Source organism: Felis catus, chromosome A1, assembly GCF_018350175.1.
Source record: "Felis catus isolate Fca126 chromosome A1, F.catus_Fca126_mat1.0, whole genome shotgun sequence".
Classification (NCBI taxonomy): domain Eukaryota; kingdom Metazoa; phylum Chordata; class Mammalia; order Carnivora; family Felidae; genus Felis; species Felis catus.
Window position 1 is genome coordinate 22,744,518 of NC_058368.1, and position 272,308 is coordinate 23,016,825.

The following is a 272,308-nucleotide window of genomic DNA, read 5'->3' on the forward strand; positions in this document are numbered from 1 at the left end:
TTCTCTGTGATACACACGAGATCATCAGTTCAGACCATACTACTGAGCTTTAGAAACATTAAACCAAGCCTGGCAAAATGAGACAATGAATTGGTTTCCAAGTGTTCTCTAGTGACTTGGGTCTGAAACATGAAACCCTAGCTAGGAACTAGCACACCAGATACGAATCTCAGAAGGGAGCAGGATTAAATAGACATCAGCCCTAAATAGTAGAGTCTCAACAAAGTTTCTTCTAGGTGGGGCTCTTATACTTTCTCACTGACCTATGCTTTGTATTTTCACCAGTTGAGATGGACTTCATGACCCAAAGCAGATCCAAGATCCTGATTCTTGAATAGCTTGGTAGGGAGACAGTCCCAGCCTTTCCTTCAGGTTGCAGATATGCTACAGTATTTTCTCCAGACCACCATTGGTTCAAGCTTGGGGGGACATAAGTTTTGAGTTCCTATTGTTGCAGGGAAGTCTTAGGGAGGCCTTATCTGACTTTTGACTAGGCTTCTGGACAGTCTGTCTCCTAAAAGGCAATTTTGGTGAACAGCTAACTACACAGGAAGGCTGTAAATGACCAGGTCCACTCCAGAAGTTATAAGAACACTCCCAGGTGAGAGTGTGAGGAATATCACCTCACTGAAGACTCTGAGGCCAGAACAGAGAGAAGATACTAAGGCTATAATATGGCCTTGGGATTTCAGGCCTACTATATTTACATTGGGGTCAAGGCTGCATCCCTATCTGTAGCAGGAGGTAAGTCCTACTGCCAGTCATCAGGGGAGGGGCTGGATCTATCAGACCACATAACAAACCTACAGATGACTTGGCAAAGAGTTTCAACACTTCCATCCTGGCTGCCAGGAGTAAGCTGTTTCTCCTTCAGAGCTCTGACCCAAGGGTGGATGGAAAAAACCTTGTTCTCAGTTCCCCTCACCCCCGCTAAGATACTTTAAATCCTGCTGAAGACTCCAGTGATGTTAAGAGAGAACAAGAGAGAGGCTATATGAAGTAAGTATTTGATCATTCCCTCATTTCTCCTCTCCTCTCCCTCCCAAAATCACTGCTCAAATTCAGGCTTGCATTGTCTCTCATCAGGACTTTTGCAGTCACTTCTTCATTTGCTTCCCTATATCCCTCTGTCCTCCACTTGCCATTCTGGGGGAATGTATTGGATCTCGGTTTAAAATTCATCACTGCCCTCAAGGAACTGCCTTTCTAGACTCATCCCCACATGGTCTTCAGGGCATTTCCCCACTGTAGATTATGAGGTCCAGGAGAGCAAGGTTATCTCCTTCATTGAAGTTGCCCCAGCAACTATGGTAACACAGGGCATACAGCATGTGAGCGGTAGAGAGTTGTTGGTTCAGTTTCCTTTGATTACTGTCATGATTGGCATAGCCCTGGCTTCCTGTGCTGATGGCCTGGCAGAACCAGCCACATAAATGGTAATTAATAATAGGAAGAAAGGCCTTTTTCCAATTTTATGCTGGAGGCCTAGATTTTTTTTAAAAAAATATCTCTTTGGTTTTAAGAATATGCAGCTTCTTGGGAGAATAGAATGTATCAAAAAAATAGAAATTTCTTAAATGTAACCTATAGGGAGACTACTTATTATTTTTACCACCAAGTGAAAGTTGTGCCAATTATATTTTCTTGGTGACTGGAAAATGTCTCTAATAAAACCCATGTTTTTCTGGAAGTTTTTTCTTCAACAGGATGATTATGTTCCACTGGACTAGGAGTATTGTTAATTATAACAATAAGATACACAAAGGGGAAAAAAAATCACAAAAATTTTCAGATCAGGAAATGCTTAAAATGTTTCCAAAAAATGTTTATCAGGAAATGTTATTCCAGAATCAAAACATTTCCTGCCTGGTGATTATACCGTGGAGAAAAATCATGTGATGTGATGCCAGTTATGGGGTCTTATAAAAAAAATTTTTATCATGAGATACATTTATTTGAAAGAAATTCATTATAAGTAACATGAGATAAATGAGAATTGCCCAGAGTCATACTTTTCAAAAAGTTTATTATTTACATAAAAATTTAAACTTTATACCTTATAGGAAAATACAAGGAATAAAGTAGAAATTCACCAATCTCTCAACAGTCAGAGATAATCAGTCTTAATATTTCAATGAACTTAATTCCAGTCAGGTCTTGGTGTAAATATATGTGCTTGTCATCAACTCTATGTAAATAGTTTTAATGATATGTACTGTATCAGCAATATATCATAGATATCTTTCCCTGTCTGTACATCTAGATCTGCAGTATTAATGTTCATAATTGTGCCTATGTATCACATGTATCTACTGGGACATTCCAAGCTTAAGGTGCAGCTCCCCAAACATAAGTCCCTATGCGACAATGTGAAAAAAGCTGAGGTGGTGTGGTGGGAAGAGGGCACTTGAGTGGGTGGAGGGGTCTTTCTTAGAAGTGAACTTCCTTATATGTGTCTACAGTCAGGACCAATTATATACCCACCCCAGACACTGCCAAATGAAAATGAATTGATAAGACAGGCTCAGTCAAGCCAGAATTTCTTCTCTGTGACTGAATGCATTACTACCTGCACAAAAACAAGGTTCTGTGAGAAAAAAAAAGGAGATGAAACAAAGAAGCAAGTTTAAATCCATGGATTCACAACGATACCAACAAACAAACTCATTTGGTCACCATTGGAGAATGCTAGTGAAAAAAACTCATTATTTGAAAAACTGTCAAAGTAAGAGAAAGAATCATGCTCTTCCTATATCACTGGGAAATCAAATCATTGAGGAAAGTATTTCCCCCTCTACCGAAGTATTCCAGCTAATGAATGAAGAAGAAATGATAGAGTTAGGATTTCACCATTTAAAACATCTACTGAATTACATTATGTCTAATTCATAATACCATATTCAATATAGTATGACTATAGGCATTGAATATCAACAACTGTTAATGTCACAGAAACAATGCAACATCATATCCTTCTCAATGGAAGGACACAACACCATCTAAGAAGTCATCTTGCCAAAAAAATAAAAATAAGACTTGAATATAATTAAGGCTCTAGATTATTAATTGATGCAAAATATGGAGACTGCCTTCAGGAAAATCCTGATTTTGGAAAATCTAGAGGACAAATAAACTGGTTCTTCAACAAATAAATTGCAAGGAAACAAAAGGTGCTGGAGAGGGAACCCACAGGTTGAAAGAAACTTAAAAGACCCAGCAACCAATTGCAATATGTATACTTTATTTGAATCCCAAGTAACTCAAACTGTTAAAAACATATATATTATATATAATATATAATAAAATAATATAAAATATATATTTGTTGTATATATAATATATAAATATATATGTGTCATATATAACATATATATGTATATGCTATATATGTATATATATGTATAATATATATGCATATATGTTATATATGTGTGTGTGTGTGTATATATATATATATAGTACTGTATATATATATATATATAGTACTGTATATATATATATATATATATATATATAGTACTTGCAAGGTAATTAAAAAACTGAGTTCTGAAAGGACCTTTCATGATCAAGTAATTAGTGTTAGTTTCCCTAAAAGTATGATAATAGTGTTTTGGTTGTTTTTCAAAAAAGACTTCTTCTTATCTTTAGGAAACATCCATTGAAATATTCACAGATGGAATGATAAGATGCTTCAAAATAATATGTAGTGGACAGAAGTATTGATAAAAGAAGGTTGGCTGTGAATTGCTAATTGATGAAGCTGAATGATAGGTGCATGGCTTTTAATCATTCTATTTTTGTATATGTTTGAAATTTCCCCTAATAAAAAGTAAAAAAGGAAGGGAGGGAGGGAGGGACAGAGAGAGAGAGAGAGAGAGAGAGAGAGAGAGAGAGAGAAGAGAAAGAAAAAGAAAGAAAGCAAGAAAGAAAAGAAAAAAGAAAGGGAGGGAGGAAGGGGGGGCAGACAGCTTTTAGGTGGACAGTCAACAGCATTTGCCATACTTTAATTTATCTAACCAGTTTGTTATAGTAAATAGGTTACTTTCTATTTTTCCAAATTATAAAAATGTTATACATCTTCCTCCATGTATCTTTTCATACCAGTAACCTCATCCAGGTGGGATTATTGAGTCAAAGGACAATTTAATACCTAAAGTCAAACTGCCTTCCAATCTGCCTTCCAAAGAGTTCTACCGAACTACACTTTCAAATGGATTTAAGGACTATTTAAATAAAATGATTGATATTTTTATTGAGATAATGTTATACATTTACATTAGTTTTAGGGAAGTGGACATCCCTATATTATTGAGTCTTCCTATCTGAAAACAGCATGTTTCTCCATTTTACCTTCCTTTGTGTCAGCAGCTTTACAGTTTTCTTCATAATGATTTTTGTATATTGATTTTGTAACTGGCTGCATCACTAAATTCTATTATTTCCAAAAGATTGTCAGTGTATTTTCTTGGGTTTTCAAGATCTACATTGGTCATGGCCAAAGTCGGGAACTCAAGTGGTATTTGACAAGGAGATCCAGAAAAACCCAAATCCTGTTTTAACTTTCTTTTCTCTGAAGTCCCTAAGAAAAGTACACGTATACACACACACACACACACACACACACACAAACACACACACACTGAACAAACCAAAACCAAATCAAATCAAACAAAAAACCGAAGCAAGGCAGATGATCACTATTATCATCTGATGATTTGCCCTGAGCTCTAATGTTGAAATCAGCATATTAGGCCACACCATTATACTATTAAGGCTTACATGATTTAGAACCGGAGCAGGCTATAAAATCTGCCCTGTTTGTATCTTCCCTAGAATCCCATCCTCAGTCTTGGTGCTTAACCCCGCAATGGAGGGAATGGCCAATCCAGAACAGACCACTTGGCCAGGAGAAGGCTGTGCAAGAGCAAAAACATATTTGCTCCAAAGCTTGGGGCAGTTAGACTGTATCACTGGGCTCGTCTTGCCTTTCAGGGATAAGGAATGAAAAGCCACAAATGGAGCTAATATGTAGGCTATCTCCAAGAGGAGGCTCTGACATTTTTTCCTTCAGTCTTATAAAAAGAGTCACAAGAGTCATTCCCAGTGGGTCCACTGGACAGTGTGCTACCATGACATGGTAACAACTCCATTTTCACAGAAGGGTGCCCATGAAATGCCTTTGAACTTGATCAATCCAAAATTGGAATGGAGCAAGAGGGTAGGAAAAAGGAGTTGTATGGATCCCTTAGCCAACAAATCTAATTGCATAGTTTGTAAATAATGATATTTTCTGCATCCTTTTCAGTCTTTATATTCCTTAATTAATTTTCTTATATAAGTGCATTAGCTAGTACTTTCTGAATAGCATTTGAGCATTAAGCTTATGTTTATTCCTATATTTAACGGATATGCTGTTAAAATTACACTATTAAATATGAAACTAACTTTAATAAAAAATGAATATTGACTATTGAATTTTATCCAACATGCTCTCAGCATCAATTAAAATGTTTCTATTTCTTTGACCTGTTATTATGGAGAAGTATATTAGTAATATTTCCCCAAAAACTAATCAAAATTTTCTCAGATTCAGAGCACCTGAGTGGCTCAGTCAGTTAAGCATCTAACTCTTGATATCAGCTCAGGTCATGACCTTGCAGTGACATGGTGCCCCACATCGGGCTTGGGATTCTCTCTCTCCCTCCCTCTCTGCCCTTCCCCTGCTTGCCTCTCTTTCTCTCTCTCAAATAAATAAATAAATTTAGAAAGTTTTTTTCTCAGATTCATCTTCTCCTTTCTCTTTAAGCATACCCTACTCTCGCATTGAGTTCAAGCACTCTTGATGTTCTGCCTGGACTGACTGGATAGAGTCTTAACATGGTCCCCTGGCCCCAACCTCACCATTTTCCCCACTACAAAATAGGGAGCCTCCTCAACACAAAGGTCAGTATGTCATCCTTTTGCTTAAAATTTTTTGTTGGATTCTGTGATATGTCTTGCTGTTGCATTGCCAAGGACTTTTATTATTCGGCCCATTTACTTTTCCAGTTCATTTGAAAAGAGCCCACATGGTCAAGTGGGAAGAGCTTCAGATTGGAATCAGAGATGGATTTGAGTGCTAGCCTCACCTCTTACTAGTTATGTGACCCTAGCAAGTTAGTTAAGTCTCCACTGTTCCATCTGTAAAACAAGGCCAAAATTAAGTTGCAGTTTATTGTAAAGATTAAGGTAATGTACTATAAAAAGCACAGCCCAAGAAAGCACTCAGAAAATTATGGCTACTTTAATCTTTTCCCATTACTGTATCCTCTCCACATAGCCTTTGTTCCTGCTTTGCCGAGCAGAACAGATTAAAATTCTCGAATACATCATACTCTTTCAGATTCTTAGAATGTTTCCCTTCCCTAACATCCCCACCTGTAACTTTGTTCTCTCAGCTAACTTGTAAACATCCTTAAAACTTAACGCCAAGTTTTCTTCTTTTGGAAAGCCTTAATTGACCTCCTCCTGATGGTTTGTTGTTCTCTCACTGCTGCCACAGTAACATGTACATGTATCCTATCATCTTCGTTGCTTTGTATTCTAGCACTGTGCTGGGATATACCATGTCACATACCATGGTTAAGAAGAAGTGTCTGTAAAGGCACAGTGTAACTGACGTCTCTCTAAAATACAGAGAGCTGGGCCGTCTTTGTGCCTTCCACATTAGAGTGGCCTGGGCACTTACTCTCTCCCACACAACTAGGAGGAGCCACGGCCCCAGAGAGTCACCTGTCCTCACTCAGAAGTGGCAAAGGAGGAGGATGCTACATGATGTCTATATAATTATACTCGAACACCCCGTTTTCCCAGCCCCTACGTGCTTTAAGGAGGGCTAATATTCCTACAAGGTTGCCCTTAGATGATAGAGTCAGAAAGTTACTTTTTTTTGCAACCTAGCTGTATTTCTAAGCTATGATGTGTAGGGATATAGGTTATAGTAGTGATGACATTATCTGGAATATTTAAAAGAAATGATAAATTATGAAATAATAGATCAAAAAGAAAACCATAAAAAACATATATCTAGTACAGAGGCCATCACTTCTCTTCTAAGGAATGTGTTGTGTTTAATGGTCTTCTTCCCCTCTCCCTGTCCCCTCCTTCTTTCCGCTGGAACAGCTCCCATCATTCAGACTCCTTGCTGCAAACCAGTCCTTTTCAACCTTCAGCTCCTGGCCAGTTGGTTTTCTCAGAGTTTGGTCAGCTGATTCAATTCAAGTCTTTGCTCTTAGTGTTTGCAGTATATCATTATCTTAAACATAGTGGAGGGAAAGTGGGGCAGGTGTATGGGACATCTTTGTACTATTTTTGTAACTTGATGTGAATCTATAATTACTTTAAAGTAAGAAGTTAAAAAGAATTTCTTCCACTCAAAGTTTTATGAGAAAAATCTGTACCTTTTCATCTTGTGCAATGGCTTTGTTGTTATCCTTCATTTGATGGATAATGAGATCCTGCTATTTATCCTATGAGTGGGATGATGGATTGGAAAAAGCAATGAAACTCGGAATCCAAAGACTTGAGATAATTTACTTCATAATCTGGGCATCGATAAAATGAGGATTTATTTTAATCTCTCAGCTCTATGATAATGCAAATTTACCAAGATTTAAGTAAGTATCTCATGTTAAAAGTGATTAAAGAATAAACATTTACTTACTGCATAGTATAACAAAGGTAAATTTTTAACTATTATATACATTTCATGATTATTATATTTTTTTTAAATTTTTTTTCAACATTTTTTACTTATTTTTGGGACAGAGAGAGACAGAGCATGAACAGGGGAGGGGCAGAGAGAGAGGGAGACACAGAATTGGAAACAGGCTCCAGGCTCCAAGCCATCAGCCCAGAGCCTGACGTGGGGCTCGAACTCACAGACCGCGAGATGGTGACCTGGCTGAAGTCGGACGCTTAACCGACTGCGCCACCCAGGCGCCCCCATGATTATTATATTTAAAATGTTGTATGCATCCAAATTATTGTATTTAAAATATTACATAGTCAAAACATGTAGTGAAATCAGATGCCTGCCTGGTGGTACTCTAAAGAAGTGAGTGGTCTCTAAACATTTTTGGTCTTGTATTTCGATTACAAAAAATATGCATTATTGTCAATGTACATGTTAAATATTAGTAAAGTTTGATTTCTTAATTTAGATAAAAATGGAGATATTCTAAACGTTTCTTGGGGGTGCCTGAGTGGTTTAGTTGGTTAAGGGTCTGACTTCAGCTCAGGTAATGATCTCATGGTTCATGAGTTTGAGCCCTGCATGGGGCTCTGTGCTGACAGCTCAGAGCCTGGAGCCTGCTTCAGATTCTGTGTCTCCCTCTCTCTCAACGCCCCTCCCCTGCTCTCACTCTGTCTCTCTCTCAGAAATAAATAAACATCTGAAAAAAATTTTTAAAGTTTCTTCCCACATTCCAACTGCTCTAGGTATTAGATTTGTTACAGGAAATTTCCCCTTCTGTATTGTGGGACTAAACCTGTTGAATCCTTTGCTCTGATCATTTCTTGCTGCAATCACATCTTAACATTAAGTTCCGTATTAACAAGATGTTTCGTGGTAGAAATTGGAGAAAGTCTAAATAAAATGTCTTATTTTTATTATTATTATTATTATTTAGGAATAATCTTAGGACTTTTAAAAAGTCCTAAGAACTAAGAACTTTTATTTCTAAAATACCTAAATCTTAAAATATTAATTTGTAAAGGAGTATCATACCTGCAGGGAAAGAAATACTATATAGGTTGATTTGTATATTATGCACTATATTATGAATGGAAGTGGTTTTCTGTAATTTTGCTCTCTAAATGGTCACTCAAATTCCTTAAAATACCTGAAATACAAAGTAGTCTGGATACAGGAAAAAGGTGGAAGGAGAATTTGACTGTTTGAATGAGAAAGAATTCCTGTTTAATGAACCAACTCTAAACTTGTTTAATGATGAATTTTAGCTTTGGTGGTGACCAGAGGAACAACCTTTTCCTGAACAGAAAAACAAGTCAGTGGATTTTTTTTTATGCAGACTCAGTGTTACACAGCTTTGCCACAAGGAGAGGAATGAGAGACCTGATGAGGGTATAAGAAAAGGTGACCTAAAGCCTTTTTGGATTAGATACCAACCTCTCTTAAGAAGTCAGCCTATCCAGGCAGTCAGGCCCAGGAGAATTGGCACAAACTATCTAAAATGAGAGTAAACCATGGATTCATGCTTATGTTTAGGTCTCTTAATGGAGTATGGATGCATATTTGGGGAACTAAAGGGCATGTAATCAATGTAATTTGATTCCACAAACATTTATTACACATTTTATGGTACAGAAATAAGGCATATCTTGCTCTTAAGAGTTTCACAATCTAATGAGATATAAACATCACAAATAAGAGAAGGAAGGTCTGTTTAGTGATAACCCCACCTTATCTCACTACTTAGTCTGGCAACCCTCTCCCTTAGATAAATACTCTGGAAGGAGTTCCTTGTAATTATCCTTTTCAAGTAAAAAAATCCAAGCTGTCCTTTCAGTTATGGTTATGTTACCTTTTATAACAAAAGGACAAAAGGTAACTGATTGTTTCAGGGGAAAAGCTTAATCTTAGGCAGTGAAATGTATGTGACTCCTGCCCCTGCTCATAACCTATAAAATCAAGTAAATAAATGCAAGTCTCCTTCTGGGGTTCAATGTAGTAAGCTGTGATAATAGACATAAATGTCTGCCAACGACAGCAACTGCAATAAAAACAGTTAGACTTTCTGGAATGATGTTTTTCCGGTGAATGACAAAGGCCAGATCAAACAAGACGACAGAATCACTCTGGATTGACATTTCTATCTGGCTGTGCTACTTTTTGGCAAATCATTTAAACGTTGAACCTGTGCCCTCATTTACAAGCCAGTGTAAAGGCATTCAGCTTACCTCCCAGGAACAGCTAATAAGATTAATTGTGGAGCATTTTACCAAAACCCACTCAGGTCAATTTAAGTGTAAAGTGCAAGAAATTATTGCACATTGTAATTATATTACATGTGGTGCATTTTACTAAAGTCTGCTGAGGCCAATAGAGGCGCAGTGTAATACAAGAAATTACTAAATTAATAAAGGTAAAGTGCGGTTGTTCCAGAGGACCTTGGTCCCAGGTCACCCCAAGACAAATCAGTCATTATTTCAGCATTCTTATTAGGAGAGCACAGGACTTTGGCTCCACAGCCCAGAGGGGCAAACGGGGGGAAACCGTGTGAAGACGTGATTTGAGCTCCCTGATGGTGGACCGGCTGGGAGGATAACTGTAGAAAAGGTTGCCCACACTAAAATTTACACGCCTCACCCTTGCAAATTCCCAAGACTTTGGGAACCAGAACCCTAGCGGAGGAGAGGGGTGCCCCACAAAGCGGAGATGGACCCAGCGAGGGAGGCGAGATGCAGTCGTGGGGTCCGCTCCGAGAGGGGGAGTCGGCAAGGAAGGGGCGGGGGCGGTAGCGGGCAGCCGGAGGAGGAAAGGAGGGGCGAGGCAAGGCGCCGTCGCCGGCCCCCTCCCCTCCAGTGCGCTCTCCTCCCTTCCCCTCCCCGGCCTGGCACCCGAGCGCAACCCGAGCGCAACCCGCCGAGGCCAGGCTGCTTCAGGGGGAGGCGCCAACTCGTCGCTGCGCCGGGCCCCCGACCGAGCAGTAACGGCGACCCAGAAAGCGGAGCGGATGCGGCTCGGGCCTACGCTGAGGTAAGGGGACAGGATGGTGTAGGAAGTCAAGAGGGGACGCCAGGCTTGCAGCAGGCAGCCCTCAGATCCCCCGGCTGCGGGCCACTTCTCCCCGCCCCCGCTGTCCAAGTTCCCGAACGCGGCGACGGTTGGAGAGCAGCCCCCGGAGTTACACCCCCGCCCGGGCCTAGGACCTAGGCGTTGCCGCGCGTGCGCACACCCCCTGGCGGGGGCTGGGCGCGGAACTCTGGGATTGTCTCCCCACCCAGGCCGCGGGGCCCGGGCGGCGCTGCGCATGTGCGAGCCCGCGGGCGGATGTGGTGCGCGTTGCGAGGGTCGCGTGTGGCAACGCCTGCCCGGAGGCTTCCCCGCCTCCGGCGGGTGAGGCGGAGCGTCGCCCCGGGCTGTGGCTGCGGCGCCTGCCTCAGAGTTTCGCCTTCCCACTCCCCTCTTCACCCCGCGTAGGCTGCTGTGGTTTTCGTTTTCGTCGCCTTGACCCGCGCCTGGCGTTCTGAAAACCCATTCACCTAGCTCCCGGCCCCGAACCAGCTCGCTAACTCAGTGTTGTGCCTCCGACATTTGGTCCTGTTGTCGAGGGGACAGCGCAGAAAGTGTGGCTAAGCTAGGCGAAGCTGCCGTGGAGGCATAGGAGGAATCACCGAAAACCTTTATTTTAAGCCGGAAGGTATTGCTCCGCTCAGCCCCGGAAACAGGTTTTTAGCCGCTGAAAACTTTCCAAGCGCCCCGCCTTGGCCGAGGAGGAACTTCCTGTCTGAGTTGGAAGGCGAGTTCAGAGCGAACTTTTTGTTTTTGTTCTTTGGGAAGTTACATAAAATGTCAGAACAACTCGAGTCCAGGATTGTCACAAAATGCATGTCACAGCGCTGCCTCGTACCGCGCTTGGCGACTTAGTCTTTCTTAGAGGTGAATGAAACTGCTTAGGCTTGACGCTCTTTCCCCCCAGACTCGAATGACAGGCACTGTTTAATGTTTACTGAGCCTCCTGGCTTTGCACACTTCTAGTACCAAGTTCCTGCTTGGCTTTACACCTTTCTGCGCAGTGGTACTGAGTTAAGTCAGTTTCGTGACTCCTGAGGCTACTTGGAACGGTTTTTGACGATGTCATTACTGTGCCTTGTAATCTTATATGGTGTGCTGATACGGACATTTGGGGGCTAGTAAGTAGAAGAAGCACTTACTATCAGGGAATCTGAGTACTCTAGGTGAAAGGTAATCTATTTCCCAGGGCATTAGGCAGTGTGTACATGTTATTAAGTAGTAAGTAAAGGCAATTGAAATGATACGTTCTTGCACACCCCACTTCCACCATGCAGGCCTCTTTGGGCCCAAGTGGGCCTCCAGCCTGGAGCCTAGGCATTTGCTAATTACGCCATCCTCAAAGCCCACTTTCCTCGTCCACCCAATGTGTATGGCACCCACCTTCATTCAAGCCTCAATTGCCTTCACTTTAGAGAGGTGGCTTCCTCATTTAAAATGGCCACTGCTGGCTGTCTCTCCAGCCTCTTACCCTGTTGTTCTCTTTGGCTCTGTAGCACTTACCACTGTCTGATATTATGTATTTGTATGTGTATGCTCTGTCTCCCTTATATTCAGAGCGTATTTTGTACTGAATTCTCAATGTGAATTCACGCATTCATTCGACAAATATTGAGTGACTACCTTGCATCAGGTCGTGTCCAGGTGTTTGGGATATGTACGTGAACAAAATAGACAAAGATCTCTTCCCTCTGGAGCTTAATGTTCTAGAGAAGAATGATTGACAATAAACATATTTGATTATCGTGTTAGAAAATTGTGCTATGAAAAATGAAAAAGGAGAGCAGGGAAAGAGGCCTGAGAGTACAGGTGTGGGTTGCAATTTTATAGAGGATGGTTATGGTGGATGCTTTTCTTTATTTGAAACTGGGTTGAAGATTCACCAGTATGATGTCATGCTTTAAGGTATTAAATTATTGCTCTTAGAGATTTCTGAATGAACCAGGCAAGACTTAGACAAAGAGGCTGATAGATAGTAAGGTGTGTTTTTCCTTTGGGTCCTTTACTTCAGAAGGGTACAAACACTGTGTTTAAACATCAAAAACTATTAATCTGGAGCTATACATTTAGGGTACTTATGGGGTTTGTCTGTCTTTAGGAGTTTGTCATGTTTAATTTTGGTTTTATCACTTGGTTAAAGTGAAATTACAATGCCCCTAAGATACCACTACTTTTGAAGTTTACTGGAGTTGTATTGGTATAAACCAAAATAGACCAGACGAGAGATTTGAGACCAGGAGTGGAATTATCAGGGTTGCAGAATGACATCAAAGATTCCCATTTGGGGCTGCATGGGGATATTTACTTCAAAGGAGCAGATAGCTTGCCTTTCTGAAAGGGATATTTATAGTGTCCTTCAGTGGAAGGCAGATGTCCTTCTCACTTTCATTATCCAGAAGGAATATGTGCCTAGTTCACATGGTGATCCCATCTTAACAATATGAGAGGAAACTTAAGGGATAGTAGGGTTTTTTTCCAGCATTTATCTGACAACGAAGCATGTGTCTTATGTGTCTTCAGCCTTACTAATCTAACCTGAGCTATTATCTATTATGTATATCTCTCCATGGAAGACGTTTTGAGCTAACAAGTACCAGTGGATAACAGATAGTAAGTAAATCATAAATAGTGATCACATTATATGTTCTGTATTGTAATGAATGTATATGATACTGAACAAAATGAATCCCAAATGGAAATGAGCCAAGGCTAAGAGAGCCTACCCTGCTGAAGGAATGTTTATGTTGTGGGATAAGGATCTTTCACAATTAGGATTCTATTTCGTAGGCATGTTAGGATTTTTTTTTAACTGTACTATATCTATAAGGACCTAAATTTCAAGTGGATTTACAAATGTCTCAAGTATCAACTTATTTTAGGTAGTATAACAACAGAAAAACATCAATATATCTTGATAATTTTTCATATTTGAAAGGGGCACTTTTGCTGTGTGTAGTTGAAAAGGCTGACTTTGACGAGCTTGGTAATCTCTTCAAACTAAATACAAATTTGCTTGGGACTGAAGATCTGCCTCATCTCTCTTAATGAAATTTGAAACCCTTCCTTTATATAAACCTAATTAAAGTGGCAATGATGTTTGTGTGTTCTAAAAGTCAGTTTGATGCTTATCGTAAACATGGCAATATCATTTCCTTTGAGGTGGTACCTTACTTTTAGTTGTGATTTTAGTTTTTCAGTTTTGTCCATCCTATTTTTAATTGCCTCACATTAGTTAGCAGCTGTGTAGGTGTTTTACTATTGTCACAGGCTTAGGACCTCTCATTCAAGTGGAGGTAAATTATAGCTATCATCCTTTACAAATGATCATTGGGATCATCATTTCTTATATTTTTATCATTCATAACTCACAGATGACATCCATTTAATGGTTCAGCTAGCATATAGTTGGGAATCATCAGTACCCCATTGACATTTACTTTGCCTGGAGCTCATTAACACGCTGTAAACTGTGTGTTGGCATCCTAAAAGACATTAGTTTTCTTTAATGTCCTACTTCTTTGATTATAAAAGCATCATCAACTGTGTTGCCCAGATGGGGGAATTTGTTAAAGGAACTGAGTTCTATATTGCAAGGACACTTTTTTATATATTATATTTTTAAAGCACAGCTTTGAAGTTGACCTCATATTATTAAATTGGATTAAAAAGATATATAACACTGGGCTTTATTTGCAGAAATTACTGTGTTTTTCTTTTTTTTCTTCAGGGATTACTTGTAAAGAATGGTTATCAGCTTTTAGAAGCTCCTGATCAATTGCAAAATATCCGTTTCCATGGAAAATGCTTTGCTTTCATAGATACAATGTGTCTTGGTTATTAGCTCTTAAGGCCCACAAGTACCATTGTGTTGGGGTAATGTTGACACAAGCACCTGGGAGGTGGTTATCCTTTTGCTCCATATTATTTTGTTTTTTCTTTTATGTATTTACTTTGGCTTAGTGCCTTCTGCAGGTACCAAATCAACATGTGTTGAATAAATTAGGCAAACGAACGTATGTCCTATAATCAGCTTAACTCTTTATTTGGGTCAGAGGTATTACCAAGTAATATGACACATTGTCCTACTAGTAAACACACTGATTAACATTGATTGCCAACAATAATATGTAAAGGCTACCTATTATATGCTTTGTGCAGGGAACTGAATTATTTGATCTGCTCTTTGAGAGGATTAGGAGTTGATATGTTTATCATGTTCAGTTATCAAAAGACTGTCTTCTTATCCACCAGTCTTCAACTGTGTAGTTATTCAGAGTGTAGGGAAAGCTCTCAAAATACAGTCTATAAGAATAAGAACTTATCTGTTCCAAACAAGGATAATTTGGAAATAAACTGTTGAACTATACAAGTTTAAGAAAACAGATATAATAGGAAATGTTAGGGGGGGGTGGTCCAAGATGGTGGGTGTACTCAGCTCCTCCCGTGGACATACCAAATCTACAGCTACGTATGGAAAAATTCCCTCTGAAAAAGACCTGAGAACTAGCCGAATAGCTTCTTCACATCAAAGCAGTAAAAGGGTCACGTGTGAGACAGTCTCACCAAAAACCCCACTGCCAGAGTGGTGACCCACAGTTGGGAGGAATCTCACAAATCTGGAGCTTCTCCTTGATGAATGAGGGGTTTATGCCCCACATCAGGCACCGCAATCCCTGGGACCTGCAGTGAAGAGATGAGCCCTCCAAACATCTAGCTTTGAAAACCAGATGGAAAATGGATCTCACAACCAGGAGACCCAAAAGCCTATATAGCAGAACTGAGATATTTCTCGGAAAGGGCTTGCATGCAGACTCACTCAGGAACCAGCACAAAAGCAGCAGTTTGAAAAGCGCCTAGACTATGTGTGAAAATTTATTTTCTAATCTTAAAGCATCTGCTGGAGGGGCAGGGACCAGTTGGGACTCTGTCTGGGGACAGATGTGCTGGTGTGTACTATTTTGCACTCTTGCTCTACCTAGATACCATGGGCAGGCATGGTTGTTTTTCCTGGGTTCCATGGGCCTGTAATAAATGGAGAGACAGTTCTCGATAGGCTGTCACCCCCAGGGCACTGCACAGACAGCAGACTGAAACACACCCCCAGTCTGTTTGTGAAAAAGGCCTATTTACTTGTTCTGACACTTCAGCCTGAGGGGCAGACTTCAGGTCTGCCACATAAGTAGAGGCCTACAAATGTGCTCTCAGGGAATATAGGCAAGGGGATGCCATCTTTGTGCTTTCCCTTAGCCTCATTACTGTTTGCCAGGGCCTCCCAGAAAGGAGCTTATGCAATGGTCTGCAACTGTCACTCAGGGGACAGTCAGATTGCTTACATTAAGAGAGTCTATACTTGTTTCATAGGACTGTATGTATTTGCATACTCTAAAAGCTGCTGCCTGAGGGTCTGGCTTCCAATCAGCCTAAAACTAGGTGCTGACTGAGATTCCCCCCTTTGGAACACGGACAGTTCTTGGCATACCTTCAAAAACTGGGACCTATCAAGAATAAATCAGACTCCTTAGACAGTCATAATGGTTCAAGAGACAACCAAGAGCTAGGGCAAAGTTTAAAGATAAAGTTCATCTGTACAAAGCTGCTTTAAGACTGGGAAAGGTAGTTGTTTCTCTCATTAGATATAAACTAACACAGAGGGTGAAGCAAAATGAAAAAGGATTATGTTACAAATGAAGGAACAAGGTAAAACCTCAGGGGGACCAAAAAAAGACACCCTCAAAAACCTTAAAGTGGATGTAATTTACCTGGTAAAGAATTCAAATTAATGGTCAAAAAGATGTTCACCTAAATTGGGAGAAGAATGAATGAACACAGTGAGAACTTCAATAAAGAGAAAATATAAGAAAGTACCAACTGAAGTCACAGAGCTGAAGAATACAATAACTGAACTGAAAAATACGCTAGAGGGGGTTCAACAGCAGGCTATATGAAGCAGAAGAAACTATTGGTAATCAAGAAGACAGGGGAGTGGAACTTACTTAAACAGAACAGCAAAAAGGAAAAAAAATAAAAAATGAGATAGCTTAAAGAAGCTATGAGACAACATAGAGTAGCGTTAGCATTATAGGGGGTCGCAGAAGGAGAAAAGAGAGACAAAGGATCAGAAAAATCATGTGGAGATTAAACAGCATTCTGCTGACCAATGGGTCAATCAAAAGACTCAAAGGAGAAAAAACAAAACAAAACCTTGAGAAATGAAAATGGAAATATAACTTACAAGATCTATGTGATTCATCAAAAGTAGTTATAAGAGGGAAGTTCATAAGGATTCAGACCTACCTGAATAAACATGAAAAATCTCAAACAACTTAACTTTATGCTTAAAGAAGCTAGAAAAGAACAAATGAAGCCAAACATAGTAGAAGGAAGGAAATAACAAAGATCAGAGTGCAAATGAAACGGAAACAAAAAATAATAGAAAAGATCAATGAAACTAAAACCTGTTTCTTTGAAAAGACAAACAAAAGGTTGCCAAACCTTTGGCTAGACTCACCAAGAAAAAAAAAGAGACGGTTCAAATAAAATCAGAAATGAAAGAGCAGTTACAACTGATACCACAAATGCAGTAGACCATAAGAGACTGCTATGAAGAATTACAGCTCAACAAATTGGACAATGAGAAGAAATGGATACATTCCTAGAAACTTTCCATGACTGAATCATGAAGAAATAGAAAATCTTAATAGACTGATTATGGTGTATTACAGTAAGGCAATTGTATCAGTCATCAAAAACTTCCCAACAAATAAAAGTTCATGACTTTGCTGGTAAACATTTAAAGAAGATTTAATATCTGTCCTTCTTAACCTCTTCCAAAATATTAAGGAGAAGGGAATGCTTCCAAACTTATTTTACAAGGCCAGCATTACCTTGATACCCAAACCAGACAAGGATATCACAAAACAAAACAAAACAAAACAAAACAAAACAAAACAAAACAACAACAAAAAAGGATTTTACAGTTTACTATCCTTGATGAACAAAGATGCAAAAATTCTCATCAAAATATCTGCAAATACTCCACACAGATTATTAGCAAATATAACATGAATTCACTAATACATTAAAAAGATCATATCATGATCAACTGGGATTTATTCCAGGGATCAAGGATGGCAACATTCACACATTAATCAACATGATACACCACATTAACAAAATAAAGGATAAAAAATATATAATCATCTCAATAGATGCAGAAAAGCATTGAACAAAGTTCAACATCTATTTAAGAAAAAAACTGTCAGGGCGCCTGGGTCACTTAGTTGGCTAAGCTTCTCACTTCAGCTCAGGTCATGATCTCCCAGTTTGTGGGTTTGAGCCCTGCGTCAGGCTCTGTGTTGACAGCTCGGAGCCTGGAGCCTGCTTCGGATTCTGTGTCTCCTTCTCTTTCTACCCTTTCCCTGGTCATGTTCGCTCGCTCTCTCTCTCTCTCTCTCTCAAATATAAATATTAAAAAGAAATGTTTAAAAAAATCTTAAAAAAAAAACAAAAACAAAACTCTTATCAGAGTGGATAAAGAGGTAACATACCTCAACATAATAAAAGCCATATATGACAAGCCCAGAGCTCACATCATACTCAATGATGAAAAGCTGAAAGCTTTTCTTTAAGATTAGGTAAAAGACAAAGATGCCTACTCTTGCCATTTTAATACAACATAGTGTTAGAAGTCCTAGAGCAATTAGGCAATAAATAAATAAATAAATAGCATGCAAATTGGAAAGAAAGAAACCTTTCACTATTTGTGACATGATTTCATATATAGAAAACCATAAAGATACCACCAAAAAGCTGTTGGATTCTTTAATTCAGTAAAAAATAAATAAACGAATTCAGTAAAGTTTCAGGATATAAAATCAACATACAAAAATCTGTTGCATTAAAAAACATATATTTTATTTTTGGGAGCGTGCAAGTGGGGGAGGGGCAGAGAGGGAGACAGAGGATCTGAAGTGGACTCTGCACTGACAGGCTGACAGTAGTGAGCCCGATGTGGGGTTCGAACTCATAAACCACGAGATCATGACCTGAGCCAAAGTCGGATGCTCAACCCACTGAGCCACCCAGGTGCCCCATCTGTTGCATTTCTATACACTAACAAACTGTGAGAACGAGAAAATTTAAAAATCCCATTTACAATTACATCAAAAATAATAAAATACCTAAGAATAAATTTAAGCAAGGAGGTGAAAGACTTGCACACTGAAAATTATAAGACACTGATGGAAGAAATTGATGAAGACACAAATAATTGGAAAGATATCCCATGCTTATGGATTGGAAGAATTAATATTGTTAAAATGTCCCCATTACTCAAAGCAATATATAGATTCAATGCAATTCCTATCAGTCCCAAGGGCATTTTTCACAGAAGTATAACAAATAATCCTAAAATTTGTATGAGACCCTGTGTAGCCAAAGCAATCTTGAAAAAGAAGGGCAAGGCTGGAGGTATCATGTTTCCTGATTTCAACCAAATTATGAAGCCATAGTAATCAAAACAGGATGATATTGGCATAAAATCAGACTCCTAGACCAATGAAACAGAATAGAGAGCCCAGAAATAAACCTATGCATATGTTCAATTAATTTCTGCCCCACAATGCAAGAATATACAATGGGGATAAGGACAGCCTCTTTAATAAGTGGTGTTGGGAAAACTGGATAATTATATGCAAAAGAATGAAACTAGATTACTTAAACTATATACAAAAATTAGCTCAAAATGAACTAAAGACTAGAATGTAAGACTTGAAACCATACAACTAGGGGAAAACATAGGCAGTAAGCCTCTTGGTATTGGTCTTGGCAGTGTTTTTTGGATCTGACACCAAAAGCAAAAATAAACAAGTGGAACTACATCAAACCTAAAAAGCTTCTGCACAGCAAAGGAAACCATCAACAAAATGAAAAGGCAACCTACAAAATGGGAAAAAAATATTTGCAAATCATATATTTGATAAGGACTTAATATTCAAATATGAAGAACTCGTATAACTCAATAGCAAATAAACAATTAAAAATGGGCACAGGATCTGAATAGACATTTTTCCAAAGGAGACATACAGATGGCCAACAGGCACAGGAAAAGATGCTCAACATCACTAATCATCAGAGAAATGCAAGTCAAAACCACAATGACATGTCACCTCGCACCTGTTGAATGGCTGTTATCAGTATGCCAGGAAATAACAAGTGTTGGCAAGGTTGTGAAGAAAAGGGAACCCTTGTGCCTTGTTGGTGGGAATGTCAGTTGTGCAGCCACTATGGAAAACAGGTTCCTCAAAAAAGTTGCATATGATCCAGCAATTCCATTTCTGGGTTTTTACTGAAAGAAAATGAAAACACTAAATTGAAAAGATATATTCACCCCTGTGTTCATTGCAGCATTATTTACAAGAGCCAGCATATAAAAACAACCTAAGTGCCCACAGATAGATGAATGGATAAAGAACGTGTGGTATATATACACAACAGAATACTACTTAGCCATAGAAAAGAATGAGATCTTGCCATTTGAAACAACATGGATGGACCTAGAGGCCACTATGCTAAGTGAAATAAATCAGAGAAAGGCAAATACTGTACGATCTCACTTATATGTGGAATCTAAGTAATACAACAAACAAAAGTTATAGAGATGGAGAAAAGGGTGGTGGTTGCCAGGAGTGAGGGGGTTGGGGGAGCGATGAAATGAATGAAGGGGGTTCCGAGGTACAGACTTAAGGGTATGAAATGAATACGACATGGAGTGTGATGTGCAGCATGGTGACTATAGTCAATAATATTGTAGGTACATATTTTGAGTGTTGCCAGAAGAGTAGATCTTGAAAGTTCTCATAAGAAACAAATTTTTTTCTTGTAACTTATGGTGGTGAATAGATTTATTGTGGTGACCATTTCACAGTGTATACAGATATTGAATCATTATGTTATACACCTGAAAGTAATGTTGCATGTCAATTACACCTCAATAAAAAAGAGAAAATAATAGAAATATCAGCACAGAACTAGTGCGACTCAAAACAAGATCAGATCTTGTTACTTTTCTGCTCAAACCTGCTTAGCTCAGAGCTTTAGCAGTGGATAGATTTTGTGTGTGGATCACTTTTGCTCTAGATGTACTCAGAGCTCACTTCTTCCTTTCTTCAAGTCTTTCCTTAGATATTATATAGTCAGGGAAGCTCTCTGACCACCCTGTTCAAAATTGAAAACCTTATAATCAACCTCAAGACTCCTGATCCCTCCTATCTTGCTCCATTTTCATTTTTATGGCACCATCACTTTTCAATATACAGTATAATGTACCTATTATGATTGTTAGCTTCCCACATTGGAATGAAACTTGCACAGAGCAAAAGCAAAAAAAAAAAAAAAAACAACAACAACAACAACAAAAAACAAAAAACGAAATGTTATACAAAAAAATTACCTTTGTTGATGTATATTTGCTTTTGAAAATTACTGTTGCAAAAACTTGAAACATTGGCCCTGTGAGTATCCAATTTAGGTCCTCTAAAGGCAGAGATCAGTGGTAGGAGTTTCTTCTTTGAAAAGGCATTCTCTCATTTTCTTTTTATATTGCAAAGCAAATGTGAGTATGGTATGATTCTGTAATAACATAGTTCTTATTACATTCCAAAAAAAGGAAATTCATAAGAAACTGTTTTGCGAAGCATAGGCACTTATTAATATGAATAATTAACAACATACATGAGTCAAGCTGTAAGTGTGAAAACACATGTAAGGAAAAAAACAGTAAATAACATGTAAGAATTGTATGGAATAATCTTTTTTTTTTTTTACATTCATTTATTTTTGAGAAACAGAGTGAGACAAAGTGTGAGCAGGGGAGGGGCAGAGAGAGAGAGGGAAACACAGAATCTGAAGCAGGCTCCAAGCTCTGAGCAAGCGGTCAGCACTGAGCCTGATGTGGGGCTCGAACCCACAAACTGTGAGATCATGGCCTGAGCCGAAGTCGGACGCTCAACTGACTGAGCCACCCAGGCACCCCATGTATGGAATGATCTTAATCTGTGACACTCTATCACTGTGAAGAGATCTTCCTAATACAGATGCCAACCTCTTCTCTATAAGAGAAGAAGAGGTCTATAAGAGGTCTATAAGAAACATTGCCCTCCTGTGCAGAAAAGGGGGAAATTTGTAAACAGTTTTATTGTATTGCATTGTATTGTATTTATTTTATTTTACTTCATTTCATTTTATTTTATTATTTTATTTTAATTTAATTTTGGTTTTTAAGTTTATTTTGAAAGAGAGCACACGCATGTGCATGATTGGGGGAGGAGCAGAGAGAGAGAGGGAGAGGGAATCCCAAGCAGGCTCCATGCTGTCAATGAGGAACCTGACTCAGGGTTCAATCCCACAAACTGTGAGATCATGTCCTGAGCTGAAACCAAGAGTCAGACGCTTAACTGACTGTGCCACCCAGGTACCTCAACAGTTTTATTTTAAAAAAAAATTTTTTTCAAGTTTTTATCTAAATTGCAGTTAGCTAATATACAGTGTAATACTACTTTCAGGTGTAGAATTTAGTGATTCATCACTTACATACAACACCCAGTGCTTATCACTAGTGCCCTTCTTAATATCCATTACCTATTCAACTGCCATCCTCTCTTCCAGCAACCCTCAGTTTGTTCTCTTTAGTTAAGAGTCTGTTTTCTGGTTTGCCTTCCCCCCCCGCCCCCCGCCAGCCCACATTCATCTGTTTTGTTTCTTAAATTCCACATGAGTGAAATCATATGGTATTTTTCTCTGACCAACTTATTTTGCTTAGTTTAATACTCTCTAGCTCTACCACGTCATTGTAAATGGCAAGATTTCATTCTTTTTGATGGCTGAGTAATATTCCATATATATATGTGTCTGTGTGTGTATATATATATGTATGTATATGTATATACACACATACATACACACACATACATGCATACACACACCACGTCTTCTTTATCCATTCATCAGACAGTGGACATTTGGGCTCTTTCCATAATTTTGCTATTGTTAATAATGCTGCTATAAACATTGGTGTGCTTATATCCCCTCGAATCAGTATTTTTTGTATTCTTGGGGTAAATACATAGTAGTGTAATTGCTGGATCATTGTAAGCAGTTTTGGACCAGAAGTAGAAAATACATTTTTGCCATTCTAATATGCTAATAGTAAACTTTTTGTCTATTTTGAAATTTCTTCCATGGCATTTAAGATACTATAGTTTGTCCATGTTATCTTCTTTTGGTATTGATAAAATTTTCTTTTTCTGATGGCAAAAGAGATTGTGGTTTATGAGTTGTGATTATCAAGACTTTATTGAATTCTTATGTTGATGGTAGAGGCAATATTAGAATGGATGTATTTTGACTCCAAAATGGTGTTTTCTTTAACATTGGGTAACTATTCTCCTATACTCAGATTATTAATATAATTTAAGTTTAATATCTTGAAAACTGCCTTCTCAGATGGAAAAGCCAATCATACCAATTCACTGAAAGAATTACATGGAAAATTTTATCTTTCGCATTACCCTTATCAAAACTTTCCTATTAAAAAAAATTCCCGTCAGACTCCACTCATGTATATGTCAGTATCCATGACACATTAAAATAGTATTGTCTTCTGCATGTTTTAAACTTTATTAAATTTGATGAATTAATTTATCAAATAGTGTACCATCTGTATCATTCTGTGACTGAGTGGTTTTTGGCTAAATTATTTTGGAGATTTATCTGTGTTGATTCTGTCTAATTTTAATTGCTGTATGGTATCCACATGCCACAGTTGATAAATTCTGTTGAGGAATCCTGTTGATCAATTCTGTTTGCTATTTCTAGTGTTCTTCTATTGCAAACAATTGTGAATATGCTCTAGAGTTTATCTAGGCCAGCACTGTCCAAGCTGTAAGGTGTGACTTCTAAGTGATCATGAAATTATTTTAGTGAGTCGAGACCAGCATTTTCTTTTTTTTTTAATTTTATTTTTTTAATTTGCATCCAAATTAGTTAGCATATAGTACAACAATAATTTCAGGAGTAGATTCCCTAATGGCCCCTGCCCATTTAGCCCATCCCCCCCCCCCACAACCCCTCCAGTAACCCTCTGTTTGTGCTCCATATTTGAGTCTCTTATGTTTTGTCTCCCTCCCTGTTTTTATGTTATTTTTGCTTTCCTTCCCTTACGTTCATCTGTTCTGTGTCCTAAAGTCCTCATATGAGTGAAGTCATATTTGCCTGTCTCTGACTAATTTCGCTTAGCAATAATACCCTCCAGTTCCATCCACGTAGTTGCAAATGGCAAGATTTCATTCTTTTTGATTGCTGAGTAATAATCTATTGAATATATGTACCACATCTTCTTTATCCATTCATTCCTCGATGGACATTTGGGCTCTTTCCATAGTTTAGCTGTTGTTGATAGTGCTGCTATAAAAATTGGGGTGCGTGTGTCCCTTCGAAACAGCATACCTGTATCCCTGATAAATACCTAGTAGTGCAATTGATGGGTTGTAGGGTAGTTCTATTTGTAATTTTTTGAGGAACCTCCATACTGTTTTCCAGAGTGGCTGCACCAGCTTGCATTCCCACCAACAATGCAAAAGAGATCCTCTTTCTCCCCATCCTTGCCAACATCTGTTGTTGCCTGAGTTGTTAACTGTTAGCCATTCTGACAGGTGTAAGGTGGTATCTCATTGTGGTTTTGATTTTTATTTCCCTGATGATGAGTGATGTTGAGCAATTTTTCATGTGTCGGTTGGCCATCTGGATGTCTTCTTTGGAGAAGTGTCTATTCATGTGTTTTGCCCATTTCTTCACTGGATTACTTGTTTTTTTGGGTGTTGAGTTTGATAAGTTCTTTATAGATTTTGGATCCTAACCCTTTATCTGATATATCATTTGCAAATATCTTCTCCCATTCTGTCGGTTGCCTTTTAGTTTTGCTGATTGTTTCCTTCGCTGTGCAGAAGCTTTTTATTTTGATGAGGTCCCAGTAGTTCATTTTTGTGTTTATTTCCCTTGCCTCTGGAGACGTGTTGAGTAAGAAGTTGCTGTGGCCAACATCAAAGAGGTTTTTGCCTGCTTTCTCCTTGAGGATTTTGATGGCTTCCTGTCTTACATTGAGGTCTTCCATCCATTTTGAGTTTATTTTTATGTATGGTATAAGAAAGTGGTCCAGGTTCATTTTTCTGCATGTCGCTGTTCATTTTTCCCAGAACCACTTGCTGAAGAGCCTGTCTTTAATTCCATTGGATAATCTTTCCTGCTTTGTCAAAGATTAGTTGGCCATACCTTTGTGGGTCCATATCTGGGTTCCCTGTTCCATTGATCTGAGTGTCTGTTCTTGTGTCAGTACCATACTGTCTTGATGATTACAGCTTTGTAGTATATAGCTTGAAGTCCGGGATTGTGATGCCTCCTGCTTTGGTTTTCTTTTTCAAGATTGCTTTGGCTATTCAGGGTCTTCTCTGGTTCCATACAAATTTTAGGATTGTTTGTTCTAGCTCTGTGAAGAATGCTGGTGTTATTTTGATAGGGATTGCATTCAGTATGTAGATTGCTTTAGGTAGTATCTACATTTTAACAATATTTGTTCTTCCTATCCAGGAGCATGGAATCTTTTTCCATGTTTTTGTGTCTTCTTCAATTTCTTTCATAAGCTTTCTATAGTTTTCAGTGTATAGATTTTTCACCTCTTTGGTTAGATTAATTCCTAGGTATTTTACGGGTTTTGGTGAAATTGTAAATGGGATCGATTTCTTAATTTCTCTTTCTGTCGCTTCATTGTTGGTGTATAGGAATGCAACCGATTTCTGTGCATTGATTTTATATCATGCAACTTTGCTCTACTCATAAATCAGTTCTAGCAGTTTTCTGGTGGAATCTTTTGGATTTTGCATATAGAGTATAATGTCATCTGCAAAGAGTGAAAGTTTGACCTCCTCCTGGCCGATTTGGATGCCTTTTATTTCTTTGTGTTGTCTGATTGCAGAGGCTAAGACTTCCAATACTATGTTGAACAACAGTAGCGAGAGTGGACATCCCTGTCTTGTTCCTGACCTTAGGGGGAAAGCTTTCAGATTTTCCCCATGGAGGATGATATTAGCATTGGGTCTTTCATATATGGCTTTTATGATCTCGAGGTATGATCCTTCTATCCCTACTTTCTGGAGGATTTTTATCAAGAAAAGATGCTGTATTTTGTCAAATGCTTTCTCTGCATCTGTTGAGAGGATCACATGGTTCTTGTCCTTTCTTTTATTGATGTGATGAATCACGTTAATTGTTTTGCAGATATTGAACGAGCCCTGCATCCCAGGTATAAATCCCACTTGGTCGTGGTGAATAATTTTTTTAATGTATTGTTGGATCTGGTTGGCTAATACCTTGTTGAGGATTTTTGCATCCATGTTCATCAGGGAAATCGGTCTGTAGTTCTCCTTTTTAGTGGGGTCTCTGGTTTTGGAATCAAGGTCATGCTGGTTTCATAGAAAGAGTTTGGAAGTTTTCCTTCCATTTCTATTCTTTGGGACAGCTTCAAGAGAGTAGGTGTTAACTCTTCCTTAAATGTTTGGTAGAATTCCCCTGGAAAGCCATCTGGTCCTGGACTCTTGTTTTTTGGGAGGTTTTTGATTCCTAATTCAATTTCCTTACTGGTTATGGGTCTGTTCAAATTTTCTATTTCTTCCTGTTCCAGTTTTGGTAGTATATATGTTTCTAGGAATTGGTCCATTTCTTCCAGGTTGCCCATTTTATTGGCATATAATTGCTCATAATATTCTCTTATTATTGTTTTTATTTCTGCTGTGTTGGTTGTGATTTCTCCTCTTTCATTCTTGATTTTATGTATTTGGGTCCTTTCCTTTTTCTTTAAAATTTTTTTTCAACGTTTTTTTATTTATTTTTGGGACAGAGAGAGACAGAGCATGAACGGGGGAGGGGCAGAGAGAGAGGGAGACACAGAATCGGAAACAGGCTCCAGGCTCCGAGCCATCAGCCCAGAGCCTGACGCGGGGCTCGAACTCACCGCGAGATCGTGACCTGGATGAAGTCGGACGCTTAATCGACTGCGCCACCCAGGCGCCCATCCTTTTTCTTTTTGATCAAACTGGCTAGTGGCTTATCAATTTTCTAAATTCTTTCGAAGCACCAGCTTCTGGTTTCATTGATCTGTTCTACTTTTTTTTTTTTTTTTTTTTTTTTTTTGGTTTTGATAGCATTAGTTTCTGCTCTAATCTTTATTATTTCCTGTCTTCTGCTGGTTTTGGGTTTTATTTGCTGTTCTTTTTCCAGCTCTTTAAGGCCTCAGGTTAGGTTGTGTATCTGAGATCTTTCTTCCTTCTTTAGGAAGGCCTGGATTGCTATATACTTTCCTCTTATGGCTGCCTTTGCTGTGTGCCAGAGGTTTTGGGTTGTGGTGTTATCATCTTCATTGGCTTCCATGAACTTTTTAATTTCATCTTTAACTGCTTGGTTAGCCCATTCATTCTTCAGTAGGATGTTCTTCAGTCTCCAAGTATTTGTTACCTTTCCAAATTTTTTCTTGTGGTTGATTTCAAGTTTCATAGCATTATGGTCTGAAAATATGCACAGTATGATCTCAATTCTTTGTACTTGCTGAGGGCTGATTTGTGTCCCAGTATGTGGTCTGTTCTGGAGAATGTTCCATGTGCACTGGAGGAGAATGTATATTCTGCTGCTTTAGGATGAAATGTTCTGAATATATCTGTTAAGTCCATCTGGTCCAGTGTGTTATTCAAAGCCATTGTTTCCTTGTTGATTTTTTGATTAGATGATCTGTCCATTGCTGTGAGTGGGATGTTGAAGTCTCCTACTTTTATGGTATTACTATCGATGAGTTTCTTTATGTTTGTGATTGATTTATACATTTGGGTGCTGCCACATTTGGTGCATAAATGTTTACAATTATTAGGTCTTCTTGGTGGGTAGACCCCTTGATTTTGATATAATGCCCTTCTTCATCTCTTGATACAGTCTTTATTTTAAAGTCTAAATTATCTGATATAAGTATGGCTACTCTGGCTTTCTTTTGTTGACCATTAGCATGATAGATGGTTCTCCATTTGCTTACTTTCAGTCTAAAGGTGTCTTTAGGTGTAAAGTGGGTCTCTTGTAAACAGCATATAGATGGATCTTGTTTTCTTATTCATTCTGTTACCCTATGTCTTTTGATTGGAGCATTGAGTCCATTAATGTTTAGAGTGAGTACTGGAAGATATGAATGTATTGCCATTATGTTGCTTGTAGAGTTGGAGTTTCTGGTGGTGTTCTCTGGTCCTTTCTAGTCTTTGTTGCTTTTGGTATTCATTCATTTATTTATTTGTTTATTATTTATTTATTTTATCTTTTCTCCCCTCAGAGAGTCCCCCTTAAAATCTCTTGCAGGGTTGTTTTAGTGGTCATGAACTCCTTTAAGTTTTGTTTGGGAAACTTTATCTCCTATTTTGAATGACACCCTTGCTGCATAAAGAATTCTTGGCTGCATATTTTTCTGAGTCAAGCACAATTAATATATCCTGCCACTCCTTTCTGGCCTGCAAAGTTTCTGTGGATAGGTCTGTTACAAACCTGATCTGTCTTCCCTTGCAGGTTAAGGACTTTTTTTCCCTTGCTGCTTTCCTGATTCTCTCCTGGCTTCAGTATTTTGTGAATTTGACTATGATATGCCTTATTGATGGTCAGTTTTTGTTGAATCTAATGGGAGTTCTGTGTGCTTCCTGAGTTTTGATATCTGTGTCTTTTCCTAGGTTAGGAAAATTTTCCACTATGATTTGTTCACATAACCCTTCTACCCCTATTTCTCTCTCTTCCTCTTCTGGAACGCCTGTGATTCTGATGTTTTTTCCTTTTTAATGAATTACTGATTTCTCTAATTCTTAAATCATGCTCTTTTGCCTCAATCTCCCTCTTTTTTTCTGCTTCATTATTCTCCATAAATTTGTCCTCTATATGGCTCATTCCTGTTTTGCCTCATCCATCCTTGCTGCCGTGGCGTCCATCCAAGATTGCAGCTCAGTTATAGCATGTTTTATTTCATCCTGACTAGCTTTTACTTCTTTTATCTCCGCAGAAAGGGATTCTAATCTATTTTCGACTCCAGCTAGTGTTCATATTATCGTGATTCTAAATTCTGGTTCAGACATCTTGTTTCTATCTCTGTTGGTTAAATCCTTGGCTGTCGTTTCTTCGTGCTCTTTCCTTTGGGGTGAATTCCTTCGTTTCATCATTTTGAAGGGAGAAAAAGGATTAATGAGGTAAAAAAATTAAAATTAAAAAAGTGTTAAAAATAAAGACACACTCACAAAATCAAATATATGATGCTAGATCTTAGGTGTGTTTTGGTCTGGGTGTTGAAAGGGTCTTGACAGATTAGAGAAAAAAGGGGAACGAAAAAAACACAAATCGTTTGAAAATTTGAAAAAATGAATACACTGAAGTGACTAAAATGAATTGGTGGAATTAAATAGAATTTGAAAAAATTTACCCCAAAGTAAAAAATACAGTAGAAAAAAATAAAATATTGTTTACATTTTTGTTAATGTTTATTTGTGAGAGAGATCATGAGCAGGGGAGGGGCAGAGAGAGAGAGGAAGCAGGCTCCAGGCTCTGAGCTGTCAGCACAGAGCCCGATGCGGGGCTTTAACTCACAAATCATGAGATTATGACCTGAGCTGACATCCGATGCTTAACCGAGTGAGCCACCCAGGTGCCCCCCAAATTAAGATATTTTTAATAAAAATTGAAAATAAAAATGAGGTTTTTCTCTTTATGTGTTCAAGAAAAAGAAAAGAAACAAGAAATAGAAAAAAAAGAAAATTGAATAGATGGGCCAGTGAACATACTGAAATACGACTGAAATCACTTCATTTTCCCCTAGAAGTCAAACTATGACGCACTTTATAGTCCATAAACTATGCAGGCGGAGAGACGTGTGTTCCTGAAGATCAAGGTTGGCCCAGTTGCGCGGGACTCAATGTAATGGCTTGGTTCTCCAGTAGATGGCGCTGCTTACCTTACTGGGGTGGATTGTTGTAGTGCTCGTAGGTGCGCATGCGCACGCGCAGGAGTGGTAAAAATGGCATCACCCAGCTATCCAGTCTCTAGTATCGGAACTCTGTTCTCCCCGATCAGCACTCGTGCACCAGTCCTTTGTCTTTGGCTTCTATCCACTCCCGCTTTTACACAGTCCGTGACCAAGCCCCAAGCAGCACCTCCCTCCTGAGTTTTGTCTCAGACGTGGCTGTTTTTTCCGACCTCTTATTTCTGAGGGACTGCGGCTTTGACCGTTTCTGCCCCTCTGCAGGAGGGTCTCATCAAGCAATGTCTGGGTGCCAGCCGCACCCAGGAACATTTGTGGGGCCATGCCGCTGCCAATGCCCAGAGACTATGGCTGGGTGCCAGCCCTCCCCAGAAAAAGTTCGCAAGATAGTGCAGCAGCAGCGTTTCAGGGAGTATGGAAAATCAGAACACACATCTGGCACCAGGCTTTATCCTTAACAACCTTGTTCCAGCACCAGCGAATGTGGTTGTTCTCCCGGGTCCACTTGGACCTTGCCTTTGGGGGACCCACACAGTCTCTACCAGGTGTCCTCCCAGCAGGGGAACCGCCTCTCTCCGTGTGACCTGAAGAACCCCAGAATCCACTCTACTCCTGGGGATTCACCCTTCACACCAGAGCACATCCAGGTATTGAGCTGCAGAGTTGCAGACTCTGCACTCCCTGTGTTTAGAGTCTTAATGGAATTTAAACCCTCTCCTTTCTCCTTTCTCCCTTTTTAGTTCAGTCCCTGCAGCTGTTTCCACTTTTACATTTTCTCTCCAGCTGCTTTTGGGGAGGGGTGCTTTTCCCGTATTCTACCCCCCTCCCCAGTCTCCGTCCTCTCTCCGCCCCCAAAAGCGGTTCCCTACCTTTTGTGGCTTCTTGCTCCCCAAATTCACCTCTCCATGCCACGTACCTGCTGAATTCTGTGGTTCAGTTGTGTAGATTGTTGTGTTAATCCTCAGATCAGTTTTCTAGGTGTGCAGCATGGTTTAGTGTTGGTTTGGCTGTATTTCATGGACATGAGACACAAAAAAAACTTCGATGCTGTTCAGCCATCTTAGCTCCTCCGACCAGCATTGTCTTTTAAATAGTGAAATAGGAAAGGATAAAATAGAGTAGGATACAGTAGAATAGAGTAAGACAGAAAAAATAGAAAAAAGGATGTCGTTAAGCACATCATATAAGAGTAAGAATTATTTTGTCAAACTTTTGTTTCAGATACATACATGTATCAAAAAAAAAAAAAAAGATCAAAAGACACTGCTCTGGCCTAAATATTGTTGAGTTACTCTCTAAAGTGATTATACCAGTTGCTTTTCTTACAGCAGTATGAGTGTGCTTTATGATATGTATCCTCACCAACACTAGGTATTATCCCCCTTTAATTTTGCAGATGGGTGAGCTCTGTCTCACTGTGATTGCATTTCCATAGTGAATTTGAGCATCTCTTAATATGTTTATTGTTTCTGTGAGTTTTCTTGTCTTTTGCCCATTTCTAAATTGGATTGTTTTTTTTGTTACTGATTTTTAGGTATTTATTCTGGATACAAATTCTTTGTAAGCCACCAGTTATATATGTTGAAAATATCTTCTCTCATTCTGTGGCATGTGTTTTCCTTTGTTCATTTTGTTTTTTAGTATGCCATATTTTTTTAAGTTTTACCAGACATTGTGGTTTATGCTTCTGTGTCTTATTTAAGAAATCTTTCCCTGCCCTAAGGTCACAAAGATGTTTTCTATACCTTCTTCCAAAAGTATGAAAGTTTTGCTTTTTTCACATTCCAGATGGCTTCTCTTGCATTTTCTTTGTTGACATATTACAAATTAAACTGTATAGAGTTTTTTCGTATGTTACATTATTCAAGTTGGTGAAGTATTGTCCCAAAACTTACAAAGTATAAAATCTAAAAGTTATATTTTACAATATTGATTTTTAATAATTGAGCATATCTACTGACTTTTTAATAACAGAGCTAATACAGTTTTTAAACTGTATACTTCTCAGATAAATAATAGCTTGTTGTAGTTGCAAGATGGTATATTCTTTTCCTTCTCTGTTTTTCTCTAATAGAATTTATGTATTTATGTTTTTCAGTCACATTAACTTTATCCTAGAAGACAACTTTACAAGGATCTAGACAGAACAGGATTAAAGATGACTGAATACTGAGCTCCAGAAACTTAAAACAATCAGGTACAAAAATATTTGGAGGGAACTTTCCCAGCCAGTCAGTACAAAATAAAATGGGAACGTACATAGGAAAACTTAAAATATCCTTGAAATACAGGAGAGGGTCCAAGAGAGAAGTTTTGAAATCCATCTTGTGTTCAAATATTGGCTCTAACCCTGACTGGTTGGTGATGGTTGGTCAAGTTTTGTAAACATGTCCATAAAATGGAGGCAATGATTGTGTCTGTTCATTTTGGCTATTGTAAAGTTTAATGAGATAATATAAGGCACTTAATACTTGGCACAGGGTTACTGTTTATTTTAACCATTATTATTGTTGCTACTGTTATTTGTAATTCAAAGGTATGGTATTCTGTATATTGTGGATTTTTAGGAAGTATATATTGATATACTGCTATAACATTGATAGTAATAATAGCCTGCTAAAATCATGTAGAAAATAGAATAAGATAACTATAATACTCACATATATTCCATAAACTATATTCCTTAAGTGGTGCAAATTGACGCTAGTTTTCTCTGTTATGTTTGTATCACACTGAAATAATGTGAGAAAAAAAATCAGTCTACTTTCTACAATGCTAGAGAATTCAACAGTTTTTTTTCACAGTACTGTACAATAGTACTTATTCTTGAGTCATTTTTAAATCTTCAAGAATGTTCTGACCAATAAAGATGAAATTATGTTAATCTTATGGTTAATGTTAGTTGAATCTTACAAATGTTATTTCTTTGATTGTGGTAATTTCAGTATGCCACTAATGCAATTATGTCTTAACTTGAGTGTCAAACACAATGGGCTGTGTTCCACCACTCTAATTTTTAAATAGGTACTATAATTGAAATTGATCAAAGACACCAAAAAGAGCTATTTATTTTCTTCCTTTAAAAACTAGGATACTCAGTTGATTAAACAAACCAACAAAACAAAACAAAAACTCTGTTAGCTGATATGGAATGATTTTCAGGAGATACATTGTTAACTGAGTTTTAAAAAAATGCAAATTGTCCAAGAGTATATAAAATTGCTATTTTTTATGTAAGGAGGAAACGAAACAGGAAGAATAAACCAGAAAACGATGGAATTGGTTACTTACAATGGTAGAGTGAGGGGTAGGGTGGGAAACGACAAACCAGGAATACTGGTTAGTGTGTTGGAAAGATTTCCCTTCTACTAGACACAAGGTAGCCTACAATACAATGAGAGGCATCTCTTCTTTGGTCCCTTTTTCTCCTCTTATTCATTTCCTCTTTTTTCTTGCCTTTGACTTCTGTTCTAGTTTTTTTCTCTTCCTCTTTGTTTTTTCCCCTCTCCTCTTTTTGTTTTTTGTTCTCGTAAACTTGGGGCAAAATGTAGATGATGCAGTTAGGATGAAACAAAACGAAAAGAATCTTCAATGCAGGCAGTCTCTTGTATACAAAAAGCTGTATTCAAAGGATGCTTTCAACCAGTATATGGTATTGTGGTCTGCTGTGACCCATGTCCTGTGGTGGTTATAGCAATGAACGAGTCAGGGTTGCCTCTCTTAACAACGCTTGCAAATTAATAGAGAAGCACAGATCAAGTAGGATTAACTGTCACATGAAATTATCTTCCCATATTGGCAACTAGACCAAGTTTTATAAATAAATAAGTGAGAAAAGTCTAAGTGATTATTTTAAAAACAAGCATATCTTTTCCAAACATTAGAAACAATGATTTGTATCAGTTGTCATAGTTTGAGTTACAATTATTCTGAATATGATTATTCCTTATATTCTAAGAGACCTTTCCATAGCTGATGAGAACAAAATTTTACCAGCATTCTCTATTATAAAGCTCTAACTGCTTATAAATAATATCAGATAAAATGTTCTGATGTTAGTCCCTTTGAAATGTGGATTGTATTTGTTTGAGTAAATAGAATCCAAACTAATAAATCAGAAATATCAACATTATTAAATATGATTTCATTCTATTGCTTTGAGGTAGAGGAGAATATTTCTTTATATTTATTTTTAGTGATGGGATAGTTAACTGTGTAATGATTGAACCACAGTCTAGACATACTGCGTATCTTTTATTAGAGCTGCTTCTGCTGTTACTTCTATGTGGTAGAAAGTAGTCATTGTGGAGATGGTTAATTAAGACAAGAACATTGAGTGCTGTTGCTACATACTTGGTGGCTGTTGTTGCAGATTTTTTGTTAAAGTCTAGGATAACAAAGCCATATTTGGTTCATCCTTTCATTTTTTTTCATTCATTCCTCCTTTTTCTTTCTTTCTTTCTTTCTTTCTTTCTTTCTTTCTTTCTTTCTTTCTTTCTTTCTTTCTTTCTTTCTTTCTTTCTTTCTTTTTCTTCCTTCCTTTCCTTTCCTTTCCTTTCCTTTCCTTTCCTTTCCTTTCCTTCCTTTCCTTCCTTTCCTTCCTTTCCTTCCTTTCCTTCCTTTCCTTCCTTTCCTTCCTTTCCTTCCTTCCTTCCTTCCTTCCTTCCTTCCTTCCTTCCTTCCTTCCTTCCTTCCTTCCTTCCTTCCTTTTTCCAGCTTACCAAATCATACACTCTTCAGTGGAGCTGAGAACTGATAAGTCTGCTGTTCACAGATTTGGAACTTTCCAATCCCAGGGAAAATTTGACCAAGGTCTAAAATTTTATTTTTCCTTATCTAGAGGAGGTCAACTGTAAAATGAAAATTTTCTACTTATTTCCTTATAGATTTAAGAATCTTCATTTATCCTGGGATTACTTTTCCAGACCTCAGCAGGAGGATTACATAAGAGACCATAAGATAGTTTCAGAACAGTTAAAACACCTTTTGGTTTTTATGGCTGTTAACTCTCATGCCTACACATTAATTCCCTTATCTTCCCTTCACCATATTTGAGCTTAGCTTATTTTCTCTGTTAATTGGAAGTAAAATAATTTTAACCTGCCTAGTTTCATTCCACACACAGGATCCTGATTTTACCACATACTTTTTCCTCAGGGACTGCACAGGACTGAGTCCATATGGAAGAAGAGCTTTCCCTTTCCTATGGAGAAAGTGGCAAGGTTAGAAAAAACAAACAAAAACATGCCTCTGCAGCATGTATTTTCTGTTGCATGAAACCTATACCAATCATCTGTTGGTCATCCAATAGGAAGATCAGTGAGATAGTACTTGTCTTTGAGGGGCTCACAGTGTAGTTACTCAGATGCAAACATAATTACTGTGGGTACAGAGAATGCCAAAGGGGCTGGCAGAAAACTGTGGGTACTGTCTGAGGGGTAGGGCAGGGTTCCTGAAGATGGTGCCTTTTCAGCTGGATGAGGAGTACAGACCATCCCTGCTTTCACAGATAATACCACCCTGCAAGAGGGTCTGAGTTGAGCAATGTTTGCTCCGTTCCCAGAGATTTCAGAAAACTATAAAACACCTAATCTTAGATGACATATTCTTAATTCATCACAGATATTCTTTAACTTATTCATTTTCCACCACAGCTTAACACTACAGTCAACCAGCTTAAGTCTAGTCAGTGTCCAACTGATGTTAGAAGTTTCACACCTTTCAGCATGCACATCATTTTCCATCTTGTGTTAATTTTATTAAATTGGCATGATGTCTGTTCTTCATTAGTAACAATATTAACTGCCACTGTTAACTTTCATTTTCCTGTTTTCTGCTCTTTTTAAATAAATATGGTCAAAACACAACAAAAGATGTAAATAATTATACAAAGCCAGCATAGTGTGCAAAGATGGCAGAACTTCTAAAACTGAACCATAGTATCACCATGGACGTGTTTGTTGTGAACCCTTGTAGGAAAGTACGAAAGTAACTTACAAAAGTAATGTATAGAACTTGAGAATGTTATAAAATGCTAACAGAAAAATTCCTAATTTTTCCTGGGAGCAACAGATTTTGTGAAATAGAACAGACTCACAGAATTAGCAATGAAATGACTTTATTACATATAAAATGTTACATTGCCAGGAAGTCTTCAAAAGGCAAGGTGTTGGTGGGTTTTTTAAAATAACTTTTTTTGGGGCGCCTGGGTGGCGCAGTCGGTTAAGCGTCCTACTTCAGCCAGGTCACGATCTCGCGGTCCGTGAGTTCGAGCCCCGCGTCGGGCTCTGGGCTGATGGCTCGGAGCCTGGAGCCTGTTTCTGATTCTGTGTCTCCCTCTCTCTCTGCCCCTCCCCTGTTCATGCTCTGTCTCTCTCTGTCCCAAAAATAAATAAAAATATTGAAAAAAAAATTAAAAAAAAAATAAAATAAAATAACTTTTTTTGTTAGGCATGCCCAATGGGTAATTTTGGTTCTAATGCTATATGCGGTATTTTAAATTTAATTGTGACAACTTAGTAATCGTCTGGAGTCAGGTGAAGTATCATAATCTGTTTGGTTCTTCATATTGTTAGAGAAGCAGAGTTATATCGGTAGCACATACTCAAAAGAATAATAAAATGCTTCTTGGTCTCTAATTTTATGGAGCTTAGTTTCCTTAATTACATTTTTCTTGAGCTAATGTTAAAATTTCACTACTTTGTGTCTCCCAGATAGATGCCAGTGAAAGACAGGGGGGTGAGGGGCTGGATGTGAGCAAAGTAGTAAAGGAAATCTGGCCAGGAAATAGTTATTACCTGTAATAATGTTATATGTAGGAAGGAGGATTACCTGGGCCAAATTAGGACTGAATTCTAGGGACACAATATAGATGACTTGTCTACTGCTAAGCTCTCATTTCCTGGCAATGTTTTTGCCCCATTCAGATTTGTCTGTTGCCTGCCTTGGCTCTTGCTCAGCCAGTCCCTTATTTAGCAGGTGGGCACAGAGGTGGTTGGGTGCCTTTTGTAGAGATGGCTGCTGTCATGCAGGGTGGCTGCAGGCCCTACAAGGTGCGCTATATGTGAACCCTATGCTACCTACACTCTTATTATATACACAAAGTGTATATGTACATATGATACATGTACATGTTTATAATACATACAGTGTATACAGCTGTATATACTCTTGAGTGTATTGGAGAGAAAAATGTATTTTTCTTCTGTGAACAAAGATGTTACAGTTCCTTGAGACTGATACTAAATGTTTACCTCAAAAAGTGTAAATGTATGCATTTCGTAAAGTAAGTCATCAGTTCCCCCATGAAATAACTCCCCCAAAAGACTTAGAAAAATGAATTTTTGACGACTAACCTCCAGGAGCTAGTCTGACAGATATTTGAAAGCAATGTATTCACACCTCCTTTGTACCCAGGTTATATTGTAAATATTTGTTTTCTATCGTGAGCTCCTTGAAGGGAGTGATGATGTTTCGTTTTTACATCTTTAGATCCTTGCACTCAATACATGTTCAATGATACTGTCAGACCTGATGTTTTGTTGACCTGTGTCATCCTTTAACAAATGTATGACTGCAGGTGACATCACCCCCCCCCCAACACACACACACACACACATGAGGTCCAGTGGTTAGTAGAGTCATGGGGGGGGGGTACTAGAGGTTTTATACAGGTGGGCCATGCTTTGTAGACAAGTGTTTAGGAGCTTGTTGGATTTATAACCTGATTCTAGGCATCTAAGAGACCACTTGATTTTTGTAGCAGGGCAAGTTGCAATCCAAAAATCTGCTTGAAAGGAGAAAATGAGGTAGCAGTGCTTATTTTCTCATCGTATATTGCCATCTGCCCTGTTTATGGAAGGTAACCCACAGTGTGGATCACTGCCCTGTTCAGCAAGGAGTTTATGAGACCAGCTAGTGCCCTGTGATTGCAAGCAGTAGGTCTACCAGTAGTATAACTTTATGTGAACTGTTTTCTCTGCAACATGTGGTGTGTGGAAAGCAATCTTTAGAAGCAAGTGCTCTTGGAGGGTTACTTAGTGCTTCTGTGCCTCAGTTTCCTTGCATTTAAAATGAGGATAGCAATATCTATGCCCTACAATTATGAAGGTTGGAAATAATATATAAGAATTCTTTTAACTCACACATTAGTTCATCTATAAATATTTGAGGTCACATTCCAAATGTTGTTCTTTTTTAAATTTATAGACTTAAATAGGAAAAAATAAATAAAATGAAGACCCCATAGAAAATAAGATTCCTTCATGAGATATGGAGGTGGATAATTTATGTAGAAGCTTAGAATAAAAGCTAACCTAACAAGATTCTGTCCTTAGCTCTGTAGTGGCCTTGGGTGCTGCCCACAAGGGAGTAGAAGACATCCTTCTCCAGACAGGGTCTTAGAACTTGAATGACATCGTGAGGGAAAGTGGCTGGATTTGGCATCAGAGGAGCTCATCTTGGTCAGGTGCTGCCATTAACTCAGGATGGTGCTGTGAGCTGTTATAAGCTGCTTACTTTCTGTATTAGTTTGTTAGGGCTGCCTTTAAAAAGTACCACAAACTGGGTGGCTTGAAGCAATAGAAATTTATTCTTTAATAGCTCTGGAGACTACAAGTCTGCAGTTAAGGCATCAGCAGGGCCATGCTTTCTGAAGGCTCTAGGGAAGAAGCCTGCCTTCCTTCTTCCCAGCTTCTGGTGGCTCCTGGCAATCTTTGGTGTTCCTGGACCTGTAGCTGGATTGCTTCAGTCTCTGCCTCCATGGTTCACATGGGCTTCTTCACTATGTGTCTTCACATGGTGTGATGCTGAATTTTATGTGTTAGCTTGAGTGGGCCACTGGTGCCCAGATTAAACATTGCTCCTGCGTGTGTCTCTGAGGGTGTTACCTCACAGAAGAGAATAGCGTTTGAATTGTTGAGCTCAGTAAATGGTTTGCCCTCCCTGGTGTGGGTGAGCATCAACCAATCTGAAGGGGCTGAAGAGAACAAAAGATAGAGGAAGGAACAAAAGGTAGTGGAACCCTCATGAATGGGATTGCTGCTTTATAAAAGGCGCTTCAGAGAGATCCCTAACCCTTTCATCCTGTGAAGAAACAGGGAGAAGGCAATGGCTATGAAGCAGGAAGGGGGCCTTCGTCAGAACATGAGCACTTTGGTGCCTTGATCTTGGATTTCCAACTGCAGAACTGTGAAAAGTAAACTTTTGTTTTTTATAAGCCACCCAGTCTGGCATGCACTAAGACTCTCCAGTACCTCAGAAGGTGACCTTATTTGGAAATGGGGTCATTGCGATGCATTTGGTTTCGTTACGGTGAGGTCATTATGGTAAGCCCTAATCCAGTCTGACTGGTGAGGGGAAATTTGGGCCCAGAGGCAGACATGTATAGAGGGAAGATGATGTAAAGATACAGGGAGAAGATGGCCATCTACAAGCCCAAGACAGAGATCTACATCCTTCCCTTGCAGTCCTCAGGAGGAACTAAACTAGTAGACACTTCGATTTTGAACTTCTAGCCTCCAGAACTGTGAGAAAATAAATTTCTTTTGTGTAAGCCACTCGGTCTGTGGTACTTTGTTACAGCAGCCCTAGCAAATGAATGCACACTTTGTGGGTATATCTTCCTATCTCCAAACCTGAGTGGGGGGATGAGAGAAGCCGCTAACTGCTCAACTGGTGGTCAGAATGGACCCATGAACCGGCACTTCTGGGTCGTTTCCTTGGTCACCTTCAGCATTGTTCTTTTCCAAGGACACTTTTTGTTAAGACTTAGGCATCTGATGAAATAGCAGTGCTGTCTCTCTGTTCTTCCTGCCTTTACAACCAGCCTAGTTTCCAGAGCTACATTTAAGACCTAGCCAATGCTGAAAATACTTGCTAGCCATTCGGCCTCCCAGAAGTCAGTCAGGACGATTCCTGTGGCCTTGAGGAAAATTAGTAGGTGAGATCTGATCCCACCTGGAGTCTCTGTCTCTTGGTGGCTGTGAGAGCAGGACTGAAGCACTGGGTTTGTAGAGGCATTTCCTGTAGCTATAAAGGGTCTCTCAAAAAGAGAGCCGTCCCTGCCTGAACTGGTGCTGACTCTTCTACAGAATTAGAAGGGGAAGGAAAAAAAAGTATTTTTTAATTAATAGTCTTAATGTATATATACATGTATTTTTTTTTTCCTTTTCAGCCAGTACAGGCTACTCTGTCATCTTTGAAGATGTTAGATGTGGGAAAGTGGCCAATTTTCTCCCTTTGTTCTGAGGAAGAACTGCAGTTAATTCGTCAGGCCTGTGTCTTTGGCAGCGCTGGCAATGAAGTTTTATATACTACAGTAAATGATGAGGTAAATTTTGAAGAAAAACTTCAGCCTCTTTCCGTAATAGATTCGACGGAGTGGGGCAGAAACTGAGGAATTAAGGTTAAGAAGAAAGCATGAGAGTACATTCTTACTTGTTACATAATGTTATACAATGAAGCAGTAATTACAGGTTTGTCAGAAATAGAGGTGCTTGAACTAACAGTCGTTTTCCCACAGATTTTTGTGCTTGGCACAAACTGCTGTGGCTGTTTGGGATTAGGTGACGTCCAGAGCACCATTGAACCTCGGAGACTGGATTCTTTAAGTGGCAAAAAAATAGCCTGCCTCAGCTATGGGAGTGGCCCCCATATTGTCCTTGCCACAACAGGTAACCTAGGATCACAGTGTAGAGGTTTAGCCATTGCCTTATTTGTTGAGAAACAAGATTTGGGACCACCCGTTAAATCGAAAACATACTTCTTGATTGGGTAGGAGTTTCCGGCTCTGTCCTGTGAACTTGACTGTGCTTTGGACAATGTGAAATATGAACATGTCTGAGTATCAGAGTAAGTTAATGGAGCAGATGGAATCTAGCAGTTACTGGCACTTTCGATGTGAGAATGACAGTGCTATAAGCCCAGTAAACCCCTTTTGTTTACACTTCATAAGTTTAATTATTTTGCATTAAAATTAACTCACTCTGGACTTTTTGAACTTGAGATCTCTGATCTATGAACTAAGACACTGAAGCTAAGTCCAAGATGTTCTCTGACTCCTAGCACACTGGGATTCTTACCATGGCTGAAATATAATTACCATGAATAATAGACTGATGGCTATTTCATGAATTCAGACTAATAAGACATTATAATTAAATCATACCTTAGACTTTTCTTAAGCTAGGTGTTCATTTCATTAGTATTCTTTGAATTGAAAATAAAGTTTATAAATACTGTGTTGTATACTTATTTCACATAAATTTTAGGGAATTTTGGTTGCCAGTAATAGGCTAGATTATTTGGACCACTTCTTCACTGGAAACAACTAAAAATTCTAGATAAAATATTTAATTTTTTTCCATAGAGGCATCAAAGCACTAACAAGGCAGAGAGGAATTACTGGATCGGATTCAAGAGAAAGTATGAACTAAGGTTAAAGGGGAACTTAAAGCTAGTTTTGCCTTAAGGGCATCTGCTTCCCCACCTAAATGAGTTGTGGTTTGATGTACTCACAAGGTGAAGGGGTCATGGGTCAGACACCTAGCCCATTAGGCTAGGAACACCAAAGGCTAGGCTCTGGGGGCAAGAATGGGCCAGCTCTTCCATCTCTAAGGCACTGAACAGAAGAATCCTTGCCTGTGAGAAAAGCAAGGAGGAAAAAAGAAAGAAAGAAAACCTCTCCCTGAAGGGTTGTAATCATGGATTTGTATTCCAATTCACATCAGACTGGTAGTCCAAGAAATCTCAAGCCTTGGATTTATTAAAGAAGTACCTTTAAGCGCCTTAGTGGCATGACAGAAGTTAATGTGGATTCTTTCTAGAGGAAGGCACCTTCACTTCATCCTAGGCCTGAAGAAATATAATGCCATTGCAAAATGAGTTTTCAATGGCAATTAGCAGCACATAGTAAAAGATAACCAGGTACACAAGGGAACGAGGCACCATGAATGAGAACCAGCAAAAAAGATAGCAAACACTGAATACTAAGTATCAGCTATTACCAGGTACAAGATGACTATATTTATTATGTTTGAAAAAATAAAAAACCAGCTTGAAGACCTGCAGAGATCAAAGAGGATTTGAAAAAGAATGAAATAAACAATATAATTAACAAAATGAAAACTCCTTGGGCAAGTTTAATAGCAGTTTGGGCATATCAAAAGATAAAATTAGTAAACTGGAAGATCAGAAGAAATTATCTGGCATGTAGCACCCAGAGATAATATGGTAGAAAATACAAGCACAAGGAGTATATACTGTGTGGTTCCATTTATTTACAGTTCAAAAACAGGAAAAACTAAATTCTCTTATTGTGGATTATATATGGGGCGCTTTTGGAGTGATCATAAGGTTATATTTCTTGACCTGAGTGGTGGTACATGGGTGTGTGCTTTATAATTATTTATAAAACTGCATATATATCTTATGAACTTTTCTGAATATATATTATACCACATAAGAAATAATATATAACAAATATTTTAAAAATTAACTTGATCATTTTATAGATAAGAAAATAGGCCCAGGGAAATTAAATGACCTACAGTCTCTTGACTTTCAATCTGATGTTTTCTCCTATTATTCTTAGTAGCATTTCTCTGCTGTTTATTTACAACCTATCTGCCAGCTATTTTAACTCATCCATTTAAATTTCATCTTGTTGCTTTGAGATAGAGTATCTCAAATTTTCCAAGTGTATTATCTTATAGAATGAGTTTGGTGGGATAGGGAAGTCAATTATCATTTGCACATGAATTTTTAGTTTTCATTTGTAGAAGGATGCAATATATGTTCATATAATAAAGTAGATGTTTTGAAAGCTGGTTTTATTTCTTTTTATTTTCAGAAGGAGAAGTCTTTACCTGGGGTCATAATGCTTATAGCCAGCTGGGCAATGGGACAACTAATCATGGTTTAATGCCCTGTCATATTTCTACTAATTTGTCAAACAAACAAGTCACTGAAGTTGCCTGTGGGTCTTACCATTCTTTGGTGCTAACATCTGATGGAGAGGTGAGAATAGTTAGTGTAAATCTCATTGATTTTTTTCAGTAAGATTATATGGATTGTTACAGCCATCTTGGAAACATGGTCATTTGATTAAAATAACCACCTCCCTCAAATTCAACCTTATTCTTGTTAGCAGTTCATAATCATGGTGGTTACATCATTAAGTGTACCTTTATGTAGTAAGGATTTCTATAACTGCAGAATTTAAAAGGTTGTAATGTTCTTTCTATATTGCTATATACTCAAGGGTTTTGTTTGCAAAAAGAAAAGCCCTAAAATGCTGGAAAATATGGCTGAAGCCAAGTAGATATTTTGATAAATATTATATATTTGATGATCATTATTGTTATTTGTACAGATAATACCAATAACCTAATTTTATAAAGTATTGTAAATTTTGTAAGAATGAATTTTACAAAAACTTCTCTGCCTATGTTGTGAGAATTTATGGATATCAAGCATTTTGAAAACAAAGATGAGGCATTATGAGTACATGTTAATTTCTAATTGAGATACTTTGTAAGTTAATGTGTTTCATTTATTGATCCCCAGGTATTTGCCTGGGGTTATAATAACTCCGGGCAGGTAGGATCTGGATCAACAGCCAATCAGCCAATCCCTCGAAGAGTCACAGGCTGCTTACAGAATAAAGTAGTTGTGAACATAGCATGTGGGCAGATGTGTTCAATGGCAGTGGTGAACACTGGCGAGGTAAGAAAGTTATTTCATATGTTGTTTAGAAAAAAAATCCATTTGCCTGATCGGTGGCATGTTTCTCACAGCAGAGAGCTTACTTGCATGTGTCTTTCATGGGACTGAGTCTCTGGTTTTCTCTCAGGTCTATGTCTGGGGTTACAATGGAAACGGGCAGCTTGGACTTGGCAGTAGTGGCAACCAGCCAACCCCCTGTAGAATATCGGCTTTGCAAGGCATTCGTGTCCAGCGGGTACGTCCACAGTGGGTCTGTGTGTGCCTGGTTTTAAGTCTTTCATGGCAAAGATGCCAATGTACACAGTTTTCTTGGCAGATGAAAAGTTTAGCTGCTTGATGTTTTCTTTATTGAACTAAAAACTAAAGCTCTGTTTCCCTAAGTAAAGTTGTAGATGTTCATCAGGAAATTATGTTTCTAGGCCACTCTCATACATAGCTGTTGGAATGTAAATTGTTACAGTCTTTTCCAAGGAAACTTTGGCAGCATATATCAAGAGCCTTGAAAATATTCATACCCTTTGTTCTGTAATTTTCTTCCGGGGATATTTAAGGAACAAAAAAGAAAGACGCAGGATTAGTGGAGAAGATATAGCAAAAGCGGAAGGAAGCAAGGGAGGGAGGGAGGGAGGGAGGATAAAGAGGGAAAGAAAGAAAAGAAAAAAATATCAACTTTAATAAATAACATAAATAATAGATATAGTATAATTTAATCAAATAATGTTAGTGATTAAATAAATTATACAAAATCTACATGAATGGAAATGATGCTTACAAAGGATTTTTAATGATATGGAAATAGTGCTATGTGATGTTATATAAAAATGAAGATACAGACATGGTGCATGGAGACATGGTACATATTTCTGTACTGTATATGTGTGTGTGTGTGTGTGTGTGTGTGTGTGTGTGTGTGTATAGAAAAAAATCCTGATCTTGAGATTACTTTCATATTTATACTTTTTTTATGGTAGTCCACATTAAACATGTTTTACTTTTACAATAAAAAAGGAAAGTAATTCTTAAAAAATAAAAGTGTATTTCATATTCACTTCACACCCCTTGATCTCTGTGAGCATAATGAATGCCATATGAAAGCTGAATAAACCAGACTCATGTCACTGAAGGAAATCATGTTGATCTTAACGGCCATTTTGGCCACATGTGGGCTGAGCTAGTTCTGGAGTAATACGGGTTACCTCAATGTTGGTCTCTCTGGGTAGGCTGCCTCTTTTTCTTCTTCTTCTTCTTCTTTTTTTTTTTTTTTTTTTTTTTTTTACATCTTTGATTCTTAACCTATCTCGTGAAAGCATATTTGCAGGCCTAAGTGGATTTGGTTTTCCTCTTTCCAGGTTGCCTGTGGCTATGCGCACACATTAGTGTTAACAGATGAAGGCCAAGTGTATGCTTGGGGTGCAAATTCTTATGGCCAGTTAGGCACTGGCAATAAAAGTAACCAGTCCTATCCTGCACCTGTCGTTGTGGAAAAGGACAGGTAATATGTGCATTTTCAAAACAACTTGCATGTTCTTTAGTGATTAAACAGAACTTGGACGTGATACAGAATTGTGGGGAAACTTACTGCTAATATTAGAATAGTCTTTCACCAGAGCATTCATTCCTCTTTAAAATTGGCTTTTGAACCCTTGGGGAGTTTGTATGTTAAATACTCTACTTTCATTTACCCCTATTTCAGCTACTGTGCACAAACAACAAGGACTAAGCCTCCCACAGCTGTTCTACATTATTCCTCTCCCTCACAAATTACCTTTTCCTCCTCCTTGTTTTCTGTTTTACATTAAGAGGAAGTTGATGATGCTTGAGGTTGATTTTCTGTGGCTTAGAAAAACAAAAGTACCTCAGATAGATTATAAAGCCATTCACTCAGCTATGTGTAAAATTTGCCAGTTGAAAGGATAAGACCATCTCATGATTTTAGTTCCCAAGCTATCACTATGAGGCAGAGTATAGTGGTTAGAAAATTAAGACTTAGTTTTGCCCACTTGTTTGCAAGGTTGTGTCAAGTAATTAACATATCCAAAATTTTCTTCCAGTTATCCTACTACTTTTGAAAGCCCTTTGAATGTCTCAAACATGGCTATAGCACTGCCTTTTCACTCTTATCTCTTGACACGTAGTATAGGACAAAAATATTCATTGTTGTGTCTGTTAAACCAGGTTTATAATCATTGTAGGAATGAATACTGCTATTTTCATTTTTGTACATACTAAGTTTTGTTATATCTGATTTTAAAGTAAGCATATGGATATATAGATTATCTTGCATTTGTATGCAATTCTTTCATATTTTCCTGTTGGAATATTTAACAATAAAAGTGAAGAACCAAATTGTCATTTTCAACCCCCTTGATTTTCATGTGAGTATTATAAACCTGGCTAATTTTGTTTAACCTATGTTAAATAGGTTTTAAAAAAAACCCTATTTTTGGTTTTTTTCCCCCAAAATCTTAGAATAAGAACCTGGACCTCATAAGGATTGGGGAGAAGGAGAGGGAATGGAGGTCAGGAACTGGTGGGAATGTACTAGATGTGTGCAGCCATGCCATTGCCACCCCCGTTTAGGTAGTTCAGAGCTCCTCAGTGAAAAGAGAAGGGACAGTCTTGAGGCTTTGAGCAATCACGAAAATGCTTCAGTTTAGCACATCGGGTCAGTAGGGACATTTAGTATTTAGACAAACAGTAAAGTGTTAAAGGATCAAATAAAGGATCAAATCAAAACAACATGTTTGTATAGTACTTTACCATTTTTATGGTGCTGTCACACTTTCTGTAAATTTGAACTCCTCTGTCCCTGGACTTCCCAAATCCACTACTGTCTGCCCACCAGCAGCTTGCCCCACATTGCTCTGCTGGTCCCTGGTTGTCCCAGGATGAGCACCAGGTCTTCCCACTCCCATCATGCTAGGCCAGAAAGAGTGTAGGACAGCTTGGGGAAGAAGGAAAAAGAGGCAGAAAAGGAGGGCAGGGGAGTTATGTTGAGTGCCAACTCCTTACGTGGTACTTGAGAGTATTGCTTGTTTATTTTAAAAACTTAAGGTTTAAAAAAAACTTAACTTTTTTCAAATTTTGAATTATAAATGCAAAAAAAGTGGAAATAGCTCCACACTTGCACACTTGCTGTTGTCCATGTAGTCATTATTTGGGCTACAGAAATCATGGCTGAATGTTTTGAATGCAATATTCCTACTTTTCTGTTTTCCATGCCTGAATTCACTGTGGTAACCCCTGAGCTTGCAGGCTCTCCATCACACCAATATTGCGAGGGAGGAATTTGTAAGTCTGCTGGGACTTGTTTTGCACGTACCCACCCTTTTCAGCGACTGAAATTTGCAGATATGTTATGACTTATCTCTCAAGAACTCACTTCTGACTCTTGGGGCCCATTTCAGGGAAGTTTGACTAATTAGAAACAAAAGGATTGAATGTAGGGTGGGGTGGATCTTCAGGTCCTGGTTACCTGTTCACAGAAGTGGAAAGTGAAAATCTGTGTACATTGGATCCTTTGCTGAAACGACAACCCAAGGAAAACCTTTTAAAATTTTTTCCCACAGAGATCTATGATGAAGAATGCTAATGACATTTGTTAGCAATTTATATTCACATAAAAGTAATTTTAATGACTAAAGTAATTCTCTTCTCTCTAACCCAGTCATTCCCAATCTTTCTGAAGTCTCAGTACTTTGATTTACCAGCATTTATCTTTGTTCTTAAAGTTCCATAAAAGCATAGTTGAAGTTAAATTGATTTAAAGCTAACTTTGCCTTGAATTTTTGTGAATTTTGTGACACCTTGATAATTGGTAGTATGTTGGCCTCTTACAAAACCAGGCTTGGGAATTACTGCTCTGGATCTTTTTATTATTACTATTTCTTCTTCATTCTTCTTCTGTCTCACAAATTGCCTTTTTTCCTCTCCTCATTGTTTTCTGTTTTATATTCTTCCTCACTCTCTGCTTTTTCATTTCTAGTACTTCACAGCCATTAAGCTGCAGTCGTTGGGGATCATTCCATTGAGGTGACACAAAACTCATTTATTATGAATGTCTAGTACTTTTTTTTTTCATTAAGCATGGCTACAAAATAAAATGTGAAATATGCCAGACATTCTGACAGTAAAGTTTAGCTCAGTTTATAGTCATCGTCTGTTGCATATTAGACTGGAAAATCTGAGCTTCAGAATTTTGCTTCTTGGTATGAATCAGATTTAAGAACAGATGACCTTAGGCAACAGCTGGATGCGTTGGCAGTTGGTTGGGTCCCAAGCTTAGACTTGAAGGTTCCCTCTAAACTTTCTTCACTCTTGTTCCTGTAGCAGCTGCTGCCGTCAGCCAAGCCCGTGCCCCACCCCTGACTTCCCGTGTGCTGCTAGGTGTTCCAGGTAAACTTCACGAGGCCATGTTAAGGGAAGGCCACTGCTCCACAGCCTTCTGCATCTTGACCCCTGTGCTGTGTCTGTTCCAGCCTTCCTCCACCAAGCAGTGTTCCCTCCTCCTGTAAAGGCAAAGGCTACTTCCTTTCCACGGAGGCTAGTAAAGATATTTCAGAAGTGAATGCAGGAATTAAATTATTTTGGTTTTCTGATGTTGGGTAGTAGAGCCCAGAAGGACACTGTTATGTTCCCATCAGTTACATTTTTCATAGAACATCATCAGGGAAGAGAGAGGCTATCTGTGATTTTAAGTGGTTTCCCAGAGTTCCTGCAGCCACTGGTAAACACTTCAGTCACCAGAAGAAACTGTTTTGAGTGTGCACTCTGCTGTAGCTGATTTCATTTACTCACAAGGCTGTGAAAGGATTGCTACCTGGATTCTGCTCTCCTCACTTTTTTTTTTAAGATGATAAAATAGATGATAAGTGTTTTAAGTACCTTGGCCTCCATAGGCTGCTGTCTGGCCCTCAGCCCTGTGCCCTGCCCCTCGCACCAAGCCATGTAAAATGAAGTGTGTTGCTGCCCTCACATTTGGTGTAATGTGTGAGGCTGGATGGCCTTTTCTTTGAACAGATGCCTTTTCTTTGAACAAATGCATTTATTCCATTTCCTTGCCTTTTCTTTATTGAGAAGGATATGCTTATTGAGAAGCCAAATAGGATTGGCAATATTCCCTGTGTGGGCAAGGAAGATTCTTTTGTAAAAAGCACATATTAGAGGTTTGGGCCCATTCACTGACGTGACCATGCAAATAGGGAAGGTCTCACTGTCTGAATTGATCATTGGAAATATAGTCTCTGTGTGAGGGAGGCTTTGTCACTTAAAATGCCAAGAAGTAGTAAACTGTTAAGCCTCTACTGCTGGCTACTATTTGTACACCAGACTCTGTGCTTGGTGTTTGACATTTTATCATTTAATTTGTATACATACAAATTAGCTTTATTTGTAATTAATTAGCAATTAGCTTGCAACGTGATGGAACAGAGGCTCGGGAACATTTACGCCGTCACACAGCCTAGTGGTAGAGCTAGGATGTGGCCCTCGGTGTGATTGACCCCAGCATCCAGGCTCTCCACTGTGGTACAGCATAGCTTCTTGTGTAGTACTCCCATCTTCAAGAGCTAAGAGCTGCCCTTGAATGAATCCCTGAAATGATTGGGACCGCACATGAAAACAGTACACCTCAGCCTTCTGAGGCAAGCCACCACGGCAGTGTTCAGCTTGCATGATGACCATCTTCCCTTCTTGTCTGGGAAACGGCCAATTAAAAGAGGCAGTGGAGGGATGTCTCCACCCTCCAATTGCTAGGCTGTCAATGGGGTCTTCCCATCCCTCAGTCGCTCTGTGTTGTTCTGTCCTTCCCAGTTAGTCAATAAAATAACCTAAAAATTGTGCTTAATCAGACACCTTACTGGGGAGAGAAAGACACTTGGAGAGAGAGAAATAAGCCAGTGATTTAGCCTGCCAGGAACTTGTAATCTAGCAGAGTAGGTGAGACATACCTCCCTGAGAAGTTAAGGGCCAGGCTGGAATGGTGTGGATGGGATGAATGGCAAGAGTGCAGGTGAGCAAGAGACCTCTTCCTCTGGGGCCATTTGAGCTGAGCCTTGGAAGATGGGCAGGATTTCTAAGGCAGAGAGAAAGGAAAGAGCATTCCTGCACAATAACTTTGTGAAGAAAAATGTTGAGGGGCAGTGAGTACATCTGTTTGTTGGAACATAGGGTATGTAGGTAAATGTGATTTGAAAGAGGATTGGATACAGGCGCAAGACAAATTATGGAAGGTCTTGATGTCACACATATGGATTTTATCTTGTGGGAAGCCACAAAAGGTTTGAGAGTACTGACGAGGATGCTGTTTTCAGAGGATTGTTAACCTGCCAGCCTTGTGTGATCTGGATCGGAAAAGAGAGAGAGTCTAAGGCATGGAGACCACGGAGGCTGTTGCTTTGGAGTCAGATATGGGCTGGTGGTGGCAGATGGGAGAAATTATCAAAGAGAGAATCTATGTTATTTGTCAGTTGGATATTCTGAAAAAAGTGAGGAGGGAGAAGTCAAAGATGACTCTGAAGCTCTGAGCCTAAGTCACTGAGGATCTTGGTGCCACTGCCTGCTGTGGGCAACATCAAGATGGCAACCTCACTTTGGGTAAAATAGTTTACTCTCTTTTGTGAATCTGTACAGTGGCTTATTCTTAGAGAAAGTTAATTATTTCTAAATCAACAAAAACAGGGCTTTCTATTAGGAAGTATTCTGAGAACTACCTCCCTGGCAATTGTGAACTTATCAGAAAACTGCTCTCTTGGGCTCTCAAAGATAGAGTCCTATGAGTTAGAATTACTGACCTTACTGTTTGCAGTGTGGATTGGGGTGGCCCACAGCATGCTGCATCTAACACTAAAACTGGTAAAGTTTTAATGAAAATATTTCTTGATACTGGATCAAGACCTGGGTTAAGTAGCCCAAGTCTTTATCACTGTTTTGTTTGTTTTGGCCTTTACCCTTGGATTGTTTTTGCATTTCACAACGGGACAGTATATATTTTTGTAGGCCTACGGGCTGGAAGTGGTAAGGTAGATCTTTATTAGTTGTGCCATTGAAGGATAGCTTAAACCTAAATAACTGTTTCGTGCCTGAAAATCTAGATTAAGTCTCGTTTTGTTTTTTAAATCCGTTAAAGTTAAGGGAAGGAGAAATCAACTTGTTTCTTTTCCTGTTTGCCACGTTCACTTGGCATTTATTTGTGAACCTAGAATTATAGAGATTGCGGCCTGCCACTTGGCCCACACATCGGCTGCCAAGACCCAGGGTGGGCACGTGTACATGTGGGGCCAGTGCCGGGGCCAGTCCGTGATCCTGCCTCACCTCACGCACTTCTCCTGCACCGACGACGTGTTTGCCTGCTTCGCCACTCCTGCTGTCTCTTGGCGCCTCCTGTCCGTGGGTGAGTGGTCTCTGCCCATTTGGGTGAAAACTAGCAAGACAACCCCGGTGATAGTAAAAGGACTTTTTAGGTGCAGAATCATATATTTTCTCTCTAATGGGCTCCTGTGAAAGGAAACTAATTTGATGGATTAATTTTTCTTGAAAGTATCAGAAACCAGGATCACATACTAAATTAAAAGCTATTTCATTTGACTGCTTTTTAGTGTTCCTGAAAAACTATTCTCTTTTATTTTTAGCTAGTCTATTTACTCAAACATTCAAAAATTTCATTGAGGGGGCGGTTTGGGACTTTTTAGTTGTTCTGTCAGGTTTACAAGGAGATGTGTGTGAGGCTCTTACCCTTAATGATTACAGAGACGTGAAAATCTGTATTTAGGGGAAAGAAAGCATCACTCAGCCATTTATTTCGGGTATTTTCCTGAGTGTCACAAGAGCGGTGTTGTATTCTGGCCTGTATTTCTACTATGTCTGTCCTTAAGCCTGGAAACATTGGTGTTCCCCTGTAGAACCTGACGACCACCTGACAGTGGCAGAGTCACTCAAGAGGGAATTTGACAACCCCAGTACAGCAGACCTGAAATTCCTGGTGGACGGAAAGTACATTTATGCACATAAAGTCCTTCTCAAAATTAGGTAAGGAGTCATTTATTTTGAGACTTGAAACAAACATATGGTTTTCTAAGTGTTCACAGAACTAGAGGAGGCACTTCAGTAGTTATGAAAATAACGTAAGGCTGATTTCATCTTTGCAAGCGTGCAGTGCAGCCGGGGAAACACAGGACACGGGAAACGAGAACCACTGGGGCCTGTGGGGGAGAGAGTAAACGGCTACGGGCTTCCTTAGACACTTTGCGGGTGGTCTGTCCAGCCCGGCGTCAGAGCGGCTGGCTGCCACCTGGGCTTCCTGCCCAGGACCCTAGCTTCGTCACTTTCCTTGTCAGTTGTGGGACAGTGAACTTTTAGATGCTTGGGAAAAAGAGAAGGTAAGGCTTCTGCAAGGCAGCAAGGTCTGGGGTAAAATTAACACCGAGATTTTAAAATTCAGATTTATTGAGGCATCATTTTTGAGCAACGAGCTGCATCCATTTGAAGTGTGCAGTTTGAGGAGCTTTGACATATATTTATGCTGTGGAACCATGGCCCTATATCAAGACATAGAACGTTCCTGTCGTCCCTCCAAGGTCCCTCATGCATCAGCCCTGGGGCAAGCACTGATTTTCTTTCAGTCACTATAGATTCGTTAGCATTTTCTAGAAATTTATGTTAATGGAATCATATAGTCTGTATTCTTTTGTGCCTGGCTTCCTTTTCTTAGCATAATGATTTTAAAAACCATCATGTTGTTGTGTAACATATTTAAATCCTGCTACAATGAATCACAAACTCAGTATGGCATTTTAGTCTCAAGTACGCCTCTTTGGTTGTGCTGTCCAACATTCCTTCACTCCTGCTATAGCCCCTAAACCTTCATAAAAGAGACAGGGGCATTAGTTTGCTAGGGCAGCTGTAACAAAGTGCCATAGACTGAGTGGCTTCAACAACAGCTCTGGAGGCAGAAGTCCAAGATCAAGGTATTGGCGGGATGCATTCCTCCCAAGGGAGAATTCATGCCTCTCTCCCAGCTTCTGGTGGCTTGCTGGCAATCTTCGGCATTCCTTAGCTTGGGGCATGATTGACCACTCCAGTCTTTACGTGGGGTTCTCCCTGTGTGCATGTCTGCATCCAAATTCCCCATTTTTATAAGGACACCCGTCATCTTGGGTTAGTGTCCACCCTGATGACCTCATTTTAACTTGATTACCTCTGTAAAGATCCTTTCTCCAATTATTGTTATATTCTAAGGTTAGGGCACCAGCATATGAATTTTGGGTGGAGGGGCACAATTCAACCCATAGCAGGAGGTAAAGAAACAAAATGACTCAGTTTATGAAAAGAAACCCACCCAATTTCCATAAATGCCACGCTGCGCACGGGGTGCGGAAATGACACCTCGGAGTCAGCTCCACTACATCCGGTTTGCATCTGCAGCCTCGTCCAGTAAGTGGTGGTCACTACACTTCCAGCCAGCAGAGGAAGCGAGGGACCAGGATGGGGACACAGAGGTGTGCAGTGTGAGGAGAATCCTGTGCCACGCCGTGTTTTCTTTCTCCTTGTCAGTTCCCCTTGAAGCCCCACAAGGATGTGTCCCTCAGGAGGGTCGTCTGCTCTCGCCCAGAAGCTAGGACCTCACATGCTCCTTTCTTCCTTCATTCAGGTGTGAGCATTTTCGTTCTTCATTGGAAGACAACGAGGATGATATCGTAGAAATGAGTGAGTTTTCGTATCCTGTTTACCGAGCCTTCCTGGAATACCTGTATACAGACAGCATCAGCCTTTCCCCCGAGGAGGCAGTAGGTAATCGCCACCACACTCTCCCAAGAGATGGGCACGATGCTGAGTAACGCGCAGGGTGGAAGTGGCCGTGAGGGCGATCGCACACATAGTTCTCTCTGTGTCCAACCCACACTTTTCCCTGGTTACTGCTTCATACAGAGGGTGACTTGGTGGATCTCAAACCGTCAGACTGTGGAGCGGGTGGCATTCTTCCGTAACTGCCGTATGTAAGGAATGCGCGTGACTGTTCGGCAGCCACACCTGCCACCCCTGAGATGTCTACGTTAGAAAGAAGATGAAATGCACCTAGTAGTAATAAGCCCTGTGGTCTCCATAACCGGGGATTGCCCTCTAGACGGCTTTGGGACAGAACGCTGTGGGACTTCTGGGGCCTTCTGTCCTGAAGGTAGTGTGGGGCGTTCACTGCACCTCAGGGGTACGGACAGTAAAAAAAACAAAGCCACATAGATCAAACGGGCACAGAGTAACAGACATACTACATTTCAGTTCACAGCTGTTGGCAATATTGTTAGCTGGTGGCACAGAGAATTAAGGAATTCTGTAAGGAACTAAAGAAACAGCTCAGCCTTCAGATTTTTAAGTTAAATATTCCTTTTACATGTATAAATCCAGTATCGGTTTTTACCAGATCAGCATTTAATTTTCCTCAGGTAAACAAACATCTGATTTCTGGAGTTTTACAGTTTTCCTCCCTTTCTTCCACAAATGATTTAGTGCCTATGCCCAGCATGTGCCACAGCTCCTCTCAGTGTCTGTGCAGGAGACAGACCAGGGCCTTGCCCCTGGGGGCTTGTGTTCAGATGAGGGAGACCAGCCCTAAACAAGCAAATAGGGAAGGCCTCCGTGAGGAAGTACAGGGAGCAGAGAGCAGGGGAAAGCAAGAGGGAACAGCCGCACAGATACCCGAGGGAAGAGCCTTCTGGGAAACAGTGAGTGCAGAGGTCTGAGACAGGCACAGATTTGTGGAGGAAGAGGAAGAAGGCCAGGGCAGGTGGAGTGAAGTGAGACTCAGTGCGGTAAGAATTAGGTCAGGCAACGGGATGTGGGCAAGAGCATGACTACCCTTGGGGGCCACGGTGAAGAGCTTGAGTTTTAATCTTGGTGTGGTAGAAAGCCTTGGAAGGTTTTGAGCATGAGGCTTGTGTTATTTAGGATTTGCTTTAACAACAACATTTTAAAAACTGTGGTTTAAAGGAGACAGTGCAGGGCATCCCTGCGTGTGGCCCGTGCTCATAGTCCAGGACCGCGTTTGCATTACTGGCAGGATGGAGGAAGGGACGATGACGAAGGGGCAAAGGGAAAATCCTAGTGTCTCTTAAGGAAGGGTCCTGGAAGTACTACATGAGAGGCTGGGGGAAGTGGTAGAGGAAGAAAGGGAGAACAGGTCTGTGTGCTGGTGGGGCTGAGGCACAGCAGCTTCCATGACAGGAGTGATGTGTTTTAAAAGATAGTAATTATGACGGTTCAGGTATAAGATGATGACGATACCCTGGATTAGGGTGGTGTAGCGGCAGAGGTGTTGAAAGAGATCCTATTCTGGATGTATTTTAAAAACGGGGCTGATGGCACGTTGGGGTGTGCGGAAAACAGAAGTAACGACTGCTCTAAGCTGTTTGGCTGAGCCGGTGGGTTCATGGAAGTAGCATTCAAGACGATGAGGAAGATGGAGAGCAACAGGTTTTGCCCTTGAGTTTGAGAAGGCAAAGGAGTTTTGAGTTGCTTACTAGCCATCTGCACTGGAAGGGCAGGCCTGCCATCTTTCTATACCCACTGCCAGCTACACCCTGCATCACAAGGGATGTGTGGGCACCCCAGCCTGCATGGCCAAGCTCCACTCACCTAGGCCACCGCTGGGGCTGGGCATCTGCACATTGGTGGCATGGTCGGGAAGGGAGCAAATGTCCACATAAGTGGCCTCAGGGCCAACTAGGTAGGGAATTCCAGAGTCCCCTGTAACCAAAGTGTGGTCTAGGAGTGGATGCCTGGCTCTTGGCCACTGTGGTGAGGACTGTGCCTGGAGGAGGTGCAGATCTGGGCTGTTTTGAGCAGGGGCTCAGGGCAGGATCTTTTCTGAGGGCAGCTCAGGAGAACACATTTATGTGATTCTGCAGTTTGGAGTGTGGACTAGAGATAGGAATTTGGGGTTGCCAAGAACTGACCAAAAACAAATGAGCCATCACAGGTCTCAAGATTTCAGAAGATTTCAGTATCCTCCACTGGGCCATGGGCCTTGCCGCTGTAATTTTGGTAGTATTGGTCAGGTTACGATGAAAACAAGTTTTCCCCTGGCCCTCCTACATACGCAAGACGCAGTGGCAGATGGATGCAAAAACGGTTGATGTTTTAAGATTGATGAAATCCCACCTCTTTGTCTCTTAGGCCCCTGGGAAGCACTTTGCAGGTTAGCTTGATGTAGATGTGATGATTTTCTGGCAGAGGATTCAGCTAACCTTTTGATCAGATGACAACCCAGACTGGATGTAGAGCTAGTGAGTGTACCTCTCTGAGCGTGGGGCGTGCTGGTCTCGGGATGCTTCATCCTGTTCATGCCAGGGCAGGAGGCCTCGCACAGTGTTTCTAGCCAAGCCTTGTATCCAGACACAGCTCCTTTCATAAGTATTTTCACAAGTGTTCCTAGCATTCTGTATGCTAATTAACAAATCCCCTGATGGAGATTTAGATAGCCATATCCTTAACTTATTGTGTTAATCACTCCGTCGTGAATTATGTGAAAGTAGGTGACAGATAATATAATGGGACTCATCAGTATTTACAGGTGGTATTTTAAACTGAGGGGCAGGGTTGTTTTGAGTGCCCTAAAACATTTGGAAGTTAGGAAGAACGGCCGAGCCAAGAGACTGAAGAGAATTATGGAGAAGAAAAACATAAGTAACACAGAGTTTCAAGAAGAGAAGCATCACCAACCACATCAAATTCTGTGTAAATGTTGAGTAGGACAAACCAGACAACAGCCCCTTGGATTTGGCTCCATAGAAGCATTCGTGATATCCGGGAGTGGAGGGGATGGGATTCTGCTGGAATGGCTTAGCGGGAGAAGGGGAAGGGAGAAAATGGAGACAGCAAACAGAGAGGATGTTCCCCAGGTTTACAGAGAAATGGGGGAGACTGATGGGAGACAGACACGTGTCCGTGTGCTGATGGAAATGACCCAGGAGAATAAGTGACAGTGCGGGGTCGGCCTTTACAGGAGAAATATGAAAGCCATTTTCACTGTGTGTCTGCTTTTCCACAGCGGCTTGTTTGTGTATTGTATTTGCTCAGTTCACACATCAACAATCATTGCTTGAAGGGTTGAGTGAGCTTAATGGGGATGCTTGTAATCACTCCCCCTAATAAACATCTCTTCCCGCCAGGATTGCTGGATTTGGCTACCTTTTATAGAGAAAATCGTTTGAAAAAGCTCTGCCAACAAACTATCAAGCAAGGAATCTGTGAGGAGAATGCCATTGCCCTGCTTTCAGCTGCTGTGAAGTATGATGCTCAGGTAAGAAAAGCACCCTTTCAACTAGCTGACCTTGTGGAAAGAATGGTAGGTGTTTAGTTCATAAACTAAAACAAGTAAACCAACTAAAAGTACCAGAAAAAGTGACCATTTGTATAATGTTAGGGTGGAGCTCCAAGGAAGAAGCCCTAAAGAAAGGCTTGACGGGGCACCTGGGTGGCTCAGTCAGTTCAATGTCTGACTTCGGCTCAGGTCATAATCTCGTAGTTTGTGAGTTTGAGCCCCGTGTCAAGCTCTGTGCTGACAGCTCAGAGCTCAGAGCCTGGAGCCTGCTTCGGATTCTGTGTCCCCCTCTCTCTGCTCCTCCCCTGCTCACCTACTGTCTCTCTCTCAAAAGTAAGTAAAGATTTAAAAAAAAAATTTTTTTTTAAAGGAAAAGATTGATAGGTCTGATTTCAGAAAGAAAAACATATCTAGACATCAGAAATTACCACCGAGAAAACTAAGAAGTTGATACAGTAGGGAAAATATTTGCAGCATATGGTGAAGCACATTTACCATAGTTAACATATAGTTCTTAGAAAACAAAAAGAAAATATTAGCAGTTTGATGGAAGTAAAATGGACCAAAGAACAAAATGGATTTATGAATAAATGAAAAATATAAATGAAACTAAGGTATAATTTTTCACTTGTGAAACTGGGGAATATATTCTTAGAGATAATGCAGGCTCAGAATATTATGTGTTCTCCTGAACAGCTGCTAAGGGTGTGCATTGGGGCGGTCATTGTGGGGGCACTTGGTACCAAATGTATTGAAAGCTTTAAAGGTGTACTTCTTTAAGGAATCCACTTGTAGGAATTTGTCCTAAGGAAGTACTCATGGATTCAGACAGATTTAGTTTCAAAGGCTAATTGTACTGCAACACTACTTATAATTTTGAAAAATTAGAAAAAGACAACATGAACAGTAGAGGTTTCTTTAAACTGTAGAATGTTTATACTATGAAACTATGCAGCAACTCAAAATACATTAATTGAAAAATGAACATTTTTAAAAGCATCAATTTAAAAAAAATTTTTTTAAAGCAGTTTTTAAAAAGACTGACATTCATTTTCTACATAGAAAAAAAGAGACTGAAAAATATACTCAAAGGTCATCTTTGGTGGAATTATGGATGATTTTTATTTCCTATCTTTGCTTGTTTTTTTCTGAACTTTCTACAGTGACTGTGTATTGTTTTGACCATAAAGAAAGGAAAGAAAACCTGTCTTAGAGCTAAATCTTTAGGAAGCAGCCCATTCTTCTTGGAGTCGATTTCCTTTTGTTAGAAGGATATCCTCTCTGGTCAAAAAACAGGAACATTTTAGTGGTGGGCAAAAAAAAGTTTGTAACTTCTTTTCTGCTTATTAAAGAAAATTTGGAAGATACAAAAAAGTATGAGGAAGGAGATGACTCATCGAACCAGAGAACATTAACATTTTCATACAGCTGTTTCTGTTTTTTTCCTGTTACATGATGTATATTTCTCTAAACACTAGATTTTTTTTTCCCTTAACATTTAAAAAAAATCTTACCCACCTTGAAACATTGATATTAAAAGCATAGTGAATGTCTTTCATTAACATAATAATATATTGGGCACTTACAACATGCAGAACACTTCATGGCTAGGCCAAACTCTTCGCTAGTTTGCGCAAGTCATGGTGGTAATACTGGAGGCTGGCGCCTAATCTCCAGTGATGAGGCCGTGGGCACACAGTGTTTCTGCCAGGACTAGGCTTCATTTTCAAGACTTTTTCAGATTCCATATTTATGTCAATTATTTGTATGGTTACTTTCCAGCCTTCTGTTTCCTAGAAAGTAAGCTCCTTGAGGAAAGGCAGGGGCTTTGTTTTGCTCACAATCATAGACCTAATGCCTTAGGGTAGTACCTAACATATAGTAGAAACTCTTTTCATCTAGAAACATTTCAGCTCCTAGGGGAATATAAAAGGGGAGTATTTTAACAAATACTGACAGTGGAATGAACAATACAAATACTGTCACTAGAGAAAGGTACGTAGTGCCTATTTCTGAGAATAAAAAATCTGATTCTTTGCACTGGCTGGTATGGAGGAACTTGAATATTTTACTCTGTTATTTAAATGTTTACAAACATAGATTCACATTAGCTGTACAGTTTTATAACTATTCTTTAGGTATTGCTGTACCAACAGTTCTTCCTATTGGCTTTCAAATGCTTGTCCCTTCCTATGTGTCTTGGGAATTTTCATGCTGTGTTGCATTGCATTGGGATATACAAATTTATTAAAGCATTTTTTGTTTTTGTTCCTAGGATTTAGAAGAATTCTGCTTCAGGTTTTGCATAAATCATTTGACTGTAGTAACACAAACTTCAGGCTTTGCAGAAATGGACCATGATCTTCTGAAGAACTTTATCAGCAAAGCAAGCAGAGTTGGAGCCTTTAAAAATTGATCCTCATCTGCAAGAAAGAATTTTTGGTATTTCCATTTTCCCTGCAAAAGCCGGAGAATGACTTTTCCTTAATTGGCTGAATACTTACGTTCTGTCAAAAGAAGGTGGTTGGTGGTCAGTCTGCCCTGTGCTGAAGTCTGAAGTTTACTGTACAAGGCATTCCGTGCTCTGATCAGATGTGACTAAGGTCAAGGGAAAAGAAATTAAAATGTCTTATTTACCATTTCCTCTTTCACGTCCCTTAAGTTGGACATTTTTGGTACATTGGTCTAAGTATATGCTATCCTGGCCAAATTTCTGTTCTTAACAGGCTGATATCACATAGAGAGCTGGACAGTACATTGTCAGCATCCAGAACGGTGCCTTGCATACATAGGCACTCAATTCATTTATTACAAATCTTACGTATGCCCTGAAAATAGCTTTATTTGTGGAATACTGGATGAAGGTATAACAAATTGCACAAAAACAAATTTGAGACAGCCCATCACTATTGAGGTTCATATTCTTCTGGTACCTGGTTCTAAGTAATAGTGGCTAACTTAGAGCATTAATTAGAATTCACCAACAGCCTTGACAATTTAATTGTCAAAGTCCCAAGGGCTAATTTTAATTTTCTATTTACTCTGAGTCATTAATTTCTCATACGGGATTACTGAATATCAAGTACTGTCTTTGAATGAATGTTATTTCTGGGCTCATCTGCCTTACATAATTGCATAATGTCTTTTCTTTTTGTGTTGAGAGATTTGCCTGTGTATGTAAAAATGATTATGTGTTTTTCTTGTAGTGGAGTTTTACGTCGCTGTAAAACAGTTCTCTTAACCTGGCACAGAATAATTATAAAGTACTACCTGAAAAGGAACTCATACTTACATTTCATGGAGAGCATTAAGAAGAATGAGATAAATTTATACTTTTTCGGTCAAAACAAGTTACCCAACTGCAAAAGAAAAACTGGAACGGGATGTAGGATGTAGTGTCAGATTCCTCTAACATGGGTTTCACAATATGGTATGTATTTCACAATATGATATTATGTAAAGAAAACTCTTTTGGAATTAGAAACCTTGTTCTGATGCTGAACGATTTGATAATAAAGTGCTTATTTGTAGATAATAGAACAATTGTGTTTTTTTAATCCCTAATAAGCAGCAAAATTATATCAACTTTATATCTCTTACATTTATACAAACCCATTTGATTAAGCTTATTTTTGGAAGTAGTTACTCAGATAACCTATCATAGCAAAGCCCACCCTAAAACATAAATGGCATATAAACAACATAATTACTGTTCATATTATTGCCTCTGACTACTCTTTATTGGTGAGGTCACCTTTTAATCCTTAGTTTCTCTTGGCTTCTCTGTTTTTGCAGACCTTATCTGGTAGAGGCAAAGTGGCCTTGACCTCTAGTTCTTAATCAGAATCCTGTTTTGGGAATTATATAGTCTTATTCAGTTGTTATTTGAAGTTAGCCATATATACCATTTGTTTTCATTGTTTGTTAGATTTGCTGTTTTATCTATCAAAGAAACATTCACACCTGGTTATTATCCACAGCTGTCAGTTTAGGCATTTAGACAACCGCAGCCTGCATTGCTGACTTCTCCTCCTCACCTTCCAATGCTAGCTGGAACGGACCAATGCCTTTACATCTTCACAAGGTCTTCCGAAACCTTCTCTTCCTTTCTTGCCTATTTCTGACAGGGTCTTCTTATATGAAGGGTCTTCTTTCTTATATGAAGTCATTTCATGTAAAAACTGGAACACTCAAAGGGAACAGATGAGTTTACTGAGGTATGAAAAAATGGCCTGCCTTTTACCAAACTCCACAATGGGTCAGTAGCCCATGCTGCCACGGTACAAGTTATTAAGAAGGGCTGCATGGATTTTTACCCAGATTTTCTAAGCTCTGTTATGTGTAGGTTTGTGCTGCTATATCTCTCAGTTCTTATCTCTTTGTACAACAGAACAATCTATGGAACTTTTACCAAACAAAGATTCTAATTCAGTATATTTGAAGTTTCCCAAGTAATCCTGATATTGAGCCAAGTATGAGAATCACCGTTTAACCCTTAAAATCTGGGACTCCAAACAAGAAGGGGCTCATAGACCAGTTTGAGAGATGACGGATGAGTCCCATGGATACATCTCTGAAAAAAACAGAGCTTTCTCTCTCATCCTGGAGGATAGGCTTGCCATCAACACTCCTATACAGAGGATAACACTTTCTTTCCTTTATTTCTAACAGATGAGTGTAGAGCCCCAGAAACCTTGCTGTTCAGTTAGGGATATGTGAGGGAAAAGGGACATTTTTTATAACGACACTACATCATAAATTAATGGATCCTTCGTTTTACAGAAGTTAATCTTAGATTTTCTTTCCCTATGTTCTGTTTCCTCTCTGCTCACACAAGAAGTTCAATGAGTTAGTGCTTCCAGCATAATTCCAATACACCTTACACAGAGAAAGGTTAAGATTTTACAAGAATATGGTCATTTGCGAATAGAGGTTTGTGAAGATACCATTTAAAGCTTTTTAAAAGTAAAGGTTAATGTACTAACCTGAGTCATTTTTCAGCTGAGACCTGAAAAATTGCCAGTCATTATGGACCAGACTTGATTTTTATTTAGAGGCAGGATTCCTGACCAGTGATAATGAAAAGCAAACAACAAAAACTATATAGTCTTGTCTGTTTTTTGGTCTATCTTATTAGCCTTCCCCATGCTATTATTACAACAGACGGGCTGGGAAAACTGTAAAGAAAAATGATAAATCATACCTGTTACTTTCAATTCAGTCTTTGTCAAAGCATAAAAACGTAAACCATACTGATTTTCTTTCACTAAATGCAGTTAAAATCATGATGTTTTCTATTGAGGAAGTAAGTGATGTTAGTCTGTGGAATAAACGTAACTTTCATATTAAATTGTCATTATTTTATATTTCAATGCTAGTATATAAGCATACTCCCAAAATAACAGACACAAAAAAAGATTTATGAGAATATCCAGGTTCATACTAAAAGAGATTGTTTTAAATCCCAATCAGACACTATCAGCATTACCAAGATATATTTCTATGTAAGACACTATACTTGTGGTAGAAATATGCTATTTCTAAAGGTAAGGTTTCCTGTTGTCCCATAAAATACATATTTAGTCCAAAGGAAAATTCTACTGAATGAATTGTTACCAATACCATGTACACTGTCACAAAAATGAAAAACAAAAATATGCTTTGAGAGGCAAGTTTCTATGAAATCATCCAGATGGTACTAGAACTATAACATATAGGTTCTTCCTCCCCACTGTTTGCACCAAGAAACTGTAATGAGAAATAAATCAGTAAATGAATTTGAATTTGTCCTTTTTATTCTAAAGAGTTTTTATTATTAGAAAGCTAGATCCCTGGAAGTGATCAATTTTCTACCATCCAGACTAAAAACTTTTAGCATCCTAAAGGATGCTTTTTGCTTTGACCTAAGAGATGCATTTCATGTAAGATCCCAAAATAAATACAGTCCATTGAGGTGTGATTGCCTTTCTTCCTTCAGGAACAAACATGTTGCTGTTCTAGAAGGAGAGAATTCCACTTTCCACCCTGTTTTTGAGAAATCATATTACTGAAATTCAAGATAATCCCTTATCTGAAACCCTTGGTATGAGATACATGTCCCGCTTTTGGAGTTTAGTACCTATACCACCTAATATGTAATACCTGAGTAGGGCCTAGGTTAGATTCCCAAAATCAACGTATTAATATTTTTTTGTAGTGAAACAAGAGTATTCCTACTAAGTAGGATAAAAGGCTGTAAATAGCTCTATGCCAGTTTAGACACGTTTGACGTCACATGACTTTTGCCACCAAACAAACGCACAGACCGCTTGGGTTTTTAAGCCTTTTGGATCTCAGAATTGCAGGAAAAGACTGTGGACCTGTGAGACACAAATAGGATGTTTGGGAGGAAAGGCCTTTAACATACACTTTGCATTAGATGACGAGAGATTCTTGCTTTTACTCCTCTTACGATTGTCCGTTTTTCTATGACGCCTTATTGTTCATCAAACACACAGGCGTGTTCCCATCTCGGCGCACTGGCTTTTCCACTGGGTGTCTTCCCATCGTTGCATGACTTACTCCCTCACCTCCTGGCAGGCTTTGCTCAAATACCACCTCAGTGAGTTTTTCCCTGGCCACCTATTTCCCTAGCACTCCCTGCTATGTTTTTCTGCACAATGTATTTCTTGTATATTCACTTCCTCTCTTTCCCTGAAACTACAATTAGAAGGTAAACTCCACAGAGATGGGGATCTTAGCTTTATTTACCCATTGCTGTATCTCTTGTATTTAGAACTGTGCCTGGAATATGGTGGGTACTGAGTACATGACCTATTAAAAGAGGAAGGGAATATTGTTTCCATATACTTGGAAAAATATGCAAATATACATTCTCTTTTTCTTTTTTGACCACGTATGAGTTTCTTTTAGGTGCTAGAGCTATAAGAGCAGCCAGGCTGATGCTTCCCATTTGCAGAGGGAGTTTGATGCAGGAATGAGTACACAGGCAATAGGTAGGTCAAACAAGACGATTTCCAATGGTGATAAACGTTGTTACACTCTTGGAGGACAGTAACACAATACAGAGTAAGGATTTTTAGCTTGTGTGGTCGAGGGAAGGCCTGTGAGCTGAGCCATGAAAGACAGGAAGGAATCACCTGTGCAAAATTCTGGGGGAAGAGCACTCCAGGCAGAAGGAACAGCAAATAGAAGAGCCAGGGTTGGTATTAGGAGAGAAAAGGTCAGTGTGGCTGAAGCACAAGGAGCAGGAGAAAGTAGCAGAGGAGGAGGAAGAGCAAGTGAATGGGGCCATGCCACAGGCTGTGACAAGGACTGTCAATACTTGAATAACAATGTAAATGAATTTCTATTTTAAAGGGATCAATTTTGCTCTTTATAAAGGATAGAAAGGGAACAAGGAGACCAGTTAGAAGTTTAAAACCATGGTCTCGACAAAAGTTGATAAATGACTCTTAAGATTTTGACTTGACCAAGTAAGTGGTTAGTAAAATGGGGAAAGACCGAGGTAGAAACAAGGTATCTTGATTTAATTTTGGTTTATGTTTTGAGAATTCGGGGAGGGGGTGGGGGAGTCCCACTGCCTGAGGGCTTGGACCTCCACAAAGAGGTCGCACTGGATAAATAAATTTGGGAATCATCAGCATAGGAAGCCAATGGAAGGTTAACAATGGACAAGGCACTAGGAGAGAAGCCAGACAGACAAGAGAACTTTAGTGCACTTGATACAAAGAACACATCAGACCATGAGGACTCTTAACAACTAATTTATTTTAAAATAAACTATTAATTGTAGAAAATAGTAACAAAGCAATTTTAAATGTACAGTTTTAACCAATACAAAAAAGCAATAAAGCAATACCTGAAGCCTTATGTAAGTAATCTCAATATATGATCTCTGAAGTTCCTAAAACTCTGGCACTAACTCTAACGTAAACCTTTATTAGCTAAAGACCCAGAAATATGGTAGCCCTTGACCTAAAAGCTAACTGATTTGTATGATGTTCATGCAGAAACTAATGAGGAAATGGGAGAAAGCTTTCTAGTGCCTTTGTTATCAAGATAACAAGTTTGAAACTTAACCGAGCACAAAATAAAATGTCATTTTCTAACAAATAGGACCAGAATTCTTTTTAAAAAGAATTCTGGGTAGACAAAGTGATTTTTCCTAAAAGCTAGCTGATGCTACCTTAAATATCACCTAATTTAAATTATACCATCTCTAAATAAGTTAATCACACAAGATAGTTTAAATACACCTTTAGGTGCTGGGGGGGGGGGAGCGCCTCTTTTTCTAATGTAGCTGTTTTAAGTTGAAGCTTGTGCACAAAATCAGATAGAAACATGAATGCCTAACCCAAAGACCTTTGATTACTTGCAATTTTGGAGTAGAAATGATGTGGCTTTGAATATGCCAGTGTTAGACCATACTGACTTAAAAAAAAAAAAGATAAATAGACAATTGCCAGCTCAAAAGATACATGGAAGACATGTACAATTCCCGAGAAAACACACCCCTTCCCAAGTTTAGGAGGGCAGAATAATTGCTGAGATGCAATTAAACAAACCTCTAAGAAAGAAAAATTAAGGCTCCTATAGTTAACAGTCTGTGGAGTAAAATTATTTTAGGTCTTGATTCTTCGGACCCAGAAACATTAGAAAGTGCACTTGGGATATCCTGTCTTAGGGCCCTCTATGGCAAAGCTCTAGCTGAACACTTTATTTTCCAAGTACTAGATGGGTACTTCCTGAATTTGGGGTTCTGAATGGTTTATAAAAACCAAGAGTACTATTAATAACCCTCACTTTAAAGCAGGAGTTGGATGGAGAAAAGGATCAATAAATTCTTACAAGTCCTGAGGTATGAAATCTGTATCAGTAGTATGACAACATCATTTGTTTATACTCTGCTTTCTGCTTGTATTTTAAAACTAAAATTTATAAAACAAGCACACAGTACATCAAATTCCATTAGTAAACTAAAATCTAATGTGTAAAAATTAGTAATTTTTTTTTCTAGTTTCTAATATCTGTTTTAGCAGAAGAGTTCAGGATCACTTGGGTGAGGGGGAAGTAGTCAGCCAAATTGCATTTGGAAGACAGGACACATATTCTAAGGGCGTTCATGTTAAATTAAAAAATATATAAATATAAATTAATAAAATAATAGCAAACATCACATATATGCCACAAGAAAAGACAAAGTACTCAAATAGGCCTGGGTTGCTGGGATGCCCCTCCCAGGGCATCCTCGCCGTTTGTAGAGCACAGCAATTATATTTTGGAAATGAAAACATCTGCTACAACTTTCTAAATGGCAGTATTTACACAAGATTTTCAATCTTGTGCAATAACAATGTATATTCTACTGACTACGACGTTGCAAGTGGCTTAGAAATCCCCTGCACGCACAGGCAAGCCCATCTGCCCACTCGAGATCCAATATCCGTAAAAAGAGCTGAAGATCATATCCAATGTGGCCGTAAACAGAACCTGGGAGAGTCACACAGTCTGCTCTGTGAGAGACAATGAGGCCACAGGTGTATACGGTGCCCAGTGAGGTCATGGGATCCTCATTTTTCTTCCCTGTTTGAGGTATCCATGCTATCGTTCATTTTTTGCTTCTGCATTCGTGTTCGGGTAGATGCTGGAAAAAGGATGCAGAAATGTTAACAGCACTGATGGTGCTGGATGCGTTGACAAAGGGCTGCCATAAACGTTAGGCTTGTGCCAAATCGATGGAGTTCAGGGCCTGGCAAAGCAGCGGTTTCCAAAATTTTATCATATAATTTCTATCAGTACATTTTTTTCCCAAGTATGTACCACCAAAATATGTATGGTGTGTGTGTATACCATCTATGTTTGTAGGTAAGTTATAAAACACACACAGCCCAAACATCAAAAACAGAGGAGATAAAAACAGATTCTAGTATTTTCTCTATGTACCAAGAGGTGGTCTCGCATACTTGCAGGCGTGCCCAGCTCTGCAGACCACCGCTCCAGAGATGCTGAGGCTGGGTTTGGCCCCGTGGCTCAGCCGAATGCCGGCCTGGCCGAGATTGATCTGTTGGAGTGAGTGGTATTCGTCACAAAGCAAGAAATTCCCTTGTGCTTGCAGATACCTCGCAAAGACGTCAGCTGGCAGCTCATTTAATTCGGACATGAACATTTTAAAAGTACGGTATTAGTGGCAACACAGCCAAAACCAGAAAACTTCTTTTAAGTTATTTAAAAATTCTTAACTTGATTTTTGTGGTGGGCAGAAGCTCTTCTTTAATAAAGAGGAAACAAATTCGCATTTGGAAAAGAAAGAAAATACGAATTCTCCGTCTTCCCCCTCTCGGCAACCTAGCACTGTCTGATGGTCTTCTTTGAATGCAATTCAAGTCTTTGAGGAAAACTGAAGAACTCCTTAGCCTTAGGGGTTAACATTCCTGCTGCTTCTCCCCAATTTTTCAGCCTCAGAAAGGTCCTGAACTCCAGCCTGGCACTGAGAATTCACCATCACAGCGGAGTGTGCCACTGGAAAATGTACTGACGACAGCAACTGAACTCTTCTCTAAGAAAATATGCGTGTTTTTACAGCTTTCTGCTCCTTTTAAAATGCGTATTTGTGAGCTTCCAAATGCCTCCAAATGTTTTCAAAGCTTCATTTTGGTCATAAACTTCATGTCTATTTTCACATAATGAGGGGAAATGCCACAACTACTTAAAAGTTAAAATAGGTGTGTGTCAGTTGATGTAAAATACAAAAAAGATTTATTTATAACCAAAAATTTTAAACTCTTGGTATATTTAGTTTTAATTGTACTCTTTGAAATAACACATAGATAAGGTTTTAAAAAATCAAAAGCATTCTTTTTGTTTTTTTTTATTATTTTTTTTAATTTTAGAGAGAGACAGAGTGTGCGTGTGAGCAGGGGAAAGGGGCAGATGGAGAGAGAATCTTAAGCAGGCTCTGTACCTACGTGGGGCTTGATCCAACGACTCTGGGATCACGACCTGAGCTAAAGTCAAGAGTTGGATGGATGCTCAACCGAGCCACCCTAGCGCCCCCAAAAACATTCTTTTAAATACTTTATAGTTTAAATACTTAGTATTGACAGACACATGTTTAGAGAAAGCCTTTTTTTTAAAAAGTCACATTTCAATTGGTATTGTTCTTATTGATATGTCCTATGACCTAGGAATAATAGGGTTTTTTTTAATGTTTATTTTTGAGAGAGAGAGAGGGAGGGGGGAAGGAGAGAGAAAGAATGAGAGAGAGAGGGAGAGAGAGAGAGAGAGAGAGAGAGAGAGAGAGAGAACAAACTTGTGCATGTGAACAGGGGAAGGGCAGAGAAAGGAGACACAGAATCCCAAGCTGGCTCCATGCCGTCAGTGCAGAGCCTGATACAAGGCTCAAACTCACCAACCGCAAGATTAAGACCGGAGCAGAAATCAAGAGTCGGACGCTTAACTGACTGAGCCACCCAGATGCCCCAATAATTTTAATACTTATCTCTGAAGTCTGTGTCTTCTTTCCCCATACCAGCTATATTTCCTGTCAATGGATCTGGCAGATTATCAGGAAGTGTCACACTTAAACTACCACAGTTATCTCTGTAGGACAATCGAGTAGCAGTCAGTACATGTTTGTCTTTTTCTTAACGTAGTTTCCATTTATTATACTTAGGTTAATCTTTTATAGTCTTAGAGTGGCTGAGGATAGAATCCCCTTTGTCTTAACATTCCCGATTTATGTCACTCTGTGTAATCTGGAAAATGATTTGGTGCTCTTTATCAAAATTATGATTTCCAGCAATGGAAAACTTGTTTGACAGTAAATTTTTAAAACTTGCAAATTAGAGAAGTTCCATAATAGGATAAAAAATTATTCAAATAAGGGGGATGATGTTTATATATGCTAATTTTATTTAAAAAAACCTTTCCTTATATCCAACACTCTTAAAGAGTTCCTCATTATAGTTTCGCTCTCCTGAAGTATTTCTAGCCATTCATGTTGAAGATGTGGTTTCACTTCTTAGTATTTCTACACTAAAGATTTTAGAAAGAGTAAAGATGACCTTCACTTTGCATCATACATCTAATCCACAAATGTCTGTGGGTAAAGAGTACATACTTGATTGAATTGCATCTTCAGTGTATAAGCAAGTGTGCTAAGTTAGGGAATTATATGTATTTATTCCTTTAAAACAAGAAAAGGCCTTTTGCAAGATAAACAATGTTTCATATTTACATAAGGTGAAATGATAAGTACTTACTCATTTCTGCCAGTTTCTGTTGAAATTTGGATTCCCCTGGGAGATGTTTACTGCAGATTTAAAAAAGACAAAACATTTCACATGTATACAGATAAACGGAAAACTCAAAATTTTAATAACTATGGTGATTTCAACGACTTACTTTATACTCTTAGTGAGTGACTTTTAATTTCAACAGTTTATGAACAAAAAACATCTAAAATATAACCATCACAAATTTAGAACCTTTTTGTATTTTGTCAGTGAGTCTTACAAAACACAGTAAATATTTTTCAAGAGTAAGCACTTAAAAAGTCTAACGTTAATCATAACGAATTTTTATTAATAGCTTTATAAAAAAACATGAAAAAACATCAGATTGCTAGTAGCCAATATTTTCAATGACTTTCAGTAGGCAGTACATGATTTATATGGTGCTTTTAACTTTGGGATACATTCCTACCTATTTTGAGCAACGTTCACAACTTCCAAATGAAATTGGCATAAAAGGGCCTGGTGGAAGTCAGGAGCACAGCTGCACTCTGGCTTCTCCACAGGACCATTTCAAACCTGTTCCTACCTTCCGTCTGCTTCATCTGATCCTTCAATATCAAAGCGTAGTTTTTTCAGCGGTTTAGGAGGGTTGCCTCCTTCAGCACTTCTTTTGAGCACACGGTCGCTGTTACACACCATCTGATTTATTTTCTGGAACTTCTCAGAAGTCTACAAATTACAGAATTCTTTATTTTAAATCATTAAATGCCAGAATCTTGCAGTTAGCAACCTTTAACTGTAGTCTGAGGGGTGTCAAAAATCAGCTGGGGTAATACCTGCATTTTCATTTTCTGCTTTATTGCACCAAATGAGATATGAAAAATCTTAGAATCAGTGTAACTACACTTACCTCTGCCCCAATTAAATACCCTCCTGTCTCTCCCCATGAGGCTTCTCGCCTTCCTCCAACAAGTCTGACTTACTCTGAAAACCCTGGTTCCTCATTTTGGGAACCCACCCACACACAAAACCAAGGCTACTCCTCAGAAGTGTGTAAAGTTAGAATGGCTTTCTGGAACCTTATGGGTTTTGTTTGTTTGAGGGCATAACAGGACCAAAGAGACTATCACAAGAGTCTAATAAGAAGTGAAATATCTTTTCAATAATAATTCTGGATTTGCTTTGTGGGTATTATGTCGACAAGTCATATAGTTTATATATTTTAAACCATTACTGATAACAATATTTATTGAAATGTGAATTCATTAAGTTTTTAAATAAAAATTCAAATATCAAAAGACTTTGAGTCCATTCATTATTACTGGAGATGATTTGCAATATACATCTCTTGAGGGAGAATCCTGTCACAGCAAAGTAAAGGAAGCTTTGGTAATAAGTACCGAAGGGGACACAATAACTTATTTCATCCAAGGGACAAACACACGGGAAAATTCTATTTCTAAAATTCTATGTCTAATTTAGAACTGGAGCAGGCGATTACCTCAGGGATGTGTATGAACGTGTTCATCTGAACTAAAAAATGAAGTCAGACTGTTGATAGAAATATTAAGTCTGACTGATCTGACAGTGAGGATTAGCTCTGTTAATTAAACTTTACTTTCCAAAATTTAAATGAGGTAATTTTCTAAAAATTAAATGCAAAAACAAGTTTAGATGGAAAATATATTTAGAGCACATCCTGTGTACGTATCAAATTTATGATAAGATTTTTAGTTATCAGCTTTAAAGTATATAAGTACCTGTAACATTTTCTCAATTCTTTTAGAGGTTATAGCAAGCAGAAAAGTTTGAGGACCCCTACTCTATTCGGATCCAGATCCAACTCTTCCTATGTGGTCCCACATCTCTTTTGTGAAGCCTGATAGCTATACCCTAATTTGAGCTCAATACCACAGCATTTACTACTTGCAACATATGTTTTAACACTCAGTCTTTTAGGATACAAACCACCATCCTTCTCTAGTTATTTCATTTGAGGCAGTGGGTAGGCAGACTCTAGAATGGCACTCATGAATCCCCACCTCCTAGTTTCTACACGCTTGTGTAATACTCCCTTCTCTGAGTGTGTGGATTGGACCTAGTGTTACCTTGCTTCTGACAAAAATAAGACAAAAGTGATGGAATATCACTTTCAATATTAGTCACAAAAAGACCGTGACTTCCATTTTGCTCTATACCTCTCTCTTTCTTCTTGCTCCGAGGGAAGCAGGATGCCATGTTGTAATGAGTGGCTCCATGTAGAGGCTCAAGTGACAAGGAACTGATGGCTTAGAAAAATCTATGTAATGTATTATATAATTTCAAAGGATGTTTAAAAAACCACTTTGAAATTCACCAATTAGGAGTATAATTTGAAATTAAATGTGATTTGAAAATAAAACTATTTTTCTTTCTTTCTTTCTAAATTCTATGCAATATGCATTGATGAGGTGTTTGAATAATAGCATTTGTTAATTCAAGTTAACAGAAATCTGCAATTTCTTTTATAGTTACAATGAATGCTCCTGTATTTTACAGAAAGAAAATACTCACCCCAAATGATTCACCAATTGATACTAAGATTCTGTCAAGATAAAATACAAATTAGTAATGAAAATCATATATAACTGTGCAGAGATGAACATACATCATTCTAAGCTATTAGAAATACCAAATCAAAAGTTTGCTCTACCCCAGAACCACAACAAAATTATAGTCATCAGTGGCTTATTCTAACAATGCTACTCTAATCATACACTGAGCTGGTCTCTTAGATTTTTTTTTTTTCAATGTTTATTTATTTTTGGGACAGAGAGAGACAGAGCATGAATGGGGGAGGGGCAGAGAGAGAGGGAGACACAGAATCGGAAACAGGCTCCAGGCTCTGAGCCATCAGCCCAGAGCCTGACGCGGGGCTCGAACTCACGGACCGCGAGATCGTGACCTGGCTGAAGTCGGACACTTAACCGACTGCGCCACCCAGGCGCCCCCGCTGGTCTCTTAGATTTTTAAAGAACTTCATGACTGAAAGACTATATTCTGCCACTGTCCACATTTAAAGAAGATAAAGGAAAATTTTAATTTATCCATATTTAATTCTCATAAATCAGTGCGTAAGATAACAATTAAAATTTCTTTCACATTTTCTCATTAAAAATTTGCCTAACATTTGGCAAAAACTTATAGTATTAAATAATCAGTATTCGAATTAAGATTTCTACTGATATATAGTAAAGTCTGTCATATATCTTAGAATCAGAAATCTCTATTAGTCTGTCCTTGTTTGAACCATATAATTTATGTTCTTTGGTTTTTGTCTGAGTATAGTTGACACATTATGGGTACACTAGTTTCAGGTGTATAACACAGTGATTCAACAAGTTTATACATTATGCTATACTCACAAGCTTAGCTGTTTGTCACTATGTATTGCTATTACAGTATCACAGACTATCATCACTAGTGTCACTACACATGCTGTACCTTTTATTCCCATGATTTACTTATTCTGTAACAGGAAGCCTGTATCTCCCACTCCCCTTCACTCATTTTGCCCATCCCATAACTCCCTCCCCTCTGGCAACCGCCAGTTTGTTCTCTGTGTTTATAGGTCTGATTCTGATTTTTGTTTATTCTTTTTTCTTTTTTTTAGATTTCACTTATGAGTGAAATCATGTGGTATTTGTTTTTTTTTGACTTATTTCACTTAGCAGAGTATCTTCTAGGTCCATCCATGTTGTCTCAAATGGCATAATCTTGTACTTTTTAACTGCTGCATAATATTCCCTTGTACATATATACCACATCCTCTTTATCCATTCATATATGAACGGACACTCAGGTTGCTTCCATATCTTAGATATTGTAAATAATGCTGCAGTAAACATACAGGAGAACATATCTTTTAGAATAAGTGTTTTAATTTTCTTGGATAAGTACCCAATAGTGGAATCATATGGTATTTCTATTTTTAAGTTTTTGAAAAGCCTCCACACTGTTTTCCGTCATTGGCTGTACCAGTTTTATATCCCCAGCAACAGTGTACGAAGGTTCCTTTTTCTCCATATCCTCACCAACACTTGTTATTTCTTGTCTTTTTGATTCTAGTCATTTTGCAGGTGTGCTATCTCACTATGGTTGATTTGCATTCCCCTGATGATTAGTGATTTTGAGTATCTTTTTGTGTATCTGTTGGCCATCTATACATCTTCTTTGGAAAAATGTATATTCAGATTCTCTGCTCACTTTTTTAATTCAATTGTTTATTTGCTGTTGAGTTGTATGAGCTCTTTATAAATTTTGAGTATTAACTCTTTTTCAGATATATGGTTTCAAATATTTTCTCCCATTCATTAGCTTGCCTTTTCATTTTATTGATGGTTTCCTTTGCTGTTCAGAAGCTTTTTATTTTGATATAGTTCCACTTGTTTATTTTTGCTTTTGTTTCCCTGGTTTTGAAGACATATTGAGAAAAAAAATGTTGCTACAGCTGATGTCAGAGAAATTACTGTCTATGATCTCTTCTAAGAGTTTTATGGTTTCAGGTCTCACATTTTGGTCTTAATCCATTTTGAGGTTACTTTTGTGTAAGGTATTAAAAAGTGGTCCACTTTCATTCTTTTACACGTAGCTGTCCAGTGTTCCCAGCACCATGTATTGAAGAGTTGGTCTTTTCCCCACTGTATGTTCTTTCCTTCTCTGACATAGATTGACCATATAATCGTTGATTTATTTCTGGGATATTTTGTTCCATTGATCAATGTGTTTATTTTTGTGCTAGTACCATGCTGTTTTGATTACTACAACTTTGTAGTAATTATGACATTGAAACCTTTCTTGAAATCTGGGATTGTGACATTTCCAGTTTTATTCTTTTTTTTTTTTTTTAATATTTACTTTTTGGGAGAGTGCAAGTGGGGGAGGGGCAGAGAGAGGAAGACAGAGAATCCAAAGAGGGCTCTAAGCTGACGGTCTGGCAGCAGCATGCCTGATGTGTGGCTCGAACTCACAAACCACAAGATCATGATCTGAGCCAAAGACAGACACTCAACCTACTGAGCCACCCAGGTGCCCCTGTTCTTTTTCAAGGTTGCTTTGGTTATTCAGGGGTCTTTTGTGGTTTCATACAAACTTTGTATTATATGTTCTAGACTGTGAAAAATGCTATTGATATATGGATAGGGATTGAATTGAATCTGTAGATTGCTTTGGGTAGTATGGTCATTTTAACAATATTAATTCTTCTAAGCCATGAGCATGGAATATGAGCATTTGTTTGTGTCATCTTCCATTTCTTTCGTGTTTTATAGTTTTCAGATACACATCTTTCACCTCTTTGGTTAAATTTATTCCTAGGTATTTTATTCTTTTTTGGTGCAACTGTAAATAGTGTTGTTTTCTTAATTTCCCTTTCTGCTACTTCAGTATTAGTGTATAGAAATGCAACAGATTTCTGTATGTTAATTTTATATCCTACAACTTTACTGAATTCACTTATTCGAGTAGTTTTTTGGTGGAGTCTTCAGGATTTTCTATGTACAGTATCATGTCATCTGCAAACAGTGACAGTTTAACTTCTTCTTGACCACTATGGATGCCTTTCATTTTTTTTCTTCCCTGATTGCTATGGGTGAAGCTTCTAGTACTATGTTAAGTAAAAGTGATGGGAGTGAAAATCCTTTGTCTCACTCCTGATCTTAGAGAAAAAGCTCAGTTTCTCACTATGATGTTATCATGTGGTATGTATCATGTCATCTGTGGGTTTTTCATATATGGCCTTATTATGTGGAGGTATGTTCCCTCTAACACCACTTTGTTGAAAGTTTTTTATCATGAGTGATGTTGAATTTTGTCAATGCTTTTTCTGGGTCTACTGAGATTATCATATGATTTTTATCCTTTGTTTTGTTGATGCACTGCACAATGTTGATTGATTTGTAAATATCAAACCACCCTTGCACCCCTGGAATAAATCCCACTTGCTTGTGGTTAATGATATTTTTGATATGTTGTTGAATGTGATTTGTTAATATGTTGTCAAGGATTTTTGTATCTATGTTCATCAGGGATACTGGCCTGTAGTTTTCTTTCTTTGTGGGGACTTTGTCTGGTTTTGGTTATCAGATCAGGATAATTCTGGCCTTGTAGAATGCATTTGGAACCTTTCCTGCCATTTCCATTTTTTTGGAATAGTTTGAGGAGAATAGGTATTAATTCTTCTTTAAATATCTGGTAGAATTCATCTATTAACGCATCTGGACTGGACGTTTATTTTTTGGTAGTTTTTTGATTACTGATCCAATTTCATTACTAGTAATCAGTCTGTCCAGATTTTCTATTTGTTCCTGATTCAGTTTTGGAAACTGGTATGTTTCCATGAATTTATCTATTTCTGCAAGGTCATCCAATTTGTTGGTATACAATTTTTTGTAGTAGTCTCTTAGATTCCTTCATAATTCTGTGGTGTCAGCTGTTACTTCCCTTTCCTTTCTGATTTTATTTACTTGGGTCCTTTGTCTCTTTTTCTTGATGAGTCTAGCTAAGGGATAATCAATTTTGTTTATCTTCTCAAAGAACCAGCTCTTGGTTTTGTTAACTTTCTTCTTTTTAGTCTCTACATCATTTATTTCTGTTGTGATCTTTATTATTTCCTTTCTTCTACTCACCTTGGGCTTTGTTGTTCGTCTTTTTCTAGTTCATTTAGGTGTAAGGTTTATTGTTTATTTGAGCTTTTCTGGCTTCTTGAAGTGGGCCTGTATTGCTATATATTTTCCTCTTAGAACTCTTTCACTGCATCCCAAAGATTCTTAGACTATTGTGTTTTCATTTTCATTTCTCTCCATGAATCTGTTTCTTCAATTGTTTTGCTGGCCCATTGGTTATTTAGTATCATGTTGTTTAGTCTCCACGTGTTTGTGTTTTTTCCAGTTTTTTTCTTGTGATTTATTTCTAGTTTCATACTGCTGTGATCATAAAAGATGCATGGTATGATTTCAATCCTCTTAAATTTATTGAAGCTTGTTTTGTGTCTCACATGTGATCTATCCTGGAGAATGTTCTATGTGCACTTGACAGTAATATTTTTTTTGTTTTTGGATTGAATATTATGTCCACCTGTTCCAAAGTGTCAAAGACACTGTCTCCTTATTGATTTTCTGCCTGAATGATCTATTTACTGATATGAAGAGGAGGGTTAAAGTCCCTTACTATTACTGTACTACCATCAATTTCTCCCTTTATGTTCATTAGTATGTGCTTTATGTATTTAAGTGCTCTAATACATGTGTTGGGTACACAGATATTTACAAATGTTACATCCTCTTGTTGGACTGCTTTATCATTCTGTAATGCCCTTCTTTGTCTCTAATTATAGTCTTTGTTTTGAAGTCTATTTTGTCTCGTATAAGTACTGATTTTTTGCCTTTTTTTTTGCTTCCATTTACATGGTGAATGTTTTTCCATCCCTTTACTTTCAATTTGTATGTGTCTTTATGTCTAAGGTGAGTCTCTTATAGCCAGCATACAGAAGGGTCTTGTATTTTTATCCATTCCACCACCCTCTCTCTTTTGATTGAAGCATTCAGGCTATTTACATTTAAAGTTATTATTGATAGGTATGTATTTATTGCTATTTTGTTCCTTGTTTAATGGTTGTTTTGTAGTTCTTCTCTGTTCCTTCTTCTCTTGCTTTGTGACTGAATAGTGTTATATTTGGCTTTCTTTCTATTTTTTGTGTATATATCATAGGTTTGGGGTTTTGTGGTTGCCATGAGTGAACCATATAACTTGTTTTTAATAATAAAGCTGAAGAACAGCATTAGCCTGACATAACAAGGATATAATAATATGCACATGAGACTAATCATATGCACATGGGACTAATAGATTTTATTGTCCTATGATTCCTTGATAAGTGGCCATGATTCTATATATATTTGATTAAGCAGAATACCTAAATATGCTGGATAAGTAGAGTATTAAGATGCTCTCTTAGGGTGCCTGGGGTGGGTCAGTCGGTTGGGCATCCGACTTTGGCTCAGGTCATGATCTCGCTGTTCATGAGTTCAAGCCCCGCATCGGGGTCTGTGCTGACAGCTCAGAGCCTGGAGCCTACTTTTGATTCTGTGTCTGCCTCTCTCTCTGCCCCTCCCCTGGTCATGCTGTGTCTCTGTCTCTCAAAAATAAATAAATGTAAAAAAAAATTTTTAAAAAGATGCTCTCTTAATGCCTGACAAATGATTTATCTAAAACTTTAAGAATGTGAATTTTTTGCTAAAGAACCTCAACCCAGAAATGATTTTACTAAACTCAGCAAATAGCCATCATCATAAGTATAATATGGATCAATTCTCATTACCTAAGTATACATTTTCATGTGGCAGTGTGGGACTGTAAATTAAACATGCACGGTGCAGCATGTTAAGAACTTACAACATAATTTGTAGGTATCAGTACACAGATACTATAAGAACATCAAATAAAGTATGGTACAAAGTGCATGAGAGCATTTATATCATTTGCCAATTATTTTCTACTTTATCTCTTCCTGTAGAGTTTGAGATTTTTACCATGAGTGTGCATTACTTACGTAATTAAACACCCCACACAAATGTTTTCTCAAGGGTTAATATATCTCCTTCTCCCTGTTTTTCTTGCCCATTAAGTACAACTATATGAGCTGACAATTTGGGGAGATGAGACTACATTAACTATACTTCCTAATCTGCCTACCACTCTACAAATTAAGTCAGTTTCAAACTGCCCATGATAACATATAATAAGTCAATGGAAGCACTTCAAAGCCAGAAAGCACTTGTGGTTGGATGTAGAAGATGATATAATGATTTGTAGTTGCACAGAACCTTTCATCTAGGAATTTAAAACAGCTTCATACTCATCTCCCTTATAGACAGCACCCTTCCATAGTAGCCCTGACACCTGCCCCAAGTAATGTAAGGAAACTGCAGGCAGAATTAAGAATGGACTTCTAAAGACTTAATTTACAGTCATCTACATTTAATCAGTCATCTACATTTTAACAACAAAGCAAGACGAACAAGTTCACTGAGCTTATAGGACATTCAATAAATCTACAGAATAAAAATTCTTAACTGAAAGTAATCCACTTTGCTTAGCAGATTGTTACTTGCAAAAATATGAAAGTGATTTTAAACTTATTACAAAAGTTGTTCTCTGTTCACAAAAAATAGATCCCAGCAACCAGAAAGGTTGATGACTAAATTTGCAAAACCATTTAAGTAAACATTATTTATCTTTTCTACCAAATTCTTGCCATGTCACTTAATATAAATTGTCATTCATTTTAAATGAAGAAAGCTTTATATTTTTGTGTTTGGGTCAAAACAATCTCCTCTTATTCTTTGCCCCTTCCCTAAAGAGAAAACACAAACCTCGATCTTGGAGTCATTTTTGTTGGTGTTGGCACACCTTCTGAAATTTTATATGGATTCTTCAGGGGTGATATATAGATGTTTCCCCCAGGAATTCGTAAAGGTGAACTAGAAAACTTGTAAGGGCTTCGAGGAATGTGAGGTATTGGTGACAAAGTCGGGGGCTAAGGCAAAAACAAAAAGTAGATTATTTTTTTTAATGTTTTAATGAGATCCTTTGTTTTATAAATAGAGTTTCCCAGTCAAAGGATACTTCCGACATACCCTGGTAGAAGCATACTGCAAAATATTTGTTTTAAGTCTCTGCATGAAGACTGAGTTATAGAATACTATAATGGAATCATACTCCTCTTCTCTGATCAAAACTCGTTTGAATGTCTGAGGAAGAAGAATAAAAACAACTGTTAAATGAATTTAGAAATTTATCTCTTTAGATTTTCTTTATAAATAATTCATAATATGTTTGAACAGTAAGAATCACATACTATGTAGTAAAAAATCACCTGAAAAAGCCTTCTTAGGTTTAGATTATAGCTGCTCTACCAGAAGTGAAATGTGATGCATTTTTTTTTAAAGTTTGTTTATTTACTTTGAGATAGAGAGAAAGAAAGAGAAAGAGAGAAAGAGAAAGAAAAAGAAAAAGAAAAAAAAAAAAGAGTTGGGGAGGGAGGGAGGAAAAGAGAATCCTGAGCAGGTTCTGCCCTGTCAGCACGGAGCCCAATGCGGGGCTTGAACTCATGAACTATGAGATCATGATCTGAGCCAAAACCAAGAGCTGGACACTTAATTGACTGAGCCACCCAGGCGCCCTGAAACATCACAGATATTTTTTATGTATATATACATGTAAAGTTTATTACAAATATTCCTCTTTGTTGGAGGGATACAGTATTCCTTATTAACTTTAAAATATAAATGTGGATATTAAAATGTCTTAACTTTCCAATTCCATTTTAGTTACAAATAATTAATAACATAAAAGTAAAAAAATTGACAGGTGAATTTATATAATAAGGTCAGAATATATGGTCTAATTAATGACTTAAGTTATCTATATTATGGATATGGATATATCTAAAATCTTACCATGGAAGGTTACTTACCTCCTGAACAGCATGAGGAAGATCCTTGTATGCTGTTACAATGATTTTGAATTTAAGGTCTATATTCTTCACTTTGCAAATGCCATACATGGAACACATCATAATCTAGTAAATCAATGTAATATAAAAATATCAGAATTTTGTTACATAGTTGTGTTCTAAAGAGTACTCTGTTATCTTTCTTTTAGCTTCAAAAAAAAAAAAATGGAAGCTTAAGTTCCTATAGGATTATTTTTTCTAATCCTGAGCCCAGTTTGAAAGTTGATGTGAAGTGTTTAGCCCAAATTGTGTTTAAGGGACAAAATGCAAATAGCCAAATTTCAATTATTAGAATGTATCATCTGGTTTGTAAATAACTCTAACCTTCACCCGTTACTTAAATTTTTCCCAGAAAAGCTGAAACTCGAATGAGTTAACTGTGTAACTAGCACTTAAAAAGAAAAAAAGCCAGTTGTGTAAAAGGTTCAAACTATCAGATAAAATAATACTGAATACATTTGGTGATAGTGGTAAGGGGACTTTCTAGCAAGGGGCAGGAGAGAGTCTTTGTGTTGTAGATAATGTTCCTGATTTGGAGGCAGGTTATGCAGGTGAGTTCAGCTGATGAATCTGCATTAAGATGTATCCTTATGATACATGGATGTTTCTATATGCATATTATATTTCAATAAAAAAATTTAATATAAAAATTAGATTAGAAATTATTCTCTATGAACTTAAAAATCAAACTTTATTCATCTGCATGAATTTTATTGCCAAATTTAAGTATTCATATCTCTGCAACATTCTTGCTTATATATACTATCGCCGGGAATATCTATTCACCATCCCTTGTTCGGCAACCTATCAGCCCCAATTCTGGTCTCCCCATTCAGAATGCCATCCAATAACTTCTTTGCTAATTCACATTTTTTTCCTACTTCAGTTCTTTTCCTAAGGTTTCTCTCTGCAAACATCTTCTTGATTCAAGATACCTAATCTCTTTAGAAACCCTTAGCACTACTGTCTTTCTATATTGTAGAAAAGCAGAACCATAAGGCAATGAGTACCTACTTTTAAAAATCCAACATCCTAGAATTTATATATCCAAATATTTATTCTCTTGTAAAATATACCTATTTGTAGGTTATACCCTTATACACTAGTGTACCTTTTGCTAAAAATATTCTTATTGGGAACATTACTACTGACCTTACAGAAATAAAAGGATTTTAAGGGAACATTATGAACAATTGCATACCAACAAAACAACTATCTAAGATGGACTGGAAAAATTTAAGAAAAGACACAAACTACCAAAACTGACTAAAGAAGAAATAGAAAATATGAGCTTTCATTAATAATAAAAAACTATCCACAAACAAAAGCCCAGGCCTAGATGGCTTCACTGGTGAGTTCTACCAAACATTAAAAAAAAAAAAAATCAGGGGCGCCTGGGTGGCGCAGTCGGTTAAGCGTCCGACTTCAGCCAGGTCACGATCTCGCGGTCCGTGAGTTCGAGCCCCGCGTCAGGCTCTGGGCTGATGGCTCAGAGCCTGGAGCCTGTTTCCGATTCTGTGTCTCCCTCTCTCTCTGCCCCTCCCCCGTTCATGCTCTGTCTCTCTCTGTCCCAAAAATAAATAAACGTTGAAAAAAAAAATTAAAAAAAAATCAATACCAATTCTTCACAAACTCTTCTGAAATTAGAAGAGGAGGGAACACTTTCCAATTAATTCTGTGAGGTCAGTAGTACTCAAAAACAGACATCAGAGGAGAATTACCATTATCTCTTATGATTACAGATGTAAAAATCCTTAACAAAAACAAGCTGAATCAGCAGCATATCTAATGTGCTATGTGACCAAGTAGGATTCATTCCAGAAATGCAAGGCTGGTTTAACATACTGAAGAATTAATTAATATAATACACCACAATACAATAAAAAGGAAAAAACCCAATGATCATCTCAATAGATACAGAAAAAAGCATTTGAAAAAAGCATTCAACACCCTTTTGTGATAAAAACACTCAATAAACTAAGAATAGATGGGGACTTCCACTACCTGATAAAGGGCATATACAAAAACTCCATAGCTAACAATACATTTAATGGTGGAAGACTGAATGCTTTCCCCTGAGGTCAGGAATAAGACAAGGATGTCCCCTTTCACCACTTCATTCAGTACTGTATTGGAGGTTCTATGCCAAAGCAATTTGACAAGTAAATGAAATAACAGTCATCTGGATTGCAAAGGAAGAAGTAAAACTACCTCTATTTGAAGATATATGAGCTTATATATTGAAAATAGTAAGGAATCCACTAAAAACTATTACAACTGATAAATTACTTCAGCAAAACTGTAATATGATTAATATATGAAAATTAATTGTATTTCCGTACACTAGCAATGAACAATCCAAATAATAAATTAAAGAGACAACTTCAGTTACAATAGTGTTAAAAGGAATAAACTACTTAGGTCTAAATTGAATATAACAAATGCAAGACTGTACTCTGAAAACTTAAAAACGTTACTGAAAAAATTAAAGAACATCTAAATAAATGGAAAGACATCACATGTTCATGGACTGGAATACTTAATATTGTTAAGATGACAGAGCTGCTCAAACTGATTTATGACTCAGTACAATCCCTTTCAAAATTCCAGTTGCCTTCTTTGTACAAATTGACAAGGTGATCCTAAAATTCATACAGAAATGCAAGCTTCAGAACAGCACAACAAATCTTGAAAAAGAAGAGTAAAACTGGGGTATCATGCTTCCCTACAGATCAATGCAGTACAATTAAGAGACCAGAAATGAACTTTTACATATATATAGTTAGTTGATTTTTGACAACTGTCAAGAGGGAAAGAAAAGACTTTTCAAGAAATGGTGCTGGAACAAGCAGTATTCACACACAAAAGAACGAAGTTAGACTCCTATCTCACACCATACAGAAAAATTAACTCAAAAAAAAAAAACAACAAAAAACGTAAGAGCTAGAAGGGGAATTAATCATGTTTATTATTCATTTTCAATTACAAGTGGATTTTTCAGAACATTAAATTGTTCATACTCATTTTTCCCAGGCTCTGAGAAAAATGGAGAAAAATAAGGATAAACCTTGGTGGTCTCTGATTTGGCAATGGTTTTTTAGATATGACAACAAAAGCACTAGCATCAAAAGAAAAAACAAACTGAACACGATCAAAATTTTTTTATATTAAGTATAATTTATTGTCAAATTGGTTTCCATACAACACCCAGTGGAATATGATCAAAATTTAAAACTTGTGTGCCTCAAAGGACACCATCAAAAAAGTGAAAAAGACAACTCAGAACTGGAAAAAAATCATATGAAATAAGGGACTTTTATGTAGACAACATGAAGAACCCTTATAAATCAATAATAAATAGACACTCAATTAAAAATTATGTAAATGATCTGAATAGATATTTCTCTAAAGAAGATAAACAAATGGCCAATAAGCACATGAAAAGTGTGTTTAATGTTCAATCAGTATCATTAGCAATTAGGGAAATGAAAACCAAAACCATAAAGAGATATCACTCTATACCCACTAGGATGAGTATAATTAAAAAAGCAAATAAGAAGTTGGTGAGGATGTGGAGAAACTAGAACCTCATACACCGCTGGTAGGAATGTAAAATGGTGTGGGTAAGTTGGAAAATAATCTGGCCAGGCTTCAAAGGTTAAACACAGTTATTATATGACCTGACACCCTGTCAGGTATACATCCAGAAAACTGGAAACATATATCCACACAAAACTTGTACATACATGTTCACAGTAACATTAATCATGGTAGCCAAAAAATAGAAAGTAAATGTACACTAAATGATGAACAGATATATATGACGTGGTATATCCATACAATGGAATATCATTCAGCAATAAAAAGGAATGAAGTACTTATACAAGCTATAACACAGATAAGCAATGAAAACACTATACTAAATAAAAGAAGCCAGACAGAAAAGACAACATATTATATGGCTGCAATTATTAAAAATGTCCAGAATAGGCAAATCTACAGAGATAGACTAGTATTGCCTGGGGATGGAGGGAGTGGGGGAACAGGGGGTAAGTAGTTAAGGGTATGGTGTTTCTTTCTGGCATGATAAAAAACTGTTTTAAAAGTGTTTGTGACGATGCTTGCACAACTCCATGAATATACTAAAAACCACTGGGGTGTATACTTTAATTTGTATGGTATGTGAATTACATCTCAATAAGTTGTTACTAAAAAATATATATATATTCTTATTATTCGGTACAGAGAAGAAAAATGAAGATGTGAGAGATGGTTCTCTGTACATTAAATCTTTTAGTCATTAGTTTGTTCATTCATTCAAACAGTAGGCACTGTTTTAGATAAACTTGGGTTTTTTTAATAAGTTTTTTTAATGTTCATTTATTTTTGAGAGACAGAGAGAGAGACAGAGTGCAAGCAGGTGACGGGCAGAGAGAGGGAGACACAGAATCTGAAGCAGTCTCCAGGCTCTGAGCCGTCAGCACAGACCCTGATGCGGGGCTTGAACTCATGAACAGCAAGATCATGACCCGAGCCGAAGTTAGACTCTTACCCGACAGAGCCACCCAGGTGCCCCCAGATCAAATTGTTCTTAAATCTCATGCTTTTTCCATACTAACATGAAATCTAGTTTACCACAAGACAGAAAAAGTCCACAATAAACGGTTTCTTCAATGATTTGTGTAAACAAGATCTTTTAGGTCATTAAGCAAGTTACTAAAATACTCTCAAGCTCTAAAGCTCTAAGAAGTACAGCAAAATTACAAAAGGTAGCTAACAAGTGCACATATATTAAGTCTGCAAAATTGATTTGGCTTCTCATTTGAATCTAATCTTTTAAGAAATCAGTATACAGTTAACAAATAAGTAGGAGAAGAGAAGTGAACTACATTATTACCTGATCCAAATGCCTGTCTCTCATGAGTTCATACTCATTTTGCAGTGTGTGCTGAAAAAGGGTCCAGATGATGTGTTCCAGTTCAGGGTGGTCAGACAGAAGGCGTGCACACAGGGTATTTAGTCGAAGATAGGCCAGTCGGTACACTGGAGACATATGGGGAATTAATCATGTTTATTATTCATTTTCAATTACAAGTGGATTTTTCAGAACATTAAATTGTTATAACCATAACACTGTTAAACAGCACCTTTTTTTCAAGTTTTTATTTAAATTCCAGTTAGTTAACATGTAATGTTAGTTCCAGGTGTAGAATTCACTGATTCATTACTTACATTGCAACACCCAGCGCTCATCACAAGTGCCCTCCTTAATACCCATCACCTCTTTAAGCCACTCCCTACCTGCCCTTTGGTAACCAACAGCTTGTTGTCTATAGTTAAGAGTTTGTTTCTTGGTTTGCCTCTTTTTTTCCTCTATGTGCATTTGTTTTGTTTTTTAAATTCTACAAATGAGTGAAATCATGGTACTTGTCCTCTGACCAACTTATTTCACTTAGCATAATACTCTCTAGCTCCATCCACATTGTTGCAAATGCCAAGATTTCATCCTTCTTTTTTGTTTTGAGAGAGAGAGGGGGGAGAGAGCATGCAGGCAGGGGAGGGCAGAGGTAGAGGTAGAGGGAGAGAGGGAGAGGGAGAGAGGGAGAGGGAGAGAGGGAGAGGGAGAGAGGGAGAGAGGGAGAGGGAGAGAGGGAGAGGGAGAGAGGGAGAGGGAGAGGGAGAGAGGGAGAGGGAGAGAGGGAGAGGGAGAGAGGGAGAGGGAGAGGGAGAGAGGGAGAGGGAGAGGGAGAGGGAGAGAGGGAGAGGGAGAGGGAGAGAGGGAGAGGGAGAGGGAGAGAGGGAGAGGGAGAGGGAGAGAGGGAGAGGGAGAGGGAGAGAGGGAGAGGGAGAGGGAGAGAGGGAGAGGGAGAGGGAGAGGGAGAGGGAGAGGGAGAGGGAGAGGGAGAGGGAGAGAGGGAGAGGGAGAGAGGGAGAGAGGGAGAGAGGGAGAGAGGGAGAGAGGGGGAGAGAGAGAGAGGGGGAGAGGGGGAGGGAGGGAGGGAGGGAGAGAGAGAGAGAGAGAGAGAGAGAGAGAGAGAGAGAGAGAGAGAGAGAGGAGGGAGTGAGGGAGAGAATCCCAAGCAGTCTCCATGCTCAGCATGGAGCCCAATGTGGGGCTTGAACCCATGAACCATAAGATCATGAGCTGAAATTAAGAGTTGGACACTTAACCAACTGGGTCACTCAGGCACCCCAAGATTTCATTGTTTTTGATGGTTAATATTCCATTGTGTGTGTATATATATATGCGCACGTGTGTGTATATACACATAGGTATGTATATATGTGTGTGTACACACATACACGTACATACACACATACCACCTCTTCTTTATCCATGGACATTTGGGCTCTTTCCATAATTTGGTTATTGTTGATAATACTGCTATAACCATCAGGGTGCGTGTTATCCCTTCCAAATTACATTTCTGTATCCTTTGGGTAAATACCTAATAGTGCAATTGCTGGATCATAGGATAATTCTATTTTTAACTTTTTAAGGAATGTCCATACTGTTTTCCAGGGTGGCTGCACCAGTTTGCATTCCCACCAACAGTAAACAGCATTTTAACAGTAACCTCAGCTACCTCCATCACTATTTTCTTTATGAGTTAATAATCCCTAGTCTTAGTGCAGAGTTATGTACATAGAAGGCAAACTAGCCCTTGGATACTAACATAAGATTTATTTAGAGAATCTATAAAAAATACTACTGGGATACAGGTTTGGAGAAAAGGAATACACAAAATTGAGGTTTTTTCCCCCATCTACTTTATATATTAATGACCTTTGTTTTAATTACACCTTTCAAAGACTCATAAAGTAGTCAGAATTTTTAAGGTAACTACTCTACTGGGTCACACTTTAGCATGCATTAGACTTGCCTTGGAAGGCTTGTTAAAATAAGGATTTTGTTTTTTCTTTTTCTTTTTTTTTTTGTTTTGGTTTTTTTTGCATGTCCTTCTAGAGTTTCTGATTGAGTATAGTTCTAAATGGAGCCTAAACAAAAATTTTCCTTTCTACAAATTTTCAGGTGAGGTGGATTCTGCTTTTGGGGACCACACTCACTAACACTGCTCTAACTTAAGGGATATGTTACAATATGCCTATAAAACTCAGTATATTTCTGACCTGAATAAAATCAGAAAAAGTATTTATCGCAGAGGAATCTGGCTTTTCATGTTCCTTCAGAGAGCTTCAAGTGCGTGTGCACTTGCACACAGAGCTGACCCTTAAACACATGGGTTTGAACTGTGAGGGTCCATTTATACACGGATTTTTTTTATAAATACAGGAGAGTACTATAAATGTATTTTCCTTATGATTTTTTTAAAGTTTATTTTGAGAGAGACTGAGCATGAGCAGAGGAGAGAGAGAGAGAGAGAGAGAGAGAGAGAGAGAGAGAGAGAGAGAGAGGGAGAAGGAGGGGGGGGAGAGAGAGAGAGGGGGGGGGAGAGAGAGAGAGAGAGGGGGGGGAGAGAGAGAGAGAGAGAGAGAGAGAGAGAGAGAGAGAGAGAATCTCAAGCTGGCTCTGAAGGGTCAGTCCAGAGCCTGAGGTAGGGGCTCAAACTCATGGAACTGTGAGATCATGACCTAAGCCGAAGTCAAGAGTTGGATGCTTCACTGACTGAGCCACCCAGGCACCCCTGATTTTCTTAATAACACTTTTCTCTAACTTCCTTTATTGTAAGAGTACAGTATATAATACATATACAAAATACGTGTCAATTGTTTATGCTGTCGGTGAGACTTCTAGTCAACAGTAGGCTATGAGTAAAGTTTCTGGGGAGTCAAAAGCTGTATGCAGATTTCTGGCTTCATGGGGGATTAGTGCCCCTAACCCCTACATTGTTCAAGGGTCAGCTATATATACACATGCACAGACACAACTGCCCCACCTCATACACACACAGAGAATGCTCTACAACCTAATTACCAGGAAATATGCCTGAACTAGACCACAGCACACTTTAACAGTCTTAACTTTACATACACACCTCAACAGTAGAGGTACTGTCAGGGGCAAACATTTCCAAAAACAAATTTGAAGGCATAACAAACGCGGCAGCAGCAACAATACCAACATCCAACACTTTTTGAGTGCTTACTATGTGCTAAGCCCTGTTTGAAGCATTTATGTGTTAATTAATTTAATTAACTCAAAAACCCTATAAGGTAGATTATTATTATAAAATAGATTATTATCATTTCCACTTTACAGACGAAGCAACTGAAGCACAGAGATAATAGGTGACAAAGTCAAACCTAGTAAGCAGAAGGGCCATGATTTGAACCCAGTCACAGCCAGGTTCCAGAGGTCATGTTCTTGAAAGTAATCATCTACTAACCTTTTTTGTAAAAAAGTGAAAGGGAGGTAGATTTCAATGGCTTCTGAGTCTGGAAGGCTGAGGTTGCTTGTGCCTCTGTGTTTGCAGTAGAATTTACACGTGTAGTTCCTTTTTTCTTTGGGGATCTGATTGGAGAAAGATACCTAGACATATTCAAAGGAAAAGACTTCATTTGAAGTCCGCTCAGAGTCTCTTTCTCTTTGTCTGTCTCTCATGCACACACAAACACAGCTGTACACATGCATCTAAACATATCTATTTAGTTTGTTATTATACATCAAATTCCTTCATTCAGCAAGCTATTTAAATACAAGCTAGAAAAGATACTGCCTAAGAGGAAAACTAAGCTGGTTGTTATAATTTCTAACTATTTTAAGAAATGGCTTTTGCTGGGAGTTACTGCTTTACTGGAAAAAAAAAGACAGCTACATTTGTATATATGCTCAATTTTAATAGTTACAGTGAGATTGAGATCATAAAATAACTCTAGCTTAAAAGAATAAGTTATTGACACCAAAATAGTGTTGTCATGTTTCTGATTCTCCTCTTAAAAATGTTGCATTGATAGGGCACCTGGTTGGGTCAGTCAGAGCATCCAACTCTTGGTTTCAGCTGAGGCCATGATCTCACAGTTCATGGGTTCGAACCCCACATGGAACTCTGCACTGACAGCACACAGCCTGCTTGGGATTCTCTCTCTCTCTCTCTCTCTCTCTCTCTCTCTCTCTCTCTCTCTCTGTCTGTCTCTGTCTCTCTGTCTCTAAGCTAATAAACTTAAAAAAATGTTTCATTGATAACTATGGTTCATATATATGATAAAACTTAAGTTATACACACACACATACCACCTAAATTACACAGTACAGAATTCTATCTAATACTTCAGATAACATTATCAAGGAAGATTTATACCTGTATACTAAACATGTCAGGCATAAATCAAGGAAGATATTAGTAAATATTATATCTCAATTTCTGACATTCTACCACTCTTGTGTTACCTTTTATAGGATAATCCAGAGCTACTTTATAATTTTGTCCTGTAGCTGAGAAGTAATTCTGAGCAAGAAGGAGGATTTAAATCTTACTATGGATGTTTCCAATACATATAGTTAACTATAGTTAACTATAGTATTATATATATATATATATATATATATATATATATATATATATATATACACACACACACACACACACATATATATAATATATATATGTTATATATAATATATATAGTTATATTATATATAACTATAGTATTAGTTAACACTACATATGTTAACTAATACACTAAGAAAAGGGAATCACCATCATAATCTTTTAAGTAACAGGGTCTAGTCTACTTCCAATCTTGTATTTCCCTTCAATTCACTAATTCATAATATTGTAGACAAATTTAACTTGGATAGAAGTTAATCTCCCTTGAGTTCTAGGTACAAATATTCAATTACCTACAGGACATCACTACTTGAATCTCAAACTTAAGAAGGCCAAAGGGGAGCTCTTGATTTCTTCCCTCTGTTTTTCCCGTTTCAATAAATGGCTCCGCATTACATCCTGTTTCTTAAGTCTAAAATATAGGAGTTATGTTTAATTTCGTCCTCTTCCCAATTCCTCAAACTCAATGCAAAACGAAATCTTATTAAATCTTCCTCTAAAATACATCCTAGATCTTTCCATTTCTTTCTATCTCTACTGATGTATCTTAGACCAAGTCACCTACCTCTCTCACTTGGACTATGGAAATTATCTCCAAACTGGTCTTCCTACTTCTTCTTTACCCTCCTCCAAACCTATCTGTACTTCAAACAGCAGCTAGAAAATGGTTCTTTAAAAATACAAATTATAGCAAGCTGCACCCTTACTTAAAACTTTAATGCTTTCCCACTGCCCTTCTAAAATCCAAACCCCTTCCTATGGCCCATGGAAACCTAAAAGGTGCAGCCCTGGTTTGCCTCTCCAAACTTCTCTTATTGTACCTCCAACCTCCTCTTGCTCACTTTACCCCAAGCACACTGGGATTTCCTTCTGTTCCTCAGACCAGCTAAGTCTGATCTGCCCTAGGGCCACCACACTTACTGTTTGCTCTGCCTGGAATGCATATCATGAAGATTCATGCCTGGTCAGCATCCATCTGTGCTTGAGGTGTCAGGTGCAATATCACTTTATTAGAAAAAGTTTCCCTAAACATTCCTACACTCTCAGTTTCTCGCTTTAATATCACTTATTTCCATTATAAAACTTAATATACTCTATTTTTTTTTCTTTTTAAGTAATCTCTACTCCCAACACGGGGCTTGAACTCATGACCCTGAGATCAAGGGTCACATGCTCTACTGACTGAGCCAGCCGGGCACCCCAAACCTAGTATACTCTAAAAGCACATCATATATTAGTTTACTTCCTCCATAATATAAGCACTATGAAGAGAAGAACCTAGTCCACCTTACCCACCTTTTATTCCCAGAGTCTAGAAAACTTCCTGGCACTTAGACAACTGCTTACTGAATTAAAGAAAAAGATAATGCTTGATTATTTACATTAATGCATAACTTAGCCAACAAATTTATATGTAAAGGCAGAAGCGTCATATGCTAGAAATAGTTTGGGTACAAGTTAGCATGGAAAGGACATCTCTGGAAAGTAGTCCCTGAACTAATCACAGAGCACTATAATGTCAATTCCTAGACAAAACTAAATAGAAACAACATTAGGTACACTTCTATGAAAGGCAGAAGAGCTAGAATGCTTAGGAGCATGCACTTCAGGGTCAGATTGCTTGGGTTTGATTTCTGTTGAGTTTTGGCAAGTTACCTTATTCCTCTAATTCCTATTTTATAGAGAACTGAGGCTGATAGCAGTATTTATCACCTTATAGGGATGTTATGAAGACCAAATGGGAAAAAAAAACCAATCTCAAGTATTTAGCCAACTGTCCAGCCCATAGTGAACCCTCAATAAATATTAGCTATTTGCTTTTTTCTTCCATTATCGTCATCATCATCGTGTACCTATTAACTGATTTAGTTTCATATCCTACGCTAATCCCTATGCCTATCCTATGCTTTACCCCAAATGCATTGATCTGTATTCCCTGAAAATGTTTCCCACTTTCTTCGCATTACACTTTGGAACTCATGCCATTTCTGACTCTTGGAACACCTTCTGTCTCCTCCCTCCTCTCCAGTTTCCATAGAGAAATCCTACTTTCCATCTTTCAGACCTAACTAAATTGCCATCTCTGCCATGAAAACTATCCTTATTACATCAAACATGAGTGATTTCAGTAGCACTTGGTACCACTTTTATATGATCTTAGGTCATGTATCTTATATTCCTGCTCCCTCAAAGCAAGAACAATGTCTTATTCAAAATTCTATTCCTTACAGTTTCCATATAGTATCTTGCATTACACCATGCTCAAAACCTATTTGCAGGTTGAGTTAATAGCACAGCATACATTCTACTTACATATCTGCTGCAGTGTGATTACTCTGGAGAGGAAGGCTGAGAGTACAAGCAGATTCAAGGTGATCAGCTGGTCCTTCTCGGTCCTTTGCTTGTTTAATTAGATCAAATAAAGGTGAATCCTATATGAAACCAGATGACATTAAAACCACACTGGTACGTATGATTTTCCCATGTGCATATCAAAACCCTACTGCCTGACATGGGGAGTGCTACAAAGTTAATTACAATTGACAGCAGTGATTTAGGATTCAAATGAGATCCTTTTCTTCACTTTGGAAATACTGATTGCCAATTTTTGTTCTATATACATAAAATAAAGGGCTAGAAAAATGCATAACTTGAAATGCTTATGTTAGAAAAGAAATTAAAAGTTAGGGAGAAATACACAGAAAATACCTAAATATGGCACAAAGACAAATAATAAAGATATGAGCATAATTTAATGAAACTAAAAGATACATGCACTGTTTGATCACAAAGCTAGTAACTGGTTCTTTGAATTAACTAGAAAAATTAAATCTCCAGTCAGATTGAGAAAAAGAGAAGAAATAAACAGTAATAGGAACAAAAAGTGGGACTATTATCACAAAAATTAAGAAGATAATAGGGGATTGTTATGAATAGTTTTATGCCAATAAATGGGAAAACTTAGACCAAGTAGAAAATTCCACAGAAATATAAATGAACTAAACAATAAAATAAAGTAGTAATAGTCCTATATAAACTATTAAAAAACTAGAATCAATAATTAAAAATCTCCCCATAAGGAAAATATTAGGCATATCAAACACCTTTGGTTTTACCGGCAAAGTCTACCAAACATAAAAAGAACAGATAATTACACTTTTACTCAAACTTTACTGACAATGGAAAAAGTAGAAACATTCTTGATCTCATCTTACGAGCCTAGTACAACAATGATACTAAAACTCGTCAAGGACATCACAAAAAGGTAAGTTATACCCCATTCCCACTCGTGAACAGAGAGATAAAAATCTCTTCTTAACATCACTTTATTTCTATTATAGAACTATATACTCTATTTCTTTTTTTTTTTTTTTTAAGTAACCTCTACTCCCAACATGGGGCTTAAACTCATGACCCTGAGATCAAGAGTATTTACACAAAGTGATGTGTAAACATAATTAAAAATTTTATAATGAAGTCATGAGTGACATTATTACTAATACTAATTTTTACAATGAGGACCATTTAACATTGAAGAAAAAGGTTCTAGGTGATAAAGCATTCCTTCTATCTCACAAGTTTATTTTCTACTATAATATATAATCAGAGAAGTTGCTTATTTCTTACATTTGGAACTTACTTTCTTTTATGGCCTAATATATAAATACTTTTATAAACATTCCATGGGCACTGGAAAACTACTTTCAGCCTATAGAACTTTATATATCAATTACATGTTTACTAATTATAGCATTTATATCTTCTGTATATTTATCTTTTGTCCACTTGAGCTATGGTGGGTTGGGAAGCATGAGTTAAAGTCTCCTTATACTAATAATGCATTTCTTACTATTTCATGTAAGAAGTTTTTTCTCAATGAATTTGAATACTATGCTACTGAGTGTATATTCAGAACTGTCAAATCTTCACTAAAGATTGCATTCTTGAACATTACAACATGGCCTTCTGTTCCTTAATTGTAGTATGTTGAACCTATTAAACCGATGTTAAGATTGTGACTTCTTTTTCTCTTACTATTAGCCCAATATGCCTTTCTCTGTTCTTTTATTTTCAACATTGCTGAGTAACATTATTTGAATACAACATATATTTAGGTTTTGGGGGTTTTTTTAATCCAATTTGGGTGATTTTTTTTTATTTTTTTTAATTTTTTTTCAATGTTTATTTATTTTTGGGACAGAGAGAGACAGCATGAACGGGGGAGGGGCAGAGAGAGGGAGACACAGAATCGGAAACAGGCTCCAGGCTCTGAGCCATCAGCCCAGAGCCCGACGCGGGGCTCGAACTCGCGGACCGCGAGATCGTGACCTGGCTGAAGTCGGACGCTTAACCGACTGCGCCACCCAGGCGCCCCTTGGGTGATTTTTTAAATGTTTATTCATTTTTGAGAGACAGAGAGAGATGGAGTGCAAGTGGGGGTGGGGCAGAGGGAGAAGACGACATAGAATCCAAAGCAGGCTCCAGGCTCTTAGCTGTCAGCACAGAGCCCAACGTGGGGCTCAAACTCACAAATCATGAGATCATGACCTGGGCTGAAGGTGGACGCTTAACCAAATTTCAGTGATTTTAGACATTTATAATTGCTGACAGATTTGGTTTTGTGTGGTTACTGTGTTTTATGTTAGCATTGTTTTCATCACTTTTTAAAATGTTTCACTAAATGATCTGTGATATCCAAAAAAAAAGGACTTTTCAGGCTTAACCAAAATCCAGAAGTCAAAGAAAAAGATGAACTGATTTGACTACATAAAAACTAAAAACTTGTTTGACTAAAACCACAATAAACCAAGTTAAATTAAATCTTTAAAAAATAAATAATATTAGGGTTTTTTTCCTACAGCTTCATAACATGATTTTTATTATAAATAATTCTTTTCTATTCTTTCCTTTCATTAGGGGCACTCTGAAGTGCAATCTAAGTAAAGGCTTTCATTGGAGTAAGGTAAGGCTAAACACCAGTTAATACATGTAGTCATATTCAATGTTTTACATATTCTAGCCACTGACAAATTGAATATATTTATTTAACTAAAATAGTGTGGGTATAAATCCATCTATAAATCCATATATTCAGCAGGAGTGGCCTATTCCCATTTTTATTTCAATGATATTTTAAGAGACCCTAAGACTCACTAAGAAATGCAAGTAAACCTGAGCCTTCACAGGATTTAGGTATACTACAAATCAGGCATTCTACTTTCTCTTCAGATTAGCACAACAGGCTGGGCTGCAGATTAGCATAACAGTATTATACTAAAGTGAATGCCTCCTCCAACGGTTAAGGTAGCATTTTTTAACCAATAGTCTTCATGTTTCACTCAAGTATCCCTTTTATTCCTCCATCTCCCCCCAACACAAGTGGTAACACAGATATATAGATATGTTTATAATGAGTATGTCATGATAGTGGGAAAGAAGTACAGTGCAGTGGTCAGGCATGAGACTCTGGAGCCACACCACACAGAATCAAATCCCAGCCACTTATTGGTTGTGTAACTTTGGACAAGGTGCTTAACCTCATATGATTCACTCTTCTGAACTGTTATGTGGAGATACTAATCATGATAGTAACTTATAGTATTGTGAGAATAAAGTGAATAACACATGTTAAGCATTTAGAACAAAGCCTGGCACAGAGTGCTATGTAAGCATTTGAAATTATTATGGTTCAGTTCTTATTTATACATAATAAATGCTTTTATACAAAGGATGATGTTTCTGTTCAAATATATGAATGTATACGTCATACATTCCATCTGTCTATCTACCCAATATTTGTTGTTTGTCTACTTGATAAGTGGCCCTATGCTAGGAATTAAAAATTACAAACAACCCTCCAATTGCCAGATACCAATGGACTGGAAGAATCATTTCAGAAACGTCTGTCTTCTTCCACCTTACTCCACATATTCAATTGAGGTCTATGTGCAAAATAAACTTCGATAATCCTCTACCACCAAAATACTCTTGCTCTTTTCTAGTTTTTCCCATATCATTATCACTCCTTATAACCTGTTGTCCAAAGCAAAAAAGGAGTCATCTTCAATTATTTTTTCCCTCACACTCCACTATCCCATCCAGCAAAGTCATGCTGACTCTAACTTCAAAATATATCCCAAGTCTAACTTCTCATCATCTCTAACATTACTGTAGTCTAAGTCATTATTCTCTCTTGTCTGTACTACCACAAAAGCATCCTCCAACTGTTTTTCAACACTTCCACTCTTGCTGCCTCCCAGCTCTTCTCAATAGAGTTAATAGGCTATTCCTCACACCCTCCACCCTACTCAAGGACTTCTCATCACACTAGAATAAATCCAAACTTAATGTCTGGCCCTTGTTACCTCCCAGGCCTCACTTTCTACTACTTTCCTCCTTTTACTCCTGTCATACTAGTCATCTTTATATTCCTTGAACACAGCCTGATTCTGTCTCTGTTTCCATATATGCTCTTTCCTCTGTCTGCAGTGCTCTTTGCCAGAATTTTCCATGGCTCAACCCACTCTATTATTCACATTGTCTCCTCAAATAGCACCTTCTCAGCAAAGCCTTCTCTGAACATCCTGTCCAAGGCAGTCATAATTCCCACTTGTTTGCTACTCCCAACTCTGCCTTATTTTCTTCATAGTACTGATCACTATTTGAAATTATATTATGCATTCATTTGTTTACTTGTTTATTGTCTCCTCCAGTTATCTTGTTCACAACAGCATTTCCAATGTCTAAAAATGCCTGGCACACAGTAGGGACTCAACATTTATTGAATAAATGAAGTGAGTAGGTAAAAAGTGTTCAAAATTCTTTGAGGTTAATTCTGCCTTAAAGTGAGGATAAGATTAAAAATAGAAGTTTCTTAGTTATATACACCCTAGATCTTTTAAAAATGAAGTATTTACCTACTGCTTTCCCCATCTTTTTCCCTCAAGCATTAGTCAAACATAGTATGTATACCTTAGCCATAAAGAAAGCAAAAACAGGAAAATTATTTCAGAATGCCTATTCTTAGAAGGCTTTTGTTCAAAGTGAAGTACAGTAGAGTACCTTGGAGCACTTAGGCAAACTGAAGTAAAACTATTAGTTTTGTCTATGAAATAGTTCCAGGGAAAGATATTCCTCCTCCCCACATGGTGCTCAGAGTCCAGTGGGAAGAGGCAGACAATAAACAAGGAATGACACATTTGGAAAAAATCTATGAAACAATAGAGTTTCTCATGAAGAATACAAATGGAAACACTGGTAGAGAGGGTTAGTTCAAGGAAGATATATCTGAGAAGGTAACATGGATGCTGAGATGTGAAGAGAAGTTGTACTTTGAGAGAAGCAGGAGGCAGAGGTTTCCTAAGATGAAAGAAAATGTGATAAGAAACTGATGTTAGTTTAGGAACTAAAAAAGACACTACTAGTACTAAAGTAAAGTGGTGGTATAGTAGTGGAGAGATTGCTAGAGAAAAAGGTGGGTAGCTGTTTGATGATGCAAAATCCTAAAGACCATGCTAGAAAGTCTGAGCATGCTAAGAGAAATGGAACATCTATTACAATAGAATCTATGTTTTAAGATACAGATTTTTTGTGTCAAAAATCACTAATATAGAGATAGCTAGTTCAATTGTGCCTTGTTTCCTATTACGTATATTTGTAACATAGAACTGGGGTTCTAAAAATATTTGATTAATTGAATGATGTATTGTTTGCTTTCAGGAATGTACTGCAGGTGATAGAGGTCACCGTAATCCATACTGCCTTAACTCTGTTACAAGTGACAGAATTTCCTATCAATTTCTTAGCTCCGTTATGAGTGAAGAATGTGCCAGGCATGTTTAGTACCAAGTCTAGTGAGAGCAAACAACTTTGGAGTTGTGTGCATGTAACTCAGGAATTAATGCTACTGATCTGAAATTTAAAAAAAAAGAAAAGCCTACTATTTACTTAATGTAGTCCTCAGCTTCACTGTAAGCAGAACGGAAAATATGAAATTACCAGTATACTCTGGGTTATTTATATTTCGGCAGTAGTATGTTATCAACAAAAATGTCTTTCAGCTTTTCTTCTCTCCAAAAGAAAAATGTCTATAAGTAGTATAAAACAGGGTCAGGGCCAGGACTAGGGTAAAGCAAGAGAGGTGTCTTGGATGCAAAATTTAAGGAGGCAATAACTTATACTTGCATGACCCTAATATGAAATTTGCCCTTTGGGGCACTGAATGCTAAATTGATAATGAAAGTTAATTTAAGATACACTTGGCAAAGCAGAATGATGTATTACTTTTATGGATTCCTTAGACAGGATTAAAGCACTTTGAGTTTACAAAGTTTTTTACAAAGTTTACAAATGTATTATCTCATGTAATCCTCAAAATAAACCTGTGAATTAAGCGTTACCACTACTAATTTTACAGATTAGAAAATTTCGCTATTCTAGTAAATTCTAACAATACTGTATTATAAACTAAAATTATTTTCAGAGCACAGGATAATAACTTTTGACATTTATAAATATAAAAACCAAAACTCTTTTAAGCTATTTTTACATAATGAATACAGTAGCTTCCTAGAACTAGTATTAATTATGAATTATTAAAAATATTTTATTAATTTCACTATTATTTTTCATCTTTATCCAAAGGATTTCCTGGAAAAGAAATCCATATTAATATCTGTCATTAACAATAGTAGCATTTAGTAAATGCTTACTGCATGTATGCGTTTAATTTTCACAAAACCCTACGATGTAGGTATACTATCCCCACTTGACACAGAAAATGAAGCTAACAAAGGCATTTGAACTTAGGCAGCCAGGCTGCAGAGTCTGAGCTCGTATGCACTATGACTACACTATAATATTTCATTAATTTCTTAGTACAAAAGACAGCAGCAATAAAACAAGTGCATGAATTAATTTTACCAAAGCTAATTCTGGTATTATACACTATTTAATAAAGTTAAATATTCCTGATGATCATTCTTCTCGCAAAAAACAACACAAAGTCGTATTTATTTAATCAGAGAGGACTTCTACAATATTTGCTTAAAATAATTACATAACTTACCAAACAGTGACAGCTTATATAAAATATTATTTTTCCTTTCAAGGGTAACTATTTGGTATAGTAAATACCAGAATAATGTAATGATGAACTATGAATCAAATTTTGACAATGCTCGACAATTTATATTATAACCAGTTTGAGCAATGTTTGAGTTAGAAGCATTGTTTTTGAAAAACACACTCGTTAAATATAAGAAATTATGCAAAAGAGAACCAAAATTCTAACTAGATTTTCACTATAAGTGATCATTTGAAGCAATTTTTAAAAAGTCTCCCAAAACAGCAATCCCTTTGTTACATTACAGACTAAAAGCAGATATTTTTAAGAACTTGAAAACTTTAATTAATTTATTTTTTTATTTTAGAGAGAGTGTGAGTGGGGGAGGGAACAGAGGGGGGGTAAGAGAATCTTTATATTTTTCAATTATTTTTTTAAATTTATTTATTTTGAGAGAGAGTGAGCACACGTGGGAATGGAAAGGGATGGAAAGAGAGAGAATCCTAAGCAGGCTCCTCACTGACAGCACAGAGCCCAATGTGGGGCTTGAACTCACCAACTCTGAGATCATGATGTGAGCCAAAACCAAGAGTTGGACACAGCTGACTGAGCCACCCAGGTACCCCGAGAAAAAGAATCTTAAGTAGGCTCCACGTTCAGCGTAGAGTCCAACAAGGGGCTCATTCCCACGACCCTGAGGTCATGACTTGAGCCAAAATCAAGAGTCAGACACTCAACCAACTGAGCCTCCCAGGCGCCCCAGGACTTGAAAACTTCAAAGTAGTAGTAATGTTATGTTATATACAATTTTACACACACACGTATATATATTTTTAAATTTACACCCAAGTTAGTCAGCATATAGTGCAACAATGATTTCAGGAGTAGATTCCTTAATGCCCCTTACCTGTTTTAGCCCATCCCCCCTCCCACAATCCCTCCCGTAACCCTCTGTTTGTTCTCCATATTTAAGAGTCTCTTATGTTTTGTCTCCTCCTGATTTTTATATTATTTTTGCATCCCTTCCCTTGTGTTCATCTGTTCTGTGTCTTAAAGTCCTCATATGAGTGAAGTCATATGATATTTATCTTTCTCTAATTTCGCTTAGCATAATACCCTCTAGTTCCATCCAGGTAGTTGCAAATGGCAACATTTCATTCTTTTAATTACCGAGTAATACTTCATGGTATATACTTACCACATCTTCTTTATCCACTCATCTATTGATGGACATTTGGGCTCTTTCCATACTTTGGCTATTGTTGATAGTGCCGCTATAAACATTGGGGTGCATGTGCCCCTTCGAAACAACATACCTGTATCCCTTGGATAAATACCTAATAGTACAATTGCTGGGTCATACGGTAGTTCTATTTTTAACTTTCTGAGGAACCTCCATACTGTTTTCCAGAGTGGCTGCTCCAGCTTGCACTCCCACCAGCAGTGGAAAAGAAATCCTCTTTCTCCGCATCCTCGCCAACATCTGTTGTTGCCAGAGCTGTTAATGTTAACCATTCTGACAGGTGTAAGGTGGCATCTCATTGTGGTTTTTATTGATATTTCCCTGATGATGAGTGATGTTGAGCATTTTTTCATGTGTTAGTTGGCCATCTGGATGTCTTCTTTGGAGAGGTGTCTATTCATGTCTTTTGCCCATTTCTTCACTGGATTATTTGTTTTTTGGGTGTTGAGTTTGAGAAATTCTTCATAGATTTTGGATACTAACCCTTTATCTGATACATCATTTGCAAATATCTTCTCCCATTCTGTCGGTTGCCTTTTAGTTTTGCTGATTGTTTCCTTCACTGTGCAAAAGCTTTTTATTTTGATGAGGTCCCAATAGTTCGTTTTTGCTTTTATTTCCATTGCCTCTGGAGACGTGTTGAGTAAGAAGTTGCTGAGGCGAAGATCAAAGAGGTTTCTGCCTGCTTTCTCGAGGATTTTGATGGCTTCCTGTCTTACATTGAGGTCTTTCATCCATTTTGAGTGTATTTTTGTATGTGGTACACACAAATATTTAAAACAACCATGTACCCCAAAATGCATTTTTGGAAGTATTTTCAAGGGGCACCTGAGTGGGTCAGTCAGTTAAGGTCCGACTTTGGCTCAGGTCATGATCTCATGGTTCGTGGGTTCAAGTCCCAAGTTGGGCTCTATGCTGACAGCTCAGAGCCTGAAGCCTGTTCCTGATTCTGTGTCTCCTTCTCTCTGCCCCTCCCCTAATTATGCTTTCTCTCTGTCTCTCAAAAATAAATAAATGTTAAAAAAATTTTTTTTTAATATTTTCTAAATTGATATCTTCATCGACTCTTTCAAAAGCAATGAGAATATATCAATTTGGGTAGATCTTTTTTTTTAAACGTTTATTTATTTTTTAGAGAGACAGCATGAGTGGGGAAGGGGCTGAGAAAAAGGGGGACAGAGGAGCTGAAGCAGGCTCTGCGCTGCCAGCAGCAAGCCCCACACAGGGCTTAACTCATGCACTGTGAGCTCATGACTTGAGCCGAAGTTGGACACTTAACTGACTAAACCACCCAGGTGCCTCAGATCTTATTTTATTTCAAATTAGGTTATTTTGTGGTATTGGGTATTATTTAAAGTCTTTTCTAAAGATGTAGCTCACACAATATGTTATATTTTGCATTTGTTGCATTAATTTTAAAATACTGTTTTAAGAAAGGAATTCCTAACTCAAAATTAGCCAAGAATTCTAAAACTAGGTCAGGGTATACTTAAAGATGTTTGACATAATTGCTCTGGGTAGGCAGCTCCAAGCACGATGACAAAATTTATCCAATTAAACTACTATAGCCATTTTTCTAAATGAAATATTACAGGAGTCAAAAGTCCACTCCTATCAGTACGATCTTCAATGGCCATGGCAAGCATATCCAATGAGAGCTTCCTCCATTATAGCAGTCATGATAAAATCATGTTCAAGAGTCATTATTTGTAGAACTTACCCTAAATACTGTGGGAAAGTTATTGTCCTTAATCCAAAGAAAAAATCTTATTCTAACTGAAAGTATAAGAAAACCTATAGTGAATATTTGCAAAATGAATAAGAATTCACATAGTAGGAGGAATACTATAAAAGGAACTAATAGAGTGTGAGAAACAGACATTAAAAGAGAAATAGGGTATGAAAGTTTGTGAAAAGAAACTAGCATGTCTGGGGGCGCCTGGGTGGCGCAGTCGGTTAGGCGTCCGACTTCACCCAGGTCACGATCTCGCGGTCCGCGAGTTCGAGCCCCGCGTCAGGCTCTGGGCTGATGGCTCAGAGCCTGGAGCCTGTTTCCGATTCTGTGTCTCCTTCTCTCTGCCCCGCCCCCATTCATGCTCTGTCTCTCTCTGTCTCAAAAATAAATAAATGTTAAAAAAAATTAAAAAAAAAAAAAAAGAAAGAAAAGAAAAGAAACTAGCATGTCTGAATATGAAAATCAGTTTTTGTCAAACTGTGAAAGAAGAGAGGGTTTTAACTGAAAAGAAAAGCACAAAAAGGGTGGCTAAGAGTTCAAAGGTGAGGAATAAACATGCTTGCCATGCTGAAGTGAGGAATCACCCAATTATCTATAAATAATGCTGACGGCAAGGATTTGTAAAAAAGTAAAAGAACAAAAACATATATCCTATGATTAAATAATCACAATTAAAGTCATTTTTCTCAATAAGTTTTGCCTTAGCTAAGGCCTCTCTATCAGATTTATACCTTTGGGAATGTAACTAGTACCCCTTACTTATATATCTTATTCCATGACAGCAAATATTGCATCAGGTTTAACCTATTTGTAGTGCCAAAGTTTTGTGTCAAAAATTATTTAATGACTGGACAGTGAATTGATTTCAAGAAAACAAAGCTTAGAAAGTTATTATATTGTGCCATATATCTTTAAGTGTAACACAAGTTCAGAATCTCTAACGATTAATTTTAAGTTTAGACTATCAATGGCCTAGGTCATCCTTAGAATACCACAATTATATTTTATAAGGTAAACTCTTACTTTCTGATATAGCTTCTAACTTAGCTGGAAAGTCAGGGCCCCCAAGGAAGCTTTATTAAAAACACAGGTCAGATTTCTCCTCAACCCCTAAAATTCTGATAATGCCAGGTATAATTCTAATAATATCTACATTTTAGAAAAGTTTCTTGCTAGAGTCTAATGCAATCCCACCATTCCAGCTTCTTCCCATGCCATCCCTGCCATATCTCCCTTATATTTCTCTCTCCTCTGCCACTCCCTCAAGAACTAACTTTATTTTTCTAATTCTGGTATAAACTTGTAAAAACTGACTCACTCTTTCTTAAATAGAAATACTATTGTAATAACTCCACTTCTGCCTTCTTAGGTTTCAAAGGCATCCTTTCAACCTAAACTATATGTTCTAGAATGCTAATAACCCAGGTAAATTTGAGATCAGATACAAAAGTGTAGTCTCTACTGTGAAACTCAAAAATTTCCTAACTCATAACATAGTCAATCATTGACAGAAGACTTTTGGTTCTCATTTTCCCAACATTTGGGCTAAAGTGATGATAGGGTAAGATGGCAGAATATTAGAAACATTTCACTAACTTTATGAGAACTAATTTTGAGACATACAGCAAAAACTTGGTGTTGTCTGGTGAGGGTACCACACTGTAAGGTAGAATAACAACTGTGATCTTCCTTGCTATCATATCTAATGTTGATAACTATGATTAATGATGCAAAGTCATTACCACATACTTCATAATATTTTACTTCCTTCACTACCAAAATTCTGTCTTCTTGATTCTCTCAATTTAAGAACAGTACTAGTTAATGCTTACTGAGTATCTACTGTATGCCAACTTCTATGCTAAATATTTTAGAAACATGGTCTCATGTAATCCTCATAGTAAATCTATAAAATACATACTATTATTATCCTCATTTTACAGACAGAGAACCTCAAGTACAGAAGAAATTCTCCCCAGGTCATATGGCCAATAAATTGTGGAGCAGGGATTTAAACCCAAGTCTATTTAGAGGTTGTGTGCTATTAGCTCCTATACAATGATGTAAACCATGTTCATTTGTTCATTTTCTCTTCATTCTTTTGCCGACTGTCATGCTTTTAGCCACATTTCCACGGCGGTGTCTTGCCCTACAATTAGCTCTACTCCCCACAATTCCATCTATCATTCATTCATTCATTCATTCATCCATTCCACAAATACTCACATTCTGTGACAGGCACTACGCCACTAGGAAGAATGTAACATTAATGACAGTACCTACCACGATGGGTTATTGTGAGAATTAAGTAAACTACACAAAGGCTTTGAACAGTACATGGCACATATTAAGCATTCAATAATGTTGCCCTTGAAGAGTTTACAGATTTACTGAATACCAGGCAAAGCACCCAACACGTTATTTATATTATTTCATCCCCACAACAAACTCTAGAGGAAGGTACTATTTTTTATGTCATTTTACAAGTGAAGAAAGGTAGGCTAAGATTAAATTGCTCAAAGGCACAGATAATAAATGGTGGATCCAGGATTTGGCCCCAAGCTTTTTGACTCCAAAGCCCTTGTTTTTTAATCCCTATGCTACAGTCTCTAGTCTAGTGAAGGAAACAGATAAATAAATTAAAAAGCAACAATACAGAGCGTTAAGTTCCATAATCAAAGGATACGCACAGGGTATATACTGGAAATCAAGAGAAGGACATCGAATCCAGATTAGGTACATTGCGGAAAACTTCCTGGAAGATTATGCCTGATTTGAGTCCCAAAGACAGAAGTCATTTCAGTGGAAAGCAGACTAGATGGCTCTGAACAAGAGAAAATATGACCCTAGAGATGTCATATAGCTCCCATAAAATGAGGAAGCTAATACTTCCTTATAGGGTTGGCTGTTATAAAAATCAAATGAGATGATAAGCATTAAGTATTCAAAATGGCGTCAGGGACATAAGCCCTTAAAACTCAGATGATTCATTCCATAGAGCTAAAACATAGAGTTTATTGCAAGGAAACAGCAGAGGATTAACTAATTAAAGGATTTTAAGCAGGTGACTAGCAGGGTGCAGATGAGACCTTTAGAGAGCTCTAAAATAAAATCCCAGTGCTTAGCACATAATGGATACTCAAGAAATATTTCTAGAATGTTATACAACATAGCCATATCATGGGTTAAATTAAAATACAGCAAAACACAAAGAAGAAAAGTGATGACATGATTTTCTTTCTAATTGACATTAAATATCAACTATGGCACCCAGCCTCCACACCAATAATCCCTGACAATGGGTTATTTACACCCTTGTGAAGACCCCTTCTATACTGTACCAGGGTTAGTCTGTCTGGTCAATGGCATATGGCAGAGGCGATGGCATGTCACTTCTGAGTTAGCTTATAAAAAATGTGCAGTTTCAACTCCGGCTCCCGGAAGTCCCATGGAGAGAGGTCCATGTGGCAAAGAAAAGAAGCCTCTGGCTAACAGCCAGTGAAGAAGTAAGGCCTACCAACAACCATGTGAGTGAACTTGAAGGCAGATTCTCCAGCTCCAGCAAAGCCCTAACCTGACTGCAACCTCAGTTAAGAACTTGAGGGTCTCTCCTGAGAGAACAAGAGCCAAAACCACACAGCAAAGCCACTCCCATATTTCTGACCTTCAGAAACTTGTAAAATAGCACACTTTAGTTATTTTAAGTTGCTACACCTTGGGGTAATTCTTTACACAGCAAATAGATAACGCAGCAAATGGTTTTTTCAAAGACTACAAAGAAAATATTTAGTGGAATACTTAACTTTTGAAAATTATGTATTTATATCTACATTGTATCCAGGACTCAGAAAGCAGTTTTTCTCTCAGACGCAGGCAAGCTGTCTCATTTCATTACTTAGCTACTGAAGTTAACTGCCAGCATAATCACTTTCTGGACAACACTTCACTCTGTTTTGCCACTTAATTTTGTGATATAAACCAGACTTTATCAGCAAGATTAGAATAAATCCCACTGAGTAAATAATATGGATAGAAAAAGCAGAAGCTGTAAGTCTACATATTTCATGATGTTAATTATGAAATTAACTATTAGAATAATTTCTAAAAGCAAGCATGAACTTTGGAATTCCAGAGAGTCAAGAACTTAAAGGCTATCAAGTTGAGGTGTTCCTAAAAGTGATTGTAATTATCCAAGTAAGCACAAGGTCTCTAGTGCTAGTAGATAAATTAATAATAGAAGTGGAAAGCAGGAATTGCTATTGTTTTCTGGATATTTTCAGGAATATTATTAGACCTGCATTACAGGAAATGTTTTTGTACTATCCTAAGCCAAATCATTAGAAGATAATTTTGCCTTGCAAAAGGAACTTGAATAGAAAATAGATAATCTATGGCTGGCCTTGACCTTTCTGACAGTTCTTTCCCATTTTACTTTACTACTTTTTCAATATTGATATTCCTCAGGATGCTCTTCCCAATATATATGCTGGCTGAGCCATTATCATGGCTTTAATTATAGCTATTCTACTCCTAAATCTGCTTTCTGACTAAAGCTTCTCATTCAAGTTCCAGATCCATTATTTCCAACTAGATATCTCAGCCCTCCAGATGGATATGTGGCAAACCCATCAAATATTCAAATGTTCAAACATTAACATGAACTCATTATCCTCATCACCAATCAGCTATGACTCCTTCAATATCCTCTATAGTTAACTGTGTTATCAACCACCTAACCACTGACAGTACATAGAAATCTTAGAATTATCCTTACTTCCATCCAGGCTCCTAATCTTTGGAGGTTCATACTTTTACTTTTAAGGTATTTATATCTTTATATTTAAAACCGGTATATTGTAAACAGAACAGAGTTGGGTCTTTGTTTTTTAACCACTTTGAGAATCTTTGACTTTTAATTGGGGGTGCTGACACCATTTATATTTAATGCAATTGTTGCTAATGGTTAGTTTAAATACTACATCTATTTGTCCCATCATCTTGTTTTTCCCTTCTTGAAAAGGTACAAAAGCAAATCAATGGAAAAAGGATTGGCTTTATAACAAATAGTGATGAAAAAATGAATATCCGGATATAAGCCAAAATAATAGAACCTTGACTTAAATCCTAAACCTTGTACAAAAATAAAATAAAAATGGGGCACTAGGCTGGAACATGCAACTCTTGATCTCAGGGTTGTGAGTTCCAGTGCCATGGGTATAGAGATTACTTAAAAAAATAATCTTTAAAAAAGTTTTTTAAAGGCTAAAAATGAATCATACACTTACATATAAAATGTGAAGCTATAAAACTTTTTAAAAAGGCATAGGGGAAAACCTTCGGGATCTTAGACTCGATACCACAAGCATGATCTATGAAAGAAAAATTAATAAGTAGGACTTCATCAAAATTAAAATATTTTGCTATGAGAAAGACCACAGAAGAGGATGAAAAAAGAGCTACAGACTAGGAGAAATTATTTGTAAGCCACCTCCCTAGTAAAAGACTAGTATCTAATATATAAAGAATTTGTAAAACTCAATGATAATAAAACAATCCAACAAGAAAATGGGCAGATAATGAAGAGAGCTTTTAGTAAAGAGGAAATACAGATCACGAATAATCATAGGAAAAGATATTCAATATCATTAGCCATCATCCTAATAGGAAATGTAAATTAGAACCTCAGTGAGCTCTCCCTATACTATCGGAATGACTCAAATAAAAAAAAATGGTGACAATACCATATGATGGCAAGAAGGCAGAGAAACTGGAACCCTCATGTATTGCTGGTGGGGATTTAAAATGGTACAACCACTCTGGAAAATACTTTGGCAGTCTCATTAAACAACACACACAATAACCATACAATTCTGCAATTATACTCTGGGTATTTATCCCAAAGTAATGAAAACTCAAGTTCATATAAAACCTATGCACTAATGTCCAAAGCAGCTTTTACTTGTGATAGCTAGAAACTGGAATCAGGCCAGATATTCTTCAATATGAGTATAGTTAAAAAAAAAAAAAAAAAACTGTTGTACATTCAGGGGTGCCTCGGTGGCTCACTCCATTAAATGCATGACTCTTGGTTTTGGCTCAGGTCATGATTTCACAGTTTGTGAGTTCAAGCCCCATATTGGACTCTGTGCTGACAGTGTGGAGCCTGCTTGGGGTTCTCTCTCTCCCTCTCTCTCTCTCTGACCCTCCACCATTTGCACTCTGTGTCTCTCAAAATAAACTTTAAAAACAAAAGTAAAAAAAAAACAAAACTGTAGTACATTTATACTATGGAATACTAGTCAGCAATTAAAAGGCATTAACTATTGATAAATGCAGTATCTTAAATGCATCTCTAGAAAATTAGGCTGAGTGGGAAAAAAAAAAACAAACCATAATCCTAAAACGGTAATTGTATTTTATTCCATTTATATTACATTCTGAAATAAAAAAATTTTAGAAATAGAAGGCAGACTAATAGTGACCAGGGGTTAGGGACAGGCATGAGGGGCTATAGGGATGTGGGTTTAGTTCCCTGTATGATACAAGCGTTCAGTATCTTGACTGTGATGGTAGATATATGAACCTACACACATCGTTCCCAGGTCAGGCTGCCAGATGTGTCTTAGTTGGGGGTGTGTGGTGGGGGTGGGTGGGTAAAATATTCTTTACTGGTGTTCCTCTACGGTCCTGCTGTCTCTAAGGCAAGGAAGGGAAGTCTTGGGACAGGCTGCCTGTTGTGGCTGTGTCCATTCTGCTGGTTCCATTTGCTGCACAAAGTCTCCTGATGGGGCAAGGGGATCTTAGGAGTCTTGGGCTTGTGGTAACAGTACCTGAAGCAAAATGTCTGATGCTATTTCAGGACTCTGCTAACAGAGCAACGGTATAATAATTTGTCTATTAAAAAAATCTTTGTGGGTCATGTGGGTGGCTCAGTCGGTTAAGCGACTCACTTCAGCTCGGGTCATGATCTCACGGTTCCTGAGTATAAGCCCCGTGTAGGGCTCTGTACTGACAGCTCAGAGCCTGAAGCATGCTTCAGATTCAGTGTCTCCCTCTCTCTCTCTGCCCCTCCCCCACTCCCTTTCCCTCAAGAATAAACATCTAAATAAATAAATAAATTAATTAATTAATTAATTAATAAAATCTTTTTCATTATTTATACTGAATCCCAAAACACATTCAAAGTTGAGTTCTTAACCTTTGAAGTTTCAATTTATAGTGTTATCAAATACAAAGTATTATTATTGAAAAGATTATTTCTTCTAATTATCAATATTTTAAGAACATATTTTCACATAACCTTTAAATAAATATGAAGGTAACAGATTAAAGTTTTAAGATATGCTCCTTCTCAAGAAGAAACTAGTTCAAATCTGAATAAAATAAACTATCCACATCTCTAGTTCAGCTGAAAATTTTCTCAAAGATATCAGTGTTTTATAATGCAGAGCATATCTACTGAAAGACATTTTAATTAACAGGGAAACAGCTTTATAAAATAAGAATTAAGCCTTGATAGTGTTTCTGACTAGTAATTTTAAATGGTTTATTTTAAATAAAGTCTGTCTTCTGTAGCATACTTATTAAGGCTCATTTGGCGGCAGAAATTCCCTGATCAGACTCATCTCCAGCACCTTTACTGCTTTGAGAAAGTCCCTGAAAAAGCCTTCTCTGTATTAGAAAGCAAGGCAGCAGAATCTCAACTCTCTTCTTCAGACAGTATACATCTTAGACAAGAATTTTATTGCTTCTAATCATTTTTTTTTAATTTATAAAATAGTGACTATAAAATGACTTTAAGTGCTTTAAATCATCAAAGTACCTTTTCCTATTTTCTAATTAATCTAGGTGTACTTTTATAAACAGAAAAACACATGAGTATTTTTTTAAAAAAGATTAAAGTCTAAAAAGTTAATCTACTCCTAAGAGGTTATATTTTAGAGATATCAATAGTTTACATTTAAATGTATGTTCATGTCAGAAATTAGTTTATTTTTCATATTGTTTAAAATGGACAGTGACTAAAATCATTTTGAGAAATTTATGGTGAGACATAATTTAAAAGATACAGTGGAAATGTTACTATCTAATAGCACATTAAAAAAAAAAGCACTGTTCCCTTCTAAACCTCAAAGATAATTATTGTTTGATTTCAACTACGTAAGTATACTAGCAAAGACTTAAATTAAACCTAGATCTTGGGGCACCTGTCTGGCTCAGTCCATGGACTCGGGGTTGTGAGTTCAAGCACCACACTGGGTGTAGAGATCTTAAAAATAAAATCTTAAGAAACAAACAAACAAACCTAGAACCTAAGTGTTCACTGATGGGTGAATGGATAAAGAAAATGTGCTATATATATAAGATTCAGCCATAAAAAAGAAGAAAATCTTGCTGTTTGTTGACAGTTCAGAGGGACCTTGAGGGCATTATGCTAAGTGAAGTCAGAGAAAAACAAATACAGTATGGTCTCACTTATATGTAGAATTTAAAAAACATCCAACACTGAGTACATAGAATAGATGTGAATGCCAGAGGGGTAGAGGGGTGGGCAAAATGGGTAAAGGGGGTCAAAAGATCCAAAATTCCAGTTATGAAATAAGTAAGTTATAAGGAGGTAATGTTATAATATACAGCATGGTTACCACAGTTAATTATACTGTACTGTATAGTTTGAAAGTTGCTAAGATAGTAAATCTTAAAAGTCCTCCTCACAAGAAAAATTTGCCACTATGTATGGCAATAAATGTTAACTATACTTTTTGTGATAATCATTTCACAATATACACAGATACTGAATCATTATAGTGTACACCTAAAAATATGTTATATGTCATTTATATCTCAATAAAAAAGCTTTCGCATAGCAAAGGAGACAATCAACAATACTAAAAGGCAACCAACAGAATGGGAGGAGATATTTTCAAATAACATATAAAGAATTAGTATCCAAAATTTATAAAAAACTTTTCAAACTCAACACCCAAAAAATAAATAACCCAGTGAAGAAATGGGGAGAAGACATGAATAGACATTCTTCCAAGGACATCATACAGATGGCCAACAGACAGAGAAATGTAAATCAAAACTATAATGAGATATCACTTCACACCTGTCAGAATGGCTAAAATCAACAACACAAGAAACAACACGTGTTGGCAAGGAGGTGGAGAAAAGAGGACCTCTCTTGCACTGCTGATAGGAATCCAAACTGGTGCACCACTCTAGAAAACAGTATGGAGGTTCCTCAAAAAGGTAAAAGCAGAACTACCCTGTGATCCAGCAAAGGATACAAAAATACTAATTCATAGGGATATATGCACCCCAATGTTTACAGCAGCATTATCTACAATAGCCAAGATATTGAAGTAGCCCAAGTGTCCATCAACTGATGAATGGATAAAGAGGTGGCATGCACACACACACACACACACACACACACGCACGCGCACACACATATATAGTGGAATATTACTCAACCATCAAAAAGAACGAAATCTTGGGGTATCTGGGTGGCTCAGTCAGTTGAGCGTCTGACTTTAGCTCAGGTCATGATCTTGCAGTTTGTGAGTTCAAGCCCCACATTGGGCTCTGCACTAACAGTGTGGAGCCTGCTTGGGATTCTCTCTCTCCCTCTCTCTCTGCCCTTATCCCACTCTTTCTCTCTCTCTCTCTCTCTCAAAATAAATAACTAAAATTTAAAAAAAAAGGGGGGGGGAGAATTAACATCTTGCTATTTGCAACAATATGGATGGAGCCAGAGAGTATAAGGCTAAATCAAGTAAGTCGGTCAGAGAAGGACAAACACTGTATGATTTTACTCATATGCAGAATTTAAGAAACAAAACAAACGAGCAAAGGGGGAAATACAAAGAGAGAGACAAACCAACAAACAGACTCTTTTAACTATAGAGAACAAACTGATAGTTACCAGAAGGGAGGGGGATGAGGGGATGGGTTAAACAGGTGATGGGGATTAAGGAGTACACTTGCTGTGATGAGCACTGAGTAATGTATGGAAGTGCTGAATCACTATATTGTACACCTAAACTATTACTACACTGTATGTTAACTGGAATTTAAATTTAATATATATATTTTATAAAAACTAGAAAAATTACAGACAGCTGATTTATTAGAATAGTAGAGTTATGCTCCCTTTTCTCTAATTTTTTCTATTTCTCTTATTATTGCTCTTAAAGAGCCTTAATAATATCTCTCCAACATTATAAATAATAAATTTATTCCTAGGAAAAATTATTGAAAAGCCAGTCTCATGGAATGATGTCATATGTGTCTAGCAAATGGAGTTGTGTCAGAGAAAAGTGAAGTCACGGTTCCAAGAACGAGAGTAGGGCTTGGTAACGGTTACGTGTCAGAGCAGAGGAGTAAGGAAAAGAGTTGGCTCCTTGAAGCACTGACACAATGCCAAGAATCTAAAGGTGAATCCACAATTAGGATACCATGTGATGATGAAGAAAAGACAACGGTAATGTAAGTAGATCCCAGACTGGAGCATATGTAGGACAGATAATTAACAGAGGTCAAGGAAGTCAACTGACATAGGCTGTCAGATGTTGCTGTTACCAGGGAAACTGAACCCAGGAGAAAATTCAGTCCTGAGGTAGTAAGGTGCTAGTCAAAGCACCAAAGAGTAAAAGACAAACCTGATAACTGCAAAGAGAGGCAGAAATCAGGGTGGGGGTCTGACTTGAAATTAACTATAGACCTGGAGCTCCTTTTAATGAAAGACAGGACTCTCCTAAAAGGATTTAGTTTCAAGAACCTGATGAGTAGCCAAAACCAAACTAAACCAAGCCAATCCCAGTTTATAAGGTATCACACAAAACAAAAATCAGAAGTAGGTATGTGGAATTTTATCAAATTGAAACGCTATTTAGAAATTTCCAGTTGCCATGAAAATTTTGGTTACGTGAACCTGGTGAGTGAATTATTTAAGATGAGGCTGGAAATACAAACTGGGGAGGGCATTTTTAAAGACTGGTTCATTCCTTCACTTCTTTCAAGTCTTTGTTCAAATGTCCCTTTATCAACAAGCCCTTCCTAGGACTCTCTATAGAACACCTTGCTTTTCCTCCTAAATGTATTTTTCTTTTAGAGACCTTACTACCATTTGACCAATTATATAATTATTTGTTGATTGCCCATCTCCCCCAAATAAATATAAGGTCAGGAATTTTTTTTTCCTCTGCTGTAATCCTAGTACCTGGAAGAGTACACAACTGGCATTCCGGAAATATTTGCTATTGAATAAACAAATATCAGCAGACCCAAGATCAAACACAACATAAAAAGGAAAAATAATTTAAAATAATTTAAATGTCCCTATCCTATTTCCCTATCTATATAACCAGGACAACAATCTAGTAACTGTTTTTTGGTCTGGCTGAAGCAGTCCACTTTTAACTAAAAAACAACAACAAAAAGCTGGGCTTTGAAAGGGGCCCTATTGTAGAGTCAGTCCTTCCGGTCTTTTGTTTCTAACCTTTCCTAGGCAGCACTGGTGACATCTGGGTATGGATAGGAAACTCTCAAGTTTTCCAAGAATGTGAAATCAGTTGATTAAAATAATCACACCAACAAACCAATAAAAGAAGTAACCATGGAAATTTTGTTCTGCAAAAGGATTGGAGTGGTTTAGAATCTTATTAATTCTTCCATATACCTTGAGTATCAGTATCTGTTAAAAGAGCCAGTCTCTCTGAATTCTAGTTAAGAGTAAAACATCTGCATAAATGCTTAAATATGTTTCCACTATTAAGTGTATTTGCAATCGTGTTCACAGAGCTAGATCTTAAAAATCTGTCATTTGAAAGCAAAAAAAAAAAAAAAAAAAAAAAAAGGAAAAAAAATCTAAATTAGGTGCACTCATTTTTATTTTAAAGGCCAAAACTTTAAAAAAAATGAAAATATTAATTTGGGTATCAAAAACTGTGAACCAGGGGCACCTAGCTGCCTCAGCCAGTAAAGCCTATGTGACTGTTGATCTCAGGGTTGTGGGTTTAAGCCCTACAATGGATGTGGAGCCCTACTTTCTTTCTTTCTTTATTTTTTTTATTTTTTAACGTTTATTTATTTTTGAGACAGGGAGAGACAGAGCATGAACGGGGGAGGGTCAGAGAGAGAGGGAGACACAGAATCTGAAACAGGCTCCAGGCTCTGAGCTGTCAGCCCAGAGCCTGACGCGGGGCTCAAACTCACGGACCGCGAGATCATGACCTGAGCCGAAGTCGGACGCTTAACCGACTGAGCCACCCAGGCGCCCCGTGGAGCCCTACTTTAAAACAAACGAAATTGCAAACCACTTTTAAGTTAAGAGAAAAAAATGATATTCTTGTTCAGATCCTTGTCCCATTTTTCTGAATGGATTATTTTTTTTTTTTTTTTTCTACTAAGTAAACTGTATACCCAACATGGAGTTGAACTCACAACCCAGAGATTAAGAGTAGCATGCTCCACTGACTGAACCAGCCAGGTGCCCCTCATTAGTTTTAATCTTATATAAAGTGCAAGATGATAAACTGACATTTTCTTCCTACTCTATGTGTTCTTGCAGCCAAACTATTTAGTCAAATGTACCTTTTCCTTTAAAACTGTAGACTTCATATAATACTTTACTACTCTTTTTTTTTTATTTTTTTTTATTTATTTTTTTCAACGTTTATTTATTTTTGGGACAGAGAGACAGAGCATGAACGGGGGAGGGGCAGAGAGAGAGGGAGACACAGAATCGGAAACAGGCTCCAGGCTCCGAGCCATCAGCCCAGAGCCTGACGCGGGGCTCGAACTCACGGACCACGAGATCGTGACCTGGCTGAAGTCGGACGCTTAACCGACTGCGCCACCCAGGCGCCCCTACTACTCTTTTAAGTGCACCCAATTTTTTCCCAGAAATTTATGGAGGCTTTTATTTTTAATGGAGTCATTTTTTCATTTAAATTCTTGATCTAGTTGGAATTTGTTTTGTTTGGTATAAAGAATAAGTTAAAGTCCACCTTTTTTTTTTAATTGCTTCCCTGATGACCCATTAAGCATGTCTAAAATATTTGTATTTTTCTTACTGATTTAAAGTACTAATATTACATTTCCCCACGTGCATGCCTATTTCTGGGCTCAAATTCACTCGTAACTAAAGAAATGCAAATTAAACAAGATACCACTTTTAACCTATTAATTTATGAAGGGTTTAAAAGTCTCATAATAATCTGGCTTAGAGGAGGATGTGGGGAAATAAAGTACTACTTATAGGAACATGAATGGGAAACAAGGACAAATTTTTTTTAGAAGTAAAACTGCTAGGTTATACTATATGTATACATAGTATATACATAATATAGTATACAATATATATGTATTTAGCATGTGTATATATATTACACACATTAAATATAATCCACATACACTATACATATATATACCATTTTATTCAAGACATTCACTAAAAATCTATTGGGATTTTTAGTGGAATAACATTAAACTTTTAGATTTGTCCCAGTAAAACTGCATGTCACATATTTAGGTATTCTTTTATGGCCTTCATTACAGTTTTGGGTCCTTTGTTTTCATCTAGATCTTGTTCTTTCCCTATTACATTTATTCCTAAGGTATTTTATACTATTTACTGTTTTAACCAGAATCTTTTTTCCATTACATCTTCCAGTTGATTAGTGCTGATACAGAATTATCTTATTTAATGAGAGTGACACCGGTTAATCAAAAAAGCTAAGGAATCATTTTTAAAGGATACATATGTATTTTAAAACATTTTACTTGAATTTTCAAAAATATATAACATATATTCATTAAAAAATTCTCCTTACGTAGGGTCAAATTTCTTTTTTTAGGTAGAGTTTCAAGTTGTTTCTCTCCTATGAATCACATAAGCAATGCTTGTCTATGATTTTCACTATGTATAGAAGCAGGAAGAGACCTCTGAGCAGTCCAGCTCCCTCAATTTACAGCCAAGTAGCCAAAATCTTAGGAAGGTCAAATGACTGCGTAACAAGCTTCTCTGTTCTTTGCCTGTCCTCTTTATATAACACTTTCACATTTCCCTATTCAAAATTTAAAAAAATTACAGATTTACATTCTATTGCCTACATACACACTTCCGTACTTCGGTCATAAAGAACCTGCACTAGCATCTAATAGTCTTTTTCCTTCTAGTCTATCCATAGAGAAAAATTTTCAAAATATTTCTGAGATTTCCAGATATTTCAGAGAAATGGCCTGCAGGACTTGCTACTCCTTCAATTCTTAAGATCCGTGGTCTCTTACGTGTTTTTAGTCACAGTTTTATTTGAGAATATCATCAAAGCCACGGACCTAGTCCTCGGGGGAATGAATTAAACAGTAGTTTTAGATATGTCAAGGTCTTCAGGTAGAGATCCCTTACACTAGACTACCAAAATAGCCTCAGCATTAAACCAAATTACCACATATATTTGGACTATATTAATCTACCAAACCAACATACAGTATGTTTCTCAGAACCACAATTTGACATCAGGTGCTTTTCTTGAATTGAAATGAAGGCCAACGAGAATTGGCGTATGTTCTGCCACTAGAAAACAATCAGCAGTGGTCATTTAATTGTTCATGGTAAAGATTCACAATGTAGTTCTGAGACAAAGCAAAAGAAAAGTTTCTCCCTCGACACACGGGAATGTTTTCCTTCATTAAATAGAAGCGACATAATCCACTATGATTTCCTTTTCTCCCTTGCATCAAATGCAGCAACTTCCCTTAGCCTAGATTTTTCTAACATCATTTCATATTCTGCCCTTCCTACCCTTCTCTCTTCCTGCTAATACTTGCCTTTTATTCTTTTACTAACATGTTATCAATTTGTGTGTTAAAGATTTTTTTTTACCTTTTGCAAACACTGTAGTGTTCAAAATGAATAATTTTTAGAATGAAAATGACGAATGCATACAATAATTTCACATATCTCATATTCAAACTTTGTAACTGTTCTATACGCTCTTTTTAAACTTTTAAAGTTTAGGTATAATTTACATATAATAAAACACTAAAATCTTAATGTTTATTTTCATCCGTTTTAAAATCAGCAGCAGCTTTAAATTCTTTTTGGAAGCAAGAAGGGTAATATATGAATAAATAGTTGATTCACTCATGAGCTGATCTGTGACAGGCTGGCAGGGGGAAAACAGAAAAGGGTAGGACTAAAAATCAGAAGACAAGACAAGACATTATAACAATCATACAGATAAGAGTAACAAGGTTAGCCCAGAAAGGTGGAAGTGAGTGATCTTGCAATAAAGCCCAGAAAATAGGCTTGATGAAAACAAAGAGAAAGTAAGAATGGCTGAGGAGCACACTTGACACACTATTTGTTTATAGTGGGTGTCTAATAAAGCTTTGTTTATTCTTTCAACAAACATTATTATGAGCCTATTTTGAAACAAGTCAGATTTGTTGCCTCCTCAAAGTCACAGTTGTGGCAGAAATTTAGTCAAGAATTCAGAAGTTACCCAAATCCTTACGCTTCTAATAGTTAACTACCAGAATACTCTCTCTCACCCCGAAGAAAAATTAGTTACAAAACTAACTGATTTATACCACTATTGTAGCGAATCAAACATCTACTTTATAGGCTGGGTGGTTATTTAATTGGCTTCTTGATAAAATTAAAGTTTGAAAGTGATGACTTGCATAATGAGATTCACTACATCTCAAATAGGTGGCACATGTTATTTCTTCCCCGGAGAAAACCTCACACAAAAAACAAATTGATTCACAGACTTAACCTTCGGAAGTATACAAATCTCGTATTAAAATAACAGTTTGGCCTGAAGCTATCAAATACAAAGTACCTATTAAATACACTCAATTCTCTATATTTATTTAATTCCCTTTGCAAGGAGTTACTATGTATTTATCAAATCTTAATCTAAAGAATTTTCAAGGTATCTAATTTCACTTTGGTTCCTTAGAAGTCAACATAAATATCTCAAAAAATCTAGCATTTGATGATCTTCCCTGAAGCAGACAGCCCCTCTGCTGTTGTTCTTTTTTCTGAACAGAAACACCTTTCAACAAAATTAAAGTTTACTGATATGATTCATTCATCAACAAACATGTGAGTATCTACTAAGGGTCAAACACTATATAAAAATTAGAAATGCAAACATATACTAATATACTGATAACAAAAAGCTTAATTCACAAATAGTGACCTATAAGCAAAATAACTCAAACAAGAAATGAACAGTTACGTGAATAAGACTTGTAAATAACATCAATACGTAGAAGAATATTCCAATATAGAATTAACACAATTTTTAACTCTTTGAGTAAATGCCATATTCAAAATGAAAGCAGAAGTAAACAAGGTCAGGGCATATGACTGCTTATTATTTCACTATTTAATGATGACTAAAGAGATAATCAAAGTAATAGATTACTAAGACACTATAACAGTAAAATTTTCTCCAATAAGACCACAAGCTTATTGGGTGCCTGGGTGGTTCAGTCGGTTAAGCATCATCTTGGTTTCAGCTGAGGTCATGATCTTACATCGTGAGATGGAGCCCTGCGCTGGGCTCTGTGCTGACAGTGTGGAGCCTGCTTGGGATTCTGTCTCTCCCTCTCTCTCTCTCTCTGTCCCTCCCTTGCTTGCTCCCTCTCTCTCTCTCTCAAAATAAATAAATAAATGTTAAAAAAAAAAAAAAGAATACAGCTTATCAACTACATATCTTGTTACTATTCACCTGCTTCTTATATGAACACACACAGGCTAACTCTTTTCCATATCAATGCAATACACAAAGAATTTAACCCTTTAAAGTTTAAATTTATCAATTATAAACAATACTCATTTTTTGGTGTCACTTTATTATAAATTTCCCAGTCAAAACAATAAAAAAAATAATACAATTCAGGCAGGATTCATCAACAAACAAAAGTTGCTAAACTTAATTTTATAATTAAATGGGTATTAAAACATATTATTGCAACATATTACTCTCAAATTAGTTAAGTAATTCAGGAAGGAGAAACAAATCACTCATAAATTCCCTAAATTTTCAAAATTGATACTTGGAAAGAGTTTTGGCCCAAACTGAACCAAACTAGAAAATATCAACAGTCAGGGTACCTGGGTAGCTCAGTCAGTTAAGCGTCCTACTTTGGCTCACAGTCCCATGAGTTTGAGCCCTAACAGTAAGTTCGAGCCCAGCATAGCTCACTGCTGTCAGTGAAAAGCCTGATTCAGATTTTCTGTCCTCCTCTCTCTCTCCCTTCCCCAGCCCGTGCTAACGTAAATAATAAAAACATTAAAAAAAAAAAAAAAAGAAAATAGCAACAGTAAAACATAACTGGATCTTAGCCTTTTCTGAAAAATGGTAATTTAGAACAAAAAAAACAAGTATGTGTCCAAAGGTTGTGTGGTATCTTCGATCCTGAAGGAAATACCATCCATATTCAATGACCCCCATCCTGCACATACTTTATTCCTCCAATTTATTTGGACTTTAAAAAATGAGTATCCTTCAAATACAAATATATTCAGAAACAACTCATAGAAGCTTTTAAATGAAGACAAAATCTGAGCCATATTCCAATATAGTCAAAGTCATATTAAGAGGGGTAAGGTGTGGGCTAAGGGTAAGGAAAATAAAATTATGAACCTAAAATTTAGCCAAGTAGTATAACTTTTATTCTCCAAAACTTACTTCAATCAATTTAAGGAAGAAAAAAAGTTCATTTAAAAAGATGTAATTTAGCTCTGTGTGTAAAAAAGATTAATACCACACCAAATGTGAACATCCTTGAATGTATTCTTGAGGAAAGTGGTAATTTAAAAATTGAAAGTGTTCTAAAATATTAACTCAATTTTATGGGAAAGAGGAAAGAATGTTAGAAGATTCCTTCATCAAAAATAAAAGAGATTCAGGATTGGAGCCACTCACAATCACACCAATTAAATCTTGAGGAACAATTATGGCAAAGAGAAGCCAAGACTGGCAAAACCACCACTGGGCAGTCAAGTCCTTTTTATCCCTAAAGATTAAATTTCTCCTAAACAGTTTTTTTAATGCTATATTAAGACACCACAAACAATTTAAATTTATAAATATATACTCCTATACATTTCTTGAAAACAAAGTCACATTCCAAACACAAAAGCAATCAAATAAGAGAAAAACAGGTTTAATACTGATTTCTTTCTTAATTTTTACTACCAAATACAAGGAAATAAAATAAAGGAAAGAAAGAAAACTCTTTGTGAGGTGGCTAGCATCCCAGAAGGCATTTCTGCATAAAAAGAGTTAAAGGGCAAAGGCTCAGCTAAACAGCCAGTGACCATTTGCAAACCTCCTAGGTATATTCCCAGCAGACACATTATCAGATTAAAGGAACTGCAAACAAACGGCTGAAACCTTTCTTTGTCCAAGCCCAGCCTCTTCTTCCTGTGATGTCATATTACAAATCTAGCGAGCCTTTCTTTTCTACTTCAGAGAAAGCCCATCTCACAATACATCTGGCAACGGAGGAAAGGCTTCAATTCAGCAAGAGCTAACACGCTTAGGAATTTATTTCGGAAACTTTAAAGACTCTTCTGCTTACTACCGTCTGGAATCCACTTCAGGAATACCAAAAAGGAAAACCTTATTTAAAAGGAGCAAGAAGTAAGTGAGACCAAACTGGGAATGTTTAAGTCTCTGAAACTCTGCACTGAAAAGCAAAAAAGATTGCTAACTTTAGCTTAAATATTCTGGAGCATAAAGAAACAGTTCTGAAATATTCACTTTGCCTACTGAAATGCAAGTTTACCAGAAGAGTAGTTTTATTCCTGTTTCAAAACACCGCTTTTCTTTAAATTTATAATCTAACAGGCTGGCTTCACTGACTACATTTCTTTTTAAAGTTGTTCGTGGGCTACCTAAACCCTGGATTCACGGATTTTCTGGAAATCAGAAAATGAGAGTATTTTCCTGTTGAAGAACCAAGTGGAAAATTTACAACAACGAATTTCATGTTTCCTGTCGAGATTTCGAAGAAAAAGGAAATATTTATAAAATCACCCAAAGATACAAGGAATTTGCAAATACTCCAGAGGTTATAAAGTGGTCACAATCTGAATACCAAAGAAAACTGCAGCAGACCAAAGGATTTAACACTGTAAACTGGACGTGCCTTTATAATGGTAAGCAATAACAGCTCCCAATGTTACTATGATGACTCCTTTAAGTACACTTTGTATGGCTGCATGTTTAGTATGGTATTTGTGCTTGGGTTAATATCTAACTGTGTTGCCATATACATTTTCATCTGCACCCTCAAAGTGCGAAATGAAACTACAACATACATGATTAACTTGGCAATGTCAGACTTGCTTTTCGTTTTTACTTTACCCTTCAGGATTTTTTACTTTGCAACCCAGAATTGGCCGTTTGGAGATCAACTCTGTAAAATTTCAGTGATGCTATTCTATACCAACATGTATGGAAGCATTCTGTTCTTAACCTGTATTAGTGTCGATCGGTTTCTGGCAATCGTCTACCCATTTAAGTCAAAGACTCTAAGAACCAAACGAAATGCAAAAATCGTGTGTATTGCTGTGTGGCTAACTGTGATAGGAGGAAGTGCACCAGCAGTTTTTTTTCAGTCTACCCACTCTCAGGGTAACAATGCCTCAGAAGCCTGCTTTGAAAAATTTCCAGAAGCCACATGGAAAACGTATCTTTCAAGGATTGTAATTTTCATCGAAATAGTAGGATTTTTTATTCCTCTAATTTTAAATGTAACTTGTTCTAGTATGGTGCTAAGAACTTTAAATAAACCTGTTACATTAAGTAGAAGCAAAATAAACAAAACTAAAGTTTTAAAAATGATTTTTGTACATTTGGTCATATTCTGCTTCTGTTTCGTGCCTTACAACATCAATCTTATTTTATATTCTCTTATGAGAACACAAACATTTGTTAATTGCTCAGCAGTGACAGCAGTAAGGACTATGTACCCAATCACTCTCTGCATTGCTGTTTCAAACTGTTGCTTTGACCCTATAGTTTACTACTTCACATCGGACACGATTCAGAATTCAATAAAAATGAAAAACTGGTCTACTAGGAGAAGTGACTTTAGATTCTCTGAAGTTCACAGCACAGAGAACTTTATTCAACATAACCTACAGACCTTAAAAAGTAAGATATTTGACCATGAATCTACAATATAAGCTGCCTGAAATAAAACCGCTGGGACTTCACTGGGCACCTCTAAGTTCCTTCAACTGTGAAAAGTGTTTTCTTGGACAACTATTTCTCCGCCTTTGAAAGAAAATAAACATGTGGACATTTTAAAGTTATTAGTATAAAAAATTGTATTCAATGTGTTAACCATTAAAATGTATTCTATTCTGTATACATACCACTTTATTTTTCTGAGCCAGTTTGATCTGTTCCTTCCTCTTCATTAAAAAAATCCCTAAAAAAGTTGTTCAAAGTCTAAAAGTGACTATGATTTCAATCATGTGGTGACCATGTGCACTGTCTGAATTTCTTAGCAATTTTAAACTAAACGAAGTATAACATTAAATGTTTTAAAGTATTTAATATTTTTATTCAACATATATCTAATTTCTATTTCAATTTGAAGTGAAATAACTAATCATGTTTCTTGAACTGTAACATAAATGAGAAAGGAGAGTAATTTGAAAGAGTGGGGAGTGTTTTTGAAAAAACAGCTAAAAATGTCTTCTGTAGACTAACAACACACTAACGCTATTTGGGGATCTCTAACAGTTACACTTTCAGATAATATTTAGGATTTTGTCTTTGTAGGAAATTCATAACAAGCATATGCTATCTCACTATATAGTATAGTATGCCTTCAAATTGTTATTTTGATCCATTCACTGGATATAATAGCACTCAATTTCAAAATAATATACACCACCAAAATTGAGAGGGAAGAAACTAACAAAATTGTTGTTTTGCTAAGTCCAGTAAGAAAATACTACTTGGAGGTACATTTTAAAGGCATATTTATGTCATAATAAGTAACTTGTATATTAAGTATTTTAAGTCAGAAATACCACAGATAGTAAGATAGTGAAATACAAGACTCGGCACTTAGAAAGCGATAAGTAAATATATTACTTCCCTTCCCTCTTGACCATTTAAAGCCAAATATTGAACAGATGAAAATATTATTTCCAGTAGGCAAAGTGTTATTGTATGCCAATATAATTTATAAAGTAAAAACATAGATCCATAGGCAAAATGTTATTGTATGTCAATATAATTTATAAAGTAAAAATATAGTTCTTATGTAAAAAGCAGGAAAACTACAGGGCCAAATTACTCAGTACAACTACATTCCGTTTTCTTAAAGAAAAGGTATCGATTTGAGCTATAATTTAGATATTAAGCACCAACTACACTAAAACTTTTTCATTTCCAAACATATTTTTTTCTTTCAAATTCAAGCAGTTCTCCAAAGTTAACTAAAAAAGAATACTTTTTATTTGAGAAAAATGCACATAATTAAATTCAGCATTCAGTCTACTTTTTACACCTAATCTTTCACATCCTGAATACAACTTTGGAAAAATACCCTTAAAATTTAAATTTGATTTTTGCTCTTCTCTGGGTTTGGGCTACAATGATTTCAGACAAATCATTGTCACTTGCTAAATAAGTAATCCATTTTCAATAAAATAACAATGGGAGATTTTCTTTAGGTAGCCATGGTTTCCTTTAGATAAACCAAAAGCAAAACAAATCCTTAATGTCTTCAATTGGCCCTGTAGTACCTCTATTTGATATTACTCTTCAGAAAATAAATAGACCTAGTACTCTTGAAAAATAACTAGTGACTTAAAGATGTGGAAGAAAGGGCAGGGAGGTTGTAACAGATTTCTCAGAAATTTTCTTGGCTGAAAGGTCTTGTGGGCAAGACCTCAAAGCATGGCTATTAGTTTAAAATACAAGCAAAAGAATGATTAGGTATTTGTTGTTTCTGTGATTAACCCTCTTGTCAAGGGAGAAATTTTTTGTAACCCTCTTGTCAAAGGAAAGATGAATCAAGGTTTTGTAGGATTTTTCGCAAAGTAATACCTAACAGATAAAAATATTAGTTTTCTTATCAACAACTTCAAATCCTGGGTAAATCTCAACTACATGGAGAGAAAGCGTACTCAAGTTATCTTCCTTTTGTTAGCACTACACTTTCTGGTAAATTACATATTCCGAGAGTTTTCTCTTTTCCCTTTCTCCAAAAAACCTGTATTACTACAACTCTGAGAATTTTACTTTTTGTTACTCTAAGGTAACAGTGCCAAGCCCTTTCTCCCAAAGAACTGTACCCACTGTTTTCAACATCTCTATAAAAGAGTAGATGATTTAATCTTCTGTTCTACATTAATGCCCTTCAAAGGAACAGAAAATGAGAACATTTTTAAGGTGTAGAAAACAGCTCCCCAGGATCCTAATGATTCGTTCTAAACTCAGAAATGACCTTTCCAGAGAAAATAACAACTAAATAACTAGTTTACCAAAAGAATGTACAAAAATATATACACAGTATACATAACATGTGTTCAAAATATTTAAAGAAACAGAAGACATTACTTTATCAAGGAGTTTTGACTTTGTATTCTACACTCAAGATACTGAAAGTATCTTATATCTACACTTAAGATACTGAAAGTAAATTTAAGGTATAAATCTAAATTACAGATACTGGTATTTAAAGATTAATCACTCAGTTGAGGAATATAAAATGGAACATCAGCTAACTTCACATCCCCAACTGAGAAACATTTAATTCATGACTCATATCTAGCTGGCAAAGTCTGAAGCAATTGTTTTTTGGTTCTATAATTTTGGATCCCCAATGAATGAACCAGATACTTGAGACTTCTGTCAATATATTAAGTTACTATTGCCTAACAGAATCTTTACTACCTCCCAACACCCTAACTTTTTTAGTACTTCCATGTCAATCCAACCCCAGATGCAAGTAAGGGAAGATGTAACTTGGTGTTCTTAGTTGTGAATAAGTATATAGAAAACTTTATAAACAATGCTTAGTAGTAGATGAATCTTAAGGCAATCCTAAGATACAATGTTTTTTAAAAAGCCCTTTTGGGCTGGAAATCAAATTATCCACTTATAACATGATTTCCAAGTAAAAGGGACTAATGGACAAACTTAAGGACCCAAAGTGTATTTGAAAAGACTAGAGTACTTAATGGTTGACAATATTACTTAATTAGCAACATTTTCTACAGATCAACATATACATCCTCCTACAATCACTAATTCTCAAATACCTATTTAATCTTTCTCTTTAGCCTTTGTGCCTGATATCTACTACAAATTTTCTGACAGTCAATTTTATAAGAGTACAAAGAATCATCAGTTAAACATGGCAATAGATCAGGATAATAAGAGTATGAAATTAAGTTCAGGCCAACTTCACCATTAAGCCTTCCTCTTTCCTCCTGCTCTCAAAAAAGATTTATTCCAATAAATCTTTAAAAGGGTATAAAATAAACTCTCATCACAGCGATTTAAAGTGCTGAAAGTGGTCACAAAGTCAGAATCTACGACACAGGACCCCAAAAGTAGAGCTAATTCATGATTTTAATAATCATTTTCAAACTTAAACCTTGCCTTACTCATATAGAGTCAACTAATAATTTTTGAAAATGATTAAAATTTAAGTAAAGAGTTAGAAAGTGGAAAAATATGTGTTATATACTTAAAGCCAAGTTACAGTTAAAAGCCATAGGGCGATGGTGCTAGTTCTGTTACTTTCCCATCAGAATGATTCCTGGTAAATTTGCAACTTAAAACTGAGAGAACCTGTAGGTCATTTGATACAACTACTTCACTTTAGGTTAAGGGAACTGAAGAATTAAAAGGTTAAGTAACTTGCATAAGGTCACATAAAGGTACACTAAGGATAAGAACTTGGATTTCCTGTTTGTTTTTGACTCATCTATTTCTTTAATGGTGGCAAGGGAAGTAGCACATGGAAAGGCCCTGTGGTCTGGTATACTGAAAGAACTAAAAATCAAAGTGGCTGTAGATATAGGGCTGAGACCTTACATGTACTTATAGGCCATAATAAAATCTGAGGAAATGTGGAAAAAGCCCTGAAGGATTTCCCATTTAGGAGAGACAGGTTGATATGCATTTCAAAAAGATTCCTCTGATTAGAGGGTGGAGATGCATTTGTCTTCAACAAAAAGAAAAACAATCACAATAAGAGATCAATTTATTCGGTTTAAACTTAAAGAGTTGTTACCCTTTATTTTAATTATGTTTTTTACCTTATTAATATGGTAAGAAATATTAAAATCATTTGAGATGATAGTGATGAAAGATGGGAAGAATATTTTAATGCCATCATTTTGCAAAATTAAATGAGCAGCCCTTGTGGAGAAACTGATACATATTCATACACTGTTCACGGGAATACAAAATGGTTTGATCTTTATGGATGGGAATGTGGTAATATCTCACACACATCTCTCTCTCTCTCTCTCTCTCTCTCTCTCTCTCTCTCTCTCTCACACACACACACACACACACACACACACACACACACACACACACACACACTCTTACCCTTTGAGGCAGCATTCTCACTTCTAGGTATTTACCCTGAAGACATAATTTCAATAATGTAAAAACATATATGTACAAAGTACAGCACTATTTGAAATTATAAATATTGGTAACTACTACAAGTCCAAGCATAGAAGACTAGTTGAATAAAACTGTAGCACATATACAATGTAGTACCATGCAGCTGTAATGAAGAATGAGAAAGAGCTCTATGAACTGATACGGAGAGATTTCCAGAAAGCATTACATGAAAAAAGTTGTAAAAGAATACACATGGCATGCTACCTGTGGTATAAGAAAAAAGCAAAATAAGAGGGCATACATATATTTGCTTTATTTTTACAAAAAGAAACACAAGAAAGATAAACCAAAGAGCAAGGAGTAGGGGTGAGGAACAGCACAGACAGGATATTGAAAGCTATGACACTTAACTGAGTGTAAGACTTTGGGATGCATGCTAACATACATTAGGAATCAGAAACCCTTTTCTTCAAGGGTCAGATAGTAAAGATCTTAGGCCTGCAGGCTGTACAGTCCTGTTGCAACTTCTCAACTCTGCATTACTGCACAAAAGCAACCACAGACAATATGTAAGTGAATGAGTGTGGCTGTGTTCCAATAAAACTTTACAAAATGAAGTGGTTGCCTGTGGGCTGTATGTGCCACTTCTTGTTCCACATAGTCAAAAAACTAAAGCCAGCAAGAAAGGGAAAGAAGGAAAAAAAAAAAAAACCCAATCATCCTAGAGCTACATCTGTATTAGTGCATGGCACATGATCGGTCTCCATCATCTGTTAAATGAATGAAACTTAAAGTTCTATTAAAAGATGGACATGAGTTCTAGTCAGGGTTTTCCTACAAACTAGTATAATTTTAATCATTTAGCCTATGTTGACCTCTTTATCTTAACTAAGGGTTTTGGACTAGAGAATATAAGGTCCATGCCACACCTCATGTCCTGTTTCTCATTCGTGTCAGTTACGATTTCATCCACTCTTTACTTTTAATAACCATTGTCGCCACTGTTACCGTGTTATATTAGGACTATATCGCAATATTCCCCAAAATATAATCCTGACGTACTCAATTTTGGAGCTTCTTTTCTGTCTCCCAATTAAGATTCCTCCTCATTGGTCTACTGCATGTCCTGTGTTCATAACTCTCATCTTGTAGGCACAAGATACACTACTTGCCCCACCCCCCACCAGTCAATAAAATTCACTCTGGCCCTGATAAAATCCTTTTCATCCTACAAGGCCCAGTTCAACTGCTAAACAAAATCTTTGATAATGCTTATTGTCTCCATCGCTTATTTGGTATTTTTGTTAACTGCCTTTCTTAGTTATCTCTTTACATGGTCTGATCTTCCTGATACCTCAAACTCCTTGAGGAAAGGGATTATGTTCTGTACTTCTTTGTATTCTCTATAGCATCTAATGTAGGTTGAAATAGAGGGGGTAGAGATTGGAAGGAGAGGGCTTAGCGTTAAGAACAAATTAAATATTATTTGCCCGTGCCAAAGATAAATTTTTTCCTTTCATATTTCTATTTTTATTTTTTTATTTTTTTAAAAAAAAATTTTTTTCCAACATTTATTTATTTTTGGGACAGAGAGAGGCAGAGCATGAACGGGAGAGGGGCAGAGAGAGAGGGAGACACAGAATCGGAAACAGGCTCCAGGCTCTGAGCCATCAGCCCAGAGCCTGACGCGGGGCTCGAACTCAACGGACCGCGAGATCGTCACCTGGCTGAAGTCGGACGCTTAACCGACTGCGCCACCCAGGCGCCCCTATTTTTATTTTTTTAATTCCAGTATAGTTAACATACAGTGTTAAACCAGTGTCAGGTGTACAATGTAGTGATTTGAAGATTCATTTTTAATAATGAATATATTTACTTATATAGTACCTACGCTGGGTATTTATTAATGTAGTTCTAATAAATGTCCTATACCTACGCACAAACATGTAAAGAAAGTAAAGACTGCCTCTTGTATCATCAAACCTATGTTTGGTTCACTTAATCCAACAAAAGCTCAAGGTAAAGAGGCAAATTATCCTTTGTCAATACTATAATACAAAAATTCAACTCTTGCAGCTATCACCATAAACTTGATTTATCAATCTTAAACTGTTACTGTTGAATCTCCACCTTGAGTGAGGCTATAGAGTTGTTAAAAGAAACCACTCTGTTCTTGACATTCTTTATGTATCTATAGATTTCTCTTTTGGAACAACTATCTAGGCCTGTTGTATCCTGGAGTTTTTCCCCATTTTTTTTTTCTCTCTGCATTCCTGTTTAATTTTTAGCTCCCATAATTCACCTTTCTTGGATTTCTTTTTTACTTTGCTGAAGTATATTCTCTAGTAATTTTATTTCAAAAAGGATAGTCAAGGCGTAAATTTTCTGAGTCATTACATGTCTAAAAATTGTTTGATTTTACCCTCCTGTTTGACATGTAGGTCAAATACAGAATTCTAGGTCATCAGACATCCAGTACTCCTGCTAAGAACTTTGATGCTGATCTGGATCTCATTCCACTGTAAATAACTGACTTTTTTCTTGCTGGAGGCTTTTATAATTTTCTCATTACCTTTGGAATTCTGAATTATTCACCAAGATATATCCACACTCATTTATCCTGCTTGGATCTATGAATATTGTCCATTGAAAGCCTTCAGGCTTTTATTAGCTTTGGAAATTTTTCTTCTATTTTAATCTGGTCTTTCTTTTGGGAATGGATTTTGAACTGAGGTTACCCAAAAAATACCAAAATAAGGGCAACATAACCTTGCAACACAATAATTTGATGCATTTTTAAGCAGAAATACCTTTCCTATTCTTTTTTTTCCCCTTCAAATCTGTTATAGAAATCTAGATTTACCTAATCTTCTGCTCTGTTTCTTTTGTAGGCACCATCAGGTAGCTGTAGGGTGTGTGTGTGTGTGTGTGTGTGTGTGTGTGTGTGTACACAGAAGTTAGTGTGGAGCCAGACATGTACTTGTACAGACTGTGTACTGCACAAAAGCACAGGGTTTCAGCATAAAGTTTCATATCAAACCAGGGGTATCTGTATCCAGACGGGCATCTTTTTCCAATTCATTGGCACAGAGGAAGGTGCATTTTCCTGATTTTTATAGGCTCGCATGGCCTGAGGTAGGGGGGCCAGTCCAAATGTTCACGGACCAGTGTTCTCAAAATGTAGCAGCCAGACCAGCAACATCAGCATTGCCTGGAAACATGTTTGAAATATAAATTCTTGAACCTAACCCTAGAAACTTTGGTGGTGTGCCTAGCAATCTGTACCCTGTGTTTTAAAAAGCCCTCCAGATGATTCTGATGCATGCTCAACTTTGAGGGCCACTGGCAGACAGTACTTTAAAAAACTCTCCTGGATTACTGCCTTACTCTCTGTATCTGCTACTTTGAGCTTGGAGGCTCAAACTCCCACTTCTACCAGACCCTCTTCTGTATGTATTCAGAGCTGTAGTTTTCTCTACTTTGTTGTATCCGTCAGTACACTCCTCATTTACTTTTTATCCTCAAAACTGAATCAACCCAACTTCTCTCCATAGATTTTCTACTTTATAGTCTCAATACTACAGGATTTCAACCCAATGTTTGTTTTTTGTTTCTTTTCTGTAACTTCTGGAGGGGTTTTGGGGGAGAAAGGGGTAAAGGTGTATGGTCAGTTTGCTATTTTGAACCAGAAATATTCTCATTTTTAAAACTACTGCACAATGTAAGTTACACAAGAAAAAGTTATACAACTTACTGTTTTACTACTGCTAAAAAATAACATGCAAAGGGCTTTTTCATCAAAATGTAGCAAATCCTTGTATCATGAACAATATAACTTTCAATTTATTTTCTTTAAAAAATAATATTTTAAACCAATTATTAATTGTTATATCATATTTTAATAGGTCATAAAAACCTATGAATCACTTTATTATAATTATTTTAAAATAAAGAACTTTTATTTAATTACAGGAGTACAAAATATTCACATTGGACTAAAATTTAGGCTTCCCAGGGAAAGGATTTTATGTATACTACTTGTCAAAAGAAGTTTATTTAAATAAAAATGAATATTGAAACAGAGTGCTAAAAATTATACCTTTTGGAATGTATGTTACATATGTGATTTTTGCTGATGGCCAACATAACTGGTTTCAAAACTGTTGGGCAAAAAATGCTACATTTTGTGTTGTGATCTCATAAGACTTCTTTAGACTGACACACACATAATTTTGATATAATCTTAGCTACTTAAGAGAAGGAAAAATATGGGCATGTATTCAAAAATAGGGACAATGATAAATGGTCTGTAAGAGATTGTAGAAAAAGTTGTTCCTACAGAAATAATTACGAAGGTCAGATATATCATTTTTGCATTATCATGGCAATCTCCATCCACCCAGGCCATTTATTCTTCATTTGAAACTGGACTGTGGGAAAGTTTATTTTCAGAAGACTTTAAATTTGTGAGTTAGATCCTAAAAGTACATGGTACTGAAAGTGTGCAGTATGCCTGTTACAAAGATAATTAAAAAAATGTAAACTTTTGCACTATTATTATTGGAGAGAGCATGCATATGCAAGCTGGGGAGAGGGGGAGAGGAAAGGGGGGGGGGAGAGAGAGAGAGAGAGAGAGAGAGAGAGAGAGAGAGAGAGAGAATGAATGAATGAATGAATCCCAAGCAGGCCACACATTCAGCACCGAGCCCGAAGCGGGGCTCAATCCCACGACTCTGGGATCACAAACTAAGCTGAAATCAAGAGTCAGATGCTCAACTGACGGAGCAACCAAGGTGTTCTGAAGGAGTGTATATTTTTAAGAAAAAGTTGGTATTTTCAAGATCTCAGTATTGGATTAGGGAATCCAATGTTAATTTTTGTTTAGAACTCATGTATTAGTAAAAGATGAGTCATTTTACTTTTCCACCTTTCTCATTTTTACTGTTTAAAAGAAAAAAACCAAAATGACAGAACTTAAGTTATAGAAACTAGTGTTACTTAGTATGTAAATGAAAACTTTTAGATAATTATCTTAAAACATAGAAAGGGCAAGGTAATGATCAGATATTAACAAAAATAACAAGTTTTTATTAATTTATTAGTAAGGATATAAATTACCAGATATTAAACTCCAAAAAGGAAATAAACTTAAATAAACGATAGCAAGACAGATTTATGTTAGACTTTGAAAAATTCTTAGAGTATTATCAAATCTTAAAGAGAAATTATCTTTTATACTTTAACAGAGGCAAGAAACACTGAAACTCAGCAAAAAGAAAAAAATTTTTTTTTGAAAGAGAAACAAATCCAGCTGTTTCCTACTCTACATTCCCTTATGTTCTAAATCCACACTTATAAAAAGACACCATAGATACTTATGATATTTGGCTATTGCTGACAATAAGTAAATTAGTAAAACCACAGACACAAGGGCTACTGACATGCATTTTGGGTTTTTTTTTGTTTTTTTTTTTTTCTGACATGCATTTTGAAACAGACTAGATTGTGACAGTTCAGAGTTCTGAAAACATGCCATAAATATTTGGAAAAGATAAATGTCAAAAAGTTGGTTCTATTTTATTATGAAAAGTAACTGAGCTTAGATGATTTAGGAGTAAACGTCCTAGAGTGTTTCCAAAATTTTACTAAGCTTACTATTAATAGCCTCTTATTTTTCTGGAGGAATTTAGAAACTGTATTAATTGAAATACATATCTCATAAGGTATTTCTAGTTTTTGTTGTTTTCATATCCAGATTCCAGAACCCTTCCTCAGTATTATAGTCAGGATATGACTCTGAACAAACGCTCTGAACAACAGTACAATTGCTTCCATGTCCACAGGTTAATAAGTACAGAGGATCTTTCTGAGCTATTCTTCTACAATTGCTATCTCCCTTCTTGTTTGTACTTGCATAATGAACTAACACTGCCCTCGGGTAATTACTGACATGATTCACAACTAAAGCAATATGACAAATTCCAACTGCAGTATAATAGTGAACACTGCCCACATTTAACAATGCTGGAGTTCAGTTACACCTTTTTCCCTCTGAACTTTTTCCACTTTGAAAAGGCAATGGGGGAAGGCAGCGCCTCAGGAGAAAAGCTCTACATACATTTCGTAAGTGAGGATAAACAGATCTAATACTGTTTAACTGTATTCTCAGTTCTCTGTTCTTAAAAAAATCACTGTATAGAAGAAAGGGAATGAAGGAAACTAACAACTGTGCTGTTTCTAAAATATACCACTCTCATAAATGTTCATTTATTCTGCACATTAACTCTGAAAGATAAATATTATTATCCCTGTTTTATAGACAAGGAAACCTGAGATGCAGCGACATAACTTGTTCAGAATCACACCAAAGTGAGTTACATAGTATCTCTGAACCTTCGCTTTCCTTATCTGTAAACTAGGGATAGTTTCATTTACCTTCTGTGAAAATTAATTGAGAGCTGGTAACTCCAAAGCCCAGGTTCCTCCCACTACAGCAGAGTGACACAGAAAGAAAGATACAAACACAAATAAAACATGAATAAAGAAACTAATCACAACACTGAATATATCCAACAATAAACTAATACACACCATAAGACAGCACAGAGGTTAAGAGCACAGTCTCCGGAACCAGAGAGCCCAAGTAAAATTCTGTCTCTGCCATCAACTTAGTTTTGTGGACCTGCAATATAATGAATTCCAACTGCGGTATAACAGCAAACACTGCCCACATTTAACAGTGCTGGAGTTCAGTGACACCTTATAAGGAAAAGGTTCTCAATTTTTCTGTGCCTTAGTTTCTTCACCTGTGAAATAGTGATAATGATAGCATCTATTTCACAGAGTTTACAAAGTAAATGAGTTAACACATTTCAGCACTTTTAATAGTGCCAGTAAGAGCACACATGCAAGTAGTATCTATTATGATTTCTACACTGAAATGTTAAATGCATAAGTAAGGATCATTTTGATGCAGGTCTGTATGTGATCAGGAAAAATTCTAAAGAATTAAGCCAGTGATGAGCTTTTTAAAAGCACTGCTTCCTAAAGCAAGTTTCTATGAGTTACACTTAAGAGACATTTCCGAGTTGTTGATTTTTTTTTTAACGTCCCCAGATTTCTTTAGTCCCTTGTGCCAATTCATGAACAAGTAAAATGTACAATATTGACAATAGGGGAGAAGAAAGAGAGACATGAATGGGCAAGTCTCTTCCAAAGTGAACTCTAGCCATTACTCATGTGTGTCAGAGTGTTCTAAAGATTAAAGAAGGAGGCAAATGCAGAGAGAAAAGAATAAACTACATGGTCAAACATGGGATGCAAGACTAGAAGGCACTTAAGTGAAGGTTTAGGCAAGGAAAGATTTTATGTTTAAAACCATAAATAGATCTGGATCAAGAACAAGAACTCAAGCTCACATCAGCATTTAGTACAGGAGAATACTTGCATTGATTGGTAACAGTCATCTAAGTTACACTGGATTTTCCATTTACTGTTTTTTAACATATAAGGAACAATATAAAAAACCATTTCATGCTTCACTGATTCTTAACTATGAAGAAATAGAATTATTTTACTAAATTGAATTTATATTCATAGATATTTTTAAGCAATCATCTATTCACATTTCAGTGGATAATTATTCAGATGCACTAAGTATCCTTATCTTTGTGCTTTTTCTGGAAATCTACATTTTTTATTTCTCTCTAGAGAACTAATAGAAAACAAGGCTGCTATCAAAAATTTTATTTTTAAGATACTGCATTTCTTTACTTTCCCTTTTCAGGCTCTACATTTGTTCATTCTTATAGAAGACAATAGGCATACCTGGAATCTTTTATTAAAAACTGAGAGAAAACTCAGTTCTAATATTTCGGTCTATTAAAAACAGATTTAGCTTTCCATTTTACCTCATTTTTATCCCTCTCTTCAATCTCCTTGAACGTTGATCCAAATCCCTAATGTTATCAACCCTAAATTATTATGGATTCTAGTAACATGTTATATTAAAACCACAGGGCACCTGGGTGGCTCAGTCTGTTAAGCATCTGACTCTTCATTTCAGCTCAGATTATGATCTCACAGTCATGAGATCCAGCCCCGCATCAGCTCCAGGCTGGGCATGGAGACTGCTTAAGATTCTCTCTCTCTCCCTCTCCCTCTACCCCTCCCCAACTCACATGCGCTCAAACGCGCATGTACAATCTCTGTCTCAAAAGCAAAAAAAAAAAAAAAAAAGACCAGGGACCATTCCCCATGTCATTATATATTTCACAGGGACAAGTACAATTCCTTTAAAATATCTGATGTACAGAATACCCAGGTATGGCCCAAACAGAATTGGGAAAACACGAGCTGAAGGAGTATAGGGAAATGAGATCACTACGTAACCTTTTTATGAAAGAAAACTTCCTTCAATATTTAATAAATTATGAAGCAATCTAAAGGAATATGAATATACACTCAGTATTAGCAAATAATTCTTAACATTTAAATGGTTTTATAGAAACAAAATATCTGAGCTAGAAGGAGGGAAATATTTTGGTCTATCTCAATTTACAAAGCACAACACTGAAACTAAAACATTAACTTGCACATGGAAGAGTTAGAACATAAAGCCAGGTCATCTGATTCCACGTCCCACTTCAGGCAGGCTATCTCTCACTGGATAAGTGTGGTTTGCTCCACAGATGAAAGAGTTATCTGGCTATGGTAACTGTTTGAGGAATAGTAGGAGTAAGGCTAGGAAAGGCCAGATTACCACAACCAGGGAAAAGAGGTTAAATTTTTCTGAATGGCAATAGGGAGCTATTATTGGTTCCTACACTGGGGTGTGGCATGAATAAGTATTTAGGGATATTAACTTGGCACCAAAGTTTAAATGGAGGTTAGTGGCAGAGCTGGGAGACCAAACAGGTGCATATAATAAATTAAATGTAAGAAATAAAAGATCTAAGGAAATTTAAATGAAAATAAGATTTAAAAATAGTAAGATGAATCTAAGAGACATGTACAATTTCTTTAAATTTGCAAGATTCTGTATCTAACTACAGAGAAAAAGGAAGGAAGGAATACTCAGTCTTTAAGCCTGGATGACTTGAAAAGTAATGTAAAAATACAGATTGGTAAGAAGAGTTGTATTTAGAACAAAATGAAATAATTTCAGTTTTGAATAATGAAGTCAAGTCTCTTAAATCTTAAAAGACTACTAGTTATGGGAGTTAAAGGCAAGAAATTAGGAACACACTGGGTCAGAGTGAGAAAGGTTAAAGCCTTAGCTATATGTTCAGAAAGAATCAGATTTTCAAAAATTAAAATGTTTTCTCTTAACCAGCAAAGAAAAAGTAAATATATGGTTATTTTAAGTAACTCATGAAGTGCTTTTAAAAACCCAACATATGGAAGTTCTAGTGTCAGCAATCAGACAACAAAAGGAAATCAAAGGCATCAGAACTGGCAAAGATGAAGTCAAGCTTTCACTTTTTGCAGATGACATGATACTATACATGGAAAACCCGATATACTCCACCAAAAGTCTGCTAGAACTGATACATGAATTTAGCAAAGTTGCAGGATACAAAATTAATGTATAGAAATCGGTTGCATTCTTATACACTAACAATGAAGCAACAGAAAGACAAATAAAAAAACTGATCCCATTCACAACTGTACCAAGAATCATAAAATACCTAGGAATAAACCTAACCAAAGATGTAAAAGATCTGTATGCTGAAAACTACAGAAAGCTTATGAAAGAAATTGAAGAAGATAAAAAGAAATGGAAAAATATTCCATGCTCATGGATTAGAAGAATAAATATTGTTAAAATGTCAATCCTACCCAAAGCTATCTACATGACATTCAATGCAATCCCAATAAAAATTGCACCAGCATCCTTCCCGAAGCTAGAACAAGCAATCCTAAAATTTCTATGGAACCACAAAAAACCCCAAACAGCCAAAGTAATATTGAAGAAGAAGACCAAAGTGGGAGGCATCACAATATCAGACTTTAGCCTGTACTACAAAGCTGTAATCATCAAGACAGCATGGTATTGGCACAAAAACAGACACACAGACCAATGGAATAGAATAGAAACCTCAGAACTAGACCCACAAAAGTATGGCCAACCAATCTTTGACAAAGCAGGAAAGAATATCCAACGGAAAAAAGACAGTCTCTTTAACAAATGGTGGTGGGAGAACTGGACAACAGCATGCAGAAGGATGAAACTAGACCACTTTCTTACACCATTCACAACAATAAGCTCAACATGGATGAAGGACCTGAATGTGAGACAGGAAACCATCAAAACCCTAGAGGAGAAAGCAGGATAAAACCTCTCTGACCTCAGCCGCATCAATTTCTTACTTGACACATCTCCAAAGGCAAGAGAATTAAAAGCAAAAATGAACTATTGGGACCTCATCAAAGATAAACAGCTTCTGCACTGCAAAGGAAACAACCAACAAAACTAAAAGGCAATCGACGGAATGGGAAAAGATATTTGCAAATGACATCGGACAAAGGGCTAGTATCCAAAATCTATAAAGAACTCACCAAACTCCACACCCAAAAAACAAATAATCCAGTGAAGAAATGGGCAGAAGACATAAATAGACACTTCTCTAAAGAAGACATCTGGATGGCCAACAGGCACATGAAAAGATGCTCAACGTCACTCATCATCAGGGAAATACAAATCAAAACCACACTGAGATATCACCTCATGCCGGTCAGAGAGGCTAAAATGAACAAATCAGGAGACTATAGATGCTGGAGAGGATGTGGAGAAATGGGAACCCTCTTGCACTGTTGGTGGGAATGCAAACTGGTGCAGCTGCTCTGGAAAACAGTGTGGAGGTTCCTCAAAAAATTAAAAATAGATCTACCCTATGACTCAGCAATAACACTGCTAGGAATTTATCCAAGGGATACAGGAGTGCTGATGCATAGGGGCACTTGCACCCCAATGTTTACAGCAGCACTTTCAACAATAGCCAAATTATGGAAACAGCCTAAATGTCTATCAACTGATTAATGGATAAAGAAATTGTGGTTTATATATACAATGGAATACTACTTGGCAATGAGAAAGAATGAAATCTGGCCTTTTGTAGCAATGTGGATGGAACTGGAGAGTGTTATGCTAAGTGAAATAAGTCAGGCAGAGAAAGACAGATACCATATGTTTTCACTCACATGTGGATCCTGAGAAACTCAACAGAAGACTGGGGGGAGGAGAAGGAGGGGAAAAATTACAGAGAGGGAAGGAGGCAAACCATAAGAGACTCTTAAATACTGAAAATAAACTGAGGGTTGATGGGGGGTGGGGAGGAGGGGAAAGTGGGTGATGGGCATTGAGGAGGGCACCTGTTGGGATGATCACTGGGTGTTGTAGTGAAACCGTTTTGACAATAAATTTCATATTAATAAAATACACAAGATTTCAAAGATTTAGAATGGAAAAATAAAAAAAAAACCCCATAGAGTATTTTCCATTATAGTAGCATGGCTGTTATATAAATATAATACATGGCATCTTAGTATTTCATTATCCTTACCCTTATTTTTAGAAAAGTGTTATATATGACTTAATCATTATCTTACAGTTCACTCACTTTCCTGAGACACAGCTCTCAGAAAAATGTACCTCTTTTAAAAAAACAATGTCTTGTGGTAAATACTAAAACCTTTGTGTAAAGTGCATGAGAGGTTAATGATCTACCATACAAATATAGAACAGATATCCTTTTTGGCTTTTTCAGAGCCACAGGCTTTTCTGCCTTTTGTGTTCACTTCCTGTCAAGTTTGGCATTTCAAAAGAAGCTTAAAAATTTGTTTGTAAGTTTGTTATCAAATTGGAACTCTAAAAATATAAGCCATTCATTATAACTATATTGCTATGTAAAACAGGCTTTCATTTAAAGTTTGGAAAAATAATAAAAAAAGAAATACTTTAAGTTTTTTCTTATGTAAAAGTTGTGTAACTGAAGGAAGAAATCCACTAATGTTTGGTGACTAAAGAAAAGTAGTACCACAGAATCCATTTTAATGAGTCAGCTATATTTAACAACAATTAAAGGATACTCAACTTTCTTGGGACTTATTAAAAGTAAAACAATAACTAATAACTAGTACTTCTATGATCTCCATATAATAAGTACCCCTTCATAGCAGTACTATTCAGAAGATATGATGTATTTAATATAGGAAAATAGAAATAAAATATTTAGGGTATCCTAAATATTCTTTAAGCAGGCATATTTGTAAAAATGTTATCAGTAAATACTATGCATAACTCTTTCAGTCATGATGACGAAGTAACAAATAGGACTTGTCTTCAACAACTCCAAAATTGAACTACATAAATGAAACAATTGTTTTCTGACACTGAACAATAGGCAGCAAAGGACAGTAATCCCAGAGAGAAAGAAAACAAATGGTAAGCCTGACTGCTGCCTCAGTTTACTGCATGGAGAGAATTCCCAGGCTACAACACAAGGAGAAGACATTGAAATAAATCCCAAAGGTCCCTCTCACAGAACTGAAGGATTCAGTTCTGAGTCAGAACTGAGAATTCAAGGAAGCCAAAGTAGCTAAAATTAGCTGGGCACAGTACCAGAGAAGGGAGAGTTACATAGAAAGGAAAGAGGTGCAAAGAGAGAGCTCCAGAGATCTGCAGAGGGTTAGTCTCAAGTCTTCTTCAGAGGAGAACCCGTCAGTGCGTACAAACTACTGAAGCCAAAGAAAAAGCCATTGGGAAAAGCAGAACCATTCCCGAAGCTGACACAGGTCCAGGAAGAATTCTGATTTCTACCACCCAAAGTGGAAAAACCTATTTAATACATGGAACATGAGGTAGAGTACTCAGAAGGGTGTTACAGATTAGTCATAAATTAAAGACTGCTCTGGCTTTGTCTAAAAACAACAATAACAAAAGCCCTGAAAAGGGTCAAATTATTTTCAAGAAACTAAACTGTGTACCAAAACACAATTCAAGCACAGTGAAAGGAGTATGAAAGTATCTAGGACTCCATAAAGTAAAGCTCACAAAGTCTGGTATCTGATAAGAAATTACAAAGCAGACAAAGAAAAGCAGGGAAATATTAAAAAGGAGAAGTATCAGTCAATAGAAACTGACCTAAAATACAGAGATGCTAGAATATGTAGGCAGGGACTTTAAAACAGTTATTATAACTATATTCTACATGATCAAGAAAGTCAAAGAAAGCCCAAACATGTTTTTCCCCATTAAATTAAAGAGAGTTTAGAAGACGTAAAAAAAGATTCAAATAAAACCTCAAGATGATAAATACAGTGTCTAAGATTAAAAGTGCAATAGATGGAATAGCAATTAGACATTCAGAAGAAAAAATTAATGAACTTGAAGATATAGCTATAGAAACTATCTAACATGAACAACAAAACACCTGGGGGAAAAACAAACAAACAAAAACAAGAACAAAATAGAAGATCAGTGAGCTGTGAGACAATTTCAAGTCACCTAATATATTTATGACGGGAATCCCTGAAGGGAGGGGTGGGAGGAGTCAACTAAAATATTTTAACATAATAATAGATAAAAATTTCCAAATTTGATGAAACCTATAAAGTCCACATATCCAACAACTTTAAGCAAGTGAAACATGAAGAAAATGAAACCAAAGCACACACAGGCCTACCTTAAGAAACAAGAAAAAGCTCAAATAAACTATCTAAACTTACACCTAAATGAACTAGAAAAAGAAGAACAAAGCCCAAGATGAGTAGAAGAAAGTAAATAACAAAGAGCAGACATAAATGACATAGACATTAGAAAAAAAAAATCAAATGAAACCAAAAGCTGGTTCTTTGAAAAGATAAACAAAATTAATAAGCCTTTAGCCAGACTCATCAATAAAAATACAGACCTAAATAAATAAAATCAGAAATGAAAGAGAAGTATCAACTTATACCATATAAATAAAAAGGATTATAAGAGACTATTATGAAAAATTGTATGCCAACAAATTAGACAACCTAAAAGAAATGGATAAATTCCTAGAAACATATAATCTCCCAAAACTGAATCAGGAAGATATAAAAAATCTGAATAGATCAATTACTAGTAATTAAATTGAATCAATCAAAAAACTGCCAAAAATAGAAGTCCAGGAACCAGAATATTCACAGGTGAATTCCACCAAACATTTAAAGAAGAATTAATACCTATTCTTCTCAAACTATTCCAAAAGACAGAAGAGGAAGGAAAGCCTCCAAACGCATTCTCTGAGTCTGCTGATACCCTGATACCAAAACCAGACAAAGACTACAAGAAAACTATAGGCCAATATCCCTCATGAACATATATGCAAAAATCCTCAACAAAATGTTAGCAAACCACATTCAACAATACACCGAAAGGTTATTCACCACAATCAAGTGGGATATATCCACAGATGCAAGGACAGTCCAACATTTGTAAATCGATCAACATGATACGCCACATTAATAAAACAAGGATAAAAACCATGTGATCATCTCAGTACATGCATAAAAAGCATCTGACAAAATTCAACATTCATTCATGATAAAAACTCTCAACAAAGTGGGTTTAGAGCTAACACATCTCAACACAATAAAGGACATATATGAAAAACCCACAGATAGTATAACTCAATGTTGAAAAACAGAGTTTTTCCTCTAATATCAGGAACAAGACAGGAATGTCTACTCTCACCACTTCTACTCAACTTAGACCTGGAAGTCCTACCCATAAAATCAGATACAAAAAAGAAATAAGAGGCATCCATATTGGTAAAGAAGTTAAACTGTCACTATCTGCAGATGATAAATATACAAAATCCTAAAAAGCTCCACTAAAAAACTATCAGAATAAATGAATTCAGTGAAGTTTCAGAATACAAAATTAATTCCAATAAATTGGAAGCACTTCTGTTAACACTGATAACAAAGTAGCAGAGAGAGAAATTTAAGAAAACAATTCCATTTAAAATTATACCAAAAAGAATACCTCAAAATAAAGTTAACCAAGGAGGTGAAAGATCTGTATCTGAAAATTATAAACACTGATGAAAGAAACTGAAGATTGCACAAATGAATGGAAAGATATTCCATGCTCATGGACTAGAACAACGAATATTGGTAAAATGTCTGTGTTACCCAAAGCAATCTAGATTCACTGCAATTCCTATCAAAAATATCAACAGCATTCTTCATGAAACTAGAATAATACCGAAATTTGAATGGCCAAAGCAATCTTGAGAAAGAACAAAATTGGGAGTACCACAACCCCAGATTTCAAGATATACTACAAAGCTGTAATAAATAACAAGAGTATGGTACTAGCACAAAAACAGACACATGGATCAATGGAACAGAACAGAGAACCCAGAAATAAAACCACATTTATATGGTCAATTAATTTATGACAAGGCAAGAATACAGAATAGGAAAAAGACAGTCTCTTCAATAAATGGTGCTATGAAAACTGGACAGTTACAAGCAAAAGAATGAAATTGGACCACTTTCCCATACCATACACAAAAATAAACTCAAAATTAATTAAAGACCTAAATATAAGACTTGAAACCATAAAACTCCGAGAAGAAAATAAAGGCAGTAATTTCTCTGATACTGGCCATTGCAACATTTTTGTGGCTATGTTTCCTAAGGCAAGGAAAACAAAAGCTAAAATAAACTGTTATGACTACATGAAAATAAAAAGTTTCTGCACAGGGAAGAAAATCATCATCAATACAAAAGGGCAGGCTGGTGAACGGGAGAAGATATGTGCAAATGACATACTCAAGGAGTTAATATTCAAAATACATTAATATTCAAAATACATACAACTCAACACTAAAAAAAATATGAATCAAAAATGGGTAGATGATTTGAATAGACATTTTTCCAAAGAAGACATAGAGCCAACAGATACATGAAAACATGCTCAACCAGTATTCATCAGGGAAATGCAAATCAAAACTACAATGAGCTATCACCTTACACCTGTCAGAATGACGATTTGAAAAGACAATAGTTGACCAGTGGCCTTATGGATAAGATAAACAGTCAATCAACTCCTATCTTATATGCTATATACATTATATACCATATTCTTACAATAAAGCAAGCTAGAAAAAATGTTATTAGGAAAATTATACAGAAAGGAAAATACAGTATCTATAATAGTGTACTGTATTTACAGAAAAACATCTGGGTATAAGTGGACCCATTCATTTCAAAGTCTTCTGTTCAAGAGTCAATTCAACTGTACACATTGCCTATAAGAAATCTACTTTAAGTATAAAGACACAAATAGGTTAAAAGTAAAAGGATGGGATAAATAGGCCAAGCTTGTATTAATGAAAAGAAAGCTGGAGTGGTTTTACTAATATCAGACAAAGCAGTTTTCAGAGCAAAGAATATTACCAGCGATAAAAGGGGTCATTTCATAATAATTAAGGTGTAGATTCATCAAGAAGACATTATAATTCTAACTGTTTATGCACCTAAATTCTATATGTAAGACAATAAACTAGGTTTTGTTAAAGAGATTATTTAAAAATTAAGACAGGGGCTTTTAATTTTTAGGAACTCTCTAACCCTCTGCCTTTCCTAGAACCTCTTATCTCAAGGTCACTTCCTTCAAGTATTGAAGACTTTGGTCCCCAGTCCACACTCGTCCTAACACATGTCCTGGGTGACTTCACTGTTCACTCAGCCTCTTGGTTCCTTGACCACCTCATTTCCAATGGTGTTCATGAGCATTCCAACTCATTTATGCATTCCTAAGGTTATTTCTTAGAATACAGTAAACTATGCAGAAATGTTCTAGCTCTGGAATATGAAGTTGAAATCTCTTTCTATTAAATTTCATTAAAAGAGGTTTCTTAAAACCTCCACTTTCTCCATCAGCCTCCTATCTCTTCTATGCAACTGAAACTACTAAACTTACCACTTTAATCAATCTGACCAACTTCCTCACTTTATTTGCCCCATTATCAGTCTACCACATCTGTGTTGGCAAACCCTAATATCCTGGGTCAATCTAGCTGTTGGTCTTTTCTAATCCTACATCTAGTTGCTAGGTGGTGCTGGAAAAAATCATGCCACCACAAAGAGTTGGGGTGGCACTACAAATTTAAAATTTCTACCTTCAAAATTTCCTTCAGTGCTGCTAGGTAATCCTCTTATCTTTCATCACTCAGTTCTATTATTCTCCTCAGCAACAATTTCAAATTGTATGCACTCTCCTCAAACTTCTGACTATACTACTTTGCACTCCCTACTACCCTCTATCAACTCATCCTCAGCAAACTACTCAGCTCTATTTTATATATAAAAATAAAGCCATCAAATGGAAACTTCTTCATTTTCTGCCATGGCACCCACATACCAACCTTACTGGTAACTGCTTCCGTTCTTTACATTTTGCCACACGATATGTGCCATCCCACCTTGCTTCCCTTTTAATTTTTTTTTAGTATTTATTTTTGAGAGAGAGGGAGACAGAGAGACAGAGAGAGAGACAGAGAGAGAGACAGAGAGAGAGACAGAGAGAGAGAGGGAAACACAGAATCTGAAGCAGGTTTCAGGCTCTGAGCTTCCGGCACAGAGCCTGACATGGGGCTTGAACCCATGAACCATGAGATCATGACCTGAGCTGAAGTCAGATGCTTAACTGACTGAGCCACCCAGATGTCCACCCTGCCTCTCTTCAAACAAGACATGACACCTATTCAAGGGAGCCCCTTGAATCTGGACAGGACCTGTGATTCCTCTCACCAACAGAATACAGCTTTCAGCTATAGTTCTTTCAGAAGCTTCTTGGAAGCCAGATGCTATGTAAGACAAATGACTACCCTAAAACCAAAATGCTGTGAGATGTCACCTGGAGTAAGGAAAATAGAAGGGAGGAAAGAAAAGGTGACCATGTATGAGGGGCAGCCAGGCGCCAGACTTGTGAGTTAAGAAGCACCGTGGAAGTGGATCTTGCCCCTGATACCACACCGTCAGGAACGAACTGCCCAGTCAAACTCTTCCTAAATCCCTGACCCACAGAATCATGAGCAAAATAAAACGGGTGTTTTAACCCACTAATGTGTCATCCAGCAACTTCAGAACACTACTAGTGACTCTATTCCATCAACATTTAATCCTACCTTTCCCATCTTGAAAAATAATCTTCCCTCCACCTCACACACTTGGCAGCTGTATCTTTATTTCCCTTCACAGACAAGACTCTCATAAAAGTTATCTACAATCACTGTCTCCACTTTATCTCTCATTCACATCTCTTCAAAATTCCACTGCAACCTACTCCTGCCTCTACCACTTCTATTAACAGTCCTTGCTACCATCACCAGTGGCCTTGTTGCCCAAACGAATGAATAGTTTTCAGTTCTTACTGGCTGCTCCTATAGTATCTGAAACAGCAACCACTGACTCAGACCCTGTAATGTCTTTCTCTTTATGACACCACTTCTGATTTTCCTCTTATCTCTCTAGCTGTTCTATTTCAATCTCTTCTGTAGGCTTCTCTTTTCTGTCTAGCTCTTAAATGTCAGAGAGCCTCAGGATTCTATCTTTAGCCACCTTCTCTTCTTAGACAGCAGTCCCCCTCAACTGCAGTTTTGCTTTCTATGGTTTCAATTACCCAGTCAACTGCAGCATAGAAGCAGAAGATTCTCCTTGTAGGGTACGATCGGACAGTCAGTAGGAGCCTAAATTCACCTCACTTCATTTCATCACATAGGCATTTTATCATCTCACATCATCACAAGAATAAGGGTGACTATAATACAATAAAATACTTTGAGACAGACCACACAAATTTTAGAGTATATTGTTACAACTGTTCTATTTTATTTTTGTTGTTGTTAATCTCTTACTATGCCTACTAATAATAAATTAACTTTATCACAGGTATATATGTATAGGAAAAACAGTACATAATACTATTCATGGTTTCAGGCATCCACTGGGGGTCTTGGAACACATCCTCTGTGGATAAGAAGGAACTATTGTACTACATTCTCTCTTTAGGTGATCTTATCCATTCTCCAAACTTTAGTTACTCGGTAAAAACATACAGATTAACAGCTTCAGAGCCAGAGAGACTTGTGTTCAAACCACAGCTCTGCATTTAACTTGTGTGGTCTAGGACAAGTTATTGAAGTTCTCTAAGCATTAATTTATTCATTTAGAATACTACATCAAAAATCATCACAAAAATTAAATATTAAAAGAACTACTCACAGGGCATCTGGGTGGCTCAGTTGGTTGAGTGTCGAACTCTTGGTTTAGGCTCAAGTCATGATCACACAGTTCGTAGGTTTGAGCCCGTGTCTGGCTCTGCACCATCAGTGTGGAGCCTGCTTGGGATTCTCTCTCTTTGCCCCTCCCCCTCACATGCCTATGCACATGTGCTCTCTCTCAAAACATAAACATTAAAAAAATAAAAGAACTACTCATCACAGTGCCTAGCACAAGATGAACTGTCAATAAAGGGTAGAAACTGTTGTTATTATATACGTGTCAGCAGCTCTCAGGTTCATATTCCTAGCTTAGATTTCTTTCCTAAGCTCCAGACATACATAACCAACTGCTACTGGACACATCTACTTGAATGACCTACAATCACTTCAAACTCAACATAATCAAATGAAACTCATCTTTCCAAGGAAATTTCATCCAATCCCAGGTATCTTAGTGAAAGACACTACCTACATTTCATCATTAGTTGACCCCTCTCTATCCTTCACTCCCACTTATTAAATTGCACATGCATAATATGATGTCAGATACTGTTCTGAGTGCTTTATATACAGTAACACAATTAATATGAGACATGCACAGGTAATAAGATATAAAGTTTATAAATGACTAATAAGTAGTATAAATAGACACTGTAAGGCTGTAAAGGAGGAAGAATGACTACAGACTAGGATGATCATGAAAAACAGAGTGGAAGTAGGGGCGCCTGGGTGGCGCAGTCGGTTAAGCGTCCGACTTCAGCCAGGTCACGATCTCGCGGTCCGTGAGTTCGAGCCCCGTGTCAGGCTCTGGGCTGATGGCTCAGAGCCTGGAGCCTGTTTCCGATTCTGTGTCTCCCTCTCTCTCTGCCCCTCCCCTGTTCATGCTCCGTCTCTCTCTGTCCCAAAAATAAATAAACGTTGAAAAAAAAAATTAAAAAAAAACAAAGTGGAAGTAGAACTAAAACTCCGGTAAATAAAAAGGCAGAGGAAAGTATTTTAAATTGGGCCTATGAAGTGAATAAAGACTCAGGGATAGGCAGAAACAAACATGGTTGTGTGAGTTATAGTAAAAGAAAAGTCTGAATGGAGAAGAGAATACAAGGGAGACATTCTCAAACATTTTGGACTCATAACACTTTTACATTCTTAAAATTACTCAGGATTATTCAAGACCCAAAAAACTTTGTTCATGTGGACTTTATCTCTCAATATTTACTGTATTAGTTATTTTTAAGTATAATTAAGTTTAATTTAAAACAGAAAATTTCTAAGAATGTGATTTAAAGAACCAAAATTAACCATTGTATGTTAATATATGTTAAATAATGTTAATATTTTATAAACTCATTATATGTTAAGCATAAATGGCCATATTTTTCAAAAAAAAAATTAGTGAGCACACTGGCACTGTTTTATAATCTTGTAAATCTCTGGTTTCCTAGAAGAGACCTGAATTCTCATAACTGTCTCTATATCTACTTTGTTGCACGAACAACAAGGTACTGGTTGCTTGCATAAGAAAACCTGGCCTCACACAATAGGTAGTTGGAAAAAGGAGTGTTTTAATAGAGTTTTCAGATAATAATGGATATATCTTTGATACTACCCTAAAACTTGGCAAGCTATAGTTCCTTAAAGGTTAATTGCAATATGGAATTGGGAACAACATCAATAAACAAAAATAAACTTTTCCTATTCTGAGACCTTAAAATCTGTTGGCCTGGGGCACCTAGGTGGTTCAGTTAGTTAAGTGTCCGACTCCTGGTTTTGGCTAAGGTCATGATCTAACAGTTGGTGAGATCGAGCCCCAAGTCAGGCTCCATGCTCACAGCATGGAACCTGCTTGGGATTTTCTACCTCTCTCTCTGCCCTTCACTGAATTATGGAGATCTTAACAAATGTTGACAAATCTCCTTATACGATATCAAGTCACATTTATTAACGTACCACTGATTTCATCAGAAGTCTGAATGCTTAGAGTGGATACAAGCTTAACAAAATTCTCATTTTCACTTGAAAACTCAAAATTCACCATTGGCAATATTTATTGTCAGTTGTTTTGAACCATGTGTGCGTGAAAATGGAGATTCAATAAAATTAATACTTCTTACTGGTTCATCAATGACATTCTTAAATAAAACTGACTGTTCTGTTCTGTATTTTAATTGAGAGTTTGTGGTGGTGAAGAATACAATGACTACTCGCAAGTTGGATGCTGATCTAATACCTACAAAGGTGCCAAAACTCTTACGTCACTGATATAAATGTCAACAGAGTAAAAAACAGAAGTAACATCTGAATAGCAACATAAAAATACTTCTTATCTTGCAGATTCCCTAAAATGGTTTGAGGGACACCAGGGAGTGTAAGACCATACTCTGAACTGCTGATACAAGAAAAAAGAAGACAAAGCTTCCAAAAGAGAACCTTGAGGGATCAAAGAGTTGACCTAAATAAAGTTCCCATTCTAAAAACTTGCATCCGGGGTGCCTGGGTGACTCAGTTGAGCATCTGACTTCAGCTCAGGTCATGATCTCGCGGTTCATGAGTTCAAGCCCCGCGTCAGTCTCTGGTGCTGACAGCTCAGAGCCTGGAGCCTGCTTCAGATTCTGTGTCCCCCTTTCTCTCTGCCCCACCCCTGCTTGTGCTCTGTCTCTGTCTTTCAAAAATGTATAAACATTAAAAAAAAATTTTAAAACCTCCACCTGATTCCTTTGACCCTCTTCACATGCTGGGTAATTTTCAAGTTGTATCCTGGATGTCATAAATGTTAAGTTGTAAAGATTCTGGATTCCGTCGTTTTTCCCTCAAATGAGTACTGTTTTCTTTTGTTTTTAAGCAGACAATTATTTTTGCTGAACTTGAACTATAAACTGTTTATTTGGGCATTAGCACCTGTCTCACTTCAGATCCTTTGTCTTTCATTAAGCTGCTTTGAATCTATTACACTGCAATAACTTAGGTCTCAGACAGAGATGTGGGTAGACAGAATCTGGGCACTCTTTCTCTGGCTCTTTCCTTTGCAAAATCTGTGCATTCTATTCAGTAGCCAAGGTTTCCCCAGCTTCAGTTTTCTAGTTTCCCTGGCCTGAAAGCCTGCAGTTTTCCCACTGGCACCCCCCGCCCCACCCCATCCTATTATAACTTCTCACCTAAAAAGCTTCCTTCCCAGCTCAGGGGTCCCCTTCACGCCTAAAGAGTCTGTCTACTCTTCCTGTCCAGGGGTTTCAGGCAGTTGCTTTTTGGATTACATAGAGGTTTTATAGCTTTTTTGAGGGGAGTCATATGGTAGTCTCTTCCTCCATCATTACCAGATATACAGATCCCTCACAGAAGGTTTTTGTTTAGTTAGCATTATGAGATTTGGTTTTTTATGTTTATTTATTTCTTCTGAGAGAGAGAAAAAAAGGGAAGGGGAGGGAGGGAGGGAGGGAGGGAGGGAGGGAGGGAGGGAGGGAAAGAGAGAGAGAGCGAGAGAGAGCGAATGAATATCCCAACCAGGCTCCACACTCAGCATGGAGCCCAACACAGGGCTCGATTGCATGACCATGAGATCATGACCTGAGCTGAAATCAAAAGTCAGAACTTAACAGACTGAGTCACCCAGGCACCCTGAAATTTGCATCTTAAAATGATTTCTCTAGTTGCTGTCAGAGAAATAGTCTTAAGGAAGTTAGAGATGCAAGGAGATCAACAGAAAGAGTCCACAATATCCCCAGAAAGAAAGACCACTTAGAAAATAAAATACCCAATGTACTTTGGTTTATAAAGATTTTATTGAGAGAAACCTGATGAATTTTGAATACACTAAAAGAAAGATATCCAAATCTCACCTCATCATCTACTGGCATTATAAACTGCTTAAGTGATTTAAAAGGCTTAAACATCTGGAAGTCATTTAATCTAACTCTTAGGTATGGTTTGTTCTAAATTGCCTCTAATTTCTTTAAATTTCCATAGAACAAAAGTTCACTAAGTTTTCCAATAGACTTTTTAGCATTTTATACTTATATATTACCTGTTAAACTCTCTGGTATCGAAACAAAGAAAGGTGTGCTTTTTCCTTATTCTATTCTTGATTTATTAAATCTCAAGATTGTGTAGCAAAGATGCTAAGACCTTTCCCCATGCAACCATTAAAAATCCAATGATGTTCTTTCTTTCATTAAATTATTGGAAGGAAAAGTAAGTAGTACCTCACTTGATGTTTCCCTGGGTAAACAACATTGTTTGAATCTACAGTTTAATGAAAAAATTGTATTGTGATACAGAATCAAAAAATTATTAAAGTTTTCTCTCTTGATCTGGGTGTTGGCAACATGGGTGTGTTCAATTTGTGAAAAATTCATCAAACTATAAACTTGTTATATATACTTTTCTGCATATATATTATACTTCAATTTAAAAAAAAACAATCTGCGAAAGCTGAGATATATCTATGGTATGTACCTTCTCTAAAATGTCAATTATTCTCATGGGAAAAATTCACAGTATTCTATTTGTGTAGTGTGACTTATCTTCACAGTTACCCTATTCCCTTATCAAAAAGGTAAACATTTTAGAAGTAAAATATGTGACATATTAAATATTAAATATTTGACATATTAAAAATATATGACAATAAAAATCATCTATAACTTCATCCCCTAGCAATACCAACTGCATTTAGAATTTAAATTTAGAGGCTTATGACCTCCATATCATTGTATTAATATATGATACCCTTTTCTAGGCTTTGGGCATGTCACTTTTTCTCCAAAATTTCTCAAAAATAAAGGAACATTGTTTAGAATCCTAGACCACCAGTAACTGAACTAAACAGGCTTGAACACAAGCAATTTATAAACAGTAAATGTCTACTACTTCCTCCATAAGTTTCAGAGCCCATGTCTTTTATCTTCACAATGTCTACCCCAATGCAAGGCATGTTGCAGACGTGTACTGATGGAAAAAAAAAAAAAACTAATTCTTTAAAAGAAATGACAACAGTCACTTTCATATGATACAGTAATGTTTTGATTTCAATGTCTAGAAGAAGAGGGCATATCAATCTCTGAAAAGTACTCTTTATTAATTTCTTTACCTATTTATTCATTTTTGCCATTCTCATTTAATCCCCCAGAAATCCCCTAGATTTCTCCTAACTACTCCGGATCTTATAAAGTGGAAGCTCCTGTATAATGGGGTTACTAAATTCAACTATAGCAATGCAACAGCTTTCTATCTACTTGGCTTACTTCTCTCCTGTTCTATCTACTCTGTCCCTACAGCAATGCAAGAAAACACTAAGACATAAGTTATCTCTTAGCCATTAAACTTTTAAAACATCAAAAAATTTAAACTAAGGCTTACATGTATAGATTAGAATTCTAGTGTAACTAAAATCAAAGTTTTCATTGCCATTTCTATATACTAGCATAAATGAAAAGTTACATGCTTAGCATGGAACAAACTTTCAAAAGAAACCAACCCCATATTAATCTACAAATCTGGTGAGTCACAAAGTATTACCCAACTATGGAGATTTAAAAAGCATAACACAGAAGAAATTCAAATAAGTATCTTACTATTGCCATCTTTATGAAACAAAGGCCTTATCAATAGCTTATATGCTATAAATAAAATACCTAGAGAATATCATTTGTGCTCCTACAATGCTATAAACAATAACTGTAATCAAACAATATTATAGGGTTTTGGACTATCTTTAATGATAGAACAAAAAAAATCCAAATAAATTCAACCAGAAAACTATACTTTTAAATCATTTAAATAGCATAATTTTAATTTTTACCTTTTTTTAGAATTTAAGAGCATTTAAATTTTCAAATATGCCATCTCTAAATATACTGCTCAAATACTTTATTCTGCTTTGCTTTAAAGTACCATGTTTTAATTAAAGCTATTCCTAAATAAATCATTGTAGCGGATGGTCTAGGGAGCCCAAGTAAAAGAGAAAACTCCATGCTAATATTCCACTTGATTCTTGGGATATACACTGAATTACAGTGTTCATTAAACTGCATTTGCTCTTGAGGTAAATTTTAACAAATAGTTCTAACAGATAACTGTTATCAATTTGCATATTAATATTTTTAATTGTTTTAGCTAGTTACTTACAGAGAGCCATGCAAGGGATTCCATGATTCGATGTTCACATCGCTCTAAATGTTTTATCATTTCTCTGGTCAAGTTGGCTTCTGCTTTGATAAAACTTTCAATCACTTTGTAAAAATCAAAGGCTTTTAAATTAAGTACATTCAGAATCCATGGGAAGGACAAATCTGTTCCAGTATCAAGATTCTGAGATGTACTTCCTAAAAATGAAAGAAAAAGTGTAACTTAGGTATGAAATGTTAAGTCTTGAATTATGTATTTTTAGCTTGGAAGGTTTTACCAAACAAAAACTTAAAACACAGCAGAAAAGCTACACAAAAATTTCTATTTAGAACAGATTTGTTTTTCATTTTGTTTAATTTATTTTAAGTAGCCTCCATGCCCAACATGGGGCTTGATTTCACAACCATGAAATTGAGAGCTGTGTGCTGTACAGATTCAGCCAGTCAGGTGCTCCTAGAGCAAAACTTTTATTGTGGAGTCCAAGGACCCAAAAGAAATAGGCTTCTAAATTTTGAGTGTATGTCCACACGTTTTTCCTAAATAGAGGGCTTATGCTTCTATCAGATTTTCAAAGATTTAAATACCCTACCCTTATATCAGGAACAAGTATAATATCTAACCAGCAATGCATTAGCATATCCATTTTAACAACCTCAATAATCCCTGATGTTGGGAGGGAAGGATTCTTTAAAATTTTGCTAATTTGGTTAGAAAACAGCAACTCTTTTAAATGTGTATTTTCTGGTTATTAATGAGGATTCAGTTTTCCACATATGTTTAGCAGTTTTAAGTTTCTCTTTTATTGTGTATTTGTATCCTAGGTAAATTTTCTTTTGTTTTCACAAACAAGACTTCTTAATATCTACAATATTATTTGCAAAACAATACATGTCTAAAATTGTATCGTTTAAAAAACACCATCAGTGGCTTCTGTTCTGTTTATCTGGTGAACCATAGCTCCAATCTTTGGTCTCATTGCCATAAAGCCTATAGCAGTGTTTCCGTATAGGGAAATGCTACTTTTGTACTCCTTGGAAATTCACAATCTCCTGTCTTGAAAGGAATTTCAAAGGTTCATTTCCTAGATTCAGGATAGCCCAGAATAAGAGCCTAATGAAATACTATTCCCAAGATGACCTGAAATAATTAAGATAATAACACATTTAAATGATTTATGGTGACTACTTATATTCTTCAGTATATACTGATCTAACATATGCATATCATCCCCTTAACTCCACTCCCCCCCCCAAAAAACACACCACACCTTAGGTAAGTTTTTTAAACTTTAAACTGAACTAAAATGTTTATTGACTAAAATTTAACTTACTGCTATATGTAGCCATTACAACCTCAAGAGCGCATGCCAACAAAGACATATGAAAGATGTTGTCATTCAGGAGTTTACTAAAGAAAAGAAAAAGAATGATTTTGAAACATTTACTTTTATAAAAAGAAGAAACTGTTTTATTAAAACTAAAGAATTTACCTAAAATTTTGAATGGATAATCGTTCTTCTTCCTAAAACAGATATAAAAAATGTTTAGTTAATGTCTTTTTTATGTCAGCATTAAATTTTCTTTCCATTATGTTCTTTTTAACTTACTGATTTAAGCATAGATTCCATTACTCGGTAATATAATCGGACTCCAAGTTTGTATCTCTAGAAAGAAAAAAAATTAGATTCCACTACTTTAAAAATCATAATTATTAATTTTAAAGAAGTTTTCTCTTGAAACATATTTCTGATACTTCTTAGGAAACCGAATACCAAGAGACCACAAAAACTAGCTTATCTAAAACTTAAGACTTCAGTATAAAATGTTTAAATTCCCAATAAATTATCAAGAGGGAAGGTCCAGTACTTGGTTTTCCTTCATTTCCACTTCAGTCCATATCAGTTGATACACACACACACACACACACACACACACACACACACTATATACATGGTGCTAGGGTTAACTCTTTTATATACTAATGTAATGCTTCTTGTGGCCTCGGTTACGTATTTTCACATTAGCTCTCCAGGACTGAGAATAGTCTGTCCATAAAACTGAAAAGGCAATCATCTGACCCAATTGATGTTACCCGTAAAAAGTTTTAACCAAATAAATAGTTCCTATTAGTTCAAAGAATAACAAAATTTTAGATATACACACACAAACCATATTCCTTCATTCAAATTATAAGCATAAATTTCATATATAACCAAAAAAACTTATAAATACAATTATTTAAAACACTATTAGCATCCAAATATAACCTCACTACGCTGAAATAAATGTATACAGATTATAGTTTTCAAACATATTTTTGTTACCTCACTATTTCCACACAATGAAGCAGAGCAAATACAGAAACCTAAATCTCAAAGAAGTTTAATGGCAGTTCATAAATGGCAGAACCAGATATAAACCCAGGGTTCTGATTCAGAGCCCATATCTTTACCCAATGTACTGGTTTTAGATATTCTGAAATAATAATAGTAGTAAAATGGTATCACTACCACCGATAAATAGCAGGTATAATATGATCCCATTCAGAGAAGTATATGCATTCACGAATATTCATATATGTATAAGCCAAAGACTATACACCAAAAATTTAATAGTATCAAAGATTTTAATTTTTTCTACTGATTTTTTAAAAAATTTCTACAATTTGTCTAAAAACTTCTACATGTTTACTTTTACTTTCTGTAATAGTGTAAGGGGCATTTTCTTATAAAATTTTCCATAAGCAGCAGCATACACAGGCAGGTAAGATACAGAATCTACCAATATAAGACAAATATTATTGTAATATTTTCACAATTTGGAAAGACATTATATTTGAAATTATTTCTATTATACTGACACCAATCGAAATGAACTCAAGTTACCTGTGATCCAATTTCCATACATCCCTGTCCCACAGCTTTAGCAAATTTCTCTTTAAAGATGCATCCAATATCCTTCACCCTTTTCAGGATACTTTCCTTTGGATTCACTGTGCAGTTCTTTAAAGAGGAAAAACTTAAGTCAATGTTGAGGATACTATTCAATCATAATTAACATGTCTGTCCTATGATATACAACTTTTCACTTTTTGATTATTTACACTATGGAAATGCTTCCATAAAAACTAGGTAAACACAACTACTGAAAATAAAAGGAGCATAAAGAATTTCATTTTAGGATGTTAGTAACCAAAAAACACTAAAGCACAAATAAAAAACCCTACTATCTAAATTTTCTGCTGCTATGTTAAAGAAGAGATTTGGTAGCCCCTCCATCCATCAAAAAAGAGCCTCAAAGACATTACAAACTGATACCATGAAAATACAAAGGATCATAAGTGACTACTAAGAACAATTATACACCAACAACTGGAAAACCTAAAAGAAAAAGAAAACTTCTTAGAAACATACAAACTACCAAATCTGAACCATGAAGAAACATAAAACCTGATCAATCAAGAAACAAAAGTAATAATCAAGAAACAGAAGTCAAGATCCAGACAGCTTCACAGGTGAATTTTATCAAACGTCCAAAAAGGAATTAATACCAAAACTTCTCACACCCTTCCAAAAAATAGAAGAAATAACACTTCCAAACACATTTTACAAGGCCAGCATTACCCTGACACCAAAACCAGACAAGGATACCACATGAAAACAAAATTATAGGCCAATATCCCTGATGAATGTAAATGCAAAAATCCACACAGAACAAACGATTAGGAAGCCAAATTAAACAATATGTTAAAGGATCATATACCACAATCAAGTGATATTTATTCCAGAGATGCTAGGATGGCTCCACATTCACAAATCAATCGATATGATACATTAACACAATGAAGGATAAAAATCATACAATCTCAATAGATGCAGAAAATTCTTGACAAAATTCAACATCCATTTACAATAAAAACTCTCAACAAAGCAAGTAGAGAGAGAACATACTTCAAAATAATAAAAGCCATTTATGACAAGCCCACAGCTAACATCATATTCAGTGATGAAAAGCTGACAGATTTTCCTGTAAGATCAGAAACAAAGACGCGCACTCTCCTCCCACTTTTATTCAACATAGTATTGAAAGTCTTAGCCAGAGCAAATTGGCAAGAAAAAGAAATAACAGGCATCCAAACTGGAAAAGAAGTAAAACTGTGTCTATTGATACATGACACATTATATATAAAAAACCCTAAAGACTCCATCAAATCATTGTTAGAATAAACAAATTTAGTAAAGTTGCAGGATACAAAATCAATGGACAGAAATCAGGTGTGTTTCTATGCACTAATAATGTACTACCAGAAAGAGAAATTAATAAAAAATCCCATTTACAATTGCATCAAAAAGAATAAATTACCTAGAAAAGAAACTGAAGAAGACAAAAATAAATGCAAAGATATCCCATGTTCATGGGCTGGAAGGATTAATATTGTTAAAATGTCCATACTACCCAAAGCAATCTACAGATTCAATGCAATCCCTATCAAAATTCCAATGGCTTTTCCACAGAAATAAGTGATCCAAAAGTTTGTACCCATCAACAAAAGATTAAAGTAATCTTGAGAAAGAACAAAGAACAAATCACACTACCTGATTTCAAACTGTATTACAAAGCTATAGTAATCAAAACAGTACATCATTAGCACAAAACAGACATGCAGAGCAGTGGAACAGAATAGAGCCCAGAAATAAACTCATGCATACAATTAATCTGTGACAAAGGAAGCAAAAATATACAATGGGGAAAAAACGGTCTCTTCAATAAACAATGCTGGGGAAACTAGACAGCCACAGGAAAAAGAATAAAACTTGCCAACAATACAAAAAATTAACTCGAAGTGGATTAAAGACCTAAATATAAGACACGATACCATAAAACTCCTAGAAGAAAACATAGGAGATAAACTCCTTGACATTAGTCCACAAAACAAAAAGGAAACCAATCTACTGAATGAGAGAAATATTGGCAAATCATATATTTAGCAAGGGGTTAATATTCAAAATATATAAATAACTCATACAAGTCAACAAATAGTCTGATTTTTTAAAAAAGGCAGACCTGAATAGACACTCTTCCAAAGAAGACATACAGATAGCCAATCAACACATGAAAAGAAGTTCAACATCACTAATCATCATGGAAGGGCAAATCAAAACCACAATGAGATATCACCTTATACCGGTCAGAATGGCTACAATTATAAAGACCAGAAATAACAAACAATGACAAGGATGTGGAGAAAAGGGAGCCCCATGTACTGTGGGAATGTAAATTGGTACAGCTACCATGGAAAAGAGTATGGAAGTTCCTCAGAAAATTAAAAATAGAACCATTATATGATCTAGCAATTCCACTTCTGGTATTTATCTGAAGGAAACAAAAACACTAACTCAAAAAGATCTGTATCCCATCTTCACTGCAGCATTATTTACAGTAGAAAAGACATGGAAACAACCTAATTGTCCATGACTGAATAATGGATAATATATATATGTATGTATGTATGCACGTGTATAAAATGGAATGTTATCCATCCACAAAAAATGAAATCTTCCATCTGTGACATGTATGGAACTTGAGGGTATTATGCCAAGTGAAATAAGTCAGACTGAGAAAGACAAATACTGCAAGAACTCATTTATATGTGGACTCTGAAAAAAAAAAAAAGACAAACACAAAAAATCAAGCTAGATACAAAAAACAAATTGGTATTGCCTGAGTAGGGGTTGGAGGTGGGCAAAATGGGTGAAAGCTATAAGAAGTTACAAACCTTCAGTTATAAAATAAATAAAATAAGTCATGAGGATGTAATATACAGCATGGTGACTATAGATAATAATACTGTAATGTATAATTGGAAAGTTGCTAAGAGAATAAATCTTAAAAGTCCTTATCACAAGAAAACAAAAATTTCTAATTTTTTTCTAATTTCTAATGTATGATGACATGGGAACCAGACTTACTGTGATCATTTTGCAATATATACAAATATTTAATCATTATGTTACATATTTGAAACAAAATGTTATATATATATCAATCATACTCCAACAAAAGTAAACTAAAAATGAAACAATTATAATATGATTACTAAAATAAAAAGAATCTCATGTACTCTCATATTTATGAGAGTTAATTTCAATTAAGAGTTATTTTCAATTAAGAGTTAAATTGGGGTGTATATTACCCTAAAAATACAAATAATAAAATTAAAACTATGATTTGAGTTTGGTATCATATCTTAATTATAAACTGTGCTAACAGTTAAGTATTATTAAATCATTTCACTACCTTTTCAAAACACATAATAGAGAAATGGTTACAAAAGAAGTTTCAATACATACATCATATGGGGTGGGGCTCTATTTAGTAATTAAAATTTATCACAAGATGATTACTAAAATGCATATCATGTAATTCATATTGTAATCTATTAAAACACAGATTTTAGATAAATTAAAATTTATCTAAATTTATCACATAGATAAATTAAAATTTATCACAAGATGATTACTAAAATGCATATCATGTAATTCATATCGTAATCTATTAAAACATACCAAAAACTTGATTCCCTTCAGCTATAACCAAAGAGTGACTATATTCTTACAATCTTTATGGGTCAAATACATTCAAAATACTATAAATTAGAAAATAAACTTTTGGCCTCAGCAATCACACAACAAAAAGAAATAAAAGGCATCCAAAGGGGCAAGGAAGAAGTCAAACTTTCACTATTTGCAGATGACATGATACTCTATGTAGAAAACCTGAAAGATTCTGCCAAAAAATTACCAGAATACACAAATTCAGCAAAGTAGCAGGAAATAAAATCAATATGTAGAAATCTGTTGCATTTTTATACAGCAATAACGAAGCAGCAGAAAAAGAAATCAAGGAATCAATCCCATTTGCAACTGCACCAAAAACAGTAAGATTCCTAGGAATAAACCTAACTAAAGAGGTGAAAGATCTATACTCCGAAAACCATAGAACACTTATGAAAGAAACAGAAGATGACACAAAGAAGTGGAAAAGCATTCCATGCTCATGGATTAGAACGAACATTGTTAAAATGTCTATACTACAGAAACCAATCTACACATTTAACGCAATCCCTATAAAAATACCACCAGAGGGGCGCCTGGGTGGCTCAGTCAGTTAAGTGTCCAACTTCAGCTCAGGTCATGATCTCACACTCCGTGAGTTCAAGCCCCGCATCGGGCTCTGTGCTGACAGCTTAGAGCCTGGAGCCTGCTTCAGGTTCTGTGTCTCCCCCTCTCTCTCTGCCCCTCCCCTGTTCATGCTCTGTCTCTGTCTCAAAAGTAAAACTAAAAACATTTTAAAAAAAAATTAAAAAAAAAATACCACCAGAATTTTTCACAAAGCTAGAACAAACAACGCTAAAATTTTTATGGAGCCACAAAAGACCCCAAATAGCCAAAGCAATGTTGAAAAAGAAAACCAAAGCAGGAGGCATCACAATCCCAGACTTCAAGCTGTATTACAAAGCTGTAATCATCAAGACAGTATGGCACTGGCACAAAAACAGACACATAGATTAATGGAACAGAATAGAGAACCCAGAAATGGATCCACAACTATACAGTCAATTAATCTTCAACAAAGCAGGAAAGACTATCCAATGGGGAAAAACACAGTCTCTTCAACAAATGGTGTTCAGAAAACTGGATGGGAACATGCAGAAGAATGAAACTGGACCACTTTCTTACACAAAAATTCAAAACGGATGAAAGACCTAAATGTGATACAGGAAACCATCAAAATCCTAGAGAACCTCTTGGGAACTATTGGGACCGAAAAAAAAGCTTCTGCACAGCAAAGGAAACAATCAACAAAACTAAAAGGCAGCCTACAGAATGGGACAAGATATCTGCAATGACATTATCTGATAAAGGGTTAGTAACCAACATTTACAAAGAACTTATCAAACTCAGCACCCAAAAAACCACCTAGTTAAGAAATGGGCAGATATAGTAAGCGGCAAGATGGCAGCTTAGGAGGACGCTGGGCTCACCGCGCGTCCTGCTGATCACTTAGATTCCACCTACACCTGCCTAAATAACCCAGAAAACCGCCAGAGGATTAGCAGAACGGAGTCGCTGGAGCCAAACGCAGACGAGAGGCCCACGGAAGAGGGTAGGAAGGGCGGCGAGGCGGTGCGCGCTCCACGGACTGGCGGGAGGGAGCTGGGGCGGAGGGGCGGCTCGCCGGCCAAGCAGAGACCCCGAGTCTGGCTTGCAAAAGCGGAGGGGCCTGACGGACTGTGTTCCCACAACAAGCGCGACTTAGCGTCTGGGAGGTCATAAGTTAACAGCTCTGCTCGGAAAGCGGGAAGGCTGGAGGACAAAGGGAGGGAGAGCTGCTGAGCCCCCTGACAACAGAGCTCAGTTTGGTGGGGAACAAAGGCGCTCGCCAGCGCCATCTCTCCTGCCCATCCCCCAGCCAAAATCCCAAAGAGAACCAGTTCCTGCCAGGGAACTTGCTCGCTCCGCGCAAACACCCAACTCTGTGCTTCTGCGGAGCCAAACCTCCGGCAGCGGATCTGACTCCCTCCCACTGCCACAGGGCCCCTCCTGAAGAGGATCACCTAAGGAGAAGCGATCTAAGCCTGCCCCTCCTGCCCCTGTGCACCTTGCCTACCCACCCCAGCTAATACGCCAGATCCCCAGCATCACAAGCCTGGCAGTGTGCAAGTAGCCCAGACGGGCCACACCACCCCACAGTGAATCCCACCCCTAGGAGAGGGGAAGAGAAGGCGCACACCAGTCTGACTGTGGCCCCAGCGGTGGGCTGGGGGCAGACATCAGGTCTGACTGCGGCCCTGCCCACCAATTCCAGTTATACACCACAACACAGGGGAAGTGCCCTGCAGGTCCTCACCACGCCAGGGACTATCCAAAATGACCAAGCGGAAGAATTCCCCTCAGAAGAATCTCCAGGAAATAACAACAGCTAATGAACTGATCAAAAAGGATTTAAATAATATAACAGAAAGTGAATTTAGAATAATAGTCATAAAATTAATCGCTGGGCTTGAAAACAGTATACAGGACAGCAGAGAATCTCTTGCTACAGAGATCAAGGGACTAAGGAACAGTCACGAGGAGCTGAAAAACACTTTAAACGAAATGCATAACAAAATGGAAACCACCACAGCTCGGCTTGAAGAGGCAGAGGAGAGAATAGGTGAACTAGAAGATAAAGTTATGGAAAAAGAGGAAGCTGAGAAAAAGAGAGATAAAAAAAATCCAGGAGTATGAGGGGAAAATTAGAGAACTAAGTGATACACTAAAAAGAAATAATATACGTATAATTGGTATCCCAGAGGAGGAAGAGAGAGGGAAAGGTGCTGAAGGGGTACTTGAAGAAATAATAGCTGAGAACTTCCCTGAACTGGGGAAGGAAAAAGGCATTGAAATCCAAGAGGCACAGAGAACTCCCTTCAGACGTAACTTGAATCGATCTTCTGCACGACATATCATAGTGAAACTGGCAAAATACAAGGATAAAGACAAAATTCTGAAAGCAGCAAGGGGTAAACGTGCCCTCACATATAAAGGGAGACCTATAAGACTCGTGACTGATCTCTCTTTTGAAACTTGGCAGGCCAGAAAGAATTGGCACGAGATTTTCAGGGTGCTAGACAGAAAAAATATGCAGCCGAGAATCCTTTATCCAGCAAGTCTGTCATTTAGAATAGAAGGAGAGATAAAGGTCTTCCCAAACAAACAAAAACTGAAGGAATTTGTCACCACTAAACCAGCCCTACAAGAGATCCTAAGGGGGACCCTGTGAGACAAAGTCCCAGAGACATCACTACAAGCATAAAACATACAGACATCACAATGACTCTAAACCCATATCTTTCTATAATAACACTGAATGTAAATGGATTAAATGTGCCAACCAAAAGACACAGGGTATCAGAATGGATAAAAAAACAAGACCCATCTATTTGCTGTCTACAAGAGACTCATTTTAGACCTGAGGACACCTTTAGATTGAGAGTGAGGGGATGGAGAACTATTTATCATGCTACTGGAAGCCAAAAGAAAGCTGGAGTAGCCATACTTATATCAGACAAACTAGACTTTAAATTAAAGGCTGTAACAAGAGATGAAGAAGGACATTATATAATAGTTACAGGGTCTATCCATCAGGAAGAGCTAACAATTATAAATGTCTATGCGCCGAATACCGGAGCCCCCAAATATATAAGACAATTACTCATAAACATAAGCAACCTTATTGATAAGAATGTGGTAATTGCAGGGGACTTTAACACCCCACTTACAGAAATGGACAGATCATCTAGACACACGGTCAATAAAGAAACAAGGGCCCTGAATGAGACATTGGATCGGATGGACTTGACAGATATATTTAGAACTCTGCATCCCAAAGCAACAGAATATACTTTCTTCTCGAGTGCACATGGAACATTCTCCAAGATAGATCATATACTGGGTCACAAAACAGCCCTTCATAAGTTTACAAGAATTGAAATTATACCATGCATACTTTCAGACCACAATGCTATGAAGCTTGAAATCAACCACAGGAAAAAGTCTGGAAAACCTCCAAAGGCATGGAGGTTAAAGAACACCCTACTAACGAATGAGTGGGTCAACCAGGCAATTAGAGAAGAAATTAAAAAATATATGGAAACAAACAAAAATGAAAATACAACAATCCAAACGCTTTGGGACGCAGCGAAGGCAGTCCTGAGAGGAAAATACATTGCAATCCAGGCCTATCTCAAGAAACAAGAAAAATCCCAAATACAAAATCTAACAGCACACCTAAAGGAACTAGAAGCAGAACAGCAAAGGCAGCCTAAACCCAGCAGAAGAAGAGAAATAATAAAGATCAGAGCAGAAATAAACAATATAGAATCTAAAAAAACTGTAGAGCAGATCAACGAAACCAAGAGTTGGTTTTTTGAAAAAATAAACAAAATTGACAAACCTCTAGCCAGGCTTCTCAAAAAGAAAAGGGAAATGACCCAAATAGATAAAATCATGAATGAAAATGGAATTATTACAACCAATCCCTCAGAGATACAAACAATTATCAGGGAATACTATGAACAATTATATGCCAACAAATTGGACAACCTGGAAGAAATGGACAAATTCCTGAACACCCACACTCTTCCAAAACTCAACCAGGAGGAAATAGAAAGCTTGAACAGACCCATAACCAGCGAAGACATTGAATCGGTTATCAAAAATCTCCCAACAAATAAGAGTCCAGGACCAGATGGCTTCCCAGGGGAGTTCTACCAGACGTTTAAAGCAGAGATAATACCTATCCTTCTCAAGCTATTCCAAGAAATAGAAAGGGAAGGAAAACTTCCAGACTCATTCTATGAAGCCAGTATTACTTTGATTCCTAAACCAGACAGAGACCCAGTAAAAAAAGAGAACTACAGGCCAATATCCCTGATGAATATGGATGCAAAAATTCTCAATAAGATACTAGCAAATCGAATTCAACGGCATATAAAAAGAATTATTCACCATGATCAAGTGGGATTCATTCCTGGGATGCAGGGCCGGTTCAACATTCGCAAATCAATCAACGTGATATGTCACATTAACAAAAAAAAAGAGAAGAACCATATGATCCTGTCAATCGATGCAGAAAAGGCCTTTGACAAAATCCAGCACCCTTTCTTAATAAAAGCCCTTGAGAAAGTCGGGATAGAAGGAACATACTTAAAGATCATAAAAGCCATTTATGAAAAGCCCACAGCTAACATCATCCTCAACGGGGAAAAACTGAGAGCTTTTTCCCTGAGATCAGGAACACGACAAGGATGCCCACTCTCACCGCTGTTGTTTAACATAGTGCTGGAAGTTCTAGCATCAGCAATCAGACAACAAAAGGAAATCAAAGGCATCAAAATTGGCAAAGATGAAGTCAAGCTTTCGCTTTTTGCAGATGACATGATATTATACATGGAAAATCAGATAGACTCCACCAAAAGTCTACTAGAACTGATACATGAATTCAGCAAAGTTGCAGGATACAAAATCAATGTACAGAAATCAGTTGCATTCTTATACACTAACAATGAAGCAACAGAAAGACAAATAAAGAAACTGATCCCATTCACAATTGCACCAAGAAGCATAAAATACCTAGGAATAAATCTAACCAAAGATGTAAAGGATCTGTATGCTGAAAACTATAGAAAGCTTATGAAGGAAATTGAAGAAGATTTAAAGAAATGGAAAGACATTCCCTGCTCATGGATTGGAAAAATAAATATTGTCAAAATGTCAATACTACCCAAAGCTATCTACACATTCAATGCAATCCCAATCAAAATTGCACCAGCATTCTTCTCGAAACTAGAACAAGCAATCCTAAAATTCATATGGAACCACAAAAGGCCCCGAATAGCCAAAGGAATTTTGAAGAAGAAGACCAAAGCAGGAGGCATCACAATCCCAGACTTTAGCCTCTACTACAAAGCTGTCATCATCAAGACAGCATGGTATTGGCACAAAAACAGACACATAGACCAATGGAATAGAATAGAAACCCCAGAACTAGACCCACAAACGTATGGCCAACTCATCTTTGACAAAGCAGGAAAGAACATCCAATGGAAAAAAGACAGCCTCTTTAACAAATGGTGCTGGAAGAACTGGACAGCAACATGCAGAAGGTTGAAACTAGACCACTTTCTCACACCACTCACAAAAATAAACTCAAAATGGATAAAGGACCTAAATGTGAGACAGGAAACCATCAAAACCTTAGAGGAGAAAGCAGGAAAAGACCTCTCTGACCTCAGCCGTAGCAATCTCTTACTCGACACATCCCCAAAGGCAAGGGAATTAAAAGCAAAAGTGAATTACTGGGACCTTATGAAGATAAAAAGCTTCTGCACAGCAAAGGAAACAACCAACAAAACTAAAAGGCAACCAACGGAATGGGAAAAGATATTCGCAAATGACATATCGGACAAAGGGCTAGTATCCAAAATCTATAAAGAGCTCACCAAACTCCACACCCGAAAAACAAATAACCCAGTGAAGAAATGGGCAGAAAACATGAATAGACACTTCTCTAAAGAAGACATCCGGATGGCCAAGAGGCACATGAAAAGATGTTCAGCGTCGCTCCTTATCAGGGAAATACAAATCAAAACCACACTCAGGTATCACCTCACGCCAGTCAGAGTGGCCAAAATGAACAAATCAGGAGACTATAGATGCTGGAGAGGATGTGGAGAAACGGGAACCCTCTTGCACTGTTGGTGGGAATGCAAATTGGTGCAGCCGCTCTGGAAAGCAGTGTGGAGGTTCCTCAGAAAATTAAAAATAGACCTACCCTATGACCCAGCAATAGCACTGCTAGGAATTTATCCAAGGGATACAGGAGTACTGATGCATAGGGCCACTTGTACCCCAATGTTCATAGCAGCACTCTCAACAATAGCCAAATTATGGAAAGAGCCTAAATGTCCATCAACTGATGAATGGATAAAGAAATTGTGGTTTATATACACAATGGAGTACTACGTGGCAATGAGAAAAAATGAAATATGGCCTTTTGTAGCAACGTGGATGGAACTGGAGAGTGTGATGCTAAGTGAAATAAGTCATACAGATGGGGTGCCTGGGTGGCGCAGTCGGTTAAGCGTCCGACTTCAGCCAGGTCACGATCTCACAGTCCGTGAGTTCGAGCCCCGCGTCAGGCTCTGGGCTGATGGCTCAGAGCCTGGAGCCTGTTTCCGATTCTGTGCCTCCCTCTCTCTCTGCCCCTCCCCCATTCATGCTCTGTCTCTCTCTGTCCCAAAAATAAATAAAAACGTTGAAAAAAAAATTAAAAAAAAAAAAATAAGTCATACAGAGAAAGACAGATACCATATGGTTTCACTCTTATGTGGACCCTGAGAAATTAACAGGAACCCATGGGGGAGGGGAAGGAAAAAAAAAAACAAGTTAGAGTGGGAGAGAGCCAAAGCATAAGAGACTCTCAAAAACTGAGAACAAACTGAGGGTTGATGGGGGGTGGGAGGGAGGAGAGGGTGGGTGATGGGTATTGAGGAGGGCACCTTTTGGGATGAGCACTGGGTGCTGTATGGAAACCAATTTGTCAATAAATTTCATATTAAAAAAAAAAAAAGAAATGGGCAGAAAACATGAATAGGCACTTCTCCAAAGAAGACATCCAGATGGCTAACAGACACATGAAAAGATGCTCAACATCATTCATCATCACGGAAATGCGTATCAAAACCACATTAAGATACCATTTCACACCAGTGAGAGTGGCTAACATTAACAACTCAGGAAACGACAGATGTTGGCAAGGATGTGGACAAAGGGGAATCCTCTTGCACTGTTGGTGGGAATGCAAACTGGTGCAGCCACTCTGAAAAACAGTATGTAGTTCCTCAAAAAGTTAAAAACAGAAATACCCCACAACCCAGCAATTGCACTGTTAGGTATTTACCCAAAGGATACAAAATAGATTCAAAGGGATACATGCACCCAAATGTTCCCAGCAGCATTATCAACAATAGCCAAACTATGGAGATAACCCAATGTCCATCTACTGATGAATGGATACAGAAGATGTGGTATACACACACACATACACACACACACACACACACACACACACACACACACACGCATGCACATATACATAGGAATATTACACAGCCATCAAAAAGATTGAAATATTGCCATTTGTAGCAGTATGAATGGAGCTAGAATGTATTATGCATATGGGAATGGGAGGATAGAAGAGAGTGAAACAAACCACAGCAGTCTCTTATTTTTTTTATTGACAATGCTTTATTTTTTTTTAGTTTAAATGCAAGTTAGTTAGCCTACAGCATAGTATCGGTATCAGGAGTAGAACCCAGAGTTTCATCACTTACATGAAACACCCAGGTCTCATCCCAACAAGCACCCTCCTTAATGCCCATCACCCGTTTAGCTCATCCCCCCATTCACCTACCCTCCAGCAACCCTCAGTTTGTTCTCTACATTTAAGAGTCTCTTATAGTTTGTCTCCCTCTGTTTTCATCTTATCTTTCCATCCCTTTCCTTATGTTCATTTGTTGTGTTTCTTAAATTCTACCTATGAGTGAAATCATGTGATGTTTGTCTTTGACTTATTTTGCTTAGCATTAATACATTCTGGTTCCATCCACACTGTTGCAAATGGCAAGATTTCATTCCTTTTCATCACCGAGTAATATCCTGTGTATAAATACACCACATCTTTATCCATTCGTCAGTTGATGGACATTTGGGCTCTTTCCATAATTTAGCTATTGTTGATAGCGCTGCTATAAACATTGGGGTTCAGATCAGCTTTTTTGTGTTGTTTGGATAAATACCTAATAGTGCAATTGCTGGCTCATAGGGTAGTTGTATTTTTAATCTTCTGAGGAACCTTCATACTGTCTCCCAGAGTGGCTGCACCAAACCACCAGAGACTCTTAATCACAGAGAACAGGATTGACAGAGGAAGGTATAGGAGACAAACTAGATGGGTAATGGGTACTAAGGAGGTCACTTCTTGTGATTATCACTGGATGTATGGAAGCAATAAATCACTGAATTCTACTTCTGAAACCAATACTGCACTGTATGTGAACTAACAAAAATTTAAATAAAAAAAGAGTGAAACAAAATAAGCTTTCTAAAACCAAGCTTAATTATACCTTTCTTTGAAATATGAACACTGGAGCACCTGGGTAAGCATCTGACTCTCGATTTCAGCTCAGATCATGATTTCATGGTAGGTCGCAAGATGGAGTCCTGCATTGGGCTCACACTGGGCATGCAGACTTCTTAAGATTCTCTCCTGAGGTGCCTGGGTGGCTCAGTCTGTTGAGCATCTGCCTCTTAATTTCAGCTCAGATCAGGATCTCATGGTTTGTGAGATATAGCCCCACCTTAGGCTCTGCACTGACAATGTGGAGCCTGCTTGGGATTCTCGTTCTCTACCCCTTCCCTGATCATGCTGTCTTTCCCTCTTTCTCACAATAAATAAACATTAAAAAAAAAAAAAACTCTCTCCCTCTGCCCCTCCCCTATTCACTCACTTTCTACCCTCACCTCTAAAAAATAAATAAATAAAATATGAACACTGTCATTCAAAAATTTCACATTCTATAAAATCAATAATTCTTTGGGAAAGAAAACAGCACACATATGTTAGAAACAATAACAAAGAAGCCTCTCCTGTCATAAAGTCATTGTTGCCTGGCACAAAAACAAACACTCAGATCAGTGGAACAGAACAGAAAACCCAGAAATGGACCCACAAACGTATGGCCAACTAATCTTTGGCAAAGTAGGAAATAATACAATGGAATAAAGACAGTCTCTTCAGCAAGTGGTGCTGGGAAAACTGGACAGTGACATGCAGAAAAATGAACCTGGACCACTTTCTTACACCATACACAAAAATAAACTCAAAATGGATGAAAGACCTCAATGTAAGACAGGAAGCCATCAAAATCCTCGAGGAGAAAGCAGGCAAAAACCTCTATGATCTTGGCCACAGCAACTTCTTACTCAACAGGTTTCCAGATGCAAGGGAATCCAAAGCAAAAATGAACTATTGGGACCTCATCAAAATAAAAAGCTTCTGTACATTGAAGGAAACAATCAGCAAAACTAAAAGGCAACCAACAGAATGGAAGAAGATATTTGCAAAAGACGTATCAGATAAAGGGTTAGTATCCAAAATCTATAAAGAACTTATCAAACTCAACACCCAAAAAACGGGCAAAAAACATGAATAGATACTTCTCCAAAGAAGACATTCAGATAGCCAACCGACACATGAAAAAATGCTCAACATCACTCAGCATCAGGGAAATACAAATCAAAACCGCAACGAGATACCACCTCACCCCTGTCAGGATGGCTAACATTAACAACTCAGGCAACAACAGATGCTGGTGAGGATGAAGAGAAAGGATCTCTTGTGCACTGCTGATGAGAATGCAAACTGGTACAGTCACTGTGGAGAACAGTATGGAGGTTCCTCAAAAAATTAAAAATAGAACTACCCTATGACCCAACCATTGCACTACTAGGTATTTATCCAACGGATACAGGTATGCTGTTTCGAAGGGACACATGCACCCCAATGTTTACAGCAGCACTATCAATAGCCAAGAAAGAGCCCAAATGTCCATCAATGGATGAATGGATAAAGAAAATGTGGTATATATACACAATGGAGTATTACTTGTTAATCAAAAAGAATGAAATCTTGCCATTTGCAACTACGTGGATGGAACTGGAAGGTATTATGCTAAGCAAAATTAGTCAGAGAAAGACAAATACCATATGACTTCACTCATATGAGGGTTTAAGATACAAAACAGATGAACATAAGGGAATGGAAGCAAAAATAATATAAAAACAGGGAGGGGGACAAAACCTAAGAGACTTACATATGGAGTACAAACAGAGAGTTACTGGAGGGGTTGTGCAAGGAGGGGATGGGCTAAATGGGTAAGGGGCATTAAGGAATCTACTCCTGAAATCATTGTTGCACTATATGATAAGTAATTTTTTTTTCAACGTTTATTTTTGGGACAGAGAGAGACAGAGCATGAATGGGGGAGGGGCAGAGAGAGAGGGAGACAAAGAATCGGAAACAGGCTCCAGGCTCTGAGCCATCAGCCCAGAGCCCGACGCGGGGCTCGAACTCACGGACCGCGAGATTGTGACCTGGCTGAAGTCGGACGCTCAACCGACTGCGCCACCCAGGCGCCCCTATGATAAGTAATTTGAATGTAAATTTAAAAAATTAATTAATTAAAAAAAATAAAGTCACTGTTGCCAAAACATTCACTTAAATGCCTACAACTTCTAAGATTTTACTTACAGAAGATGTCATTCATTATAAAAATAAAGAAACCTGAACTAATAAAGACATAAACTCAAAGAAGAACTTAGTGATCCTCAAAACATGCTCTTAAGGTAAGCAATTTGCAATCTAGATAGGAAAAAATGCAGTTAGGCTGTTAAGCTTCATTTAATGTTAAACTTTACATTGAGCTCCAGAGAATGCCCGAGGTAGAATATTCTGCCAAACTAAAATATTGTAAAATAAAAAAAGAGCTCCTACATACTCAAAATGTTAGAGGAAATATTCAAAATGAATTTGAGAAGATAGATTATTGGGGGAAAACGAGAGACGGGTGGGGGGGGGGGAGAGAGAGAGAGAAGCAAACCAGACGAGTCTCAACTATAGAGAACAAAAAGGGTAGCTGGAGTGGTGCTGGGTGATGGGATGGGCTAAATGGGTGATGGGCATTAAGGAAGGCACTTGAGATGAGCACTGGGTGTTAATGTCAGAGATGAATCACTAAATTCTACACATGCAACCAATTTTACCAGATATGCTAACTAACTAGAATTTAAATAAAAACTTGAAATAAAAATAAGAGAACAGGGACGCCTGGGTGGCTCAGTTGGTTAAGCGTCTGACTTCAGCTCAGGTCACAATCTCCCGGTTCGTGGGTTCGAGTCCCTCACTGGCCTCTCTACTGTCACCACAGAGCCCACTTCATATCCTCTGTCCCCCTCTGTCTGTCCCTCCCGTCCCCCTCTCAAAAATAAACATTTTTAAAAACAGAACAAAGAGATTATCATTCTTTTAACTTCTATCATTATTTCTTTTAAAAGTTCTAAGTAACTGAGTAGCTATTTTTGGGAAATATTCTTGTGCTACAGATAATCCACATATAAAAGCAACTTCAAGCAATTTGGATAAACAAAATCAGTTCTGAGCCAACACAATTATGAATATGATGACAAAATACTTTGTTAATTCATGGGGGGCATATAAGCAAGAAGATGACAACAGAGTATGACAAAGCCACAGGCAGGTCACGGTATTAAATGTTAACCATACAGGGGCGCCTGGGTGGCTCAGTCGGTTAAGCGTCCGACTTCAGCTCGGGTCACGATCTCGCGATCCATGAGTTCGAGCCCCGCATCAGGCTCTGGGCTGATGGCTCAGAGCCTGGAGCCTGCTTCCGATTCTGTGTCTCCCTCTCTCTCTGCCCCTCTCCCGTTCATGCTCTGTCTCTGTCTCAAAAATAAATAAATGTTAAAAAAAAAATTAAAAAAAAATGTTAACCATACAGCGCACAGAGTTATTGGAATATGGCAAATTGTAATAATTCTCTTGGCCTTATCCAATTTCCATGGATGAGCATTTCTGTGAATCCTAACCTTTATTTAAATTTAAATAAGGAGTGAAGAAGCAAGCAAGCAACGTACACATTAGTTTTCATTATTTCTTTTTTTTTTTTAATTTTTTTTAACGTTTATTTACTTTTGAGACAGAGAGAGACAGAGCATGAATGGGGGAGGGTCAGAGACAGAGAGGGAGACACAGAATCTGAAACAGGCTCCAGGCTCTGAGCTGTCAGCACAGAGCCCAACACGGGGCTCGAACTCACGAGCTGTGAGATCATGACCTGAGCTGAAGTCGGACGCTCAACCCACTAAGCCACCCAGGCACCCCAGTTTTCATTATTTCATTCTGTCTCTAGTTTTTGCACAGCAAGGGCCCTTCAGATGTCAAACTCAGGTCTATAGGAATTGGGAACTGCAATACACACAAGTTCAGACAAGAAATGTAAGTAAAAATGGGCTGAAAACAGGATAAAAAAGACTATAGAGATATGGTAAATGTTAAATCCTAATACCACATTCAAAGAAAAGATCTTAAAAGCAGTCAGAAAGAAAATATACACTAACTATAATGAAACAACAGTCAGATTCACAGATTTCTTAAACAGTAATCAGGAGAGCCAGGAAATAGCAAAATAGTATCTACAAACTTCTAAGAGAAAGTAAATATCTAGAATTGAAGATTCAGCTAAACTACTTGACAAAAAGTAAGACTAAAGAAATTTTAATAAAGAAAACACAAACCTTTTAAGTTCATCCCAAACTGACACTCACTGAGGAAATTATTTAAATATGTATTTGACACATAGATCAATGGAAGAGAGTAAAGAACCCAGAAATGGACCCACAAATGTACGGTCAACGCATCTTCAGCAAAGCAGAAAAGAATATCCAATGGAAAAAAGTTCTTCAGCAAATGGTGTTGGGAAAACTGGACAGTGACATGCAGAAAAATAAACCTGAACCATTTTCTCACATTATACACAAAAATAAACTCAAAATGGATGAAAAACCTATGTGTAAGACAGAAAACCATCAAAATCCTACAGGAGAAAACAGACAACAACCTTTTGACCTTGGCCATAGCAACTTCTTACTTGACTCCAAAGGCAAGGGAAACAAAAGCAAAAATGAGCTATGGGGATCTTATCAAGATAAAAAACTTCTGCACAGTGAAGGAAACAATCAACAAAACTAAAAGGCAACTGATAGAATGAGAGAAGATACTTGCAAATGACATATCAGATAAAGGGTTAGTATCCAAAATCTATTAAAAAAATCAAACTCAACACCCACAAAACAAATAATCCAGTTAACCAAGAGGCAAAAGACATGAATAGACACTTCTCCAAAGAAGACATCCAGATGGCTAACAGACACATGAAAAGATGCTCGACATGACTCAGCATCAGGGAAATACAAATCAAAACCATAATGAGATACCACCTCACACCTGTCAGAATGGCTAACAACTCAGGCAACGACAGATGTTGGTGAGGATGTAGAGAAAGGGGAACACTTCTGCACTGTTGGTGGGAATGCAAACTGGCATAGCCACTGTAGAGAACAGTATGGAGGTTCCTCAAAAAATTAAAAATAGAGTTACTCTACAATCCAGCAATTGTACTACTAGCTATTTATCCAAAGGATACAAAAATGCTGATTCAAAGGGGCACGTGCACCCCAATGTTTATAGCAGCACTATCAAATAGCCAAAGTATGGGGAGAGCCCAGATGTCCATTGACTGATGAATAAAGAAGATGTAAATAAAATCATACATACAATGGAACACTACTTGGCAATCAAGAAGAATGACACTTTCCAGTTGCAACAGAACTAGAATGTATTATGGTAAGTGAAAGAAGTAAGCCAGAGAAAGATAAATATCATATGATTTCACTCATATGTGGAATTTAAGAAACACAACAGATGAACATAGGGGAAGGGGAGAAAAAATAAAAACAGAGAGGGAGACAAGTCATAAGAGACTCTTAAATACAGAACAAACTGAGGGTTGCTGGAGGGAAGGGGGGATGGGCTAAATGGGTGATGGTTATTAAGAAGGCATTTATTGGGATGAGTACTGGATGTTATATACGTAAGTGATGAATCACTAAATTTTACTACTGAAATTATTATATGTTAACTAACTTGGATTTAAACAAAATAAAACAAAAAAATATGTACCTGAAGAAGAAAGAAAATGAAATCAGAAATGAAGTCTAAGTTGCAAGAAAGAATTTGTCAACAAGCAAGGCAAAGATTAAACGTGAAAAAATCCAAAAATAGCACTAAGTGAAACAGTACTACCAACATCTAATTTGGAGGTTTCAAAAAAGCAAGAAATAAGATAACAGACAAGGGCATGTTGGTTGGGAGATGTTTAAAAAAATATTCAGTATTTTTAATAATTTTTCTAATTTTAAATTTCTTTATCAAAATAACAAAGTTTCATTTATTGCTTACATTAAAATAGGAAATCAGATTTTCTGATGGTTGATCACTTGCTGAATTTAAGATCATCATTAACTGTTGAATAGTATTCATAACGGTCCTAGAGAAAAAAAATAGGAAGAAATATTAAGCAATGAAGGAAAGCAAATAAATAAAATGTATCTATTTATCTATTTCACAAGTTAAATCTTCAAACTCACTATTTCTTGTTTATATTTAAGAAGTTCTCTGAAATAAGACTTTACAAAGCCCTTAGTGTACTGTTATTTACAAGGACTTACATTTACTTAAACCTTTAGGAAAGAACATGTTCATAATCACTAAGATCATAATTAAAAACACTGATATGTTTATTTACGAATAAAACTACATTTCAGTACACAATTAATTGGCAAAACTAATGATATTTTAGGAAAAGCACATATAAACTGCTATCAAAATGGTAATTTAAGAAAACATTACAATTAAAGTTTTTCAAATACAGTAGCATATACCCTAACTCAAATGAAAAAACACATGACTTTACAAAGATTTTCAAGATGAAACAAACATTTTAGAAGTCATCACTGTTAAAGCATAAAATTGGGTCAGTCCCTTAAGATTTCTTTAATGCTATAATTATGTGTGTGTGTGTTGTACAGTAAATACTAATGTTCCAATTTTGGAATGGTAGCACATTGCTACTATAGGTACTGTTTAATAGTGCAAAGAACTATAGAATGTTTATGGCTGAAAGGTTCCTTAAATATTGTTCAGTGAACATGTTCAGTGAGAATTTTCTTCCTCTTTTTTGTAACCTCAGTAAGAATTACTCAGTTTGGAAAAAGAACTTGTCTTTATATCTTCTAAACTCTTTTGGTGAAAGTTTTCTTTTAGGAAAAAACATGTCAAACATCCCTGGTTTTTCTTTGAATCATCTTTGTTATTATACCAAACTATTTTTTTTATAAATACTTAACATTTTTATTTTATTTTGCTTTATTTTTATTTTTTAATGTTTGTTTATTTTTGAGAGGGACAGAGAATGAGCATGCATGAGTGGGGGAGGGGCAGAGAGAGTAGGAGGCAGAGAATCTAAAGCAGGCTCCATTCTGTCAGCACAAAGCCCTACACGGGGTTCAGACTCCTGAACTGTGAGATCATGACCTCACCCGAAGTCGGACACTTAACCAACTGAGCCACCCAGTTGCCTCTACACCGAACCATTATACCTCTCTCAACTGATATTTGTACATTCTCACCTTTCAAACATTATTGCTTTTATAACTTGTACATCCTCTAATCTACTTAAGCCACATTGACTAAAGCCACAAATAACTAATTGCTAAAACTAAAAGATCCTTCTCACTTGTTCTGATACCCGATTTCCTTCAAACATGTGACACTCAAACACCTGCTCTTTCCTAAAATTCCCTCCCTCCCTTGGCTTTTTTGGCTTCATCCTCTGAGGCCCCTTCTCATTCTCTTTAACTTCTATCTAGTCCTTAAATGCTAGCATTCTTTAGGGTTCAGCCCTTAGCCATTCTTGGTATTACATACCTTTACTTCAGGCAACCTCATCTTTCTTTATGGTTTTAACTTTCCCTGATGATTCTCAAATCTGTAAGAGCTTATATCCTTCTGCTTACTACTTCTTCATATCCCATAAATGCCTCATGAATAATATTCTGAATATTATTCATCAAATATTCATCAAATATTTATCAAACCTGTTCTTGTTCATTTTGACTGCCTACTCTTGGCTTGGATATTCAGCATTTCTCAATTGAATTACTGCTATAGAGCAGTTCAGGGATTTTGACTATGTGTATGGTAATCAGGTCTATGCACGTGTAGTTTAGAAAAATACCTCGTCAGGTTATTCTAATTTGCACCCTTGGTTAAGAACCACTGTGACACATTGAGAGGTCAATTTCTCACTATGTCCTCCTTAGTCCATCCCCTTGCAAACTACTACCATGAAATTCAGAAGCAAAAAAAGGACAAGTTTCAGGAAGAGGGAAAAGCAAGTGTGAAGGTCTTCAAGTATAAAGGAAGAGCTTTAAGCATTCAGGAAACTGGCTAGTTCATCATGAGCAGGCCAACAAGATGAGGTGAGAGAGGCAACAGAAGCTGGATCTTATAGGCACTGTCAAGGAATGTGCATTTCAACTGCAACAGGAAGCAATCAAAGGTTTAATATGGTGAACATGATCTGACTCACATTTCTAGATTACTATTCTGGGGCTCTCTGGAGAATATATTTGGCGGTGGGGAGAGAGGAAAAGTGAGGAGAGTAGACACAGCAAGATCAATTAGGAGGCTACTGCAAAAAAATCCAAAACAAAGAGAAAGAGATCTTGGACAAGGGTGGTGAGACTGCAAATGGAGAATAGGAGATGGACTCGAGGTATTTAAAAGGTAGATTCAACAAGACTTGGTAAGAGATTAGATGTAGAAAGTGAGGAAAAGGACAGAAAAATGCTTCTAATCCAAGTTTATGCAGAGCAAAGGATAATACATCTTTTTCTTCTTTATTTACTGAGATGGAACACATTCCCACTCTAGCTTATATTCTTTAAGGACAGACAGAACTATGTCTAATAATCATATCCTCAGCAACTAGTAAAATACCTGGCATGCAAAGACCACTCAATATGTTTGTCGTGTGTATATACAAATATACAATAGAATGAACAAACCCAAAGGACTATAAGGCACAGAATAATAACAGTGAAAATCAAAAGAAAATTCATACCTAACTGGAGTCTGCGGAAGCATCGTATTCACCTCTTCATCAGAGCTACTTTTTCGTGGTGTTCTCTGCATTTCAAAACTAAGTAATGATAAACAAAGTCATTAATATATAGTTTGTGCTTTATAAATCAAAAGAGCAGTATATTACCATCATACAAAATGGTAAGTCAATAACAAGTGATAGGAAACAGACGATTCAAAAGCTGTTTAAGTAAGTCAAATTTTATTTTTTTCACCATTGTTTTTAAGTTGGGTTTTTCTTCCACTAGGTTTATGAAAAACAGGTGCACCAATTCATTAACAATTTTTTAAAAGTGAAAGTTAGATGCTATCTCTAAATGCTAGATGGTATTACTAACCAAGCTGTTCAGTATTAAAAAATATCAAAGCTTAAGTTTCTTAACCATTACGCCTTCCAAAGACCTTACTTTGACTTAAACTTGAAACATTCTGTATTTAACCTATAAATTATATAGATTTTCAGTTACATATTCAAAAACTTCATGCTAACGACATAAACATAATAAATTTTTTGTAATTACTCTCAATCACTCCTATTTTAGGATTATACATGACAATTCAAGAGAATATACTTTTGTATTAACATTTAAAAAAAAGAACCAAGCAATAATAGTAGATGAAAGGGTGGGAAAGAGAGACCACTACTTAAGTAAACTAATTACTTCAACAATTTTCTTTTCATGCACATTTTAAAAATTATATTCAATAAAAAATAGTTGTTATAGAGAATAATTCACATTAAATCTCTATTTGTTAATATATGCTTATCAGCTTTATAGAAAGGCATTTGAAGTAACTTATTATAAATGATATTTAAAGATCACAAAGTTGAACAAAAACCTATTTAACCTACGTGTATCAATATCAACCTATAATGTTATAGCAAAAGCATCTCAACAAACAGACCATGTACAATACCTGTCTATAGGATCAGCCTGAAGAGTTTTATCATGATCCAGAAATAATCTTGCATCAAGATCTTTGTTTTTAAGGTAAATTTCTTCATATTGTTTAGAGAGACTTTCCACCTCAAAAGAAAAAAAATACTGGTGATTATCCTTTTCATATCATTTCGTCTCTTAGTCCACAGAAGTACAGATTTAATTAAAGAATCTTTGTACAGCATACAATTTTATAATATAGACAGAGTTCACATGCAGTAATAGAGCATATCTAAAAGTGACATTAAAAAATTGCTATCTTTTTAACTCTAATCTTAAACGGATTTTATGCATGCACCCCATTCATTAGAGTTTTTTGTAGACAATGATCACCAATAACACAAAATAGTACTGAGACAGATCTGTAAGACAAAAGTAAGTATTATTTTAATCAACTTAATTGCCAAGATGCTCCAAATAGCCCATATATCCCTCACTTTTAATCTTCCACTATGATTATGAATATAAGAATATTTTTCAGGGCGCCTGGGTGGCTCAGTTGGTTAAGCATCCGACTTTGGCTCAGGTCATGATCTCACATTTGGCGAGTTCGAGTCCTGCAACAGGCTCTGTGCTGACAGCTGAGTCTGGAGCCTGCTTCCAATTCTGTGTCTCCCTGTCTCTCTGCCCCTCCTCTGCTCATATTCATTCTCTGTCTCTCTCTCTAAATAAATAAACATTAAAAAAAGAATATTTTTCAAACATTATAACAAACTCCTGATTACACATTCTGCCTATCTTTTCTAAATTCTTTGGTGGCATTCCAACTCCCCGCCCAATTAACGTATCACAATGTATTCCTAATCTCAGATACCTTTTCATTTGTTAGAATCTGTAATTCTTTTGTAAGTTCTGATTCATTATTTTCTAAACATAATTAAAACCAATGCCCAGTAAATAACTATTTGGCATGACTTCTGCTATGACTTTTAAAGTCAAAATATTTCTAACCTGAGAGAACTAAAATTGCATTTTAAAAGGAGTGGTAGGAAGAAATCCAGCTAGTGTAAATTTTTTTCTATGTAAGTTTTTTAGGTAGAACAGTTATTCATGTTAATTAAGTTCAATCACTGTGCCCTATCTTAGTGAGGCGCTAATTATCAATCATTTATTGACTGGCAGCTATTACTGCTATTTGAAAGATGCTGGGGGCACCTGGGTGGATCAGTGGGTTGAACATCTGACTTCGGCTCAGGTCATGATCTTGTGGTTTACGAGTGGAGTCCGGCGTGGGGCTCTGTGCTGACATCTCAAAGCCTGGAGCCAGCTTTGGATTCTGTGTCTCCCTGTCTCTGCCCCTCCCCCACTCATTCTCGGTCTCAAAAATAAATAAACATTAAAAAACCATTTAAGAAAGATGCTGGGGTGGGGGTGTGGGTAGCTCAGTGGGTTAAGCATCCAACTCTTGATTTCCGCTCGAGTCATGATTTCATGGTTCGTGGGTTCGAGCCCCATGTCAGGCTCTGCACTGGCAGTGTGGAGCCTGCTTGGGATTCTGGCTCCTTCTTTCTCTGCCCCTCCCCCAATCACACACTCGTTGTCTCTCTCTCTCAAAATAAATAAATAAACAAACATTTTTAAAAAATGCTGGCGTAAAGTTTATTTTAGGATTTCTACTAAAACTGTAATCCTTTCTAATGAAGGAATAAAAATTACTATGAGTGTCCAAAATTCTTTAGAGCTGTGAGCAGGTTATTTTTTGGCACATCAGTTGATAAGAAAGCTCAGTAATACAACATTTGACCCCATTTCTTGCTTCTCTAGTGTCTTTTGCACTGCATCCCAATCTTAACAAATTAGCTGGAGTTCACTGAACAGACCAAACTATCATAAACTATTGTCCCTTTGAATCTATAATTTCTAACACTGAAAATATCTTTCTTTCTCATAAAGCTTATTCACTTCAGAAATCACATCTCCAAACAATTTTCCACAAAACCCATCTGCCCCACTTTGGATTAGGTGGATATCACAGCACCATGTGCAGACTTGTATCAGACTCTTGCAGACTCCTCTAATGTTCTATTTCTTTGTCTTTTTCGTACTATGACCTTGTTGACTGTGAGTTAAATCTCTAATGAATAATATCTAGCACAATGCCTGGCACACATTAAGCACTCAATAAATGATTGTTGGATGAGTAAGTTTATTAATTCAAGGACTAGCTACCAATTTGGGGAGTAGAATCAGCAGACTAGCTATCTGATTCCATGTCTTTTGGTCTTGATAACTAATACCAGGTGCTTCTAAAACATTGCTTTAGCACTGAGTGCTTGTTCTTCATCATTTATCTAAGCATTCTTTTCTCCACATCTTACCACGTAAAGTTCTAGGTTGTTCTGTTCTCATTGGAGAGCAAGATATTTGAGGCAAAATATGAAAAGAAACAAAGATGGATGGCACACCACTAAGGTAAAACATTTCTGCAATATAATCACAGCCATTTCAACCAAATTTCTTTTCAATTAAGTAGTTTAAAGTATTCCAAAGAGATGCTCCATAATATAGTAATGCCAATAATGTTGATAGCATCAATCCATGGATCCTATGCTCAAGGATGTAGAGCAAATCAGAATCAAAATTTGATTGTGAATATTTAATTATACTGTACTTAAATATAATGGCCTTCAGAAATCCAAAAGCCCACACTTTGATTTTTTAAAATTTCAGTATAAATCAACTTCTAGTGAAAATTATAAATGCTGCTTATTTATACATCTGAATATATACTCAAAAGGTTTTTCTGTTACTTATATAAAGTTGGCTTAGCACAATTCTACTTAGATTTCTTTCCTTGGGCAAAAAATATTTAATACACAGCAAAGCAACTTTAAGAAATTAGGCAGCTATTCCTTCCTCCCAAAAGTCCCAAAACACATTAACTTTTTATTAGTTAATTTTTCCTTCCTACCTCTGGAAGTCCATTAGAAGCTACAATTCCAAGAGAATTCATAAAAGGTATGAAATTTTTGAAATAAACATTTTTCACCTGAAAAAGATAAAGTTACAACACAGCCATTAAAAGAAAAACCTTAATGTCTGTCACTTTTAACACTAGAATGAAAGTGCTAAATGACATTTTAATCAATGACTTACATTCAACCTAATGTGATACTTATTTATAATTAATTCAATTATTTACTTTTTAATTTACGTGAGGCAGATTTCAAGTCCTAGAATGGAAGTGGAGTAGAGGACTGTTAATGAAATGGGATTTATAAGAAGAAAACCCATTGAAACCAATCTCAGTATTCTGCATTTAACAAATGATGAAAAGATGGCTCAAAAAAATTAGGCAACTTGACCAAAGTTACACAGCTAGGAAGTGGCAGAGCTGGAATTAAAACCCAATGTATCATCAAAGCCAAGACGCTTTACTTCTCCCTACTATCTCTGATTTCTCCCTGAAGCATATTTTTAGGCCACTTCATATTTATCATGATAGCTAGCTTAGGGAACAGTCAAGTATTTTTGCAGAAATTTAGGAAAATAACCTGTTTTTACAAGAAAATAATTTCACAAACATAAAGGATACCCCATAATTCAATTCAAAATCACATAAAAATATTTTGTAGAATGATGCATTTTCATACAAAAGCATCCTACATTTATTTAACATAGATAATAAAGACTGTAATAGGAAACCTGGAGTCATATTCCAGGCTGTTGTGCACTTGCAGTGTGCTACAAAATTTTAAACAACTTACTTATTTTCATTTAACTTCTCAAAATCTGAAGTCTACATATATTAAGGTAGAAATAATATCAGTTCATATCTTCTACTTCACATATAAGTTATAAAAATTGGCTTTTGTAATACTTTTTGTTTTTTAATTAACTCCCACTTAACTGGAGTATTTATAAGGTAGGTAGTTTTAACTAACCAATTAGTATTAACTAACCAATAATTATATAGCCATAAATGTAACTAATCAATATATAACCAAAAACATTATATGTAAATACCCACTGTCAATTGACTGTCAATGACTACCATAGTTTTTAATCATCTACACTTTAAAAATCATTCCCATATTCTAAGTTACAGAAGTTATTTAAAATGAAAAAATTTTAATCATTTATTCCTGATTTTAGAAATAAAATTTTATAAGTAGTTCTGAAATCCATAGAATTAACAACCAGAAATTAGCAAACTGTATTTATGTCTGTTCATTATCTTAAGGGACTTAGCAATAGACTGGGTTAAAAAATATTTCAACTACATTTGTCAGCTTATTAACAGATTATTTGTGATTCTAGAAAGTAAAACACACACACACACCACACACACACACACACACACACACACACACACACACACACACGGATAAAGTTGATACATCTGTATCCACAGGTATACATCTGCATCTTTGCTAAAACTGACAAAAGCCACAGTACTAGAATTTAGGTATCTTGGTAAATCATTCCAACACTTCTTAAACTAAATTTTGAGATCATACTCCATTCCTTCCCAGTTGACAGAGAAATTTCAAAGATGCAACATTTCATACAGCTATCTGGCAGTAGTGAACTGTGGACAATATAACAATCTATGAGAGAAACAGCATTGTACACTAAAAGGAGAAACTGGTAGCAGATTTACCAAAATCTAGACTCTGTTAGTAATTAGCTATCAATCTCTAGAAGCTCATTCACTCATTACTAAAAGGAGGTTGAGTACATTGTTTCTAACATTCCTTCCAATTCCAACACCCCAGATTCTGTGAACAACATAAGCAATTCCAGGATGTTCAAGTATATTCTCTACCATCCATTAGTATCTGGTGTAATATTTGGAAAGAGTGTATAGGCTGAACAGCAATTTAATGTTGATATTACTTAACACCAGGATTTTCTTGCAGGGTATTTTAAAACTTAGGAATTATCAGTAGCCACAGAAGAATCAAAGAACAAATTCATTTGAAAACTACTGCCTTAATGATGCACCTTTCAGTGATTCCTGAATAAGGGAGGCACTCTCTTTAAAATCAAAGTAACTTAATATGAAAAGTAATTTTTTTCTAAATATTTTGCTGCAAAAGAATTAGCACTAATTACAAAAGCAACTTGTCACGAAAGAAGTATATACTGTTAGGAAGAACTTATATCTAAATCTACTTCATTTTAAAGAAATCATGAAGTTAAATTACCTCATCTATATTACATTCATGTTCTTTACAGAGAACTTCAATAATTCTTGTATCATTTTCTAGTTGTTTTGCTATCCGTGCACTCCTGTTCTGACCTCGCCTTGGTGTTCGAGGTGAACCATTAAAAGGTATTACAGCTGTTTCTGTAAAAATGGTAAATTAGATAAGAACAATTGCACATTCCACTGTATAAAATAATGAAGTATTCTAACTCGGGGGATCAGAAATAATCTTGGTAACATTCTGCTACTTTTATTTATTAGGCTTCATTAAAAGGCTAATAGTCTCATCTGTTTATTGAATATTTGTTTTATTTACTGATAATAGCTTTTGCCATCCCTATTCTCTTCTGCCCCCAACCAGCCAAAAAAGAAACAATTATAAACAAGATGTAAAGCCCTATAGGCAAATATGGAGAAGGCAAGGGAAATAGCCAACTTATAAACTTACTCTAAAATGTATCCTACTCAGTCTGTAAGGGAAAAAAAGGTTTCCTATCTTGGAGAGTCTTAAAAAGAGTAAGTATTTATGGATTTAATTGCTAGACATAGTATAAAAATAAATAAAATTTTAAAGTTTGAGCAAAACCCACAATAAATTATGCTTTTAAAAATATATATATTAATATGTAAATATTAATATATATGTATTATATTAATATATATGTATTATATGATAAAGGGTGATTTTTTAAAAATCTTCTGTATTTTCAGTATTCCCCATTTAAACTGAAAATGGATTCAACTATTAAAAGAGATTACAAATGACTAAATATAAAATGTATTAACTGCCTCCGGGCCTAACCACCAACTTACAGGAAATTGAGAGAATATAGGAACATGTTAAACTATACAACAAAATGCAGTCAGAAAAAATTAAACCATGTGAAGCTTCACAGAATAAACCACCTAATTACTTAATAAATCAGTTATAAGAAAAAAAAAGACAGAAAAGGAAGTTTTTTTTGTCTCAAAAGCGTATCAACCAGTCATAAGGTATAGATCTTATTTAGATTCTGATTTAGTCAACCTGTAAAAAAAAAAAAAGTTTAAAATCACTTTTAAAAGGCAAGTGAAAATCTGAACACTTACTAGTTATTTGGTGGTATTAGGTTAGAAATCACTATTGATTTTCAGGTGTGCTAACAGTCACTATGCTTTTTAAAAAGACTACCTTTTAGAAATACATACTAAAATTTGTAAGAAAGAAATGGTATACAAAGATGTGCTTCAAAATAATATAGCTGATGCAACTAGGCAGCAGATGGGGTTCCTGGTTGACCATAAATTATATGCTGAAGGCACGTGATTAAGTACATGAGGCTTATTATACTACTGTCTACTTTTGTATATTCATCTGGAATTTTCATAATAAAAAGGTAATTAAAAGTTTACCCTCAAATGCTATCTACTCTTCAACACTCAGTTCATATCCACCTCTTTGATATGGTCTTCCTTGGTCTTCCCCTGCTTTCTCGTCGCTTGAACTCTCATAGCATTTACTATATTTTGACCCAGATCACTTAGAAAGTGATAATATACTGATTACTTACTTACTTGTCTTATCTCTACTTCTATACCTTATACTACTTGAGGGCAGAGTCCAGGTCTGATTTCTTTATCATCCCTTCAGCTCTAGAACTATGTTTTGGACCTAGTCGATATTAAATAAACAACTGTTGAGTAATGATGTAGAAGGTGCATAAATTATTTAAAATACTTACTATATGGTTCTTTAAGCAACGCAGGAGGTGAGAGTTTAATAAAATAATCAAGGACACAGAGCATTAACTGAAATGAGATGACGAGATCATCTTCCATTTGTAACACTTCCCCTGAAAATAAAGTAGGTTCACATTGTAAAGTAACAGACTAGAAACGGGAGATTGAGATCTTTAAATCAGGGAAAATTGTAGGTATGGGCATATGCATACACTCATTTATTTAAGAGTCACTAAAGGCATATTAAAGCTTAAAATTTTTTGTTTCACAAAAACTCAAGATTTGAAACATATAAAATATAAATGAAATATATAAAAGGTTATGAAATTATAAATGAAGTATAAATCTACCATGAGAATTTGACATTTAGCTATTATTATTATAATTCATTCCCTATGTCTAAATTCATTTTGTTTCTGGAGCATCTGGGTGGCTCAGTTGGTTAAGCATCCAACTTTGGCTCAGGTCATGATCTCACAGTTCGTGAATTCAAGTCCCATGTCAGGCTCTGAGCTGACAGCTCAGAGCTGGAGCCTCCTTTGGATTCTGTGTCTGTCTGTCTCTCTCTCTCTCTCTCTCTGCCCCTCCCCCACTCATGCTCGCTCTCTCTCCCTCTCAAAAATAAGTAAACATTAAATAAGTAAGTAAATACATAAAATGGTCAAGTGAAGTCAGATCAAATCCTCCTCCAATACCCAATGAAATTAAAGGAAAACATGTACTGGCTAAGTGTCAGTACCAACACCAAATTTAAGAGATACTGACTCAGAGTATCCTCATCTTTTCCTCCTCTTACGTGGAGGGCACAGAAATTGCTGATGAGAGAAGGGTAAAAGAGAGGAAGTAAATGGTAGCTAACTTTCTGATAAACACAGAGACTCCAGTATATTGTGCTGAACTGGGGGCCAATCTGAATCCCAACACAATCCTGTTACGGAAACAGGATGTAATTATCACTATAAATGTTCTATTGTAGAGTTCATTCTAACAAGAATCTCAGAACAACAAAGACTCATACCATTCTAGATAAATTCTCTACTTTCTCCCTCACCCCGACTAAAAATAAATATAATAAAAAGGCTTTACTCATATTGTAGCTCTTTGGGGAATACAACGAGCCAAAGATAAAATGCAAAGTGAGTGAAAAGAGATTTATTCACACTACATCAGAGAAAACAGAACATCAAACACCAACCACAACAGAGAAACTAGAACATCAGGTCAGGGTTGCCTACAAAAAGTCCTAGTAACATGAGGTGGGGGAGAGCATGAGAAACACAGCAGTTATGCAAACACAGTACAGAAAATAAAACAAGAAAAGAAATAAAAGAATCACAATGTAAGAAGGGGAAAAAAATCAGAGAACCCAATCTGGAAGATAATATACGAGAAGAAAACGCCCTATGACTCCTTGCACTAAGAAATAAAAAGCACAAGTTATATAAAAATAAGGAGCTAGAAAAGCTAAGGAAAAACTGAGGACCAAATAACACCATTACAAACACAGTTTAGCTCAAAACAGAAGAAAGGCTCGAGACAAAAAACAGTTAATACATAAGAAAAAGACCAAAGATCAGAATAGTACGAGAAAAGATACTAAATATGGAGGACAAAAACAATCCAACATAAGACAGCTAAGTTCCTGAAACAGAATAGAATAGCACCTAACTGAATAGAATAATATTTAAAAATGTAGTGCATGAAGGGTTCCTGGGTGGCTCAGTTGGTGATCTCCTGGTTCATGGGTTCAAGCCCCACGTTGGACTCCGCGCTGGCAGTGCTGACCCTGCTTGGGATTCTCTCTCTGCCCCTCCCCCACTTGTGCTTTCTCTCTCTCTCAAAATAAACTTGAAAAAATGTAGTATGTTAAGATTTCTTTGAAATAAAGTGCAGACCTTCAGTTTAAAAAGAGATATAGTGTTACAAGGAAAACTAATACAGAATAATAAAAAACAAAAGAGATATTCTAGTTAAGATAATGAACCTCAAACTTAAAAAAAAATCAAGTATTTAGACAGTAAATAAGTGGGGGCACCTGGGTGGCTCAGTCAGTTAAGCATCTGACTTCAGCTCAGGTCATGATCTCACAGTCCGTGAATTCAAGTCTCGCATCAGGCCCTGTGCCAACAGCTCAGAGCCTGGAGCCTGCTTCGGATTCTGTGTCTCCCTTTCTCTCTGCCTCTCCCCCACTCGCACTATCTCTCAAGAAAAAAAAAAAAAAAGTAAATAAGGGGCGGAAATTAAGCTAGTCTCCAATTTTTTAATAGCAATGTTTAATGCCATAAGACAGTGTCCTGAGGAAAACAAGTATGACACAAAAATAGGATAGACAGCCAAGTGGTCCTTCAAGTATAAAGCCTATGGACATGACTCATAAACAACACAGAGAATATGGTGCCAAAAAGCCTGTTTTGAAAAACTCCTTCTTGGTAAAATCCAGCCACTAAAGATGAATCAAAATAAAGAACTCAGAAATGGAGAAGCTGTAACAGAGAAGTGACAACAAACTTAGAATCCACCAAAACAGAGAAGTGAGAATAAACAAGTAATTTTAATTATAGAAGAGAATGTATGTGTTATAATCTTTGATAACGTTAATACAAAAATGCAAAAATCTTAAAGTAGGGAATGGGAGGTAACAGGAAGAGTGGTAATATTATTGCTCTTTTCTTTCAAGCAGATTAATACCTTTAAATCGAAACACAAGGTAAAATTAAAAAGACTGTAACCTTAATTTTTTAATAATGTTTTATAATCTTAGAGAAATTATAACTGGAATGACAGTCTAATTTTAATGATAATTATTTCTAGGTAGGTTTTGGGTAATTTTCTACACTTTTCTTTGCATTTTCTGTATTATTTGAATTATGTATTGTGACTGTATCATTTTTATAAAAACAGTAACATTATTCTTAAAAAAAAGGGAAGAAGGATAAAAGGTATTAGAAACAGAAATGAAATAAGACATTTCCAAAGCTGCTTCCAGTGCCATAATTACGAGAACTTGCTAAGAGTTCACAAGCCACACAGAGAATTGGGGAGTGGGGGGGCGGGAGTAACATTAAACTGAATAAAAAATTGAGCATAGTCCAAAATAATTATCAATTATTGCATTTGAAACATTCACATGTAACAAAAACAATGACTTTACCTTTAGCTAGTAAAAATGTGATCCAAGAAGCTTTTAGCACCAACAGAGAGTTTATTTCAGTAGATAGCCTGGTAAACAAACAAAGCAGAAAAAAATTTTACACTGACAGTCTTCAACTATTTTTTTCCTTTTACTTATTTATTTTGAGAGAGAGAGAGAGTACATGCACACACAAGGTGTAGGTAGAGAGAGGTAGAGAGAGGCAGAGAGGGAGGGAGAATACTAAGCAGGCTTCACCAACAGTGTGGAGCAATTGAGACACCCAGGCACCTCTTCCTTCTTTTTAAATTACAGGCCTAAGTTGATTGCGTAAGAGAATACAATCCATTTTAAATGTACAATTTACACATTAACTCAATTTGCTTCAATTCAGTGAGTGGTTTTACCAATATTTATATTTAGCCCATGTACAAAATGTACAAAATACATTTTGTAAAGGAAATATTTAACATTTCAATTCTAATCGAAAAATATGCATAAAAAGTGGTATACTATGATGCACTTGGTTTCCAATTACTTAATACTTTCCTGCCCTTTGCTTTCTAATTAAAATCAACATTTAAGCAGAGAGAGAGAGAGGTTTGGGTGACTCTACTAATTTAACACTATGCTTTGATAACTTGTTGGTATTAACAACTGGAATAGATTAATTAATAAACATATAATTTCCCTTTATATCAATCATCTTCAATACCACTAGTTCAGTGGGGCAGAATATCTCATATACTACTCATACCATTTCCAAAGAAAATCTCTAGAGCTCTTACATGGGTATACTGTTGGAGCATGTACCATATACATTTAAAAAGATAATTTGGAAATTTTAATATACACTTCACATTTACTCTTACAAAAACACTATGCTTTTAGTCTTACTAAAGTTAATAAAGTGCTTATAATGGACCCTCAAAAAAATTTTAGCCAGTGAATATGCATTTTCCCCTGAGCAGGTGATATGTTGCACTGAATGAACTTCCACCCTATTAGTTCACCTTGCAGTAAAGCACATGTATTTCGTACCACTGTCTTTGTGAGAAGGTAAGTAATCTGCACGGAGTATAAATCTATGACCTTCATTTATTAGGTAGCATGTTATAATCTATCAAACTAACCCTGACATTAACATGTTTGGGATTATTCCAGAAAAATCTTTAAAAAAAAAAAAAGAAAAAAAAAAAAAGACAGGGGCAGCTGGGTGGCTCAATGGTGTCCAACTCTTGCTTTCAGCTCACGTCATGATCTCATGGTTTATAAGTTCGACCCCTACATTGGGCTCTGTGTTGACAGTGTAGAGCCTGCTTGGGATTTTTCTCCTTCCCTCTCTCTATGCTCCTCCCCTACTCATGCTGTCCTCTCTCTCTCAAAATAAATAAAATATTTTAAAAAAATAAATAAAAATAAAAGAAGATAAAAATAACATGCCAGGAAATACTTACAAACTGCCAGGTTGTGTCAAATATATATGTTCACATGTCCTAAAAGGAAAAAATAATTATATTACCATTATGGCTTTTTTAAAAGTTACTTTTAAATTTTTTTCATAACTTAGAAATCAATTTTATCATGCTTTATTCATCTTATCTCCAGAAGTATACATCTTATTATTTTTCTTTTTATCCAGAAGTATACATCTTAAAGACAAAAAATTTCAGCATTATTAAAAATGTTAAAGTAGGTTTTTCCAATACATGACATTTCCACATATCACTGTTAATATTTAACTACAAAAGGACTGGATTCCTCATGGGCATTTGTAACTCAGAATGTATTTTGTAATTAAATCTTGACCTAGTTAGAATCTCAGATCAGGTCGTAAAAGTTTATTTAACTATTAGTCTCACTAAAATAACTCAACAGTACTATAAACCATGTTTTTTTAACAATGGTGGAGTAAAAATTTCCACAGACCTGTTTCCCAGTGTAGTAACTATAACTGGTTGAAATTATTTTAAAAATCATTTAAAGTCTCTGGAAATTCTCCTGAGGGAATACATCAAAAAAGGAAACATTTGTTCATGAAAATCTACTAACTCTTGGTAAGAACAAAAATAGACTGGAATTCATAGCAAAACTCACTTCCTCCTCCTCTTTAGCTCAGCATCATAAAGCTCTACCCTGGGCAGGTGCAGCCAAGACACAGGACTCCCTCTCTCTGCAGTTCCCAGCCCAGAACTATCACTCTGGGAAAGGAAGGTGGCCAGAATTTCTAATCACCCCCAGCTTTGTATGCAGAAAGTCTATCCCAGGCAAGAGTAACTGGGAGGTCTAGGGCTCCCTTCCTCCACTTAGCTCCCACTCAAAGGGTGAAAGTTCTATTCCAGGCACAGCTGATCAAGAATACTGGGGCCTTGACTTCTTTTACCCCACTTAGTTCACAGTACAGAGGTTCCAGATATGAAAAGCAATCTGAGAAGATTAGGGGCTACCATGTTTTCTCAGTGCCCTACTCTTAAAGTGGAAATGACACTCTAAGAGAAGAGGTGCACATTTTCCATTCTGACCTCATAGCAGTGGCAAAGTGATGCCCAGGAAAGAGGCAAGTCTTCAGAAAAAAAGAGGTCTGAAGCTCTCTCCAAAGGAATTAACTTCATTTGGAACACAGTGTGGGAACTTTCAAGGCTAAGTGCCATTGAAAACAATGGAAATTTTGGTGGTGAGCATGTAAGAGGAGGCGAGCAATTGTATGAAAGCAACAAGCTGAATCCTAGACCACTTATGAGAGAACCAGGGGAAGAAGGAGCTAAGAAGAGCTCAAAAAGAACAAGCCTCAAGGCTGACCTCAAAGACTATTTCTGAAAAGGGAGCCAATTTAATGAGATCAGACTGTGAAACAATTTGAGGCCCAGACATTGTCAAAAACAGCAAAATAATCATTCACCAATTAATGGAAGGTATATCAACAAAGTGGTTAACTTAACAAGAGAGATCAGGGGGAAAAAGACTGTCAAAGAGAATCTCTTGAAAATGAGTCACCTCAGAGTGACTGTGCACATGTCCAATGGCTACACTGAAGAGCATTATCAAAGGCTACACACTGTGGGACTAACATACTTCACTGAAATAACACAGCTAGGCCACCAAACAAATGCAGAACGACAACAGAAAGCCCCACAACATAGGAGAATCAGTACCTAGACTTACTAGGGTGTTATCAAAATGTTCAGTTTTCAAGAATAAATGAAAATATGCAAAGAAATAGTAAAGTATGAACTCTACATGAGAAAAAAGCATGCAATAGAAATTGCATTAAAGAGAGCCCAGATGTCAGACTTAACAAAGACTTCAAAGGAGCTGTTATAAATATATCCCCCCCAAAAAATAAGTAAATAAATATATCCAGATAACTAAAAGAAATCATGCTTAAGGAACAAAGAAAGGAATTCTGATACTGTCTCATCCAATAGAGAATATCAATAAAGAGATATTATTTTAAAAGAACCAAATGGAAATTTGAGTTGAAGAGTACAACAACCAAAATGAAAAATTCACTAGATAGGCTCAACAGATCTGACCTGGCATAAGAAAGAAACACTAAACTTGAAGACAGACCAAAAGAGATTATGGTTTGTGAAGAACAAAGGGGGGGACGGGGAAGAAGAAAAATGAAGAGATTCACAGAAATGTGGGACACCAAAAAACACACGAATACATTTGTAATGGGAGTACCAGAAGTGGGTGGAGAGATAGGAGCAGAAAAAAAAAATTTAAAGAAATAGCTGAAAACTTCCTGAATCTGATGAAAAAACATTAATTTACATACCCAAAACACATAAACTCCAAGAAGGATGAATGTAAAGGAATCCATACCCAGATATATGACAGTAAAGTGTTAAAAGACAAAGAGAAAAACAGGAAAAAGATGATACAGCATATATAAAGGAACCCAATAACATTAACAGCTGACTTCTCATGAAACAATGAAGACCAGAAGGCAGTAAGATTACATATTCAAAGTGCTGAAAGAAGAAAAATGTTAACCAAGAATCATATCCAGCAAAACTGTCAAGAGTGAAAATAATAAAAGAGACATTACCAAATAATAAAAGAGAATTTGTTGATAGCAGACTCATTAGAAATACTAAATACTAAATATTTCTCACAAGAAATACTAAAAGAAGTTCTTCAGGCTGAAAATAAGTAACACTAATTCATATCCACATGAAAAAACAAAGAGCACTGGAAAAGGTGAAATTATTGTGCTATAAAAGATGGTAATAACTGCGTATTTCTTCTCATAACTGATGTGAAAGCAACTGTATAACACGGTATGTATATAACTGTATTTGGGGGGCTATAACATATAGAAATGTAATCTATTTGCACAAAAGAGGTGGGTGGAATCAAAGCTGTGTTGGAGTAAACAAATGACACTAGATGGTAAACTGAATCCATAGGAACAAATGAGGAGAACAAGAAATGGCTTAATAAGACAATTAATGTAACAAACTATAAATACACACTTGCTTTTCTCCATACTCTCAACTACTTTAGAAGACATACAACACAAATGTCTGTAAACTGATAAATAAAATGTGATAAAACCATACAGTGGAATATTGCTCCATAATAAATAGTAACAAAGTAGTGAAACATGCTACAACATGGATAATCCATGAAAACATGCTAAGTGAAAGAAGCCAGTCACCAAAAATATGTAAATAAAAAATGTATATAGGCAAAATTACTACCTTTAATAAAAAGTAGTTTATAATTACAAAAAGGATTTTTTATAATTACAGAAAAGATGTTTAATGTCCAAAGCATTGTTTTAAACTGTAACTTAATGTAACTCAAACTAAAATGCTCTCATACAGTAAAAGATAATTGCATTCAATATATGTCTGTGCTAATATGGTAGCCACAAGCACTTACAGCAAGCTACCGAACACCTGCAATGTGGCTAGTACAAATGAAGTTGTGCTGTAAATGTGAATTATACACCAAAGTATTAAAAAATACTTAGTATGAGAAAAAGAATGTGAAATATTTCATTAATAACTTTTATATTGGTTTTATGTTTTATTAAAATATAACTCATATAGCATAAAGTTTATAATTCTAAAGTATATAAATTCAGTAATTTTAGTGTATTCACTTCGTTTTACAACCATCACTACTATCTAATTCCAGAATATTTCTATCGTCCCCCCAACCCCCCAAACAAACCCCCTATCTATTAGCAATACTCCTTGGCAATCACTAATTTACATTTTGTTTCTATGGATATGCCCATTTGGACACTTCATATAATGGAATATATGCTCTTTTGTGTCTGGCTTCTTTCACTTAGCTTAATGTTTTCAAGGTTCATCCATGTTGTAGTATCTAAAAGCACTTTATTCCCTTTAATAGCTGAACAATAAAATAATCTACCTTTGGTTATTATGAATAATGTTGCTATGAACATTTAGGCAAAAATTTTTGTGGGAATTATACATGTTGAAATGAGATATTTTGAAATATCTAAGTTAAATGAAATGTTAAAATTAATTTCACTTGTTTCTTTTTATTTTTGTCACATAGCTACTAGAGTATTTAAAATTCATGGCTTACATTATTATATTTCTCTATAATAGCATTAACAAAGCTAATATTAACTTTAAAAGCTACCATTTATTATGCATTAATATGTGCTGGCAAGTGAGCTAACCGGTAACATTGTCTTATTTAATTCTCACAATTACCCTGTAAGGAAAATATTACTGGCTATATTTTAGACCGAAATTGATGTTTAGAGAAGTTAAGGAACTTTTCCTAACTCACACACTCAGTAAATGACTAAATTAATATTCATACTTAGATCTTTTTCGTCATATATATTGCCATATATATATGCACACATACAGTCTGCTCTGAAATGAACAGGCTTTGATACCAGTTAATTTTCCTAATTGCTCTTCAGAAAAAAGTACAAATAAGATAGGAAAAAAACCTGACAATCCACTTATATAACTAGTTAACAAAAAAGGCCCAAGTGATCTGTTAAGGCCAGATCTGACTGTCATTCCAGATCAAAATCATTCAATGACTCCATCCCCTGCAAGGCAAAGTCCAAGCTCACTATCAGTCTGAACCCTTCCTACCTTTCAGCCATCAGCAAAACAAAGTACATAATGCTACTGCTTTGCCTTTGTACACATGCTAATCACTCTGCCTGGGAAGTTCAGTCACAGTTCTACACATTTTGCTTGGTGAATTTATCCTTAAGCCTTTTCAGATATTGCATTTTATAGTTTTTACTTGATCAAAAGTACCCTGCAATTACCCTTCTCACCCTTGAACATACACGACATTTTGCCCACTATATAATTTCTACTTCTCATATATAATCTTCTAAAAGAGAGCATCACATGCATTACTGCACTTATTTTTATTAAAGAATATAATTTATTTACTATAAGCTTCTTTATGATCATAGTGTGATAGATTTTATATCCCCAGCACCTAACATATAACTGAGTACTAACAGACACTTAGTTAATGCTTGTTGTAGTTTCTTAATTTATTTGCAATAAAATAAGTTGATAGCTAGCCTAAAGATTCTTAAAGTATATTCTACAAAACACTATTTCCAGGAGGTTTTAATTGATGTTAAATGCATATAAACAAATATTAGTAGTCTAATAAATTTAGGAAATGATGAACTCAACAGATTCCACATATTTTATTATATAGGACTTTTAAGAATCCTGAGTTGCCAATGTACAGTGTGACTCTTTAAAGGGGATATAGTATATAAATTTTCCCAAACTGGGCGAGAAATATTTTTTTGTTTTAAAAACATGTGGAAGGGTGCTTGGGTGGCTCAGTCGGTTAAGCATCTGACTTCAGCTCAGGTAACCATCTCTTGGTCTGTGAGTTGGAGCCCTCCATCGGCTCTGTGCTGACAGCTCGGAGTATGGAGCCCGCTTCAGATTCTGTGTCTCCCTCTCTCTCTGCCCCTTCCCCACTCGCGCTCGCTTGCTCTCTCTTGCTCTGTCTCTCAAAAAGAAACAAACAATTAAAAATTTTTTAAACATTTGTGAAGGGGCATCTGGCTGACTCCATCAATAGAGCATGTGGCTCTTGCTCTTGGGGTCATGAGTTCAAGCCGCATACTGGGCATAGAGCTTACTTAAGGAAAAAAAAAAAAACCCAAAAACAACAAACAGTGGAAAGTTTACTATGTTTATTATAGGCATTGGAGTCATCACTGTCTGCATTACCTCATTTAGTACATTAAAAAACCTAAGAGGATAGGCACCATTATCAATTCAGCTTACACACTAGAAAACTAAGCACTAAAGTTAGGTAACTAGCTTGTCCAAGACCACACAGTACGTGTTGGAGCCCAAAGTAGAATACAACTTCCTTTACAACTTTTTATTTACCTAAAATATTAACTTTCATATTTTTTACCCAAGTGAAATGAGCCCCCAAGTGGACACAGCAACAGGCACATGCCAGATTTGGCATTGTATCCAGTGGCAGTGGGGACCTAGATGAAGAGTGTATTAAAAACTCAACCCACATTTATCTTAATTTTATCTTGCTCCCCATTGAACAGTAATGAAAAGTCTTCTAACCACCACTGAGAATACAAATCATAGCTTGGCAGTATACGTCAGCTACACCTACTGCATGCTTTCTCTTTCTAAACAAAATAACACCATTAGGAAGAAGTTTAAATTTTAAGGTCACTCTTCCATTGAGAACTAGAAGTCTTCTTCTGGCAGAGAAGGCTAAAGTGGGAACTAAGCGTAAAGTTCGTTAAAGCAAATGAGAAATATGAAAGGACCATATAACAATTTTGGAGGAAACATTCAGAATTGTGTATAACTGGATAAAAAAGAAAGCTATAAGAACCAAAAAAAAAAAAAAAAAAAAAAAAAAAAAACCTAATAGCAAAGGGGACAAATCTAAGGGGTAATATCCAACAATATTACTAAACAGAGTTCCCAGACAGAACCTAATCATGAACAGTAACATGCAAAATGGAGGTAATCCTAATAAGATTTCTACTTTACCTTTCCAATTTGCTGTAGAGTGCACACAATACCTTATACTTCTTCAACAGTCTTGACATAGCATTATCAACTTTGGTACTCGTATCAACTTCTTTTAGTAAATCAAAGAATTTGTAGACACTAAAAGAAAATAACAGAAAAAAGTGAATCTGTAACTGAAAAAATGTTTTATTTCATTTTCAAAGCAGAGACATTTCAATTAAAAAGTTTATTAGCTCTACACCAAATCACTATTATATTCTTTAGAAGGAATTACTTTTTACATTTTACTAGACTTTGAAGAGTAAAAATCAACTAGCTTCAACTTACACCCCTGTATCTGTATACCTATGCCTACATTTATTTATACAAAAACAAGGGTTATGACAGGCATATACATACATATTTATTTCCATACCTACCCATATGCTTTGAAAATCATAAGTTCACATCTATTTATCTTATTCCAACAAAAAACATGGTTTTTTGAACACATGGTTCATTCCCGTGTTTCCATTTCCATATGTATAACTCTTCATTCACAGTGAGAAACCTAGGATCTACTTATCTTTATTCATTTAGTCAACCCCCCCCCCCCCCGTATGTAACTACCTTCCATCTCCAAAGCTATCCCCTCTCCCATATGGGCACTCTCCTCTCCTGCTCAGACTGACTCCCCATCCTAGACTGCCCTCACCCCTCTACATGGACATCTTCCTCACCCTAGGAGACTGCTGACTCCCCTACGGTAACTGCCCTCACCTCACATGTGCCATGACTCTCTACACTGGCTTACTACACACCCTGCTTGGTCTCTGACACTGCACACCAAGCAGTCCAGATCATAATCCCCACCCCCAACCACAGCCATGTGAATGCCTTCCTTATCTCATTTGGACTCTAACATCCTTCTTGGACCCCGTGGCTCTACCCTATCACAGATGCACATACCTACTTTCTTCACTGCACCCCCCCAGTGGTTTTAGGACTGAATTGTTGGGGAAGGGAAAATAAAAACTGAATAAAATTTTTAAGTTGTTTAAATAATCTCTTTAAATCATTATTGTTTTCTATAAAAAATTAATCTATGTGAAATATTAACACGTTTTTCACCAATGAGAAACAGGGCACTAAAGACAGCAATCATCAACTGCACCTCACACACTCATTTCTAATCAAGATTGTCTAAGGAATTATACCAAAGCAGCTAAATGAACTAAAGGGTAGTCACCAGACCCACCCATAGGCTGTCTGGCAACTAATGAATTATAGGTTTCATTCCAAAAATGGACTGGACCCCTCAGACACTTATCTTGAGAACTGTAAAAATAAAAGCTTCAGCTAATCAACAGAGGGCAAAAAAACCCAAAAGAAGGTTATTAAAATCCTCAGGATATAGAAGGGACTGGGGCAGCCACAACAAGCTATGTGGAACAGCAAACAAAGAAGCAGAAATAATGTGGAGTAAATGATCATGATGCTGCTCAGAAAAGGGAATGGAGTAAATGTGTAGATACCTCCAGAGAAAAAGAAATCAACCTCAGAACAGCATTTATTCATGAACTATTCTCCATGAAAATTCCAGTTTTTATGAGATATATGGCAATATCTATGGAGGACCATGGAAACTGAATTGTTACTAGGGGTAACTTAATTGAGTATTCCTTCTGTAGCCCTTCTGTGAAGGAAAGAGAAGAGGAAAGGCTAGAGGGAGGAAAAGCAGGTATAAAAAGCCATAATTAAGACACACGGATCTGTAAGTAACTACATATTCTAGAGCAGTGCTCCATGAATTGGTACTGGTTTGTTATCCGTCCACAATTAAATAAGTACAGAAATTGAGGGTAAGCATATAAAAACTTTCACAATTTAACACTAATTTTATGCCTGCTAAATATAATAAAAATAAAAATATAAAATATAAAAATAAAAAATATTACTATAAGTTTTTCATTTCATTTTTTTTTGGTAATCAATTGACATTATATATTTTTAAATGTCAGTCCATGATATACTGAGGAAAAAAGTCCTTTACCAAAGCACATTTAAGAAGCAGTGGTCTAGATAACATTACTGGGTAGTTATTAGAACAGAGAGATGCCCTAAGAAAAAGTCATAACAAATCATTACTACATTTATTTTAGGGAGATTAGTTATGACATGCCCAATTATAAAACAGTGCTGCTTATGAATACTCAGGAAAAAAGTATAGGAAAACATTTGCCAGGAAAATTCTTTCATGTTACAAATAAAAGATGTATTCGCTTTTCTCTTTCATATTTATTTAGTAGTCTATAAATAGCTATATAACACTGAATTGCAGCCATCTGTTTAATTTTATCTTTCCCAGTGGACTGAGTTTCTTGAGGTCACAGACTATTTCTCACCTCCATATCATTAGAACCTAGCACAGTATCAGAGTGCCTAACAGTTATTCCAGTTTTGTTTTTTTTTTTGTAGGGGAAGGGAATGGAGGGGTGGTCTGTAGAAGGAAAGAGCTCAAGACCTCAACAGTACCTATGGTCGAGTCGAGTCATAAATGCTGATTCTATAAACTGCTTACTTCTCTATTTGCTGTAAGCTATTTAATTCTCATATAAAGTAGCTAATAATTTTCACTTTACAGATGAGGAAACTGAGACTTAATAAAGCTAAGCAATCTGCTCCAAGTCATACAGCTTGTAAAACAACAGAGACCAGATTAAAACCTGCTCTGTCTCAACCAAAGCATCCATATTCTTTTCAATCCTCTAGGACAGATGAATCGTCTAGGTAGATGGAACATCTAACATGTAAATATACAAATTAATGTAGAAATTTACTTATACATTTAGATTATTTCTCAGTTATATAAAAATATTTTGATTTAGTGATTTTATTAATCAAGTTAAACTGAAATCTGAGCAGTAAACCAATTCTAATTCACCAGGTTAAATATGAACATACAGTATTATGCTGAGTGAAATAAGTCATTCAGAGAAGGACAGATATGATAGCTTTTCACTCATGTGATCTTGAGAAACTTAACAGAAGTCCATGGGGGAAGGGAAGGGGAAAAAAACAGAGAGGGAGGGAGGCAAACCACAAGAGACTCAAATACAGAAAACAAACTGAGGGTGAGGGTAAGGGGAAAATGGGTGATGGGCATTGAGGAGGGTACTTGTTGGGATGATCACTGGGTGTTATATGTAAGCCAATTTGACAATAAATTATATTCATAAAAAAATAATAAAAAATATACAAGGTCTTTGTTTCCACATTTTATTTGGAGGCAGTAAGAAAAAGAGTTACTGAACAACACAGAAATTTATCTCATTTAAATAAAACACCAATTATGTTTAATTCTAGATGATTTTATCCAAGAAAAAACATATACTACTACCTTTCTGGCAACATTATTTACTGTTACATTTTGTAAATACACTGCAAATGAAATGACTGGAAGTCCCATAAACTTTATCTGCTCAGGATACAGTTCAGAAGTTACTAGAAACAAATTAGTAAATGCTTCTTATAAGGCTTATAAACTCAACAACAAACATTAATTCCTAGAGCAACTATGGACACTCAGCTAAATTTCCAGTCTCAAAAAGCATATAATTATGCATATATTACATTAAGCAATCTTAAACATTAATAAATCTTAGCTAAATTCCTTTAAGATAGACTTACAGTACTTTTATAAGTTTTAATCTAATAAGTCTACATTACAAACCCTTGTTCTTTTTGTCCACTTCATCAAGAGCTACAACTAGGAAAGTTCTAGAGAGTGAGAGACATGATGAAAAATTTCCCAGGACACAAACTGCGATATTCTTGAGAAAGTGCAACATAAATATACATTCATTAAGGCTTCATGAGAGAAAGTTCACTAGTTGACCTAAGTCCTTTAAAAGTTTTATTTAATTTCAACATTTCTCACTAGTTCTCTAAAGTCTATTAAGAGGAAAGTTCAGAAATACTTTTCTTTAATGGCAGAGGCCTATATTGATGTAAGAAATTTTACCTGGTTTCTATGTTTTTCTGTAGCTCAGTAAAGGTGAATGGCATCTCATCTAGGTCAACTGCTGCAATAAAGATACAGATTCCCCATAGTTCCTTTTTCCTTTGACTATAACCTTCCTGGGTACAAAAAAAAAAAAAAAAATTCAAATATTTCATTAATTATTCACACACTGGATACTATACTAAAATTATATGATGATTTTTTTCTTACTCAATTTAACTTGCTTTTAAATTCTTATGATGGCATATAGTTGAGAGTATTTAATTCCACACTAACAAAAAATCTTTAATTTTATATTATAAAGCAAAAAATACTAGAAAGATCAAAAAGTTAAATTATAACTTACTGTGAAAAATTGAGGGGTCAGTTCTCTGAAGCAAATATTTTCATTTTTCAATAATCCAATGTCATCAGAGCCAACTTAAAAGATTTGAGTTCATAACAATTGTTTTTTTTTTTAAAAAAAGAAGCCTACTTTCTTATCTTCATTTTGCTCTGATACACTTATTTTTTTACCAATCTACTGACTCAAGTATTTTGTAACCTCATGAAATTCATATCTCTCAGTGCCATAATTGCCTCCTTTGTAAAATGGAAATAATAATACATATCTCACTTGGTAAGAATTAAGTGAGAGTATACATCTAAAGCCCTTAGAATAATGCCTGGCATATAATTAGTACCTGATGAGTGATGGCTATGATTATCATTAGAATACTTTTTCCCTTAAAAATATGTATCTCTTTCTAAATATGTAAGTGTTGTAGGTAAAACTTGATTACATTAGATTGCAAACAAAAGAAATACCAAATTAGCTGATATTCTATTACACAACTGGAACAATTTGCTTACTCTCAATCGAAGGTTACAACAGAGCTGAAAAGTTTATGATGAAATTTTACATTGTTTTGAAATCTCAGTTACATATAAACTTTAGGAAAAGAATTGTTCTGGATTATCAAATTTTAATAATAAAAACATATTATCTAACTCAACTTTTCCTTAATTTCAGCTACATGGAAAACAAATATTTTTTATTTAAGTTCTGTTTTAATTACAGTATAGTTAACATACAGTGGTATATTAGTTTCAGGTGTACAATACAGGGATTCAACAATTCCATATATCACCCAATGCTCATCAGGACAAGTACACTCCTTAATCCCCATCACCTTTTTAACCCATCCCCTCACCTCCCTTCTGGTAACGATCAGTTTGTTCTTTATAGTTAAGAGTCTATTTCTTCATGTGTCTTTTCTTTTCTTTGCTGTTTGTTTTGTTTCTTAACTTCCACAATATGCAGCAATGTGTTGCATTTCTATACAAATAATCTTAAAATTTACAACTATACACCCACTAGAATGGTTAAATTAAAAAGACTGACGATATGGTTGAGACGACAAATGGTTGGTAAGGATGTAGAGCAAGGAATACTCAAATACTGCTGGTGATCATGTAAAACGGTACAACCATTTTGAAAAACAAGTTTGGCAAGTTCTTATAAAGTTAAGTATATACTTTCCATAACACTTAGCAATACCACTCCTAGGTATTTATACCCAAGAGAAATGGAAACTTTGTACATAAATGTTAATAACAGCTTCAATTATAAAAACCAAAAACTAGAAAATGTCCCAATATCCAAAAACTGGTGAACAGATAAACTGTGGTACAGCCATACAATGGAATTTTATTCAACAATAAAAAGGAAAAGTACTGGGGCACCCGGGTGGCTCAGTCAGTTAAGCATCCGACTTTGGCTCAGGTCAAGATTTCACAGTTCGTAGGTTTGAGCCCTGCGTTGGGCTCTGTGCTGACAGCTCAGAGCCTGGAGCATGTTTCAGTTTCTGTGTTTCCCTCTCTCTCTGTCCCTCCTCCATGCATGCTCTGTCTCTCAATCTCTCTCTCGAAAATAAATAAAACATAAAAAAATGTTTTTAATAAATAAGGAAAAGTACTAATAAACACAACATAAACCTCAAAATTATCACATGAAAAAAAGAAGCTAGAGAAAAAAGGGTAAATCCTATATACTGTTCTTGCTTTCCTACAAAACTCTAGAAAAGGCAAAATTAATTTTTAATGGCAAAAAGTACATCAGTGGCTGCCTTGGGACAGGAGTGGAGGTATTGTTAGACAACAAAGGAAAGGAGAAAACTTTCTGGACCAAAAATTTCTATACTTTAATTGATGGTGGTAATTACATGGTTGAGTGCATTTATCAAGATTTATTGGGGCGCCTGGGTGGCTCAGTCAGTTAAGCATCCAACTTTGGCTCAGGTCAGGATCTCACAGTCCGTGGGTTTATGCCCCGTGTCAGGCTCTGTGTTGTCAGCTCAGAGCCTGGAGCCTGCTTCAGATTCTGTGTCTCCCTCCCTCTCTCTCTGCCCTTTCCCCCACTTGTGCTCACTCTCTCTCTCTCTCTCTCTCTCAAAATAATAAGTAAACATTTAAAAATTTAAAAAAAAAACTTAGGAGACAGAGTCAACATGGCAGAGAAGCAGGGGGACGTGAAGGTCCCCCGCCCCTCAAACACAGGAGTATTGAGGCCAGAAGATTTGGAATTCCAGGAATCTAGGCTACAGAGTGACAGAAACATCTCCAGGGGCCAACAGATACAACTTGGCAAGCTATAAGTGGGTGATTATGAAATGGGAGAGATAAAACAGGAGGCATAGGCACAGAAAAGAAGGATCTCCTTCTGTGGAGAGACAAAAGGAAGAGACAGAGAGGCTGTGGAAGCATAGGATTATGTTTGGACAAGAGAAAAACCTCTCTGGACCATAGTCCAGGGAATGGAAAAAACAGAAAGAACCAATGTCTAACTTGCAAACAGCCTTAGAAGTGACAATCCAGGGTTATAGGACTTTCTCCAGACTGGGGCCTGCTGCCTTGTACATGCACCTGGTGGAGAAGGGGAGCCACCCCAGGCTCAGTAGCAAGCTCAGAGGCACAAAGACAGCAGTCCCCTCCCTTGGGTGTTGTGGGAAGAAGTATATAGCCACTCCAACGACAAAAGACCTGCCAGCCAGAGGCCCTTTGTTGGCAGGGTAGAGTGGCACTACCCTGGAATGGGGGCGGGCAGAGTGGGATCCTTTAGGACATTGGGGTTTGAATCCCAGTCAAGTGCCTGGAAGGCACAGAAGACTGTGGAGCAAGACAAAACACCTGCTCATGCCCAGGCAGCACTGTGAGGACAGCCTGAAGAGAGTGGTATGGGATAGCCCATCCAGGGAGTAGAGACTGGGGTGTCACCATTTTTATCCCCATCACCAATAAGGTCGCGCTTCAGGGAACAAAACAGTAGGCCCAGAGTGGAGGCAGGACCCACCTACACCAAACCACGCCCCTCCCCCTTTGTACCTGGTAACTGCTATCTACCTGAGCAAGACTGACACTGACCGAATCAGACAGCCCCTCCTCCAGACCAGCACAGCCACTGGTTTCAAGGAACCATCAGATATTGGTCCAGCAGTTTTGCATTTTCTGATTGGATTCATGGTCAATTTCTTCTTTCTTTTCTTCCTCTTATTTCTTCCCTTTTCTATTCTGGTTATTGGTTTAAACAGACGTTTTTAATCTAGTCTTTTCATATCTCTTCTGTGTCTCTTTTTTCCTTATTTTCCCCTTTCTCTCTCGAGAGTAAGCCATACAGTTTCTCTGATTTTCTGCCTGGTCATTTTTTTTTTTTCTTTTTACCCCACCCTTGTCATTTCTCTCTTTGTATGGTATAAGGCTTCTTCTACCACCATGCCTTTTAAAATTTTTTCCAGGGTTATTTCAATGAACAAATCAAAGTATACCTGGTGGAAGGTCCAAGCCACCACTACAAGTAGGGAAATAGAGCAACCAGAGTCACAATAACAGAGAGCACACAACACACTCCAAAAACACATCCTGAATGACCAGGCCCTGGACAGTGTATGACCCCTTTTTAATATAGTAGTGCTTGTAGGTGAAGGGCACTTAACAAGCTATTAAAACACTTAAAGGGCAGAAAACTAGCTAAAATGATGAAATGGAAGAATTCCCTCAAAAGAAATTTCAGGAAGAAATGACAGAGAATTTCTCAAAACAGATATAAACAATATATCTGATAAAGAATTTGGAATAATAGTCATAAGATTAATAGCTGGGCTTGAAAAAGGCAGTAAGACCGCAGAGGATCTATTGCTGCAGAGATCAAGGAACTAAGAAATAGTCACAACTGGGGCGCCTGGGTGGCGCAGTCGGTTAAGCGTCCGACTTCAGCCAGGTCACGATATCACAGTCCGTGAGTTCGAGCCCCGCGTCAGGCTCTGGGCTGATGGCTCAGAGCCTGGAGCCTGTTTCCGATTCTGTGTCTCCCTCTCTCTCTGTCCCTCCCCCGTTCATGCTCTGTCTCTCTCTGTCCCCAAAATAAATAAACGGTGAAAAAAAAAAAAAAAAAAAAAAAGAAATAGTCACAACAAATTAAGAAATGGTATATATGAGGTGCACAATAAAGTAGATGCAGTGACAGCAAGGACAGAGGAAGCAGAGGGGAGAATAAGTGAAATAGAAGATAAAATTATGGAAAGTGATGAAGCCGAGAAAAAGATAAGAAAATACAAGACTATGAGGGGAGAATTAGAAAACTAAGTGCTTCAATGAAATGTACTAATATCCATATCATAGGAGTTCCAGAAGAAGAGAAAGAGAAAGGGGCAGGTTTACTTGAACAAATTGTAACTGAGAACTTCCCTAATCTGAGGAAGGAAGCAGACATCCAAAACCAGGAGGCACAGAAAACTCCCTTCAGATTCAACAAGAATAGGTCTTCACCATGGCATATCAGAGTGAAACTGGCAAAATACAAAGATAAAGAGAGAATTCTGAAAGCAGCTAGGGACAAACAGGCCTTAACCTACAAGGGTAGACATATTAGGGTAGTAGCAGACCTGTCCACTGAAACCTGACATGCAAGATGGGAGGGGCAGGAAATATTCAATGTGATAAATAGGAAAAATATTCAGCCAAGAATCATTTATCTGGCAAGGCGGTCATTCAGAATAGAAGGAGAGATAAAGGCTTTCCCAGACAAACAAAAACTGAAGGAGTTCATGACCACTAAACCAGCCGTGCAAGACATGCTAAGGGGGACTATGTGAGTGGAATGCTGTAAAGACTACAAAGGACCAGAGCTATCACTACAAGCATAAAACCTACAGATAGCACAATGACATTAAATTTGCATCTTTCAATAATAACTCTAACTGTAAATGGACTAAATGCCCCAATCAAAAGACAGAGGTATCAGAATGGGTAAAAAACTAAGATGCATCTATATGCTATCTACAAGAGACTCACTTTAGACATGAGGACACCTTCAGATTGAAAGTGAGGGGATGGAGAACCATCTATCATGCTACTGGAAGTCAAAAGAAAAGCTAGAGTAGCCATACTTATATCAGACAAACTAGGTTTTAAACTAAAGGCTGTAACAAGAGATGAAGAAGGGCATTATATCATAATTACAGGGACTATCTACCAAGAATAGCTAACAATTATAAATGTTTATGCCCCCAACTTGAGAGAACCCAAATACATAAATCAATCACAAACATAAGCAATCTTATTGATAAGAATACGGTATTTGCAAGGGACTTTAAAACTCCACTTATAACAATGGACAGATCATATAGGCAGAAACTCAATAAAGAAACAATGGGCTTGAATGATACACTGGACCAGATGGACTTGACAGATACATTCAGAACTTCTCATCCAAAAGCAGCAAAATACACATTCTTCTCAAGTGCACATGGAACATTCTCCAAGATAGATCACATACTGAGTCACAAAACAGCCCTCAATAAATGTAAAAGAATTGAGATCATACCATGCATATTTTCAGATCACAATGCTATGAATCTTGAAATCAACCACAAGAAAGAATTTGGAAAGCCTCCAAATGCATGGAGGTTAAAGAACATCCTACTAAAGAATGAACAAGTCAACCAGGCGATTAAAGAAGAAATTAAAAAACAAATGGAAGCAAATGAAAATGAAAACACAATAGTCCAAACCCTTTGTGATGCAGCAAAAACAGTCCTAAGAGGAAAATACATTGCAATCCAGGCCTATCTCAAAAACAAGAAAAATGCTGAATACAAAACCTAACCTCACACCTAAAAGAACTAGAAACATAGCAGCAAAGAAACCCCAAAATGAGCACAAGATAAATAATAAATATTAGAGCAGAACTAAACAATACAGAATTCTAAAAAAACTCATCAATGAATCTAAGAACTGATATTTTGAAAGAATAAACAATATTAATAAACCCCTAGCCAGACTTCTCAAAACCTGAGAGAACCCCAATAGATAAAACCACGAATGAAAGAGCAGAAATCACAACCAACATCACAGAAATACAGTTAGGAGACAATACTGTGAAAAATTATATGCCAATAAACTGGACACCCTGGAAGAAATGGATAAATTCCTAGACACCCACACACTACCAAAAGTCAAACAGAAAGAAATAGAAAATTTGAACAGACCCATAACCAGCAAAGAAATTGAATCAGTTATCAAAAATCTCCAAACAAGTAAGAGTCCTGGACCAGATGGCTTCCCAGGAGATTTCTACCAGACATTTAAAGCCCAGTTAATACCTATTCTTCTCAAGCTGTTCCATAAAATAGAAACAGAAGTAAAGCTTCCAGACTCATTCTATGAAGCCAGCATTACCTTGATTCCCAAATCAGAGACCCCACTAAAAAGGAGAATTACAGGCTGAGCCTGGATACAAAAATTCTTAACAAGATACCAGCAAATCAAATTCAACAGTATATTATAAGAATTATTCTCCATGATCCAGTGGGATTCATTCCTGAGCTGCAGGGCTGGTTCAATATTCACAAATCAACCAATGTGATACATCACATTAATAGAAAAAAAGGATAAAAGCCATATGATCCTGTCAACAGATGCAGAAAAAACATCTTAATAAATACAGCATCCTTTCTTAATAAAAACCCTCAAGAAAGTTGGGATAGAAGGAACATAACATCATAAAAGCTCTATATGAAAAGCCCACAGCTAATATCATCCTCAATGGAGAAAAATTGAGAGCTTTCCCCCCTGAGATCAGGAACACTACAGGGATGTCCACTCTCACCACTGTTGTTTAACACAGTATTGGAAGTCCTAGCCTCAACAATCAGAAAACAAAATGAAACAGAAGGCATCCAAATTTGCAAAGAAGTAAAACTTTCACTATTTGCAGATGACATGATACTATACATGGAAAACCTGAAAGACTCCACCAAAAAACTGGTGGAATGGAAACATGAATCTATTAGCAAAGTCGCAGGATACAAAAATCAATGTACAGAAATCAGTTGCATTTCTATGCACCAATAATGAAGCAACAGGATTAAAAAAAAAAAAAAACAAGAAATTGATCCCATTTACAACTGCACCAAGCACCATAAAATACCTAGGAATAAACCTAACTAAAAATGTAAAAGATCTACATGCTTAAAACTATAGAAAACTTATGAAAGAAATTGAAAAAGACACAAAGAAATGAAAAACATTCCAGGCTCATGGATTGGAAGAACAAATATTGTTAAAATGTCAATACTACCCAAAGCAATCTATTCATTCATCGCAATCCCAATCAAAATTGCACCAACATTCTTCTCAGAGCTAGAACAAACAATCCTAAAATTTGTATGGAACCACAAAAGACCCCGAACAGCCAAAGTAATGTTGAAAAAGAAAAACAAAGTGGAAGGCATAACAATCCCGGACTTTAGCCTCTACTACAAAGCTGTACTCATCAAGACAGTACGGTATCGGTACAAACACAGACACACAGACCAAGGGAATAGAGAACCCAGAATTGGACCACAAATGTATGGCCAACTAATTTTTGACAAAGAAAGAATATCCAATGGAAAAAAGACCGTCTCTTTAGCAATTGGTGCTGGGAGAACTGGACAGCAACATGTAAAAGAATGAAACTGGACTACTTCCTTACACTATACACAAAAATAAACTCAAAATGGATGCAGGACCTGAATGTGAGACAAGAAACCATCAAAACCCTAGAGGAGAAAACAGACAACAACCTCTCTGACCTCAGCTGCAATAACTTTTTACTCAACAGTTCTCCAAAAGCAAGGGAAATAAAAGCAAAAATGAACTACTGGGACCTCATCAAGATAAAAAGCTTCTGAGCTTTTTATTTAGTCAGTAAGAAAATTTAGTCAGCAAGAAAGTGCTAAATTTATATAAAGCAGGAAAGAGAAAAATTAGGAATACTGAGAAACCATTAAAATATTAAAACTTTAATTACACATTATAGTTTAAATTAAAATCTACAATCAACACTTGAAGAGGCTACCTATTAGTAGCATTTAGTTCACTTGAACCACCCAAATGATAACCCCCAATTGATGACTTCAACTTGCTGCTTTAAAATGCACTAACTTACAAAAGAGCTCCACCAAGTGGTAAAAGAAATCATCTTGGACGCATTAGAAAATTACTATTCATGCTGTCACAACTTAACTAACATGAATTTAAATTCAATTTTAAAACTTAAAAATACTATTATCTCTAATTTTCACTTTTTAAAATATTAGCCACAACCAAGATGAAAATAAGCCTGAAAAACTTAACAGAAGACCATGGGGAAGGAAAAAAAAAAAAAGGTAGAGAGGGAGACAGCCAAACCATAAGAGACGCTTAAAAACTGAGAATAAACTGAGGGTTGATGGGGGGTGGGAGGGAGGGGTGGGTGATGGGCACTGAGGAGGGCACCTGTTGGGGATAAGCACTGGGTGTTGTATGGAAACCAATTTGACAATAAATTTCATATTTAAAAAAACTAAAAAAAAAAAGCCATAAAAAACATGCTTTTTAACTCTGGGTCAAAAGGACAGACACATCCTTACACTTGATTCACAGGACTGAAATGAGTGACTAGCAACAAGGTTACAAATTAAATGTATTACAGGAATATATTAGAGGAATAGAGGGGGTAAGAGCTGTCTTTTATCTTCTACTCTTGGATTTCTTCCTCACCAAGACTGTATGTAGGAACCAAAGGGATAACAGACTAATATGCTAGAAAATCCCACCTCCCTCACTTGTGTAATACTGGCTGACAGCAGTCAGCATTAAGGACAATTCTTCAATGTGCTCAGAAGAAGCAGAAATTAAGAGTGACACAGCCAAGAAGATGAATATAAAAGCTAACCTTACTTGCACTCAATCACATTTTTGATACAACACACGGCTGAATCAAGCCATCCAGTTACACAATGCCCTTGTGAGAGAGAATTGACTCTACTCCAAGAAAAGTAAGTACCTAGCAAGTTCAGATTTACCTGGCCCACTGCCCAAGAGATGGGGCTCCCTCCATTAAGAACTTCCACAGAACTCAGTGGATAGCACTACCCAAGCACTTAATAGAACTGTGATTTACTTGTTTTTATTTGTCTGTATTTCAACTAGTCCATAAGCATTTGGAAGGCAAAAGAGTTATACCTAATTAATTACTGTACCACCCAAGAGCCTAATACAGTATTCACAATAACTTGGTATTAAATGTGTATTAAAAAAAAAAAAAGCAGTAGTAATAGCCATACCCCATATAGGATAGAATAGCTTTTTTGTCTTTATCTTTTTTTTCCCTTAGTATGCTCAGAAAAACAAGCAACACTTCAATCACCAGTACAAAATGTAAGGTACAATGATTGGTTCTACTATAGTTTCTACAACTCTCATTCACACTGATAACAACTAGTGAGTATGAACAAGAGTAACTCACAGGGACACAAGAGTGGCTCTGTTGGTTAAGCATCTGACTCTTGGTTTCAGATCAGGTAATGATCTCACTGTCAGTTCGAGCCCCATGTCGGGCTCTGAACTGACAGCATGGAGCCTGCTTGGGATTTCTCTCTCCCTCTCTCTCTCTGCTCCTCCCCAGCTTGCTCTCTCAAAAAATAAAATAAATTAAACATTTAAAAAAAGTAACTTACACAAAGAAATGATATTACAGGCCTCATTTTCTAAATAGGTGACACACAACTGACCTGGAACTTAGTTTCTGGTCCAGCTCTCTGCTTAGTTTATTGAGTCAAAGGCCCAAAGATGATCTACCCCAGAAGATATAATCATATAGAAGAAAAAGCTGCGACCAAGCTCAACCAACCATTAATTAATTGGCTTTTCTGTAAAAGATCTATGAAACTGTTATCTACTACTCTTAGAAACAAGGTTGAAAAACATTGAAGAGACAGATCAATTCCTACAACTCAGATTCAATTATATGGATAAAAGGTATCTTCGAAAGTTTGAATGCCAACTCCTTCTACCAATATAGCATATACTACTTGAAAAAAGAAAAACTTCAATAATGAATAAATGAGCTGGCATTAGAATAAAAATCCCAGGTAGGAAAGGAACTGAAAGAGATCAGTAATTGTCAAAACATTCTGTGGTCTGGGAGTTTCTAGGGTTCCAAGTCGTAAAATGACAATCTTTGGCAAATTTTCCTATATTTAAAAAAACTTTAAGAAAATCCATATGTTCACTTCCCATAAAGCTTCAATTATTAAACAGCCATCTAGTTACACAATGTCCTTGTGAGGAGGGCACTTGTTAGAATGGGCATTTATCACTTCTGTTAGAATTCAATGCAGCATGGTAATACAATTTACCTTTATGTTGATAAAAAAAACAATGACTGCCAGCTTTTAGGTCTTGAATAACACTAGGAGAAATAGACTTAATAAACAAAGTTTGGAGACCTTCTGAAACAGAGGTAAGGTGAGGGGAAATTAATAATAAATATTTAGTAGTTTTGAGTGCAATATGATTCTGATTCAACTTACCTTAAAAAATAGTTTGTACCATGAGAAAATCAAGGTACATATAAAAGAGATAAATTAAGACACAAACAGGATTAGGAATGTTTGATAAAATAATTCACTTAAAATCTCCTAAATATCTAGGTCTCATACAAACTTGATTATCTGTTTATAGCTGAATATAAAACAGAGAGAAATAACTACCAATAACATCAATAATCATGTATATCAGGCTTCTAACATTACAATGCATACAATTTTTTAAAGTTTATTTATTTATTTTGAGAGAGAGAGAGAGCGAGCGAGCAAGCAGTGTGGGGGCATAAAGACAGGGGAGAGACAGAATCCCAAGCAGGCTCTGCACCGTCAGCACAGAGCCCAATGTGGGGCTCGAACTCACCTACCGTGAGATCATGACCTGAGCCAAAGTTGGCCACTTAACCGAATGAGCCACGCAGGTGCCCTTACAATGCATGTAAATAAGGAAAAATATTAATTCACTGGCAGATCATTTATTTCAAAGCAACATCTGCTGTTAATCTAGCATACTTGGAAGCCCATGACAATCTCTACAGTCATTTTAATCCTATGGAAGAGTTTGATGTATTCTTCTGATATCTACTTCTAACAGGGGGGATAAAAATTCAGATTTGGCTCTATGTTTGTGCAGAATAAGGGGGCAGATTTTTTAAAAAGGAAATACATTGGGGCGCCTGGGTGGCTCAGTCAGTTGGGCATCCAAATTTGGCTCAAATCATGATCTCACTGCTCATGAGTTCGAGCCCCGTGTCGGGCTCTGTGCTGACAGCTCAGAGCCCGCAGCCTGCTTCAGATTAGGTCTCCATCTCTCTGCCCCTCTGCTGCTCGCTCTCTCTCTCAAGTATAAAAAAAATTAATTAATTAATTAATTAATTAAAAGAAAATACATTATGGCTGGTTTTCAATAATCTGTATCCCAAAAGGTACTAGAAAGAATTTTTTTTAAAAAATTAACAAAACTATAAATAAGATCAAGAAAAAAAAAATCCAAAATATATGGATAAAGAACTGAAGCATTTTTGGGAAGGGTAATTTGGGGACATTATTCTCTTATTCATTAAATTAATTCAATAGTTATTTATTAAAAGCCTACTAAGCACCAAGTACTATTTTAACTGCTCAGAATACATCACTAACAAAATAAACATTCTTGTGTCCTGGAGCTGACATTTTAAAGGGAGGGGAAAGACAATAAACAAGAATCAGTTTAAATAAGTACACTATACACTATATTATAAAAAGAACAGAGTAAAGTGAATAGAGAATTTGAGAAAAAAAGTGAGATTAAACACTATTAAACAGGGTGGTAGGTCTCACTGGAAGAGTGAAATCTGGGCAAAGACTGTCATTCTATGAACAAAGACATCATCTATTAAAATATCTATTAAATTTTGACCCAATGATTCCACCTCTAGCAATCTACACTACAGAAATCATGTTACTTGTGCATTAAATGTGGATAGAAGGATATTCATTGCATACAACATTTATAGTATCAAATATTCAAAAATAAACTATATGTTTACCAAGAGGGGAACACGTAAATAAATTATATGTCCATACAATAGAAAATACATTTACTAAAAATATCAAGCTAACCCCAAAGGGCGAGATACTCTTCAAGACACATGGCTACGTGAAAAAAGCAAGGTGCAGAACAATGCAAAAGCAAGGTGCAGAACATTGCAAAAGCTAGAAACTTTTATTAGTCGCTTTTGGAGGGAAAATGTAGGTGGCTGAGGGATAGGAATGACAGCAACTTTTCACTATTTACATTTTTATTTCTCTTGAATCTTGAACCATGTGAGTCTAATGCCTACTCCAATAATAATAAAAAGTAATTGGGGCGCCTGGGTGGCGCAGTCGGTTAAGCGTCTGACTTCAGCCAGGTCACGATCTCGCGATCCATGAGTTCGAGCCCCGCGTCAGGCTCTGGGCTGATGGCTCAGAGCCTGGAGCCTGTTTCCGATTCTGTGTCTCCCTCTCTCTCTGCCCCTCCCCCGTTCATGCTCTGTCTCTCTCTGTCCCAAAAATAAATAAACGTTGAAAAAAAATTTTTTTAAATAATAAAAAGTAATGAATTTTTAAAAAGTGTAAATAAATAATAAAACCTCAATTAGGTAAAATAAAAATCCTTGTGTGTGTGTGGTAAGGTTAAAGGAGGAAGGATTGGAGGTACAAAGTGAATAAAAAAATCTATCAATGGTTCTTTCTACAAAGGTAGGAATAGAAAGAAGTCAATATATATATATATATATATATATATATATATATATACACATATATATATATATTCACTTTTTACTCTATTACTATAAAACCTGATCTCTTAAAAACAAGTACATTTGAACTTTGAGTATATGATTTTTTCTTTGAAATTTTGAAAGCCAAATATAATGATGATAAAAAATAACAGGAGAGATGTTAGTATCTGAAAAACTGCATGCTATAATGCCTTGGAAGTTGATATCCAAAATAGTAAATAATCAGTTACAAGATTCATGGTGACCACAAAATTAAATAAATCAGTTCTCAGAAGAAGCCAAGCTGATCTTTATTCACAGATGAGGATAAAACTCCTTGCATAGGCCCAGAAGAAAATACACTGCAGTAAATAATACTGCCTAACACTGAAAACTTTAATGAAGGAAAAGCAATTTTAAAAGGAGGCAGCCCAATTATACATTATTATAATAATTTCACTGTATGTAATTATATATTAGACATATCTGAGTATTTCATGATGAAAGTTCATAATGAACTTTAATAATGTTATCTGCTATACATATTAAGTATAAAACATTAAATGGTGGAAAAAATAGGAAAGAAACAGTTAAGGAAAGAGAATAGAAAAGTGGGGGGAAAAAAATCAAACCAAAAATGGTTTTTTAAGGAGATCACCAAAATAGAGAAACTTTTAGTTAGACTCACCAAGACAAAAGGCTTAAGTTAGCTAAAATTAGGAATGAAATAAGGACATTAAGACCAACCTTATAGAAATAAAAAGAATTGTAACATGAATGCTATAAATAACCACATGCCAACAAATTAGATAACATAGATGAAATGGACAAATTCCTTGAAAAGGACAAACTACCAAAACTGACTCAAAAATAAACAATCTGAATAGACCTACAGTAAAAGATAGAATAGTAATTTTAGAACTTCCCATAGGGAAAATTCCAGGCCCAGATAGCTTCACCGATGAATTCCAAACATTTTAAAAGGAATTAATATCAACTCATCAAATTCCCATAAAAATCTCTTAAGAGGGAAGATTCCCCAACTTATTCTGTGAGAAACCACTATTACCCTGATACTAAAATCAAACAAAGATATTACAAGGAAAGACAACAGAGAGAAAATCTATGAGTATAAGCCAAAAATCCTCAAGAAAATACTAGCAAACCAAATTCACAAACATATACAAAAGATTATACACAATGACCAAGTAAGACTTATCCTAGAAATGCAATGCTGGCTTACGATCTGAAAATCAATTAATGTAATACCAATAAAAGAAAAAAATCACATATCATATATCAATAGACACAGAAAAATCATTTGGCAAATCCAAAATCATCTGATAAAACACTAAATGCAAGAGGAAGAAAAGGGAACTTCCTCAACCTGATGAAAGGCATCAAAAAGATCAGGAAAGACAACAATGCCCCTCTTGCTATTCTATTCACCAATGTACTGGATGTTCTAGTCAGGGCAATTAGGGAAGAAAAACAAATAAAAACGTATCAAGAAAAGAAAGAAGTCAAACTATCTGTATCTGCAGACAATGTGATCCTGTATAAATAAAATCCTAAGGAATTTACTAAGACACTATTTGAACTAATAAATTTAGCAAGTTTGCAGGGGACAAAATAAACACACAAAAATCAACTGTATTTCTATACACCAGCAATGAATAAACTGAAAACGAAATTAAGAAAACAATTCTATGTATAATATCATGAACAAGAATAAAATACTTAGGAATAATTTTTAAGGTAAGACTTGTACTCTAAAACCCAAAAATATCACTGAAAGTCAACAACATCTAGATAAATGCAAAGAGACATTTCATGCTCACAAATCTGAAGACTTAATATTGTTAAGATGGCAATACTCCCCAAATTGATCTACTGATCTGCCATAATCCCTATTGAAATACCAACTGTCTTTCTAATAGAAATTGACAAATTCATTGTAAAATCCATATGGAGAGAGGATTCTGAGAAGATGGCAGAGTAAGAAGCAGAAATCTCTCTCTCTACCTAGATAACAATTATACTGAAGGAATGTCTTTGATGTATCTATTTTGTAACTCTGGAGTCTATTAAAGGCTTTCGATTTCCAGGGAAAGGCACAGACCACAAATTATGGCTAATTTCTCTTGATTTCAGCTCTTAAAACAGTAGCAGCTACTCTTGCCAACCCTCAGCTACCCTGCAGGCAGCTGTGCACATGTTCCTGGAATAGCTTACACACAGTCCACAGGAGTCAGAGTGAGCAAAAAGGACTCTTTCAAATTTCAGAGATATATGTTCTAATCACTGACTGCTGCTACTCATCACAGAAATGCAAAGAAGTGGGGGCTACTGTTGTGCCTCCTCCTTTGGTTGAAGTGACTTCGAGGGGATTTAAAGGATCTGTGCCTTTTTCTTTTTCCACTTTTGGGAGTGAGACATCAATAACTAGATAACTGTAAAGCAATCACATATACAAAGAAAATAAAAAAGACAGTGCATGTTCAGAGAAGTCACAGGCTCAGAAAAGACCTGAGAAGACCTTAATCTTATACCCCACACTGATTTTTGGCAGAAACATGCACTACAACAACCAAAAAAGAAAACAAAATGAAAAATAAAACCCAAAAAACAGCAAGCCCTAGGAAAAAAAGGAGAATCTGATTTTCAGACTTACCACATTACTGGATTCAAATGTCCAGTTTTCCACAAAAAAGAATCACAAAACATATAAAGAAACAGGAAAGTATGACTCACTCAAAGGGAAAAAAAAAGACCAACAGAAACTGTTGTTGAAAAAGAACTGATGGCAGATATACTAGATGAAGAATTTAAAACAATGATCCTAAAGATGCTCAAAGAACAAAAGGAAGACATGAACAAAGTCAAGAAAATGACAAACAAAATGGAAATATCAAGAGAAAGAAAATCTAAAAAGAAATAAAAAAAAATTCTGGAGCTGGAAAGTATATAACTAAAATGAAAAATTCACCTAGAGAGATTCAAAGGTAGAAGAAAAAAAACAACAAACATGAAGATAGGATAATGGAAAGTATAGAGTCTGGGAAACAGAAAACAAATTGAAGAAAAGGAAACAAAGACTAAGGGACCTACAGGACACCATCATATGATTTCCCCAAGGAAAAGAGAGAGAAAAGGGCAGAGAGAATATTTAAAGAAATAATGGCCAAAAACTTCCAAAATGTGTTAAAAGATGAATATAAACATCCAAGAAACTCAACAAACTCCAAGTATGATGAACTGAAAGACACTCCTACCAGGACATACTATAATCAAGATGTCAAAAGTTCAAGTCAAAGGCAGAATTTATAAAGCAGCAAGAAAGAAGCAACTCATCATGTACAAAGAAGCTTCAGTGATTATCAACAGATTTCTCATTAGAAATTCTGAAGGCCAGAGGTAGTACGCTGATATATTAAAAATGCTCAAAGGAAAAAACTGTCAGCCAAGACTGCTATATCCAACAAAACTATCCTTCAAAAATCAAAGAGAAAGTAAGACATTCCGGGATAAACAGAAGTTGAGGGAGTTCATTACCACTAAACATGCCCTGTGAACAATGCTAATGGGAGTCTTGAAGATTGAAATGAAAAGAGTAACTCAAAACCATAAAAATAAAAATTTCAATAAAAGTAAACACATAGACAACTAGAAAAGTTACTATTATTGTAAGAATGGTGTATAACTCCACTTTTTGTTTTCTACATAAGACTAATGAATTAAACTATTAGTTATGTTTTGAACTCACAGTGTATGAAGATGTAATTTTGTGACATCAACAACTAAAAGAGTTGGATATAGAGCTGTTGAAGGGGTACAGTTTTTACGTCACTGAAGTTAGTCTGAAATAAATTCAAATTACAGTGTTATAACTTTAGGATGTTAAATGAACCACAATCGTAGCTACAAAGAAAATAGCTGAAGAATATATACAAGAGGAAATAAAAGTAATTTTGATATTTCACAACAAAAATCCGCCTAAACACAAAAGAATTACTGAAAACAGATAATCGACAGAAAGAAAAAACAAACCAGAATGAAACCAAAAGCTGATTCTCTGAAAAGAGTAATATAACTGAGAAGCCTATATTTATATTAACTGAAGAAAGAGAAGACAAATTGCTTCTATAAGAAATGAAAAAAAATAACTACAGATCCTATGGAAATTAAAAGGATAATAGAGTATTATAAACAATTCTATACCCACAAATCCAAAAACCTAGATGAAATAAACCAATCCCTTCAAAGACACAATCTGCCAAAACTCACACACAAAAAATATACACTCTGAATATACCTCTAATATATTAAAAAAAATTGAATCAATAACCATTCAAAACAGAAAGCACTAGACACAGAAGAATTCACTGGTGAATTCTAACAAACATTTAAGGAAAAAATTATACCAATTCTCTATAATCTCTTCCAGAAGACAGAAGCAAAGGAAATACTTTCTAAGTCATTGCATGAAGTAGCATTACCACAATACTAAACCCAGACAAATACATTACAAGGAAAAAAAAAAATACAGACCAGTATTTATCATGCATATAGAAACAAAAATCCTCCACAGATTACTAGAAAATTGAATCAACAATGTATAATAAGAGTTATATACCTGACAAATTGGGATTTATTCCAGGTATGCAACATTCAAAAACCAATTAATGTAATACATCACATCAACAAGATGAAAAAAATGTCATGATCATATCAAGAGATGTAAAAACAGCATTTAACAAAATCCAACACCTGATAAAACTTCTCAACAAAAACGAATAAAGCACTTCCCCAATTTGATAAAGAACATCTATAAACAACCTACAACTAACCTCATACTTAATGGTGAGAAACTACAAGCTTTCCCATTAAAGATAAGGAACAAAGCAAGGGTGTTGGCTCTCACTGCTCCTTTTCAGTATCATACTGTAAGTCCTATAAAATGCACTAAGACCAGAAAATGAATAAAACGTATACATATTGGGAAGAAAAAAAAAACTGTTTGCAAATGATATGACTATTTAGAAAATCTTGAAGAACTGACAAAAATTCCTGGACCTAATAAGTGATTATATCAGGGTTACAAAATGCAAGATTAGTATACATAACTCAATAACTTTCCTATACACCAACAGTGAACAAGTAGGGTGTGGAATAAAAAACAAAATACCACTCATATTAGCACTCCAAAAATGAAATATTTAGGTATAAACCTAACAAAATATAAAATATGTACCAGATGTATACAAGAAAAACTACAAAACTGGTGAATGAAATCAAGGAACTAAAATAAATAGAGATATTCCATACTTATAAATAGGAAAACAAGACATCAGTTTTTCCCAAATTGACCCATAGATCTAACACAACCTCAATCAAAATCCCAGCAAGTTATTTTGTGAATATTGACACAGTGATTCTAAAGTTGATATGAAGAGGCAAAAGAGCTCAAACAGCCAGTATAATATTGAAAAAGATAACAAAGTCAGAGGACTAACACTATCCAATCTCAAGATTTATAAAGCTACAATAATCAAGACACTGTGATACTGGTGAAAAAACCGACAAATAGATCAATGGAACAGACAGTCCAGAAATAGACCCACACTAATATAGTCAACTGATCTTTGACAATAATGAAGGAAAAATGTATTTTCCACAAACAGTATTAGAACAACTGGATATACACCTGCAAAACAATGAATCTAGACACACAGACCTTATACCCTTCACAAAAATTAACTCAAAAGGGATCACAGACCTAAACATAAAATGGAAAACTATAAAATTCCTAAAAGGTAAAATAAGGAAAATCTGGTTGACCTTAGGTTCGGCAAAGACTTTTCTTTAATTTAGGTATGATTGGAGTATAACATATTAGTTTCTGGTGTACAACATTATGATTCAATATTTGTGTATGTTGTGAAAGGATCACAATAAGTCTATGTAACATCCCTCACCACACATAATTACAATGTTTTTTCTCGTGAACTTCTAAGGTATACTCTCTCAGCAACTTTTAAATATAAAATACAAAATTAACTATAGTCACCATGTTTTACATTACTTATTTATTTAATTAGTTATTTAATAAGTCATCTCATGACTTGGTTGTTTTTAACTGGAAGACTATACTTTTGGATCACCTTCATCCATACTGCCCATCCGCTAAAGGTTACCTACCTGTGGTAACCACCAATCTGATCTCTGTAAGTTCAGTTTTTTTAGATCCTACATATAAGTGAGGTCACATGGCATTTGTCCTTCTCTGATTGATTTATTTCACTTAACATAAGGTCCTCAAGATCTCTCCATGTTGTTGCAATGTTAAGATTTCTTTCTTTATTATGGCAGAATAATATTCCACTATATTTATATATGTATGTATGTATATATGTATGCATATATATATACACACACATATACATACACACACACACACAGACATATATATATGTGTGTGTATGTGTGTATATATATATATATATATATATATATATACACACATACACACACACACACCCAGAAGTAGAATGATGGATCATATGGTAGTTCTATTTTCAATTTTTAAAAAAACCTTCATATTGTTTTGCATATTGCTGTACCAGTTTATATGCTCACCAACAATGCACCAGAGTCCCTTTTCTCTAAGTCTTCACCAACACTTATTATTTCTTGTCTTTTTTGGTAACAGTCATTCTAACTGATGTGAAGGGATATCTCATTGTGGTTTTGATTTGCATTTCCCTGATGATGAGTGATGCTAAGCATCTTTTCATGCACCTGTTGGCCATATGCATCTCCTTTGGGAAAATGTCTATTCAAATCCTCTGCCCATCTTTTAACTGGATTGTTGGCTTCTTTGCCATTGAGTTTTTTTATGTATCTTAGAAATGAACCCTGTATCAGATATATGATTTGCAAATACATTCTCCTATTCAGTAGGTTGCCTTTTCATTTTGTTGACGGTTTCCTTTGTTGAGCAGAAGCTTTTTAGTTCGATATATTCCCACTTGCTTGTTTTTACTTTTGGTGCCTTTGCTTTTGCTATCAATCCCAAAAAATCATTACCAAAATCAATGTCAAGGAGCTTACCATTTACATCTTCTTCTAGTTTTAGGCTTTTAGGTCTTATGTTCAAGTCTTAATCCATTTGGAGTTGATGTTTATGTATGGTACAAAATAGTGGTCCAGTTTCATTCACATTTGGCTGTCCAGTTTTCTCAGTACCATCTTTTGAAGAGACTGTCCTATCCCCATTTTATATTCTTGGCTCCTTTTGTAATAAATTAATTGGCCATATATGCATGGACTTATTTCTGGGATATTCCACAGCATTTATCTAGGAGTCTGTTTTTATGCCAACTCCATACTGTTTTGATTACTACAGCTTTGTAATATAGTTTGAAATCAGAAAGCATGATGGCAATGACTTTTTAGATACAACACCAAAGGCAAGATTCACCAAAGGAAGAACTGATAACCTAGACTTCATTAATCATTTCTGCTGCATGAAAGACACTGTCAAGAAAACAAGAAGTCAAGGCACAGAAGGAGAAAATATTTTCAAAAGATGTATTTGATAAAGAACTGTTAACCAAAATACACAAACTCTTAAAATTCCACAAGAAAATGAACTGATTAAAAAATGGGCACATGGTCTGAATAGGTATCTCTCAAAAAAAGTGTACTGATAGCAAGTAAGCATATGAAAAAATATTCTACATCATATGCCATTAGAGAATTGCAAATTAAAACAATGAGATACTGCACCTATTACCATGGCCAAATTCCAAAACGCTGACAACACCAAATGCTGCTGAGAATGTAGAGCAAAAAGAACTTCCATTACCAGTGGAAATTCAAAATGATGCAGCCACTTTGGAAAACAGTTTGGCACTTTCTTATAAACAAACTCTTACCATAGGATCCAGAAATCACTGTCCTTGGTATTTACCCAAAGAGCTGAAAACTTCTATCCCCATAAAAACTTATACATGGGTTTTTAGAGTGGCTTTATTCATAACTGCCAAAACTGGGAACCAACAAAGATGTCCTTCAGTAGATGACTTGATAAACAAAAAATGGTACATCTAAATAATGGAATATTATTCAGGGCTAAAAAAAAAAAAATGAGCTATCAAAACATTCAAGACACAGAGCACCTCAAATACACATAACTAAGGGAAAAGAAGCCAAACTGAAAAGGCTAGAAACTATGTGATTCCAACTATATGACATTCTAAAAAAGACAAAACTATGTAGACAGTAAAAAGATCAGTCGTTGCTGTGGTGGGGGAGGAAAAGGAGGAATAAGCAGAGCACAGAGAATTTTCAGGGCAGTGAAAATACTCTGTATGATATTTCAATGATCAGTACATGCTATTACACAAATTTGTCCCAATGTAGAAAATAATATACCAAGAGTGAAGCCTAAGGTAAATTATGCACTTTGGGTGATTATGATGTGTCAATGAAGGCTCAACTATAATAAATATACCACTCTAGTGCAGGATATTGATAGCGGGGAAGGCTGCGAATATTGGGAACAGGGGGTATGTGGGAAATTTGTGTGCTTTTTCCTCAGTTTTACTGTGAACCTAACAATGCTCTAAAAAAAACAACATCTACTAAGAAGCAGATTTTGAAAAGGAGGGAAAAAAGTCCTTCCTGAAAATTTAACAACTTAGATGATATGCACAAATTCCATGTAAGACACAAATTATTAATATATACTCAGGAAGAAACAGATAACCTAAATAATACTATATCTATTACAGAAATTGAGTAAAAAGTTTAAAATTTGCCCAAAAACTCCAAAGATAACGTCACTAATGAATTTTACCAAGTGAACATATGTTAACCAGGACAGAACACAAAGATGAGCCATAAAACAAGTCTCAATAAATTTTGAAGGACTGGAAAATAATCTAATATAAGGTTTTTGATCTACATCTTTTTCTGGAGTAATATGTATGTCTATGTACATTAGCAGTAAGTATTTTTTTTTATTTGAGAGAGAATGAGCACGGGGGGGGGGGGGGGGGAGAGATTGAGAGTTGAGTTATTGAGAGAGAATGAATCCCAAGAAGGCTTCACACTCAGGACAGAGCCCAATGTGGGGCTTGATCCCACAACTCTGGGACCATGACCTGAGCTGAAATCAAGAGTTGGATGCTCAACTGACTGAGCCAGCCAGGCACCCCTGGCAGTATGTATTTTAAAAACATATCTAGGAATTAACTCAAGTCTCCTTAATATTTGAGAGAATACTAATCTATACATCCAAGAAGATCAACAAACTCCAAATGGGAAAAATGCAAAGATATCTACACCCAGACACATCACACTAAAAAAGTTTAAGAACAAAAATAGAGAAAATCTTAAAAACATCAAGAGAATAAAGGATTTATCAATACAAATGAAATCACTGTAAGATTAACAGCTGACTTCTCATCAGAAACAATGAAGTTGAGGAAGGAATTAATGATCTATTCAGAGAGCTGAAAGAATAAAACCATGAACTAATAATCCTATATCCAGCAAATCTATCTTTCAAAAATCAAAGCAAAATAAAGGTATTCCCATATTAACAAAAAATGAAAGAACTAAAACCAAACCTGCCTTACAAGACGTACTAAAGAATTTCTTCAGGCTAAGAGGAAATGACAATAGACTATAATTAAAATCTACACGAATAATGTGTGTAAAGGTAAATAGGTAATGACAAAATATAGTATCATTGCATATTTCTCTTTCCTTCCAACTGATTTTAAAAAGCAATTGTTTTTTTAAAAAATCTAAAATTTTACTGTCAGGCCTATAACATAAAGATATGTAGTATGTTTGATAATAACAACATAAAAAAAGATGGTGGGAATGAAACCACATTGGAATAAGGAAATGATACCAGATAATAACTTGGATTCACATTTAAGATGGAAGAGAAGAGGGGCACCTGGGTGGCTCAGTCAGTTAAGTGTCCGACTTCAGCTCAGGTCATGACCTTGCAGTTCACGAGTTCGAGCCCCGCGTTGAGCTCTGTGCTGACAGCTCAGAGCCTGGAGCCTGCTTGGGATTCTGTGTCTCCCTCTCCCTCCCTGTTCATCCCCTACCCGTACTCTGTCTCTCTCTGTCTCTCTCTCTCTCTCTCAAAGGTAAATAAACATTTTAAAAAATTTTTTAAAAAGGAAGAGGCGATTAAATTTTACAAAAGGGGGGAGGTGGAGAAAGAGGTGGAACAGAACAAGGAATAATAGAGAACCAAAAATGTTGAATTTAAAAAAGTTAATATATGAATTTTTGAAAAACCTCTATAAATTTATTTATCATCTGCTTATTTCTCTTACATTCTTGTGTTTCTAAGATATACAGACATAGTATGTATAAAAATACCATAAAAAAGGAAGGAGAGATTAGAACTGTGTAATAGTAAACTTTTTGTTATCTTAATGGAATTAAATCGGTAAAATCTGGTAAGTTAAGATGTGTATTGCAAGCCACAGAGTAACCACTAAGAAAAATTTTTAAAAACGTGAAAAATATTTTACTGAGGATTTCTGCTTCAACTTTTTTTTAATGTTTTATTTATTTTTGAGAGAGAGAATGTGAGCAAGGGAGAGGCAGAGAACCAGAGGTACATAAGATCCAAAGTGGGCTCTGCACTGACAGCAGCAGGCCTGATGGAGGGCTCGAACCCATGAACCAAGAGATCATGACCTGAGCCGAAGTCAGACGCTCAACCACCTGAGCCACGTGGGTGCCCCTCTGCTCCAACTTTTGATGAAGTAACTAGGGCCAGATTTATGGTTCTGCCCAAAATAAACAAACAAAAAAGAAAAGAAAATGGAAACAGATACATAATATAACTCAAGGCTCTAGACCTTAGACAATAAAGAGTAATCTCCAAGACTCAGGGAATATACAAGGTGAGCCCTATAAATGTTTAAGCTACTTCCTGGTAAATAATTTCAGATAGCAGTGCAAGGAGGCAAAAACCAAGGACAGCCCAATGGTCTCCCTGGACTGGCTGGACAGAACTAGAAGTCTGAGGAAGTCAAAGCACCTAGAAATCCCAGTGCAGAGTACCAAAGAGAGCTACACAGAGAAACTCCAGAGATCTGCAATGGATTCCCCTCAATTAGCACATGCAGGTGAGGAACATTTATGGCTCACACCGGCTGGGAGTAGTGCCTGTTCCCAATGGCCAGAGGAGAAAACTTCATGGTAATACAAAGGGTATACATTAAAGAGGCTTACCTCAATAGAGTATATAATGCTAGACAGGTGGTTGTTACCTAGTGATATTTTTACTTCCCAGTGGACATATGGCAATAATCTGGGTACGATTTTCACAACTGGGCAGGGTGTACTACAGGTACCTAGTAGATTGAAGCCTGGGATCACGCCCCTAAACATTCTAAAACACACAAGACAGCCCCCGTAACAAAGAATTATCCAGCCCAAAATGTCAATAGTGGCAAAATTGAGAATCTCTGCCCTAGACTAAGCCCAACTCTAATGTCACCTAATAAATCTTAAAAGTAAAACCTGAAAGGATCAACCTGTGTCCAAAAAACTTAATGAACCCAGAAGAAAGATTAAGAATATTATCAGGAATACAAAAATTAATGAAATATCTAATACACAAATTTACAATGTCTACAGACAAATAAAAGTTATTAGATATACAAAAAACAGGAAAATAACCACAAAAAGGACAAAAATCCATTAGAATTTAAAAAATCAGACATAGAATTATTAGATACGGACATTAAAACGGTTATTATAACAGTGCCTCATATTTTCAAGAAGCTATCCCAGAGGTGAGCAAACTACAATCAAATCCAGCATGCCCATTTTTATAAAGTTATTGGAATACAGCCACACTTATTCATTTGCACTTTGTCTGTGACTGTTTTCATGCTACAATGACAGAGATTGCATCACCTAAAATTTGTATTATCTGACCCTTTACAGAAAAAGTTTGCCAACCTTTGAGCTATAGCAAAGATGTAATAAGCACAGACATAGAATATATATTTTTTAAAAACCGCTAAATTCAACTTCTAAATATGAAAATTCTTAAATGTGAGGTGAGAAGTACACTGAATGGGATTAAAGGCAGGTAAATTTAAGGATAAAGCAAAAGGAATCATCCAAAATGAAATGCACAGCAAAGTAAACTGAAGACCAAAAATCTGAATCGAGGATCAATGAACGGTGGGAAAATGTCACATAGCTAAATATATACATATAATTAGAGACCATGAAGGAGAGAAGAGAAAGAAAAAGGACCAAAAAAAGCTTTATTTGAAGACATAATGGCCAAACTCTTTCCAAATTTGATGAAAACTATAAACCTACACATTCAAGAAGTAAAATGAACCTCAAACATGAAAATCTTAAAAACTACACCATTAAATATCATGATCAAAATGCTGAAACACTCTAGGGAGAAAGAGAAGATCATAAAATACAACATTTCACATACAGAAGGTACCTGGGTGGCTTAGTCAGTTAAGCATCCCACTCTTGATTTTCACTTAGGTCATGTTCATGGGTTTGAGCACTGCCTTAGGCTCCATACACAGTGTGGAGCCTGCTTGAGATTCTCTCTCCCTCTCTCTCTGCCCCTCACCCTGCTCCTGCTCTCTCTCTCTCTCAAAAATAAACAAAGTTAAAAAAACAAAAACAAAAAACAGGGGCTCCTGGGTGGCTCGGTCAGTTGAGCGTCTGACTTCAGCTCAGGTCATGATCTCGCAGTTCATGAGTTCAAGCCCCGCGTCAGCATGTCAGGCTCTGTGCTGACAGCTCAGAGCCTGGAGCCTGCTTCCAATTCTGTGTCTACCTCTCTCTCTTCTCCTCCCGCTCTAATACTCTCTCAAAAATAAATAAACATAAAAAAAAACCACAAAACATTTCACATACAGAGAAACAAAGATTTGGATGACAGCAGACTTCTCTTCGGAAACAATGCAAGCTAGAACACAGCAAGACAGCATCTTTAAAGTACTGGGGGAAAAAAGTCAAACTACAATTTTTTAACCAGTGGAAATATCTTTTAAAAACTAAGGCAAAATACAGACCTTTTCAGATGTGCAAATGCTGAAAGAAATCATCACCATGTCTGATGTCTATAGAAAATGTTAAGGAAAATCCTTCAAGCAGAAGGAAATGACGCCAGATGGAAATATGGATCTTTATAAAAGAAGGACAAGCACTGGAAACGGTAGCTACATGGCTATTTTAAAGACCCTTGTTTAAATTACTATTTAAATTTCCTTTAAAAAAATTGGTTAAAGCAAAAATAATAGCACCGTATTATGGGGTTTTACATATACAAGTAAAATGTATGACAATAGGACAAAGACCATGAGAGAAGACATGAAAAATATAGTGACATAGTTTTTATAATATACATTCAATAGTAAAAATCATTTGGAAATAGACTATGCCACAACTATATGGTCAACTAATCTTAAAGCAGGAAAGAATATCCAATGGAAAAAAGTCTCTTCAACAGTGAAATGGACAGCAACACGTAGAAGATTAAAAGTGGACCACTCTCTTACACCATACACAAAAATAAATTCAAACGGGATGAAAGACCTAAATGTGAGATAATAAACCATCAAAATCCTAGAGGAAAACTCAGGCAGCAACCTCTTTGACCTCAGCTGCAGCAACTTCTTAGTAGACACATCACTGAAGGCAAGAGAGACAAAAGCAAACCTGAACTACTGGGACTTCATCAAGATAAAAAGCTTCTGCATGGTGAAGGTACCAATCAGCAAAACTAAAAGGCAGCATATGGAATTGGAGGAGATAATTGAAAGCAACATATCTGATGAAGGGTTAGTATCTAAAATCTATAAAGGACTTATCAAACTCAATACCCAAAAAACAAACAACCCAGTTAACAAAGGGCAGAAGACACAAATAGACACCTCTCCAAAGAAGACACCCAGATGGCTTAAAGACACCTGAAAAAATGTTCAACATCACTCATAATCAGAAAATACAAATCAAAACCACATTTAGATACCACCTCACACCTGTCAGAATGGCTAAAACCAACAACACAAGAAACAACAGGTATTGGCGTGGATGTGGAGAAAGGGGAACCCTCTTGCACTGTTGGTGAGAATGCAAACTGATGCAGCCACTCTGGAAAACAGTATGGAGGTTCCTCAAATAGTTAAAAATAGAGCTACTCTACAACCCAGCAATTGCACTATTAGGTAGTTATCCAAAGGATACAAAAATACAGATTCAAAGGAGTACGTGGATCCCAATGTTTACAGCAGCATTATCAACAATAGCCAAACTATGGAGGGAGCCCAATGTCCACTGACTGATTAATGGATAAAGAAGATGTGGCGTGCACGCGCACACACACACACACACACACACACACACACAGGAATATTAGCCATCAAAAAGAATGAAATCTTGCCATTTGCAATGACATGGATGGAGCTAGAGAGTATTATGCTAAGCAAAATAAACCAATCAGAGAAAGACAAATACTATATGATTTCACTCATGTGTAATTTAAGAAATAAAACAGATGAACATATAGGAAAGCAGGGGAAGAGAAGAGAGGGAAACAAACCATAAGAGACTCTTAGTGACAGAGAACAAATTATGAGTTGATGGAGGGAGGTGAGTGGGAGATGGGCTAGACGGGTGATGGTTACTAAGGAGGCCATGTTATGATCAGCACTGGGTGTTGTATGTAAGTGATGAATCACTGAATTCTACTCCTGAAACCAATACTATACTGTATGTTAACTAACTAAAATTTAAATTTAAAAAAAAGAAAAAAGAAGAGAGAAAGGGGGTGACAGGTATAACGATAAATGCAAATTTAAAAAAAAGAGAAGTGATTTCCCCTCTCTTCTTAGAGCATATACTTTAGAAAACTTATAGGGGTGCCTGGGTGGCTCAGTTGGTTAAACATCTGACTTCTGCTTACATCAAGATCTCATGGTTCATGAGTTTCAGTCCCACATTGGCTCTCTGCTGTCAGCACAGAGCCTGCTTCGGATCCTCTCTCTCCCTGCCCCTCCCCAGCTCGTGCTCACACTCTTTCTCTCTCTCTCTCTCAAAAATAAACATGTAAAAAAGAAAAAAAGAAAAAAAAAAGAAAACTTTTAATTGTAAACTCCTTGTTTCTGTTATGTTAAGGGACCCAGGGATGTCTTTCTCAAGGACCTAGGATCCATCTCTTTGAAACGCAACCATCAAGGAAGGTAGCACCACTATCTCCCAGGCTCTGTAGGACAGTAGGACCCTAACTTTAGCAGGCACCGTGCTCTAGGTGGCAAAATTACCTCTTGTCATAAAATGTGAGGAGTTTCTTTTTCTTTTGGATAAAGCCAATTAACTAACACAGATCGTCACCCTCATTACCAAGTGAATCTAAAGTGAACTGCATGTGACAAATGGTACTGTCGAGTCCTCTTACATGAGGACTACTTCTTGTTTATCTCAAAAGCATATATGTAATGGGCTGTCACTGCCTGTCTAAAAAAGGGTGAGATTCCTTCTGTTTTGAAGTCTCTCAGCAGATTACTTGTGATAGGCATCACATTTTGGTTTAATGCCTGTTCAAAAATAAAACTGTTTTCTTTCTCTTGAGGAAAAAAAAAGAAAATAGACTATGAAAAGTTTCAAATATATACTATAAACCCTGAAATGAATAACACAAAAAAGTTATAGCTAACAAGCCAACAAATGACAAAAAAGGAATCATAAAAAATGGCCAATCCAAACAAAGTCATAAAAAGAGAGGAAAGAGACAAAGAAAAAAATGAGACAAGTAGAAACAAATAGCAAGGTGGCAGATTTAAACCCTACCATTTCAAAAACCACTTTAAATGTCAATGGTTTAAAAACCCCAATTAAGAGGCAAAGACCGACTCAACTATATGCAGCCTACAAGAAACCCACCCACATTAAATACAGTTGACCCTTGAACAACATGGGAGTTAAGGCTGCTGACCCCTGTGCAGTTGAACATCCAACTATAATTTTCATTTCCCCAAAACTTAACTACTAATAGCCTACTGTTGACCAGAAGCCTTACTGATAGCATATACAGTCGACTAACACATAATTCATTTGTTACATGTATTATATACTAAAGAAAATGTTACTAAGAAAATCATAAGGAAGAGAAAATACACGTATAGTACTGTAGCATATTTACTGAAAATAAATCCAGGTATGGTGGACCCACTTACTTCAAACCCATGTTGTGCAAGGGTCAACTGAATAAAGATACAAAGAGGTTAAGAGGTTTTTTTTTAAAAAAGTATACAATGCTAAATACTTGTCAAAAGAGAGCTTAAGTGTTTATATTAATATTAGAAAAAGATTTCAGGGCGCCTGGGTGGCTCAGTTGGCTAAGCATCCAACTTTGGTCGGCTTAGGTCATGATGTCTCAGTTCATGAGTTCAAGCCCCATATCAGGCTCTGTGCTGAAAGCTCAGAGCCTGGAGCCGGCTTCAGATTGTGTCTTCCTCTCTCTGTCCCTCCCCCGTTCACACTCTGTATCTCTCTCTCTCAACAATAAATAAATATTCAAAAAAATTTTTTTAACAGAAAAAGACTTCAGAGCAAAAAGACAGGAATAAAGAGAATAATTTCATCATGCATTAAATAATATATGATACATATCATGTAAAATATATTAATAGTAAAGTTTATTAAGTAATACTAAGATATAATAAAGTACAATAAAAGATTATAAACAATTTTCTGCCAGTTCAACAACTTAGATGGACACATTCCTTGAAAAACATACATTCCCCAAGCTCACTAAAATAGTAATAAAACTGAATTGCCCATATCTATTTAAAGAAATTGAATTTGTAGTTAAAAACCTTCCCACAAAAGAAAAAAAAAAAACCTTGAGACCCATATGGTTATGGTTTTGCCAAACATTTAATAATATCAATTTTGTACAAAATCTACGAAAAAATTGAAGAGAACAATTTCCCAATTCATTCTATAAGGCCAGAATTATTCTGTCAAAACGTCCAACAAAAATTGAAGAAAAAAAAAAACTAGAAAAAAAACCCATAACCATAAAGAGAAAATACAGACCAATATCCCTTGTAAACACACAGTACAAAAATTCTTAAAAGTTTAGCAAATCAAATCCAACAATATATGAAAGGGATACTATATTATGATCAAGTGGAATTTATCCAAGAAGGGAAAGTTGTTTTAACAGGCAATATCAATAGTCTAATAAAGGAAAAATATGATCAACATGATAGATGCAGAAAACACATTTCAGAAACTCCAATATTTATTTCTGATATAAAAAAAATCTCTGCAAACTAGGAATAGAAAGAAAATTCCTTAATGTGATAAACAACACCTAAGAAAAACCTACTCCTGACATTATACTTAATGCTAAAAGACAGAATGATTTCTTTCTAAGAGCAGGAACTCTTAGCACTTCTATTCAACACTGTATTGAAATCTTAGCCAGTGCAACAGACAAGAAAAAAAAAGCAAAAAGATTAGAAAGGAAGAAATAAAGCTGTCATTATTCACACATGACATAGCTGTGAATGTAAAAAACCTATGGAAACTCAAAATGGGCAAAAAACGTAAAGAGACATTTCACTGATGATAAACAAATGGCAAATAAGCACATTTAGAAGACTTTCAGCAGCTATGGACTTTGGGTGATAATGATGTGTCAGTGTTAGTTCACTAACCGTAACAAATGTAGCACTCTTGTGGGAATGGTGACAGTGGAAAAGGTTAAGCATTTATGGGGGCAGGGGGAATATGGGAAATCTCTGTACCTTTTGCTCAATTTTGTTGTGAACGTAAAACTATTCTAAAAAGTCTATTAAAAAATATTCCATATCATTAGCCATCAGAAAAATGTAAATTAAAACCACAATGAGATATCACTACATACTGAGAAAAATGGCTAATATTAAAAAAAAAAAAAAAAAGTAAAACCACCAAATGTTGGCAAAGATGCTCGGAAACTGGAACATGCATATATTGATGATAGTAATACAAAATGGTACAGCCACTCTGAAACAAAGTTTGGCAGCTCTTACACAATTAAGCATATATGACCACACCATATGACCTACATGACCATACCATATGGCCAGCAATTGCACTCTTGGTTATTTATCTCCCAGGAAAATGAAAACTGGTATCTATACAAAAACCTATACACAAATGTTCAAAGCAGCTGTATTCACAACAGTTAAAACCTATGAAGAGAGCAGGTATCTTTCAATGAGTGAATGGTTACACAAACTGTGGTCCAGCCATACCATGGAATACTACTAAACAACAATAATAAATTGCAGTGGGCTGACTTGTGCTCCCCACCCCTGCAAAACTCATATGTTGAAGTACTAACCTAAGTACCCAAGAATGTGACTGTTTTTTTAAGTCAGGACTTCAAAAGGGGTACAGTAAATTAAAATGAGGACATTTGGTGAGCCCTAATCCAACCTGATTATAGTGTCCTTATAAGAACAGGAAGTTTGGACACACAAACACACAAGGGAGTGTGTGCACAGGAAAACCATTTTAGAGCACAAGGAGAAGGCAGCCATCTGCAAGCCAAATAGAGAGGTCCCAGAAGAAACTAAATCTGCAGACACCTTAACTTGGACTTCCAGGCTCCAGAAACATGACAAAATTTCTGATAAGTCACCCAGTCTGTAGTATTTTGTTATAGCAGCCCTATCAAACTAATATATTGATATATAACTTCAATTATTCTCCAGGGAATTATGCTGAAAAAAGCCAATCCCAAAGGTTAAATAATGTATGATCCCATTTATATAACATTATCGAATTATAAAATATGTCAATTATTGAGTAAAGATCTTATTAAACACCTATGTATGTACTCCAACTGGTCTACTGATACGGTCAACATAATACTTAAAAAGATGATTATAATCAATGGCCATCTTTGGAAGATCTTACAAATTTTTAATTTAAAAAGTAGTAAGTAAAAGCAAACCATAAATCTCTCATCTAGCCTTCATTTCCTTAATAAACTACACTTTAGAATAAGAACAGTTAATAGAGGAAAGTTTCTCTTTACAGAATTACAACTAATAGTTGAGAGAGGAATGATAAAGTTTTAGCAACTCCTATAGATCCAGTTAATGGTGATCAATAATTGCTTACATAAAAAAAAAAAAAAAAAAAAAAGAGAGAGAAAGACTAACAAGATATGTGCCTGCCAATTGGTATCCACAAAAATATCTCTGAAGTATTTCTTCCAGAAAATATCAAACTAGGATTTGATCAGGCCTCTAGGCCTGCTCTATTTCCAGGAAATACAGAGAATTAGACAATTATGTTAAACAATGGAGGAGATGCAATCTGCAAAATACACACTGTAGGAAATTCTACAGGATAAACAATCCAGTTTCTTCAACTAAATTGTAAGAGAAGAAAGGGGGTAGGTAAAACCTACAGATTAAGAGATTTAAGACAGAAGTCAATCAATCACAATATATGAACTTTATTTTGATCCTGATTTGAGCACATGAAAAAAAAATTATAAATAATCGAGAAATTTTGAACACTGGATATCCGGTAATAGAAAATTTGCACCAATTTTGTTAGATGTGATGAACAGAAGTCACTTTTTAAAAAGACAACGCATACTGAAGGGGTGCCTGGATGGCTCAGTCAGTTAAACATCCCACTCTTGATCTTGCAGTTCATGAGTTCTAGCCCCACACAGGGCTCTGTGCTGATAGTACAGAGCCTACTTGGGATATTTTCTCTCTCTCTCTCTCTCTCATAATAAATAAATAAACTTAAAAAAAAAAGAATACAAGATCATGCATAGTGAGATATTTATTGGTGAAACAACATAACCTGAATTTACTTTAAAATAATCTGGAATCAGAGAGAAATATAGTTTGGCCATGATTTATAATTGGTTAAGAGGTATAGGAGAGTTCACACTATTAACCTATTTTTATAAATCTCTAAAATTCCCCATAATAAGATGTAAAAAATTAACCTTAGAAGCAGAATCAGAAATAAAAGAAGTTGCAAATAGCCTCTATCTGTAAGACAAAATATAACATTCACGTATATGTTCTTAAATGATTTTTTTTCTCAGCAATACTCACACGTAATCAGAATATGAGCATCATATTCAAAAAGAAAGGGTATAGTATTAGTAACTAGAAAATAACAGGTATATACCTTCTATTACACTTAATTTTTAAATATTCTGTTTTTTAAGTTTATTAAAAAAAACTCTTCGTATGTCTGTAGTATGTGACTCTTCATATGTCTGTAGTATAACTTACATGGAATGGCTACTGTTACTCCAATTCCAAACTATTCATTTTAATTATCTTTCTAAATATAATGACCCGTATCACAAAAACAAATGACTCTATCAAGGGCAATATATTTCACAGCTCTTGAATGGACACAGACACACGAAACCCTACGAGGACAGCATTCAGGCATCATTTCTGATCTACAGATGAATAAACTGAGACTTGGAGAATCAACCAATTTATCTAAAATCCTACAGCTACATTGCAACTACTATAATCAAAACTTTCCTGCTTCAAGGTCCAAGGTCTTCTCCACTCTACCATGCAATGATTTAAGATGCAGAAGAAAATCAAAATTCTAACTGATTCACTGTAAATCCCAACATGAACAACACTCCTGGCCAATTTCTTAATGAAAAGTCCTTTATTTATATGTTATATGCAGTATGAATACAATCTAATGTAATGACAACAATCACTAATATTACATCCATTAAACGTTTATACAAAAAGGAAAAAACACTTTTCTAGACAAAATACCACAAACTTTCCTTAAGTTTTACCAAAATTACATCAAAATCATTACACATACATTTATAAAATTCAACTATTTTCAATGTTTCTTTGGCTATTTTGGGGTCTTTCGTGGTTCCATACACATTTAAGGACTGTTTGTTCTAAGCTCTGAAAAATGCTGTTGGTATTTTAATAGGAATTGCATAAATGTGTAGATTGCTTTGGGTAGTATAGACATTTTAATAATTTTTTCTTCTAATCTGTAAGAATGTAATGTCTTTCCATTTCTTGGTGTCCTTTCAATATCCTTCCTCAGTGTTCTATAGTTTTCATAATAAAGGTCTTTCACCTCTTGGGAACTATCTTACTGTTTTGGGTGCAATTGTAAATGAGATCTATTCCTTAATTTTATTTTCTCTTTCTGTTTCATTATTGGTGTTCAGAAATGGAACATATTTCTGCACATTGATTTTGTATCCTGTGACTTTACTGAATTCGTGTATCAGTTCTAGCAGTTTTTTGCTGGACTTTTGAGTTTTCTATATAGATAGAGTACAATGTCATCTACAAATAGTGAAATGATCATATGGTTCTTATCCTTTCTTGAAAAGCAAAGCTGGAGGTATCACAATTCCAGAATTCAAGTTATATTACAAAGCTGTAGTGATCAAAACAGTATAATACTGGCACAAAAACAGACACATAGATCAATGGAACAGAAAATGCATAAATGAACCCACAACTATATACTCAATTAATCTTCAACAAAGCAGGAAATAATATCCAATAGAAAAAAGACAGTCTCTTCAAATGGAAGAGGTGAAGAGAGCGCTGGGAAAACTGAAGAGAAACATGCAAAAGAATGAAACTGGGCCACTTTCTTACACCAAACACAAAAATAAATTCAAAATGAATGAAAGACAAAATGTGAGACAGAAAACCATCAAAATCCTAGAGGAGAACACAGGCAGTAACCTCTTTGACACTGGCCATAGAAACTTCTTTCTAGACAGGTCTCCTGAGGCAAGGGAACAAAAGCAAAAATAAACTACTGGGACTTGATCAAAATAAAAAGCTCCTGCAAAGTGAACAATCAACAAAACTAAAAGGCAATCTATGGAATGGGAGAAGGTATTTCCAAATGACATAACTGATAAAGGGTTAGTATCCAAAATATATGAAGAACAAATAAAACTCAACACCCAAAAAACAAATAATCCAATTTAAAAATGGGCACAAGACATGAATAGACATTTTTCTAAGGAAGACATACAGATGGCCAACAGACACATGAAAAGATGCTCAACATCATTCATCATCAGGGAAACACAAATCAAAACTACAATGAGATACCACCCCATGCCTATCAGAAGGGCTAAAATCAACAACACAAGAAACAGCAGGTGTTGGAAGGATGTGGAGAAAGGAGTACCCTCATGCACTGTTAGTGGGAATGCAAACTGGTACAGCCACTCTGGAAAACAGTATGGAGGTTCCTCAAAAAGTTCAAAATAAAACTATCTATAATCCAGCAACTGCACTACTAGGTATTTACCCAAAGAATACAAAAATACTAATTCAAAGGGATACCCAGTGTTTACAGCAGCATTATTTACAATAGCCAAATTATGGAAACAGCCCAAGCGTCCATCGACTGATGAATGGATAAATATGTGGTATATATACACAATAGTATATTACTCAGACATAAAAATTACAATTACATGGATGGAGCTAGAGAGTGTTATGCTAAGTGAAGTCAGAGAAAGAAAAATACAATATGACTTCACTCATATGTGGAACTTAAAAACAAATAAGCAAAGGGAAAAAGAGAGAGAGGCAAACCAAGAAACAGAATTGGTCTGGGAGAGTGGGAGGATAGGTTAAATAGGTCATGGGGATTGAGGAGTGCACTTGTGATGAGCACCACATGCTAAATGTAAGTGATGAAGCATTATATTGTACACCTGAAACTAATATTACACTAATCATGTTAACGAACTGGAATTTATATAAAAACTTTAAAAAATTAAAGTATTTTAACTGATTCTTAAGTTCTCTTAAAAATTATATTAATATAAAATTTTCGAGGGTAATTCTTAAGTCAAATTATTCTGGCTGCATGATTTAATATAGGCCTTCATTTACACTAACAAGTGTTTTGTATGCATAAAGTTATTTAACCCACATTTTAACTCCAAGATCCAGAAATTATTGTTAATCCTTTATACAAATAACAAAACTGAGACTTGGGGATTTTAGGTAACTTGTTCAAGATCATGGAGGTAGTAAAAGGTACAACTGAGACTTGAGTCAGTCTAGTCTGATGACAAATCCTTGCTCTTAACCCATCCTTTATTCCAATAAATATCACCTACTTTCAGTTTCCAGAGTTCCCTGAGTTACTAAATTCCTTCTCTTGTTTCAAAGAAGATAACCAACTGCTATCTAGAATAGCTAGAACAGAACAGCTGCATCAGAAACTGGTTAATTTTGTCATTACATTCACTTGTCTGCACACACTGTTACATTCTCCCTTAGATATTGTATAAACAGAGGTTAAATTCTCAGGCCAACCCTCAAAAAGTTAAATATCCCTTAAAATAATATTTCTACATAAATGTCTGGTATTTATAACAGAATAATACCATACCCTCCTCTGTCATACACCCTGCAAAAAAAAAAAAAAAAAGTACCCAATATCCCAAAGATAACATGAAATTCCTTGTCTTCCTCCAGCATACCACCAAGAATGATTTCACATCCCCTAGTCCCCTCATCAGCTCCATTAGGAGAAAAAACATAGGGTAAGAAAGTAGTAATATTTACTTGTACTTGTAGTCAAGTCTGAAGCCTAAAAGGGCCTCAATGATGAAAACTATTACTGTTATAGTTCAGTACAAAAAAAGTTTTGTGTGAACTAGCCTGGAAACCTAACTACTATATTGTACTTACAAAGACCGGGAACATAACCCACTCATAAACTGGAAACTATATTCACCAATTCTCTCTATAATCTACTACTCCTTTCCAACTTTCTGAAAACTAAGCGCCTAGCATTTATGAGTGAGAGGTGACAGAGCTATGACTATCTTTAACTGCACATGCACAAAAAAACTTCGTTACATGAAGTACCCAAATCAGTGAAAATATACATTAGATCCTTTGAGACGATAATACCAAAGTCATTCATCCAAGATACTTCAATATTCCTCCTTTTTTAGTAAGGAGTTCCAGATTATATTCAGGTCTTTGAAATTGGATTCATTTTCTCTTTTTTATTACCAGATGCTATTGCACTGAATGCTTGTGCACAATCCCCCACAATTCATATCCTTAAAACCTAATGCCCAATGTGATGGTATTAGGAGTTGTGGCCTTTAGGAAGTGATCAGGTCACGAGGGCTCTGTCCTAATGAATGGGACCAGTATCCTTAAAAAGAGGCTCAAGAAAGCTGCCACCCCTTCCACCATGTGAGGCCAGTGACATGGCACTGTCTATGAAACAGGAAATAGGCCCTCACACAGAGAATCGGCCAGCACTATGATCTTGGACTTCCCAGCCTCCAGAACTGTGAGAAATAAATTTCTGTTGTTTATGAGCCACCCAGTCTGTGGTATCTTGTTACAGTAGCCCAAATGGACTAAGATACCAGATTTTGTAATGGTCTTAAATATTTTTATGATATACAAAAACATATTTTGTTGTGTTAATCTGATCAGTAAAACCAGACAGATATGTACACTAATATGATGCTGTTAAAAAGTAAATGCATTAAAAGTATCTGTCTAGAGTGTAATTTAACTATCAAAAGTTTTATAAATATTCATAGCTTTTGACACAGTAATTCAAAATGTATTCTAACAATCAGAGTTTCACTCATTAAATTATCAAGGGCTTACTTTGTGCCAGGCATTATTCTTCTGAATAAGGATGTTTATCACATCATTTTATGTGCCAAAAAGTTGGGGGAAAAAATGTCCAATAACAGTAAGAGTTAAAACATCAAAATCTATCTAATGTATTAAATATTATAGTACCATCGGAAACTATATTATTAAATATCAGAAAATATTTAACAATAAAATGCTCATGTTGAGAAAAAAATTGTATAACAAGATACAAAACTATTATATGTAACTATGTATAACTACATGTATGATCCCAAATCTGTGTTCTAAATGTTCTTAGCCAGAGACCTTGGTCAAGTTACTTAACCTCACTCTACTTCAGTATCACCTTCTAAAAATTTTACATGTAAAACAAAGATTTTTTTATTTCATATCTCAATGGATTGTTGAATGGGCTGTTTGCAAAATGCTTATAATATTCCTCCAGTACATATAAAGCACTAGGAATTATTTGCTGGTGTTAGTAGTGTTAGTAGTATCACACATATACACACACACACCTCTGAAAAGAAAAAAAATGGAAGAAATATATCAAATGCTATCAAAGATTCTAAATTCTAACAAAACTAATTCTGAAACAATCAGGAAATTTAAATACTTATTTAAATTTAAAATTTAAATTTTGATTTAATTTATTTAAATTTATATAAATTTAATTTATTTAAATTTATATAAATTTAAATTTATAAAAGATTAAAGATTATAAGGTATGGCTTTGCTTTTCAGTAACTCTTTGTACCAGAGTAAAGTATATGAATAAAATATATCATCTAAGATTTGCTTTAAAATACTTTGGAGGAGTTTATATCGGGAGATTTAAAAAAAACCTTTAATGCTAAAAAAATTTTTTAATGCTAATCAGAATAACATAATTATTACTGGATAACATAATTATTACTAGCTTTTCTTTTCTTTATATTTTTCTATTTTCCAAAATAATTTTTTAAACGAGAAAATTTTTTTCAAAAAATGTTAAGGAAATCCTTACCAACACTCCATCCACAGATGAAACTTTTTCCCAAGTAAACCAAGCTCTTTCTCTGACATGATCTGGTATCTTTAATTTCTGACATAATGCAATAAAATCAGGTTCTTCAGTTTCTTCAAATACAAGCCTGCCAGATAAAAATAGATATATAATAGGCATATACTTACAAATCAAACTAATTAAATATTTGTTTCAATGGTTTGCATATAACAGCACTATTTTGAAAAAAAGCATCACTAACTACTTTAAAATCTTATTTATCTTTGAAGAAAACTACAGGTAGAATTTTAAACATATTTATCTTTTTTCATAGTCTTTCCAACAAAAATACCACACAATGAAAAAGGTTTGCTGGCCTGGTGAATCACATACACTTCAGCACAAAAAAATAGCTTTGTAAAAGTAAGTAAGCATGATAGCTAAAGCTGTATGGGAAAACTGGGATGACAATAACAGCAAAAAGAGGAAAGCCCATAAATAATATTTCAGAATCAATTTAGTACCAGCGACTGCTAAAATGCAGTCTACACTTAACCAATATCTCATATAATCTCTCTACCTACTAGCATTTCTTACGTAACGATTAACATAAACTATTGCTATGCTTATTTTATCCTTTTCTCCTCAATCTTCCTTACCCATTATAGGTAGTCAATAATTTCTTGTTGGCTAGTTCCTGTTCATTCATTTAATGTCTCACACCTAATAATAATAACTAGTATGAGGAATAGCTACTAATTTTTGAGTATTTACACTAACCCTGTACAAAGTACCTTAAATGCACATCAGCCTATTAGATAAGCACTCTTATTCTTCTTCTTTTACAGACAAGTACCAAATCAGGGAAGTTAAAGTACTCAACTAGGCAATGGCCAGTAAGTGGGAAACCCAACAGTTTAATTCCATAACCCATGCCCTTGACCACTATTCTAGACTGCCAACCCTCCTTCAAAACATAATTAACTTTTGGTTACACCACCACGGGGGGTGAAGTGCTATTCCTAGTGAAGGTTTCCCTTCTGACTTCACCACTTAAGCCAGATAAAATGCAACAGAAAAAAAGATCTCAGCTGTCAAGGTGGAAAAAATCTCACTGAAAAGTGCAGGTGGAGTGGGCCCTGAATCCACCCCTAAGCAAATTGCTAGGCTTCAGACTGCCAGCCAGTAGTTTTACTCTTGCTAAGCAGCTAATCTGCAGAGCTGAACTGCCCATACTAATGAAAACTTTTGTGGGTAAGGATAATCAAGAGTACGGTGTATTTTGTATGGTTTGGACTTAACAGGAGAATTTTTGGTAGTTCCACCACTTAAAGATGAGTAACAATGTTGGGTCGGGGAAGAAAGGCCTTCTTTTCCCAAGTGATGGCCATAATTTCAGTATTTCTGGCTACCCTACAATAATTGAGAATGCTTCCAAAGCTCTATGGGTAAGAGGGGATTCTTTAAGGTATATTTACTGCTTTTTCCAAATGCTAACTTTCAAGTATTGGATACATCAGAGCTTAATCAGAAATTAAACTTCTGTCTTCTCCCAGAACGTTTCAGATCTTTTTTTAAATAGCATGATTTTTAACTGACCCATAACACAATCCACTTAAACAGATGTACTTTCAATAGCCTTTCACAAACCATCCCAAAAGCCCATTCCTATCTTTTGCAATATGCTTGAACTCTGTATCTGGAAAGTTGAAAGAGAAGGACTTGGTAAAGGACAAAAATGGAGAGGAAGTGGTGAGGGAAAGAAAGGAGTTCCATTTCCCAGCAATCTACGTGTAGTCTCAAAGCAGGACCAGTACTGACAATAATAATGGCAATCATACTCTTTCAACCTTAGCTTTTTAACCATAAAGTATCACCATCAAGAAAAATAGGATGTCGCAGTACAATATATCTCCCTGTCATGTTCTACTCGCCTAAATTTAGATTCCACTTGGGGAAGAAAAAAAGTTTAATGTGAGCACATGAACATCACTAATTTCGTACCCAAACAAAAAAGAAAGAGAGAGAGAGAGAGAGAGAGAGAGAGAAACACAAGGATGTTTGTTGTCTGGCTCAAAGGCATAATGTAAGAAAGAATGAAAAATGCTGAAGCTTAACATAGAAGAGTTTTATGCGACAGGAATAAAAGTTCAGAAACTTTCAAGCACTTAGACTAAACGTCTCACAAAACTTTTGCCCATACGCCAGTTCCTCTCAAGTGTTACGACCCTCCAGTCACTACTGATGGCTCTGAATCCCCAAGACCTCAAAGCACTGTTACAAGGAAACGCCACAAAGCACCTCAGCCGAGTACACGGCGGGCAACTGACACGCAGAAGAGCCCTGCACTTCACGTCCCATAGCTTTCCTGGTTGGCATTTCCAGGACTGGGCTTCGGATGCAGTGCACGCCCAGAGAAAAACACTTTCAGCTGTTGCATCTCAGGAGACCAAAACAGAAAGTCAAACACGACCACCGAAATGTAACAAATCTCAACAGGAGACAAACTCTCCACCAGACACCAGCCCGTCATTTTTCTTTTTTGCGTTCGATGGCGCCTCAAAAACACCCTCCGCCGGCGAGCCTTTCCGCCTGGAGGAGGAAAGGCGGCACCTGTCACTTTGCTCAGGGACCCGAGCCCCACCCGCCCGACACCTGTCAAGCTGGAGCCGAGACCCTTCCCGGATTCCCTCCCCTCGCTCCCGAAGCCAGACCCCTGTCACCCCCGTCCAGGCGCTCCGCGGTGCTGGGGGACAAGGGAGAACCCTCCTCCCGCCGGGACGCGGCAGCCGGCGGAGACGCGCCCCCGCCTAGACGCTGGGGTGCCCGCCCCGACGCACTCTCGAGGCGCCCTTCTCTCGAGACGGCCGCCGCGGCTCCGCTCGCTCACCTGGGCAGAGGCAAGTCCTCGGGGCCGCTGTCCTGCTCGGGGTCCTCTTCAGGAGGGGGCGGCGGCGGCGGCGCCGGGGGTTCGGCGGCGGCGGCGGCGGCAGCGGCGGCTGCGGCTGCTGCTCTCCGGGGGGTTTTGGGCGGCATGACTCCCCCCCAGGGCAGGAGCCAGTGAGTGGTGGCGAAGAGCCGGGGAAGGAGGACGCGCGCACTTCGGGGCACGCCCCGTCCTCTCCCGACTCCCGTTACAAAAATAATTTGAACGTCCCCTGAGAGAAACCGGACAAGCCCTCCCCCGCCCGGCAACCGAGCGCCGCGTCCAACCGCGGGAAAACGTCACTTCCGCCCGCGGCGTCACGTCCGCGAGGCTCCCGAGCCCGCCGGCGTCGGCAGGGAACCGGGGCGCCCAGCGGTGTGCTGGGCGGGGGCGTGAGGTCGGGCGGCCCGGGCGTGGGCCCCCCGGCCTGGGCCGAGGCACTCTCTCTGAGGCAGCCGCCGCCGCCCGGACGTGTCTCTACTCGAAATTCTCCCCTCCAGGCCTGGGTGCCGGTAACGGGGCACTGCACAGTCTGGTGCGTGAGATTGGGCCCCGTTTTTATCTGTGGGTTGATCTGGGGCTGCACGCAGCTCAGGCCCCGCCAGGAATATCAAGCCTGTGCACCCAGGGCGGGCACGCCCCTCTCCCTCCGTGGGCGGTGCCGTCCCTCTGTACCACGCTCCTCCCGCCCAATCCGTTACTCAGAATCGGCCAAAACAAAAACAAACCTTTGTGGAATGCTTGATGCAAACAGAACTCTGAGGATCACTGGGAGATGGAAAGTGTAGAACAATTACTGGCCTTTTAGGATCGCTGTTTAGGGAAGGAGAGAGGAGGAGTGCGCAAAGAACAGATTGTAGTGTGATAAATGTTTTAATAGCGGTGTAAAGAACGAGGCACCATCGAAATGTCTATGGGACATCTTCAGAGAAGCGGTGGCAGCTGAATGGAAGTTTGCCAGGCCGACCTAACATTTAAGGAGGGCTTACTATGTACCAGGGGTTGTGCTGGCCATTTTAACTAATTATCTTAATCCTCAGAAACAACCCTTTGAAATGAGTAGTAGTATTTCTGTTTCCAGATGGGGAAACACGCTCAGAGGAGTTAATTAATTTGCCCAGCATTACAGAGCTGATGGGTTGCCGAGGATATGATTCTGCTTAACCATTACGTTGTGTTGACAAGGAATGCGCCCAGAAGAGAGGAGCATGTGCAAAGGCACAAAGACATCAGAGAAGAGCTTGCTAAAAGAGCTTACACCATCAAACTGGTTTAAAAGCTGTGTCTCTTCTGTGTCTTAATATTTACTGTAATAATAGACCGTCTAATACGAATACATGGTTTTCTCTCTTTGGCAGACCCAGTGGATTGCCCAATCAGAACTTCCCAACTGAGGCACTGTGAATACAATATAGCCGTGTTCTGATGTGAATCCCCTCGTCCTTGGAACAGCTGAACAGAGCTGAGGCAGGGGGAGCCTTCAAGCAAGTCATGGCTGCAAGCCTCTTGGGTTTATTTTAGCGATTTGCACAATTTGCATCTTCTGTATATACCATGATATATGTCAGGATGTGAAAAGGGTTGGCAGTCATTTGCCTACTCAACAGCCAGTCTGGCCCAAGTTCAGGAAAAATCTCTCTGGGGCCAAAAGCTTGTCAGAAGTAGGGCTCACACCCAGCCTCAGCTACAGAGAATGAGTACCATCAAAGTGGTAATTTTACTCACCTGCCTGGGTTAGTGTAGGCTAACTAACTAACTGCTCAGGATGCAGTTTTGGTCTTCGCAGGATCAAAGGCTGTCTGCTGGCAGCCTGATAAAATGAGATACAGAGATGACACAGTTCTTCTGCCCTTAACTATTTCCATGAGAATGTGACACTTAAACAGTTGCTGCAGCCATTGTGACTTCAGGCAAGCTGACCTGAGGATAAGGCAGAAATGTTAATGATGTTAACAGTAATAATAGCAAAAAAATCTGCCTCCTCGGTGACAACTGAGTCTGACTTGACCAACTCTGGGGCTGACCTCAACTGAGCTGGGGTTTTCAGTTGTTTCTACCAGAAAGCATTGTGACTGATAACATTTGCCCTCTGAGCCCCTTCCAAGTAGAGACCAAATCTTAGGCATCATTGTAGCTTTATAGTAGCCAACACAGTGTTAGGCACACAGTAAGTGCTTGTTTGCTAAAAGTAGACGGGCCAAGAGAGCAGAGGAAAGTTCTGGGAACTGAAGTAAACTCTCTACATGTAGATATGACTTGCTTTATTTAAACCCAGTTTATCAACCTCTAGATTTACCACAATTGTGATACATCAGAGATTTTTCAACTTGCAAAACGATGTGTATCTTTATCATGGATTAATTTAAGTGTGTTCCCCACTACATTTAAAATCCTTACACACCAGGCACCTGGGGGCTCAGTCAGTTAAGCATCCGACTTCAGCTCAGGTCATGATCTCGTGGTTCTTGGGTTTGAGTCCTGTGTCAAGTCCTGCACTGACAGGGTGAAACCTGCTTGGGATTCTCTCTCTTTCCTCTCTCTCTCTGCCCCTCCCCTACTCCCACTTTCTCTCTCTCAAAGTAAGTAAACTTAATAAAATAAAATAAAATAAAATAAAATAAAATAAAATAAAATAAAATAAAATAAAATAAATAAAATATCCTTACACACAACTCAGGAGCAATTGGATTGATCAAAAGTTTTATATCCCCCACGGCTTTCTGTTGCACAACCAAAGAAATATTAGAAATTCTGCAGATTCTTCAAAGAAGCTTTTCTTGATCTTTCACCACCAGCACTCCACTGAAATCACTCTTTCAAAGGTTACACGTGTCCTACTTGTCAATTCAATGGCTTCTTTCTGGTCTTCATTCTAATTGACTATCTTGCAGTTAACACAATTAACCTCTTTTTCTTAAAACGTCCCTAGTCTTCCACAAATCCATGGTCTCCTTTTTCTCCTCCTCCCTTCTGTTCCTTTATTAACTCCCAATCCTTCTTCTCCTTGTCTTCAGTGAAGTTTCCCTAGAGCAGCAGGACTCAAAGAATGTTCCTTGGACCACTGCCAGTTTGCTTATATCTAGTCCACAGGAGATAAGCACAGAAATTAAAAGTGCTTAGCAGCATTTATAGCATTTAATATTTCAGCTATATCCAAGCACATGATCATTGGACACTTCTCATTGAACAAAATGTGGATTCAGGTGTTCTGCGACTTTTTTGATTGTCCTTACCATCTGTAGTAGGACCACATTATAAGGAGTAAATTTCTTCCCCACATTTTTATTTACATTCAAGTTAATTAACATATAGTGTAGTATTGGTTTCAGGAGTAGAATTTAGTGATTCATCACTTACATACAACACCCAGTGCTCCTCCCAACAAGTGCCTTCCTTAAAGCCCATCACCCATTTAGCCAATCTTCCCCACTCACCTCCCTCCAGCAACCTTCAGTTTGTTCTCTGTAGCTAAGAGTCTCTTACAGTTTGCCTCTCTCTCTCTATTTTTTCTTATTTTATTTTTCCTTCCCTTCCCCTATGTTCATCCGTTTTGTTTCTTAAATTCCACATTGAGTGAAATCATATGATATTTGTCTTTCTCTGACTTATTTCACTTAGCATAATAATACTCTAGCTCCATCCATTCACATTGTTGCAAATGGCAAGATTTCGTTCTTTTTTGATGGCTGAGTAATATCCCATTATATAATATATATATATAAATATATATATATAATGTATATGGATATGTATGGATATGTATATATCCATATACATTATATATAATATGTATATATCCATATACATATATGGATAAAGAAGATATGCCATATATCACATCTTCTTTATCTATTCATCAGTCAATGGACATTTGGGTTCTTTCCATAATTTGGCTATTCTTGATAGCAGTGTTATAAACATTGGGGTGCATATGCCCCTTCGCATCAATATTTTTGTATCCTTTGGATAAATACCTGGTAGTGCAATTGGTGGATCTTAGGGTAGTTCTATTTTTAACTTTTTGAGGAAGCCCCTTACTGTTTTCCAGAGTGGCTGCTTCAGTTTGCATTCCCACCCACGGTGTAGGAGGGTTCCTCTTTCTGTGCATCCTCACCAACATCTGTTGTTTCCTGACTTGTTAATTTTAGTCATTATGACAGGTGTGAGGTAGTATCTAATTACGATTTTGATTTGTATTTCCCAGATGATGGGTGATATAGAGCATTTTTTCATGTGTCAGCTATTTGTATGTCTTCTTTGGAGAAATGTCTGTTCATGTCTTCTGCCCACTTTTTAACTGGATTTTTATTTTATTTTATTTTTTTAATTTGAGAGAGAGAGAGTGTGCAGGAGCAGGGTGGGGAAGAGAGGCAGAGGGAGAGAAAATCTTAAGCAGGCTCTGTGCTCAGTGCAGAGCCCAAGGTGGGGCTATCCCATGACCCTGGGATCATGACCTGAGCAGAAATCAGCAGTCGGACACTCAACTGACTGGGCCACTCAGGCACCCTTTAACTGGATTATTTATTTTGGGGGTATTGAGTTTGATAAGTTCTTTATAGATTTTGGATACTAGCCCTTTATCCGATATGTCATTTGGAAATATCTTCTCCCATTCCTGTGGTTGCCTTTTAGTTTTGTTGATTGTTTCCTTTGCTGTGCAGAAGCTTTTTATCTTGATGAGGTCCCAATAGTTCATGCTTGCTTTTGTTTCCCTTGCCTCTGGCGATGTGTCTAGTAAGAAGCTGCTGGGAATGAGGTCAAGGAGGTTACTGCCTGTGTACTCCTCTAGGATTTTGATGGTTTCCTATCTCACATTTAGGTCTTTCATCCATTTTGAATTTATTTTTGTGTATGGTATAATAAACTGGTCCAGTTTCATTCTTCTGCATGTTGCTGTCCAGCTTTCCCAACACCATTTGATGAAGAAACTGTCCTTTTTTCATTGGATGCTGTTCCTGCTTTGTTGAAGATTAGTTGACCATATAGTTGTGGGTCCAGTTCTTGGTTCTATATTCTGTTCCATTCATCTATGTGTCTGTTTTTGTGCTAGTACCATACTGTCTTAATGATTACAGCTTCACAATACAGCTTGAAGTCCGGGCTTGTGATGCCTCCTGCTTTGCTTTGCTTTTTCAATATCACTTTGGCTATTTGGGGTCTTTTGTGGTACCATACAAATTTAGGACTGTTTGTTCTAGCTCTGTGAAGAATGCTGGTGGCATTTTGATAGGGATTGCATTGAATGTGTACATTGCTTTGGGTAGTATAAACATTTTAACAATATTTGTTCTTCCAATCCATGAGCATGGAATATTTTTCTATTTCTTTGTGTCTTCTTCAATTTCTTTCATAAGTGTTCTATAATTTTCAGACTACAGATCTTTTTACCCCTTTGGTTGTGTTTATTCCTATATATCTTATGGGTTTTGGTGCAATTATAAATGAGAGTAATTCCCTATAAGGAGTGAAATTTTGAGGTTAACTGTAACCCAAAAGTGAATACAAATCTATGAAAATATATTTATTTACTTTTCTCACTTGTATGTTTAGTCATTTTAAATTTTAATTGTTTGTTTTATGAAATTCATAGCTGAGTTAAGGAAGTAAAATTGTGTCATTTGTTTTTCTTTTAATTTTTTTTAATCTTTATTTATTTTTGAGAGAGAGAGAGAGAGACAGAGCGTGAGCTGGGGAGGAACAGAGAGAGAGGGAGACACAATCTGAAGCAGGCTCCAGGCTCCAAGCTGTCAGCACAGAGCCTGACCGCGGGGCTCAAACTCATGTACCGTGAGATCATGACCTGAGCTGAAGTTGGAGGCTTAACCAACTGAGCCACCCAGGGCCCCAAATTGTGTCATTTGTTTTTAACCCTAAATTATAGATGTCGAAATAAGCCTCACTTTCCTGTTTTGTCAAGAAAAGACACATGTCAGCAGTGTGTTAGTAATAATAGTAGTAAATCAAATAATGACCAGAGAAGTGATTCCAAAGAATTAAAGATCTAAGCATTTTACTAATTTCACTAAGACATATCATCCCCCTTCTATTGAGTTCAGAGCCATCACTCATAGTAAAGTACTAAAACCGACTAATGAAGCAATAAACTCATCGAAATTCAGTGGCTTTCACGTACAAAATATAAAGAAACTAATTACGAGTTTGATAAAACATTTGGAGTTTTTCCAAGAAAATAATCAAACATAGGGAATTCATGGATCCAGAGCCCATTTCTTTAATTTGTAATTATAACTTAATAGGACAAATGTTTGGAACTGATAAAGATTTGATACTATTACCGATAAAGAATTGAAGATGAATTTTGAAAATAAAGCATAGGTTGCTCCATTTTGGATAAAAGTAAAAAATGAGGGGCACCTGGGTGGCTCAGTTAGTTGAGCATCCAGTTCTTGATTTTGGCTCAGGCCGTGATCTCATGGTAGTGATACTAAGCCCCACATGGGCTCTGCATTGGTGTGGAGTCTGCTTATGATCCTCTTTCTCTCCCTTTGCTCCTCCCACATGCACACGCTCTCTCTCTCTCTCTCTCTCTCTCTCTCTCTCTCTCCCTCTCTCTCTCAAAAATAAATAAATAAATAAATAAACAAACAAACAAATAAATAAAAATGAATATCCTGAGCTTGCTGAAATTGCTTTAAAATCATTTCCATTCCCTTAACATACCTTTGAGACACCAATTTCTCTATGAGTGTTACTGAATAAAACATAGAAACAGATTTACAATATCTCCTGTTAGTGGCATGGTCACCAATTCAACCTAGAGGAGATTATTTAACAAGCAAGAAACACATTTGCCATGTTTAAAACTATAACTGTTGACAAATTTAAAATAGTAAATACAGGTTTTAATATGGGAAATTGCTTCTTCACTACCAACTTTTTGTTTAGTTGTTATGAGTATGGAATGATTAAAAAACTAATTGTGTATTAGCAATTCTTTATATAAATCGCCTATACACACACTCTAAGTGAGCAAAGTAGTTTTTGTAATTTTTTCTTTTATACTATGTTATTTTTTGTTCTGTGTTTTTTGAAATATAATTTTATATGTTAAAATACTAAAACATATGAGTTTGTATTTGGTGTGACTTTTTTGTTTTCCTTTCATTTTTCTAGTACTTTAAAATGTTTTATTTTCCAGAAGTATTAATTCATGAAAAATTAAAAATTAAAAAAGAAAGTTCCTTCACAGATAATGTGAGATAACATTGGCCTAAAAGATCTTCAATTCTCCTCTCCTTTTGCTCTATTTCATTTCCATGGTTTAAATGACCTCCCATATGTGTATACTCTTAGATTCTTTCAGGTTTCAAGAAATAGAGATCCACTTAGTTTACCGTAATTATTCAGAATTATTGATTAGTTTAGGGAGAAAAAGTGAAAGACCCAAAAAAAACCCACAACAAATAAAATAGTCCCTCCTGCCGCACTCATGTACCTTGTCACTCATCCAACAGCTGGCTTGCCTCCTTCCTGCCAGTGTAAAAGTTGTTAGTCTTCATCTTTTTATAATTTTCTCCTACCACAATGACCTCCTCTCCATTCTTCAGGAGAGAGAATATGACTAGTTCCCTTACTAAACTGTAATTTACACTAGAAGGACCAGATAACATAATTTGCAAGGCTCAGTGCAAAATGGAAATGCAAGGCCCTTTATTCACAAAATATTGAGATTTTCAAGATGGTGAGTGCAGAACATTAAACCAAGCACAATGCCTTTCTAACATGGAGTGTTATATAACTGCCCATAAAGCAGTTGTCCATGATGGTACATGTCCATGAGGGTGTATCTATATCTGTTCTGCTAACTATGGTGCCCCCATGCCTAGTATGTGCCCATGACACTGAGCAATCAATTGGACTTGATATCAAGTGGTAGCTAGTTTGGTACCAAATCATTGTATTAGTTTCCCCTCCTTCCCTGCCCACTCCTCTTTGTCCTCACTCCTATTTCTCTCAAATTGCACTCTGTCTCTCTCTCCTAGAGAACCCAAGCAAAAGACTTGGCTTGGCTCCAAAGTGTCCTGAAGACACTCAGGATGGGATATTAGATTACGTTACTCACTGATCTTATGGCATTAAAGACCCAGGCACAGTATGTGGGTACTAAGTGGGACCACACAGTAGTATCATAATGACTAAAGCTTCCCACCTGTGGCCAATCAGGATGCAGTGCACCTAGAAGGTGGAGCATTGGAATTTGTAGTGGCTCTGATACTTGAGCACTATGGGGACAATAATTACAGGGATTGCGATGGATTCTGTTAATAGAAATGTATACTTTGTAAAAGAAAACAATACCTCTGGTCAGTCAACTGTCACCTTAAGCCACACTGAGAAAGGCAGATGTCCTCTATTGGCAGTGATATTGATGTAATACCAATAAATTATTTTTGCTTTTGTTTTTCTTGCCTAGAGAGAGGTATCCAGAAAAATGTTGCTAAGGCCAGTGTCCAAAAGATTACTACCTATGATTTCATCTAGAAGTTGTATGATTTTAGGTCTTACATTAGATTTTACTCCATTTTGAGTTTAGTTTTGAGAATAGTTTAAGAAAGTGGTGCAGCTCAACCATGCTTTTGGATGTAACTTTCCAGTTTTACCAGCACCATTTATTGAAGAGACTGTCTTTTCCCCATTGTATATTCTTGCCTCCTTTGTTGTAGATTAATTGACTGCATAAGCACAGCTTTATTACTGTGCTTTCTATTCTGTTCCATTGATCTATGTGTCTATTTTTGTGCCAGTACCGAACTATTTTCATTACTACAGCTGTACAGTATACCTTGAAATCTGAGATTGTGATACCTCCAGCTTTGTTCTTCTTTCTCAAGATTGCTTTTGTTATTTGGAGTCCTTTCTGGTTGCATACACATTTTAGTATTATTCTAATTCTGTAAAAAATACTTTTGGTGTTTAGATAGACATTGTATTGAACCTGTAGATTGCTTTGGGTAAGCAAAGCATTTGGACGTTTTTAACTATATTAATTCTTCCAATCCATAAGCATAGTATATCTTTCCATTTGTTTGTGCGGTCTTCAGTGTTTTCAGAGAACAGGCCTTTCATTTCTTTGGTTATGTTTATTTGTAGATATTTTATTCTTTTTGATGCAATTATAAATGGGGTTGTTTTGTTAATTTCTCTTTCTGCTATTTCATTACTACTGTATAGAAAGAACAGATTTCTCCCATAACTTTACTGAATTCATTTCTCGGTTCTAATAGTTTTTTGATGGGGTCTTTAGAGTGTTCTATGTACAGCATTATGTGATCTGCAGATAGTAATTGTTTTAAAGCTTGTGCACAATGAAGGAAACCATCAACAAAATGAAAAGACAACCTACTAAATGGGAAAAGATATTTACAAACTTATATGCAATAAGGAATTAATATAAAAAATATAAGGGTGCCTGGGTGGCTCAGTCGGTTAAGCGTCCGACTTTGGCTCAGGTCATGATCTCACAGTTCGTGGGTTTGAGCTCCACATCAGGCTCTGTGCTGACAGCTCAGAGCCTGGGACCTGCTTTGGGTTCTGTGTCTCCCTCTCTCTCTGCCCCTCCCCTGCTCGCACTCTGTCTCTCTCTCTTTCTCTCTCTCTCTCAAAAAAAAATTAAACATTTTTAAAAATTAAAAATTTATATATAAAGACCTCATAGAACTCAATACCAAAAAAACAAGTAATCTGATTGAAATGGGCAGAGGACCTGAATAGACATTTTACAAAAGAAGACATACAGATGGCCAACAGACACATGAAAAGATGTTCAACATGACTAATCATCAGGGAAATGCAAATCAAAACCACACTGAAATATCACCTTATACTAGTCAAAATGGCTAGTATCAAAAAGAGAAGAAATAATGTGTTAGCGAGGATATGGAGAAAAGAGAACGCTCATGTCCTGTTCTTCTTAATAATGTAAAATGGTGCAGCCACTATGGAAAACAGTGTAAAAGTCACTAAAAACGGTAAAAATGGAAATAGCATACAATCCAATAATTCCACTATCCAAAGGAAAAAAAATACTAATTCAAGAAAGTATATGCACCCCGAGTGTCTATTGGAGCATTATTTACAATAGCCAAGATACTGAAACAACCCCTAAATGTCTATTAAATAGATGGTTGGATGAATGAAGAAGCTGTGGTGTATGGGTGTATATATACCATACACACACACACACATATATATATGTGTGTGTGTGTGTGTGTGTGTGTGTGTGTATGGAGTAAAATGGAGTAAAATACTCCATTGTGTATATATACCATATATACACACGCACACATATATATGGAGTATTTTACTGAGCCATTAAAAAGAATGAAATCTTGCCATTTGCAAAAACATGGGTGGACCTAGAGGGTATTATGCTAAGTGAAATAAATCACACAGAGAAAAATACCATTATTTCATTTACATGTGGAATCTAAAACACAAAACAAAAAACAGGAAGGGACTCATATATGCAGAGAACAAACTAGTCATTGCCAGAGGGAAGAGGGAGTGGGGTAATGGCAACATAGGTGCAGGGAATTAAGAGATGCAAGCTTCCCAGTTATAAAATAAGTAAGTCAGGGATGAAATTAATGCTATCTCATAAAGTTTTAGCCTATATTTTCCTCTGAGAGTTTTGTAGTTTAGCTCTTACACTAAGGTCTTTTATTCATATTGAGCTCATTTTTGTATATAATGTGAGGTAGGGATCCAACTTCATTCTTTTGTATGCAGATACCACCTGTTACAGCACCATTTTCTATATTGAATTGTCTTGGCACCCTTACTGAAAATAATTGACCAGAAATGTGAGGGCTTATTTCAGGACTCTCAATTCTGTTCCATTGATCTATGTGTTTACCCTGATGTCAGTACAACATTGTCTTGATTACTGAGTTTTATATTAAGTTTGAAAGTAGGAAAGTGTGAGTGCTCCAACTTTATTATTTTTTTCAAGAATTCTTTGATGATTCTGAAACTTCATTTACATATGAATTTTAGATCTGCTTGTCAGTTTCTGCAAAGAAGCCAGTTGAGATATTAATAGGGATTTCTCTGAAGTTTAGGTCAGTTTGGGGAATATTTGTATCTTCACTTTGCCATACTAAATATTATGATTCATAAACATGGAGTGTCTTTCCATTTAATGGGACTTCTTTATTTTCTTTAAGCAATGTTTCACAGTTTTCAAAATATCAGTACTACATTTATTTAGGTAAATTTATTTATAAGTATTTTATTCTTTTTGGTACTATTGCAAGTGGACTTGTTTTCCTTACTTTTAGATTGTTCATTATTTTTAATGAATTCCTTAGGACTTTTTCTTTTGTATATACAAGATCATACCATTTGAAAATAGAGATCATTTGACTTCTTCCTTTCCAATCTGGATGCCTTTTATTTTATTTTCTTGCCTAACTTCCCAGGTTAGAACCTTCAATACAATGTTGAATAGAAGTGGTGAGAACAAACACCATTGTCTTGTTTCTGTTCCTTAGTGGAACACATTCAGTCTTTTACCATTAAGTATCATCTTTTCTGGGGGGGGATTTTCCTAGAAGCCCTTTATCAGGTTGAGGAATTTTCTTTCTATTCCTAATATGTTGAGTATTTGTCATGAAAGTGTTATAGATTTAGTCAAATGCTTTTTCTGTATCTATTGAGATGATAATGTAGTTTTTGTCCTCTATGCTAATATGATGCAATGTGTTATATCAATGAATTTTTAATTGATTTAAATTTTTATTTTATTAATTTTTTGTTTTTTTATTGATTTTCTTTCTTGATCAGTCTAAGTAGAGCTTTATTGCCTCCACTGTTCTTTTGTAAGAACCAAATTTTCATTACACTGATTTTCACTGAGCTAACTGGTTAATTTATTTCCTATTTTATTGATTTTCCTTACATTTCTTGTTTCCTTTTTTAAGCTTCCTTTGGGCTAATTTACTCTTCTTTTTTTCCCTTTTGCTTTGGACGATGGAAACTTCAAAACTTTAAAATTTAAATTTAATTTAAGCATTTTACACTATAAACTCCCTTCTAGGCAATGATTCAACTGCTATATCTCACAAATATGAGATGGTTTAGTATGTTGTATTTTTATTAACATTCAGTTCAAAATATTTTATTTCCCATGTGATTTCTTCTCTGTATCATGAGTTATTTTAAAATTTACCATTTACTTGTTTTATCAATTACTGAGAGAGAAATGTTCTCACCAGGACAGTACTAAACATTACAGAAAAATTGGTCAATTAAATTTCATCAAAGTTAAAATTATCTGTTCATCAAAAGACACTGCTGACAAAAAAACCTAGGCAAGACCTAGACAGAGAGAAAATATTTTAATACATATATCTATCAAAGGATCTTTATCCAGAATATATAAGGAAGACCTCCAACTCAACAATAAAAAGACAAACAACACAATATTTTAAATGGGCCAAATACAGGTAAAGACATTTCCTGAAAGAAGACATGTAATCAGCCAATAAACACATGAAGAAATGTTTAGTATCATTAGACAAATACAAATTAAAACCACAATGGGAATAAAAGGCACAGCATAGGGAATATAGTCAGTGATATTTTAATAGCTTTTTATGGTGACAGATGGTAGCTACACTTGTGGTGAGCATAGCATAACGTATAAACTTGCCAAATATTGTGTTTTATGCCTGAAACTAATTTAACATTGTGTTAACCATACTCACAAAAATTAAATTAAATTAAATTAAAAATAAAACAAAACAAACTAAAAAATAAACCATAGTGGCATACTTTACAACAACTATAATGGCTAAACGAAACAAGTGGCAATACCAAATGTTGGCAAAGATATGAAGCAACCAAAACTCTCATTCATTTCTGGTGGGAGTATGTGATACGCATACTCTTAAGGTGGTCTCCTTTGATCCCCATCTCCTAGTATTCATGCCCTATGTGATCCCTTCCCGTGAGCATAAGTGGGACTTGTAATAGAATATAGAAAAGGTAATGAGATGTATATGATTGAATATATTTGATTACATGACTACATTTTATAAGGTTATAGCACTCACCTAGCTGGAATCTCTTGCTCCTTTGCTGGCTTCGAGGAAGCAACTCAAACTGCTCATGTTAAAGAACACCATATGGTAAGAAACTGCTGGCAGCCTCTAGCAGCTGAGGGCAACCACCTCAGCCAGCAAGAAGCTGAAGTCCTCAATCACACAACACAAGGAAGTTAATCCTGTCAACAGAATTCTTCCTTCCCCAATTAAGCCTCCATAGGAGAACCCAGTTTTGGTCAACACTGTGATTACAGTCTTGCAAAGGATCAGCTAAGGTATGCCCAGTCTCCTGACCCAAACTGGGAGATAATAAATGTGTGTTGATTTAAGCTGTTAAATTGTTATGCAGCAATAGATAATTAACACAGACTGTAAAGTGTTGCACACTCTTTGGGAAATGGTTTGACATTTTCTTATAACATTAAACATACTCCAACTACATGACACAGAAATTCCACACTCAAGAGAAACATAAAGTCCACATAAAAGACATAAAGTAGAATATTCACAGTAGCTTCATTCAAAACAGCCAAAAAATCAGAAAAAACAAATTCCCATCAATATAAAAGTAGATAAAGAAATTGTGGTATATTGATACAATACAATGAATACTACTCAGCAATAAAATGGGATAAACTTTTGATAGATGCAAAACATGAATGAATCTCACAAGCATTATGCTAAGCTAGAGAAGCCCACACACAAAAGAGTACAAAATATATGATCCCATTTATATGAAGTCCGAGGACAAGCAAACCTAATCTACAGTGAAAGAAATTGAACCAGTGGTTGCCTCTGGGGATTAAGGGCAGGCATTTCCTTGGTAAAGGCATGAGATAACTTTCTGTGGTGATGAACATATTCTCTCTCTTGATAAGGTGTGGATTACACAGGTGAATGCATTTGTCAGAACACCTCCAACTGTGTACATAAGATCTGTGCTTATCACTATTTGTAAATTGTACTTTAATTTAAAAAAGTTAAAAGGACAAGAGAAATACTTGCTTGGTAAAGGATAGTAGCATGTCTCAAGCCAAATTACCCCCGAGAGAAAAGCATAAAACATTTGCCTTGTGTAGTCTGTAAGAACACAAGGCCCCAGAGGAAAAGGCACCTTCTGAATGGTTCTCTCTCAATTGATCTTTGTGCCTGGGGTTCCATTGACTCAATCCACACAAATAAGACCATGCCACCCAATGAATGCTGTGAACTTTTTATCCCATATTTAATCAATAAGTAGTCATAATATGACCTAATACAAGCAAGGCCGCTAAAATAACTTTATCATCTTTATCATGCAGCTACTTCAAATTTTTTTTTTTTTAACATTTATTTATTTTTGAGACAGAGAGAGACAGAGCATGAACGGGGGAGGGGCAGAGAGAGAGGGAGACACAGAATCGGAAGCAGGCTCCAGGCTCTGAGCCATCAGCCCAGAGCCTGACGCGGGGCTCGAACTCACAGACTGCGAGATCGTGACCTGGCTGAAGTCGGACGCTTAACCGACTGTGCCACCCAGGCGCCCCTCATGCAGCTACTTCAAACAGGATTTGATTTTCACCAATTATCAAAGATTTTACTTAATTCAAAATAGTATCTGTTGTGGTGCTCTGCCAAGCAATGTATGGAGATTAAATTATCAAAAGACCTATGAGTTCAAAACTGTCAAGGACATCAAAAACAAGAAAAGTTTGAGAAACGGTCACAGTCTAAGGAGCCTAAGGAGAAATAACAACTAAATGTAATTCTGATTCCTAGGTGGGATCTTGGAACAGAAAGGACATTAGGTTAAAAACTATGGAAATCTGAATAAAGTGTGGATGTCATTAATAATAATTTGTGAATATTGGTTCATCAGTTGTAATCAACATGCTATACTAACGTAAGATGTTAATAGGGGAAATTGTGTGTAGAGGGAGAGGGGATGTATGGGAACTCTCTGTACTGTTTTCTTTTTTTTTTTTTTTCTGTATATATAACTGCTCTAAAAATAGAATCTGTTTTTTACAAAATATCTATGAGAGCAAGCTGAATGTATCATGGTAGGATCTGGGAAACACTTATCACATACTAACAACTAAGAGAGAACAGATTTAAAACATGGGTAGGAAGAAAAGGGTCAGGATACAAGGAACTGAATAAGTGGTTTTAAATGTTTCCATTACTTACTGTCTCTACAAAGCTCCTCTCCCCCAAATAGTTGCTTCAAATGTGATCAGTATCAACCAATCTCTCTTCTGGCAGCTGCTATTATTTCTATTTTCATTCATTGCCAATCTGGACGTGGGACATCTACAAGTTCCCCTGTAGAAATTACTTGCAAAAAATATTAATGAAAATGTAGTTGTTTTTGATGATTTTGTTGGGAAAATGGAAAAGGCATTTATGCCAAACATGGTAAACAATTTTAAAATCGCCTTTACATTGGAGATTTATAAGGATATTATTGGGACAATCAGGGAAATTGAATATGTACTAAATATTAGATATTGTATTGTATCAAGTTTAAGTTCCTGAGTGGGATAATTGTATTGTAGTCATATAGGAGAATGGCCTTGTTCTCAGAAGACACATATTGAAGTATTTAGTGGTAAAGTTTCATGTCTACAAACAACTTTCACATGGTTCAGGAAAAAAATACACACACACACATTTCTCTCTGTATCTACTTTTTTAAAGTTTATTTATTTTTGAGAGAGAGAGAGGGAGGAAGGGAGAGAGAAGAGACAGGATGGAGAGACACAGATAGAGGGAGAGAGAGAGAATCCCAAGCAGGCTCCGCACATTAAGTGCAATGTGGGGCTGGAATTCCCCAACTGTAACATCATGACCTGAGCTGAAATCAAGAGTCAAACGCTTAACCAACTGAACTGCACAGGCACCCCTCTCTGTATCTACTTTTTTATCTGCCTATCTATATATAAAATGTGAATACACGGACTTATAAAAGTATGTTCTCTGTCCTTCCATATACATGTGTATGTATATGTAAGAGGTATACTAGTGTTTATTACACTATTCTTGCAACTTCCTAAAGTTTTGGTATTTTTCAAAATAAAACATTTGTGGGAATCCCCTTACTATATCTGTTCTTTGACATCCACCTTTGGCTCCCCAGTACCAGAGATCTCTCTTTAATTCTCCTTCTCCAATACTGCCCTACCTTTGTTGGCTCTGCAGTTTTATACAAGGTATCTCTTTCTCTCCCACTTCAATTATGTTTCCTCTCTATTTATACAAAACATGTACCTCTTGTTGGTTTCTACACCAAAAGTCACAATCATAAACCCATCAAAATTTTATGTGAAACCCAGAAGGCTCTAGTTGGTCAGGCCTACACTCCTGAGAAGACATTCTAGTGACCATTATGTGCTAGCTATCTTTTTGAGATATCATCCACACCCTAAGTAGCATAACAAAATATTCCCACCAAACACTACTTCAAAAGAATTCTGGGGAATGGGATTTTCATCTCATTTCACAACTAAAGGATGCCAACCCTGTATTAAATCAGGAAGATTGCTGCTATTTCAGACTTTTCTGTATGTCATCTGAAGCTAAATTTAAAGCCTACTTCCTAATTCCCAGTTTTCAAAGAGTACTGACAAAGATTTTTGCACAGAAGTGTGAAACTTCCAGAGATGTCAGAAAAAAAACTAGCTGAATTAGTATCCAGGGGTTTTCATGGTAAGGACAATAACTAAGAAGGATTTCTAGTGGTTGAAAGGTTAACTATCAGTTCCTAAAGCCCCAATTACTGTGGTTTCTCTCTCTCTGTGTGTTTTTAAATTGAAGTGTAGTTAACACACAATTTTACATTAGTTTCAGATGTACAACATAGTGATCTGATGAGCTTATACATTATGCTGTGCTCACCACAAGTGTAGCCACATCTGTCAACCTACAACACTATTACAATACCATTGACTATAGTCTCTGTGTTGTACCCTTTATTCCCCTGACTTATTCATTCTATAACTGGAAGTCTGTATCTCCCCTTCACCCATTTTGCCCATCCCCTCATGCCCTTCCCAATTTCCATTGATTTCTTATATTGAAAGTGTGAGTAGTGATTGCCCTGTTCTGGAATTCTAAGTACAGGGCAAGGTACCTAATACTAATTGTAAGTAGATCTCTAAGGTAAATGAGCAAGAGACTCTACAACTAAGCATAAATAAACAGAGTTTAATGCTGTAATTATTAGACTTCCAGTCAGGATATCTGGGTCTGTCTTTAATGCCCATAAAACTCCTTTCCTCATTTTTCTCTTCTGGACTACTTTCTTCCAGTAAGCCTGATGTCCTTGTGTTGAACTGTTTGTTCAAAGACTCCAGAATAGCACCTTTCACCCCCATGTGCCTTCTCCACCTGTTTTATCTCTCCCCATAGTCTCCTTTACCACAAAATGACCTACATTGTGCACTGCTGTTGGTTTTTTTTTTACCATTTACTAATCTCTTTCATGTACACTGACTCAATTCTCTCAGTAATTCAATGGGATGTGTTAAACTTTTCTTACAGTTGAAGAAACTGAAGTTCAAATAGGTTAAGGTATTGTCCAAAGTCACACCTGTATGAAATGGCAAAGCTAGAAATTAAACCTGGGTTGAGTTATTAAACCTACCATTGTTTTTCCACACCTCTGATAACACTGCATCTTCAGTAGTCTAGATTAAAGTATCCTTTGTGAGTATGCTAGAAAAACAGAAAGTCCCATTAATTCAGTATGAATATCGAAATGAGAACAGAGGAGATGTTGGTTATTCATCTGTCTGCTTTTCTTTCCTTTTCTCTTAATGTTCTCCTCCTTCTCTTCCCATTAGAAAGAGAATCCTTTGACAACAATCCTCCCACCTTTCTTCTTCACCCAAATACGCTATATTCTCCCGTTAGTTCAAAACTAGGTGAAGGGATGCTATTAATCAAAGAAATACTTTGTTCACATAATAATATGTGAATGCAGAACATTAGCATTTCTAAAGAGGTTTGTGTATTGGTTTCACTTTCAGCTCACAAACTCAGCTGTGTAAGAAATAGTAACTTTATCTTCCTCTGATTTTCCATTTAGAGCCCCTGGCCTCTAAGTGGTAAAAATTTTAATTTAGTCAATATATACCAAAGGGATACATTTAATTTCTGGGGTGCTTGTGGAGTGTTAAAGCAGTGGGAGATGTGCCGTCTGGTCCTTAACTGTCTGCTGTCACCTTGGATTTCATTCAGCCACCCATCATCCTGTTTCATGTTTGTTCACTGGACATATAGGTCTGACTGCTGCACCATCTTCATGATTCCATTAAAAAGGTCCCTGCAGGTTTGACAACCACCTTTTCAACTTCTATACAGACTGTAGGGTACACAAATTTTCATTCCACTGCCAGGCTGAGAAACTGGCAGGCTTGGAAACTGTGGGGTGCTATCTAAGACCCCATCTCCTGGGTCACTCAGGCCACAGAACCATCTGCCTGCTTGCAGGTCACATTGTGACACATGAGACTCTGTAAGCTGCCCCTGACTCATATCGGCCACACAGCCCTTTAAGTCTCTGAGATCTTGGGTTTTCTTGAGTTTCTATTTAAGAAAACACTGAGATCATCTCTCTTCTCGGTTCCTGCAAACTTACATGGTGCTTCTGTTAGTTTGCTCCTCCCCAGTGGGGCAAGACCAGTTCCCTCTTCAGTGACCCACCAAGGTTAGTTCTCCTCTTGTTCATTTGCCATCTGGACTTGACCTTTCTTCTCAACCCAGAGAATCTATAGTCTGAAGTCAGGAAGTTCTTCTGATTCACATTACATTCTTCTACATGATTGCTTACACTCTGAATCCTCCTCGTGGGTTTATGAAATTCAGTGGGATAGTAAAAAGAGTGTTAATCATATATAAGGGTTAAAGTTGGCCATAATAGAATGTTTAAGCCTCAAGGACTGTTTAATCCAGAGCAGTTTGCAATAATAATTTTCCATGAAAATGATAATTTGTGAATTTGTCTTCTTTCTGGTTATTAACAGTAACTTACTTTCACAGTTACCATGGCTTTTACCTCAACCAACTAGAATACAGATTTACCTTCTTGCCTACAGTCTTCATTTTCCTTTGTCATAGGACATGAAATATAATTATAGAATATACAATTTTGTAATAACTTCATTTTCTTTTCCTCTTCAACTTAAATTCTCTTTCTGGAAACAATTGAAAGAATTTTGTTAAATACTTTTTATGCACAGATATAGGTTGGGGAGAGTATAAACTAGAAGATCCATAGACTGTCCCCTCAAGTACCTTATGATCTTTTTAGGAAAAAAAAAAAAATCTAGACGAAGTGAAAAGTTAAGTGGCCAGAAAAGAGTTTGAGTGAAAAATGTACTCTTAGGAAATAATTCCAAGTGGTGTAAAGTTTCTGTTAAGATCTCTAGGAAATGAGATTTTTAAGAAATGTGTGAATCTTAAAGAAAGGTTATGTTATTTTCTGATTGATATTATTGTTTTTAACAGAACAAAGCCAACTAACAGATCTCACTAAATAAATAATGCAGGAAAAAACATTTTTTTAGAATTCAAGAAGCCAGAATTTGCCATTCATATGCTATGGGAAAGTTGTGTGTGTGTGTGTGTGTATGTGCATGTGTGTGTATGTGTATGTGTCCACACTTGTCTAGCGAGTATTTTGGGTGAGCTAGAAGGAAGAAGAGAGAGACTGAGGGAGGAGAAACTGGACAAGAATCCAGGCACCCACTCCTGCAGCTGTCATATCGAATTTGTGTCACATAGAATGAAAAATTTCTTAGCTGTCACACATGTGACAGAACCACTGAAAGTGCATGAGGTCATGGAACTACATCTACTCACCATCTGGTGGAGCCTCTGATAGTAGTAATTTTCCATGTTTATTTTCGTGAATTTATTCATCTAGTAAATATTTATCAAGCCTCTACCATGCGGGTACTCAGGGATCCAGGGGAAACCTTTATAGACATAAACTCTGCCTTCATGAAGCTTACAAGCTGGTTGGGAGGTAGACAGGAAATATTGCTCAGATATAAAATTACAAACTAGGAAGGAATTGATGTAGAGCTACAAAGGGAGTAATGGGGGACTCAAGGACAGCTTCCCTGAAGAGATGACATTTGAACTGAGCTCAAAAAGATGAGTGGGAATTAATACGTTGAAAAGTCAAAGAAAACGGCATGTGGAAAAGCTCAAGCAGGAGGGAGCAATAAATGTGAGGAACTAAAAAAAAAAAAAAAAATTGGAACACAGCACAGGAGGAAGGTAGCACGAGGTGGGACTGGAAAGTCTGGCAAGGACAAGGGCGTACAGGTGAGACAGGGAAGGGCTTTCAATAAAAGAAAGCCACCATGAGATTTCCTGACTGCCGTGTGGAGAGTTGAAAAGAGGAAAACATGGACAAGAGGAGACCAGTTAGGAGGCCACTGCATGTCTGCATGATGTGGTAAGAATATCTTCATGTTCTCTCATCTGGACCTCCAACCCCAAGATCTGGAGGATGGGCCTCACCAGGAGAAAGCTCTTCAGGAGAGCCCCCTGCCACCAAGTCAGCCCTTGTACTCACTAGCAGGGGGTCTTTCCGGACGATGACGTCCATCCACTGCTGCACCCAAATCTCTGATGAACTGTGTGAGATGCAAGAGTTCTGGTTAAGGATTGCAGGGAACACAGTGCTTAAGATCAAATGGCCAGAAATAAGACAGAGACCCCTGCGGGTGGAGCTGAAACCATTTGATAGAGACAAAGCTGGGCCCCCTATGGGTGATGATGCTGGGCTGCACTGATTCACTCCTGGGTGTCGGGTTTAGAGGATAGAATCCTCTGAGATGGAGGCGTAGGGATGTCAGTCTTGAGTACTTGAGATCCCAAAATAAAGGAAACTTGAACTGATGTCAAACTTTCACTCTACCTGGTTTCATTGCTTGGTTGAGTTCGGGGAGTTACTGCCACTGCTGTGGATGGGATCCAATAATTACTCCTGAAATTAGTCACATGGCAAAGTTTGTGCCAACCTCTGTTTGGGTGAAGGAGATGGAAGTTATAGAATGCTGGTGAATGAAACTATGGACTGTTTATCAGTTCTGGTGGATCACTGAACTCCTGAGGAACCTAAGTAAAGGGTTCCATCAGGGGCTCTAGTTATGTTTATAGGAAGCCAACAATGTTCCTTTCACTCCAACAGAAGATTGATTGTATGTGAGACTCTGGCCACAGCTGTAAGATACAGGGCCACCTGTTAGCTAAATAAAGGAATCTGGGAGTATTCAACTGCTCAGGGCTCTCTCTAGGGTTTAGCTATTAGCAGATCAGGAAGCCTTATGTCAAAACTATGGAGCCTGTGGACAAGTCTTTTCTTTGTGCCAACAGAGTTTTTCCAGCATGTAGGGTGCCTAGATATGTGATTAGATTCTCCACAGTTTCACCCAGGAGAAACCTAGGAGTTGGCAGATAGCATAAGTCCCAGCAAGAAGCAAGAACTGACAGCATGGAAAGGAGGTATCATAGGCAGAAGCAAGTGGCAAGTGCAGTCTGTTTAAAAAGGAGAAGAGAGGAGTACTACAGAACGCTCTGAGCAAAGGTCAATAATCAACACAACACAGTTTCAATCCTCCATAGCCTACCCTCTAGATTCAACTGAATTAACCACTTTTAACACCAGGTGTTTTGAAAAATAAAAGACCCAAAATCTATAAAACCCAAAATCTAGAAAAGGGATCAACACCTTTTTAACATTCCACTTGTTACTGAGGTTGTTACTCAGGTTGTTACTGAGGGCTCAATCAGATTTAAAACCAAGAAGGGGGATGGAGTATTGAGACAATGACTTCCTCTGTCCAATTTCCTTCCCTGGGGGTTCCTTCAAGGAAGGAACCCTACTATGTACCACATTTGAGTCAGCTTTTATATTTATGTATTTAAATGGCCTTTCATTTAGCTTTCGACCCCATAAGTCAGTGCTAAATTTCAAGAATCTCTGTAATTGCTTTTTTGGGGGGGACGGGGTGGGGGGGCAGATGTCCAGCCTGCAAAATTTTAATTAGAAGCTAGAGGGAGATAAAGGACCATAAATTGGTTTGCAGCTACATGACTGTCTGACAAATAGCATAAGTACATGCATTATAGTAGGATACATCTATCAATTGTATATTTCTGTGTTTGATTTTAAGATTACACATCTCTTATTTAAAATAAATCTTAGTCCAATTGAAGTAATAGCACATGTTAATTTATTTTTTAATTTGATAAAATTACCCAATTTGGAGGGTCCCTGGGTGGCTCTTGATTTTGGCTCAGGTCATTATCTGACCTGAGTCTTGATTTTGGCTCAGGTCATTATCTCACAGTTTGTTGAATTCGAGCCCCACACTGAGCTCTATGCTGACAGCGTGAGCCGGCTTGGTATTCTCTCTCCCCCTCTCTTTCTGCCCCCTACCCACTAGTGCTCACTCGCGCTCGCTCTCTCTCTCTTTCTCCCTCTCAAAATAAATAAACATTTAAAAAATGTTTTTAATTTACCAAATTTTTCTAAATCTTCAAAACTATATGGCAGTGATTTTCAAAGTATAGTCCTGAATCAGCAGCATTAGCATTACTTGGGGATTATTAGAAATGCAAATTCTCAGGTCGCACCTCAGACCTACTTGATCAAAAACTCTGGGGTGGTCTGTGTTTTAACAAGTTTTCCAGAATGAACTCTAGTAGGATAAATGCAAAGAGACCCACACACCCAGACACATCAAAATGCTGAAAGCCAAAAACAGAGAAAATCTTGAAGGCAGCAAGAAAAAAATGACTCAGCACATACAAGAGAATCTCAGTAAGATTAACAGCTGATTAAAAGCCAGAGAGTAGTGGGATGACATATTCAAAGTGCTGAAAAGACAAAAGTGTCAACCTAGGGTCTTATATCCAGCAAAATTATCTTTCAAATGTGGAGATGGATTAATGACATTTCTAGAGAAATAACAGAGAATTCCTTGCTAACAGACCACCATACAAGAAATACTAAGGACTGTCTTCAGGCTGAAAGCAAGTGACAACAGACAGCAATTAAAATCCACAAAGAAAAACAAAAAGTACCAGTAAACATATTATCTCCTTTCCATTTTAACTGAGTTAAAAGTAATTTAATAAAACAATATGTATATAAATATACTGTTGTGTATATAACATACAGAAATATAATAAACTTGACAGTAACATCACAGAGGAGGTGGGTAGGAGCAAAGCTGTATGGGAGTAAAGAAATGACACCAGGTGGAACTTGAATCCACAGGAACAAATGAAAAGAACCAGAAATAGTAAAAGAGAGATTCTCTAAGAGACATAAAACTATATACAAAGTAATGATTATAACAATGTACAATTGAATTTGTAACATACATAATAAATGTTTAATAATAATAGCCCAGATGGGAGAACAAATCAAACTTGATAGGAGTAATGTTTTATATCTTTATATGCTTTATAGAACCAGAAATAAGCTAGCGCATATTTGAAGTAGATTCTAACAAGATGTGTAAACACTAGAGCTACTACTAGAAAATAATGCAAAAATAGACAGTGAAAAATATTAAAGGAATTAAAATGTTACCCTAGAAAATTCCAATTAATGCAAAAGACAGCAATAAAAGAGGAAGAGAGGAAGAAAAAAAGACATGAGATGTATAGAAAACAAAAAGAAAATGCCAGATGTAAATCCAACTATACCCGATAATGATACTAAATGTGAATAGATTAAACTAGTCAAAGGCAGAGACTGTCAGATCGGATAAAAATCAAAATGTAACAATTCCCTGTCCACAGGACACTTTCAGTTCAAGATACAGATAGGCTGAAAGGAAAAGGATGGAAAAAGCTATATCATGCAAACCACAACCATAGGAAAACTGGAGTGGCTATGTTAATATCAGACAAAAGAGACTTTAACCAAAATTATTTAGTATTGATAAAAAGAACAATTTTGTAATGATAAAAGGGTCAATGTATTAGGAAGATTTAGTAACTGTTAACCTGCATGTTTCTAATCGTAGAGCCCCAAAATTCATGAAGCAAAAACTGAAACAATTATAGGGAGAAATAGCCAATTCAATAATAGTTGGAATCTTCAATATCCCACTTTTCAGTATAAACAGAACAACTAGATAGCATGGAAACAGAAGACTAGAAGAACTCTACAAACCAACTCATTCTTTTTTTTCTTTTTTAGAGAGAAAGAGGGCATGCACATGCACACAAGCAGGGGAGGGGCATAGGGAAAGGGGGAGAGAATCTTAGCAGGCTCCATGTTTAGCACAGAGCCTGATGCAGGGCTCAAACCCAGGATCCTGGGATCATGACCTGAGTTGAAATCAAGAGTTGGACGCTCAACCAACTGAGCTACCCAGTTGCCCCTAAACCAACGAGTTCTAACACATCTATAGAATCCATCCCAGCAAGAGAACGCATATTCTTCTCCAGATCACATGGAACATTCTTCAGAACAGATCGTATTCTAGGCCATAATACAAACTCATTAAATTTAGAATGATTGAAATCACACAAACTATGTTCTCCAACCATAATGGAATGAAAATAGAAATCAGTCCAGAAAGAAATTGAAGATATTAAAATTATACAACACTCATCAAAGAAATCATACATACAAAACATATATAATATGTATACATATATAATCTATATATATAAGCCAAATAAGAAATCATAAGAAAAATTAGAAAATACCTTAAAATGAATGAAAACTCATACCAAAATTTATGGGATGCAGCAGAAGCTATGATTAGAGGGAATTTATAGCTTTAAATGCCTATATTAAAAAAAAAAAAGAAAAATCTGAAATCAAAGCCTAATGTCCCACCTTCAGATATTGGCAAAAGAGCACATGAAACTTAAACCATACATTAGCCACAAGAGAAATACAAATAAAAACCAGACTAAGATATCACTAAGATGCCTGTAATCAAAAAGTCAGAAAATAACAAGTGTTAGGGAGGGTATGGAGAAACTGGAACCCACTACAATGCTGGTGGAAATATAAAATGGTACAGCTGCTTTGGATAACATTCTGGCAGTTCCTCAGAAAGTTAAACATAGTTACCCCACGGCCCAGAAATTCAACTCCTAGGTATATACCCAAGGGAAATGAAAACATATGTTTATGCAAAACCTTATACCCTAGGGAAATGAAAACATATGTTTATGTAAAACTGTATACACAAATGTTCATAGAAGCATTATTCATCAAAGGCAAAAGTGGAAACAACCCAAATGTCTATCAACTGATGAACAGATACATAAATTTTGTATAACCATACCACGTAATAGTATTGAGTAATAGAAAGGAATGAATAGATACAACATGGATGAACTTTGAAAACATTATGCTGAGTGAAGAAGTCAGACACAAAATGACACATATTACATGATTCCATTATGTAAATATACAGATTAGACAAATCCATAGAGATGGAAAGTAGATTGGTATTTGCCTACGGCTGGGAGGGCAGTTGGGGGAAAATGAGGACTGACTGCTAACATGTATAGGATTTCCTTTTGGCATAATGAAAATGTTCTAAAATTCATTGTTTTGCCACAATGGCTGCACAACTGTGAATATGCTAAAAAACACTGAATTTTGGGGCGCCTGGGTGGCTCAGTCGGTTAAGCGTCCGACTTCGGCTCAGGTCATGATCTCGCGGTCCATGAGTTCCAGTCCCGCGTCAGGCTCTGTGCTGACAGCTCAGAGCCTGGAGCCTGTTTCAGATTCTGTGTCTCCCTCTCTCTATGACCCTCCCCTGTTCATGCTCTGTCTCTGTCTGTCTCAAAAATAAACAAACGTTAAAAAAAATTTTTTTTAATTAAAAAAAAACACTGAATTTTATGATGTGTATGCATTGTATGATCTATGAATTACATCTCAACAAAGCTATTACTTAAAAGTTAGACAAATTCAGCAATTTAACTGTACATTCTTAGTAAGATACACTTTAAGGACAAGTGAACTAAGAAAATATTTTGTAAACTGTTTTCAGTAATCATATTGTGGACAGCAGTGTTGCTATTGTTATGCTGAGGTGTGTATGCATCGTGACAATAAAGTGAAGCATGGGACAAAGGTCTACAGATGTAAGATCAATTAAGTTAAATAAAACTCCTGCATTGGCAGTATCAAAATGAATTAATGTTTTGTTATCTTTTATATTAGACTGACTGTATACAAATATATGCATATTTATACACATAGAGCATGTGTATATACACACATATATATGTTGTGTGTGTGCATATATATATATATATGTGCATACATATGGCATATATATGATATATATTTATCAGTCCATTGAAAAGGTCTAGAAATAATGGCAAACCTAATAGCAACGAATATATCTTATGCCCCAAGTTGTAATCTCTACATATCATTTCTCAGGAAAATGAATCAGAGCTCCTCAGAAATTGGCTGATTCCTGATCTGGAGAAGAAAATGTTAAAAACAAGCCTGGAATAGCTTGTCATTTCAGATTGCAAGAAGGCTATCAAAGATCAAAGATTAATGATTATTTCAAAAGGAGTCAAGAGTTAAACTGAAGAGGCTCCCAGTAGAAAAGATGGGACAGGGGCGCTTGGGTGGCTCAGTCGGTTGAGTGTCCGACTTCAGCTCAGGTCATGATCTCACACTCCGTGAGTTCTAGCCACGCGTCAGGCTCTGTGCGACAGCTCGGAGCCCGGAGCCTGCTTCGGATTCTGTGTCTCCCTCTCTCTCTGCCCCTCCCCGGCTCATGCTCTGTCTCTCTCAGTCTCAAAAATAAATAAAACATTAAAAAAAAAAAAAGAAAAGACAGGACAATGTGAGCACATATGAAATTAATAACAAATGAATTGAAGTACATAAAACATTTTTTCATAAGTTCATGATAGGTTTATAATAAAACAAACAAAAAAAGGTGCATTTGTCACTATTGGAGAATACTAGGGAAACTCGTTATTTTGAAAATTGTTAAATTAAGAATAAGAATCTAATATTTGTGTTATTTTTCTTATATGAACTTATAAACTAAGATATTAGTTAGTTGATAATGAGAAGTTTCACCATTCAGAATTTTTCCAGTAAATAAGGGAAGAGAGAATGAGTGAATTAGAATATCACTTGTTTATAACCCTTATGAATGGATACAAATAATTATTGTTCAGTGATGGTTAACATCACAACAAAAAGACAACCAGATATGTACTTCCTGATGTGCCTATAATACCTATGAAGTTTGTTGCCAAAAACATTGAGCCAAAATCAAACTACACCTTTAGAGTCAGCTACCAGTTTAGAGAAAATGCAAGGAAGAGAAACAGAAGAATCTGTTAAGTAAAACCACAAGGATGCAGTTAACAGAAGCCAGTCTTCAAGAAAAATAACCCAGTGTCTTCAATAAATTGCAAGGAAAAAATAAGTGGGTGGGGGAGAGAAAAAAAAGGGAAGAACTTATAGATTAAAACATGTAAAAGTCTTACTTCACACCGTGTACAAAAACTAACTAAAGATGGTTCAAGCACCAAACATAAGAGCTCAAAGTATAAAATGCTTAGAAGAGGGGTGCTTGGGTGGCTCAGTCAGTTAAGCGTTCAACTCTTCATTTCAGCTCAGGTGATATTCACAGCGTCGTGGGATCAAGCCCTACATTGGGCTCTGTGCTGAACATGCAGCCTGTCCAAGATTTTCTCTCTCTCACTCTTTTTCTCTCCCTCTACCCCACTTCCCAGCTCGTGCATGTGCTCTCTCTCCAAAATAAAAATAATAAATAAATTTTTTAAGTGCTTAGAAGAAAACATATGGGAAAAGCTTCATGACATTGGATTTGGCAGTGATATGTTGGATATAATACCAAAAGCACAGACCACAAAAGTAAAAATAGGAAAATTGGACCACATCAAAATTTAAAACAGTGCATCAAGACACAATTATATTGAGAAGTTAGTCCATGGAATGGGAGAAAATATTTGCAAATTGTTATATGATAAAGAGTTAACGTTCAGAACATATAAAGAACTCCTATAACCTAAAACTAAAAAACCTGTTTAAAAAATGGGCAAAAGGGGGCACCTGGGTGGCTCGGTCAGTTGTGTGTCTGACTTCGGCTCAGGTCATGATCTCGCTGTCCGTGGGTTTGGGCCCCACATCGGGCTCTGTGCTGACAGCTCAGAGCCTGGAGCCTGCTTCGGATTCTGTGTCTCCCTTTCTCTCTGCCCTTTACTGCTCATTCTCATGCTCTGTCTCTCTCTTTCAGGAATAAACATTAAAAAATATATGTTTTTTTTTAAATGGGCAAAAGGATTTGAATAGACATCTCTCCAAAGAAGATATACAAATGGCCAAGAAACACATGAAAAGATGCTCACCACTAGTCATTAGGGAAATGCAAATCAAAATTACAATGAGATACCACCTCATACCCATTAGTATGGCTACTATTAAAACAAAGAAAAACTCATGAATAACCGAAAATAACAAGAGTTGGCAAAGATGTGAGAAACTGGAACTCTTGTGCACTGTTGCTGGGAATGTAAAATGGCACACCGTTAAGGAAAATGGTGTGGTGTTTCCTTATAAAGGTAAAATAAAAATAAAAAATAAAAAATAAAGGAAAAAAAAATAGGATCTAGTAATACCATTTCCGGGTACACATCCAGAGGAATTGAAAGCAGGTCTCAAAAATATACTTATATATGCACATTATAGAAGCATTACTCAAAACAGCCAAGAGGTGGAAGGAACCCAAGTGTCCAACAACAGATGACTAGATAAACAAAATGTGGTACGCACATATAATAGAATATTATTCAACCTTAAAAAGGAAATTCTGACACATGCTACAACATGGATAAATTTTGAGAACATTATTGCTGAGTGCAATAAGCCAGTCACAAAACGATATATACTATATGATTGCACTAATAATGAGGTACCTAGAGTGACCAAATTCAAGGAGACAAAGTAGAACAGTGGTTGCCAAGGGTCTAGGGAATGGGTGGTGGGAAATTGTTGTTTAACGGACATAAAGTTTCAGTTTTGCAATATACAAAGAGTTCTGGAGATAGGTAGTGGTGATGATTGTACAATAGTGTGAAGGTACCTAGCACTACTAAACTATACATGTAAAAATGGTTAAGATAGTAAACCTTATGTGTATTTTACCACAAGTAAATTAAAACAATTTTTTAAATTAAAAAAAAATTAACAAACAGGCAATTGCAATGTGTGGATACTGATCCAAACATATAAACTTCAAAATAAAGAAAAAAACATTTATGAGACCCCAGGAAACTTCAATAGCAAGTGTATGTTTAATGAATTAAGTTATTTTTGTCCATTTTCCAGTTGTGATATGGTAGTGTGGTTGTCTTTTTTAAAAAAGACTCCTGTCTTTTAGAGATAAATGTTAAAATATTTGTGATAAAATAATTAGATGTCTGGAATTTGCTTTACCATAGTCAGGGTTGGGAAGTAGATAGGGACAAACTAGACTGGTTATGAGTTGGTAATTGTGAAGTTAATTGATGGGTACTTCAAAGCTCCCTTTCCTCCACTGTGTATTTTTTAAAAACTTTGGTTTGAATGTTAATGGCACCTGATACTATTCTTTACTAGTGGCTATGCATATAGGAAGGATACTACATTTATGCCAATTTATTCTCAGCCTACAATGACATGCTTGTTTTCAACCTTGTCTAGCAAATCTGTTCCCTTCTGTCAAGTACCATGGAACTAAATAGTTCCCTGCATTCCAATTGCTTAAAAACCAGAATAAATAGCCATGTACCACATGGCACCATCAGTCCCTGTATGCAGTCCAGAAATATCATCAGAAAATGGGTGACTAATGCACATGTCTGTCTGCTGAAGGATATCCTGTAAGCCACAAACTGTCAAAAACCTGTGGACTGATTATTGCCCTACAAACAGGACAGCACTGGAGACACTGAGACTGATTTTTAGGTTAAATTTATCCACGAAGGAAACGTAGAGGCAATGTTTATACAAAATGGTAGGAAACTGGATACTAAACACATTATCTAGCTGCTTCAAACCATTGTCCCAAGGGCTTATTACTCAGCTCTTTCCTGCCATTTATTTCCAACTTTTATGTTTGCATTTTAAGTTAGCATGATGAAAGATTTTGCTTCAATTTTCCCAAATGAGTTTTACATATTTCTACTTTTCTATATGCAAATATTTCTACTTTTAAAAAAGCACGATCAGTAATATTACAATCAAGCTTATTACTCTTCTACCTTTATTTTGGAATTAAACTATTCAGTGGTTCTAAAAGATACATTTATGTAAACTTTTCCTGAAGAGGATTAAAGAAAGTCTAGAAAATATAATCACCGTTTATTTCAAACGTGTTTTCTCTCCCTGTCTAAAGACAGGGCCCTTTGTATCCTGGCCCTCAGCTTTCATAATAGTAAGAAACCATTCTTGGCATATGTTTTACAACACTAGGACGTGCTTCTGAGTCTGTAAAATTAGTGGCCACCCTAAGTGTAATGAAAAGATTGTTTAAACATTTCCTTCTGTTCATAGAGGGGAAAAATTGTTAAAATAGGTTAAATTCACACAAAGGCAATATACAACTGAAGGTTAAAGATGTTGAGTTCAACTCATACTTTGATGTCAAAGTAGTTGAGTTACCTGAGGAAAGGCACTGAACCCACTGGGGCTGTACTCTTCATTATATATTGAAAATGTTCCAGAAGATGATCTTTAAAACACCTTCCAGTTCTAAAATACTGTGTTTCCTCAATGTTTATAGCAGCACTATCAACAATAGCCAAATTATGGAAACACAAATGTCCATCAACACGAACGGATAAAAAAGATGTGGTATATATAAACAATGGAATGCTACTTGGCACTCAAAAAGAATGAAATCTTGCCATTTGCAACATGGATGGAGCTAGAATGTATTATACTAAGCAAAATCAGAGAAAGACAAAAATCATATGATCTCACTCATATGTGGCATTTATGAAATGAAACAGATGAACATGGGGGAAGGCAAGTTAAAATAAGATAAAAACAGGGAGGCAAACCATAAGAGACTATTAAATACAGAGAATAAACAGAGGTGCTGGAAAGGTGTTGGGTAGGGGGATGGGCTAAATGGTGAAGGGCATTAAGGAGAACATTTGTTGGGATGAGCACATTTGTTGGGGTGTTATATGTAAATGATGAATCACTAAATTCTACTCCTGAAACCATTATTACACTATATGTTAACTAACTTGGATTTAGATAAAAATTTTAAAAAATAAACAATAAATAAAATTCTGTACTTCTTTGAATTAACTCATGCAATTAAGAATTGATGTCAAAGGATTTATAGATAAACCAAAATCCAAACTCTTGCATCAGATTTTTGTCCTCTTTTTCACTCCTTTACCTATTTTAAGACTAAATGCCAGTACTACAAAAGATAAACAGTAAAGATGAAGTAAAACATAGGAAACATGCAAAACTTTCTTAATCTCTGAAAAATGCACAACATTCTGTACTTTATTTTCATACACCTAAATGAGTTTGCCTTGCTACTTATCATATAAAATCTCTCAAGCCTTTTAAGCAACTTTAAAGTTTTTTCATGACCATCAAGTACATTCTTAACTGACTAGATAGAATGGTCCTGTTAGATAGTTACCCCCCAAAGTCAGGAAGAGAATGAATGCCAGGACTTCAGATGTAACCAAAAGACTTCAAGACTC

General features: G+C 36.6%; 3 protein-coding genes across 24 annotated transcripts; 2 read left to right on the plus strand and 1 right to left on the minus strand.

Moving 5' to 3' along the window:
• Positions 1 to 880: 880 nt before the first annotated feature.
• On the plus strand, positions 881 to 60,462 carry RCBTB2 (RCC1 and BTB domain containing protein 2). 14 transcript variants are annotated; one of them, XM_045052809.1, is made up of 16 exons: positions 881 to 999; positions 5,807 to 5,943; positions 31,987 to 32,085; positions 35,046 to 35,110; positions 40,063 to 40,218; positions 40,411 to 40,561; positions 42,739 to 42,905; positions 43,455 to 43,613; positions 43,741 to 43,848; positions 44,963 to 45,105; positions 47,943 to 48,008; positions 50,813 to 51,003; positions 51,512 to 51,638; positions 53,260 to 53,399; positions 56,774 to 56,904; positions 59,201 to 60,462. In XM_045052809.1, the coding sequence occupies exons 4-16, from the start codon at positions 35,069 to 35,071 to the stop codon at positions 59,339 to 59,341; spliced, it is 1,722 nt and encodes a 573-aa protein (XP_044908744.1). In that variant the 5' UTR covers positions 881 to 999; positions 5,807 to 5,943; positions 31,987 to 32,085; positions 35,046 to 35,068; the 3' UTR covers positions 59,342 to 60,462. The 14 variants fall into 14 exon arrangements, with proteins under 14 accessions (XP_044908744.1, XP_019681915.1, XP_044908735.1 ...); XM_019826356.3 differs by lacking the exons at positions 881 to 999; positions 5,807 to 5,943 and adding an exon at positions 10,625 to 10,759 and having other exon boundaries at positions 59,201 to 59,367; positions 60,132 to 60,462; XM_045052800.1 differs by lacking the exons at positions 881 to 999; positions 5,807 to 5,943 and adding an exon at positions 10,625 to 10,759.
• On the minus strand, positions 59,155 to 240,795 carry RB1 (RB transcriptional corepressor 1). Of its 8 annotated transcripts, none has more exons than XR_006594609.1 (29): positions 240,450 to 240,795; positions 237,581 to 237,707; positions 198,697 to 198,812; positions 194,712 to 194,831; positions 188,142 to 188,180; positions 186,706 to 186,773; positions 183,557 to 183,667; positions 181,834 to 181,976; positions 179,595 to 179,672; positions 176,661 to 176,770; positions 175,723 to 175,800; positions 172,998 to 173,085; positions 154,181 to 154,297; positions 152,903 to 152,959; positions 152,786 to 152,817; positions 152,627 to 152,703; positions 151,297 to 151,493; positions 91,536 to 91,654; positions 88,062 to 88,204; positions 84,611 to 84,756; positions 79,675 to 79,779; positions 78,836 to 78,949; positions 78,572 to 78,735; positions 71,715 to 71,745; positions 69,748 to 69,890; positions 69,189 to 69,238; positions 62,129 to 62,245; positions 60,963 to 61,106; positions 59,155 to 59,523 (listed from the first exon to the last, which is right to left on the minus strand). XR_006594609.1 is itself a non-coding variant. In XM_023251429.2 (27 exons), exons 1-27 carry the CDS (start codon positions 240,593 to 240,595, stop codon positions 66,498 to 66,500), a joined length of 2,793 nt encoding a protein of 930 aa, XP_023107197.2. In that variant the 5' UTR covers positions 240,596 to 240,794; the 3' UTR covers positions 64,676 to 66,497. The 8 variants fall into 8 exon arrangements, 3 of the variants coding, with proteins under 3 accessions (XP_023107197.2, XP_044908729.1, XP_023107205.2); XR_006594610.1 differs by having other exon boundaries at positions 59,155 to 59,348; positions 59,430 to 59,523; positions 60,963 to 62,245; XR_006594612.1 differs by having other exon boundaries at positions 59,155 to 59,348; positions 59,430 to 59,523; positions 60,889 to 62,245.
• Positions 119,723 to 121,747, plus strand: LPAR6 (lysophosphatidic acid receptor 6). Of its 2 annotated transcripts, XM_006927279.4 has the most exons (2): positions 119,723 to 119,938; positions 120,178 to 121,747. In XM_006927279.4, exon 2 carries the CDS (start codon positions 120,454 to 120,456, stop codon positions 121,486 to 121,488), a length of 1,035 nt encoding a protein of 344 aa, XP_006927341.2. In that variant the 5' UTR covers positions 119,723 to 119,938; positions 120,178 to 120,453; the 3' UTR covers positions 121,489 to 121,747. The 2 variants fall into 2 exon arrangements, with proteins under 2 accessions (XP_006927341.2, NP_001295978.1); NM_001309049.1 differs by lacking the exon at positions 119,723 to 119,938 and having other exon boundaries at positions 120,202 to 121,744.
• Positions 240,796 to 272,308: the final 31,513 nt, after the last annotated feature.

Bases quoted from the DNA above. Each gene is read 5' to 3' on its own strand.
- RCBTB2 (XM_045052809.1), top strand. From the start codon at position 35,069: ATGGAAGAAGAGCTTTCCCTTTCCTATGGAGAAAGTGGCAAG. The intron at 48,009-50,812 runs GTAAACTTCACG...TTGTGAACCTAG, and splicing joins TGTGCTGCTAGGTGTTCCAG to AATTATAGAGATTGCGGCCT. The intron at 51,639-53,259 runs GTAAGGAGTCAT...TCCTTCATTCAG, and splicing joins AAAGTCCTTCTCAAAATTAG to GTGTGAGCATTTTCGTTCTT.
- RB1 (XM_023251429.2), bottom strand. From the start codon at position 240,595: ATGCCGCCCAAAACCCCCCGGAGAGCAGCAGCCGCAGCCGCCGCTGCC. The intron at 152,818-152,902 runs GTAAGTTAAAAA...TATCTGTTTTAG, and splicing joins TGGAATCTATGCTTAAATCA to GAAGAAGAACGATTATCCAT. The intron at 69,239-69,747 runs GTAGGAACAGGT...TTAAATCTGCAG, and splicing joins TCAGATGAAGCAGACGGAAG to TAAACATCTCCCAGGGGAAT.
- LPAR6 (XM_006927279.4), top strand. From the start codon at position 120,454: ATGGTAAGCAATAACAGCTCCCAATGTTACTATGATGACTCCTTTAAG.